At 48.6% G+C, this 288358-nt stretch overlaps 2 protein-coding genes and 1 long non-coding RNA gene across 3 annotated transcripts; all 3 read left to right on the forward strand.

Moving 5' to 3' along the window:
- Window positions 1–11460: 11460 nt before the first annotated feature.
- On the forward strand, window positions 11461–20176 carry LOC140628138 (E3 SUMO-protein ligase ZBED1). Its single transcript, XM_072817146.1, has 2 exons — window positions 11461–11601; window positions 16801–20176. Exon 2 carries the CDS (start codon window positions 16854–16856, stop codon window positions 18945–18947), a length of 2094 nt encoding a protein of 697 aa, XP_072673247.1. The 5' UTR covers window positions 11461–11601; window positions 16801–16853; the 3' UTR covers window positions 18948–20176.
- On the forward strand, window positions 11468–149925 carry LOC140628139 (polyprenol dehydrogenase-like). The gene is made up of 7 exons (XM_072817147.1): window positions 11468–11601; window positions 36008–36115; window positions 42663–42731; window positions 114443–114544; window positions 124522–124729; window positions 131350–131557; window positions 149468–149925. Exons 1-7 carry the CDS (start codon window positions 11493–11495, stop codon window positions 149669–149671), a joined length of 1008 nt encoding a protein of 335 aa, XP_072673248.1. The 5' UTR covers window positions 11468–11492; the 3' UTR covers window positions 149672–149925.
- Window positions 149926–194835: 44910 nt separating this feature from the next.
- LOC140628140 (uncharacterized) lies at window positions 194836–212817 on the forward strand. The gene is made up of 3 exons (XR_012026527.1): window positions 194836–194938; window positions 200780–200896; window positions 212759–212817. It is a non-coding gene; the product is annotated as an uncharacterized lncRNA (long non-coding RNA).
- The last annotated feature ends 75541 nt before the right edge of the window (window positions 212818–288358 follow it).

Raw genomic sequence — 288358 nt, forward strand, 5'->3', positions numbered from 1 at the left:
GTGTTGTGTTGCCCTTTGGGTGCATGGTTAGGAGATATTGAAATGTAATGTGTATTGTTTAAGCATTTTAACTAAGATAATATAAATAAATAGCATACATGTCTATCATACACAAATATAAATCCCATAAAACATGCCATGTGAACCATTTTCCAGGGTACAGATCATTGGCTTCAGGCATTTTACGCCATTGTGCAACCATTACCAGGATCTGTTTCCAGGTATTTTTTTTTTTTTTAATATAGTAATCCAAGAGGAAACGTGCTTGGCTTTCCAAAAAAAAAAAAAAGCATTTGGACAAATGCTTTGAGAACAGATGCCAACTAATCTTTCTAAAAATGATGAAATCATCAGAGTCAAAGCGCAGGGCACTGAGATTCGCATGAGTGCTGCTTTGCTCGCCACCGTCCTGCACTCCAACGCTCCTGGTGGGCCCATCTGGCCCCGAGGCGTCCCCCATGAATGAGCAAACCCATGAATGAAAAGTTTAAACCAGCGATCATCACTCCTGTCATGCATCCCGGGATTTCAAGCATCAGGATCCTCAAAATGCCTTTTATAATCTGGGCAGCGTATTTTATTATTATTTTAAAGAGCTCTCCGTGACCCTGCCTCTGTGTTCCGTGGAGTGCAGGAAAGGGATTAACGGCATTAATCCTTCCCGGTGGCCTCTGATGGCACCCAGGCATGCATCACCCTTCCCCACTCCCGTGGATCTCGCTGTAATCTGGAAAGTGGAAACCCTGTTTCTGCGCACTTTCTGAAGTCTTTCATGGTGGTTCTGTATCTAGGAAAGCACGCGGTTGCAGGTTGTAAGACACACGATGTCCGACCACCAGGAAATAAGGAAATATGGGTTGGTGTTGGTCGGTTTCTGTGACAGGCTGGAGGACTAGGTGGTGTTGCAAGAGCGTGTGGGGGACACGCCATCAGAAACCCCAGTAAGGCGGTGGTGTCCCCAGGAGAGCTCGTGGATGGACGCAGTCTGCACCTTGACTTGGGGGTGCGCCTCTCAGAGCAAGCAGCACACACCCCACAAAGCTCTGAAGCCTCTGAAGCCTGCACGACAAAACCAGGGGTGTCCGCAATCGGCCGTCGGTCTGCTCTTGGTGATAAATGGAGCTTTGCGGTCTCCAGAGTCCTGTTGCGTTTAGTTAGGGGGGGGGGACCCTGCATAGCAGAATCCCTGCATTGTCCACACACGCGTGTCCATCCACGCAGGAACCCGCGGTCCCGTCCTTCCTTCTTCCTCACATACTGATTACAGTTCCTTCCTTCCCATCTCCAACTCTTGGAGTGGCAGAAAGCATGACCAAGCTCTTCTCCCGGTTGCTCGTGCCTTGCTACATTTCCTCAGCGTGCTCAGCCCGCTGTGGAGGGCTGAGCCACGTGGACCTCGTGGATGGGGCTCCCCTGTGCTCTGGCTGCCGTTTGGGGTCCCAGCCATGGGTGAGGGACCCTAGCCCTAACCCTAACCCAACCTTCCCAGGATATTGCTGGAAATAGCAGCCACATTAAAACTCTTCTGGGACACACAGGCCCCTGGTGCCTGCTACCTCCTCCTACACAAACACCCTCCCCTACCTCTTACAACGCCTCCTTACCCCACAGACTCTGGACCCACCTCTGAGCCTCACCAGGAAGCGGAGACCCTACCCCATGCAGAAATCCCCAACCTACAAGCCACTCAGATGCTGCATTGGAGATGCCCCTGAAAATGCTGCATGGACCATGCCTGTATGGGGGGAGCTGCAAGAGCAATTGGACTCATTTGAAGGGGAAGCACTGATCTGCGTCACAATCCACACACACACACATGCAAACAAACAACCCCCGCATTTGCTATTTATTGAGCACTTAGTGCATGCACATGCATTATGCTAACTGTTGCACACACCTTCCAATGCCTCCGTGAGGCACCAGCATGATGTCCAGTTTCGGAAGAAGAAACCAAGGTCCTAAATGGATGGACCGTGGGCATGTCCCACCCCTCCACAGATAACTGAAATGTTGCATTTTTATTATGCTTATTGCTGTATTCATATCTGCACAATGATATTGGAATAAAGGGGCATTTTTAGCACTGGGTGTTCTGTGATAGATCATATAAGGCTGTTTTACAGGAAACCATCTTGTCCATGCAGGGGGCCAGGTTTTAGGCAAAGTAAGTGAATCAGGCACATGGGATGAACAGCCCTTTTAGAGCACTTGGGGGGCTGGCCCCAGCCACGATATTACAAATACAAATCCCCATGAATGGAATCGGCCTACAGATTCCCATGAATGGAATGAGAAGGGCTGAGATGATAGCAGAAGGCATGTGTCGTCTGCAGACCACTCGGCACCACATGGATTGTCATGCTGATTCTTTACCAGACACGCAGCTCCAGTTGTTAGCATGTAGTTAAACTCGGTCAGGTTTTTTTTGTTGTTTTGTTTTTTGGTTTGTTTCAGAATACTTTTGCGCTTGCAGAAAATGGCCATGATAGTACAAGAAGTGCTTGTAATCACCACAAAATCAAAGTGGCAGGTTCCCCTATTGCCAGTATCCTATATTGGTGTGCTACATTTGTTATGATTGATAAAGCAAAATTCAGAACAAATTGTTATATGGTCAATACATGATACAGTCAATGCATCATAGTTAACTAGTTCATAATTACTCAATTATTCCCATTTCCTCCGGTATCCTTTTTAGTATTTCTTAATATCCCACATAATATTGAGGCATCCCGTGTCCTCGAGTCACTCTGGGCCATGACAGTTTCTCAGGCTTGCCTTGCTCCTGGACATTTTTTGGGGTTTTGAGATGTGCCAGTCAGGGATTTCGTAGGATGTGCTTCTCTGGGGATTTACTCATGTGATTTTTTTCTCATGATGAGACTGGGGTTGTGGGTTTGGGGAGCAAGAGCACACAGGTGACATGGCTCTGTGGTCATATCATATCCAGGGCACCTGCTCTCAGCCTGACTCATCCCCATGGACACCAATCTTGACCACCTGGCAGTGGTCTCCACTGTAACCATACTCCTTGACCTTGTCTTCTCCATACCGTTTGGAGGGACATCCCTGTGTGCTGCACACAGTTAATATTTCAGTTTTTAAAAGTAAATATTTCTCTCCGATTCAATCTCCATATATAAGAAGTGAGACAATACGTTCTCTTTGTAATAACAGTGGAGGGAAATATCCACCAATAACCACAAAAAGCCTTCACAATGAACAAACCGCCATATAATCATACCGTAATCATTATAACATTTTCCCAAATCTCCCCGTTTCAAAGGCTTCACCATACGAAGCTGTGCAATACCATCAGATATTTTCAACACAGAAGTGAATGCTAGGCCCCAGTGTGTGAAAGCAGGGTTCTCATCTTACCTCCCTGAGTTCTTAAAGTCGCTTGTAAGGAGTGAATGCCACTTCTTGCAATTGCAGAGTGGCTCCTATTGGGCTGACCATCCCAGATGGAACAAGGATAAAGTCTCAGTGGAATTTAAAAACAAAACAAAACAAAACAAAAAATGAAACTACTTGAAAAGTGTGATGAATGACCTCAAACAGGCAGAAATTGCAGAGGAGGAAGCGCCTTGAAAGAAAGAGGAAGTACACTGTGGGGCCATGCCCAGTCAGCTGACCTGGGTGAAGCTGGAAACTCTGCAGATTTATTTATTTTTATTTTTTTAATATTTTAATTCTTTTGTTTATTCAGAGAGAGAGAGAGAGAGAGAGAGACAGGCAGAGACACAGGCAGAGGGAGAAGCAGGCTCCACGCAGGGATCCCGACGTGGGACTCGATCCTGGGTCTCCAGGATCACACCCCAGGGTGCAGGCGGCGCTAAACCGCTGCGCCACCGGGTCTGCCCACTGCAGATTTATTAGCTTACAAGTGACAGCACAGATCTGACAGGTAGCTGCCCGGGTACTTGGGAAATGAGGAAGGAAATACAAGAGAGACCTGCAGGGTGGTGGTGTCGCATCTGGGCCTGAGCATCGCCCAAACCCCTGGAGGATCTGCACCAGGCAGGTGCAGGCAAGTGCCAAGGAACGGGGGACAATCTTCAACATAGGGCAAAGATTTCAGGGTTGTCCACCGCAGGGAAGGCGGCATTTCCTTTACTTTAGCTGAGTCACCCGTCTGCTGCTCTCTGCAGAGTCTGAAACACGCCATCTGCAGCGTCCATGCCTATGAAAAAAAACAAACAAAAAAACAAAGATAGACAAGAAGAATCAGAAAGATGTCATCTAAAATCATGAAAAAAGCATCATCAGGCAGCCCAGGTGGCTCAGCTGTGTCTCTGCCTCTCTCTGTCTCTGTCTCTCTCTCATGAATAAATTTTAAAAAATCTTTAAAAAAAAAAAGCATCATCAATATCAACCAACCCCAGATAATGACTTAATGGTGGAAAGAGCAGACACTTTTATTTAATTTTACTACTTTACTTAAATTTTAACTTATTTTATTTTTATTTTGTTTATTTAATTTTTATGTCGTTTATCTTATTTTATTTTATTCCATTTAAATTCCAGCGTAGTTAACATACAATACAATATTGGTTTTAGCGGTACAATATAGTGATTCAGTGCTTCCATTTGTCACCTGGTGCTCATCACAGCAGGTGCACACCTTCATCCCCCATCACCTGTATCCCTCATCCACCCACTCACGTCCACTCTGGTGACCATCACTGTGTTCTCTAGAGTCGAGAGTCTGTTCCTTGGCTTGTCTCTCTCTTTTGTGCCTTTGCTCATCTGTTTTGTTTCTTAAATTCCACACAGGAGTGAAATCATATGATAACTGTCTTTCTCTGATTGACTTATTTCACTGAGCATAATGCCCTCCAGTTCCATCCATGTCATGGCAAATGGCAAGATTTCTTTTTTTTTTTTTTTAATGCCTGAGCAATATCCCATTCTCTCTATACACGACCACATCTTCTTTATCCATTCACCTGTCCATGGACATGGATTGCTTCCACCAGACACAAACTGTAAAAATCTTTCTGGATCTAAAGGAAAATACTGACAATGAATGAGCAGATGGGGAATTTCATGAGAAAAGTAAACAAAGAGCCAAGTGGGTATTCCATACCAAAAGAATAATATTGGAAACAGAACATTTACTGAATACACTTTATTGCAGCCTCCAAATGGCAGATCAGTACTTTTTTAAAAAAAATATTTTATTTATTTATTCATGAGAGAGAGAGAGAGAGAGGCAGAGACACAGGCAGAGGGAGAAGCAGGCTCCACACAGAGAGCCCAATGTGGGACTCGATCCCGGGACCCCGGGCAGACGCTCAACTGCTGAGCCACCCAGGCGTCCCTCAGATCAGTACTTATGAATATACAGTAAGAGAAGTAATTTCATCTGATGAATAGGGAGGAAAAATGATGTGAAAAATGATCAGGGGCACAGTGTCTTGTGGGACAGTATTAAATAGTCTAGAATAGTAGTTTGGAGCTTTATGTGTATATGTTATAATATTCATATACTATCTAATAATGCAATAATATGTAATAGAATATTTTATTATCATACAATATATTATATATTATGCATATTATACATATATAATACGTCATAAATATATTACATCATTACATTATACTGATATAATATATATAATTAATATATTAATATATTATGCTAAATATCATATGGTACATAATATAATATATCCTATAATAACACGATATTGCATTATTATAAATTATAAATAAAAATGTATCATATATTATCATAACACACTATTATATATCAATATTGTTATATATTAGGGTATTGTATATAATGCTCCTATATCATGTATTATCACATTATGTGTGTAATATATATGTTATTATATTATACATTATATTGTCCTTTGTTCTATATTAAATTATATAATATTGTATAATATATAAGTATATATTATATGATATATATTACATATTATTTGATCAAATAATATGTCATTTAACATATCATATAATATGTTATTTAATATATCAAATAATATGTAATTATGATATATGTTATATTGCATAATAATATATTTATATGTAATTATATATGAATATATAATATATTTATATATTTACATACGTAATAGGTATATTGTGTATTCCTATTATGTCCCCAAACAGCTAGGAGCCATAACAACCCAAACCCCCCCCCCAAAAGGTGAATGGATAAGCACATTGTGGCACTCCCACTTAGAAATAAAAGGAACCGACCACAGGTACGTGGACCAACGTGGACGCATCTCGTTTTGCGGACAGCAGATTTCAACAAGAGTGCATCCCATGTCATTCCACTTATGCAAAGTCGTAGAACAGATGCAACTAAGTTACCATGCAAAGAAGGTTAAAAAAAAAACCCAAACCCAAAAACCCAGTCCCAAACCACTGGTTTTTGGCAGAGCGCTGCCTGGGGCGGCCCACGGCTCACTGTACAGAGCGATGCCCGTTTGTACATCTTGTTGTCATGGGTGTCGCGCGGCTGGGGGCAGACGCATTGGACAGTGCGCTCAAGACGGCTGCTTTTCCTGAATATACATTGTGCCCCGAAGAAAGGACTCTAATCGATATAACGTGTTTTATCACATATTTACCAACGGCAGGGCAGGGATTTGGGATTTTGATGTCACTGCATTTCTGAATGAAACACCATTTTCTGAACGTCTGGCGCGCATCCTGCATCGTCCCCAACCCCTCACTTTCAATCGAACGCACAGCTCTCCGGAGAAGCGAGGAGTGCGAGCGGGTCGGAACCACCCCAAAGTCCTCCTTTGCCATCCCCAAAGCATCCACCTGGTTACAAAGAGGATGTTGGAAACATTACACGCTGAGTTTAGGGGAAAGTGAGTCACAAAATGTCACGAACCTACTGGAAGGCACCTTTCGTGGTCCTTGACTGTGTAAGCGGCTGCACGCTTGCTGGCGCACCCAGAATAAGGGGTGTATCTGAAGTGGAGGGGGGGCAAGAGCCGGTTGTCTTTGAGGTGGGTTTCCGAATCTCTGGTCCCATTTTATTCTATGCCACCGTGATGAGCGGAAGGGGAACATGGGCAGGTGCATGTGGGGCCGCTCTGGGTGCTGCTGATTCCCCAGCGGGGGCTGTTCCAGGAGCCTCGGGGCGGCCTCGGTGGTCTCCAAACCCCGCGGACTTGTGGGGAAACGTCCCTGTACATCCTCGGGCTGCGTACGACATCTCTGAAGGGTCCCGCCTGGCTTGGAAACACTGGGGTCCCCTGTGTCCCGTGTGGCGCCACCTGCGACCCCAACTCCCCAACCACACAGTGCTGGAAGGGCCCGTATCATAAACATCATAGCTTCCTTGGGGTCTGGAGAAAACCCGCACGTCCCCGAGCGGCCCGAAGTGCTAACTCTCCACCCCACGCCGCCCTCCCTGGTGAGGTCCCCTCAGCGGACGACCCTTCGTATCCTGGGGACCAGGCACAGAGCCTGCTTCCCTCTGAGCAGCAAGCTTGAGGTCCCCAGCGGCTCCAATAAGGTGGTCACATCCTCCCACGGGAACCAAGGTGCCCTCTTGGTCTTGTTCCTAAAACACCTGCCGGCTCCGTGTCCCCCTGTGTCCGTTACCCCGTGGGAACTGACCTCCTTTCTCGCACGCTTGAAGGTCCTGCGTCATTGGGGCCAGCACGTGGTCACCTTTGCCTCGTCCATCCGTCACATCTACGCAATAAACCCCGACACTCCCCGGCTGCACTGCCTGGGTTCCCCACATTCGTCTTGATTGCATTCTCACCCCCCGATTTGGAAAGATGTGACACGGGAAGCACCGTCCCCGGGCGGTTAGGATTTGCATGCACCCCTCGCGGGAGGTGGGGGCCCCTGAGTGGCGTCCGGACCCTGGGACACGCAGAGGGCAGCTCTCGCCATGTAAATGTGGTCCGTCTGCGCCTTAAAATAGGCGGGTAATCCTGAATTAACCTGCTGCCTGCGTTCTAATCCCGTAAGCCCCCCAAATACACCGAAGGAACAGGGGTGCCGGGAAACCTGCGGGGAGCCCGGGCTGGCGCGCTGGGAAACGGCGATGTCCACCCCACGACCGCCAGGACCTAGATTCTGCTCGCGACCGACGTCCTGGTCACCGGCCCTTCCAGGCCATGGCCACAGGGGCCCAGGGGCGGCGGCGGGGGGCAACCCCCAGATTTGAGCCTTTGGCAGAACCAGAGCAGCCAACCCTGGGGACGTCTTGCCTGCAGAACACTGGGCTCCCGCACGATTTGGGGCGATTTAGGACAAGTCTGGTAAAACCCGTCCAGAGGAGCATATGGGGCCGGGGAGCCCCTCAAAAAACCATTGCTGGAAGCACTTAGGGAAGCCCGCAGCTCTCAGCACCCCCTCCCCAGTTCAAGGCTCCAGAAACCTCCTGGGAATATAGGAGAAGGGGGAGCCTTCAGCGTCACCCCCGGGGCATTGACTGGCCTGGCTGCGTGTCCACGGCGAGCTCGCTTTGCTTTTGGGACAAACGCTCCGAAGTCCCTCCCTCCCTGCTTCCTGCGGGAATCGCAGCCTGGGCCCTAGATCACGGACACCCACCCAGGTCCCCCCAGGCGCCCCTGACACCCGGCCCCCCACCCGGGACCCCGCCTGCATCTCCAACCCCCGTCCACAGGCCCCGCCCTGACCCGGGCCAGACCGGGGACCTCCACCCACAGACCCTGCCTGGACCAGGGACACTGGGTCACAGCCGTGCCCACCCCACACACCAGGACTTCACACGCGGGAAACCCTTTGGGGAGTGGGACGGGGTGCCAGGGGCCGTGACTCCCCGGTGCTCTGGGCGGGGCACACCTGGGCCCGCGGGCCACCTGGCAGGGGATCCCCGGAAGGCTCCTTGGCCTCAGTTTATCTGTAGGACCGGGGGTTGCAGAGGCGGAAGGAACCCTCCTAACCCAGGTGGCCTGGCCGCAGATGCAGTCCAGGGGCCGCGAGGGAAGGGGTCGCTGTGCCCACGACCGCGAATCCGAGAAAGCACTGAGCACACAGGGTTCATCAGCAAGAGCGAGCTTGGGCCCCAGTATGCGCGGCCCAGGGGGGCGGGGGCTTGGACCCCGAGGCGGCTCCAGCTGGGATTCTATGGGCTGGTCTGGGGGATTCCAGAAGGGGGGCAGCTTCTTTGTTCCCGTATGGAGGGAAGTGGGGGGAGTTTCTTAAGCTGTTTTCATTCTCCCCGTGCGGGACTTTCTGGCGAGGGGCCTGCGGGTTTCCCGCTGAGTGAAGTAGGGGCCTGGGGGCCTGTACTGTGCCAGCGCCGAGCTTCAGGTGGGGTGCCCTAGATTGTCTCGGCCTCCACAGGGTACAGCCCCCGTGGTAGGGGGTGCCCCTAGGGCTGGGCGAGGGTGCCCCCTGCAGTCGCACCCGGTCGGTCCCCGTCCTAGTCCTCGGGGAGTGAGGAGGGCGAATCCAGGGGGTCCTGGTGCAGGGTTCAGGGTTCTGGAGGCTTCCAGCGTGGGATCCTGTGTCCCAGACTTGGCAGGGGTGGGTGGTCTCTGCTGGTGAGTGTGCAAGGGACGTTAGTGCAGAGGCTCCTTGGTGCTACCATTAGGGGGTGTGAGCGGGGGTCTCGGGCCCTGGCAGGCACTGAGGTCCTTGTGGGGCCAGGTGTGGGGGTCCCTTGGGAGGGTTTTGGGTAGGGGTCTGGGGGATGGGTCTCAGAGAAAGTCCTAGCAGTGGTCTGTGCAGGGTGGATGGGGGGTGGTCTAGGGTCTGGGAAGGGTCCAGGGGAAAGGTCTTGGGTGGGTCCTGAGCCGGGTTGAGGGATCCGGGTGGGGGTTCCCCGTCTAGGGTGCCTGCTGGGTTCCCAGTGCAGACAGGGGTCAGGAGGGGTTGCGGTGAGGTTCCGGATTCGGGGAGTTGAGGAGGGGTCAGTGGGCAGGGGTGCGGGGTCTGGATGGGGTAGGGAGTGGGTCGGGGTCCTAGGACAGGAGTCTGAGGGCGGGTCGTGATCCGAGTGGGGTCTCGGTCGGGGTCCACAAGGGATTCTAGGGTGTAGCAGGGGTCGGAGAGGGGTCCACGGGCAGTATCCGGGGTCTGAGTGAGGTCGGGGATGGGTCCGGGGGCGGAGTCCGGGGTCCAGGCATGGTTGGTGAGGGTCCTAGGTCGGGGGTCCAGGATGGGGGAGGCCGAGGAGAGGTCAGCAGGCAGGGGTCCGGGGGCTCGGCGGGGTGGTAGTGGGGGGTCCGGGGGCAGGAGTTCGGGGTCCGGTTGGCGTCAGAGTGGGGTCCTGGGTCGAAGTCCAAGAGGGGTCTAGGGGTGTGGGTGGGGTCGGGGAGGAGTACCTAGATGGGTCCAGGGGGTTCCGGGCGGGGTCTGGGAAACTTAGAGGGTCTAGGCGGGGTCGGGCAGGGGAGTTCCGGGGTCGGGGCCGGGGTTGGGGAGGGGTCCCTAGGGTGGGTTCCGGAGTCAGGGTGGGGTTGGGTCAGGGTCAGAGAGGGGTCCTGGGCAGGGTTCCGGAGTGTGGGTGCGGTTGGGGAGAGGTCCCTAAGGTGGGTTCCGGGGTCGGGGCGGGGTCCCTAGGGTGGGTTCTGGGGTCGGGGCGGGGTTGCGGGGTCGGGGAGGGGTCCGGGAGGGGTCCTCGGGCGGGTTTCTGGGGGATTAGGGTGGAGTGTGGTCGGAGCAGGGTCTGGGCGGGGTCCCGGGCAGGGTTCCGTTCCCGGGTCGCGGTGGGGGCGGGGTGTGTGGGCAGGGTCCGTGGGGAGGGGGTCGGGGCGGGGCTCCGCGGTCGGGGAGGGGTCCCTGGTGGGGTTCCGGGGTCGGAGCAGGGTCGGGGCGGGGTTCCGCGGTCGGGGAGGGGTCCCGGGTGGGGTTCCGGGGTCGGAGCAGGGTCTGGGCGGGGTCTGGGCGGGGTTCCGAGCGGGGTTCCGTTCCCGGGTCGCGGTGGGGGCGGGGTGTGTGGGCAGGGTCCGTGGGGAGGGGGTCGGGGCGGGGCTCCGCGGTCGGGGAGGGGTTCCGAGCGGGGTTCCGGGGTCGGAGCAGGGTCTGGGCGGGGTCTGGGCGGGGTCGGGGCGGGGTTCCGTTCCCGGGTCGCGGTGGAGGCGGGGTGTGTGGGCAGGGTCCGTGGGGAGGGAGGGGTCGGGGCGGGGCCCCGGGGCCAGGGAGGGGCTCCGGGCGGGGTTCCGGGGTCGGGGAGGGGTCCTCGGGCGGGTTTGTGGGGGATTGGGGCGGAGTGGGGGTCGGGGCGGGGTCCCGGGGCGGGTTCCGGGTATCGGGGCGGCGCCGGGGCGGGGTCCGGGGTGGGTTCCGGGCGCGGGGCGGGGATCGGGGCGGGGATCGGGGCGGGGATCGGGGCGGGGATCGGGGCGGGCCGGGGCGGGGTCCCGGGTGGGTTCCGGGCGCGGGGCGGGCGCGGAGGGCGGGCCGCGCGGGCGCGTTTCCGCCGGCCGGTGTGGCTCCGGGTCCCGGGGGCGGGCGGGCGGGCGGGTGTCGGCGGCGGCGGCGGCGGCGGCGGCGGGCGGCGCGGAGGCGGCGTCCGGGCAGCCATGTCGCCTTTGTCTGCGGCGCGGGCGGCCGTGCGGGTGTACGCGGCGGGCGCGGCGGTGGTGCTGGCGCAGCTGGTGCGGCGCTGCGTCGGGGGCTTCGCGGAGCCAGGTCAGCGGGGCGCGGGCGCGCGGGCGGCGGGTGGTGCTGCTGGCGGGGCCGGCGGGGCGGGGGCGGGGGCGGCGGGGCCGGGGGGGGGGGCGCTCCTAGCTCGTGGGGGCGGGGGCGGGGGCGCTCCCAGCTCGGCGGGCCTGTTGGGGGGCGAGCGCACCCTGGCTGCTCGCCGCGCGCCCCCTCCCGGGCCCCGGCCGGGCCCGCGCGCCCCCCTCCGTCCCCCTCGCGCCGTCCCTCCCCCGACCTGGGGCCCGGGCGCGCGGCCGGGGCGCCCCCGTGTGCCCCGTTCCCCTGCGCCCGCGGGGAGCGGCCTTCCCGGAAGGCCTGGCCGTGGCCCCGGCGCCCTGGTGCTCGCGGGAGCTGCGGCTGCGGGGCCGGCTCGGTGCGCGGCGCGCGGGCGAGCGGGTGCGGAGCGGCCCGAGCCGGGGAGCCCCGGGGAGCCCCCTGCGAGCCCCCTGCGAGCCGGCGGGGACGCGCGCCCTGCGCTCCGCTCGCCCGGGCGCCGCGCTGCACCCCCGAGCCCCGGGGTCGCGGAAGCCGCAGCCTAAATGCCGGGGGATCCTCGGGCGACGCACAAGTATCTTGCAAACAAAGTATCCGCTGCGGCCTGGAGCGGCGCTACATTGTAGCTACGGGCGCTTCGCCCGGGCCTGGGGGCACCCCGAGGGGCGCACCGCGACCCTCCTGGGCCGAGCGCACGCACCCCGCGCCTCGCTGCCAACTACGCTGGGCGCTTCAACAGCGCTGCTCCCAGCGGCCCACGGCGCTCCACGCTCCCTTTTCTTTCTTTTTCCATAAATACTGCAAGATTCTGTAAGTGCCTTTTTTTCTGCCTTACGGTTTTCCACTTTTTAAACATCTTATTTATGCATGAGAGAGACACAGAGAGAGGCAGAGACTCAGGCAGAGGGAGAAGCAGGCTCCCTGCGGGGAGCCCGATGCGGGACTCGATCCCGGGGCTCCTTCCTCGCCCTGCAGACGCTCAACCGCTGAGCCACCCAGGCGTCCCTTCCTAATGACTTCCTTAATCCCGTTCCCTTTCCTCTGGATTTCGTCATGGTAAGGAGTCAGCACCCGATGCTTACAACACCCAAGATTGTGCTCACGCACTGTGCACACGGGGGGTGATCCTCCTGCACAACAGTGGGCTTCTCCTAGCGAAGGTTTGGGGGTCCTCAAAAGTGATAAGCAGATGCTGCAGGGTGTGTGTCTCTGGGAAGTGGGTGCCCCCGGCCCCCGTGTTGTTTGAGCATCGGCTGCACTTGTGAATTCCTTCCTGTCTCTACCCACTGATGTGGGGCAGCGCACGGGGATCCCGGTGGGCCACGCTTTGCAGAACCTCAGCCCTGAGCCGCAGGAAGGTGTTTGTCCGTGAACCCCACCCTCCCAATCCTCCACCCCGGGGGAGAGGAATCTTGGTTTTACAGGACCTACGCTTTTACCTGTCTGATACCCTGCAATTCATTGCGGTTTTTGTTTCTTTTGACGTATTTACCCGCGTTAGAGCGCAACACAGGGCGAGGAAGGAGGCAGCAGGTATCCCGGAGGCCGGGGATCGACAAGGGAACGCGTGCGCCTTTCCAATCCGCTTGTGAACCGGGAGGCACGGGGGAAAGCCACTCCAAACTGTAGAGCGCCGTTCCTTACGTGTACCCGTGCGATTTCCCTTGGACACGGGCTTGTCACCCGCCTAGGAGCCCGTTCGGGGCACGCCGCGAAAGACGGGGCGAATCTGGGAGTGCGATTCAGAGTTGCGGGGTTGTCACTGCACCAGGACACCAAAACGGGCTTGTTTGGCAAACTTCTTTATGGCGTGTCTACGTGGATGGCTTCTTCCTTTGTTCTTTCTAGTTCTTGATTAAAAATAATCGTGAAAACATTAGAATTCTCATGAAATCACGTGGCAGCCAGAGGAATCCTTGTGTGTGTGCCCAAAGACAATCCTTATAGATATAAAGATGAATTTTTCCTTGTTGGTGCTACGCGAGCCTCGGCCTGTCTGTGGGGTTAGAAACGGTTTTAGATTCTGGTAGGAGAGTGTTTCTGTCATGTGTTTCCTGGAGGCCCCGTCGCAGTCGCTGTGCCTTTTAAAGCTTTTGTGATTTGCTCCACACTGGACGGTGGCATTTGAACTTTGCCCCTGGGACCTGGGGCCTCCAGCTAAACAGTCACAAAGACCCAGTTCCCATTTCCGGTTGGAAGTAGCTGGAAGTTTTCTTTTTCTTTACTTCCTCTTTTTTTTTTTTTTTTAATTTTGCGAGCACTGACAGAAAGAGGTCTGTCTTGCACCTTTTCTAAACGGGAATACGCGTGGCACGTGCGATGACTGGTGTCACTTAGATGGTCTGAAGGAAGGGAGAGACGAGAGGTCCGCTGTCCTCGATGTGCACGTTTCCTGATTTCTTACGAGTTACCCCAAACCAGCTCATTACAGACTCAGGATTGATGGTCATGCCTTTGCAGACACGGTCTGATTCCCAGAACCTCTGTGTTCTGGAGACGGTATCCAGGCGGCCCTCGCAGACAGGTGCGTCCACTCACCGTAGCTTAGAATACGTGATTTAATTACCGCATCCGACATCCTGAGGTCGCCCGAAAAACTCAACCCGTGGGTGAGATCCTGCCGCAAGTTGTTGTTCTCTTGGGAGCGATACGTCTCGATGTATCAGAGCGTTTTGAAAAGGAGAGAAAGTCTCTTTGATGGGTTCTCGAGCGCAGTTCCCACATTGTACACATTTTTTATATGTTCCGCTGGAAGTAGGCGGGCATCCGGGTATGGAAAGTATGGTACCCGGGTGTGGTATACCTGCGGAGGCCGCATCCACCCCAAACCGTGTCAACCAGCCCGCGGACCGAGCTGTTTGGGAAGGCCTCCTGGTTTCCAGACGACAGGATTTTAAGACGCCTGTCCAGAGAAAGTGAATTCTTGTTGCTTCTGTGGACACGGTGGCTCCAGGCACATGAAACCCTGGGAGATCCCAGCTTCGTGATTTAGGGTTCCTTTCGCTTCAAAAAACAAAACAAAACAAAAAAAGGAGGATCCCAAACACTGTTAGTTTATGTAACTTTTACCTGCTAGAAATGAAACCAGAAATGTAAGACCTAGTTAAGAATATATTAAGAATCGCAGTGACAAGCCAGCTGCCTGTAAGTAGCAGTGACACGGTGCTTCGGGTGCAGAATAACGACGTCCTCCAAGACGGAGGGCAGGCTAGTGATCGCGGCGTCCCCGCCCCCGTGTTGCCTGTTAGCAGGCGTCTCGAGCTCCGGGATGCGGGGAAGGCGGCGAGTTCTCTGTGCTGTTGCTTGCACCTCCCCTGGGATGCACTGTGTGGGTGGCTGTGTGGGAAGAAATCTGGCTGTTCTTGCTGGAAAAGGCAGGACTGCGCAGGATCCTGGGGGGGGGGGGAGACGGTCCCCCAGGGGTGCCTGGACCGCCTGCCTGCATGAGCTGTGAGAGTCTATCTTGAAGAAGCCTTTGCTGGCGACTGTGACCGAAGCCATGGTGGGCCGAGCGGTACGGATGGTGGCGGAAGGCGCCTTATGCAGCCTTACAGGGGCTCCTCTGCTCATCGCCTCCTTTCCTGGGGGGCCCCGGAGATTGAGACGTAACTGTTTGCACCCGAGGAGAGGAAACCCAATTGGAAGGCCCAGCGGGGGCGCCTCCATGAGAACCCGCTTGGCTGGGGATTCCTTGTGCTTGGTGCGCAGTGCTTAGCTGGGGTTTCGTGACATGGTTTGGTTAAGTTGATGATACTTATCAGAAGCAGGATAATAGGGCCGTAGGAAGACCTGATACGGGTAGATGGTGTCGCCGGAGTAGGATGTACCGGCCCCTACTCCACACCCAGGGCGAGGCGCCGTGGGTTCCTCCCGCGGTTCCTCCCGACTGGGCCGCAGAGCGTGCAGCCTGGGGGTTCTTCTGTCCAGCCCAGGTTCCACAAAGCCCCATTCATCAGACCTGTTGTGACATCTTCCTGGAAGGCCTCAAGCAGGCCGGGGTGGCAGGGTGTGGCTGTCCCCGGGGACGTGGAGGGTGCGGGGGCATTTTGGGCAAGACGTTGATGCTCAGTACCTTTTATGAGTTTTACCCTTGTCCTAGGACTGCCCTGGATCCGCCTTACCCTAAGTCCCAATGGCTTAAAATGGGAGAACTTCATCCTTTCCAGAAAGTCATCTTCTCCCAGTTCTGGAGAGCGGAGTCTGAGACCCACATTGCTGTGTGAGGCTCCAGGGGACGTTCCTTCCCACTTCTTTCAGCTTCTGGGGGCGGGGAGGGGGGGGCGCTCCTGGCTTGTGGCCCGCGTCCGTCCCACGATCTTGTAATTTCTCGTTTAATCACATCTGGGTCCTGTTTTGAATAAGGTTCGGTTCACAGGTTCTGGGAGTACCTGAATTCTGCTGGGTGGGGGGGGGCACCATGCAATCCCCTGGAGACGTCGGCATTTCGCTCTGAACAGATTCCCAACGCTCGGAAAAATGCCTGGTCGGTGCAGGCTGTTCTCTAACCGCCCACCCCCTCCCAGGGTTAAAAAGTTACAGACTTAACAGACACCTTTGAACAGAACCCAGCTGCCGATTTGGGTGTCTCTGCCCTGTCTGGCGGCTCTAAGGGACCCGACATGGGGGCATCAGGGACAACAGGACCCCCCTACCCCGCCGTCCGCCCGGGGGGGCCGGCTCCTTGGTTGTCAGAGCCTCCCTTCCGAGAGCCTGGTGATGCCGGAACCCGTGCACGGCAAATACATATTTGTGCACGCACGTGTGGTTGCCCACGCTGGGCATTTTGAGAAGCTCCGGGGATCAAGATGTCCATTCCTGCCCCGCTAACGTTACCGATGACGGATGTGCCAAAGATAAAAGGAGAACATGCCATGTTCAAAAAGGCGTCGTTTCAAAACATTAAAATTCGGAAAAAAAAAAAAAAAAAACCAAACCCAAAAACGTTGCAGTGCCTCTTAGCCAACCCAAAGACTGCTCTGTCCAAATTAAAATCTTGCTTTTTGCTTCCTGGATACCCCTGCCTGCCGAACCTCGGGCGCTTTGCAAAAGCCACGCGCACCCGGAAAGGCGGCCCCGTCTGTGGCCCGCGGCTTGGAGACAGAGCTGCCTCGGCGTGGCGTGCGCTCGCTCTTCGCAGGGCAGCCCCCGTGCCTGGGTCCCTTCTCACGCTGTGTTTGTCTTGCTGCTTCTCAGCAGGTGCGCAGGAATGAGTGGAGGCCCCGCAGGCGGGCCGCGGCGGAGAAGCCATGGAGGCGAAAGGCCTGGACCCGTCCCAGACAGACCTCAAGTTAGTGGCTCACCCGCGCGCCAAGAGCAAAGTGTGGAAGTACTTTGGCTTCGACACGAACGCGGAGGGATGCATCCTGCAGTGGAAGAAGATCTACTGTCGCATCTGCATGGCCCAGATCGCCTACTCGGGCAACACCTCCAACCTCTCCTACCACCTGGAGAAGAATCACCCCGACGAGTTCTGTGAGTTCGTCAAGAGCAACACGGAGCAGATGCGTGAGGCCTTTGCCACCGCCTTCTCCAAGCTGAAGCCCGAGGCCTCGCAGCTGACCCCGCCGGACTCGCTCGCCACCAAAGCCGGCCACGGCCACGAGAGCAAGCGGCAGCAGGAGCTCACGGCCGCCGTCATCGGGCTCATCTGCGAGGGCCTGTACCCCGCGTCCATCGTGGACGAGCCGACGTTTAAGGTGCTGCTGAAGACCGCCGACCCCAGGTACGAGATGCCCAGCAGGAAGTACCTGTGCAGCAAGGCCATCCCCGAGAAGTACGGCGCCGTCCGCGAGGCCGTCCTCAAGGAGCTCGGCGACGCGTCCTGGTGCGGCATCTCCACCGACATGTGGAGGAGCGACAACCAGAACCGTGCCTATGTCACGCTGGCCGCGCACTTCCTGGGCGGCGGGGCCCCCGGCTGCCTGTCCGTGGGGTCCCGCTGCCTGAAGACGTTCGAGGTCCCGGAGGACAACACCGCGGAGTCCATCACCAGGGTCCTGTACGAGGCCTTCATCGAATGGGGCATCAGCGCCAAGGTGTTCGGGGCCACCACGGACTGCGGCAAGGACATCGTGAAGGCGTGCTCCCTGCTGGACATCTCGGTGCAGATGCCCTGCCTGGGGCACACGTTCAACGCCGGCATCCAGCAGGCCCTGCAGCTGCCCAAGCTGGCCGGGCTGCTCGCCCGCTGCCGCAAGCTGGTGGAGTACTTCCAGCAGTCCACGGTGGCCATGTACATGCTCTACGAGAAGCAGAAGCAGCAGAACATGGCGCACTGCATGCTGGTGAGCAACCGCGTGGCCTGGTGGGGCAGCACGCTGGCCATGCTGCAGCGCCTCAAGGAGCAGCAGTTTGTCATCGCCGGCGTGCTGGTGGAGGACAGCAACAATCACCACCTCATGCTGGAGACCGCCGAGTGGGCCACCATCGAGGGGCTGGTGGACCTGCTGCAGCCGTTCAAGCAGGTGGCGGAGATGCTGTCCGCCTCCAAGTACCCCACCATCAGCATGGTGAAGCCGCTGCTGCACATGCTGCTCAACACCACCCTCAACATCAAGGAGACGGACTGCAAGGAGGTGAGCATGGCCAAGGAGGTGATCGCCAAGGAGCTGTCCAAGACCTACCAGGAGACCCCGGAGATTGACATGTTCCTGAACGTGGCCACCTTCCTGGACCCCCGCTACAAGCGCCTGCCCTTCCTGTCCGCCTTCGAGCGGCAGCAGGTGGAGAACAGGGTGGTGGAGGAGGCCAAGGGCCTGCTGGACAAGGTCAAGGATGGCGGCTACCGGCCGGCGGCCACTGCCGAGGACAAGATGTACGCGCTGCCCGAGGAGCCGCCCGTGAAGAAGCTGGTGCTGGCGTCCACGCCGCCGCCCACCAGCGTCATCAACAGCATGCTGGCCGAGATCTTCTGCCAGACGGGGGGCGTGGAGGACCAGGAGGAGTGGCACGCACAGGTGGTCGAGGAGCTTAGCAACTTCAAGTCCCAGAAGGTGCTGGGTCTCAACGAGGACCCGCTCAAGTGGTGGTCCGACCGCCTGGCGCTCTTCCCCGTGCTGCCCAAGGTCTTACAGAAGTACTGGTGCGTGGCGGCCACCCGCGTCTTCCCCGAGCGGCTCTTCGGCTCCTCCGCCAACGTGGTCAGCGCCAAGAGGAACCGGCTGGCCCCGGCGCACGTGGACGAGCAGATCTTCCTGTACGAGAATGCGCGCACCGGGGCCGAGGCCGAGCCGGAGGACGAGGACGAGGGCGAGTGGGGCCTGGACCATGAGCAGGTGTTCCCCCTTGGGGATGCTGTGCACGCTGGCTTCTTCGGCATCAGGGACAGCGGCTTTGTGTAGCTGCCGGTGGGTGGACAGGTGGTCACCACGGCGCTGGCCGCTCCGCTGTAAATACCAAGCGCGCGGGGGTGGCCGTGCTGGCGGGAAAAACGTGGGCTACGCACCTTTCCTCTGAGAGCCCCCTCACATCCCAGCCAAAGCGTAGGGATGCGCTGGGAAGGTTCCAGAAGCCCCTTTATGCACCTGCTGGCTGCCGGTTGCAGATGATAGCTCCCAGAGCAGTGCAGCCAGGAGGGAGGGACAGTGCAGGGAGGGACGGAGGGAGGGAGGCCCCTTCGCTTCCCAGATAAGGAATTCCACCCCCCAGGACCAGGTCCTGTTCTCCGCGGGAGGGCTAGCTGTAAACCCAGCTGGGAAAATTAAAAAAAAAAAAAAAAAAAACTCCCACGTCCTTCCAGCCCAGAGGCTGTCAGCAGGCCTTTGCACACCTGTCGCACTCGTGCGCTCCCGTTTACTGTCCAGTCCAGGTGGGTGCGGCTGGGGGACACTGTCTGCAGCCCACGTGCCCCGCGAGGAAGACACAGCAGCTTCAGGTTTGGTGCAAAGCGTGAAAAGGGAACACGGGGCGAAGCCGTGCCAAAAACGAGCAGGAGAAAGGCGTGGGGCGCGCCTCGTCTTCCGCCCTGGCCCTCGCTGCCATTCGCTCTGTGCATGTGGTCCCGCGAGCCCGAGGCACCTGGGTCCTGAGCGTGCTCATGTGTCCCCGGAGCTTCGGAGGGTCCTCCCTTTCCCCAGGACGAGAGTGGAGACCCTCCTGCCCGCCCTCGGAAACCCTGGTTTTCAAAATTACCAGGGACCGGAATGTGCCCAGGGTGATTGCACTTCTCCCTTGGGGGGCAGGGTGGGGGGGTCGAGGGACTCTTGCATTGTGTCTTTTTAACTCTGTGCTGCGAGGGCCGCTGATTTATTTTTTTTAAAACATGGACAACGGGACGCTTTTGCCTTGATGACTACATCCAGGAACCTGGAGCCGCTGGGCACGACGCGTGCGGGCAGCACCTGCGGGCATCCCGGACATTGAGGGAGGCGGATGCCGCCGTGTCCTGCGGAGGTGACCCCCCGCGGGGCCCCTACCAGGAACGAGACTTGGGTCCCGACGACACCGACTGGGTAGGAGGTTTCCTCACGGGATGTGCTTTTTTGTTGTTTTTTTGTTTTGTTCTGTTTCCTATTTAACGCTTTCGAATTTGACTCTTGTTCAATAAACCCGAGAAGCCAGCGGGCTCCTACTTATTTGTGTGATGTGTGTTCATTGGGATGGAAGCCCTCCAGGCGCACGGAGGCTGTCGTGGCTTCCCTGAAAGACGTTCTAGGCCGCGAGGAGAGTCCCTGCCCGGGACGAAGGGTACGTATGGCCCCTTCTGGAGACCTGCGCACCCCTAAACGCAGCGGAATAAAGCCGCCCCTTGGTGACGTGCCGGCCGGGAGCAGGCCTCTCGCGGTTTCCTTCACTGGCTGGTCTTCGCAGGCCAGTGGTCTTGGAAGCCAGGGCCTCTCGGAGCGGTGAGCAGACACCTGTGGGGAGGGGAGGACCTGGTGCTGGTGCCACGGGGACGCAGGCGACGCGCGGGGGTTCCCCGGGGAGTGTGTGTACGGCCGTGTCACGGTGACGCAGCTGGTGCGTGGGATTCCCCGGGAACATGTGAGTGCCCGTGCCATGGTGACGCAGCTGATGCGCGGGGTTCCCCGTGGAGCGCGTGTACCCGTGTGTCACAGTGACGCAGCTGGTGTGTGGGGTTCCCCGTGGAGCGCGTGTACTCCCGTGTCACGGTGACGCAGCCCGTGGGCGGGGTTCCCTGGAGAACACGTGAGCACTCGTGCCATGGTGACACGGTGATGCGTGAGGGTCCTCGTGTAGCATGTGTATGCCCATGTGGTGACAAAGCCGGTGCGTGGGGTTCCCCGAGAACACGTGAGCGCCCATGCCATGGTGACGCAGCCCGTGGGCAGGGTTCCCTGGAGAACACGTGAGTGCCTGTGCCATGGTGACGCAGGTGATGCGTGGGGTTCCCCGTGGAGCGCGCATACGCCCGTGTCACATGATGTAGCCAGTGTGTGGGGTTCCCCGAGAACACGTGAGCGCCCATGCCATGGTGACGCAGCCTGTGCGCGGGGTTCCCTGGAGAACACGTGAGCGCTCGTGTCAGGCGGCGCAGCCAGTAGGCAGGGTTCCCCGGGGAACACGTGACCACTCACGTCACGGTGACGCAACACCAGTGCGGGGTTCTCGAGAACACGTATGCGCTGGAGCCACGGTGGCGCAACCAGTGGGCGGGGTTCCCCAGAGAACACGTGAGTATCCACGTCATGGTGACGCAGGTGATGTGCTGGGTTCCCTGGAGCATGTGTGCGCGGGAGCCATGGTGAGGCAGCCGGTGGGCAGGGTTCCCCAGAGAACACGTGAGTATCCACGTCATGGTGACGCAGGTGATGTGCGGGTTCCCTGGAGCACGTGTGCGCTGGAGCCACGGTGACGCAGCCCATGCACGGGGTTCCCCATGGTGGAGCATGTGTGCACCTCTGTCAGGTGACGCAGCCGGTGGGAGGGGTTCCCCGGAGAACACGTAACCGCCTGTGTCACGGTGACGCAGTCCCAGTGCGGGGTTCCCTAGAGAACACGTATGTGCTGGAGCCACGTATGTGATGCAGCCCGAGTGTGGAGGTCCCTGGAGAACCCGTGAGCACAGGGGTCAGGGTGACGCAGCCGATGCGCACGGGCCGACCTGTGGGGTTCCCCGTGGAGCACGTGTGGGCCGTGGCATGGTGATGCAGGTGATGCGTGGCGTTCCCTGTGGAGCGCGTGTGCGCCCATGTCATGGTGACGCAGCCGCTGTGTGGGGTTCCCCAAGAACACGTGAGCGCCTGTGGCATGGTGACAGGTGATGCCTGGGGTCCCCTGTGGAGCGCGTGTGCGCCGGAGCCATGGTAACATAGCTGGTGGGCGGGGTTCCCCGGAGGACACGTGAGCGCCCGCCTCAGGGTGACGCAGGTGATGTGCAGGGTTTCCTGGAGCACGTGTGCGCCGGATCCGTAACGCAGCCCGTGGGCGGGGTTCCCCAGAGAACACGTGAGTCCCCGCGTCAGGGGTCAGGGTGACGCAGCCGATGCGCACGGGGTGACCCGTGGGGTTCCCGTGGAGCACGTGCAGGCCGTGCCACGGTGAGGCGGCTGGTGCGCAGGGTTCCCTGGACAGCACATGTGCGCCCTTGCCTGGTGCACACCTGTGCATGCGCTTCCCTGGGCACACGGACCCCGGCCTGCACGCATCCCCGTGCTCACACTCTGCTTCTACGCACAAGTGTGCGTCTTTGGCTGTTACGCTCACATCTGACTCTAAAGCCCTAAGTCTGAGCTGCGGTTGATTTCATTATATCTATTTTCTGGACAGAAGGGTTATCCAGGGGGTGCTCTCCCGGTCGGTTCTGGGGCGCCATGGATGCGGATCCCGCTCAGTGCGGTTCTATGTGGGAGCCGCTCGCAGGAGCCAGCGCTGTAGCGGGACACGCTGTCCCCGACCAAGGAAGTACCTGTGTCCTCGTGGAGCACGCGGTCCCCGAGGCCATCGTCCCACTGGGCTGTGGCCCTGCACGTGTGACGGACGCAGCGTGGGCGCACAGGACACTTGGAGGCTCCCATCTGCCCTGCGGTCTTGCATGAGCCCTGCGGTCGCCGCTTCAGCCGTGTGCACATGGGGAACCCTTGTAGGGACACCCACAGCATCCTTTAGGCGCGCACGCCCTGGCTGCCTTCCCGACCTTGACGGCGGCTCCTTCCTTGTGCGCTCGTCTGGATCCCGGGGTTTGCCCTGTTTCTTTCCAGCCCGGCCGGGTCATTTGCGGGTTATGCGGTTCTGTATTGCATTTGCCCAGCGAGGCGGGCCGCACCACGTGTCCGTGAGGTCAGGCCGCGGGGTGACCGCCCTGGGAGCGCACGGCCCTACCCGCTCAGGCATGAGAAGGAACAGGGGCATCCCTGGGGTTCTCACGTCACCTCCTGAGTGGCTGCAGGAGCTCAGGCCATCTGCACGCACCCTGGACACCACAGCTGGATTCTTAACTTGGGGCATGCGCATTCCGGGGGGTGGACATGCACTTGCCTGTTTAGCGTGTGCCTGTGCTGTTCTGACACTTTCCATCTTGTGGTGTCAGGGTCTCCAAACTGGCCCCCTTGGCCACATCCTCCTGAGCTTTGCTGGCTTCCTTGGTGGCACTCTGCACGTGCAAGACCTCCCGCCTTTCCTTTGCGTGGCCACCGCAGTTCCGATGAAGCCCACCATCCTCTTCTCAGGGGTCCCGAGGCGTGCACACCAGCCCCATCGTGTTAGCCCCTGACATAATCCTGTGCCCACACCCCACTTTCCCAGGACGTGACTGCATCTGCCGTGCGGTACAAGAGTCCTGCTTGACGGAAATACAGACCCAGTGTCCCTTCTAGGGACCCCTGATTCCGAAGCTGCGTGGTCTCTGGGTTCCCCAGGTGCCCACCAGTACCCTGTAGTCTGCTTTTCCAGGGTTGGGGGGCTTTGTGCGGCCCCTTTGTTGGGGATGTTGGCCTTGGTTATTCTGGAAAGATTCTCCTAATATCCGCCCGGTGTTTTGACCCCGGTCACAGGCAAGCCTTGGTGGCAAGGTGGTCGCAAGTCCCACCTCCTGATTCCAGAGCAGTTTGTCTGGCGTCTCCATTGTCCCAGACATGCTGGATTCTCCCAGTGACATGGGACGAGGCATGCGCATCGCAGCTGGCAGCTGGCACGTGCTGGGGGAGCGCTTGCCTCAGGAGGCCCTTCCTTGGGGCAAAGGGCCAGGGCGTTCTCCGTTGGAGCGATGCAGCCCTGAGGCCTCTGCGCCTGTCTCCAAAGTGAGGCGGCTCCCAAGAGCGCTGATCACGGGGTTCCAGGCACCAGCGCTTCTCGTCTCAGACGGTGGCAGTTCTGGGACATGGTACTTGATGGGTACTGCGTGCCCATCCATCTATCCATGTATCTGTCCATCCATCCATCCATCCATCCATCCATCCACCCATCTTCATGCCCATCTATCTCTCCATCCATGCATCCATCCACCCACCCACCCACGCATCTATATATCTATCCATCCGTTCACCTATCTACATGCCCATCCATCCACCCATGTGTCCATCCATCCATCCATCCATCCATCAATCCATTTATCCATCGATTGATCTATCCATCCATCCATCCATCTACATGCCCATCCATCCATCCTATACTTTTATGGTTAAGCTGAAGGTGCATTGAGTGACTTTTATTCTCCCTTCATGACATTTAACGAGTTGATGACACTTCCTTATAGGACACCCGTCACTGATTGACGCGTCATGGATTTACAGTTTTGCCCACTTTCTAAGTCATACCAGAAGGACCCGTGTGATTCCTATGGTGCAGCCTCCCCAAGTCATGGGGAACCTTGGAGGACTGGACCTTTTGTATTTCTGTCCCAGGGGAGTTGGGTAGAGCATCAGCCTGCACTCGGTGTCCAGTCCCCTGTGTCCTCGGCTGATATGGCTCCCACCCCTTCACACACTTGGCCAGGGAGATAGATAGGACATTTTTCATAGGGTCAGGTCACCAGACTGTGAAGTCAGCTGGCAGCAGGGGACGCTAAGGCAGGGCCCTGTTGGCGACGGGCAGCATGGCTGTAGGCCTGCCTTGGGACCACAAAGCCCCGGCAGGGGTTCTGCAGCGGGACACACATGGGGAGTTCCAGGCAGGGCAAAGACACCCGGGTGCAGGCATCTGAGCCAGCAACAGGCTGCCTGGCGGGTGTCTGGCACGAAGGACGCCCCGTTGGAGGGGCCAGTGCTGGTCTGAGAACCAGGAGCTCCAATGTCCAAGGGCAGGAGATGGTGAACACGTGGGCTCCCACAGCGACGGCGCATTCTCCCCCTTCTTCCATGTTTTTGGGTGCTTTTCAGACCATCAACTGATTCAGCAGGGCCCACCCACACTGCAGGAGCCCCTGGGCTTTACTCAGTGCCCCGAATTGGGTGCTCATCTCTTCCAGGAACACTCTCGCAGACAGACACACCCAGGAGGAAGGTGTAACCAGCCCTCTAGGCTTCCCTCCACCCAGTCGGCTTGACACGGCTGATGATCCCTCACATGAACTGGCGGCTCCCACGAGTGACTGGAGTGAAGACGCTGGGCCAGGTCTTGACTGTCACATCCCCAGGAACCACACTACTTTCCCAGGGTGCTCACAGTTTGTTTTCCAGCCCACAGGAGGGGTGGAGCTCATAACCCCTTGCACAAGGGTGCTCCTCGGAAATCCCAGCAATACGCCTGTAAAGCGCCCTCTGTGTTTTCTACATGGGGTGTTTCTGGGACCGCCGGGGCTCCTCCCCAGACAGCTATGTCCTTGGGTGTTGGCTCTTCCTGAACACCACATCTGGCATCTTCTTTTCTTTACTATTATCATTTAATTTTATTTTTTTATTTTTATTTTTATTTTTTTTTAAATTTATTTATTTATGATACACACAGAGAGAGAGAGAGGCAGAGACACAGGCAGAGGGAGAAGCAGGCTCCATGCACCGGGAGCCCGACGTGGGACTCGATCCCGGGACTCCAGGATCACGCCCTGGGCCAAAGGCAGGCGCCAAACCGCTGCGCCACCCAGGGATCCCTAATTTTATTTTTTAAAGAACAACTTTAGGTGCACCCTATAACAAAAATACCCAGCATGCAAATAAATGTGTCCAGCAGCAACATTGTGGGGAACACACAGAAATTTCCCATGTACCCCTGTGACCACACACATGCACAGCCTCCCCCGTGTTCATCCCAGCCCCACAAATGGTTGATTTTCTATAATTGATGAACCCACACCAACCCCATCATCCTCATACAGATGCATTCTTTATGTTAGCGCTTCTTCTTGGGAGTTGTGCATTCTATGAGTTTGCACGTCGCCAGTGACACATGTGCAGTTATAGTGCCCTGTAGACTATCATCCATTCATCCCTCCATTTATCCATCCATCCATCCATCATCCTTCCATCCCCTCATCCACCCACATGTCCATCTATGCATCCATCTATCCATCTATCCATGCATCCATGCATGCATCCATCCATCCATCCATGCATCCATGCATCCATTCATCCATCCATCCATCCATCCATGCATCCATCATCTATCCATCCATCCATCCATCCATCCATCCATCCATCCCCTCCCTCATCCACCCACATGTTCATCTATGCATCCATCTATCCATCTATCCATCTATCCATGCATCCATCCATCCATCCATCCATGCATCCATCATTCATCCATCCATCCGTCCATCCATCCATCCATCCCCTCATCCACCCACATGTCCATCTATGCATCCATCTATCCATCTATCCATGCATCCATGCATCCATCCATCCATGCATCCATCATCTATCCATGCATCCATCCATCCATCCATGCATCCATCATCCATCCATCCATCCATGCATCCATCATCCATCCATCCATCCATCCCCTCATCCACCCACATGTCCATCTATGCATCCATCTATCCATCTATCCATGCATCCATGCATCCATCCATCCATCCATCCATGCATCCATCATCCATCCATCCATCCATCCATCCCCTCATCCACCCACACGTCCATGTATCCATCCATCTTTCACTTCTCAGTATGTGTTTCGGGTAGCTTCCTGGCTTCTCACAGCTCCATAGCTCGTTTCTATTTAGCACTGAGTAATATTCCCCGGCCCAGATGGACCGCACTTGATGCATCCATCCACCTGCTAAAGGTCACCTTGGTCGCTTTCATAATCTTTTCAAGGAAGGCAGACTGTGCCCTAATCCTTTTGGGGTCGGAACATGGACAAGGCAGTTTTCCGACCATATTGTCTGAGGCCACTTCTGGGGCCTGCTGGGTCTCTGAGATGCGTCCCTGGTCACCTGACCACAGGGAGCCCCCGTTTCAAGCCCGGGGCCCAGAGCAGCTTCCCTGCGTCCAGATGGGCATTTGGAGGAAGCACATAGCTTGTAGGACCGCATGGTGCACATGAGATTCCACCAAGAGCCTGGGAATGGGGAGGGCTGGCCCAGGATGGAAGGAATTCCAGCCGTGCGCCCCGCCCTCCCCATCTCGTCATGTCACCCCATGTCTGTGATGCACAAGGGGTGGTGGGGCGGTGTGGTCCATCCTCGGTTGCTTGGAGCTGCCATCTGCAGGGTGACGTGTGCCGCTCCCGTACGTGTCGGTCTGCCGGCAGTGGTCACGGGTGTTAGTGGCGGCAGCGACTGCGGGATGGCAGGCTCATGACCACACAAGGGGAGCTTGTTGGGGTGAATAGGGCCCGGTGGCCGGCTCCTGTGCGTCCTGCCCTTCTGCCCCTGAAGGCACCGCGGCACCTTCTCCTGGCATCTGTGCCAGCTTACCACATTGTGCAGACACACTGGGCTGAACTGGGCGCCCGGGCCTCCAGTCACAAGGACGAGCCACCGTGTGGACAATGGCACCATGTTGGCGCCTCCTCCATGCTTTTCTTTGGCCCAGCTGGCTGCCCCCTGCCCGGGTCCCTGCCACCTCTGTCGCTGACCTCGGGCCTCACGTCACCTCCACATTCAATGAGGAGGTCCTGCCTTTCCAAGGAACCTGCCATGTGCAGGGCGTTAGGCACCATGGCCCCGTCCGTCTTGCTTCCCTCCAAGCGCGTTTTTGGGGTGGCCGCTCTCTCTGGTCCTCCTGTTGTGCGTGCTTGATGCAGTGGCCTCCCTCAGGAAGGCCCTCGCTCACCGAGCAGACTCCACGCTTCGGGGTGGTTGGTGTCGGCCCCTTCGTTGAGCAGCACAATGTGTATTTTGTGACGGTTAATTTTACGTGTCCCCTACGCTGGGCTGTGCATGCAGACCTGTGGTCCAGCGCTCGTTTAGGTGTCGTAGGGACGTATTTCTACACGAGGCAAACATTACAACCAGTAGCCTTTGAATCAAGCAGGTGACTCTGTGTAGAGTGGGTGGGCCTTGTCCAATCAGTCGACAGCTTCGTGAGAAAACAGACTGCCCTCCCCCTTGCTGGTGGAGGTGATTTTTTTTTCCTTTTTTGATGTTGTTTTGACGCTTTTTATCTCCTCATAACCCGAATTCCTTTCCCACATCATCCTACATCACGTAGTAATTGCTATCTTTTCCCCTTGGATCGTTTCTCTGTGGTTTATTGGAATCCAAGCCTACAGGGGCGGAAAATACTTGGGTTTGTCTGGATGGTTCTTTTCTTGATGGTGACATTATCAACAGCCTGCTTTCCTTCCTTCCTTCCTTCCTTCCTTCCTTCCTTCCTTCCTTCCTTCCTTCCTTCCTTCCTTCCCATTCATTTAGTTAAGGGAGAGGGAGACTGAGGAAGTCTTCAAGCAGACCCTGCTAACTGCAGAGCCTCATGCAATGCTTGATCCCCTGGCCCTGAGATCCCGACCTGAGCTTCCAGTTCATTCCTTTTCTAGCAATGCATATGACCCTATTATGGGATATGCCCCCCCACACCCCGTAGTGTTACTGGGCTTAGTTGGCATGACATCCTGCACGTCAAACGGCAGAGCTGCTTGTGTAGAATTTCAGAAAGGTCACGGGCATGTTTTCAACGTGGTGGTTGCTTTGTTTTCCCTCCACTGAGATTTTCTTAGAAATGGAATCGTGTCCTACGTGGTCTTGGGGACCTTGACTTCTGTCCCTGAGCATCATGTGTTCGTGGTCTGTGCACACGGTAGCAGGTGTCCGAGCTCCGTTCCTTTTCATGGCTGAGTAATAGTCCATCCGTGGATCTGTTGGTCCACTTGGGTTGTTTCCATGGCTACTGTGAATAACGCTGTTCTGAGCCCTGCTGCACACACACGTACATGCTTCCGCCTCTCCTGGGTAGATGGGTACCGGGGAGCGGGACCGCCGGACCGCGTGGTTTCTCCTTCACGTTCCAGGATGCCCGTGGCATTTTAGGTTCCCACCAGCCACGCGCGACAATCCGCATTTCCCTCCATCCTTGGCAACTAGTGGGCGCGAAGCGAGATCCCACTCCCGTTTTGGTTTGCGTGTCCCGAGAGGCGGACGGTGCAGGGCATCCTTTCGGGTGCTTGCGTCACAGAGCGCCATTCTCACGTCCCAGCGGGGAATAGGAACGCATTATTTGATGGCCAAGGACGGAATGCACCGGAGACCGCCTGGCGGCCACATGGAGCAGTGATGTGTGCACAGCCCTCAGCATTTGGGGAAAGGACTGAGACGTGCATTTACCAGCAGCTCCGACGTGAGCCGTAAAACACACTGGCATTTCCAACACAACCGGGCAGAAGCCAAGATGGCAAAGACTTCCCTGTTGTTAAATTTGCCTTTTTTTTTTTCTTTTTTAAAGCGGATTATATGACGTGGCTCGAGATTATTAGACTTCTTATGTCTGTCCTTGCAAATCCCCGTAGTTCACACGCAATTGCAAAGAAGAATATAGAGAAACCTCGCGGACACTTTACCTGCTTCCCCCCTCCCCTTGCCAAACTGTAGTGCGCGACCCCAACGCACGTGTCAGCGGGCGTGCGAGGCATCGCTCTTCTACCCACACCTCGCCGTTTTCTCAGGTACCCACCCGTGCGTTGCCGGGGTTCACGGCCTGGGATCTCCTTGCACGTACAGGGTGGTGCCTCCCTCATCACGGTCAAGATGCAAAGCGTGTTTCCCGCCTCGGGCTTCCCACCTGCATGCATCCCTCACCCCCGGCAAACCGCTCGTCTGTTCTGCGCTTCCACGGCGCCGTCGCTTCAGGACTGCCACAGAAACGGCCTCGCACGCCATGCAACCCTTTTCAAATTGCCTTTTTTTTTTTCTCTCCCCCCCTCGGTCTCCAAACTGGGCATAATTTCCTGGAGGGTCCTTCCCAGACGTCACTAGGACAGTAAGGCTTTCTTTTGGAAGAGCACCTGTAACAACTCTTGCACGCGACGACATTCCCACTGAAGACCTGTGTCTTCTCAGCGAGGCTGGCAGCTCCTGGGCGAAAAAGACACAGCCTTGGTGCACACGTCTCCGTGCAACCCTGCACTTTTTTTTTTTTTTTTTTTTTTGCAGGACCAGGTGTTCCAGGGGAGGAAGAGCCGGCATTTGTCATTGATCGGCACCAATAACTCGCTTCCCTTTGCTCGTGTTTAATTCTAGACGTGAGTTTCTTTTTAATTTATTTTAATTTATTTTTATTTTTTATCATTATTATTTTTTTGAGTTTCAACACTGCTTTAGGCGTGAATGTTTAGCTCAGTATCTGGGACCCCTCGTTCCTTTTCTTTGTCTCTTCTCGGTGGGAAGGAGACGACATGCTCCTGTTGCTTCACGAGGACCCCGTCCGTCATGGACGAACAAAGCATCCTTTATCCTGTACCTGGCAGCCCCTCGTGTGCCTTCTGATATTACCCGACGCACTTTCGATTCTGCAGAATTAAACCTTTTTTTTTTTACATGCTCAGTGTGACCTGACATTTCCCTGCACAAATTCTGTGAGCTCCCTAGAAAAGGCATTGTCGCTGAGCGGTCACCCACTAATAGCCGCCACCGCGTTCCCGTCGGTTTCTATCATCGGGTGTTTAAATATTTCAAAAGTTTAAATATTTGAATCGTTTAAACAATATTTTAAACATTTCAGGTGTCTGAATATTTAAGTAAAATAATATTTTAAACATTTCAAATATTCGAATATTCAAGTTAATATTTTAAACATTTCAAATATCTGAATATTTAACTTAATATTTTAAACACAAGTATCTGAATATGTGAATTATTTAAATAATATTAAAATATTTCGGGTATCTGAATATATGATAATTTAAAGAATATTTTAAACACTTCAAGTATCTGAATATGTGAATTACTTAAAGAATATTTTAAATATTTCAAGTATCTGAATACATTAATTACTCAAACAATATTTTAAACATTTAAGATATCTGAATATTTGTATAAAATAATATCTTAGACATTTCAAGTATTTGAATATTCAAGTTAAATAATATTTTAAACATTTCAAATATTTGAATATTCAAGTTAAACAATATTTTAAACATTTCAAGTATCTGAATATTTAACTTCATATTTTAAACACTTCAAGTATCTGAATATGTAAATTACTTAGAGCATTTTGAATATTTCAAGTATCTGAATAAATTAATTACTGAAACGCTATTTTAAATATTTCGTATATCTGAATATTTACATAAAATAATATCTTAAACATTTCAAATATTTGCATATTTAAGTTAAATAATATTTTAAACATTTCAAATATTTGAATATTCAAATTAAACAATATTTTAAACATTTCAAGTATCTGAATAATTAAATTACTTAAAGAATTTTGAAATATTTCAAGTATCTGGATATGTAAGTTATTTAAACAATATTCAAATATTTCAATCATCTGACTATGTGAATCATTCAAACAATATTTTAAACACTTCAGGTATCTGAATATGCAAATCATTTAAACAATATTTTAAATATTTCAAATATTTGAAAATGTAAATGATTCAAGTAATCATTGAATCTTTCAAATATTTGAATATTTAAATTGTTCAAATATTTGAAAATTTAAATTCCTTAAATAATCATTGAATCTTTCAAATATTTGAATATTTAAATCCCTCAAATGGTTGGATATTTAGATTAAATTTCGAATATTTGAATATATAAAGTATTCAATAATTTGCATACATAAATTATCTAAATACTATTTTTAAACATTTCAAATCTTTAAGTATTTGATCCCTGTCTTACTTCCTGTGCTGTGGTCCGCGAGCTGAGGTTGCCGAGAGCTGTCATTTTATTGCTTCCCTAGATGTTGGCCCTCACGGAGGCATGAGGTCAACCCTGGACATTTCAGTTCTTAAAAAAGCATAATGACCCACGAGGGCTCTAAACATAGTCCGGGCTCTGGACGGGAGCTCTTTCTCAGGACGGCCTGCACACTTCGTGCCTTTGCGAAGCAAATAGGCTTTGGAGGTGCTGGTTGCTTTCCTTGTGCTTTGAGTTGTGCGGTGGCCCCCAGAACAAATCAGGGGTGCGCCGTTGGACGTGAGGCTGCCGAGCGGGGTGGTTTGGGGATGAAAGCAGCACGTTGTCCCCGAGCGGCCTCACGGTGCGTGTGTAGCAGCTGCTGACCTGGTGCTGGCTGGTTGGCAGAGGTCAGGTTACAGCCAGCATGTCCCGAGCGCTCCCTCCTACCCGTCGTTGGTGAGCTGGCCTGTGGGACTTGGTGGCGGAACCAAGATAAAGGAAGGACGCGGGCGTGCAGAACAGAGGGTGGCGTGCAAGGTGATGCACGGTGATCCCCGGTTTGCAGCCGGGTTTGGGAGGCGGGGCGGGTGGGAAGCATAGAAGGCGTCTGGGCTGCAACTGAGCTGCGTCCGGGAGATAAAATGAATGGGGAGAGTGGCCTAGGGAGCCCCTCTAGTCAGGCTGGTGTGCCCTTGCACAGATGTGTGTGTGCATTTGCACCAATTTCTGGGGTTTCAGTTGTGCCTCCCTCCCTCTCAAAAAAGATATGTTGAAGCCTTGGCCCTGGTACTTGTGAAGGGGGTCTTACTGGGAAATAGGTGCTCTGCAGATGGTCGAGATAATGTGAGGTCATGAGGGTGGGCCCTGATCCCATAGGACTGGGGTCCTAATAAGAAGAGGGGCGAGGGCACAAATATGCACGTGGATGACCACGTGAGGACACGGGGAGAACATGGAGTCTGCTCACCAAGGAGAGAGGCCTCACGAGGAACCAGCCTCAGCTTGTCCATCCATCCACCTGTCCACCAACCAGTCATCTATCTCTGCATCCATCGATTCTGTTTATCGAGCTATCCATCTGTCTATCCATCCATCATATCTATATCTACCTATCTCTCTCTCTATTTCTCTACCTAATCTATCTATCCATCCATCATCTCTGTCAATCTATCCATTTTATCCATTCTATCAATCATCTATCAATCAATCATCTGTGTACGTATGTTTGTATGTATCTACCCATCTATCTCCTTGGGTTGTGGCCTCCATGGCTTGCTTGTTCAGTGCACGTGGCAAATTCTGGGATGCGGACACAGCAGGTGCACACCCCAGCTTTGAGGGGGGCGGGACCCCCGGCGGGTCAGCCTCTCTTCCTCCCCTGCGACGGCCTTGCCTGATGCAGCCTGGGGGCCGGCCTCTGTGGGACACACGTCAGGCGTGCATTTCAGCGCACGCGTGTGCAAACTATACTTCAGTATCTGTACATCGAAGCCACTGTGTGCAGGCTGAGCAATCAAGAGCAAAGCCTTTACATCTGCATCCCCGTTATGGGGTGTCCACGGGGCTCTGCAGCGCCGTCTGCTTCTAAAAAATAAATCCTACGTGCGAACCAGTCGGGATTTGGAAGGAATTGAAAGCAGCTCCTGTAGAGCGGGTCCCGGAGGAGGTGGGATGCGCGTTGCAGAACATGAAGTTGACTGCGTTGATCGGGAAAGCATGGCGGGCGCATGGATGGGGGACACATTTGTGTTTGCAGGAGGTGGGCATGTAACAGGTCCGCGGGGATGGGGTCTGCTTTGCACACAGGGTTGAGCCCCGACACCTCGATGGGGAGGGAGCCCCGCAGGCGGTAGCTGTGGCGCTATCTTTCCTGCCCGTCGGGCCACGCGGCCCCCAATCTCGTTTCCAAATGCTTCCTGGGCTTCCGTCTTCTTGCACCTGCTGTGCATCCTCCCTTGCACCTGAAGGATGTTCACACGCCTCGCCCGCTGCACGCCGCTCAGGTCGTCACCTCCTGCCTCCGCTCTGGCTGCTGCAACTTCCCTCCATCGTGCACGCCTGTCCTCGGCCCCCTCCAGAGCAGCAGCTCCTGTGTGCTTCCTCACGAGCCCTCGCAGGCCTGCCCCGGAACCGGCCCGGATGCAACCGCCAATGGCAGTGCGCAGGACCGTGCAGCAGCGCAGCCCCGGATGGCGGGGGCTTGCGTGCGTGCTCACCTGCTCCGCGGACCCGTTGTTGGACAATGTGCATTGCAGGGGTTGCCACGGGGCAATGAGAGACACGGTCACTCTCCTTCCTGGGGCTCGCGCACGCCTCTCCAGCCCCGCAGATGTCCCCCTGGCAGCTTGAAGGCCATGCCATCTGGCTCCCTGACCCCGATGTGTGTGTGAGGTCGGCTTTGTGCGGGAGCCGGGGCCCCGGTTGCACTGCCCCACGCCCCTGCCTGGCGAATGTCCCCCAAAAGCGCATGTCTAGGACCATTGATGCATGAGTGTTGTTTCCAGCTGCGGTTAGGCCAATCAAGGCTGCTGACTGTTCCCTGAGTGACTGTGGACACCAAGGATGGGCTAGGACACCCCACAGCGTGGATGTGTTGTAGGCTGTTCATCCATGGCCCTACATGCAGGGACGTGGCTGTAGTGAGAAACGTGGGCTCCATGATGGCAGCCCACCTTGCATATCCAGGGCACATTCCTGGAAATGGTTTTGTGGCATCAACAGATAAATGTGTTTCAAATTGCACTAGATAGGGACGCCTGCGTGGCTCAGCGGTTGAGCGTCTGCCTTTGGCTCAGGGCATGATCCCGGGTCCGCGGATCAAGTCCCACATGGGGCTCCCTGCATGGAGCTTGCTTCCCCCTCTGCCTGTGTCTCTGCCTCTCTCTCTGTCTCTCATGAATAAATAAATAAAATCTTTAAAAAAAGTTGCACTAGATGTTACCCGAGGACACCCCCCCACACACCCACATGGACTTTTCTTTGCATTCCCACGCACAGTATACATGAGTGTCTGCTTGCCAGCACCGTGTCAGAGAAGTGTAGCATCAAAGTGTTTGCACTTTTGCCAGTCAGATGGCATCTTGGTGAGTTTTCGTGAACATGTCTCTTATGGGGTAAAAACTCACACTTCTTTGTAGGACCATTTTGTATGTTTTCATATACAGAGTTATGTTTGCCCTTTTTCTTTATAGAGTGTTTTTTTTTTCTTGATTTGTAAGAACTCTTTACATATCGGGAAAAAAGCCATTTGCATGTGATAAGAGTTGCGATTTTTAAATGGCTTATCACTTATTTCTAGCTTTGCTTTTGGTGTGCTTTTTTTTTTTCTTTCATTTTCATGGTGAAATTTGTCTGAAATTCTTCTCAACTTTGACCTGTAGTTATGAAGGCGTTTCATATTCTGAGGTTAAAGATAAACGTATTCATGTTTTTCTTCCCCCTGCTACGTTCATTGTGTAACTTCTTCACCTTGGTTAATTTTGATGGGTACTATATGAGGTATGGATCTAATTTTGCCTTTTTTCCCAAATGTCTATTTATGTGTCTCAACACCGTTGATTGAAAAGTCCATCTTTGGGGCACCTGGGTGGCTCAGTTGGTTAACCGTCGTCCGACTCTTGGTTCTGGCTCAGGTTGTGATGTGAAGGTCCTGAGATCGAGCCCACGTTGGTTTCCACCCTCAGCATGGAGTCTGCTTGAGAGTCTGTCTCCCTGTCTGTCTCCCCCCCCCCACCCCGCTTGTGCTCTGTCGCTCGCTCTCTCTCTCAAATAAAGACATAAATCTTAAAAATAAAATTAAGTAAAGATTTTCATCTTTGTCACCTTTATCAAATGCTCAGTCTCCCGGGGCTGGCCAGTTCCTAGAGATACCAAGCGCTTCGCCCGGGAGCACGCCTCTCATATGCCAACCAGCCAGTTCAGAGCCCTCGCCCCACCAGGTCCGGGACCACACACTTGGCCACTGTCCACCCAAATCACTGCAACGCCAGGGACGCACAAGTAGGGACGGGCCCCCGTGACCCAGAATCTACTGAAATTATTCACACCAGCTCATCCTAAACCTGCCGAGCCTGCTTACCTCACCCATTTCTTCCCACGGTAAAGACTCTTGTCCACGTCTGCCTGTCCTCCAGTCCACGAGGACTCGGACCACAGTCCACGAGGACTCGGACCACAGTTACCGACTCTCAACTCCCGTTTTCCGTCGTGTGTTCTCACGTGATGAATTCTTCCAAACGTGTACTCTGCTTTTAAAACTCTGACTTATTTCTTCTTCTTCTTCTATAGTTCTGGCCCCACAACCGGAACGTGTTGCTATAGTGACCGGAGGCACGGATGGAATCGGCTATTCCACTGCGAAGCATCTGGCGAGACTGGGCATGCATGTGATCCTAGGTGATAATCGTATTTTTGGTTAATGGAAGATACCCAGTTATATCCGTGTGCAAACAGCGATTTGCTTAGGAGTAAAACAGATCTGGGAAACACCTAAGGATGTCCTTATAAGGACTCCAGCCCTACTGCGTGACAACCCACCTTAATGACCTCATTTTACCATAATCACCCGTTTAGAGACCCCCTTCCAAATGAGGTCACGTTGTGAGGACCTAGGGATCTGGGCTTCAACATACGAATTTGCAGAAGATGCACCATAGCCCACAGTAGACTCTGAGCACGTGTCAACGTATTGGCTTCCTCGGCAGCTGTATCCTATTGACACTACATGTTCCATTCTTCTGTTTGAAACTCTGTCTGGTCCTTATCCTGGCATCAAACTCTTCTTTGAAAACAAAGGGATTGGGATCCCTGGGTGGCGCAGCGGTTTGGCGCCTGCCTTTGGCCCAGGGCGTGATTCTGGAGACCCAGGATCGAATCCCACATCGGGCTCCCGGTGCATGGGGCCTGCTTCTCCCTCTGCCTGTATCTCTGCCTCTCTCTCTCTCTCTCTCTCTGTGACTATCATAAAAAAAAAGAAAAAAGAAAACAAAGGGATTTTCTTTGCCCGGGGAAAACAGACAGCTCAAATCAACCCATTCTACTTTTGTTAGTTTTCCTGGTGCATTGGGGGTAGAATTTTTAATCAGCTAGCAAAAATGATACGGTGCACATCACCTTTGGGGAAAAAAAAAATACACACACACAAAGCAATTCATGCTAATTATGTCCCCTATTGACATCATTTGCATTCAGTTAATATCTTTCATGGTGTCCGTTTTTACAGAAATCATATTATATGTCTGGTTTTAGGGTGTGACGGATTGCTTTCACTTCAGAGTTTCTAAATAATGTTGTGTGTGGTCCTTATTCATTAATGATTTATTTATTCCTTTCTCTCTTTTTTTCCTTCAACTTTTGCCTGCCATCATTTATTGAAGGATAATTTCAGTTAAGAAGTGATCGTTGGGGCTGGGTATTTAGACATGAATGTGTTCTACTCTTTCCTGTCTCTTGACGAGCGCGGTACACAGCCAGGTTTCCCCTTTCCTGGTGCTTGGGCCCCTTTGGCGTCTACTGATGCCTAAACACACAAACCAAAATCCATAATATTGTAAACCAAATGGGGCAGCCCGGGTGGCTCAGCGGTTTAGCACCACCTTTGGCCCAGGCCGTGATTCCAGGGTCACGGGATCAAGTCCCATGTCGGGCTCCCTTCATGGAGCCTGCTTCTTCCTCTGCCTGTGTCTCTGCCTCTCTCTCTCTCTCTCTGTCTCTCATGAATAAATAAATGAAATCTTTAAAAAACATACTGTAAACCAAATGGTATTGAGATGCAGGTAGAAAAATAGATAAGAACACAAACCTGCCACGAAATCACAGACTTTATATCTTTATACGACAAATAACAGGACCTACTGGTGGGCTCAGTAACTCCTACTGATTGGAAGCTGTGATGATCCTAAACTTTATTTTGAGACGGCTTCAACCCCTGAACTAAGGTCTGCAAACATCTCTGGTTTGTGTCGGTGGCCAAGTCACAGACCCCGCCCATACTTCTGAGTGTTGTCCACAGTCCATTGGGGGTCGGCCACCATGATGGTATTGGTTGTTGGTGTTGAAACTCACAGACCCCCAGAATTCCATGGTGGGAGGCTTTTGGGGGGCTCTTAACCCAGATGGGGAGCCCCCAGGTCTAGCCATTGTGACCTTCTGTTGTCCTCGGAAGGGTATGCTCAGCTGGTCCTTCAGTCTCATAATCAAATGGGCTCATACTTCTAACTTTGAGCTTTTTTTTTTTCACTTTTGCAAAACATGACTCCACAATTTAAAAATTTTGTATCATATGACCCTTGCCCTATGTCATTTTTCTGAAAAAGCACAGTTTCTTACAGTGATTCCTCCCTGATGGACCCATTTAGGCATTTTTCTCTCATAAGCCATGGGGGTCTGCAGAATGATGCACATTCAAGCACATTCAAGCTTTGGGAGGGGTTGATTACTTCCTGGTCGACCTCACTGTTCTTTTTCCTCACCAGTATTTTTTTCTTCAGGAATGTGTCCTAGTTCCATTGTCTGAATCGATGTGGAAATGATAAAATGGTTTTTGACAAGTCCTTGCGAGGACAGTCTTTACCAATGTCCGTATCCACCCCCCTAGATGAACAGGAGTTGTTGGCAGGTGCGGGGGTCCTGCAGGACAGGAGACCCATCTGAGTGTGCTCTTCCAGAGCTCCCCTTCAACTGTAGCATCCCCATGATATGTTTATTTCTCCCTGGGACCTGAGCATGTCATGGAGACAAGGTGTGTGAGTGAAGGGTCTCAGATCTCTGGGAGACAACTGCCATGTCTTGGGTTTCTGCCACCATCTGGGATGACTTGATCAAAGTGATGTCAGAAGGAGCAGTAAGTCCCCTCTGAGGGCCGGCTGGATCAGAGCTAGTGGCAGAAGTAAGCTGGTGGAGCAGGATCCTGTGGTCTGAGAACAGGTGGGGGCTGGCATCCCCCCCTGTAACTTCTCTAGTGCACTTGTCTTCATCTTCTTTATTCTTTGTGAACCCAGGCAATGCTGCAATGCAAAGAAAAAAAATGGTTCCATTTCTGTGCTTTTTGCTTCAGTGTGGTGGTTTAGTCTAGATGGGTTAGGTCATGATGAGGTCTAGTTGAGTGGGTCATGAGGAGGTCTAGTTGGGCTAGGCGATGAGGTCTAGTTGGGTGGGTGATGATGAGGTGTAGTTGGGTTGGTTCATGAGGAGGTTTAGTTGAGTTAGGTGATGATGAGGTCTAGTTGGGTTAAGTCATGAGGAGGTCTAGTGGATTAGGTGATAATGAGGTCTAGTTGAGTGGGTGATGATGAGGTCTAGTTAGGTGGGCGATGATGAGGTCTAGTTGGGTTAGGTCATGAGGAGGTCTAGTGGATTAGGTGATAATGAGATCTAGTTGAGTGGGTGATGATGAGGTCTAGTTAGGTGGGCGATGATGAGGTCTAGTTGGGTTAGGTCATGAGGAGGTCTAGTGGATTAGGTGATAATGAGATCTAGTTGAGTGGGTGATGATGAGATCTAGTGGATTAGGTGATGATGAGGTCTAGTTGGGTGGGTGATGATGAGGTCCAGTGGGTTAGGTGATGATGGGATCTAGTTGAGCAGGTGATGATGGGATCCAGTTGGGTTAGGTGATGATGAGATCTAGTAGGTTAGGTCATGAGGAAGTCAGGTTGGGGTTAGGTCATGCTGAGGTCTAGTTGAGTGAGGAGCGAGCAGGTACTGCAGACACAATGCAGTGAAAGCATGTGAGGAAGCACATAGCACCCATGCATCTGAGGACTGGAGCCCCAGCTCTCTTGTTACCTCCTCATTTAGGAGTTGTTTCCTGAGCACCAGAAACAGTCCTGCGAGCACCAAATTTCTCCTTTTCTTGAGTTAAACAGAGTAAGCACCAGCTGTGCTCCTCACCCTCCTGCATCTTCTTTCCCACCGAGCTTCTGACGTCTGCATGGGTCACAGTTTGACCCCTCTCAGGCAGTCCAATCAAGCATGAATCTTCCTTCCTCCCTGAGTCCTTCAGGGCATAATTGCGTATGCTCTGAGAGGGACAATTTTTCACTTTGTGTGACAGTTTGCTAGAAGGCCACTTAATGAAATATTATCACTGGACACTTCAATATAAATCTCACATTAAATACAAACTAAGAGATGTGTATATTCAGTTTCAAATTTTCCAATCCCAAGTCCATTAATGTTTAAAGAATACTCCATTACTTGCTAGAGAATTGGGAAGGGAACCTGGATCCAACCCAAGCACATTAATAGTGCTATAAATACATTAATTATTAAATTTCTCATCTGCTCACGGTGTCTTCATTCTTATAGTCACAAAATACTGTTTTGGTGGAGGATCTTTCTTTGTAATTCTTCATGAACAGCCATTGAAGGTTGAGACCAGGGGCTAGTAAATTTTTTTTCTGGTGTGGACCAGATAATAACTATTTGCCTAGGTGTGTCTCTCAATGATCAACTCTGCCCTGATAGCGGGAAAGCATCATTGTCAATATTTAAAGCTACAGTCATGGCCATTGTTCAATTTTTTTTTTTTTTTTTTTTTTTTACATCAGGCAGATCCTGAGATTAGGCACTAGCTTCCTAGTTTGCTGGCCCTGGTTTGGGTTCAACAGCTTTATTTTTTTTTATTTTTATTTTTTTATTTTTATTTTTATTTTTTTATTTATGATAGTCACACAGAGAGAGAGGGAGAGGCAGAGACACAGGCAGAGGGAGAAGCAGGCTCCATGCACCGGAAGCCCGACGTGGGATTCGATTCCGGGTCTCCAGGATCGTGCCCTGGGCCAAAGGCAGGCGCTAAACCGCTGTGCCACCCAGGGATCCCTGGGTTCAACATCTTTAAAACTTTGTCCTCCACAGAAAGCATGAGCCGAAGGCAGACCTGCTGTGCTTGTGCCCACCTTCTATCCTGGTCAAGTGCTGTCTCTTACACAATATTTGCTCAGTAAATGTAGGGAAAACTCTAGTGATTGCATAGAGTCAAGGTTCCATATCCAGCTCTGGGGAGCCAGCTGATAAAGATGACCTTTGCCAAAAAAAGTGCCCGTGTCCATACCTCTAATACAATGCCTTAGGGAGAGTATGAGCTGCCCGTTAGGGGGAGCGGCCACCATGACCAGTTTCCTCTGCTGGTTTGATGCCCTCCTGCTTCCTCTGGACATTTATATCTTTTTTGCAAACATGGAGCATCTCTCCCAGTTCGTGCAAGCTTCCACCGGGCCACCCCTGATGCCAGAAAGGTGGCCTGGTAATGGGTGGTTATTGAATATTTTAAAATCGCACGGGATTTCAGAAATAAGCTCATGCATGTACATAGCCCCAACTCAAAGAAAGGTGAATTTTATTTTGTTGTCTTCGATGCCTACAACACTGACAGATGGAATACAATTTTCTGGTTATCCCTGACACGGCATCCTGCCTGTCTGTGCACCCCGCCACGCAGGACGACTCTCGGAGCAAAAAATCTAACAACCGTGTAATAGCGTCTATTCTCGAAGGGGGCCCCAGGTGGGAGGGTCACGCGAGCCAGCCCTTCCCCCTTGTGACCTGGCCCTCCCAGGCTAGGTGTGTCGCCTGGTGTCCTCATGCCACCTGTCAGTTCTCGGGGCTCTGGGGGCTTCACACCCACAAGTGTGTTCCTCAGATGCCAGCTCTAATCCCCTTCTGTGGAAGCACTCCCATGACTCACCCGTGCAGGGAGTCTCACGGTTGGCTCACCCTGCAAAGGATCTGAAAATCTGCCTCAGGTCCAGTTGTTCGTGATGGCATATGGGAAGACGGGATCTCCTGAGCTTCTCCCCCGAACTGCAGCCCCATGTGGCACGCCTTAAAATTAGGACTGTGCGCTCAGGGACACAGTTGGGAAGCAACACGCCTTCCTCCAAACATCAGTGCACATTCATCTAGTCAGACATTAAGAAACCTGTTTCACTACTTCAACCCCCAAATTTCATAGTCTTTTTTTTTTTTTTTTAACAGTGATGTCCCTCACGTATGAAACACTCTTTGCCTTTCTTCTAAACTCAACGACCACCGGCGCCATTTCTCTGCCGGTTTTTACAGAGTCATGGATAAGGAAATGGGAAATCCCAAGTATGGAGTTTTTATGGGATTTTATGGAGTTGTGGATGAGGAAATGAGAAATCCCAAGAATGGAGTTTTTATGGGATTTTATGGAGTTGTGGATGAGGAAATGAGAAATCCCAAGAATGGAGTTTTAATGGGTTTTTATGGAGTCGTGATTGAGGAAATGGGAAATCCCAAGCATGGAGTTTTTATGGGTTTTTATGGAGTCGTGGATGAGGAAATGGGAAATCCCAAGTATGGAGTTTTTATGGTTTTTTATGGAGTCGTGGATGAGGAAATGCGAAATCCCAAGTATGGAGTTTTTATGGGTTTTTATGGAGTCGTGGATGAGGAAATGGGAAATTCCAAGAATGGAGTTTTTATGGGTTTTTATGGAGTCGTGGATGAGGAAATCCCAAGTACATAGTAGGAATGTCCTATGATCATGTTTATAGCTCAGACCACCAGTGAGTGGGAGTTGCTGAGTGTCCGCTAAAAGTTTCTTAGCAAGGTCTATATCTGCTCTGACCTTCCCACCAACATTTTGTTGCTTAGGCTCCTCTTGGCTCCCCTGCCCCGACCCAGCCACCCCCCATGTTCATTGTGCCGCCAGGTGCCTGACGCCCCTGTAATCATCAAAAGGGGAAACTTCATACAAATGCATCCTTCTCGCCGATCCAGGCTAGAGGAGAGGCTTTGTCTGGTGATAGGTGGCGTTGGCCGCAACTGCCCTGACGGCCCCGTTCCACCCCATGGCACGATGGGAAACTGTAAAGAGATCCCTCCGGGGTTATGTTTTGCGTCTCAAGACAGCATTTTGTCATGCTCAATAATGTCTGAACAACATTCCCACCGATCCTATCTTTTCTTTTCCTTGTAGCTGGAAATAATGACAGCAGTGCCCCAGACGTCGTGAGAAAAATACAAGAAGAGACTTTGAACGACAAAGGTACTGCTCGCCAGCCAAGCGGCTGTTTTCCTTGGTCTGAGTGTGTGTTTGTGGCTGAGCCCCGGAACCCGGTGTGGGACCTGGGATCGCCAGCACGGGGTGGGGGGGTGGTGGTGGAGGTGGCACTCGGGGGGCAGGGGATGTCTCTCCCTCTGGTGTGTTTCTTTTGGAGATTTCCGGCCCCCGCTGGCGAGAGACGAATGGCAGTAACCATGTCCCCGGGAGAGCGTTGCTGTGTAGGCGGCTCCTGGGGAACGTGTTGGGAAGCGGTGCTCGTTCTTGTCTCTCGCTCTCACCCCGTGTCCATCTCCAGGGCTGCAGGCCCTCTGCGGCATGTCTTCATGCGGGAACCGTGAGAGGCACCTGCCAGCAGGTGCTTCTACTGGTTGCTGGTTCTTGACTGGAGATCATTCAAACAGGGATGTGTTTGGCTCCACCCTGCTCTGTCGCAAACCCTGTAGCGCTTGCTCTCTCTCCTTGTTCACCCCGAGCCGTGGACACCTGTCTGTAATATCTCTCCTGCTTGCAAGTGCTCTTGAGTGCCTTCTGAGCCCTGCTCGTGGGCCTTATGTGTAAAGAAAGAAGATACAGGGCTCCTGGATGGCTCCGTCGGGGAAGCGTCTGCCTTCAGCTCCGGTCATGATCCCAGGGTCCTGGGGTCAAGCCCTGCATTCGGCTCCCTACTCAGGAGGGAGTCTGCTTCTCTGTCTCCCTCTGCCGCTCCCCCTACTTTTGCGCTCTCTCTCTCAAATAAATAACAGAAAAAGAAAACATGCACGTGACCATCTTGGACTGGCTCCAACCAAGATGGCGCCTTGAGCATGTCCCATGTGCTGGGGCTTCCCCTGTCTGAGCGTATGGTGGATCTTCTTCTTCGTCTTCCTTTTTTTTTTTTTTTTTAAGATTTTATTTGTTTATTTTGAGAGAGAGAGCATAAACAGAGGAGGATGAGAAAGAGAGGGAGAAGCAGATTCTACGCTGAGCATGGAACCCGACATGGGGTGCAATCCCATGACCCGGAGATCATGACCTGAGCCAAAACCAAGCATCAGATGCTTAACTGGCTGAGCCACCCCAGCGTCCCAATGGTGGTTCTTCTTAATAGGCCAGGAGAGAGCAAGCCACGGATGGCAGTCAAGTCCAGTTAGCGTCTGTCCCATGGTGTCCTTATTATCTACCTAGGTCATACAGCGCCACCGTGAAACTTGCCATTTCACCCTGTCCGCATGGCTGGGGGACGTCCTGGGTGCCTCCCACCTTTGTGACATGATCCCTTTGATCCTGGGACACAATAGGCAGCTGTTTCCCCGGAGCCCAGAGCTGGTTCCACTCTTTGTATGACAACAGGTGGCTGTTGCAGACGGGAGCCGATTCCTTCCGCCACCTGCCCTGCACAGAAATGGTCATGATATGCGATCTTTGTCCCCTGTCCCCATTTACCATGGCTTAAGGAGGTGGTGTTCTCCGACACGCTTGTGTTCCCAGCCCCGCAGCATCACGACGAGTATGTTACAAATACAGATGCCCAGCCCTGTGAGGAGTCACACCCTCTAAGGATGGGCCCAGAAATCTGCATTTCTATCTGGTTGACCCCTCACAGTCCCGCTATTTCGAGACTCAAAGAGGAGTCTCATGGGAAACCGCCAAATCATGTGTTCTTTGAGACTTTTGAAGCATTCCGAATATATATTTTAAGAAAGGACAGTTTGCCAAAACTTGCTAAGGCAAGTTAGGTTATAACCTAAGCAAGGAGGGAGTAAGTGTTCATGACGTTTAAGAGCTTCACACCTACTCACAAACCCATAACCAGTAGCCCTGTTTGTCGGAGGAAAGAATGTTCTAGAAGCCCTGTCTGACATTAGAAATGACTAATGCTGGCTCCTGTGTTGTGTGTTGAGATTGAGCTGTGGGCGTGGAAAGGCCATGCATCGAAGGGACGGTTCTGTGTCCGCATGTCCGCGCTGGAGGGGAGGCCACCGAGGGTCTTGGGTCGGCAAGGCAATGACTCATGATCGCAGGATGGCGTGCTCACTTCTGAGAGCGGTCACCCACCTCTCGTCAGCTGATGGCGCCTCCTGCCGTCGGCTCCTGTTTCTTCTTTCCCCTCAAATGCCACAAAGTTGATGCACCGAATTAGTATCTGGGAGATCCAGGCAGTAGGACGGATAACCCTTTGGGTGCACCCCTGCGGGCTCTAGAGTGCCAGCCCATCTCGATGCATGCTGCACCCCCTTCCTGCCTCCCACTCCTGGGCATCTCCGTTTCTGAAAGGGGCAGACCCTGTGTGTGTACAAGAAGCATGGCTCTGTGTCCTTGGTGAGGGCATCTGGCCCTACTTTGCTTTGTCCTTTCTGCTTCTTAGGACAGGACTGACAGATGCCCCGAGGGTGGTCATCAGTCTTGGGCTTAGCCTGGCCTGGGAGTGGATGTGCGGGGTCGGGGAGGTGTCTGGCCCTGGGCTGGGTGAGCCCTGAGGTGTGCAGCATGGGTACTCCAAGTGGAGAACCTGTTCATGGCGGTCGCCTGTGTCCACTGTGACTGAATGGGTCTGTGGAGGGCGGGGGGAGGTCTGAGCCAGACACACACACACATTTTAAGTGAATCTTGGCTGCATTGAATTAAACAAGAAAGTAACACTATTAGTTTTATATTAGAAGTGAGTGAGTGGAGGAGTTGGTCAGTGCAGGGCCCCTTCTGCCCGCTGTGTCAGGTGGACGATGCTGGGGCTTGGCTGGATGGGGGTAGTTGGGTGGTGGTTCTTGAATAGACTTGCACTTTGGCTGAATCTGCATCCAGGCTCGGGAGCCCCCCCAAGGACGCCATCCCGGGAGCCCCAGGGCCGCTCTCTGTGCCGTGGGACAACAGGTATACCAGCAGCTCCTGTGGGCACCTGCTGGGGGAGCTGCGTCTCCCCGTCCCTTGGCCGCCGCCCGTCCGTCAGCAGCCCTCCTTCCTCTCAGCACATCTCCCTGTAATCAAGTCTAGCTCGGGATGCTCTCCAGAGCTGAGCTCAGCTGCAGACGCTTCTCTCCACACCAGCGTGCACCCACCAGAGCCTCTGAAATTCTTGCCCACACACCCCCAGTAATGCAACTTGGCTTGGCGCCTGTGTGAGCCACACTTATTATGGATTATGGCTCTTCTGTGATTTCTGTGTTGGGTAATTGTGTCTCTGCTCTGCAGAGTCCTTGTCTTTTTTTTTTTTTTTTTTTTTTTTGAGCCAGCAAGCACACATCGTAACATTAGATACGTAATACGTAATACGTAGATAACTGTCAGAATGCAATGATTTCTCAATGCCTACCACCTTTCCAGCCTACCTCTACCTCTTCTCTGGACTCAATCTAAGTAAAAAAAAGAAAAAAAAACAAAAACAAAACAAACAACCAAAAAAAACCAGAAAACCCAACTAATGCTTAAATGCCTCATCCTCCTTAGGTTCTGGAGCTTTCTGCCTTTGAGGTCATGGTCGGTTGAGACCCTACTTTGGGCTGGGGTGGGAGGCTGCCCACGTCCCAACCTTCAGGTGATTGAGCTCTTGGAGGGACAAATTTATGAGTGTTTTCAGGGACGGAGGCGATATGGCTCATCTCTCAACTGAGCCGTTTTCCAGGGATAAGTTTCAGTGCCTTGTCATCCTGTATCCATGGTGCCACCAAAATCTTTATTGTTCTTGAGTAATAACTGCTGAAGAAAGCCATCTCTTTTGGAGCACCTACTCCTACTTATCTAGGACCAAAATCAATAAATAAAATGCAAAATAGAAGTACAAAACCCAACACCACCACAAAAACAAGTGACAGACGTAACAGGGTCCCAGTGAGCATGAGCACAAACGGAAAAGAGCTTTGAAATACTCTTAAAAGTACTTAGAGAAGGTATTTCTGTTTTGCACGTTAGCCATAGACTCTCACAAGCTGTGAGAATTCCCTAATCCTAAATCTTCTGTGTGGCGATCCCATTGGAAATACAACATCTGTGATCTTATCAAACAGGCTTTGCTTTGTGCTCTTGAGAAATAGCTTGTTGACCAGTTTCCATCTTCCCTGACATCATTCCGCCAGCAGTAGCTCATCCGTCTTTATCGGGAAGAGGGGCCAGCTGTTTGATTCACGGGCTTTGGCTTAGGTATTAGGTCCAAAAAATCGCTTTTGTTGAAAGAGACCATTTCCTGCACCCGGAAAAGTCAGTTGTGTTGCCCTTGCCGGCCAGACAGTTTCAGCTTAGAAATCCATCTTTGAACTATAATGTTTGGATCATCCAACTGGCTGTAAAATATTTTAATTGGTCATGGAAGCAAAAAAAAAAAAAATGCTATGATGTCAGTTCAATGTGCATTATGGGAATAGGTAACAGCATCCCTGGATCGCCATCTACTAGTGTTCGTCATCCGAGGGAGATTCATATCTCGAATGTAGACCTACCGTGAGATGAGTAGACACCTACCATGTTTCTTCTTCTCGTAGACACTCTGATTCTGCAGAATGGTCCTTCTGGAGCTTGGTCCATTGGGACAACCTTGAATGAGTGTTGATTGCATGGATCTCTTGATTCTGCCCACCGGGTATCCTTTTCCTTTATGGCATAGAGTTCTCAACGCCCCGTTCCTATGGTGGAGCACTGGATGGAAGTTTGTTGGCCAACAGTCAATGATATCCCCAAGAGTAGTCTCAACAATATTCTGCACGTACATTCAGGTCTGGTGTATACTCAAGACGCCTTGTCTTCCTTACTTAACATAAAATAGCCCTTATTGATGTAAATTTTTCAAACTTGAGTCCTATTTTATTTTTTTACCCTTCAGTTTTAATTCAGTGTCCTGGGTTGGGCAATAAGCAGCCACGCTGGCTAGCTAGACGACAGCCAGGCAGACGGACAGACAGCTGGTTTCCTGGGGGTAATTAGAAGGTTTAGAAGGTCACTGTGTCTTTTCTGAAGGCATTGGAGGAGTCGCTCAGCACTTTCTGAAAATTTAATCGGCTATTATAGGTCTCACCTTGTTCCTTACATTAAAGGCTCCTCATCTCTCAGCCTTGCAACGATTAATTTTAACCTTTCGAAACACTAGCAAGGTGAGTTCTATGAGAGAGGGCAATTGTCTGCCTGGTTTCCTTAGCACCTCTATAAATACCTAGAGGATTTAAAAAAAAAATCCCACGAGAAAGAATTTTCATCCTCAGAGCGCCTGCCACGTTCTGCTTCCCCCACCAATAATTTATGGACGATTTTCACGGCCCACAGTGTCATCGGCCGTTTTGTTTCTGCTTTTCCCCTGGACACGTCTCAAGTGGTTCCTTCGAAGACATCTCAAGATGCTCTGTGCATCTAAGCTACGTGATGCGACATCATGCACGTGAAACCGTTTCAAAAAATTATTCTAGAAACGTTCCTTCCGTAGCATTTTTCCCTCCTGGGAAAGTGAAGTGGGGACTTCAGTTGCTGTAAAATAGAAGCATAAGGTAAGAAAGGGTTGGTTTTTTTTTAACAATAAACTGGAGTGTTCTGTAAAGATATTTTACACACATCATTAAGACCCAGGGATAGGGCCGCACGTTCTCAGTGACACATGGTTCTCAGCAGACAGAACCGAGCGTGTTCCCGAGTGAGAAATCCCTTAGGTCCCCCTGCTAGCCGATGCTGTAACCCCTTACGGGCAGGAGAGTCTTTGTGAGGTACTGTAATGCCTTGGACATAAATATTTATAGTTCCTGTATTTGCAGGTTTTATCTTAAAGGCTCTTCTTGTGGAATCACATTGCACTCCCTGCAGAGAGCAGGTGTGAGAGCTGCATGATCCCAAGTATTTATCCGCAGATGAGGTGATCCCTTTGTATCCCCATCTTCCCCTGTGGCCCCCAGCCCCCGCCCCCCCCCCCCGCCCCGGCCCATAGATGCAGGTTTCCATCTGGGGCTGTTTCACTTCTTCCTCATAAAATCCTGCAAGCATTTCTTTAACTGTGAGTCTGCTCATCGCAAGTTTCCACACCTTTCCTTTGTCTGAAAATGTTGTTATTTCGCCTGTGTTTATTGCAAGGTATTTTCCGTGGATACAGAATTCCAGATTGAGGACATTCACTGACCTCCAGGATATTATTATTATTTTTTAAGATTCTATTTATTTGTTCATGAGAGACACAGAGAGAGAGGCAGAGACACAGGCAGAGGGAGAAGCAGGGTCCCTGCAGGGAGCCTGATGGGGGACTAGATCTTGGGACTCAGGGATCACGCCCTGAGCCCTGCCCCTGACCCTAGGGTATCAAAGTTTTTTTGACATGAATCTTTATCATTTAGGATGAGAAGTCAGCTATAATTATTATCAGTACTTCATGAATATAAGTGTCTTTTTCCCATCTCTTCTGTTTTCAGAAGTTTGAGAATATGCATAAGTGTGGTTCCTATTTCTTCCTATGTTTATCCTGCTGGGGTGTAAAAGGCTTTCTATATCTGTGACTAGTTGGGCATGATCAAATTTAGAGAATTTTCAGTCATTTTTTTTATAACAATGTTATCTGCTCTGTTCTTTCCATCTTGTTCTTATGAGTCTGCAATTACACGTACGTTAGATAGCGTGACGCCGTCTGGCATCTCATGGAGCACTGTTCATTTTATCCCAGCTTTTAAAAATTTTACTCTGCGCTTCAGTTTGGATAATTGCTGTTGACCTACCTCAAGTTCACCGAATTGTTTTTTTCAATTGTGTCTATTATACTAAAAATTTTTTTTTTAAATTTGAAACAGAGAGAACACGTGTGGGGGCAGGGGGGCAGCAGAGGGACAGCAACAAGCAGACTCCCTGCTGAGCAGGGAGCCCGATGCCGGACTTGATCCCAGGACCTTGGGATTGTGACCTGAGCCGAAATTAGATGCTTGACTGACTAAGCAACCCAAGTGCCCCTATTATACTTTTAATCCCATCATTGGATATTTAAAAATATATTTTATTTCTCTATTCATGAGAGACACAGGCAGAGGGAGAAGCAAGCTCCCTGCGGGGAGCCCGATGCAGAACTCGATCCTGGGACCCCAGGATCATACCCTGAGCTGAAGGCAGACACTCAACCAGTGAGCTGCCCAGGGACCCCCATGATTGCAGGAAAACAAACTGTTTTTCAGGTTCAGGGTTTCCAATTGGTTATTTTTAGTTTACCTATATTTCCTAACATTTTTCGTGTCCTCATCCTTGATGCCCATCTGTTCCTGTAGGCTCCTTAATAGGTACTAGTTATTTTGAAGTCCTGTCTGTGAATTCTAACATCAGCGTCATCTCTGAGTCTGTTTCTATTGTTTCTTTTCTCTCTTGACAGCAGGTTATGTACATGTTGTTCTTTCTTTGCACGTGAAGTGATTTTTGTTGTGTATTAAACACCGTGACTGATCCATGGTGCAGACTTTGGGTTCCGTTGTCTAACTCTGAAGAGTGTTGAGTTTTGTAGCAAGCAATGATAAGACTTGCTGAATACCTATATCTTATGGAAGCCCAGCTGAAGGTCTGGTTGTCATGAGTCTATTTCATTGTTGCCCTCGGGCCTTGGACGGAGCTCTTAATGTTGAGACACAGCCCTTTCTTCAAAGACATAGACCATCTCAGGTTTCAGGTGAGAGTCCAACATGCTTGCCAAACCCTTCCAACTTGGCAGGACTTAAATGTCATAGTGTCTCCCCAGCACCAGGCAGCGGCTGAAATTTCTCTGCTCACCTTTCAACCTTCCAGCTGTTGTTTGCTTCTGAGCACCTTGGTGTCTCAAGTTGGAGCCTTTGAAATTCAGTCCTCAGCCAAGGGTGCACAGGAGTTTCTACTCATATTTTGGTGCTCTGTTCCCCCACCCCCAGGCCTTTTGGTTTTAGGATTGTACCTGTTGATTCCAGTTGCCCTAACAGCCTCAAACTTTGACCACTGACCTCTTAGCCCATCTATTTATTATGTTCTGCTCAAGCTCTACGCCTGCGCACCTTTCAGTTTTGGCATTGTACGATCAATTCCAGGTGCCCCAATAACCCTAAACTCCGATCTTTGACTCCTTGGCGCCTCTGTTTACTGTTTTCTGCTTGAGCTCTGCATCTGTGCACATTGCAATCTGAGAAGTACCCTGTAAGGGTGGGGAAAGCAATCAAAGAGAACTGTCTTTTGCAAACCAGGATTTGTGGTCATGCTCTAATAAGCTAGTGAGGTTACAGTGAAGAGCCCGAGGAGAAGAAACCACTACACTTCTGTATGTTAGCAATTGCCATAAGCTGGGAAACAGCCAACATTGGGTTGGATACTTGCTATGGACCAGCTACTGTTGTAAAAACCTGTTACATGCGTCAATTCACGGGTCCTGTCCTTTGAGGTAGGTATTATCACTATATGCATTTTCCAAATGGGATTATACAGAGTTTAGGGAAGTTGCTCGGCTTCATGCAGTTTATAATAAGTGGAGACGTTGGAAATTTGAACTCAATCTCCAGGAATGAACTCAGAAATAAGTGAGATCCTTGGGAATGGGGAGGGATGGAGAGCGAGCAGCAGGGAAGTAGAAGGGAAAGATATGGGCAGATAGAAGTTGAGTTGGTTGTCCATCGTCCAGGGTGTTCAGGAACACTGGTTTGTATAGTGTAGTGTGTTCTGTCCCCAGGAAGACCTGTTACACACACACCTGGCTTGTGCGTAGAGGATGTGCTGTGAGTGCACGTGTGTGTGAGGCCAAAGATAGCATCCCATGCTTCCGTCAGTGGGACAAAATGATGGCAAGAAAGTCATGGTGGTGACTTTCATAGGAAAGTCATGGACCACTCTTCATATCAGTAGGAATCAGCAGAGGGAACCACATGCTCCCCAAGGACCCTGGAAATGCCCAAGGGCTGCGGAGTGTTCTAGAGTCTTCACGACCCAAGACAAGGGCGTGAATCCTTCAAATCCAGAGCATCACCTCAGGAGGAAGCACGACACAGCTGCTGCTTGGGTTCTGTGTACATATCTACCAACCAACATGAGATCCTGCTTTCCATTCCGCCTATAACCTCTCACTTTTCCATGTTCTATGTTGTTGGACATATTTCTCTGTTCATAAATAGAAGTCCTTATTTTTATGCCTACCTACTCTTCCGTTGTGGAGATAGACCAAATTATTTAGCTAATTTCCTATCAATGTACCTTATTATTATTATTATCGTATAAGCTTGATGTCCTTGTATTTGTATCCTTGAATGCTTTTTCAAGTTGCCCTTGAGATGTATTCTGAGAACCAGAATGAGGAGTAGAACGGGTGTGGAATGCATGTTGGCAGGTGGCTCTCCAGGACGCTGGCACCAATCATGGCTGTCCCTTCTCCCCCGCCATGTGTTTTCATGCTGAATTGCTCATCTGGGTGATGGTTAGTCCACTTGGTGAAGCTGTGTTGGCCTGAAGAGGGTCGGCAAGGGTGAAATGCACCCAGTTGACATAGGATGTGGATGTCGCAATGCCTTGCTTTGAGAGCTCTAGGTAGAGATGCCTCTCTGCCTGCGTTATCTGGCCACCCGTCTCCACGTGCTCTGAGCTAGCCTTCTGAACCTGGAGCACCCCCACTTGGCAGGCCACACCTTGAGGTTGCTTCAGCCTTTTTCTCCTTCTCTAACGTATATATCATCACTCCAGCGCTGGAACATGCTGATAAGCCTTGGGCTTGGACGGGGAGGGCTTTCTGTGGGGTTTCAGTGCTTGGCGTGCCTGTTCCTCAGTCACTTGTATCATTACCATCCCAGGCATGGGCTTTACCCATCAGTCACCTGCCCTGACTCGTCCTTTGTTTTGAGTACTTAATAGAGGCTGTGTTTTCACCCGTCCAGTGCTGGGGAGGTGATGGAGAGGTTGACGTGATAGCCCAGGACAGCAAGGATTTCCTTAACTTGTCATCTTATAACAGCTTCCTGTCTGTGGTCTTCCCAAGTGCACTTGACTATAAGAATTTCACCTTACAGAATGACCCTTCTTACTCAAGAGAAAATTCTGTATGTCCTCTGCTTGTAAAATTCAAGGTGAGAATGCACTTTCAGAACTTCCTTTTGGGAAATGAGTCACAAGAAGGCTTCCTACCTGTAACACCCATTCTTTCTTTGTACCTGGGGGTGGGGAGAGGACATCACCGTGCATGATTGCATCATTGCTCACCTGGCCACTATGGCGAGACCTGTTGGAATCTCTACTTTTATTACCCCCCCCCCCAAAAAAAGAAATTTGACGTTAATTTTTTTGTGGAATTTTAGGCTTATAGAAATTTGAGCATAGAACAGGAAATACCCAACCGTGTGCCCCCACAGCTTTGCTGATTATTAACATCTTGGCCACAATCAATGAGCCAATATGGAGACGTTATTATTAATTGTTATTGTTATTATTGATAATGAAAGCCCATCGTTTACATTAGGGCCACTCTTGGTGTTGTGCATTCTGTGGGATTTGGACAAATGTACGGTGACATGGATATACCATTATGATGCCAAACAGAATCATCTTACTGCCCTAAAAATCTTCTGTGCTTGACCTGCTCATCCCTCCCCGCTGAACCCCTGGCAACCACTGCTCTTTTTACTCTCTTCATGGTTTTGCCTTTTCCAGAATGTCCTAGAGCTGGAATCATAGCATATGTAGTATTTTTCAGACTGGCTTTTTTCACTTACTCATATGCATTGAGGAATCCGCCCTATCTTTTCATGCCTTTGTCAGGTTTAATCTGATCAGTAGTGAAATGAAATAGAGAGGCCAGGCAAAAGTTGGTCGGGATAGGCTTTTAATGGGGGAGATTCCGCAGGGGAGGGAGAGAGCGGGGAAGTCGGGTGCAGGAGAGTGCAAGAGGGCTTTTTATTTTTTTTTTTAAGAATTTATTTATTTATGAGAGAGAGAGAGAGAGAGGCAGAGACACAGGCAGAGGGAGAAGCAGGCTCCCTGCAGGGAGCCTGACATGGGACTGGATGGATCCTGGGAGCCACCCAGGGATCCCTGCAAGGGGGCTTTTTAAGGGGGGTGGAGTAAGGGGTTGGGTATCTGTACAGGATGATAGGTATTAGGCATATTACTGGTGAAGTCAGCATGGAGCAATAACTGCCCATGCCCTTATATGGGGTCAGAGTAAGGTAAGGTTCAGGTTTTCTGCATAGACTCAGGTTCCCCCAAGGGCGATGACATATCCTCGGTGGTCTGCCGCTGATAGGAAAGTTCAAAGTTGGGGGCCACAGGGTGGGGGATTTGCCGCCATTTTGTTGGTGCCTCCCGATCCCCCTTGATCCCACTGGCCCAACAGTCTTGAGGACTCATTTCTTTTAGCGCTGAATCTATATTTTTATTAAGGACAGACTGCCCTCTATATAGGATTCTGAATGCTCATGAATAAGCATGAATAAGCAAAATGCACAGACATAGCTAGGCAGCAGGGGGTTTACACAAAGGAGGATGAGCAGCCATGCACGGTGTTTGCGCTTTTTGAAAATCCAGCTCCTGTGTTACATCGAAGGATGGTTAGGATCAGGGTCAGAGTGAGGTTCAGGGTCAATATCAGGGTCAGGATTAGGGTCAGGGTCTTGGATTGCCATTAGGGTTGGTAAGGGGTAGGATCTGGGACAGTGTCTAGTGTTAGTGTTAGGGTTAAGGTCAGGGCTAGGGCCACGTTCAGGGTCAAGGTTAATGTGAGTTAAGGATTTAGATATTTGGGGTTGATGTTAGAATTTTGGTTTTTCTTATGGTTTTGGCCAAGATCTATATCAGGACCAGGGTTGAAATGAGGATCAGGTTCAGGGTTGGGGGTATAGTTAGGATGAGGTTAGGGTGGAGGTCACGGTAGGATCCGTTTTTGGTGATTGTAAGGTTGCAGGTTAGGGGTTGCAGGTGCCCCAGTTTGTCAAAGTCTGATCGCATTTTGGGGTGAATCTGCCTGGAGGGCATGCTCTTCCTGACAGCCTATCCTATACGTCCCATAAGATATACGTCTCACATCTGATTACCAAGCACCTGCCACGCACCCCTGTTTTGCAGAAATGCCATCTGCGCTCTGAGTTCATTTCTCTCACGTCTCCAGGTGGGCTGGGCAGAGGGGATCCCCATTCCTCCACAGCCGCAGCCCCCCACCCCCCTGGGAGTTTCTAATCTGGCACCGTGTTCTCTGCAAACGGAACCTGTCGGGATCACGTCGTCTCCGTCTCCGTGTCAGCAGTACTGAGGACAGGGTTGTTTTACAAGTTAATTACCCAGAAGATTAAACGGGTGGTTTTAGCAGGGCCTATTGTATGCACTATTTAACAGATAAGAAGTAATGAGTGTCGTTCAAACAGTCACAAGGTGGCTTTGTCAGCTCAGCCAGAGCGCCTTATCCTGCCTGCCTTCTGGCATGTGGTCTGTGTGACCCAGAACTCGGGTTGCGGGTGGTGGTGTGGTGGTGGGCCATCTGACGGTCACGTGGAGCCCATCCTTGATGGGCCTTCTCCCACCCCAAGAAAGAGATGCCTCACTCTCACAACAAATGCCTCCCACCCCGTACAACGTTTATCAACTGCTTCTTTCCTGCTATATGTCAGCCTCTCAAATCCAGGTCTCTCCAACCTGTCCCTTTATTCCGCAGACACCTCTGTAGTCTGCTTTGGCTTTGAAAACTATTAAGTACCATTAATAAAGCTATGGTTTCTGAAATGGCAGCGAGGTGTCAATTTGGGGCTCATTGCTCTGTTTCTCACACTCTACAGTCCCCGTGTGCCTCCGACGGGGGAATGTGCCCTAGATGGTGCCTGTAAGGGGCTGATGAAAGTTCCCCACTGAGGTTCCCCTTGCTTAAGGCAAGCTGACCTCCCTTGCTCAAAAGAGCAAGGCCTCAGACCATGCGCTGCATCATTTCCCCGCTGCTAGAGATTTCCAGGTATAATTATCATTTTCTTAGGAAGTGATGGTGGCACTGGTGGGGTCTGGGCATGTTTGAGAGCCTCAGTGAGGTTGCAGAGGCATTTGAGAAGGTACTAAGAATGACTTGTAGATGCTCCTCTGGGCTGATTAATGGCCTTCAAGAAGATAACATCAATGGATGGATAGATGGATGGATGGATGGATAAATGGCATATGGTCCATGCATAGAATGGAATATGACTCAGCCTTGAAGAGAAAGGATGTTGTGCACCTGCCAAGATGTGGATGGACCTTGAGGACAGGACACTCAGTGACATAAACCAGACACAGAAGCCCAAGTCCCATGTGATTCCACATATATGGGGTTCATAGAGGAGCCCTATCCATAGAGACAGGGAGTAGGTGGTGGGACTAGGGGCTGGGACGGGGATGCCAAGTTAATGTATCCTGGGGACAGAGCTTCAGTTTGGGAAGATGGAAAGTTCTGGAGATGGATGTGTATTTACCACAGACTTCTTACCATGGGGTCCCTCTGCCCATCCTGGTGGCCCCATTGAATAGGACCAATAATAACCCCATAGAACTCACTCACCTATATTGTCCATAGACTTGTTGCCCCTGCATGGCCAAGGGCTTCCTCAGGAGCGAGCCAGGCACCTGTGCTCTGTCCACCCTGAGCAGGCCATGCGATTCAGGTTCTTGGTGGTGGCGGGAGGGGGTTCCTGGATGTTCTTTCCCGTCCAAGGGAGAATGGGGCTGTAGAATAGGCAGCCATTTTCTCCAGCTGATTCTTTTCTAGAAATTCATGCTCCCCTCCCCTCCCCCGACTGAATATTGGTCCCATTGCACATCTTTGGTCTGGTTGAGGCCTTGGAGTTGGGGGACCCACCTCACCGCCACTTTTCGTCTGTAAGTTCACCTCTCACTTCATATTCCTTTATCTGTAACCTTGGTGTCCCAGCCAACAGTGAGGTGGGAAGAGCCTCCTTTTCATATTTACTTTCAATGATTAAAACATGTGATTTCCACATGCCCAAACATGTTAATTTTTGAAAGTTGCCCTTCTAAAGCATGTAGACAGAAAATTCACACACAGGAAGATAGTATTTTATAAACGATAAAAATGGAATCTGCCGTATTTCTATTCCATGCCGCCATCTAAAGAATATAGCCAAAATATATTGAGAGAATTTATACGGTGCTCAGTTCTTGAATTACTAAGAAATGATGAAAAAAAAAGTTGTGTCTGGGTGCCCTGGGACTGAAGTGAAAATTGGGGATTAGGGAAATGGAAGTATTTGTGCAGAAATAAAACACCAAGTGAGAACAGAGAAGCTACGAACAAAATTAATAATCATTTCCTTTAAAAAAAAAAGAAAGAATAGTAATTCAGCAGACCATTATTCATCCTCTGCCCTGTAAGAAGAGCAAAACAAATTAAATCTGCCTTGGAACAAGAAAGAGGAAATAACATCTAATAAAATGTGATTTAAATTTGGGCGAGGAGCAATTTATTCTTGACTCTGGGCTAGTATCTTTGATTACCAGTTAGAAAAGGATGTCTCATTTCCAGATCGAAATGGAAAATCGGAGACGGATCAGCAATCTGTTGAAATAAGCGAACGTCAGAGCTCCCCACCGAAAAGGCTCTTGCCTGTGATGGAGTTCCTTTATACTTTTCCTAAACCTCCAAGGGTGGTCTAGACCAGGGTCTGCAGACATCCCCCCTGGCCTAGAGCTGGCCCTCTGCTTGTTTTTACAAATAAAGTTTTATCGACACACAGTGGCACCCTTCATTCACTTATGTGTGTGGCTTTTTCTTCTAAGAGTTGAAGAGTTCAGCCCACAAGGCCAAGTGTATTTATTTACCCCCTGGCCTGTTACGACCAAAGTTCGCCAGCCCTTGGTTTATGCCATTCAAAGTGACCAGAGCCCCCCAGCGTCCTCTCTGTGTTAAATAGAATAAACGCCATGTGTTTTCTTCCCAAATGGGCAATTTCCAAGGCAACGTCATAGACCAACCCTGCGGACCGACCTAGAGACGGACTATCTAGCTTAACGTCAGCTACTGAGTAGACTCCCAGGTTGAAAAATGTCCCTTGAGTGATGCAACTACACCTTCATTCGCCTACAGAACTATTCGCCTACAGAACTCCAAGTCCACTAATTCGTAAACCTCTGAAGTAATTAATTTTGTAGGAGCAGCTGGAAGGCGGGCGGTGCTCTGTCTATGCCTGGGGCGTGCATTGAATGCACAGCGAATGGACTGCCTTGCAACCCTGAGGCTGGTGGATTGGTTCTGCCTGCCAGGCGGAGACGAGGTGAGGACGACCCAGAAGCAAGGGCGACTCTAATCGATTAGCGATGTCTGCTGTGGTGACGGGGGCAGGATTTTGGTCGCGCGCCACATTCCTGCCCTTCTGGCCAGTTGTCTCCTAAGCTCCATAAACCGTCCATCCTTTAAAGTAGCAGCAACCACCAGCAACCACCCCAACCTTTGGCCGTGACCTGGAGGCCTTCTCGCGGCGTAGCCCCTGCTGGCGTCTCCTAGGACTCTGCGGGACACTTACTTACATGCCATCAGAGGTGTTTGGTTTCTTGCCCACTGACATTTACATTCTAGCCGCAGAGGCGAAATAATGCAAGGATAGGCTACGTAGCTGAGTGAACAGAATTCCGGTGAGCACTCAGAGCCGTGTCCTCTAGGCCGTCTTAAAAGATTGGGTTGCATGAGCCGCGGTGATGCTGCCGCCTTTGATTTTCCGGCCACCGATTGGTTCACTTCTGTGCAGCCTCTTCTAACTTGACTGTCCCGGTTATGCCTCATCCCTCAGGCTTGAGCCCAGGGTCTCACACCACATGCCTCCCCCTGGGCATTGCTCGCACTGATGTATTTTTCTCCAAGAGTCCTTCCAGCTGGAGCTCTCTGCCCGCTCAGTACATTCAGGGTAGAACTTGACCTCTTCCTCCTCCCTGTTTCATTCATTGTTGGTGCCATCCCCTCCCGGCTGGAGGCTAGACCCTGGGGTTTTCCTCATGGTTTCTTCCACCTTCCCCTTTTTATTTTTTATTTTTTTTAAAGATTTTATTTATTTATTCATGATAGTTACACAGAGAGAGACAGAGAGGCAGATACACAGGCAGAGGGAGAAGCAGGCTCCATGCAGGGAGCCCAACGTGGGATTCAATCCCAGGCCTCCAGGATCGTGCCCCAAGCCAAAGGCAGGCGCCAAACCGCTGCGCCACCCAGGGATCCCCCCTTTTTATTTCTATCTTCCGTCACTAACTCAACACTTTGTGTCTACTCTGTCAATGTCTCTCGAAAATTCCCATTCTGTTTCTCTGTTGCTGCCACGACCACACCCCAGGTCACACCTGTCCTGGTCCATAGCACAGCTTCCTAGCTGGCCTCCCAGCTCCCAGGTTCTCCCCAATCTGGAGCATCCACCCTGTAGTGCAGAGTCATGCTGTGGCCTTACCTGCATAAAGTCACAAGGGCAGAGAACCTTTCATGCCTCCTTTGAGTAGCTGCACACATGCACATGTTGTCTCTGCTTTTTGGCTGTTCTTCCCTTCCTGACCATTGAAATCCTACTCACCCTAGACTTAGCATCTGTAGAAAACCCTAAAGGAGCTGTCCTAAAGTCAGGTGCTTCACTCCTTGCTCCATAACCTCTCCCTTATCACCAACCTCATGATGTGCTGTCCTTTGGGGGATCTCAGTGAATGCTAAGTGCTCTGATGGTCATGGTGGTGATCACGGTGATGGTTGATGGTGATGATGATAATGATGGTGATGATGGTGATGGTTGATGGTGATGATGGTGACAGTTGATGATGATAGTGATGATGGTGATGGTAGATGATGGTGATGGTAGATGGTGATGATGGTGATGGTTGATGATGATGATGGGTGATGGTAGATGGTGATGATGGGTGATGGTGATGATGGTAATGGTTGATGGTGATGATGGTTGATTGTAGATGGTGGTGATGGGTGATGATGGTGATGATGGTGATGGTTGATGGTGATGATGGTGATAATGGTGATGATGGTGATGGTTGATGGTGATGATGGTGATGGTAGATGGTGGTGATGGGTGATGGTGATGATGGTAATGGTTGATGGTGATGATGGTTGATTGTAGATGGTGGTGATGGGTGATGATGGTAATGATGGTGATGGTTGATGGTGATGATGGCGATGGTAGATGGTAGTGATGGTTGATGGTGATGATGGTGATGGTTGATGGTGATGATGGTAATGGTTGATGGTGATGGTTGATTGTAGATAGTGGTGATGGGTGATGATGGTGATGGTTGATGGTGGTGATGGTGATAATGGTGATGATGGTGATGGTTGATGATGATGGTGATGATATTGATCATGGTGATATATTGTTATTGATGGTGGTAGTGGTAGTAATGATGATGAAGGTGGTGATGGTGATGATGTGACATGATGATGTTGGTGGTGGTGCTGATGGTGATGGTGATGATTGTTGTTGCTCTCTTATCCACTACAGCTATTATCACATAAAATCACAGAATTTGCAGAGTGATGCCCAGAGACTCTTCTGGGCTCTCCAGGGATGCCCAGCTAGCTGCTGGCACTGAATTTCATATTCGTGTCTGTCCCCTACCACATTCATTTCCTGCTGTGCTACAGGGGAGACTCATTAATTCTGTGGCTTCACTCCATGCCGTGTGTTGAGATCATATTTAATTCAAGATAATTGTCAGAACGAATATAGGAAGAAACTAATCTGCATTGTCTGTTTGACCTTGGACACTCAATTTCCTTAAATTTTCAGTCTTCTCTCCTGAGCTAAAATTTTGCAACTTTTACTCCAACTGAGAGCAGAGTCTTTTCCCCTGACACTACCAGAAATGAATTAATTCGTGTTCATATTCATTTTCATTGATACCTTTGTCACTTGGAATGGAGGTTTCCGGTAAGAAATCATATTTAATATTGCCTTTGTCACTTTTCAGCCTTGCATTTGCATACAGCATTCACCAGACATGCTCACCGTCACCATGGTAGCTGGATACGCTATGCATTGATTAAAATACAGTCTCTCCAGGCAACATAACATTAAAAACTACTCAATCATTTCCAACTTTCTTATATTAGATCTGCAGTTGAACCCAACTTCTCTGTTCTTCCTGTGGCTGGAATTCGCACCTTATGGAACACTTATTCAGAAAGACCTAACTTGGCAAAGTCAGTTGCACACCGCTTCACTTTTGCTTCTGGTCGCAACAGCACGGAGACAGCACACTTCCAAGGAAACATAAGTCAAGAGAATTGATTTGCTTTCAATTCCGCACAGGGAAGGATCAATCTGAAGGTTGTAAAAGAGATTCAAGGGGAATGATCATTCCCCCGCCCATTTTTCTGGAGTCCTATTTTATTCAAATCTCAAATCTGTGAATTCTAATAAGCACAGACTTCTCATCAGACCTCCCGGTGTCCTACCCATGGGAAATGTTCTTCAGGGAAAGAAACTTCGCTGACATCTGTTAACCACATTTTAAATATCCTAGCTGGGCACCTCCTAGCTGGGATGGGACCGCTATAATGCCATGTAAGGCTCATGATTAACACACTTGCCCAGGTAATTCGTGAGGTCCACTCTTCATTAGAAACATCCTTGCTGTAGGCGACCGTCTTGAGACTATTCTGGGGCCCATCCACCTGAGCCTCTGTCTCTGCCACGTCCTCCTCCTGGGGGCCTAGGGAAGCTGGCCGGGTTGGACGCCCTCCCCATCCGCTTTGTGCAGCTGATACCAGCCTTCATGCCAGCAGACTGACAGGCCATTCTGCTCCCTAGCTCAGCCAAACGAGGATTGTGGTTGAGGGGCATCCAAGATCGCTTCTCCAAGCCCTGGAGATTGTGTTACTAAATATTTTCATTAAGCCAGACGAGTCTAGGAGAGCTCATAGGACCTCCCCAAGCATTGTCCCCTCTGCAGGTGACAGTGATGCCATTGGCAATGCAAGCCATAGGTGATATAGAGACAGTGCTTCCCTGTCGAGCTGACTCTTCCCGAGCTGAACAGCTTGGGAAAAATGCCACACTCCAGCCACCTGCCACCGATCCAATTCTCCACGTCCATAATCAATACCATGCACCTGCCAGGTTGAATTAATTAACTCATGCACCTACCAGGAGACTTGTCCTTTCCAGGAGAATTCTCATCATGCCAGATGTCTTGCTTCCCTTTGGCTGCAGCTCTTTTCTGGGAACCTGAGTTGCTCTGGCCTGTCGTTGGCATAACAAAGATGCTTTGTGTCCCAACTTCTTTAGCACTGACCCTGTCATTGTAGAAATTGGCTAAGGCCAAGTCTGCTTTCTCCTATCCAACCTTTCCAGTTTCTAGAGTTGTCCTTTGCTGCCCATGTGGCTTTCAGATGTTCTGCATTCGGCACCTTCTGATTCTGTGAGTTGGCGTGTACGTCAAGATGTCCTAGAAGTGATGGACGAAACTAGACCAGGCTGCCTTCCTGGGGTCTCTCTGTGTCACTTGGTGGGACTCCCGTGTGGGCGTTTGTATGGTCACATCGTGCATTTTCTTCCTGCTGGCTGGCAACATCCATAGGTACCTGCTTCTCCTCCCTCTGTGGCTCCATCTGGGGTTTTTGTGGGAAGTCAGCAGATATTCTCAGAAACATGGATGAATGCAGAGTGCCATCGCACTTCTTTCTTATGAGATGCATGAGTGTCCTGGGGCTGTTGAAATGAATTTGTACACATTGCGTGTCTTCAACAAATGGAATTCATCCTGTCGTAGTTCTGGGGTCAGAGGTTTGAGATCCAGCCAGGGCAGGGCTGTGCTCCCTCCAGAGGCTCTGGAGAGGGTCCTTCCTGCCTCTTCCCGCATCTCGGGCCCCAGGTGTCCCTGGGCTGGTGGTCGCAGCCCCACCATCTTTGCCTCCATCCTCACGGGGCTCCTCCTCTGTGTCTGTATCTCCTCTTTAATCTCTTATATGCACACCTTATATTGGATTCAGGGTCACCTCCCTCCAGCATGGGCTCACTTCCAGATGTTTCACCTAATTACATCTATAAAGACCTTTTGTCTAAAGAAGGCCATATTCTGAGGCTCTGGGTGAATATATCCTTTGGAGGGCCACCTCTCTAACCAACATGCAAGGGAGGATGGAAAAGGGATCAGATACAGATGTGGTGGGGGGAGGGATTCATGCCCAAATTACATAAACCATTGATTCCTGTTCACCGACTTAGCCTGGATATAAAGTTGAATCAAATACACTCAATACCTCTTAGCAGGCAAATGAGGGAACATTGCTCACTTGGTTCAATCAATGGAGAGAAACCATTCCTTAGGTTATAGATAATTCACCTCTTTGCAGCCGCCTCCTCCACCTCAACCAACAACCTGAGATACTCTGGTGATTTTGATTATTATTTTTTTTTCTCAATGCCAGACTTAATTTTCATTACTTTTGAATTCATTTTGTTTTTAGCTGTTGTCAAGGAGAGCCTTGGAAATTTGCGTTAGCAGAAGTGAGTGTGTCTGTGGAGCACCTGGATGGCTCAGTTGGAGGAGCATGTGACTCTTGATATGGGGGTCGTGAGTTTGAGCCCCATGGTGACCATAGAGCATACTTAGAAAAAACAAAAAGCCAAAAGTGCCTGTGTCTGTATGAGTCTGGATGCATCTGTGTCTATCTATGTTTATATCTATTTATTTATATGTGCCTATTTCTTTAAATATATAAACAGAGATACTTATTAAATATAAATATCTAAAAGTATGTATAATATTCATAAAATGAACACATTTCCGTTTATTTACAGAGAGATGATTACATATACAGAGAGAGAGAGAGATTATTCTTCATGTTTTTTTTTATTGTTAAATGGTATTTTAAGTAATACAGAATAATCAGCTTTGCTAGATTTGTCCAGAGAAGTTTAAGGAAGCAGGTGGTGAGTTTGGTTGGGATTTCTGAGCCAACACGTGATGCTGAGACGAGTCAGGGCACAGGTGGTGTTTATGGAGTATAGGGTGCATTACTGGGCCACTTTATGTTCTCAGTGTCTATATGTCAGGACTTGGGGCGGACATCCTGTGACTGGAAACAACTACTCATTGATAAACTCATTCCAGTCCTTTCTCGGTGTTGGGTGATGTTCACTGTTTCAATAACACGAGCAAGAGCCCGTGCTACCTTAGGAACAGCCCCAGAATGAAGAGCTTGGCTCTGAGTGGACTTTGGTTGGAAATCCAGGTGGACCCCCACCTCCCACTACACCTGTGAACTTTAAACATCATCACCCCCTGTTGTTACTTCATTAAGTGAAGGAACCCCAAATGGAGCAGTCAGTGATGTTCACCATAATTGGCTAATTTACTGCTGCGGCTTCCGGTTAGCTGAGGAACTTCTCAGGGTCAGACCCTGAACTCTTTCCATTTAAATTGGTTTCCTTAAAAATAAATAAATAAATAAATAAATAAATAAATAAATAAATAAATAAATAAATAAATAAATTTATTTCCTATCTTTGGTCGCATGACTTTAATTATTTAAAATATTTGGAAAACACGTACAAGGTGTGTTTCCAGCTACTACCCGGCATCTGATCTTTAAAATAAAAGCCAGGATTCAGCATCAGGAATGAATTGGATTTGTTGCTTAGGTTAGTAGTAGAACCTCTTGTTTATCTGTCAAGTTCTGACAGCGTCTGATGAAACCCTTGAGATTTTAAAACTCTTGACGTTCCAACTTTGGCAGCTGGGGATGAATCACTTTTACCTGTGTTGTGTCTTGGTTCTTCCGTGGAGAATGGGTTTGATGGTCGGGTTTTCATCCATCATTCCCTATGACGCAGACATCTGCTCATGCCCCATCTGCTGCTCTGGACAGCCTCTGTGTGCATTGACGGGTCTCCAAAACACAACAGTCACCCCTGTGCTAGGGCTCCCTGTGTAGAGCCTGCTTCTCCCTCTGCCTGTGTCTCTGCCTCTCTCTCTCTCTCTCTCTGTGTGTCTCATGAATAAATAAATAAAATATTAAAAAAAAAAAAAGAAGAGGACACCAGACCTGTTGGACTGCAGCCTCAGGCACTGTGGAGAAATACCTATCTATTGTTTATAAGCCTCCCAGTCTGTGCTAATTTGTTATCACAACCCACACAGATCAAGACATTTATATCATTCATACAATGTATTGTTTGATTTTAAAAAAAGAAAACAAGCAGGAAGACCTGTAAAGACATTGCCAGGTGATGGAGCAACATGTAAGACCATTATATCTACTAAAGAATTGTTAGTAATCACTAATAACAACTATGTTTGAAATAATCACTGGCTACATTGAGGAGATTTGGCATCTAAAGACATCCCACCATATTTTGTGGATATATGGAAAGTAAAGGTTATTACAAGAAATTCATTGATTAGCTGGATTTTAAAGACACAGTTGACCCTTGAACAATGCAGAGGTTAAGGATACCAACACTGCCTCCTCCCCACACAGCTGAAAATCCATGTGTAACTTTTTTTTAAGAGATTTTATTTATTTATTCATGGGAGACACACACAGAGAGAGAAAGAGAGAGAGAGAGGAAGAGACACAGGCAGAGGGAGAAGCAGGCTCCCCATGGGGAGCCTGATGCAGGACTCAATCCCAGGACCCCAGGATCATACCCTGAGCCAAAGGCAGGTGCTCAACCACTGAGCTACCCAGGTGTTCTAAAATACCCCACACAGGTTTCCTGGATCCTCTGCTTGGGGTCCCAGAAAGCTGAATCGAGGTATGCATGAGGGCAGCATTCTCATCTGAGGTTGAGACCGTGGCTGTTGTGTGATTTCAGCACCTTCCATCTGGAGACTGACATCCCCACTTCCTTTGTCTCAGCTCCTAGAGAAGGTCCTTGGATCTTTGCTGTGTGGCTCTCTCCTGGCCCATTCACACCTGTGCTGTTGCCTTTTTTCCAGCATCGGGACTCCCTGCTGCTATTTCCATCTCTGGGGGCTTACCTGAGCAGGAAAAGACCACCACAGGATAATTCAAAGCCAATTGCTTAGAGACCTTAATTACACCTGCAGAGTCCAAATTATGTTACATTATGATGCAGCCTCCTGTTGAGAGTGACATCTTATCCTATTCACTGCCCCACCGCCCCCACCAGGAGGCATGTGCACCAAGACACAGGTACCTGGGGATGGGTCCTAGAATCCAGTTCCTACACAAGCTAAGTAGGATGTATCAATCTACCAGTGAACATGTGTGAGTTCCAACAGGGAGCCTCTTGCCCCTTGCTAACATGACATTTCAAGTATAGGCATGATTATGCCTCCTTGTGGTCGCACGTGGACTACATAAAGGCTCCGGGAGATGCCCACATCTCAATATACAGGGTGTGTGAATATATTAGGTTGGGTGGCAGATTATAATCACAAGGTCCTTTTAGGAGGAAGGGAGAAGGACCTGTCAGAGACGGAGAGGCAAGGATGGAGGAAGGGTCAGAACCAGACAACATGGCTGGGTTTACAGATGAAGGAAAGGACCATAAAGCAAAGGAGTGTGCTAGAAGCCTCTAGAATCTGGAAGGGCAAGGAAGTGGAGGTCCCATAAGGAGCACAGCTGTGCCCACACCTTGGTCTTAGCTCGGTGAGACTTAGGTCAGACGTCAGACCTCCAGCGCTGTAAGACAATGCACCTGTGTTGTTTTCAGCCACTCAGGTTGGGGATATTGGTCACAGCAGCCGTGGGGAACCCAAGCGTAATAGCTGGGTATCTCATCCACACCGCGGGTTTCACCTGATGTGTGGGCACCACCTTCTGTGTGTCAGTTGAATTCACTTCTGATTCTCTCCAGTCCTATGTCTCCACAAGTCGTTATGATTACTTTTCTCAGAGACCCTCAGTCCCACAATGCCGTCTTTCCAAGGGAAACCACCCTTGATTCCAGAATCAATGGAGAAGACGGACCTTTGGTCTCGGATTCCAGCAAGCCTGCTAGATGGGATGACAGTGTCTCCATCACTTAATGACCCTCATAATTGGTCTAATTGCTTTTGTCCTGCAAATACTCCTCCGGATTCATTAGTGTTGCAATTACGCGTTAGCTCAAGTTGATTTGAGGAAACCACGCTGATGCTGCCAGACATCGTTTTCATTTGGCAGAGGAGGGCCTTCCGTCTCCCTCTTGCCTTGATTTGTTTTGAATTCCTGCTAAGGTACGGGGTGAAATCAGGGGCACGTCTTGATACGGTAACACAGAAGGTCAAAGCAATGTCCTAGAAGGCTTCCAGCGTCAGCCCATGGATCCCTAATGTTAGTCATAGAAATTAGGGATTTCCAACTGCATGAAAATGTTCTGGTACGGTGGTATTTCACAGCGTCGTCCATTGTTCCATTGACCCATTTATGATGATTTCCGAATGGTTTGGTGGTTGTTCGCATATCATGCAGGCAGGCTTAGAGTAATCCGCTCTGTGCTTGGTCACCGCGTACAAGTAGCTAGTTGTCAGCAATCAACAGAGGGTCACGTGGCATCGGCGTGATTAGGACAAGGGCCACCGTGGACTCGTGACATGGGAAGGGAGGGTGAATAGCCTCTGTGATGTGTTTCCTCAGTCCATTGTGAGATACTGTACCTCCTCTTTGGTCTTCACTGGTCCGGCATCCAGTGCAGGACCGGAGCGGATGCTATGCCCACAGTGCTTTTGCTCATGAACACTTAGCACGATGCAAGCCACAGCTGCAGAGCTGACTTACACCAACACGTCCACAGGCAGACAAAGCCACAAAGAGCCACGGGTCCACAGGGTTTGCCCTGCAGTGAGCCAGACCAGGGGTGCTGCCATCATGAGGCACCACAAACTGTGATGCTTTAATGACAGAAACATGTCTTCTCAAGTTCCCGAGACCAGAAGTCTGAAGCCAAGGCGTAGGCAGAGCTGGTTCCTCCTGGAGAACCCGAGGGAGAATCTGTGCCACGTTCTGGAGGCCGCCGGCGATCCTCTGCATCTCCTACCTTGTAGACACCCCGAGAGGCACCCCATCTGCTTCACCTCCCCATGGCCTTCTCCTTGCATCTGTGTATCTGTGCTTCTTCTTGTCTTATCAGGACACCTGTCATGCTAGATTTAGGAGCCACCCTATCCCATAATGACCCCATCTTTGCTAATCCCATCGGCTGTGACCTTAGTTGCGAGTAAGGTTGCATGCTGAGGTCCTGGGAGTTCAGGCTGGAAGATACCATTCCTTGGCACCCGGGAGAGGATGTAGTTGATCCCATCACAGCCCCTTACACTTGGACTTTTGAACACATGTTGTGTTTCATCCACCTTATGCCTGGCCCTCCTCTGTTTATTGCTGTCCTGAATGCAGTGTGTGGCCAAGGGTCACTGCTCCATCACCGTGTGCTAAACCGGCCTGCATCAGGCGATACGCACAGACAGATAGGATGGGATTTTTGCAGCGTGGGAACAACCAGACTCGGTTGTCTCAATTCGAGACTCCTTATTCTGCTCTTCCCAAGGGTCAGTCCGATGCTGGATTCCCCGAAACTGCCTCACAGGCTGGGCAGTGCTTGCATCCTCTGGGCACAGGTTTGGAGGAAGAACAGATAGGCGGAGAGGTTGTCTGGGGCGTCCAGGGGTGGTCCACTTCCAAATAAAAAGCAATGGGCCAAAGCAGGGGAAGACCAGGGAGGGGTGTTTTTGGAGGACTGTATGTACTGCCCCCTCCAACATCAAGAAGAAAAAGGTGGACTTTTCAGGGGCAGGTTCTTTGGTGCAAGATTTTCGATTCCAGAGGTTTCTGGTGGGAAATCTGTACGGAATGTAAGAACTTCAGAGACCCGTGGCGTGAGTGGTCAGCCACAGGATGCTTTCCGTGGGAAGGTATTTAGCTTCAGAGAGAATACAGGCTGCCGCACAAGGATCTGTGAATCCTTCCACCCACCCCCACACTTGAAAGCACAGAATCCTCTGCAAGATGAACTCGCATTTTCTGTACGGTTCTTGCTTGAAAACTTGCAGATGCACATGCAGATGCACACTCCCACATCCGCTCTGGGAAGTAGCCAAGACCAGGGATGCATGCCCCAAAGGTCTCGGGCTTCACTCTCTATCCTGTAAACAAGTCAAAGCTGTTAGCATCATGGAACTAATAAAGATCACGCCAGTTCCTTAGGAGATAAGTTCTAAAGGGTCATCAGCGAGTCAACCAGAAGAAAGTCCATTCTTGGGTGCAGATTTCCAAGCCTTTTGCAACGATGGAGTCTGTGCATCTTGGGTCCACTGTAACCCCAGAGTTCACGCAGAGGGTAGGCAAGTCCGCCCTTCAGATTATGGTACAGTTGAGGGTGGGCGGCCGTACTTTGTGCAGCCAGAATGGGCTCTGGGGCTCAACGCAATGTGATGGGGTGGCATGAGGAATGGAGGTGGACTCAGAGAACCTTGTGTCATCTCGTACAATCTCTCCCAGTAAAAGGGACCCAGAAAAGTCCATCAAATTCTGCTAAAGTTACCACCTTTTCTGAATGTGCCAAAACTCTTAAAGAGACATCCCATTAGCAGAGGTCACTCTTCACTCTTGTCCACTGAGGTCACATGCCCCACTCTCCTAAATTTAGCTTTTCTAGAAAATGTTCCATGACCTGTGGCACATGATGTTCAAGTGACAGGACGCGTGACAGGCTGATGGCCATGAGGTTGTTGGGTTAAACCGCTGGCCGTGCCCTGCAGTGACAGGAAGGCATGGGGTGGGCGAGTGTCTGTCTCTGCGAGCTACAGAATCACTGTATTTAAAGCCAGGCTGATTCCATTTCTCTGAGTGCCTAAAAAAATCGAATGCATAGATGCAGAGAGTGGAGTGCTGGTTGCCCTTGGCTGGGAGAAGGGGACGTGGGGAGATGGTCAACAGAGGACGGAGCTTCAGGGACGCAGGGTGGACACATTCTTGGAGATCTGCTGTACAGAGTGGCACCCCTGGTTACCACTACTGCGTGCTGCGCTTACACATTTATTAAAGGGCCCGATCTTGTATGTTATGTGCTCTTGCCCCCAAAAGACAAGCGGATGTGCAAACAAAAAAGCCAAAGAACACGAGAACATCCTGGGATGTGTTGGCTGTGGCTGTACCCTGGACCGTGGTGATGGTTCCTTGGGTGTGTGCAGACATTCACACTCATCACATGACAAGCATGTGCACGTCTGTGTGTATTGCTGATGCCTTCCTAAAGCTGGTTGGGAAAACAGGGCTGCAAAGGACCCACACACCCCAGTACGATGCTGCTGTCCTTGCTGAGCACCCATGAGATTTTATTTTTAACGTCTTCCTCTGACGTGGTCGTCAGTTGTCCATGAAGAAATGTGGCAAGTGCCTTCCTCTTCACGTGGATCCCGCTGGTCTTTTGCTTCTGCTTCTGCTTCTGCTTCTCCTTGGTGGCACAGAGCCTAGGATGACGGTCATGACCAAGACATCTTCTCTGTCCCCTAAGGTTATGCTCAGTGGGGAGTTCCAGTTTCACGCAGAAAGATGCACTTTCCAGATGCATGTATCCAGATACACTCGGTAGTGTTTCCACTCTCTGTTGTCTTCTGTTCCCGGCCTACGCTGACTGAGCAGTGCCTTGGGAGTCTGCCTCATTTGGACATTCTCTTTAATGGGAGCCTTTGCCACCTGCGTTTCTTCCTATTTTGTAGATGCTGAGTGCTTATGGACAGAGCCTCAGGTCCTGGGATCCCACGTGAGTTCGCTAGACGACTTCCATCCACAGCACCAAAGTCTTGATGCGAAGGTGTAGCCAGGGGTATGGAGTTGTGTGTTCCTCTCTGGGTCTTTCTCCCCGGGTGGGACCACGTAGAAAAGCAGCTACACTGTTCTGAGGTTTTCAGACATTGACAACCACATATGAAAAATGTGCCTTAAAAAAAAAAAAAAAAAAGAAAAAAAAAAAAAGAAAAATGTGCCTTAGACTCATCATCCTCCCGACCATAACAGCATTAAATGACTTCCATGAAACTACCATCAATCCCCGGCCACTCTTTTTTGTCATTCGGTCTATTGGAAGGTACACTCAACTTTTCCATCTTTCCCGTCACTGAGTCTTAGTCTTTCTTAACCATAGCTCTTCAGACAATCATATAGTTTTAAAGTTTAAAGGAACACCAGAGCTAATTTTAGTAGCAAACTGAGATGTCTGTAACCAGGTATATTAATCTTCCTAATGTTGTCAGGAATTTCTGTAAACCGGGTGCGAAGAACAAGAGATTTGTTTTCCCCCAATTCTGGAGACCAGAAGTCTGAGATCGAGACGGGGCAGGACCACTGAGATCCAGAGGCTCCAGGGAGGGTCCCTCCTGCCTCTTCTGGTGTCTGGGGCCCCAGAAGTCCCCAGGCTGGAGGCCGTGTCTCTCCCGTCTCCACCTCCATCCTCACAGGGCTCCTCCTCTGCGTCTGCATCTCTTCTTCTATCTCTTCCAAGGACCCCTGTCGTTGGATGTAGGGCCACCTCATCCAGAATGAGCTCATCTCAGAGCCTTCACTTCATCCCATCTGCGAAAGTCCTATTTCTAAGTAGGGTTCCATTCACAGATTCTGAGTGTTGGCACATGGTCGCATCTTTATAGGGACACTTCAACGATTATTCAGCACTTTGTGGAGTCTGGTCACATGGCAGCTGCTGTTGGCCTTTGATGGAGTGGGTCTGGATACTTAGCTCTCATAATGGATCCTGTGGTCCAGTGGGCAGGGAAATTAGCACCACGGTGCCCCCACGCATGAATCTGCCCATGCAGCTGTGGCCTTGGGACACGCATCCTCTGTCTGATTGAGAACTCAGGGGTCTTACTGAGAACAAAGGCACCTCCTTAGTGATGAATGAGGGAAGCTTTGCTTACCCGACAAATGCACAGCTGGGAAGACCAGTCAATTGGCTCTGCCGCCCGGAGGACACATCCACACTCTGTTCTTGGCCCTGTCTGAAGAAAGGCTCAGCATTTTTACAAGCCGGTCACACATTTCCTGAATACATCGCATAAGAAGTTTGGAAACAGTCCAACAACAACAAAAAATTGTTCCCTAAAGTATCTGGAAAAATTTTATTTCCAAAGTAGAGGTAATGATGTTTAAAAAAAAAAAAAAAGAAGAAGAAGAAAAGAAGAAGAAGGAGAAGGAAGAAAGAAAATCCAGAAATGAGGATTATCCGTGCATTGCGGCCAGATTTCATGTCCTGGAGGACAAAGGTATTTGCCAACAACACGACAAAGTCGTGCTGCCCTTTCTATGAAAGTTAACTTCCTTCTGCTCCCGCGTGTCTATTATATTCCCGCAAGAGCTCATTTCCCCATTTTGAGTTTTTATGCATGCGAGAGAAACGTTTTACGAAGTGCATTAAAAGCACTACAGAAGGGACCCCAAAGCATGCCCTACGTTATGAATAATGAGGCTTGAAAGCATGCCAGGCCTGTCATTTCAACCTCTAGAGCATCTTCCGCGGCCCCAGAACACACTGAATGAGGCATGTTGGCCTGGACGCTGCTCAGTCTGAGAGCTCGTTCTTTCAAGAACAGGTCATTCATTAAGATGGCAGTTGATCCCGTAATTACTCAACTAAACCCCTACCAGGTGACAAGGACTATTGGCGCTTGGAGACTCATTGCTACGTTAAGAACTAAAAGTAATAGGATCTCAGAAAACCAGGCGATTCTGAGGACTAGTTAGGCTGGTCCTCCATCCTATGCTGGAAAGGCTTTCTTATAAGGATGCCCGTCATCGGAGTTAAGGCTCATTCTACTCCACTCTTCAGGGTAAAATCGTGTCTCCCACCCCTTCCAGAAGACACGTTGAAGTCCTAACTTCTGGCATCTGTGAATGTGGCCTCAATTGGGCATAAAAGAGCGCCCATTCTTTCAAATGCATCCCGATCCTTGTTTTCCAGAAGACTCCACCATCTAATAAGTAGCATACTATGCACTAATTATGCATTTGTCCCTTTGATGTGATACCCAGCCACTGTGCCAGGATTTTCAGTTGTCTGAGTCGTGCTTCTGTCCGTGGTTTTATGCTGTGGGATTCCCAGAGGCAGCACTTTATGGACCCATCCATGGGGTTGTTAGGGGATCTGCACATGAAGCATTATGAGAAGGACAGATCTTTCTAGAATGTCAGGCTCCCGATGCCATCACTCACTGCTCAGTGGGTCCTCCTTCATGTCACTAGTGAGGAGGAGTGTGTTGGTTTCCCATGGCTGCTGTAACAAAGTCTACCCAACCAGGAGACTTAAAACAATGCAAACTTATTTTCTCCAAATTCTGGGAACCAGAAGTCTGAAATCAAGATGGTGGCAGGGTTGGTTCCCTCTGAAGGCTCTGGAGGAGGGTCCTTCCTTGCCTCTTCCAGCTTCAGCTGGCTCTCAGCTATGCTTGGTCTTTCTTGTCTTGTAGACACATCACTCCATTCTCTGCTTCTGCCTCCACTTTGCCTTCTCCTGTGTGTCAGTGTCCCTCTTCTTATGAGGACGCCAGTCATTGGATTTAAGACCCCCCTAATTCAAGTAGGGCCTCATCATATCTCAGTTCGTCCTCGAAGACCCCATTTCCCAAATACATTCTCATGCACCAGTCCCGAGCGGACACATCTAAGGGGCCAGGGTTCAACCCGCTGCACTGAGGTCCTGGGCTGGAATCGGAGTGGACGTTAGATCATCAGCCACTTGACCTGCAAATGCACTGTCAGCCTATTGCCAGGACCCGTCACGTTCATAATAAAGCCATCATCCTATTTAGATAATAAATAGCAGCCTTGCGGAGGATGCTGGCTTGCATTGTTCTTCCTTTCTGACAATTCTCTTTTGTACTTTAGTTTATGGCAAGAATAGACACACGCATACACACACACACACACACACACATACAGGCACGCACACCCCTACAATTTACAATGCCTCAGCTACCCCGCTGCATTCAGCCCCCGTGGCCCTATAGAATTAGGGAAGAAAGGAGTCACATGGTCGGCTAATTCCATCTTTCCGCCTGAATCAGAGTCACCTGTGAAGGAGGAGGAGGGAACTCTTTCTTCTGCAGAAAAATAAGACTCCAGGAAAGTCGCCTTTTATTTGTGTTTTGGTGAAAACATTGTGGTGACAATGGTGGCTATGGGCAAGTTAGTAAAAAAAAAAAACAAAACAAAAAAAAAAACAATCACAGAGAGGTAAATTTTACATCCTCAGGGGAAGACTGTGAATTCTTTTAAGACTCACTGATCTATGCCCTTCTTGGAGCTGACCTGGAATAACAAAGAAAAAAGCAAACAAACACACAAACCACAATCGTACAATACGTGAGGATTGTCCCTGCAGGGGTAGAAATGAGGGACACACACAGGGTTTTCCAGCCAACTACAAATAGCTCAAGGAGGGAAGGAGAGTGTTTTGGAATATGCCAGCCTTTTCTACGGTGGAAGTAGGTCATTATTTTGTCAGTGCGGAGCCTCAATACCTGAAGCACAGAAATGCATTTGAGAGCCATAGTGGGTACAGTGGCACTTGGCTATTTGGAGCCTTATTCTTATTCTTTTTTAAAAGATTTTATTTATTTCACAGAGAGAGAGAGAGAGAGAACAGAAGCAGGCAGAGCGACAGGCACAGGCAGACAGAAGCAGCCTCTCTGCTGAGCAGAGCCCCCAACTTGGGGCTCGATCCCAGGACCCAATCATGACCTGAGCCAAAGGCAGATGCTTAACCAACTGAGGTACCCAGGAGCCCCAAGGAAGCTTTTTTTTTTTTTTTGCATTGTGTAAATAACTTCCTGCCACAGATCGGAGTGCTTACCTAGTGCCCGCAGATCCCCACCTGGAGTTCATGCTTTGTGCACCCACAGGATCCCCTTTGACACCTGCTCAACATTTTCCACAAGCATGCGGTCCACTGGCCTCATTGGGGTCGGCGCCTTCTCAGGAAGATGCAGGTGGTGCCCTCTATTTTTGGAATGCTCTGTTTATTTTTAAGTGAAACCAGATGTGGATAGTTTAGAGCCAAGAATGCTCATCACCTGGGGAGATGGTGGGCTGTCACCTTGGTTGGACAGGGGCGTGGGAGGGGCAGGTTTGCAGACACAGGGAGGGTCTTTTTCTTCCCTACTCACTGCCCAGGTCTCTCAGACTTGCTGTGGTCAGAAGGCCAGATGAACACCTCCTTGGGCTGAGGAGCCGTCGATGGTTTCTATCTGTCCTCATCATCCTCCAACACCTTCCAGCTGGTGTGCCCTGCTTTCAACACTTCCTCCTCCTGGACTCCCTTCTCCCCACCTCTACCTGTTAAACGTGCTACGTCTGTTTCCCCACCAGACACCTCATCCATGAAGTCTCCCAGGGATCCTGGGTGGAATCTGGCCCCTGTCTTCCATGTCTGTTTACTTTTCCAAAGCACTTGTGTCATGTGTTGAGCATCCTGCATCCTCCCGTGGGATCTGCAAGGATGCACCCCATCCACACCGCACCAGGCACTTGGGAGCCCCTCAAAGGATCTCATCTCAATGGCCGCCTGGTGGTCGAGCCCTGGAGACCTCACCTTGAGCTTCAGCTTTGTCCCCTTTCTGCCACCCTGATAGTTTATATGTCCACGGAGACTCTGTCCAGCCACGGCCTAATTTGACAGCTCCTCTTTAGAGCTGTCATGTTTCTGATGGGGTGCCAAGGATTTCCTGCTCATAAGGCAAAGCAATAGAGCTTGAAGGACTTTGCAAACCAGTTATTGAAATGAGAGGAGGGGGAGGAGGAGGGGGCTGTGGTAATAAGGAGCGAACCCCGACTGTGAGATATACATGCAACTCAAGGTCAGCAGAGAGGACTTTCCATTTACCTGTGAGCCTAGAAGAACCAGGTGTGCCGCGTGGGATGAGCAGGTGACATGATTGAAATGTCGGAGCTGCAGATCTCTATCTTGGCAGACAGCTGACTTTTGGAGGGGTTGTTCTGCATTTTCCTACCACTCAGGCTCAGGCGAGGGTGACCTGAAGTCCCAGGGATGCAGGGTGGGGAAGGAGACAGCTGAACCAAAGTTGGATTGATTTCATCATTCAAGGGGGCGTCTTGCCCAGATGGCTCAGAGGGTGCACACGGTTCAGCCAGTCATTCGTGAGCCTAGAAGTGGGGTTGGGAGGGAGGTCCGGATCTGGCCTGACCCAGAGGAACAGGTGGGGGGCATGGTGAGTCTTGTGTAAGGGAGATGGCATTGGTGGGTTCCTAGAGGGAAGGTGTTTCCTAGAACACAAAAGGGTAGACAGTTTCTCCCCACTCAGTGTCTTCCAGAAGCACAGGTGCTATGGACTGGATGTGTGTCTCCCCAAAATCCATGTGTGGAAGCCCTGACCTCCGTGGAGGTGGTATCAGCAGGTGGAGCTTTTGGGAGGTGGTTAGGGCGCCATGAAGCCATCAAGGAGGGACCCACACACACAATGGATTAGCGTCCTCATGAGAAGAAGAAGGGATTGGAGCTCTTTCCTCATCACACATAGACCCAGCGAGAAGATGCCCTCCGTGACCCAGGAAGCAGGTCCTCACTAGACAGGACGCCTGCAGATGCCCTGACCTAGGACATCCAGCCTCCAGAACCATGAGAAGTTATCTGTTTTGTTTTTAAGCCACGCTTTTGGGGGTGCCCTGAATATGCAATGTTGTCCCGGTTAGTTTATTAACCGCCAACGCACACGCTAATAAGCGCTCTGGAAAGTCGAGCGTTTCCCCGCGCTCGACGTGGGTGGTGGGCTCGCCTCCGCGGAGGGGAATCAGATGCGACAAAGAGCGGGGAGTTTCACTTTACAGAGAAGGCAACGTCCCTTTGAAAATATTCTTAAAGAGTAGGTACGTGTAAGCATGAGATCAAAACTAATTATCTTCTGCATTTTTGAAGCAGTGATTTGAATTTCAATGTGCCCTTAAATTTTTCTATCATAATTCATGCATATGAAAGACGTAGCAGATAATGGAATGAACGAGTGTGTACCTGCTGTGTGGTTCTACCAAATCTGCCCATTTTGCTGCAGGAGTTTTAGATTGTGTTTGTGTGTGTGAAATAAGATGTTTCAGGTGCCATTTTCGTCCTGTGTATTCCTCCCCAATTATTTAGTTATCCCGCAGAAAAATGACTCCATACCTTAGGTCAATATTGTTCTGCACGGTTTAGCGATGCTTCATCTGTGCGTTGACGGGGTGGAAGGGAAAGATGCATTCCTCCTGTTCTTATTTGGACTTCTCAAATGATGCTTCAATTTAAAACTAATTATCTAAGGAAATAGCATCTCTCTGGCTCTACTGCTGAAAAATGCTCTTCTGGGAAAGCCTGGATTGTGGTGTTAGCAGTTTCTGGTGCGAGCTGTGCCGTTCGCTGATGGGGCGCCTGCACCTGAGGGCTGGGCGGTGTCTGGGTATTTGCAAAGTGGCCATTTTCAGACCAGAAGTGGGTCATGGGCGTCTCCAGCAAACCTTCGAATCAGCTCTCTGGGGAGCAGGTGCGACTGTGCACCCACGTTCGCTTTGCAATGTCAGGCACAGTCGACAGGATATTGCACATAAAATTAATCCAGGATGCGGGCAGAGAGAGCCCCGTGATCTCTTGATGAAATCCTGCACCCTGGTCACATGTTGATACTAACTGTAATCTCCTTACGGGTTAACAGAAATACAGTTGGAGAGAGTTTTCCCACCCGATGTTTGTGGAATGCACAGTGTCTGCTCTGTGGTCCCCTTGCTTTCCACCCAGGCCTGACCACCTGGAATAGTCGGGTCCTCACGATTCCCTGAATGCCCATCGGGTTAAGGGTCGTGCACATGTTGGGATTTCTCCATCTCATCCCAGTTTGGGGGAACTCATGGGTCCATCCATCGTCAGTGCTTGGGGGCCCCCGGGGGGGTCCATCCGTTGTTAGAGCTTGGTGTCCGTGAGGGTTCTCCCGAGGGTAGAAGACAGGAGGTTGCAGATTTTGGATTTGCTTCAGAGACAAGTTTTCAAGCCAAACTCTTTGAGTATATAGGAATGAAGGAAAAATCACGGGAAGGTAGCATTGAAAACAACCCCAAAACTCCCCTTTAATATGGACGTGTGTAGTCTCATGGATGATCTACTGCCTCTTCTCTTTGTCTTTGTGTATGTGGGCCAGCGATCCGTTCCAAATGTGAGATAGACCCACTCGGCTTTAATTCAACACAGTAAGAAGATTGTACTGATGATGATTCCAGATTCCACGTTGCTGCGTGGCCATCCTACAAAAACCACTCGGTGGGTCCAGGGATGGTGTCAACGATGATCTACAAGTCTCTGAAGAAGCTACAGAAACGCTTCTTCCTGTTCCAGCTTGGGATGCGTGTGAGGTTGGATCTCCTTCAACACAAACGACATGTTGCAACACGTGCAACGCAGACGTCGACGGGGAATCCAGCGGTCTTCTCTTAAGCCGCATGTTTGCAAAAGTGTGAGGCGTTCTGAACGTCCCAGTCTACGCCCAGAACACATAGGGCACGTCTCCCGTGTGTCGCCGCCAAGGAGACGTTCGGCTTGTACTATCCACTTCTGCAACCCATCTCTTGCCGCGGGTTCTTCCTGTTGAAACAAGGCCTGGCTCAGTCACATACATGGTTGGAAAGGGAGGAGTATTTTCATAGCTTTTTTTTTTTTTTTTGAAAATTGTGGCGAATCTCTGGTGCTGCTCCAACCCCAACAAGTGGTGGTTTTGTAAAGACGAGTGGCCCGGTGGAATCTGGAGTCTTTAGCAGTGGCGGTGACAGGGATGTGTCTGTGACATGCAGCCAGGGGGACCTGCTGTGGTTTGTGATCACTGGGGTGAGTCACTCCATCTTTAGTTCAGGAACAACTCCCCGTTGTGAAGGAGGAAGTTCTGAGAGCCCCTCAGGTGGCGGTGTTCTCGGGACTCATTCCACAAGTGTCACTGAGCATGCTCTACACATCTCCATTGTGTGCAAGTGAGCGGCCAGCCCCAGACACCCTGCTCTCCTAGAGCTCCTGGCTGACATGATTGACCTGGGGTCCTCTCCCTGTATCCCCTGTGTGGAGGCTGTGCAGGAGGGACGTGTGTCTGCAGGGGACGTGGGCTAAGCACCTCCATCCCAGGCCAACCTGTCCTAGCCTGGACTCTGTATCTCTACCCCGAGTTCCTGTAGGACAGATACACCTGTGTCATGGATGTGGGCTCAGCGCCTCCATCCCAGGCCGACCTGTCCTAGCCTTGACCCTGTATCCCTACCCCGAGCTCCTGTAAGAGGGATGCCCCTGTGCAGTGGACATGGGCTCAATGCTTCCATCCCAGGAGGACCTGTCCTAGCCTGGACCCTGTATCTCTACCCCAAGCTCCTGTAGGAGGGATGCCCCTGTGTAGTGGATGTGGGCTCAGTGCCTCCATCCTAGGAGGACCTGTCATAGCCTGGGCCCTGTATCTCTACCCTGAGCTCCTGTAGGCGGGATGCCCCTATGTCATGGATGTGGGCTGAGCGCCTCCATCCCAGGCCGACCTGTCCTAGCCTGGACCCTGTATCCCTATGCTGAGCCCCCACACCTGCCCAGTAGCCCCCAACCTGCCTTGTGTATGAGGACGTCTCTGTGTTTTGGACGTGGTGCATGCAATGCACCTAGCACATGGTGGCCTGGTGCACCATTGGTGCCCATCAAATGCTCACCAACAGCTTGGCACAACACTGAGGTTGCTTCTTGAGCCGCCATATGCAAACACTTTGAGTTTTCCACGTTGGGCTCTTTCTTTGGGTGTGGCTTTTCCCACAGAAGAGAAGCAGCATTTTTACTTTTTTTTTTTTTTTTTTTTTGCAAATGTCTTATATTTTTCCAAATGTATGGCCTAAGAGAAAACAGCCAGAGTCTCCCATGGATGTCGGTATTCCCCGTGTTGCAGTATGTTTCCGTTGAAGAAGATCCAGCTTCACACATGTAGCTGGAAAACAGAGTGTTTTGCTTCTTCAGGTAATGGTGGGTTATCTTTGACACCATCCTCAGACCCACCAAGTAGTTGTTCTATGATGGCCAAGCTGCAGCATCGAATCCGGAGTCATCATCAATGAGATTTTCTTATTCTGCTCAGTTAAAATCAGTCGGCCTATTTATCATTTGGAATGGATCATTTCTGCATTGGTCCTTTGGAAAATATTGATCTGGTGACTTACCGAGACCCATTTCATTATACAACATCAAGAAAAAAAAATACATGTTCCAGTTCAGCCCCTGGTCTTATCAGAGAAGCCTAGGCCTTGGGAAACTGTCGAGCTTCTGGTGCCCCATACAGAGTTTTCCAGAATTCTGAATTTCTCTTGAAAGCTCGACTGTTGTCACTGGCGGCGGTAAATGCTGTCATTTGTTTTCCTTGAAGTGACAAGCTCACTGTGTTTGTTTTCAAGAAAATGTCTGCCAGATACCCAACTCGCAATAACCATAGTTTGTCTATCAGTTGCTCTTCCAAGCAAAACTGATGTTTCCTGAGGAAAAGCAGCCAGTTTAGCCTCCAACGGAAGCAGCCTGCCAGCCACCAGACGTCAGTGCGCGGTAGATGTGCTTTCTGTATACTTTCCGTTTTGTCCCACAGGACGTATATAGTTGACCCCTGAACGACATGTATACAGCTGACCCTTGAACGACACACGCGGTTCATAGTACTAAGATGATGATGGTCTTCTGACTGCATGGATCTCCCGCCACCTCCTACCCAAGTACCTGTGGCCCCGCTTGGAGAAAATACTGATCTGATGAACACTGAGTTTTGGTTCAACATGACCAGTGCTCATCATGGCAGACATGCATTGGCACCAGCATCCGCTCACGGGTACCAGAAGATACCCTCCTTGGGAGGATGTGACCCTGGAGTCCGACTCTGGCACCTCCTATCACCTTGTCCTTGGGTTCCATGAGCATTGACCTTCCCCTTTAGCTTTAGCTTTCTCGTACTGTAGATAAATACCCAACGTTGGCTTTGGCCATGCAGTGCTTCCTTCTTGAGTCTGATCTTGTCATGGTTTAGTTTCATTTCTTTCCACCACCAGGCACTGGGTGCTTCCAAGAATTACATTTTGTTTTAGGGTCTTTGCTCCAGGGACCTTCACCCGGAGTGCTGATGGGCTTTTATCTTACTTTCCCAAAGTATGTGCTGTGGGTCCCCGTGCTTGCCTGGGAGTTTGGTCTACATCATCCTCATAGGGCTGGGCTTTGGGTCTCGTGGCAGAAAGACCCGAGTGCCTCTTCACCTTCCATGACATCTTGGTCAAAGTCAGCCTGCCCAGTTTGGGGATGTCCTTGCACTGAGAAGCTCCCATGATGTTTCTCGTCTTGCTGGTGTGTGACCACATGTCCATCCCCCCCTGCACCATTGAGAGGTGCCAGATACTGCTTCACAGCCATGTCCAAGGTGAACACATTGCTACTGGGCCATGTACCTGCAGGTCCCACTAGTGTCTATTTTCTTCCAACTGGGAAGCATACCTGCCATTCTTATGTCCCCTCCCACACGCATTTTGTCCCACTCAACCCATTAGATGCACCTATTCTGCAGCTTCTCAAATTTCAGTTGGGTGTCCAATTCTTCACACACACACATAAAAAAACCCAAAACAAAAAAAAAAAACACAAAAATACCATAAATACCACATGATAATTAGGACTGAGTCTCCGAGTAAAAGGGAGTTAACATGCAGATTTAAGGCACCTACCAGAGACCCATCACTTCTTTGAAATAGCCCCGAGCAATTGGAGACTCCAGAGGGACTGTCTGGTTCCCAGCTCCCCAGCCACCCTTCTGTCTATGCTCAGCCACCCGCCCACTGAGTCAGCGTTTGCTGGAGCTTTTGCAGAATCAAAGTCTGCAGTTGCAGAGTAAGGGAAATCATTGACTTGAGTATTTCAGAATTGGGACTGACAGGTGTCACTCAAAACTAATGTCCCCGATGAGGACCCGGATCCAGAACACACATCAAGTGTCAAGCAGTTTCCCAGAAGTTAGGCTGTGCTCTCAGACTCGACACGCGTGCACAGAACCAGTGCAGGATTCTCCACAAACCATACAATGACCCCAAATTCAGAGCCATCCCAGGTTCAGTGGCTGCAGGATGGTGGCGCTTCCCAATGAGAAGAGCTCAGTCCAAGCCAACTGCGGTTTTGTGTTATCATCGTGCGGCGTTCACTGCAGAGCTGCCGGGGCGCCCTGGGCGTATTTTAGGATGCTGACGGTTGCGGAATTTCTAGAATCGGAATTAGTCATGGCGCTCAGTCAACCCTTTCAAGGATGTTGCCTGTGAAAAGGTCACTTAGGTGGCCAACTGATACAGCTTGTCCATCCCCACCAGATGGGAACGAACCAAGAAAGGGAGTGACTCGCAGCTGCCTGCCTCTCAGAAGATTGCTCTTTCTGATTTTTTAAAAGACCCAGGACACAAAATGAAGGATGAGCAGGAGCCTGAGCTATGGGATGATACTCATGAGACTTTGCAGTCTGAGATGCCCCTCAAAGTCCCCTTTATACATAATTATGTGGTTAACATGTGGTTAAATATGAGTGATCATAGGAAAAGCCGTTCCCGTCCTTGACGTCTGCACAGGACAGCTGGCACCAGGTGTGCAAACAAAGACGTGCCCACACGCTTTTGTGGCAGCGTGGTGCACAACAACCAATGCACAGAAGCCCAAATTCCCATCAGCAAAGGAGCAATGGTCAAGCAGAATGTGGTCCATCAACACACGATGCAATTCTACTCAGCCACAAAAAGTGACTGTTTTTCTTTGTCATACAGCTTTATGGATGTATAATCATATGTCCTAAAGTTCAGTTATTTTTAATACACTCACTATCACCACTGTCTAATTGCAGAATGTACCTCTGGCATTCCCCCCAAGAAAGAAACACCATGTCCATTTGCAGTCATGGCCATTAACCCACCCACTCCCCAGTACCTGGCAACCACTTATCTGTGTGTTGCCTTTTATGACTGGCTTTTCTCACTTCAGGTAATGTTCCAGATTCAACCACCTAATAGTGCGTAGTCTGAGCTTCCTTCCTTTTTATGGCTGTATAATGTTCCATCGTATGGGTGGATCACATTTGTTTTTCCGATCATCTGTTGATACACATTTCAGTTCTTTCCACTTTAAAGAATTTACTTAAAAATGGCATGTTCTGTTATGTGCATTTTAGCACAGAGAAACAGGAGGCTAAGTTCTGAGAGCTTGGGACATACCAGTGACTTAACAATGTGTGAAGTTTCACGCCACAGGGATTCATTGAGGTGGACACCTTAATTACCCTTATGTCATGGTTGAGGAATGCAGATATTGATAAGCCAAGTTGCTCACAATGCCCTGAGTGGTGAATGCTGGGCTGGGATTACAACCAGACACCTCAGTCTTCCCAGGAAGACATCCCCACTCCTCTGCAAACAGGAGGCACCATATGTATGAACTCCTCCATGAACACTAATACTACTGTCATCATGACTTCAGGAATGGAGTTTGGTCCTAACTGGCTGCACCGGTGGAACGTTATAAAAGGAGGGACCATGGGTCCTAAGAGGCCAGACCATGAGTAGACAGGCAGCTCAGATGGTGGAGGATCCTAAAAGGGGGGACCATGGGTCCCCACAGGCCAGACCATGAATAGACAGCTCAAATGGTTGAATGTTCCAGAAGGGGAGGGAAACTTGGTCCCAACTGGCCAGACCATAGGTGTCAACAGGCTACATCATGAGTGGATAGGCAGTTCAGATAGTTGAATGTTCCAGAAGGTGGAGGAGGGGGGACTATGGGTCCCAGTAGAGCACACCATGAGTTTCAATAAGCCAGACCATCACTGAACAGGCAGTTCAGGTGGTAGAATGGTCCACAATGAAGGATGAGATAGCACCTTCATGAACGATGAGAGATTAGGGCATGTTAGAGGGATACTGTGAGAAGGACCACAGGCGGGATTGGCGTGCATCATGGTGAGTGTTGGTCTCTCATGATGGAGAAGCTTCCAGAAGGTTGTGAACACCTGTTTTCAGTAGAATGTGTCCAGGGTAAAAACATGTTGGGTGGAGGAGTTTCCTGAAACCTCTCCTGTGACTTCTTTTTCCCTTCCTCCTTCCTCTGTTGTTTTCCAGAAGGGACACATGTTCCAGAATCCTGCACACCTCCACACTTTTAGAATATGTCCTCCTGGCTCCTGACACCCACAGGCTGCTCTGAATTGGGGTGAGGAGAGCACGACCCAAGCCTTGCCTTTCCACTCACTTAGGTTGGAACTGGGGCCAAGTCATGTGCCTTGGCCCACTATGGCTTCCCCATCTGTGAGCCTTGGCTTCCCTATCTGTGAACCCTCATCGTGGGTTTGAGGGTCAGAGGGACCGTTGACCTTAAAAGATTTTGCTGTGTCCAAAGTGCCTCTTACAGAGTAGCTATCCTCATGATCAGAGTGTATTACATGTGTCTACTGACAGAGGAATCTTCTGGATGGTTAGTGCATTTCTGTTGCTGACTGAAAGCTGGATCCAAAGATATGGCAAAACATTGTTCACTTTTTAAAACATTTTCCTGGATTCTGTAATATCCACAGAACATGTTTGGAAAATATGAATATCTTATATATGTTAATATTTGTAAACCAGTGTTTCTCAGCCTCAGCACTGCTGACATCTGGAGCTGGCTGCCTCTCTCATGAGGGGCGTCCTGGGCATTGTAAGGTGTTGAGCAGCATTTCTGGTCTCCATCCAGCACATGCCAGGAGCACTTCCCCCTCTCCCCCCACAAGACATGACAAACCAAAATGTCTCCAGATATTGGCTAATATTCTCAGGAAGGCAAAATTTCTCCCACTTGAGAACCAGTGTGAGGCAGATAAATAGGTGATAGAAGATAGATGATAGATAGATAGATAGATAGATAGATAGATAGATAGATAGATAGAGGTGATAGGTAACATACATACTACATAGATGATAGATGATAATAGGTAGATATAGATGGACTTGTGGATAGATGGATAGATGGATGGAGATGATAAGTATATACATAGATGATAGACGTAGAGATGGATGGATAGATGATAGATAACAGATATAGATGGACTTATGGTAGATGGATGGATGGTTAGAGATGATGGATGGTAGATGGAAAGATACAAACATACATACATAGATAATAAATGGATGGTAGATGATAGGTAGATACATAGATAGATGTAGGAATAGATGGATGGATAGATATGATGGATAAAAGAGAGATAATAGGTAGATCTAGATGGACATATGGGTAGATAAATGCATGGATGGGCAGAGATGATAGATCACAGATAGACACGTACACAGACACGTACACACACACACAAAGATAGACACATACATAAAAACATACTTACATAGATGATAGATACATAGATGGAAAGAAAGAAAAGAGAAAGAGAGGAGAAAGGAAGAAAAAAGAAAAGAAAAGAGAGAAAGAAAGAAAGAAAGAAAGAAAGAAAGAAAGAAAGAAAGAGAAGAAAGAAAGAAAGAAAGAAAGAGAAGAAAGAGAAAGAAAGAAAGAGAGAAAGAAAGAAAGAAAGAAAGAAAGAAAGAAAGAAAGAAAGAAAGAAAGAAAGAAAGAAAGCATCTCTATGCTAAAGCGGAACTTCTCAGTCTTGGCTTTATTGACATGGGGGCTACATAAAGTCTGTGACAGACCCGTCCTGTGCCTTCTAGGATATTGAGCATCAATCTGCCCTCTACACAATGGATGTCACTTAGTGTGCGCTCCCTACCCCGGTTGTGACAACCAAAAATGCCTCCAGACTTGCCAACTGTTTCTTGGGGGAAAGAGGAGAGAGCACAACACACTGTCTTTGAGGACCACTGATAGCGAGTCCAGTTCTTCGGAGCATGGCTGCCTTAGAACTGCAAATGGCCGGGACTCAAGACCTAAATGCACTCTGAGGCTCTGGGAAGGGGGCCCCAGTCCAGTGCCCCGGGGGAGAGTTTACACCTGTAGGTATCACGTATGGCAATTTACATCCAGTTAGAGGTGGGACCTCTCCGTCCCACCAAACACTCACCCTTCACATCAATACCCCCTGTGTCTTGGGGCCTTGGGCCAGTCATGTGGTGAGCACTTTTCCTGCACAACGCCTTCTCCATTGGAAATAACTGCACACCTGGGACTCCAATCGGGTGAGTGAGGACATGGGTGGCCTAGGGCCAGCCCTCCTCCCCTTACATGCAGATTTGTTCTTGGAACGGTGATAAAAATGGCAGCATGATACCAACATACGAGATGAGAGACCCCGAGATTATGCCACCCACAGTTGGATGTATCTGTGTCATTGGTCGTGCCCCCTCCTCCTCCTGTGTGCTGGAGGCAGAGCACAACACCGGTGTCTCTGTTGAATAGGTTCTTCCCTGGGAACCTTCCATGGATGGATTGAGGGACTATCGATAAAACCAAGATGAGCTGTGCCATCTGCGCCCCTCAACCACAGCCTTGAAAGTGAGCGATCCCAAGGAAAGTCAGTTAAACAGTGTAGACCCGCCCGACACTTGCAACACCACCAGCCGGACAGCACCACCACGTCTACAGCGTCTTTGATGTCCTTCCTTCCGCAGATCCTTCTTCCCACCTGCACCACCTTCCCTTCTTCGAACTTGGGGATGGATGGATTTTAAAATTTCTTCTGATGGTATTAAAACATCAGAGTGTTTATTTGAAGCTATTTGCCAGCGATGTCAAGGATATACTTGCAGGGCCCATTGTCGTCAGTCATGTAATCCCATCTTTTTTTGATATGTGGTCCCTGTAAGCATCATTAACTGAAGCACGTATTATGGACCTGGCACTTCTCCTAGGGAAGAAAATTAAGCACTAATTGAAGAAAGAATTAGAAGCTCTGAATTCACAGAAATGCAGCCACCCTCTGTAATTAATTTTTGAAGGAAAGAAAATTAAATGCTTTGCCACTGGGTGAACATCCCCAGCATTTTTATTAGATGTTGCATTTTCTGGCTCTTCAATTGAAAGTGCCTCTCATCAGCCTGTCAATCAAGAGGACTTATCCAGCTCTGCTTTGTCTGCTTGAATCACGAGAGTCAAGATTTTAGTGGGAGGATGGGAAGGAACCAAGGAGACTGGATAGAGCTTGACGTGCGCCCACGAGGGCACCTCATCTGGGGCGCATTGACTCAACCTCGGTTCCCCGTTTGCCCCTCTTGGTAGTTGGGCATTTTTTTCATCCACCTCTAGAAATTCATTCTCCGATTTGATGGAAATTGAAAGTGTTTTCAAGACCTTACTAAACCGCAGATTCATGTTCCTATAAAACCATCATAAGTGGTAGTAGATCCTATGATGCACGGATGGCCTTACCCAATACGGTGATCATCGTTAGGATTAGCAGCAGTCTCTTCAAAAGCACTATTAAAATGTGCATGGGAAGTGTTCCCTTCATCAGTCTTGGGGTTTTCTCTAACTAAAGCCCACGCTACAGCCAGCATGTTGGCAGGATCTACAGGACAGGGTTCGTTGTCGTCCTTGTAACCACTGAATGTGAGGACAACGAGGGACCCATTCCCATTGTCCCTAAATTCCAACCCCATCCTCGTCTTTGTAACCACTGAATGTGAGGACAAGGGAGGACCCATTCCCTTTGTCCTTAAATTCCAACTCCATCCTTCTCCCGATAGGTGCCGCGAGACCCGGTGTTCTGATAGATTCCTATAGATACTCATTTGCCATTTAGTCATTCTTCCATCAGGCATCTACCTTTGGTGCCCTGGCGGCACAATATTAAATTTTCGGCATTCAAAGGGCAGTAAGGATTTGTCCACATTCGTTCGCAGGTTTTAGAACAGTAACCAAGTAGGGCTTTGTGACCTGACTCAGCGAGTCCCGGGCCATCTCAGCTCCCTGGTTTGTAAACTCCTAAGCAACCATTGGGGTGAACCGGGATCATACAGTCATTATAACTTCATGGCAGCATCTGTCCTTTATCACCATTTAAATTTCCAATATTATTCTTTGTTTTGAATTTATTTTTTTCTGAAAATAATATTTGGATCCTAGATTTCTTTTAGTTTATATTCACCTGTAATCCCCTTTTGTATTTGTTCATTTATTAATTTATTTAGTAATCCCTTTTATGTTCAGCACAGATCACTCTTTTATTTTTGGGGTTCTTTTCTTTTCCTCTTTCTTTCTTTTTCTTTCTTTCTTTCTTTCTTTCTTTCTTTCTTTCTTTCTTTCTTTCTTTCTCTTTCTTTCTTTCTTTCTTTCTTTCTTTCTTTCTTTCTTTCTTTCTTTCTTTCTTTCTTGATGGACTGCATATTTGTTGTTTTAAGCCTACGCGATAACGTCAATCTTCCCTTGACTAGCCGTGTTTGTCCCAGTCACTTAAAAAAATATTTGTATTTTGTATATTTTGTTATTTGTGAGTGCTCTGTCCTCCTATTTTATGTTCCCTCTTTTTTGCCTTTTGTCAGTTTTGTAGTGTGCTGTGTGTTTTGTTCCCATGGAGTCTCCATAGGTCATCCCCCAGCTGCCTGGTAATTTTTGTGTTATTTGTTGAAACTGTCATAACTTGAAGTGCTCATTACCTACATTTCTCAATCCGTCATCTTCAGGGCTCAATCAGTCATGACTACGGGCTCTGCCCTTTGAAGACCTAGGAAGTCTCCTACCCACACAATTCCACCAAACTCATTCATGTTTTCAAGAACTTCTCTACGGTTCTAATAGTTTTAACAAATAAACCTGTGTTCTTTTCTCAAGAGGTATTCTGTACCCCCCTGCATTGCTTCCCCCCGGGTAGGTAGATTCAGCCCATGATTATTCAGTAATCTCTTATTTCCATGAATCCCTCATTCGATGCAGACCATCCATCTTTGCCCGAGGGTGCGTTCTTGACTTGAGCAGAATTTAGTGCTCCCGGGAGGAGCATCTGAGAGCATTTCATGGGAAACAAGTGAGGACTGGTTTTCATTTCCCCAATGCCTGGAGTATTTGACAGTATTTCACTTTCCTACCCAAAGGACTTCATCCCTTCGGTCTATAAGGATGTGTTCACACCTTTTGTCATTCAAGACTGGCTGTTTCTCTGCTCTTTAGTGAAATTTAATGTTGGGGAAGAGGGATCACAACCTCCTTTACTGTTGTCTTTGTCTGATATCCTGTATTTTGTGCCCTGGATGACCTTAGGATTGTCCAGCGTTGAAGATCAACCACCTTATAGGATGCGGTCGCTGGCAGTTAGACACGATTTACATAGTTAACACAGCTCACGATCACTCTTCCCCTAGCACATTTGAGTGTTTCTTTGCACACACCTTTGCGCAGACTCTCATGTTTCTTTTTCTCAGTTCCTTTTCTTTCAAGACACCGACTGTCCTTGTGTTGAGTTCCCACTGTCTGCCTTCTCTCTCCATGTCTCCATTTCCCCCCTCCGTTGGTTTATCCCTTCACCTTTCTCTGCTGTGTTCTGTATTAAGCCTTCTCTCCACATCACAGACTCAATTCTCAGCAGTCTTGATGCCGATCCTTCATGCATCTGGTGCTGTCCTGGGTTCTCCAGAACATGGTTCCATAACCTCTCCCGTGAGCACCACCAGGACCCTCGATCTCGTTACCTTACCCCTTCATCTCTTGCTGTCACTGAGATGGTGAAGGAATGATCCTTAAAGCTTGTTCTGTTCTCTCCCACCTTCTGCAAACCTACCCTTGACTGATGCTCCCAATCCGTGTCCAACATAGTGCTAGTATTTTCATGTACCCATTATGACCACGTATGCAGTCTATTTCCTCTTTCGGTGTTTTCCCACTTTTTCTCATGGGTCCCAACATTATTTCCACCCCCTGGATATGAGAAGTTCTTTTAATTAATGCCTTCTCTTTGCCCATAAAGGATGTGGGTTGGTTCGTCCACCTAAAGATGGTGGCAAGTAACAGTACACAGTTGTCTAGTGATGGCACCAGGCTGGAGCACACAGCCATGCGATGATGGTGGGAGACCAGAGTGCACAGTTGTCCAATGATGGCAGAATGCCAGAGTGGACAGCCATGCCATGATGTTGGCTCATTTTCAGCACACAGCATTGCCTTCCAGGACACATTACTCATGTTAACCATCATCCCTGGCTCAGCTACCCTAATATGGCTGCAACCCTGTGTTCCTTCATCCTCCACCAGCACCATCTTGCTGGGGTTGTGCACAGAAGGCAGAACAGGGGCTCTCAAGGGGACCCCTTCCTCTTTCCTATCCTTGCCCTGATCTTTTTCCCACCTGGGTGCATCTTCTTGCCAAACCAAGGAATGCGTGTATATCTGTTTGTGGCGGGAGGTGGGAAAGGGCTCTTTTTTTTTTACCCTAAACAATTGATAAACTAGATGATCAATCTCCCCCTGAAATATTAGTGTATTTATTTTGCAACACATTGAGGCATGACCCAGGAAACGAATGGTTTCTTAGGGGCTTGGTGAATCAGGGGAACTTTGTGTCTCACTAGGTTGATGAGCGTGTCTTCATTCCCCTGAGATTTTCTTTACTGGCCCCACTCTGCTTGGTTGTCAACGAGGCCAACATCTGAGTTTGCTGGCCCCTGTTGATTCCCTGTGGACCCTAGAAACATGCTTGTGGCCTTTTTTGGCACACTTTTGGCTCTGTGACATGGACGATGAACCCTCAACCTTGAGTTTCTCTGAGATTTTGCTGGTTCAAGTCGCTGAATACCCTGTAGGAGGGACTGAGGTGTTAGGGCTTTGTTTGAAGGTCTGTTCTTAATCCCCATGCTGGTCCCGCCTATGCTTGTTTTCATTGCCTTTGTGCCTGCAGTGACCCAAGGGAAATCTGCCAGGCCTCTGCTGGGTCTTGCGGAGATGCAAAATATGAGATTCTTACCCCAGAGAGCTTTCAACGCGATGAGTTCCCACAAGGCAGCCCGGAAACAGCCCTCCAGAGCGGTGTCTGCACACCGTTTCAGGAGGTGATTTATGGCATCCTGGGTGGATTCTGCATATCACAGACAGGGATCTGATGGATCTGCTGAGGAGTGCACTGCAGCTGAGGAAGGGTGAGTCAGCCCTGAGCGTCTGGGGCCACGGCCCCGTGGGTAGGAAGGTGTTGTGACGCTGCAGTCGACGGAGCGTCTCAAGACAGCTCGTGTCTTTGCAGACAGTTTTGTAGGAGTTTTATTTTAAGCATAATCTGCTTCCTTGCCACTGATGTTTCTGTGACTCATTCCCATGATCTCTGTGGAGGAAGCAGATATTACCCGGTTCCTTCTTAATTCAGGGTGCTCACGAAGCCCTGCCTTTCTGTGTTGGAACCTCGTGCCACTGTCTGTTTTCCTTCAGAGTCATAGCCTCATTTTGGGAGAGGCGATCCTCAAAGTTGTAATGGAGGCTTCCCATTCTGCAGGTGACAAATAGCAAAGCACGTCGGATGGAGTCTCTTGATGTTCATTTTCGCTCAGGTTCATGGTCTCCCACTGGGGCTTCTAGGGGACACACATGCGCAGGAATTTGTGTAAGAGCAGCTGTCCCACGTGGCCCGGGAGACAGAGCCGAGGACAAAGCAGGTGTAGAAGAACCAGCTTGGCCATGTTGACTGATTTCGCTAAGCAGCCTTAACACCGGATGATGCTCAAGGCTATTGACTGGAAGCATCTTGGATGGGAAGCTGGGGTACCACTTGCTCCCCTTGCTGACCCTCTGCCCTTTATCCAGAGTAGATGGGCTGTTGGTCTGGTGGCCCCACCCCATGGGCAGTGCGTCCAGCACCAGAGGCCAGGGAGCAATAGCTGCTTCTCCAGGGGGTCAGGGACTCAGGGCTGGTCCCCAAGGTTCATCCAAAGACCAGACATGCACTATATGGCCCTCCTCGTGCCCATGCCCATGACACTAGCCTTCCACTGAACAGTATTACTGTTTCCCTCCGTCACTGAATGTGGTGACCTGCATTGTCCTGTGAATCAGAAGGTCTCTGCGTGAGCTATCAGAGGCTGAGCCACAGCCTCCCTGAGGCTGCTTGGCAAAGGCCACAGACAAAGCTATCAATGCATTTCTTATAAGCAGCAATTTACATTCAAATGCTTAATACTGGAATTACAAGTATTCTTATCTACTCATCAGAGCAGATGTGAAAAGTTAATCAGTCTCATTTTGAATTACGTTCTGTGTTAGGGCATAAAAGCTTCTTCGATTTATTTTTTTAAAAATGGCATTTAATTGTAGTAAGGACAGTTAACATAAGACCTGCCCTCTTAACACATTTTTAATGCACAGTGCTGTATTGTTAGCTACAGACAGGCTGTTGTAGAGCAGTTACAGAGAACATTTTCATCCCGAATGACTGACACTCTGTCCCCGTTGACCGACATCTCCCCACATCCCATTACCCTGCCCCTGGCAACACCATTCTACTTTCTATGGGTTTGACTGTTTTATATAGAACATGTAAGTAGAATCATGCAATTTTTGTCTTTCCATGATCGGCTTGTTTCACTTAGCGTGAGGTCCTCCACCTTCATCCGTGTGGCTGATATAATGCGATTTCCCTCCTTTTGAAGGCTAATATCACACCGTACAAATACACCACCTTTTCTTCCTCCATCCATCCATCAGTGGACATCCAGGTTGTTTCTACCTCTTGGCTGTTGTGCATGATGCTGCAATGGACACGGGGTGGACATCTCTTTGAGATACTGATGTGTATCCTTTGGGTAAATACACAGACGTGGGATTACCAGGTGATATGGCGGTTCCATTTTTAATTTTTTGAGGACCTTTTATACTATTTTCCACATTAATATATTTCTGCAAGTGACAGCTGGCCGAGGGACTCAGCTTTCACATCCGCTTGCCTTTTCATCCTGCTTCTCCTCATGCATTATCTGCATGTACCTCTTTCTTATGTCTGGCAAGTCTTTCCTAGACTTGACACACTTTAGCTGCTTTATTTTTTTTCTTTTTTTAAAATAAAACCTATATACCCAGAGTGAGTATGTGAAGGGCACATGAGTAGTCAAAACTCTGGTTGTAATGGACAGACCTCAGCTAAGCCACAAGACGGGTGCTTTTGCTTCTACATCCATTCTGTACCACGTTTCATGTCCACTTCCCCTTCAGTGACCAGGATGGGGGTCCTGGCAGCTCCCAGATGCCCATTTCTGACCTCCGACATCTACTTTTCCTGTAGTGAGCTTTATTCTCTCAAATGGGTTTCTCTTCTGTTTTCCTTCCCTTTCTCTGCCTCCAATGCTGACAAACTGTCTTTTTCTCATTTACATTCAGGCCATCCCAGGGAAGCATTTGAATTGACCTGGTTTGGGTCCCACACCTGGTCCTGGGTTTGGAGCATGGCGTGTCCTCATCAACAACTTTCCCGGATCCCACAACAGGAGAGGGCGGGTGCAGGGAAGCAGCTGCCAGGGTGAAGCAGGAATGGAGGGGCAATCCTTGGGTGCTCAGAACCATGAGCATCCACCCCATGGTAGAGCTTATGGTTTAGTCGGGGACAGATACCGCTATTTTGTACATTACAACATGGGTGGGCTGCATGGCACTAGAAAGTAGAACTCCATTCAATGCAAGGGGGCTCCTTGAGACATTACATCCCTACCAAAGGGAGTGAACAATGCGGGGTGAGGTGAAGCCAGAGGAGGGTTGCAAAGATGATAGTTGGTGCTTGAGATATGAGGAGATGAGGCTTCACAGCAGCATCAAGACAGCTGGCAGGAGGGGAAGCCAGAGGCGAGAAACCAGATGGGTGCAAGATGGCACTGATTTGCATAGAAAGTTGTGCCAGCCTGGGCTGTGGCTGTAATTTTGAGAGTCATTATGAGCTTATCATAGAGGTCAAGGCAAAAGGTAGGGAGAAGATTTAAGAAGGTCAGTATGAAAGTGGTGACCAACGAGGACCAGGTCTGAGCTGAGGCATTGGTGGCCCACAGAGAGAGGAGGGTGGGTCTCTGTAGCCCTTGCCATGGGATCATGGGGGGGTAGAGCAGATGACACACCCAGGATGAATTCCATGATTCTAGCTCCCAACAGTTTTGATGGTGGGGAATGCTTTTCTCCAGCTCAAAAGGGACACCCACATTCTGAATGGAGCTTTCGGTGTTGGAATACAGTAGGGAAGACCCTAAGAATGGAACCATCTGTCCAGGGAGGGATGAGTAGGGAAGAAAGAAGGGCCGAGGGGACAATCCATGAGGGGCATCAACATATCAGGGCAAGTGGGCCAGTTCCACTTGACCCAGGAACATTGAAAGCGTACAGTCCCAATGGTGGGAGCAGCTGAGCCAGGTGACAGCGCGTTGACGTTCTAGAACAACAATCCTTCAAAGAAGCCAGGAGTCAGTTTAGAAAACGGTTGAACAGAGTGGGTTTCAGGTCTGTCTTTGATTTCCGAGCTGGGGCTTGGGATGCCATTTGGGGTGTTGTCTTGGTCGTGGGCTGGATCATCTTTCCAAACGTAGCTCAAGGCTTCTCCCTTTGTAGAGCGAATGTTTGCGTGTTTTGAAGGTCGCTACTGCTTGGCGTGCTAGGATGCACTTCTTTCAGAGGCTCCTTGTGTTGTTTTTATACCCCCAGTGTGTGCTTAACTAGGAATCACTGAATTTTTTAAATTAGTAGATGGCAGGAGAAGCCAAATATGCCTTCCAAGGGACAAGTGAGAAGAACAGAGCCCTGTGGCTCCATTAGCAAGGTGAGGAGTAGGAGACAGCATGGAGCTGGGCTTGCTTTGATTGTGCCCAGTCTCAGTGCCATGAGCTTGGGAGTTATATAAGCTTCGTAAATGAATAAGAGCCAGTCTCTGCCAGCGGCCAGGAGCTGTGTCTTGGGCCAACCCAGCCGTCTTTGAGTTTCCAGGAGGAACACATGGCTCATGTGCTTGTCACCCGGTGAGTTCATCCGGTGACTATTTTTATGCTCTGGGACTCAGAAGAAGGGCCAAGCTGTGCCCAAAGGCAGATAGGGGCCGGCCAGATGGGCACTGCCAGATGCCCAGTCACCCTCCTGCCCAGGAGCTAGAAATAGAACCGGCCCCGGGACAGCCGGTGAAGCATCAGAGCACATACAGCCTGGTGAAGGTGAATCCGGGATGTCGGGGTAGTTGGCTTATGGCACGATGACAGAAGACACAGATTAGAGTCTCAAACCAATTGCAATAGGATGTTCCTACCGAGTGTTGGAATTCTCTCCTCAGCACTACGTCTGGCCCTGTGTGTCTACGAAGAGTGATCTCTGCTCACACCACCATCAATTTGGCGCATGACGAGAGCTGAAGGGAGCTCTTAGTCGATCTCCATGCCCAGACGTACAAGTTTCCAAACCACACACTTGAGTGTCCATCCATCAATGGATGGGTGGATAAGGAAGATGAGCTACATTTATACAATGGAATACTGTGTGTGTGTGTGTGTGTATGTCCTACATGTTGTTGACTATAACCTGGAGCCTACAAGATGTAGCATCCATGTGACGAACTGCAGGACTGTCCTGCCTCTCATTGTGCAAATTACACAAGCTGTTGTCCACCTGGTGCACCTGCTTCCTGAGGGTTCTGAGCTCCTATAACAGGCAGGGAATAGGAGGTCTCGTGTCTCCTGGGAACGACAGGGCTGAGCACTCACTAATCAGCGGGGCTGGGCTCGCCAAGACAAAACACGCACTATTCAGAGATTGTGTCTGGCTCATCCTGCGACCCACTCAGTGCACTGAGTGGTTCTGACTATGACTTTAGAATGGATGCAGGTTCTTCATGCCATAGCTCAGGTGTGGCATCTCCAAGAGATGACACTAAGACCATGTTTCAATACCCCCCAAACCTTCATTACATACACGTGCATACAAGTAACGCTGTCCAATTCCATGTGACACTTACATTTCTACTTCTGCACAATGTGACGTCAGTATCCCCAATTCAGCACCTACCCGGGAGGCACATCTGTGCCAGGAACCAATGCTCAAGTGTCTCAAGATCAATTTTGAATTTTCTTAAAGCTGGACATCTTCCTTGTCTAGAAATCAATTAATAGCCTTGCAAAGTCAGCTCTGTGCTTTGGTTGTGGCGGGGGGGAAGCATTGTTTTTCTTTTAGTTGAAACTAGATTTTTTTTTTATGACATTCACTTTATTTCATTGCTTGGTTTGCTTCTTATGCACTCACAGAATTGAAGATAATTACATCATGTTACCTCGAAATAAAAACCCAAGTGTCTGAACAATGTTGCTTGTATGTGAGGATGTATATGTGGGGTTGAAGCATGCTGCTACCACTTTGCTTTTGTGGTTTAACATAGAAAAAGCGATAAGGTGATATTGGTTCCAATATTCGTGGCTTAAAATATAACTCTAATGTCTGGACCTTCTGTTAAAATAGTGCAGTAAATACTTAAGTTACCCTGTTAATACGAAATGCAGGAGTGCTCTGAAGTCAGTAGGCACCATGGAAGCACTTTTATTTTTATTGTTTTAAAGATTTTATTTATTTATTCATGAGAGACACAGAGAAAGAGAGAGAGACAGAGACAGAGACACAGGCAGAGGGAGAAGCAGGCTCCATGCAGGGAGCCCGATGCAGGACTCAATCCCGGGTCTCCAGGATCATGCTCTGGGCCGAAGGCGGGCACTAAACCACTGAGCCACCCGGGCTGCCCGCACTTGGATTTTTAAATGACATTTGGCATGCTTCCATGTCATGACAGTCCTCCAACAATTCAGGCGGCTGTTGGAAACCAAAATAAGGCCAAGAAACCACTGAAGAATGGCCTCTGTTTGTTAAGGATGCTGGAGCTCTTCCATCCATTGGCTCCTTTTCTACAAGACGCCATGGCAATCACAGGAAAGATGGTGGCTTGGGGCAAGGTGGTCCTAAGATGCAGGATTCATTATTATTCCATTATGGTGAGGCCAACAGGTCGGGACACAGGTGCCCCTGAAAAGATTGTGGCTCACAGCTCCCGCGAGGAAAGGAGATGCAGTGTCATGAGAACCACATGGGGAACACCAAGGCTGGTCAGGGGCAGATGGAGAGTGGGAATTGTGGACAAGAGCCTTTCTGGTGGTTTCCATGGGAGGGTGAGCAGGCTTAGGATTGGCTGCTGTGAACACTCTCATCAACTCTAGGGCACAGGGGCTTCCTTAGCTGCCTGGCACCTGCCCTGGGGAGCTGAAGGCAGGTGCACCGTGGCTCAGGGAATGGCGGCCCCATAGAGATTGGGGTTGGGGTGTGGACTCTGGATGGCTTTGTATTTAAAATGTGAATCATGTGCTCTCAGAATTGGCTACTCTGTGAGGGACCGTCCATCCCTCCGGGGTCAGCACGACCCTAGCTGTCAAGGTACCAGAACTCAGAAAATCAACGTTGGACAGACGATAGATGTGATGCGAAGCCAATGGATCTGGGATATATTTTGAATTTTCCAGTTGAACCGAGCATGGCGGCAATGGGGGACAGTGAAGGGACACTAAGGGTTTTGCTCCAAGCAGTTAGGAAGATGAAGGTGGCATTTACTGAAATGCAATGGATGGTGGTCTTGATCTATGATGAGCTCATCTCAGATCCTTTACTTAATCTAGTCTGCAAAGACATATTTCCAGATAAGGTCCCCTTCCCAGGTTTGAGAGGTTGGAACATGGACATATCTTTTTGAGGACACAATTCAACCCACTACTGAGATCAAATAGTAAAAAACACGGAGCTGGTGGGGGAGAAGGGGCATTGAGCGATGTAGCAATTAGGAGTCTTTGCAGAGTGAATATTCATCCCGATTTCCATAAATCCTAACCAGTCCCATTTTGCTCCTTTGACCTCTGGCAAAGGTGATGATATTTTCAGTGCTTCTCACATATCAGCATTGACTTCCTGGCACCTTCCAGGGATCGCAGTGTGATCCACCAGGGGTATTAAGTCAGACTAAGTGGATTACAGAACAGCCCTGGGAACATCGAGCTCCTCTGTGTTTTCACGTGTCCTAGTTATTTTCGTAGAGCCGGCTCCCACCTTATTCCAAACTCATGGGGAGCCTCCTCGAGCTGGTGACACCTGTCACATGTCATCTCATCGCTGGAGCAGAAGAATCCACCGCGAATTACAACCACCCACTCTTTGCTGACCGGCCTCCCAGCCAGGGCTGAGTCACCTCGGATCCAGGCGAGAGTCAGAATAGACAAGACTGGCTGCTTGTCAACAAGGATTAGCAGGGAAACACAGACGTGTGTCTTGTCTTTGTCTGTGTCCCGTGTCCATGGTCGGCCATGACAGCTACATGTCTTGGGATGTGGTCTCATCTGGTGGCTCCCACTGCGGGGTTCCTGGACCAGTGGTATCCAACACCCGCTGGGGATGTCTGAGAAATGCCACTTCTTAAACCCCACCCCCAACCTGCGTGATGCATGAAACTCTCGAGATGAACCCCCCTGACCTGCCTTTAGAAAACCACCGGCCTCTGTCTCATGTGTTCCTCTGGCAAGAGCACAGTGTCTACTGACCGTCATCGATATTGGACGCATCCCGAGGCTTTGCATATATGGAACCTTGTAAATGAACCCCCCCAAACCCCAAAAAAGCTAATTTGAACCCTCTAGGCACTCGTGACAAAATGGGTACAAGAGAAAACAACATTCCCTCCTTACTCCTTATTGTGTTTCTCTGGAAACACAACCTGTTTTTGTTTGCTGAAAGGCAATTAACCTTGTTGCCCAATAAATGTTACCGCAGATGTCTGACATAATCAGGATGCATTATCCATAACAAAATGCTCTTTATTGAGAAAATCCACGGGGAATTGCAGAGAAAGGGGCAGAGACTGAGGCTTGGTGCCTCCAGATTAAACTGTCCGACTGAGTGACAAGACAAGCATCTAAAGTAGCTGAGAAGGTTTCACTTAAAAAAAAAAAAAAAAAGGAAAAAAAAGGCAATAAATAAATAAATAAATAAATAAATAAATAAATAAATAAATAAATAAATGGCAGCCCGGTGGCTCAGCAGTTTAGTGCCGCCTTCCGCCCAGGGCATGATCCCAGGATCGAGTCCCACGTCGGGCTCCCTGCATGGAGCCTGCTTCTCCCTCTGCCTGTGTCTCTGCCTCTCTCTCTCTCTCTCTCCTTTCTGTGTATTCTCATGAATAAATAAATAAAATCTTAAAAAAAATAAAATAAAAGCTGAGAACTCTGCACAATATTAAGAGCACTGCATTCTGTGACTCACATTTAGGGAGCTTTGGGTGTAAGTGCAAAGATGATGACAAAGTTAAATACGAGCGGACCGAATTTTCTAAGCAAATTCGGCACCAGAATTTGAAGTGGAAAAATTAAAGTTAAGGAACCAACACCTTAGAAAAAGTACTTAAGGGCAGCCCCGGTGGCGCAGCGGTTTAGTGCTGCCTGCAGCCCGGGGTATGATCCTGGAGACCCGGGATCTTGTCCCACGTTGGGCTCCCTGCGTGGAGCCTGCTTCTCCCTCTGCCTGTGTCTCTGCCTCTCTCTCACTCTCTCTGAATAAATAAATAAATAAATCTTTTTAAAAAAAGTACCTAAACCCAAATTGCGGTGTAGTTTATGATGGTAGCTCCTGGTCCAGTGCAAGACCCTGTGGTTCTCCGGGATGTGATAGGGATGGTGTGCGCTAAAAGATTTGTGCCCAAGACCGGTTGAGCATTCCTGAGAGGTCACCTCTAACCTCTTGGGATGTCCTGCCTCAGTTTACCTGGGGGCCTTGGGACATGCCCCGTAGCTTATGCTAACACTTATGGTGTGGTTCCTGGGCCACGTGCTATCAGCCTGACCCTCCTGGAGGGACTGGAGATGAAGGTCCATCGTGCAGGTGGTCAGCCACACGTACATCGCTGATACCCGCAAAAATCACAACTCAGGTGAGCCTCCCTGCTTGGCAGCATTCCACGTATGTGGTCATACATCGCAGCCTGGAGAATTAGATGCGTCATCAGTGCACAGTGATAACAGGGATACGGGTGTAGGGACGTCTGCGTCATCACCTTTGGCCAAATCGCCTGGAAGTCAAAGCACTTTCTGTGGCTCTACCATGTTGGAGATCTGAAAAAAAGTTTGCTGTTGAATATTTTTGCTGGATTTCAAAGGAGGAAGATCCCAGCACCTTTGCCAATGCATAAAATCGAGACTCCGGCGACTTGGGGCTGCACCGGGTAGGCTGTTACCAAGTGGTGGTCATGCCCCAGAGACAGGCGGCCAGCTGGCAAACACAAATTGCATTTCACATGCACACAGTGGCTGTTGCTTCTTTTGTGCTCGTGTGTGAGGCTCCAAGTGTTTGGCGTCATCTGTTTACCCAAAGTCCTGGCTAACACTGGACGGCTAATCCCCACACGCTGTCACCCAGCCAATGCCTAATTTGGCCAATTAGCAACCTAATTTAAAAAGCGCCGTGAAAACACCACTGCAATGCTATATTGCCTTTGCCCGTCTCCCTCCTTCCTGGTACATTTCTCCAGAGAACTTTGTATTCAGCGCCTTTCCTTTGGCATGAGCAGCGTGCTCCCCGGAGCCTCATTATGGATGCCTTCCATCCATCAGTCTGTTCTTCTCTCTGCCTTTCACGTCTTGCTTGTCACCTCCCCTGACAATCCATCGTCCTCGTAACTAAGAAAAACAGGAATTTCAGGGTGAAGGAAGTAGTTACTGAGCACTTAGTATACGTTGGGTGTCATGCTAAGAATTTTGCACAGCTTGCTCCTAGAACGTCGCAGAGGTGGGTACTATTCTTGGCTCCCTTTTGCACATGAGAAAACCAGGTTAATGGGCCCAGCTTCTAAATGTGGAAGCCTGGACCCCAACTCATGGTTGGACAGCTCCATGAGCGTCTCCTCCCATCTTCTGACCCCTCCATCATCACCTTGGGGACCTTTGGTGGCATTTCTTCTACCTCCTGCATAATCACCAGACATTTTAGAGATGTTTAGAATGCCCCATACTGTGTCCTTCCCTCCTCTCTCTGCTTCATACCAGGGCTTCCCATTTTTCCTCTCTCGTTGACTCCAAGACTACACTTCTGCAATCAAAATGGCGCCCTCTCAGCTCATTATGTGTGAACTGCCTCTTGCCCTTGGGTTTTTGTGCCTTCTGTCTCTGTTGTGGCTGGATGTGTCCCTGGTATGAAGGAGAACTTTTTTCTCTGGGACAACGGGCTCTAAGAGCTGGTCGCTGTGAGTTCCACAGCTTACTGAGGATGTTGTTCATAGAAGATGGACGCGAGGCATTTGCTTGGTAGACCAGAAGAACGGCAGCGCAGGAAAACAAAACGAAACAAAAAAACTGAAGGCAGCTTCCTTCGGGTCTGGAATTTGAAAGTCATTTAATGCCATTAGAAGGGTGAAATGTCAAGAATCAGAGCCAGTGTAATCTGTTTATATAACGAAAGAATTATGGTATCCCCGGATTGTTTGCAGCTTCCTAGGTTTACATTTCAAGTGATCCAGTCAGTAGTCGTGAGCGGCGGTCAAGGCAGGCTGGGCTGATTCCAGCTTTCAGTAGATTCTCCACCCACAATTAATATTCCAAATGCAGGGAGGGTGTCCCTGTATCCACCTGTCCATCCTGGTCATTCTTGGTGAGGTGAGCAAGGCGTCTGCATCCAGATTCCACAACCAGATTCCACAACCTTAAATGAAGCGTGAGCTCACACATTCACCGGGCATAAGCGTGGGGCACCATACATACCTGCAGGTGCTCTGTTGGAAGAACACGGTGCACCCTTAGTTTCTTTCCTTATTAGAGCATGAGGGATGGGAAGGGAGGAATGTGTTGCAATTGGCATCCCTAAGTGGAACTCACCCTCCTTTGTGCAGATCTCCATCTCTCAGATGACTCATGCTCTACAGTCACCACTTTGGAGGTCACGGAAAGAGAATAGACTTCTAGGGACATAGTGGGCATGGGGGTCCCTCATGATACCACCTAAGGATTTTGAGCCTGAAAATCCATTTGTTCTAAAGATTTTATTTATTTATTCATGAGAGACACACAGAGAGAGACAGAGACGCAGGCAGAGGGAGAAGCGGGCTCCCTGTAGGGAACCTGATGCAGAACTCAATCCCAGGACCCCAGGATCACACCCTGAGCCAAAGGCAGATGCTCAACCACCAAGCCACCTGGGCGTCCCTGAAAACCCATCTTGTTATGATTTGTTCACCTGTAAATCAATCCAAGGATGTTTTCACGGAGCCCTGACTGTGGGAGATATGGGGTGATGTGTCTTCCGACTTGTGCTTTTCTCTAGCATACACCTGAGTAGCGTCCCTGTGGCTGGATATGGCAGCGTCTACTTACAGAGTCAGCGTCTGTCACTGTGAGGACCCATCATGGATCATCATTAACTTTAAATTAGAAACAGGTGTACAAGCAGGTTCTAAAGATAAATAGGATGAATGTAGGAAGCAAGCCGCGAGCTGGCGTATGGCCTCCCGGCTGGAGAGATCCATGACCCAGAAAGGCAAGGAGCTGATGGTCAGCACTTTGGAGCGCTTGGCACCCACAGGGTTACTTAGCCCTGAGCCTTGACAAGAAAGAGATTTAAAAACATCCTTGATAGCTTCCACGCCGTGTCAGCTGAACACGCCGGAGCAGACACAAGACCCGACATGCACACCGTCCCGTGCTTGCAGCGTGGCTGGAAACGGGGGAGGCCAAAATATATCCTCGTGTCTCAGTGGTGGAAGCACTTACAACAGTAAGTGTTTGGCATGATTCCAGCGCTCCCGTGCTGGGTTTGCCAAACAGCTCTACGAGTGATGACAATCAGGTTTAGCGTCGAGGCTAATGCTTACAGGCCATTTGCTAGATCGGAGACACTGCACCGTGTCCTTGGTTGGCACACGGTGTCGTTTACAGCTCACGTGAGCCTGCACCCTGACACAAAAGGAAGGTATTATGCTAATCTGCAGATGATTACCTTGCCAGAGAGCAAAGGTTTGTCCCTCCAAAATGCACATGTGGAAACCTAACTGCGAGTATGTTGGCCTTAGGAGATGGGTCTTTGGGAGGTAATTAGCGTTAGGCGAGATCATGAGAGTGGGACCCCCACGATGGGATTGGTGTCCTTGTAAGACGGGACTTCAGAGAACTTATTCTCTCTTTCCCTTTTGCTATGTGAGGACAGAACAAGATGGCGGCTATTGACAAGCCAAGAAGACTGGTCTACCAGGCTCCAGCCACATGGGCAGCCTCATTCCAGACCTCCAGCCTCCAGCCTTCTCATCTTTACGTGGTGTAGTCTGTGATGCTCTGTTATGGCAGCCCAGCAGAGTGATACAACCCCATAGCTCGAAGACATGGAGGGACCTGCCCAAAGTTGCCCAACCAACAAGTGCCTTGGAGGTGGAATAGGACTCAGGTAGTCACGTTCCGAAGCTACTCAGTGATGGGGCTCTTCTCCCTTCCTAGAGATGGACCACATACTTCTAGGAACATGTGCCCGAATATGAATAGGTGCCTTTGAGAACCTCCTGGAGATGCTCTTGAACCAAGTGAGGGTAGAATCTTGCTGGTGGCTTTTGTCTCCCATTAACTTTTATGTCTCTCCAGCTATGGAGAGGAGGAACCTCTTAGGCCAGGAAGAAGCTTTACAAATGAGAGATATGAGCATCTCTCTCCAGGTGAGAGCTGTGAATCTCAGAAATGGGGGGTCTTCCAGTGACTGCTCTGCTATGTAGTTTGGTGGTTGCCTCTCTGTCCTCATAGGAAAAAAGAAAAACAAAAACAAGAGATTAAAAATCTAAAAACCAAATCTTCCTAGGTCCTCCGAGAATGGCAATCACATGACCAACTGCTGTCCTGAAACCTGGAGGGACACGCGCGCGCGTGCACGCGCCCACACACACACACACACACACACACACACAGGTGCATGTTGGTGGATGCCGAGAATCGCAGGTTAACAGGAGCAGAAACTCCCAGGGGGAGGTGGGAACGCTTGCAGGGTGATTGATGAGCTTCTGGAGTCTGAGTCTGGACAAGCCTAAGAATTTGGAACCCCAGGGACCCAGTTTGGTCCAGGTGGCTGGGGCTGCACTTTTCGGGAGCTCCCCCTGCAGGAGCGCCACCTCCTTCTAATGATGACTATTGGAGAAATACTCAATCCTGTAGTGGGAGGGGGATGGTAACCATTTTGGAGAATGTCCAGAGAATTCCTGTCCCCTCCTGTGCTCATGGGAAACTGTTTCGCCAGTGCCTCAGTGGTCTGTGGAGAGTGACATACTCAGTCTGGAATTTCAGAGATACTTTGTGTGGGTGAGTGAAGGTGATAGTGTTTTCTTAGCACCTTCCGTCAAGGTGGCTAGCAAGGCCACACAGGTGGCCTGTGTGGTCCAGGAAGCATCACCTTGTTCTAAGGTGGTGGCTTCCCTGGTCACCATGTCCAGACATCCTCGCGCTGTGGGGCACGGGTGCCAACGAGGACCATGCCAGACCGTCTGGTTGGAGGAGCCCAAGGAGGGGACACGTTCAGGCCCGCTAACCGGGATCTCACCATCCACAGGCGTTCTGGGTTGAATTGTGTCCCCAGAATTCATAAGTAGGAGATGCCAGCTCCCAGGACCTCAGAATAGAACTGTATTTGGGTATAGGGCCTGGAAAGAGGGGATTTTTAAAAATTTTTTTTAAGATTTGATTTATTCATTCATGAGAGACACAGAGAGAGAGAGAGGCAGAGAGAGAAGCAGGCTCCATGCAGGGAATCTGATGTGGGACTCCATCCTGGGTCTCCAAGATCACGCCCTGGGCTGGAGGCAGGCACCAAACCACTGAGCCACCCAGGGGTCCCCTGGAAAGAGGGGATTAAGGCAAAACAAGGTCAATACGGTGGGATCTGATCCCATAGGACTGGGGTCCTTGTAAGAAGAGCTGAGGATACAGACATGCAGGGAGGGATGACCACGTGAGGACATGGGGAGAAGACTGCGTTTACACACCTAGGAGAAAGGCCTCAGGAGGAACCAGTCTTGGCCTCACCTGGATCTCAGACTCCCAGCCTCCAGGACCAGGAGGGAACAAATGTGTGCTGTTTAAGCCTCCCTGTTCACATTGCTATTACTGCGGACCTCATGAACTCATACAACAGGAAATCCAAACATTGTTCTCTGAAGAATATTACTGCTAAAATCATTACCATCTGGGTATCTTTAAATTGGCAAGAAAAAGGCAATTCAGATAGGCTGCAGGCAGAAAGAAAAAAAAATCTTAAAAAAATCCCCAAAAAAACACAACAAACCAAAAGTGATTAGCTGGAATCAAATATTGTGACAAAACGCAAACATTTTAAGTCTGCACCTTAAGAACGTTGGCAGGCCCTTACAAAATAAGGAGAGCCGACATTAATTTGTAAAAAGATAACCGGGACTTTCTTTACTTTTTTTTTTTTTTTCTTAACAGAATATTTTATTAACTGTAGTGCACGTTGACTGTTTGGATCTGACACCGAAGAAAAAGACCATGCGATCCCCCTCGTTTTGTGTGTGTGTGTCCATTGGTCTGCAGACGCCATGTCATCTTTCTAAATTGTTTGCTTTGCAAGTACTTCAAAGATAATCCCAGAGAAAGGACAGTCCGTGCCTCCCAGGAAGGAAATGCAGAAATGGGAGAGACCTGTGGGGAATTTCCACCTCCTGGCACAACAGACGCGCCCATTCACACACTTAACCTCAGTGAGAACACCGTGTCTGTGTTTCGCGATGTTCCTTCCCGGAGCTTGTATGTCGCCCACACGCATCATTCCCCAGCCAGAGATGCCAGTTGACCTCCAGCAAACCCGGTGGCGTGCAGATGCGCTTCTGATTTTATGGAATTTGTAGACAGTGTCATTTCCAGGCTGGTGGCTAGATGTGAAGTCATTTTGCCAGACTTCCGTATTTCCGGCGTCTCAAGCTAAATAAAGGTTTGTTTGAAGCCGATGATGGGGTTACGTTAATGTGCTAATGATTTTTGTTTTGCTACTTGAAAAATTTCTGTGACTACATAAATGATATGCAACTTTATATTATTTACTTTATATATTTGTATTATATATAAATATAATAACATACAACGTAACATAATGTAACAATACGTAGTATATATTACATGGTATGTATATTACATATTACATACTATGTATTTATTATATTCATATACTATTTATTTTGTATCTTTATATTATATATGATATATACCACAATAAATATAATCTACAAATATAAATATAGCATATACAAGGGGCACTTGGGTGGCTCAGTCACTTAAGCGTCTAACTCTTGGTTTCTGCTAAGGTCATGATATCAGGGTCGTGGGATTGAGCCCTGCGTCACGCTCCGCACACAGCACAGAATCTCCTTGTCTGTCTCCCGTCCTTCTGCACCTTTCCCAATCCACATACTATCTCTCAAATAAATAAATGAAATCTAGCAAAAAAGTTCTACATTTAACATATAATAATATAGAGAGCCTTTGGTGTGGCAGGTGTCTGTGGCACTACATTTAAAAACAGTTCAGATCACCCGATATTCCTATTGACATGTGCTCTGACTGGTGCATGAATCTGAGAGCATAATAAAGCAGTACTGAGATTTTTTTCAGGGTGCTTTGAGGATGAGCGTGCACCCCAAAGTGCTGGGCAACAGCACCCAGTTCAGCCTGGGTTTCTTTGCCCTTGCACAATGATGAACACCTTTTGCATTAGCTTGCCGCAAAGCTCACGGCAGTTCCAGCACCCCGGCCAGACTTCGTTGTCATCTGTGAGCATGTCTCAGCCATGCGTTGCAGAGGATAAACCATTTCTGGGGAGAAAAATGAAACAGATAAAAGTCCCCTGCACAAAAGTCGTCCACCATTGGGCAACACTGTGGTCCTTTTGGAGGAAAAAGAAAACTGCGTTCCACGTCCTGATGGCGCGTGTCATTCGGGAAGGTTTGAGAGTGTTGATGAACAGGTCCTGCCAAATCCTAATGTGTGCTTTATGGCCACGGGAGGGAAATGATGCGGAAAATCGATGTGGCACCCCAACAAAATGACAGTCATTACTGTGCAGATGCTGGGACCTCATTCCCAGATCTGATCATCAGGCCCCCGGTTGTGCTGCTGACGGACGCAGGGCAAGGCATTTGGCTCAGGATGAGAAGTGCCGTAATTTCCAAGAGGCACAAATAATACTGCGATGCTTTCATCTTCCCCTTGATGGGATGCGTAACAGCTTCAGGGACAACAATTTGGGAGGCAGTACTCACTCTACGCCACCTCCTTCATGAAATATTCATAAAGTAAACACAGAACACCAGGCACCATCATGTCTTGTTTGTCTGCAAGTCGGTGGGGAGAGAGTGTAGCCGAAAATGAACAACACAACAGAGCAAAATGATTTCCTGTTCTTGGGTAGCAAAAAAACAAACAAACAACGAAGACCTATTATGGGAATGATTCTTTATGTCTGTTTTTATGAACTAAGACTGGGGAATTTTGAAAAATGGAACCATGATAGGCCAGAGGGTATATTTATGGACGTGATAAATTCTGGAGTTCCCCATCACGCCCAAAGAATTTTAAAAATCCTGACATATTTAGAATGTTTCATTGTGTCCCCTGTGTCTGAAAACTTGATTAATGGTGTCATCGACTCATTTAGAGATGTTCAGAATCTGCATGTCTTCAGGGGAGCTGTTTAAGAGAAGGGAGGAAGGGTAGAAAGAGGAAGATAGGGAAGTAGAGAGGGAAGGAAGGTAGGTGGGAAGGAAGGAAGGGAGGGAGAGAGGGAAGGAGAGGAGGGAGGGAGGGAGGGAAGGAAGGAAGGAAGGAAGGAAGGAAGGAAGGAAGGAAGGAAGGAAGGAAGGAAGGAAGGAATTAGGTAGGGAAGGAAGGAAGGTGGAATAGAGGAAAAGAAGGAAGGAAAGGAGGGAGGAAGAGAGGGAAGGAAGGAAAGGGAAGGAAGGTGGGAGGGAGGAAAGGAGGAAGGAAGAAAGGAGAAAAGGAGAGGATGGACAGAAGAAAGGAAGGTGGAGGGAGGAAAAGAGGAAGGAAGGAAGCATAGAGAGAGAAAGGGGAAGGAGAGAAGGAAGGAGGAAAGAAGAGGAAGGGAAGGAAGGAAGGAAGATGGGAGGGAGGAAAGGAGCAAGGAGGGAAGCAAGGAAGGAAAGAAGGAAGGAAGGAGGGCAGGAGGAAGGAAGGAGGACCCCAGTCCTACAAGTACAGGGAGCTGAATTTCACCTACAACCCAAATGAGGCTGGAACAGGATCTTGGTTCCAGCTGAGACCCCAGCCCCATCTGACCACCTCCTGAGACCCTGAGCCGAGGCCCCACACTCCCCTGCCCAGACTTTCCGTTCAAGGAATGGGGACATAATACGTGGGTGTCATTTCAAGCCAGTTCCTGCGGGATGTGTTGTTACGCAGCATAGCTAGCTGCTGCAGCTGGCCCCTCGAGCCCTCTAGTCCCGGCTAGGGGGAGGATGGTCCTGTATGTGTATCTGTATTCCCCGGGTTCCAGCTGTCCATCTGCTGTCTACACCCAAGTATCCACACTCCCTTCTCACCAGCGAGCAAGGACGGGGGAGCCTGAGAGCCACCGAGGAGGTCAGATACTCAGATAGCAATTCCCTGCATGTCCTAAAACCTGCCTCATGTACAAACATCTCGTTGTCCTCCCCTGTGGCTGGTGCTTGTCCTTTTTCTACCTGTTTTGCAAGCACGTCTGGCTGACCCTTAATATCGCCATTTAGCATGCTGGTTACGTAGGCACAGGAGGGTGTTTATTGGGATCCAATTTTTCCCCATTTCTGGCCACCAAGAGATTCCCTTGAAGCATTTGAATTTTTTTTTTTTTTATGACTGGGGTATTTATGGACAGACCTGTGTATTTCAGGTCAGCCAAGGTGATTTCTTTCTAAGTGTACAGCGTGATGGCTTCATATACGTACATTGAGGTGATCACCCTATTTGATTCAGTTGACACATTGATCACGTCACATAGCTCCCACTTGGTGTGTGCAGTGAGCACACTTACGATCTCCACGCAGTAAATTCGAGTATATGATTCAGTCCTGTTAACTATCCTCGCCGTGCTGTACGTTCGATCCTGAGAACTTGGAGCTAAAACATCATGCCCTAGGACCAACATCTCCTCATTCCCCGTCCCTAAAACCCAGGCATCCGCCATTTTGTGTTCCTGTGGGTTTGACTTTTTTTAGATTGCGCACGTTAGTGAGATCATGCAGTCCTTGTGTTTCTCTGCCTGACTTCTCTCACTGGGCATGATGCCCTCGAGGTCCATCCACGTTGTGACAAATGCCTGAATCTTCTGTTTGAAGGCGGAGTCATGTTGTGTTGGGTGGATGGACCATCTGTTCTTCATCCATCCATCCATCCATGGGTGCTTGGGTTCCTTCCACGTCTTGGCCGCCATGAGTAACGCTGCCCTGAGCACATCTCTTAACTCTCCTGCTTTCATTTCCATCAGATGTATACCCAGAAGTGGCATTGCTGGGTTGTATAGCAGTTGCATTTGTCACTTTTTGAGGACCCTCCATACTGTTTTCCAGAGTGGCCGCACCCATTTGCATTCCCACTCACAGGGCACAAGGGCTCCCCTTTATCCACGTGCTGGCCAACACCTGTGACTTCTTGTCTTTTTGATGGTGGGCATACTAACAGGTGCGAGGTCACCTCTCCTTGTGGTTTCCATTTGCGTCTCCTCCATGGTTGGTTACATAGACCCTGGCATGGGATCTAAGCTGGGAAGTCCCCCTTAGGAATTAAGTTTTAAGAGGCATGCCATGCTGAACCACCAGGCGCGGAGCAACACCCACACTGCACCTGCATTGATGAGCAACCCGTGAGCATCAGGGCCGGGCTGAAGTTTGCCTCCTGTGCGGCCCCATTGGTGCATAAAGCAAATTAGATTCACAGGACAACAGTTCCCCTCCTCGGAGAAGGAATTTTTTCCCCCAAGCTTTTAGAAGCCCGTTTCCATGCGACACGCTGAGTGCCTCCTAATCGGCTGGTCTATATGTTGGTTCCAAGCTGCTCTTTTCTCTTTGTGTTGAAAGCACTTTGGGGGCACCTGATGTTTGTCTGGGGGCAGATCAAGGGTGTTCTGACAATTTCCACTTCCCTAATATTCATAGTTTGTGCTTTGAAATTCCACGCATCTCGACATGAGTGCGTGCCGAAGCCATGACTTGGGTTGCTGTGATTGGGTATTTGGGGTGGTGGCTGTTGCTGTTTCAAACTTGAGCTGCTTGGGTTTGAATTTGTAGGGCCTTACAGTGCTGGCTGGGTGGGCCAGGTATCTCTAGAGAGAGAAAACCAGTCAGGGACACCAGGACAAGGGGGTTCCCCTGGGGGTGGCATGGGCACATGTGTGTGCACAAGGACAGTATCGCTCTGTAGGGCAGACTCTCTGAGAAGTTGTTCTTGGTAAGGATGAGCCGACACTTGACCGGGCCCAGAAGGGCGACAGGTTGTCCTTTCAAGCTGCTTCGAAGGCAGCGTTTGGTGTCTGTGACGTCTTTGGTTAAGGAATGGGCGTCTTGCATACAGAAGGCTGGGCAGGTGAGCCAGCAGCATCTCCCTGAGCAGGAAAATGAGGCCGGGCTCCAGCTGCCATGTCCACCGGGCGCAGGGCCCCAGGTCTCGGACGCTGGGTCGTGGTGCTTGAGTCCTTGCAGGAGGCCCAACCAGACAGGACAGTGCACCCTGTGTGTCAGAAACAGGCCGGATGGCGCAGCATGTGGGGCTGCCCGCTGTGCGAGCAGCTGTCTGGGAGAGGCAGTGAGGGACCGAGGGCCTCAGCAGGGCCTGGCCTCTGGGTCGGGCGTCCAGGCAAATGCACCGGCCGCGTTCCAGTGGCTGCCAAGGCCTGGCGCCATTCTCTGGGCGGATGCTGTTGGCGCACCTGCCTCTCCTCCCAGGCCTTCCCTCGCTGCACACTGGGCCCCAGCGTCAGCACTGCTCGCGGGGGCTCGGAGCCCCACAGAGGCACCGACATGCTCCATGCTTCACGCACCGTGCTCCCTCCCCGCGCCCCTGGCCGTCTGCCTTCTGTCTCTCTCTCTGACTACGTCTGTGTCTGTCTCCCTTTATCTCTGTCTATCCCTATCTCTGTGTGTCTCTGTCTCTGTGTCTACCTTTCTATGTCTCTCTGTATCTGTCTCTTTGTATCTCTTTGTCTTTGTGTCTATCTCTACTCTCTCCATGTGTCTGTCTGTCTCTCTCTGACTGTCTCTCTGTGCCATTTCTCTGTCTCTGTTTCTCCCCATCTCTATTTCCATGTGTCTCTGTTCCTGTCTCTCTCTGACTGTGTCTGTGCTTTCTCTGTCTCTGCTTGTGTCTTTTTATCTCTGTGCATTTGTCCATCTCTATGTCTCTGTCTCCCTGTGTCTCTGTGTCTGTCTCTCTGTGCTATCTCTCTGTCTCCCTGAGTCTCTGTGCCTGCGTGTCTGTCTTTCTGTGGTATCTATCTGTCTCTTCCTCTGTGTGTCTCTGGGTCTGTCTCTGAGCATCTCTGCCATTTCTCTGTCTCTCAGTCTCTGTCTCCATGTGTCTCTGCGTCTCTCTCTGACTCTCTGTGTGCCATTTGCCCGACTCTCTGTGTCTCTGTGCTGCTTCTCCCTGTCTCTTCAGCGGTCTACTCTTGCACACACACACACACACACACACACACACCATACCCCCTGCCCCAGGGTATTTAGGGGACGGCCCAAGGGCACTGAACACCTAGAGGGCGGGATTGCCCGCCCCACGGAGGAGCGCAGAGTGCGTGTCAACAGCCAGGTGCCACCGTGCTTCACCTCTGTCCTCCGCAGAGACAGAGGTGCGGGGGGGGGGGGTAGAGGGGGTCAGGGGTGGTGGGGACCTCCCCTCCTTGTGGGCGGACCCCGGCACTTCAGGGGCCCTGTTCCTTACCCCTGGCAGGGAGGGGGACACTGCGTCCCACAGCTGCTCCCCTGCCCCGGGGTGTGCCTGAAGCGGGTGCAGCAGCTCCCGGGGGTCGGTCTGGGGTCCGTGGTCAGCTATGGGTGTCACACCCGCGGGCACAGGTGTACCCCGCCTCCTGTTTGCACTCGGGGAGCAGGACATGGCCTCTTCCTGGGGGGATCCATCATTAAACAGATAACCTCTCTGGGAACGACCTTCTGCTCTTTTCCCTCCTCTTGGACGCACGGGCTTTTCTTTACCCCAAAGGGTTTTTAATTTACGTTTGTGTTCGCGGCATTTTCATCTGTGTGGGTAGATGTTACCAGCGCGTCGGGTGCTCTCCAGTTTCTGTCTCCTTGCCCTCCTGGTGCTACCTCTTTCCAGATTGTTCTATCAGAACCCTGCAAATGTCATCAAATGAATCAACTCAGCATTTTTGGGGGGAAGGGGGCTGTGTGTGGAGTCAGGAGAGGTGGATTGTCTCTTTCAAAGTATAAAACAATTCGCTAAAATACCGTCACCGCCCACCCCCTCCTTTCCGGATGCCATACTTTTGTAATTTTTTATTGCTCTCATATTCGTCAGTCTGATTACTCCTAATTTCCTTGATTAGGCCATAATAATCAGTATTTTCACAGAAAAGCACTCATTTCCCTGAAATGATCATATTTCTGTTACCAATTTCACATACTAATATAGAGAGAAATAGGTGCCCATAATTATAAAATCTTCCTCATTACCAAAAAAAAAAAAAAAAGAAAAAAACAACAAAACCCACCACTCATTCCTATTTGTAAATTCGTTTTACAGTCTTGTCCAGTGTCTTATCCGCAGCCTTCTCTGGATCCTCCTCTCTTCTTGTCTGTCAGTCTGTCAAATGAGCAAAGATGGACCCTCGCGGAGCCTCCCGTAAGGATTGGGATTCTCTCGCCATCTCTCCCTGCGTGTGCAACAGTCGTTGACAAATACAGCTCGATGTTGTGCTACTCGGAACACCGTGTGGCTGGAAGTGACCTAGCACGACCATGGCGCACCATATTGATCGACCGTTGGGTCCACCGCTAATAATCCTCTGTGTCCCATTAACATCACAGTCTTGAGTTAGCCCTTCCCTATAGGAGCAGGGCCAGGCCTGCTTCCCATTGGCTTGTTTGATAACTTTTGGCCTTTTCATTGCTAATCTTTGCTTTTCAAAACTATGACCAACGTATCAAATTCACCTTCCACCCGCCCCAATGGGATGCCGCCATATTGTTTTTGAATCAAGATCAATGGCCCAGGGCTCACACCTCCTTCTAGCATTTTCCTGGGTCTTCCAGTTTGTCCATGTGGACGACTGGTATACCTCATATTTGCCAGTCATATGTTTGACAGATAGGGTACTTCTGGTCCCCGAGGGGTACATTGAAGATTCTCAAAACATTTTATTTTATTTTATTTTTTTAAAGATTTTATTTATTTATTAGATACAGAGAGACAGAGAGAGAGGGAGGGAGAGGCAGAGACACAGGCAGAGGGAGAAGCAGGCTCCACACAGGGAGCCCGATATGGGACTCGATCCTATGACCCCAGGCCTGAGGGTGTGGGTGGGATGCAGATTTTAGGTGGATGTGCCGACTGAACCCGTAGCAAGTGTGACTCCGTGTCTTGTCGGAGCTCAGTCCTGGTGCTTCTACTTGACACGGGTGGGATGCCACGTGCTGCAGCTTGCCTTGTATGTTCCCGTTGTTATGGATGGACCCTGTGACGAGTCCTGGTCTGCAGTGGCTGCCTTTCCCTCCCCAACTGTGGAGCTTGGTTTAGGGGCTCATGTTCCCTAAACAATGCCAGCCCCCTCCAGCATGTGTTCCTGTTCCTGCGGCGCCAAGGGTGGGGGCAGGAGTTCCTGAATCAGCGTAGAAAAGCAGGTGTAGCCAAGCCCTTCAGGTGCCTCAGAAGGCAACGATCCCAAGGTGGAAAGGTGGCTCTCATGTTTCTGGCGAGCTGGGAACCCTTTTCTCCAGGGAGGGAAGAAGTGCCTCCTGACGTGACAGAGATGCACTACCAGTGGTCTGGCTCTGGAAGCTGACTGTGCCTGTCTACCAACCCTGTTACCAGGGGTTCTGGTTAGCAGAAGTAGTGTAGGTTTTCCCTCTTTAAAAAATCAATCAATCAATCAATCAATCAGTCTTCTCCTTGTGAATATACATCAGGGGGAAATTCGAATGGTGCCTCAGGAATGCGTATCCAGATGGCACGGTGTTCTAGACCAGCGCTTCCAAACCATCTGTGGCAAGACTCTCTCTTCCCAAACATGTCACAGACTGATACTGATGTAGACGGGTCAGACACGAATCACTAGAAGATTAAAATTTTAAAATATGCAAAAGTGGGGCCTCCGATTTCACTTTTTAAAAAATCATTGGATTCAGCAAGCATAAAATGACTATTGATTTTTGTTTTTTTTAAATATTCTAACCACTGTCCTCAACGTTGGGCTGTATCTTACAGTAGACTGGTAACAATCCATTTGCAGGGTGGCACCCATCTGTAGATCTCACCCGGAAGGGCTTTGATCCAAAAGCATGTCCACCCCCCATTCCCACTATATTTCTTTACAGAAAATCTTGAAGACGGGTGCTTCCTCACCCTCACTGGCCATGTTACGTGGCACACATAAGCTTCGTACTTCACACTGAGAAGCTGGGGACTGTAGGTTATCTCAAAATGTCCCTTCGAAGTGAAAGCAAGTGTGTATGTTCCAAAAATATGTACCCTCCCGACCTAGTGCTTGTGGCTGACTCTCCTGTGTTGTGAATTTTTTTTTAGATTTACTGTTTTATTTGAGAGAGAGAGTGCAGGGGGAGTGGCAGAGGGAGATGGAGAGAGAGAGAATCTCAATCAGACTCCTTGCTGAGTGTGGAGACCATCACGGGGCTTGAGATCATGATCTGAGCCATAATCACGAGTCGGTGTTTCTGTCCTTTTGCAGTGGAGTTTTTGTATTGCGACCTGGCGTCTCTGAGGTCCATCCGGCAGTTCGTCCAGAAGTTCAAGAAGAAGAAAATCCCTCTCCACGTCCTGGTCAATAATGGTGAGTCCTGGGGAAATCCAGACATTAACTCTGATACACACATGCACGCTGGCTGTCCCGTGAGAGGCGTCCTTGGGGAAAGCAGGATTTCCATGAAAGCTCATGAGAGCATGTGCTGTGGTCCCCACGGCTTTGCTTCATTGATGCATTCGGCTTCTGTCATTGGTATAATCAATTTGAGACGACGGTAAGCCTGATACGCGTTGTGTGGAGTTGATATTTTCACTGGCCCATGTGGGCTAAGGAGGAAGTTGTGTTATGAGTGTGTAAGGGTTGGGCATTTTCACAAATGTGACCTTATTAAATCCTCACCATGTCCCCATGGGCGTCATCAGCAGGCTGCATCCCCCAGTGTCTCTTGACTTCTGCCTTCAATCTGCCCACCTGTCCATCTTTAACACAAACCAGCCTTGACCCTGATCCCATCTTTCAGCCATATCCTGCTCTTTTTTTTTTTAAGATTTTATTTATTTATTCATCAGAGATACAGAGAGAGAGAGAGAAGGAGAGACCCAGGCAGAGGGAGAAGCAGGCTCCATGCAGGGAGCCCAATGTAGGACTCAGTCCCGGGTCTCTAGAATCACGCCCTGGGCCGAAGGTAGGCGCTAAACCACTGAGCCACCCAGGGATTCATTCCCCCCATATCCAGCTCTTAAGAGCAACAGAGACAAGTTTGGTTTTTCACCTTCGTACCCAAGACATTCCTCTCTTCCCCTGCTACACCTGAAAGATGTCATAGAAGTTCACCCAAACCCTCCACAGGGAGGAGACAGCACCATTAACATGTCCAAATGGAATCCACATAGAACACCCAAACTACCGGAAATAAGGCGGAATGTCAGGCATCGCTTTCCATCTCAGAGACCACCTGGTTGTGCGTAGAGGAGATACATGGCATTATTAGTACAGTGAAAGGAATAGCCACAATCGGACACTACAGCTTCTTTCCAAAACACGTAAAACATTTGCTAAATCGTTCATCTGTTGGATGGCAGGGAAAACATTACCATGGGACCCCTGTGATTCCACTGAGCCCACTTGGATGATCCAGGCAAATTTCCCCAACTAAAGAGACTTAGTTGACTCTCTTCTCCAAAGTCCTTTTGCCACGGGAGGAACCGCAGTGAGAAATCACAGGAATAACAATGTGGACATCTTCTGCGGGGAGGAGTGAATCTAAGTCTGTATCCTACGGCTGTTCCGCGTTAGTCCATTAATGGGGTTGGTGGGCAGGAAGTGGGTGCGGATATTCATGCTTCTGCCCAATGCATCTGTTTGATTGGAAATTCTCAGTGAAGGGAAAGACGCAGCGTATACAACCTAGAGGGTCCGACCCCACTGATTTATTTATGTGTGAGGATGTGTGCACATATAGCTGTGATGTGCGAGTGCTGGACAAAGTCGTAACTAACACCACTTCCACTTACTTAGCCTGGGAGCAAACACTGCGTGCATGTTATTAGTACTGGGGCTACTCACTGAAAGGTTCAGAATGATTTTAATTTTACTTTCTTCACAGACCTTTTTAGATATTTTTCAAGGTTTCCCGAAATGAGCGTACCTTAAATTTATTTGCAGAAATCAGTTATTTGGGATTTCTCCATGTTGGCGCCGGTGGGGGCTTCTTTTGTCAGGGCCTTTATCAGTATTATAAATGTTGAGAATTATAATAATATGAATCACCCAGTGTAGACACGAGCTGGCAGGACTGTGGGCATCCAGTCCAAGTATACGTCTTATGTCCTCAGTCTACATAGCACCCTCGGTAATTAGCGACCGGAGCACTTCATTATGGAGAAAGTTGGCAACAGCGGGATGAAAGCTGTGTCTTGCGCTCAACAGGAATTTGAGACTTTACAGACAGATTCACAACAAGACTCTGTTATATCATCGGTAGATGCTCCATAATTCACTCTCTGCCCTTCACTTTCAAGGTGATCCTGGTGGTCCTACCACAGCCCCTTGTTCTTTTCTGCAGATCGTAAACCAAGCACGTCTGGCTTATCTAACATCTCCCGGGACACAGCTGGAATGTGGGTCTGGAGAGGCTGGACCCTCTGCACGCCGTGTCCATTTTTCCTCTTCGGGGAATCCTATCCACATGTTGTTGTCACTTCAGCCCAGACTTTGTCCTACACACACACACACACACACACACACACACACACACACCTTCCTCTGTGCTTGGGACCTGTGTTTGCTGCTCCATGTCACAGACACATGGAGACACAACATGCTCAGGGATTTCACCCTGAGGTGAAAGGTGGCATTGGCCCTAAGACACAATCTCTTGATTTTCCTTGAAATTTCCTTGATTTCTCTTGACTTGCCTTGCCTTTTCCAGCTCCTAAAGGCTGTTGGCATTCCTTGGCTCGTGGCCACTTCCCGATTCCATCTTCGAAGCCGGTGGGGTAGCATCTGCAGTTCCCCCTGTCTCTCTATGATGTTTGCTTCTGTCTGCGCATCACATTCTCTGACTCTGAGCCTCCCGTTTCCCTCTTGTGAGGACACTTGTGGTGACCTTGGACCACTAAGGTAATCCAGGACCATCCCCATCACAGGGGCCCACACCCAATCCCCATCTGCAAAGTCCCTTTATTCATCTAAGGACATACATTCACAGGCTCTAGAGATCAGGATGTGGACATCTTTGGGGATGCTATTTCGTCCACCACACTGGGTTTGGGATGTGGACGTGTTTGGGGGTGCCATCTACCCCGTATTCTTTCTCCCACATGGGGATCAACACATGGACATTAGTGGGGACATTATTCTGTCCACTGTGTGGGAACCGGGATGAGGACAATTGGGGGACATCATTCTATCTCCCACGTGGGTACCAGGATGTGGATGTTTCTGGGGACATTATTCTGTCTCCCATAAGGGGATTCAGGACGTGGATGTCTTTGGCGGGCGGGGTGGGGGGGTCATCATTCAACCCACCACACCCACCTTAGGAGAGCTCGGTATTTCACAGGCAGGAACATTAAGGTGATAAACAAGCACCGTTGACCTCCTGGAAATCATTCTCTAGCAAAGGAGACAGACACTCAACAGGCAATTATTCTGGGACATGGCTTATCCTAGAAGTGCCACCTGCGATATGACAATACGGTCACGTATAAATAATAGAAGAGTCTGCATCCCAAACATGATCTGTCTGGAAAGCCCTGGGCTTCTGAAGTAGGCATCCCATGGAACCCAAGATGGGAGTAGGGCCACAGGGACAAATGGCCCTGGGGCCAGCCAGGATGGTGCCAGTCAATATTGCAATGGATTCATCACCAGTGCAGTGTGCTCAGATTTACCTTGATTTATGGGAAGCAAAAGCATGTCTCCTGTGTCTCTCACCTTGGTTTGTGTGTGAGCATTCATTCTTGCTCTGTGCGTTGGGAATTCTGACTCAATATTCTTTTGGAGATATTTGGGAGGAGTCAACAGATGCAAACAGGTCTTTCAACCACAGGACTTGACAGAGAAGGAAATGGTATGGTCCATGTCCAGGAGGGTCTGCAGAATTTCCCGAAACTATTTGCCCAGGACCCTCCTCTATGATATCATCTTCTCCCGCCAAGGTGACTGGTTGAAAGGATGTGGGTTAATGGGACCCACTTCTGTTTAGCAGCTACATGCGTCCTGTCTCCTGGAAAACGGACCTGACTGTGCTCCACAAAGAGGACTCCCGGGGGCTAAGGGAAGCTAGAATTTGCGCTTTTGTCCTCTCTCTGTCTCTCTGTCTCTCTCTCTCTTTTATTTAATTCCTAAAGATAAGAGCTATCAAGATGTTGCAAATGTTAAGCACTTCAGAGAGGAATAGTGTTTGCATTTGCTAGTGTGATGAAAATAGAACCAGACTGCCTCTTTCTGGAAGCTCAGGATCCAAGCTGAGCATTTATCCAACACACGAAGAATCAATAGTATATCTCCTACAGGGCCGGCTCAGTATTTATAGCATATTCACATAAAAATTATACTTATCCCGTCTCCCATCTCCACACCTGATCAGGTTTGAAATCACTGCACAGAATTGATGTTTTATCCTTGTAGGACTTCTTCCCATACCTCTCATGGATGAATTGCCCGACATCAAGAATTCCTAAAAATAAATATGGCAGTGGTAACCCTTGAGAAATAGAATAACCGTGAGAAGTAAATGATTCTCACCTGGCCAGGTACATCCTGATGGAGTTTGCATCCACAGAAGACTACAGTTGAGTGAGGAGTAATGGTACCTGCTTCTTGGCAGACAGATGCCTGAGCCGTTTTCCTATTTATGCACTTGGTGTTTCCTCTACAAAACAGGCTCTGCCATCATCTGGTCTCCCTTCCAGGAACACGGAAGGTGGTGAATCAGCACTGCGTGTGTGTGCGTCAATGGATTATTGGATCTGAATGTGTGTAGACCACTTCTCATCGATGCCTTCTGTTTGTTTTCCAATGTGTCTCTCCCTGTTTTCTGCCGTGTGATGGGTTTCCCTAGAACAGAAGGCACTTGGATGTTCCTCTGGTGGTGGGTGTTTGCAGGGCTGTTTGACATGATTTATTATATCCCAGAACTGCCAGAAGAGTAGGCTGGAGGCTGTGAATGTGCATTGCATCTCCTGCATTGAACACCTTTGTTTTTTCCACATGCCCTTTGTGAGCTTCCAGGAAGTACGCTGAGTAAACATTGGTTTTCCAATTATCCAGATGCCCCGGAAGCATGTTCCCCAGAAGCTCTTCTGAAAACCACCTGGCCTCAGGTGTCCTCGATGGTGCAGATGGCGGATCCAAGTGGATGGTACTTTCCATCGAGATCCGTTGATCATTATGGAAACATCTCAGGAAATGATTGGATCCTTGCCATCGTCACGGCGTATGGGGTGGGTGATGCGTTTGCCTTTTATGGTAACGGGGAGAGTTATTCCACAATGGAAATGGGAATACGGAGCCTGGGCAAGCCATGGGGATCCATCCACATGATGTGTTCCCCGTTGTGTTCACATTGAAGAATTACTTTGGATACGCTTATTTGTGCCATCGATTTCGACATTTTCACTGGCTTACATGTGACTGTGCGTTCACTACCCCCGTGTCCCAGTCCCCATGCACCTGTGGGTTCATTGCCACCCATGTTGCCTGGAACGACAGATGTTCATCAACCTATAGATAGATCTTTCCCAGTGTCCTTTTGCAAGGCACATGCACAACTCCTTCCCTGTTCATGTTTTATGGGCAGAATCAGGACGCTTATTGCTCCCTTCCAGAATGTTCTACCCCGCCATCCCCCACATTTGCGTATCCCTCTCCTGACTACCACGGTTGCCGGCTTCCAGGCATCTTTGGTTTTGCTTTCTGTGATGCCACTAATGCGTATGTCCACGGAATCCAAAGCTTGGACAGGGACAGTAGCTCTGAAGGTAGGGGTAGCAGTCATTCCCCCAGAGTGGTGGTGGCATTTCTGAAATGTTCCTCGCATTCTGGAGTGAGGAAGCCTTCATCTGGCCCATGTGCCACCAGACAGAAAGTGCTTTCTTCCTTCTCTTCTTTCTGCCTTTCTTGTTTTCTGCAAGGCACACGACACTCTCTCCTCTGCCACAGCACATGGTTCTGCATGCAGGTCCACTCACCAATCAAATGCATGGCTCAAAGAGCAGATTATTTTTTTTTGAGCATATTATTTTTATTGCTCCTTTTCCCGCTTTCCAGTTGGCAAAGGGAGATACCAAGGTCTCAGCAATGCTCAGTCTCAAGGGACAGCCCTCCGAAGCGCTCATGTGACAGCAATATCTCAAAAACACAAATGCACCTCCCTGGATGCACAGTTAAAATTCCTCCCTCAGCACGGAAGAGACGTTCCATAAATATTATCGTCTGAGATCAATGATGTTCTGCACAGGCAGGTGTCCGGGACATTTTGCCTTAGAATTAGAGATGAACATGGAGTGTCTCAGTATGCGACATAATCGTGGATTATGAGTGTGCAGGGGATCCCAGACGGTTTTGGCTACAGCCTCCATGGTGCCGAGAAACCCCACCTCGCTTCCACGAGCCCGGGAATGGATTGGACACTCCAGGAGGTGACCAACTGTAGGCATGACAGTGATGTTCTCGCCACTCTTTAAAAGCACCCTTTTCCCCGATGACGCTGCTAAAACGCCAAAAATTTGCTCCAAAACCAGTTTATGATTTCTGGAGTAACCTTGAACTCGTTCTTTGCCCAGAGCATCATTATTGTCAAATTCTTAAGAGTGTGGATCAGTGAGTTTGGGCTATGATCTGTCACCAGAAACTTGTGTCAGACGAGGATTCATGCTGGCATTTCCCCTCGGGCTCGACAGTTACCCCACGCTTACTTGTCGGGGACATTATCATAGATAATCCATGATAGAAACAGAATGAGTCGGATATGGTAAGCCTTCGGGCGATTAGGCTCCGGTTGTCCTTCAGCTCCTGTGTGCGCTCACTGGACCGCTGACGTCCCCGAAACAAGTAGCACTAATGAATCCAGCGGTTCAGCGCAGGGGAGTGAAACCCAAGGTCCATGCAGCTGCCCCAAGGGTCAGCAGAGTCCCCTAGCTATTTTCTCTGCTACCATCTTGCAGGCACTCGAAGGCCATCACGAGGAAGAGAATAACCCACAATAGTTATTTATTTTATGACAGATTGTCTTTAACTAACCAGATGGAAGCCCTGGGACCTCACTGCAGGTTAGCACCCCAAAATTCAGAATAATCCTTAGTGAGCCCCATACCCCCCACAGATGCCCCTATTCCATTATGTGGGGTTTTCCAATGAATTTGGATACTTGGAAGGCTGAGTTTGGTGACAAACCTTTGTCCCACGAGATGGGGCTCTCCAATGTGGAATTGGTAATGCATGCATGCAGACATATTGCAGGAATCAATAATAGGCATGCAGACATATTGCAGGAATCAATAATGGGCACGCACTGATATTCCAGGAATTAATAACTTATACATGCAGGGATATTCCATGAATTGATAATTTAGTCATGCACTGATATTCCAGGAACTGATCATTTATGCATGCAGTGATATGCCAGCAATTGATAATTTAGGTGTGCAGTAATACTGCAGAAAGTCCTAATTTAGGCATGCACGGGTATACCGGCAATCGATAATGGGCATACCCTGGTCTTCCAGGAATTGATCATGTAGTCACTCCGTGATATTCCAGGAACTGGTCATTTATGCATGCACTGATATTCCTCAAATTGGTAATTTACTCATGAAGCAATGTTCTAGGAATTGATAATTTCTTCATGCACGAATGTGCAGGAATTAATAACAGGCATGCGCCGGTATCGCAGCAGTTGGTAATTTAGGCATGCACTGATATTCTAGTAGCGACCGCTGTGTTATTAATCACCCCCAATCCGAATGACTCAAAAATGAACATTTCTATTGCTTGCAATTTGGGGTGGGGGCAGAGGAATCTGGGCGGCTCTAGCTCTGGGTGTCCCTCGAGCTTCGATTTACATGACGGTTCACCCGGGGCTGGGTGTCCAGATGGCTTGCTTCAGTGCTGGGAGGTTGGTGCTGCCCAGCGCTCGGGCTCAGCGAGGACGGTTGACCAGATGACTGCCGTGAGTTCTCTCCAATGTGGCAGCCTCGGGGGCACCAGCCAGTCTTCTTCAGTGAAGCTGGTTCTCCCCAGAAGCAGCGTTCACAGGCAGGTAGGGCCTGCAGGGTCTTTCCTGACCAAGCCTTGGAAATGGTCCGGAATTGCCATCACTGCTGCCTTGTACTCAGCACAGAAAGCTGCACGAGGCGGCCAAGATCTGAGGGATGATGGGACACAGACTCTGTCTCCCGACCAAGCAGGAGTCAGAAACGTATGCAGGCTCATTTCCAGCTGCCTAGAGCTCGGGTCCTGTCCCAACCAGCCTCGCAGAAGCCGGGAGTTCGAGGTGAGCCAGGCTCCCCCGGCGAGGCATCTGCAGTCCCCTAGGCATGGACACAGCTCCCCTTATCTGGCATCATCACGAACAATATGATAACCAAGGAAATGACATCAGCAGGGAGGCGCTTACGTGTTCTCAAAATGCCAGACTTCACACCCGCTTGAAGGCTCGGGTGCCAGGTGCCCTTCGGGAATGCGTTCTTAGCTGACTTGAGGACCTGTGTATTTATTCTTAAATACACCTTTCACTGAATGTATTCTAAGACCCCATGGGGCTTCGTTTGCGCGTGTATGTAGATCTCATCCCTGCGGGTCTGTGAGAGCTAAGCTCAGGGGATCCATTTTCAATCCACTGGATGGGTTTTCAGACGGCTGGGCCTTCCGGGAGGTGGCGGAAAGCACTTAGCATCGCAGAAGGTGTGTGTGTGGGATGCAGGCCACGGGCTCTCATTTCCACCTCTTTAAAGTGACTTACCTACCTTGCTGCACCCCAGACTCCATACTCCTGCCGTGATCCCCACAGCCCGGATCAGACATTTCCTTTGCCCTGAGCACCTCACAAGTGACAAGCCTGCATGAGGGCTGGACGTGTAGGGGCGTGAATGCACAGAGTGCGTCCTGCATGGCCGCTGGTGTGCGGCGGCGTGCCGTGTGGCCTGTGTGTGCAGGGAGGGGCCTCGCAATCCAGCAGAAAACTCTACACGTATGCAGAAGCACTGACGATTACATGTGGATATGCATCTGCACACACACCTAACACACGTGTACATATGCAAATACATCTATGTGTCCACATGAAAGACGCATGAACACAAACACGTCCACGGGTGCAAACACACCTACCTAGAGAAGCACGTAGACTTAGAAGCACGTAAATAAATATGAAATACAAGCACATGCAAATGTGCACACAAATAGATATGCCCGTGTGCGTGCAAAGCAGGCACGTATATGGGCTCGTTTGGAAATTCCAAACATGCGCAAGTAAACGTGGGAATGCATGCATTATCCACAAATATGTTTGCAAAAACAAGAAATGCAAACGCAGAAGGATATTCAAACACCTTTGCCGACACAGTAACAAGCACATTCACATGTGTAAACACACACATAAAGAGACACATAAATACATAACTAGGCATATGCAGCTGTGCCTGGAAACATCTACGTGTATATGTTTACACGTTTGTGTGCAGCTGCATGTGCACATGGATGCAAGTGCCTGTAAGCACATATGCACGTGTACATATGCAAACAAACCTGCAATATATGCCCAAGCACACGCAGGATTGCACCATGTGAGATACACATACAGGTACATACGTGCCGTCCGACAGATGGACGCTGAAGCAAGGTGGGCTGCTCCAGGACACGGACTCGTACGGACCAGGCGTGTTTGCTGCGCGTCCGGGAGGCGGCGTCCACGGAAAGGATGTAAGGACGGGAGGTGGGTGGGGGGCGATGAGGTGACTGGGTGACGGGCGCTGAGGAGGGCACTTGAGGGGATGCGCACTGGGTGTTAGACTGTATGTTGGCAAATGGAATTTCTTAAAAAAAAAAAGTAAAATAAAATCTAAAAGTAAATAAATAAATAAATAAATAAATAAATAAATAAATAAATGGACGTAGTGACGGGCAGTCAGCTGGGCTTTGCCCTGATGGGCGTGGGGAGGTAGTGAGCTTGGGGGAGGATGCATACGGCGGGCACAGGCAACATGCTTTAATGAATATGTTGGTGAGGTACCAGCCAATAGGGCTGGCCTGGGGTCTGGGGCGGGGGCGGCCGTGTGAATAGTTGGGTCAGTACTTTGCAGGGGGCAGCCTGGGGGTCGAGCGTGAGCGCCCATACGTGTGCGGGGAGCTCCTCCAACAAGCGACCGTTTGTGCGGACGACTGTTGTGTCGGGAAGAATCAACGTCCCAGGGCTGGCGCGGGGTGCGGGCGGGCAGCCTTTGTGGATTTAGGACCAGGAACCCTGGGCTGCCCGTGAGGACCACGTGTCCCCCCCGCCCCCGCACCGAGCCCGTGTGCGGAGCGGCTCCCCCATGTCCCTGCAATCCCCTTCCTTGCAGCCGGGGTGATGATGGTCCCTGAGAGGACAACCGAGGACGGCTTCGAGGAGCACTTCGGGCTGAACTACCTGGGCCACTTCCTGCTCACCAACCTCCTGCTGGACACGCTGAAGGAGTCGGGAGCTCCCGGCCGCTGCGCCAGGGTGGTCACCGTGTCGTCGGCCACGCATTACATCGGCGAGCTGGACATGGATGACCTCCAGGGCAGGTGCGTGCTCGCGGGAGGCCGCGCGGGGCTCGGGCTTGCGGTGGGCCTCACCCGGGGGGCGCGGGGGGGCGCGGGGCATGGTGTGCAGCGTCACGGGAACCGGTGCTCCCCTCCGACCAGGTTGGTCAGACACCTCTCTTACCATCAGCATGACCACTAGCTGCGAATTATCCACCGTTTTGCTCTGAAGCGCCTCATGGGGACCAGCCCATGAGTACGGCACGCAAATGCCCTCACCTAAACACTCCCGTCTTCATTTTATGCCTGATGAAACCAAAGCGTATTAAAATAAGAAGATCTTCCTGGGGCACCTGGGTGGCTCAGCAGTTCAGCATCTGCCTTCAGCTCAGGTCGTGACCCTGGGGTCCTGGGATCGAGTCCCACGTCGGGCTCCCCGCAGAGAGCCTGGTTCTCCCTCTGCCTATGTCTCTGCCTCTCTTTCTAGGTCTCTCGTGAGTAAATAAATAAAATCTTAAAAAAAAAATCCTCCTAATGTTACTAGACAATCACGCATAGAGTCTATATTCCATCCCAGGAAATAAGTACGCACAACAGAACAAAACCACCAATTTGGACTCTGCTCCATTGTCAGAATCACTAAAAACCTCCCTGCGAACATTCTGTGGTGTTCTCTTACTGCACCCCACAATGCATGTCTTGTTTTCTGTGTTTTTTAATTTTTTATTTATTTTTTTAAGATTTATTTATTTATTCATGAGAGACACAGAGAGAGAGAAAGAGAGAGAGAGAGAGACGCAGAGACCCAGGCAGAGAGAGAAGCAGCCTCCATGCAGGGAGCCCGATGTGGGACTCGATCCCGGGACTCCAGGACCATGCCCTGGGCCAAAGGCAGGTGCCAAGCCACCGAGCCACCAAGGGATCCCCCTCAGCGTTTTTTTAAATTCTAATTTTTTTTATCGAGGTACAATTGCTATATACTCAAAAATTACATTTGTACCTCAATATTATAATCCTAAATATGACATCATAATTATAACATACATTGTAACATTATAATGTGATTATAATTGTGATATATGTCACAAATAATTTAAGTATAATTGTTATATACCATATGTATGGCATTACAGTGTCACAAATATGATTGTTATGTATCATTATATGTTATAATGTAATTATAAGTGTTATATACTATCACACATGTTTTAAAGGGTATGATTGTTATATAATATATATGACATTATACTGTTGTCATTGTAACTTACACATTAAAAAGTCATAATGTAATTGAAATTATATGATATCTATCATGTCATGTCATAATTGCTATTATACATGTTATATTGTTTCATCGTCACAATTGTTATAACGTGTCACGACGTTATCCTGTTACAATAATCATACAATGTGACTAATGTGTCACAACATTGTAGTGTTATAATTATACAATGTGACATTATATGTGTCACGACGTTACACTGTTACAGTTATACAATGTGATGTTATATGTGTCACAACACTATCCTGCTACAATTATACAATGTGACGTTATATGTGTCACGTTATCCTGTTAACGATTATCATACAATGTGACATTATGTGGCTCACGATGTTATCATGTTATAATTCTTATATAATCGACCTTACATATGTTGTCACATTACAATGTGATAATTACAATCGCCACCTCATGTGACATTCCGTTAGTGTTGGGGGGACAAGGAAACGATTCGCCACTGGCACGAATGCCAAAATCGTCATCATACTAATTGCTAATTGCATTTAACATGCATCATCGTCAGACCACATGCATCTTATGCTCCTGCTGCTTAGCTGTGCGGTGTTATCATTTTTATTTTTATTTTTGGTAGAAAGACACAAGTTGGGCGTGGACCTGGGAGTCTGAAGCAATGACATCTTCTCTTTTGCAACTGCCGGGGGCCAACCCCCTAACTCGGTGTGCCGCGCCCGGGTGACTCCTGGTGGCCCAGGAGGCGCCGCGTTCCTGTCTGTGTTTCGCGCTCTCTGCTCCTTAAGGAGAAAAGAGTCCCCGAGTGTGATTGGGGTGCAAGCTTACGTTTGTGTGGGCAGCTGTAACTGTGTGTGGAGGAAATGCCCTGCCTGCGAGGCCCCTGACCCCTGGTCTGGGATGTGTGCGGGCTGGATGCTCTCGGCGCCCCAAGGGATAGGGTGGCCCAGCCGTGCGGCCCCGGGGGGAGCTTTCCAGCACGTGTTTATGCATGGCAATGCCCCATCCGGTCTTCCAGGGAGTTCTCAGCCAACCGTTAGCCAGCCAGGCTCCTGGGTGGGTGGGTGAGTGGGCTCTCTGCTTGTGCCCTGGGGGCAGGGACCACCCTCCCTGGGATTTCCCCTGGGGGCAGGAGGGAGAAAGTGGATCCGAGGTTCTGTGGGGGAACAGGTGGTCTCTGAGGACGGGCATGGGGACAGGGCTGCCCAGGTGCTGCAGGATGAGCCTGTGCAGAGAGGAAGCAGGGGGAGCCAACGCGCGGGAGTTGGCGGGCATGGACAGCCGTGCTGGAGAGGTGGCCGCATGTTAAAATTCGACAACCCCTTGGGCTTCAAACCCTCTGCTTTCCCACGTGAAGAAACTCGATCCTCGCTTTCCCCCTGGTGTAGACACAAGCTGGCCAGTTATCGTTGCCAACACTGCAATGATGTTTGCTGGAAACTCACAGAGAAGAGGGGCGGACTCTTGAAAATTGTAAATCAGTGGCAACGGACTCGTGAAGAAGTGGATAGCTTTCTTAAAAAAAATGAGTTTCACTTTGGGGGAAAGGGGTGAAAGTGTCATTATTTAAGTTAAAAACATCTCGATAAATATTTATAGATGGTTTACATGTACGACTGAGAGAGACAGAGACGTAGATTCATTTAAGGAATTGGCTCAAAGATCAGCGCGGCGGCCAAGGCCAAGATCTGCAGGGTCGACCAGCAGGCTCAAGATGCAAGGAAGAGTCAGTGTTGCCATCTTGACCCTACACACGGATAATTTAGGCAGGATTTCCACACTATAGTGATGAGGCCACATTCTTTCTTCTTTGGAGGAGACCTCCATGTTTCCTCTTAAAGCCTTCAACTGATTAGACAAGGCCCACCTGCATGATGGAATGGGAGCTGCTTTACCCCGAATCTCCTGATGTCAGCATTAATCCCATCTAAGAAAATACCTTCGCAGCGACGATTAGACTGGTGTCTGAGCAAGCCACTGGGCAGCATATGCAGGAGGCTCTTCCGCCTACACTACGGCTTGTCTGAGTGTCTGGCCTCCCTCGGCCACAGGCTCCTCTGTGTAAACCTGAAGAGTGAGTGTCCGTGCATTGTGTGGCCATTTGTACGGACGTTTTCACAGCCCGTGATGTCACTCATTGGAAACCCAGGGCTCTCAATAAATTCCCCAAAGTGTTCACGCGTTTCTGCACTGCCCTGGGATTGCATTACACGCCGCAGACGTGCCCGCCGTGTTAAATCAGCGACCACATCGCACGTTTGCACAAGGCTGCAAATTGGCACGTGGGCGCCAACGTCCCCAGGGCTGTTTCTGGGGCGTCCCTTTGTGTATACGCAGAGGCCCTTCCTTGCTCACGGGATTTCCTGAGCCCCTGCTGCGCGGTCCGTATTCCCACAGTCCTCGGGAATATGAAAGGTGGAAGGCCAGGGATGGGCGCCACATGACATGTGTCCGTCCCGCTAATGGAAAACGTGGTCTGGAGGTGACAGGTGACTAGACTTGCCTCAGAACAGGTGCCGTTCATCCTTGGTCCCGAAGAGACTGATCAGGGTCGGACCCGGGGAGCGTCTGGGCTCACGGTCGCAGGTGGACTTTCCATCATCGTGTTGCTTGTGCCATGTATGCGTTAATGTCCCACAAGGGAGATCTCACACCTTACTCACATGATGTGAGTGTGACACCCTCGGTTGTGTTGCCTTCTGCACGCCTCTTTATCGAGCTGAAAATGTGCGTTTCAAACACCGTGAGCGACATGCAAATTCAGAGACACCTGAATTTTTTTTTTACTTCAGTAAGAAAACTCAATAAATTGCGTTTTTCAGCAGCTCGAGATACTCTCTCAGAAATCCCATGGTCCTGGGCACAACTTCTAGTTTGGGAAACCCACTCCTCGTGAAACAATGAAAAATAACAGAAAAGGTCCGCGGGTTTCTAGGACGGGAGGGTGTTGATTGTCCTACAAGAGATTGACGGGCAGTATAGGGCAGCTTGGTGGAGAAGGAGCCCTGTGTGCCGGCGTGGGAGTCGTTAAATAACCCGTGAAACCACATAGAAACTATATCGACGGACATGGTGTAGACAGGAGTATGCTCCGATCTGACTTAGAGCAGAACTTCAGAGAAATTCACGAATCCTACCAAAGTAACCCTTTAACTGCTGTTAGTATATATATTTATTAACCTTTTCAGAACTTACCATGTCCGGAAGCCCAGACGCCCTTTCGTTGGTCTCCTCACACCTCCACCATTTACCAAGTGTTCGTAAATTGTAAATAAACCCAAGTCTAATGCTGTTTTTGCACTTTTTTAAAGCTATTTTCTATGAAAACCCACATACGTGTATTTAAAATTGGCATGACTTCCCCCTGTAAAGCGGGCTGTCGTATTTAATTTGCATCCCTCCGTTGCAGAGCACAAAAGTACACCAGAAAAGTGTTTCTGCTTTGACAGGAGGCGAGACTATGACCGTCGATGACTTTGGTTTCAAGTTGACCTCCTGCTTATGCGTGGAGCGGCGACACCGATAACGTTCTTTATTTACTGAAAATAGGGATCTGTGTTTACGGGTCTCGATTCTGCTCTGTGACAACGCTTATTACAAAAGCGAGTCACTAAAGCCTAGCCTTGAGATCGGAGCCACGCGGCCGCGTCCTGAATGAGTCCGCTCATCGCAGGCGGCGAGGGGCGCCGTGTGGTTCTGGTTGCGCCCGCGTGTTACCCGTGAACGTTCAATACCTTCGCTGTCTATGGTGCCCAGTGCCTTTCTGGGCTATGGGGTTTCATTGAGGACCAGCGTCAGCGGGGGCATCGCGTCCTCCTGTTAATTGGACCTGAGGTGGGAGTGTCATTTCCCCATAAACCTGTGGGGACGGGGTGGAGGTGGAGGATGGGGGTGGGAACCTCCCGGAAACAGCTGGTCGTTACCTACTTTCTTCCTGCCTCGTGTAGAGAAACACAGACGCACGTACTGACGACCCCCTACCCCGTCCCCGCTGTGTGTTCCTAACGTTCTGGGTGCTCCCCTCTCCCTGCTACCCTGTAACACCATCATCACACAACACCTCCGTTTGCCCCCGACAAACATGCGTATTGATGTTCCCCACCGTTTATAAGGGCCGCGTCCCAAACAACAGGACAGGTGGAGACCCCGACGCTCGCGTGCACATGGCACGCAGGTGGCTGGAAGCCAAGACGAAAGTCGGCATCGATTTCCTTGCACTTCATCACCCCCTGCTTCCTGGACCTGCATCTTCTCCCCTATGGGAAGCACATAGGACACATTTCAAAAAAAAAAAAAAAAAAACAAGTCCGTTGACCATAATTGAGGGGTTGCAGCTCGTCTTGTGTCGGGGATGGAATTTGCACGGTCTCCACCAGCCTGTATTGTTCTCGTAATCCGTCCCTACAAAAAAAGGGCATGTTTGGGATCATTTTGGCAATCGCTCATTGGCACGTTGGCCCGGTTGGCACCCTTTGCTGACCTGCCGTCCTTGCACCGGTCGCTGAATTTGCCCGAACCCATAGGAGGTGCGCCCGCGAGGATGAGCTCTAACGTACGGTGCGCTATGCACCTGGGTGGTGATGACGTGCGGATGCAGCAGGTGTGCCTAGCACAGCCTCTGCTGGGGATGCTGATAACGGGCGTGGGCTGGGGGCGTGCATGTCCATCTGCGGACACGGAGGGGCCACGGGAAATCTGCACCTGCCTCTGAGTGTCGCGTCAACCGAAAACTGCTCCAAAAATATATATTCTGGTAAAAAATATGAGGATCGTGTGCCTTGCACGTCATGAGGCCACAAGGATGGTAACGTTGACCTCACTCCAATTCCCACTTCTGTATATTTACTGTGAAACTTTACTGAGCGTGTCGGTTTTCGAAAAAATGAACGTAGAAACAAATGTCACATGTGGACAGGTCGGATTTATGCCAAGCTTTTGGAGCTGGGCTCTCAGCTGTTTTTGCCTTCACATTAAAGGCGGGTGGGGGGGGGATCGCCCCATCCTTACGATCACTGGGATGCTGGACTTTCTGTTCTGTTCTGGGGCATCAGGTCAGCGGCCTGGGTGACATCCCGGGTGATGGAGCCTCAAGGTTGTTGTACAAACTGGAAGAACCGTCATGAGCAGAGGGAGTGGAAACCAAACATCAGAATAGCCTAGGGGAAGACAGCAGGTGGGAGACTGTGTCCCCAGACAGGTGAGGGACCCGGGCAGGTGAGGGACCCAGTCAGGTGTGGGCCTGGCAGGTGAGTGACACAGGCAGGTTAGGGACCCGGGCAGGTGAAGAACCTGGACAGGTAGGGACCCGGGCAGGTGAAGGACCTGGTCAGGTAGGGATCCGGGCAGGTGAGGGAGCCTGCAGGTGAGAAATGCATCAACCTCTTACCCATGTCCTGCTTTCCTTCCCCAGCCGCTGCTACTCCCCACACGCCGCCTACGCCCAGAGCAAGCTGGCCCTGGTCCTGTTCACCTACCACCTGCAGAGGCTGCTGGCCGCCCAGGGGAGCCCCGTGACGGCCAACGTGGTCGACCCCGGGGTGGTCAACACGAACCTCTACAGACACGTCTTCTGGGGCACGCGTCTCATCAAGAAGCTCTTCGGATGGTGGTTTTTCAAGGTAGGCCTCCTGCGCTTACTTGGCTGTGCCCGCCTCAGGTCCACGGCCCCACAGGTGGCCACCCCCAGGCCACGTACCAGCCGTGGTTGGGTGCACACTCAGAAATGTGAGCATCCCCGTGTCCCAGGTCGCCAACACCGAAGCCTCGCGCTACAGCCTCCCCGTGTGTGTGTGGGGGGGGAGGGGGTGTGGATTCAAGCACGTATTAGTATTTTCTGAAATCACATGCGATTTTGGCTCTGCTTTCCCCCTGGCGGAGGCATCTGGGCATGCTTTGCACACCTGCGTGTGTCTCTAAGGAGCCTCGCCTGCGTGCATCCCTGAGCATCCCTCCCGGGAGGATGCAGGCTGCCTCCGTTGTACAAACACAAAGTCGCACAGAAGGCCCCTTGCAGGACTCACATGGTCCTCCCCGATGTGCCCCAGGTCCCATGAGGTTGATGGGAGACCTTTGCCCAAAGATGGGACAGTCCCCGTGTGGGGGAAGCGCGTGAGCTTCTGACACGTGGGGCTGAAGCCAGCAAGTCTCATCCTGCAGAGACCCAGATGGTGCATGAGATGCACCTGCCGCCACGCACACAGCTTGAATTCTGCGCGGCGTGGAATTGTGCACAGCATTTCAAGCCACCCCAAATCCCACCTGTAGGAGCTCCCTGGTGCTGCTTCTCTGTCAACGGGGCCATCATCCTTCCCAATCCGTGTCCCCGCTCTCCCATCAAGCAATGGAGGGTCTGTGGTTATTGGCAGGCACGTCCGCGTCGGTCTGCAGCTTCCTTCATTGCTCCAGTTTAGATTCTTGCTCCTTTTTCCCCCATGGGGCATCTCGTGTGACAATGACAATGAAAGGAAGCACGCAGCCGTGGGATCCGGGCACCGCTTCCAGCTCCCAGGGTCCTGGAGAGCGCATGGTATTAATTTCTTCCGCGGTTGAGAAAGGAGAAAGGACGAGGTCCAGGGCCATGGAGGGCAGGATGCGAGGCTTTGGGGACAGTGACCGCGGTGAATTCACCACCTTGGGGCTCTTCGTGCACCCCCGTGTTGGGGCCACATGGGAACCCAGATCCTAGTCTATGGAAGTCATCCTGTGACTTCCGGCAGGGGGTGTTGGGGGGGAACGCTGGCATCTGGCCTCAGCTGTCAATCACCCAGCTCCCCTCTGCAGTTCCACTTAAAATCCAAATCCCCTTTTATGGACATGACTTTCTTGAGTGAATTCTTTGAGCAGTTCCACTTAAAATCCAAATCCCCTTTTATGGACATGACTTTCTTGAGTGAATTCTTTGAACAGGTCCTTAGCCATTTTGTTTTCCCCACGGCGGGGGGGGGGGGGGCTGCGGGCTCAGAAAAAAAAAAAAAGAAAAAAGAAAGAAAGAAACAAAAACCCTTTCTATTTAATGAGGGATATTTAATCATGCGTCTCCTGTGGCACATCTCCCCGCCCCCCAATTTCTCGTCATTTATGGTCTTCGACGGGGTAATTTAAGCCAAAATCGAGTCAAAGGCGTTAAAATTGGTTGTCTGTTCTCTCAAGAGGTCGAGTTTCGCTTTGTGGCGTTGTGAAGACTTCCTACTTTGAGGGCTATTGTCATGTTTGGAAAATCCCCCTGCAGCAGGTGTGCATCACTCCTTTAGTATTTTCTGAAAGCACATGCGATTTTGGCTCTGCTTTCCCCCTGGCGGAGGCATCTGGGCGTGCTTTGCACACCTGCGTGTGTCTCTAAGGAGCCTCGCCTGCGTGCATCCCTGAGCATCCCTCCTGGGAGGATGCAGCAGGGAGTGATGCTGGTCCCTGTGTGTGCAGAAGCCCGTACTTCCTGCTCTGCTGATCCCACTGATCCCAGAGGGGAAGGACTCTCCTTTTCTAAATACCTGGATGCTCCTGTCTGTTCTGAATTCACCTGTCTGCTCTGGCCATGCCCTCCCCCATGGCTCTGTGTTCTGAGCTTCCTTCTCTCTTTGGCCTAATGATCTTTCTTTCTTTCTTTCTTTCTTTCTTTCTTTCTTTCTTTCTTTCTTTTCTTTTCTTTTCTTTCTTCTTTCTTTCTTTTCTTTCTTCTTCCTTTTAAGATTTTATTTATTTAATCATGAGAGACACAGAGAGAGAGAGGCAGAGGCACAGGCAGAGGGAGAAGCAGGCCCCATGCAGGGAGCCCGATGCGGGACTTGATCCTAGGTCCCCAGAATTACACCCTGGGCTGAAGGAGGCGCTAAACCGCTGAGCCACACGGGCTGCCCCTAATGATTTTTTCAAGATCAACTTTTAGATGATTTGCAGTTTGAAGAAAACAGAATTGATGATGAGGATGTATCTGCGTATTCACCCAATGTCTCTACATCTGTACATTTAGGCTGTTGCCAGCTTTTTATGATAGAAGAGAACAGAGAGAAATGGGATGGGATAGAAGATAGAATGAAAATGGAAAGAGTAGAATAGGATAGAGTAAGGCTGAATAAAGTAGAGTAGGATAGGATAGGATAGAATAAAATAGGATAGGATAGGATAGAATAGGATAGGATAAAATAGGATAGGATAGGATAGAATAAGAAAGAATAAGATAGGATAGAACAGAACAGGATAGGATCAAATAGGATAGAATAAAAAAAGAATACTTAGAATAGAGTAGAATAAACCAGAATAGGATAGAATAACAAACAATAAGATAGGGTAGGATAGAACAGAGTAGGATGGGATAGAATGAGAAAGAATAGAATAGGGTACAGTAGGATAGAATAGAATAAAACAGGATAGAATAAGAAACAAAAACAGAATAGAATGCAATAGAATAGGATAGAATAAGAAAGACTAGAATAGAATAAAATGGGATAGGATAGGATAGGATAGGATAGGATAGGATAGGATAGGATAGGATAGGATGAAATAAAATAAGGTAGGGTAGATTAAGAAAGAGTAACCGAATAGCGTGCCGTAGAATAGGTTAGAATAATATAGGATAGGATAGAATAAGAAAGAGTAGAATAAGGCAGGATAGGATAGAATAAAGGAAGATAGGATCAAACAGGATAGAATAAGACAGGGTAAGAGACTAGAATTGAGTCGAATAGAGTAGGATAGGAGAGAAAAGGAGAGAGGAAACCAAGAGCAGCAGAATAGGATAGAACAAGACAATTGAATAGGATAGGAGAAGAAGGAGTAGATAGGATAGAACAGAATAGGATAGAATAAGATAGAATAGAATAATATAGGATAGGACAGGATAAGAAAAGAGTAGAATAAGGCAGGATAGGATAGAAGACAAGAGAAGAGGAATAGGATAGAATAAAACAGGATAAGGTAGGATAGGAGAGAGAAGAGAAGAGGAATAGGATACAAAAAAACAGGATAGGATAGGAAAGAAAAGAGAAAACAGAAGGGAAGAGAAGAGAAGACAAGGGGAATAGGATAGAATAAAACAGGATAGGATAGGATAGGATAGGATAGGATAGGATAGGATAGGAAAGGAAAGAAGAGAAGAGAAGAGGAATAAGATACAATAAAACAGGATAGGATAGGAAAGAAGAGAGGAAACAAAGAGCAGCAGAATAGGATAGAACAAGACAGAATAGAATAGGATAGGACAAGAAGGAGTAAGATAGGATAGAACAGAACAGAATAGAATAAGATAGAATAGAATAATATAGGATAGGATAAGAAAAGAGTAGAATAAGGCAGGATAGGATAGAAGAGAAGAGGAATAGGATAGAATAAAACAGGATAGTATAGGATACAATAGAAGAGAGAGAAGAGAAGAGGAATAAAATAGAATAAAACAAGATAGGATAGGACAGAGAAGAGAAGAGGAATAGGATAGAATAAAATAGGGTAGGATAGGATAGGCTAGGATAGGAAAGGAGAAGAGAAGAAAAGAGGAGAGGAATAAGATACAATAAAACAGGATAGGATGGATAGGATAGGATAGGATAGAAGAGAGGAAACAAAGAGCAGCAGAATAGGATAGAACAAGACAGAATAGGATAGGAGAAGAAGGAGTAAGATGGGATAGAACAGAATAGGATAGAATAAGATAGAATAAAATAACAGGATAGGATAGGAAAAAAGAGAATAGGATAGGATAGAAGAGAAGAGGAATAGGATAGAATAAAACAGGAGAGGAGAGGAGAGGAGAGGAGAGGAGAAGAGAAGAGAAGAGAAGAGAAGAGAAGAGAAGAGAAGAGAAGAGAAGAGGAATAGGAATAGCATAGAATAAAACGGCTGGACAGGATAGGAGAGAAAAGAGAAGGGAAGAGGAATAGGACACAAAAAAACAGGATAGGATAGGATAAAGTAAGAAAGAATAAAATAGGATAGAAGAGAATAAGAAATAATCAGGTAGGATAGACTAGAGTAGAGAGGAAGAGGACAAAATAAGAGGGAACAAAGTAGAGTAGGCCGGGCTGGGCCGGGCAGGGCCGGGCTGGGCCGGGCTAGAGTTACGGACAGAGGAGAGGAGAACCAGAACGGAAGTTAATTGGCAGGCATTTCTAACTAATCTGGGGTGGGGTGGGCGTTGAGACCTCACACGGTGATCATCTTTGTCAGAGAATAAGTCGTCTTTCCGCTCAGTTGTGTCTTTCTCCAAGCTTGCGACTTTGTGATTTATAATGAAAACACATGTTTGCTCTTTGCCCTGTTTCTGGCCCAGAGCTCCCGAAACCCTTGGAATTTCCGGTGGGTGCGGAGAGCCCGGAGGTCTCTTTTGTCATGTGAATAGGCTGACTTTCGGAAATCCCCTAAGGAGGGGGCCGGTTGCCAGGGGAACCAGCCACGTGATTAGAAGCCTCTGGGCACTTTGTGCCTCACCCCTGACCTCCCGGGAGAGGAGGCGGGGACTGCAGGTTGAATCAGTCCCGGCGACCAATGATTTATTCCTGCGATAAAGCCTCCCTTTGTAGAAAATGAAAGGTCGGGGTTCAGAGAGCTTCCGGGTTGGTGGGCAGTGCAGGTTTGGGCCGACAGGTGCACCTGGGGAAGCCATGGAAGCAGCTCCACGCCCGTCTCCACACCTGGCCCCAGGCATCCCTTTACCTTGGCTGTTCCTGAGTTAGAGCCTGTGATAAAAAACCCGTGATCTAGCCAGTGACCTGTTTCCTGGGCCCTGTGAGTCACCCTAGGAGATCAGTGAGACCCCAGGAGGATGTCCTGGGAACCTCCACTCTGTACCTGGGTGGGTCAGAAGCACAGGTGACAACCTGGATTGGTGATGACGTAGGGGGTGCCGGGCAGGCTTGTAGGGCTGAGCCCCCTACCCTGTGGGATCTGACGCCACGGCCAGGTAGATAGGTCAGAACTGGGTTGACGTGGGGGGCAGCCCCGCATCTTGGAATTGTGACCAGAACCCTAATGCTTCTCAAGAGGTGTTTCATTAATTCTCCGTAAATGCCTGTACCTTTCCTGTTGGCATTTGTTGCTAATTGTTTTATGAAGCTGCGATGTTTGATTCTGCTGTGAATAGGTTTTATTCAAAACACTGCCAACCGTGAATACAACAAAATACATTCGATGGTCAGAAGTCACATTGTCACACCACCTGAGGTGCCCAAGCTTTCCCCCCAAATGCACTTGCAGGAACTAACCCACACGTCCGTAGCATCCACTGTTTTCTTGTTTCTCTTCATGAGTGTCTCACACATGTGTGTCTCTGAAATTTGACTTTGCGTTCTTTGACCCCAAGGTAAGTAGAATGATATCTGTGATTTGCTTTCTTTGCTCAGTAGATTAGTTTCCTGGGGGGCACATGTAAGCTAAAAGGGGCTAAAACCACAGACATTCATCTTCTCCCAGCCCTGGAGACCAGATGTCTGAGTCCAGGTGGGGCAGGACCAGTGAGGTCCAGAGGCTCCGGGGAGGGTCCCTCCTGCCTCTTCCAGCGTCTGAGGCCCCAGGTGTCCCCAGGCTGGTGTCCTCATCCCTTCCATCTCCATCTCCATCCTCACGTGGCTCCTCCTCTGTGTCTGTGTCTCCTCTTCTGTCTCTTACAAGGACCCCTGTCATTGCATGTAGGGCTCATCCTCATCCAGGACGAGCTCATATACCTGCAAAGACCCTATTTCCAAATCAGTGTCGATTCACAGATGCCCGGATTTGGATGCAGGCCTATCCTCTGGAGCCCAACCAGGGCAGTGGGAGCTTTATCAGAAAGCCCCTAGAGCCAGCTCTCTCCCATCAGCTGGTGGAAAAACCAGAAACTGGTGGCCAACATCTTCTGTGTCCTATTGATTCAGAAATGTCAAAACTTATGACCATTTTCAGATTAAACAGCAGCAGAAGAGAGAAAAGACATTAGAATAATTTCTCATAAAACAATAAAACATTGTGGGCAGAGGAGAAAAGACCTATCTATCTCTCCGTCGTATCTATCTACCATCTATCGTCTGTCTATGTGTCTATCCATGTATCCATCAATCCATGTGTCTATCATATTTATCTATCCATCCAATCACTTAACCATCCATCTACCTACACCTCTTATCTATTCATCCATCCATCCATCCATCCATCCATCCATCCAACCATTCATCCATCTGTCTATATCTCTTATCTATCTATCTATTATCTCAGATCCTTCACTTCATCACATCTGCAAAGACCCTATTTCCAAATAAGGTCCCATTCCCATGTACTAGGGGCTAGGACTTCAACTTGTGTGGGGTTTTTTGCGGGTAGGGGGGACCAATTTAACTCATAGTTCTCCATACTCAGTGTTTAAAATCAATCCCTATGGACGCCTGGAGAAGTAGATTATTCGATCCTGCCCCGGTGGCACCCATCCACATGTATGTACAACACGGTTTCGACCTGTCCTCCAGATCAGAGACATTTGGGGTGTTTCTAGTTCTTTGGGGTTTCCAGAAATGTTGCCTTGAGGGATCAATCATACACCTCCACATCTGCTTCTATCCCCATTGCTCTAGGGAACATGGCGGGCTCTAGAATGAGAAGGTTGTAGAAGGTTCTCTCGTCCACGTTTTCCAGAGCATGCCATTGGGCTCTCAAGGGCAGTTTTACCAACACATGATGCAAGTACTGAGAATGCCTCTGGCCTTACGTCTTTATGGATTCTAACTCTGACGTCCTCTTTTTCATACACTTCTGGTCTATTTAATTAAATTAGCTGGATTTCGATTTAATTTTCAAGCCGTATTGAATTTTTAATGTGCAAATATCATAACCCTCTTCTTCTTTCTATGTGTGCTTCTCTTGAAGATGTTCTTACCTACTCGATAGGCAACTAAATAGTAGGTGGTGTAGGCAACTCATATCTTATTTGCCATTTTGATGGTGAATCATGTAATGATTTTCTTATAGATATATATTGTCAATTGCATATTGTACTTTTTTTTTTTTAATTTATTCATGAGAGATACAGAGAGAGAGAGAGAGGCAGAGACACAGGCAGAGGGAGAAGCAGGCTCCATGCAGGGAGCCCGACGTGGGACTCGATCCCGGAACCAGGATCACACCCTGGCTGAAGGCAGGCGCTAAACCGCTGAGCCACCCAGGGGTCCCACGCACTGTACTTTCTTATGTACTATGCTGTATATCATTCCCATTTTACATTTCCTTTGAATGAAATATGAATGTTGAATTTTACCCAAAACAAAATAGTTCGCTACATACCAAATTATGGTATTTGTGGTGCACGGGCTGGCCACATGGTTTGTCGATAAAGATTTATTGGCACACATGCTTATTCATTCACACGTTGTCCGTGTTATAAAGGCCTTGAGATCAGATGGCCCACAAAGCCAGAAATATTTACTGTTCAGCCATTTATAGAAAACATCTGCCGAGTCGGATCTACAGAGATGACTACGTTTTTGTTTGCTTTAACTCCCTTATCTGGATAATGTGGATCCATATCTTACTCTAGAATGGATGGTCCTCAATTTCTAGAATGATTCTTGCTGTAATGCAGCAGTGTTGTCCAGTACACGAGAGGATCCCATTCCCCAGCCACTTCTTTGAGGACTTCTGGATTAATGTTTACCCCAACGCTGTAGATCCCATTCTGTGCTATCTTTATCAAGCTGAGATACTAAAGTCTTGATGATTTGTTTAAGAAAAAAAAAAAAAAAAAGCCATAGGGGCATCTGGGTGGCTCAGTGGTTGAGCATCTGCCTTTGGCTCAGGTCGTGACGCTGGAGTCCGGAATCAAGTCCCGCATCAGGCTCCTCGCAGGGAGCCTGCTTTTCCTTCTGCCTGTGTCTCTCATGAATAAATAAATAAAATCTTAAAAAAAAAATTTAAATAAATAAAAATCATAGAAAGCAAAAGAACGAGAGAATCGAGAAGCCCACTTCTCCCCCCGTATTTTTCTCTCTTATAGTTCAGCCCTAATGTAATTATCGTGAGAACTCTGTACCTTGGAAAAGTGGAAATATTAGCCTTTGCAAACTCTCTGGGTTTGGGAATTTTCAGAAAGATAATTCCAGCTCGGTTTTCAAATTTTTCTCTAATACATACTGCTTTCTTGGGGACTCCTCCCTCTTTCCACGTCAGTGTTGACAGCTTCATCTCTTAGATAATTGTCTGTTTCTTCAAGTTTGGGAACTAATGAGGATGGTTCCCAAGCCTTTTTGCGGGGTCCGCCTCCCACACCCGCTCTGGATTCCCTCCGAGCACTGCTCATGAGGTCAGCCGAGACCTGGAGCTCCCTTTAGGGCTTCATCACCTCCCTTCCTTTCCAATTTGCCTTCCTACCAACTCATCGTTTGGTGTCTACTTCCTCAAGCAAAGAGATTTCAAAAGAGTTTCTTTGGCCAGGGAAGCGTCCACACCCACCTCGTTCTGGCCCCAGCCCAGAGCGCCTGGGCCTGCGTCCTGCAGCACCTGCCCGCTTGGATTAAAAATGACCTCAGGCCGGCCGTTGTGTGCGTGGTGCCGCCGCTGTACAGAAGAGAAAAGAATATGGAAGCTGTAGACCTAAGTCGTAGGAAGAATATTCATTATGATGGAAATGAAGTAAAAATAGGATCAGGAAACAGCACAGAGTCTGTAGCTCAGCACAGGGTTGGGGCCCATGCATTGGGGCATCATCCCTATCTGCTTGCCTTCCGGCCTCGGGTTCAGTGGGTGCCACATAAAAGCGTGATTCTCAGTGCCGTGGGCGTCGGGACCCCTGTACGGGGCTCACGTCAAACAATAGCAGGCCTCCTTGGAATACTTTATACACGGGTCTCCAATTAAAAAGGATCAAATGGACAGTGTAGCATGTGCTCGCTCACCTCACAACATATGTGACCAGTGCTGGTTGGTTCTCTTTAATATACATTTGAATCAACCCACTCGTGGGGTCATTTGATTGCTTTTTGATGGATGTGTCAGGAGGATGGCGCGTTTAATTAATCAAGTCAAGGACACACGTCTGGCCATCCTTCTTCCCACCTCTGCATCATCAGCTCCTCCCCATCGTTCATCAGCATTCAAGCGCACGCTGAATTGACAACCTTCAGTTGACCTTCTCTCGTGCCATAGGCACCTACCACTATTACTCTTCCATCCTGGGGTGTAGGAGATGCCAGATGACCCAGGGGAGCCCAGTGTCATCACACGGGTCCTCATAAGACAGAGGAGGGAGAGTCAGTCGGACAATGACAGGGGACAAGGAGACAGACCCTCACCTGGAGCGTCCAGGGGGAACACAGCCCCTGCCAACCCCCAGGTTTTACCCATTGACCTTCACTGTAGACTTCTGACTTTGTGGAATTTTAATGTGCTAATTCTGTGTTGTATGAAGCCACGAAGCTTATGATAATTCACTAAGAGTAGCCAACGGACGGGATCCCTGGATGTCTCAGCGGTTTAACGCCTGTCTTCGGCCCAGGGTGTGGTCCTGGGGTCCCGGGATCGATTCCCACATCGGGCTCCCTGCATGGAGCCTGCTTCTACCTCTGCCTGTGTCTCTGCCTCTCTCTCTCTCTTTCTCTCTGTGTCTCTCATGAATAAATAAATAAAATCTTAAAAAAAAAAAAAGAGTAGCCAAGGGAAACTCATACTCGCTGTCCTTGGATCCCAGCTATCAAGACTATTCTCTTATGTCTTTGCCCAATGTGTTGGCTTCAGCATCTTTGTCTGTAAAGCAGGTGGAAAAAGAGCTACCCCACAGGGGTATCATGAAGATGACATCAAATCAGGATGCGTGGAGCGGGGAGTCAGTGCATGATGTTCATTTGGACAGATGACCTCTCATGCATCCCTCCAGGTGCAGAGTGATCAAGAATGGTCACTGGAGAGTCAGGTGGGCATTTCCCATCATTGCTCCCAGGGCTATGGCGACTCCACTAGCTATCACTTGCTTTGACTTTGAGCATTTTCATGATTGATGAAAGGACGAATATGGTGGCAGTGGTCTGTCCTAGCGTCGGGTGCAGGAGGAGAAGGCTTCCTGGGGATGGAGCCTTTGAAGGTGGATTGAAGGTTAAGCAAGGGTCCATGAGCAATGCTGCAACCATATGTCAGAGAGAAAGTAGTTCAAGATGGCGGGTGGTCAAACTGACACCACGTCAACTGTGTCCCCCATCAAGACTTAGAAAGGATCTGAGCTACCCATGTCTCAGTTCTCCGAAGAGCCACATCTCAGGTGTACCAAGAGACAAGTCTATCATCTGTTACAAGCAGTGGCCACCTTAGGATTTCAGGGCAGGCGCCAGTTGAGAAATGTCAGTGACGAGGTAATAGGGTCAGAGCCTACAGAGCCATCCAGCCTACAGAGCATCTGATGGACTGCAGGACATGGGGCTTCTGAGGGCTCTGCTTATAGACCATTGCAGGGGTGCAGGTGGTCCTGGCTGCGGTGGAGAGGGAGAGAAATCATTTTGAACACTAGTTCCAGAGATAAAATCAAGACATCTTGGCTGGTTGATTCTGAGATGTGAATCAGGATAATATGGGGTTTCCGACTCAGGAAAGTGAGGGTAATGGTGGTGCCTGTCAAGATGACGGGGTGATTGGAAACGTCCAAGGAGGGATTTAGGGATGCTCGACCTTGAGTCTCTACTTCCAGGTACCAGCAGGGCTGCCGTGAATGTCTGTGGCTCAGAAGACAGCAGAATTGGGTTTTCATTTCAAACATGAAGACACGGAAGGAGAAGAAAAAGGAATCCATAGGCATGGGGGATGGGCCCAGAGGGAGGCCGATTGAGGACCGAGATGCAGAGGGTTGGGGTCTCCGGAAGAACCGAGATCTGGCCACCCCTTCCCTCTCCTTCTCATCCTCCGCGATGCCCCTCGCTTTGGTAATTTGTTAATTCCGGATAATAATATCTCATAAGACTGTTGTGAAAATTGCTAACATAATATATGTGAAAGCATTTCCAAAACTGTAAAGCGCTATGTAATTATGTAATTATAAGGCATTCATGTTTCCCTCCAACCGTACATTGCTTGCAGCTCTATTTAGCACGCCTTAAATTCCATCCTGTATTTATTCTACTTACTGGGCTTCTTTTTTTTATTTTTTTTTTTTTTCACGCGCTTGTGCCCAACCATCGACCCATAGCCCCTGCCTGTTGTCAACTCCAGGGTTGTCGGGGTTGTTTTCAAAATTGCCTTTCTTTGCCCCGAGAGCCAACAAAACACTGGTGAGCATTTAATAAGCATTTGTTGTGCTGAATCCAATTGAAACGGGGTGCATAGCTTCCAGCTCCAGCCGCGGCTTCGTGCAGAGAAAACCTTTAACTATAAATACGCGGAGCCCTCTTCCCTGGTCTCCCCGCGGGCATCTGGTTCCTTAGTGATCCCCCCGCCTCTGATAAGAGTAACACGTTCCCCTCTTGGGTTTGGTTTTACATTTTAGACATCTTACAAGTCTTTAAGGATGATATATATGTTTTTTGTTTTTTTTTTTTTTACAAGCTGTAGATAAGATGGGATATGTTATTTGTGCCTGAGGAAGCATTGTTTAGAGGACCTTCTTATCTATTCAGACACCGGCTGATTTTTTCCCTACCCAGCGCCCGGGAAACATACTTCGTCATCCCGGGAATGAGCTGGAAGACAGCTCACCTCAACTACAACTGCACACGGGCAGATAATCAAATTTTGCCGGGGGGCTCCGATAGATCTGCAGGTGCACCGTTGGATGCTGGTCATCCGTCCTTGGTGTTCCTTGAGGCCAGAGAGAGAGAGAGCACAGAGTTGATTGGGTCATTCTGCATGTCTCTCTTAATTAGGTACTTTGTAATTTGCCTCCGTCATGCTCGTCATCATGGACCTGAATGCCCAGACATTTTGAACACAGCCGACTACCGGATCCCAGGTACTTTCCTAGAGGAGACAATCCTTACAGGTGAATTAAACAAAACAAGACAAAACCAAACGATTCCATGCTCAGCTTAGAAAACTCTAGAAGGGGAGTGTGGTTATAGATACAGGCACAGAACGTCCATTTTCGTGTTGGAGGAGAGCAGCTTTGAATGCCGTCAGCTGTGTTCCTGTAGATACTCCGGGACAGACTAAGCTAGAGATTCTCCTTCGTTGACCCGCTCTGGTTGGCAATCGTTAGCCTGTTGCGGTTTCGTGACCCCAGAGCTCTCAGCAGATCATGGGCTCCGCTGAGCTTCTCTAGGACATGAGGTTCCATCACCGAATGACCCAAGCAGTGATCCCAGAGAGGAAGAACGGATGAATAACTCTCTTTGCTGGAGACGAGCATCTCCAAGCTTGAGCTTATTAGTCATGAAATATCGTCTACGTGTTCACCGTGCAGGGACGGATTGTAGGGGTCACAGGAGAGGAAGCCTTTTGATCTTGCCTTTTTGCCAACGTGAAGCGTTGAGTTAGCAACAGTGAATCACCGTGCCCAAGATCTTCAAGAGCGGCAGGGCTGGACCTGTTAGCAGTCAACCCAGCTAGTTTTCCTTGTCAGTGTGTGTGTGTGTGTGTGTGTGTGTGTGTGTGTTGGGGGCGGGGGTGGCTCCCTGGGACATCCAGCCCGTGACCTGGTGCCCAGCCAATGGTGGATCATGGTGCCATGAGCCACAGGTACCACAGGTGCAAGATGTCAGGTAGTAACACAAAACAGAGACAAGAGGAAAAGTGAGGGAAGAGAGGAAGCACAGGAAAAGCGAGAATGCAGCTCAGGTGTCTCTCACGCTCCCACTGAAGCTGGTCTCACCCTCCACTACTACTGTGGCGTGCAGGGTTCTAGCTCAAAGAGATTCAGGGAAAAACGGGTGGTTGTTTCCTCCTTGTGTTTTTTTTCATAACCTGGAATGTGGCCTCATTCAAAAATAGAGCTTGGTGTCGGCTCATGGACTCATCAGCTTGGGCAGCTTGAACAGAATCCCACAGACGGGGGAGGTTTGAACAACAGGTACTTGTTCCTCATAGTCTGGAGGCTGGAAATCTGAGATGCAGGCGTGGCCAACGTTGGTTTCTCCTGCGACGTCTCTGCTGGACGTGCATGGCCATGTCCCTGTGTCCTCACGTGATGGACAGACGGAGAGCTCTGGGGTGTCCTCTCCTTATTAGGGCACCAATCCCATCATGAGGACAGGCGCTGCTGCTGACATGACCTCATGCAACCCTAATTATGGCCCAGAGGCTCCACCTGGTAATACCATCCGTTCAGGGTTAGGGCTTCCACATATGAACTGAGGGGTGGCGGGGGGGGGGGGGGGAGATGCACACTCGGTGAGAACAGGATGCATGCATTCACTGGAGATGTATGTTAGAAGTATCTCCTGCTGAATCAGAGCATGTCCGTGCCATGACTCAATGCGGCCCATGAGTAGAGGCATAAGCACCTGTTTCCTGGAAAAGCCATGTGCACACAGCTCCTTCCTGGGACGGGCACAGAGCCACCGCGGCCAGCTGTCACTGTAGCCCCCAGTTGGGGAGGAGAAACCACACGGACGTCGTATGAGTCTGCCTGGGGCTGCCGAGGCAGACGAGGTGGCTTCAACATTAGACATTCATCGTCTCTCCGTCTTGGGAGCTGGGAGTGTGAGATCCAGACCGGGCTGAGGCCTCCTGACGTGGAGACCCTGTGTTCTCCCCGTGTCGTCATGTGGTCGTCCCTCTGGGTGTGTCCGTGTTCTCCTCTCTTCTTATAGGAACACAAGCCCTATGGGATCAGGATGCACACTAACAACCTCATGGTACCTTAATGCCTTCTTTAAAGACCCGACCTCCAAATACAGCCCCATCTGAGGTCCTGGGGGTGAGGGCTTCAACATATGTATTTGGGGTCGGGAGGGAACACAGTCCAGGTCATTTCAGGCTTTCTGGTGGATGTTCAGCCTTCCTGCTTCGCCGAGACAGAAGCAGGAGCTGTGCCCCGTGGACACTCTCCCTTTGGTTAAGCAGGTGTGGTGGCTCTCTCTCTCTGCACGAGATGTTTCCTGCTGTAAGAGCTCATTTGGGCTCACAAGTCTTCCCAAACCCACTGTCCCATCTGCATTTCCCAGCCCCTTTCTGAGTGTTTTCTAGGAGAAACCAGCACACGCTATGGGCAACCACGTTGGCTAGGGAGGTGGCGGCCCTGGGTACGAATCCCGGCGTCTCCACCCACCAGCTCTGTGCTGTGGAGAAGGCACTAGTCTTCTCTGGGCTCTGGGTCCTCACCTGTGAAATGGGTGTTAGTCCTTGGCACAATGCCCAGCACACAGTATGGCCACCCCTGTCGTGTTTACTGTTTACCATTCGCAGTTGGGTTTATATGGGTCACTTATGAGGTGCCATTTGTTTCCCCTGATACTCGTTTGGAAAAGTATTGCTACAATATCCATTTTCCGGGAGAGGATACAGGCTTAAGAGGGATGGTGGTTCGGTGAAGGTCTTGCAGTTAACAGGTGGAGGCAGAATTTGAACCCAGGTCCTAAGATTCTTGGGTGTTTCCTCCTCCTCCAGATGATGCAGATGCAGATCAGTTCCCAAAGGTTAAAGTCCTGTGTGTGAGAGCTTGTGGGTGAGCACATGTGTGTGCATGTGGGCTACTGTCCATGCATGTGGGTGAATATGCATGTGGGTGCATGTGAGCATGTATGTGTGCATGTGGGTGAACAGTGTGCGTGTGTGTGGGTGAACATGTATGTGTGCATGTGTGGGGTATGTAAGCATGTATGGGTGTATATGGGTGAGTGTGTGGGTGCATGTGAGCATTGCATGTACAAATGTGTGTGACTGTGAGCGCTTGTGGGTGAGCACGTGTGTGCATGTGGGCTATGTGTATGCATATGGATAATATGTGTGTGCATGTGAGCATGTGACTGTGCATGTGGGTGCATATATGTGTGGGTGAGTACACGTGTGCATCTTGGTGAGCATGCATGTGTGCACGGGAGCATGTGAGTGTGCATGAGCACATATGGGTGTCTATGGGTGAGTGTGTGGGTGCATGTGAGCATGTGTGTGCACATGTCTCTACACACATATGTACATCTCAACATCATGACACCCTCCCTTTTACACGGGCTCGTCCTATAATGGCTCTGATGGGTGATGATTAGCATGTGATATGAGATGTAATGAGAAATAAATGAATAAAACCATCTATTTCATGAGCTGTCAAAACATTTAGGAATTAAAGAATACAAATGAAATCTCATTTCCGTCTTCATTATAAGCCCAAGGCTTTGAAATGTTCTACAAACGATCAGCGGTTGCTTTTTTAAACCTCACATCTATCATGTACTTAAGCACATGATAGTTGTTGGTAAGTGGATGTGATTAATTCTCCGCAAGATGCCTTGTAGCCAAAAAACAACTCTTTTTTTCTGCCCCTTTGTATGTTAGCAGAGCTGGCTGCCCAGGGCCAGCTACGGTGATTGTGTGTATGTGTGCAGGTGAGTGTGTGTGTAAATGTATGTGTGGCTGTGTGAATGTATGTGTATATGCATGAGTGCATGTGCGTGTGCATAAGCATGTGTGTGTCTACGTAAGCATATGCATGCACATGAGTGTGTGCATGTGAATATGTGTGTGCATGAGTATGTATGTGTATATGTGAATGTATGTGTGTAGACATGGGTATATGTGTGTGCATGTGAGTACCTGTGTCCACATGAGCATATGTGCACACATGAGTATGTGTGCATGTGAATATGTATGTGCATGAGTATGTGTGTATGTGAATGTATGTATGTAGACATGGGTATATGTGTGTGCATATGAGTACATGTGTGTCCACGTGAGCATATGCATGCACATGAATGTGTGCATGTGAATATCTGTGCATGAGTCTGTATGTGTATATGAATATATGTGTGTAGACATGAGTATATATGTGTGCATGTGAGTATGTGTGTGTCCACATGAGCATATGCATGCACATAAGTATGCATGTGAATATGTGTGTGCATGAGTATGTATGTGTGTATGTGAATGTATGTATGTAGACGTGGGTATATGTGTGTGCGTGTGAGTGTGTGTCCATGTGAGCATATGCATGCACATGAGTATGTGTGCATGTGAATATCTGTGTGCATGAGTATGTGTGTATATGTGAATGTATGTGTGTAGACATGGGTATATGTGTGTGCATGTGAGTACATGTGTGTCCACATGAACATATGTGCACATGAGTATGTGTGTGCATGTGAATATCTGTGTGCATGAGTATGTATGTGTATATGTGTGTGAATGTATGAATGCACATATGGATACATGTGTGTGCATGTGAGTGAGTCTCAAGGGAGCACATTTACATGTGACTACGTGTGTGCATGTGAGTTTACGTGTATGCACGTGAATGTGTGTGCATGTGTGGATGTGTTTGTGTGCATATGAGTATGTGTGCATGGGAAGGTACATGTGAGTTTATGTGTCTGCAAGGGAGTATATGTGTGTGCATGTGAGCACAGATACATGTGAATATATGTGTGCATGTGAGTGTGTGTGTGCATGGGAATGCCAACCCCCCATGCAGTTGAAAATCCCAGTATCCCCTCTGACTCCCCGAAGCTGAACTACTGAAGCCCTCGCTTGCCTGGAAGCCTTACCGATGCCACACGCAGTAGGGGAACCCATATTTGTCCGTTGTGTGTACTATATGCTGTATTCTCACAATAGAGAAAGAAAACGCAGCTAAGAAAATCCTGAGGAAGAGAAAACACATGTATGAAACTGTGTTACATTTATTGAAAAAATCCGCATCTGAGTGCACCCGCGCAGTTCAAACCTGTGTTGTTTGGGGGTCAGCTGTTTAGACTTACAGAGGCACATGGGAAGCTCCAGAGTGGAGGGCGGGTTGAGCTTATTAAACAAAATAAGCTCCTGAAAACGTCTTTATCCTGACAATAAGAAGCGAGGGGGACACCGTCGGTTCTGGATCTGGAACCACAGCGCTGCACGGAGGCGCCTTGGTTCCCACCACTCGCAGTCTCTTGAGCTCCTCCTGGCTCGCCGACACCCCCTGACCACGCCAACACCCACTGACCACGCCGACTCCCACCCCTCACATGTGTCGTCCACGTTTCCAGCTTCTGCTTGAACTTTGCTTTGCCCCTAAGCAGTGACCGTAGCCCGCGAACGCGTCCGTCCCCGTGGGAAGCTCACCGTGCTGCACGGACACCGAGAGCCTTTCTGCATGGTGGCCATGAGCCACCCAGTTGCTAACTAGTGTTGCTAAAACACAGAGGCTCCGCATTCATCCGCTTTGAGCCAATAAGATGCATTTGGGGTTCATCAGGAGCTGGAGAACTTGACGACGCACGTCTGGGATTTTAATATGCATCTGCCTGTGGAAATGGACCAACCCATCTCGGAAGTGCAACCTGGCATGTGTCGAACCCGAAGCCAGGAGCTGCAGGGCTCTGACCCCGCTAGGTTGCGCTCGTGGCTTTCTGCTTGAGCTTCCCGACCCAGGTGATGAGCATGCTGTCTCACCCAACGGCACCTGTGGGGGTCCTGAGAATCCCATGCGCTCTGCTCTAAAAGCTGACATGGCCTGGCCTTCTTCCTTCTCCCCACAGACCCCAGATGAGGGAGCCTGGACGTCGGTCTATGCAGCGGTCACCCCGGACCTGGAGGGACTTGGCGGCCGCTACCTGTACAACGAGAAAGAGACCAAGTCTCTCGCAGTCACGTATGACCTAGATCTTCAAACAGAGCTGTGGGCCAGAAGTTGCCAGATGACCGGCATCACCGACGTGTCCCAGGACACCTTCTCGGGGTAGCTGCTGCATTGGGGAAGACCTTGCCTTCTGTCTACCAAGCACAGGTCTGTGACAGATCCCCATGTCTGCATTGTTCATAGCCGTCCGCCTTCACGGCTGTGTCCCCAGAGGTCTCCTGTCTGCCGTCCTACCTTTGCAGGAAATCAAGGGCCAAAAGAAACATTGAATGTAATCCCCAAGTAGGTGATTCTGAGCCATAATCATGTGCCAATTTGCTACAAGTGCCATGAACAATTAAATGCTGCCTAACCCAACTGTGCGGTCTTCCTTGTGTAGCATAAGGCAGGGAGGAGATCTGGGGAGGCGCGTTCCAGGTGAGATAGGCATTTTAGGGGAGCACGATCGTTGGGGCTGTAGGGGGTCCCCTGCGTCCTTGTTCTTCCATTCACACAGAACTGGACACCCACTCTGACTCATGGGCCCCCGAAACTCTACAACCTGAGACTGACCTGGTCCCCGGTGCTTCCTGTAGCCCTCAGAGCTGCTGTCATGAGCTCAAGCCCATGAGTCATGTGCATATAACCAGACGTGTCAAGGATTCTGTACATCAGGTGGGAGGACAAGGTCCAGGACAATATTCCCTGTATGGTTCCCTAGGACAGGAGGAGAGGGGTCTGAGTGGCACTCCCCATGAGGTTCTGTAGGAGAGGAGGGAGAGGAGGGGTCTACACAGCACTCCCCATGGGGTTCTGTAGGACAAGGAGGAGGAGAGGGGTCTACATAGCACTCCCCATGGGGTTCTGTAGGACAGAGAGGAGGAGAGGGGTCTAGACTGCACTCCCCATGGGGTTCTGTAGGACAGAGAGGAGGAGAGGGGACTGCACAGCACTCCCCATGGGTTCTATAGGACAGGGAGGAGGAGGGAGGTCTACATACCACTCCCCATGGGGTTCTGTAGGACAGGGAGGAGGAGAAGGGTCTAGACTGCACTCCCCATGGGGTTCTGTAGGACAGGGAGGAGGAGAGGGGACTGCACAGCACTCCCCATGGGGTTCTATAGGACAGGGAGGAGGAGGGAGGTCTACATACCACTCCTCATGGGGTTCTGTAGGACAGGGAGGAGGAGAGTGGTCTACACAGCACTCTATGGGGTTCTGTAGGAGAGGGGGGAGGAGAGGGGACTACACAGCACTCCCCATGGGGTTCTGTGGGAGAGGGAGGGGGAAAAGGATCTGTAATCACTCAGCACAATGTCTTGTGGGACGAGGCACAGCACTCTTTGCCGTGGAATCAAGATCTTAGGATGAGGAGGGCATCCTGGCTCATCAGGGGACGCTCAGCGCACTCACCACGTTCCCATATGAAAAATGCACAGATGGAGATTTGATTACAAAATAAGAAGAGGTCATATGACCATCGAGGAGACAAGGATGGGAGGGTCGTGGCCACCAGCCCAGGGACACCCAGGAGGCAGGAAGGACCCTCCCCTGAGCCTCTGGAGGGAGCACGGCCCTGCCCCCTCCTTGATGTCAGACTTCCAGCCTCCAGAGCTGCGGGAGGACGAATGAATGCCTGTGGTTTTTGAGCCTCCAGCAAATTGACAGGAATTTGTTTCAGGAAATTCACAGTTCCCGTGGTTCCAAAGATCTCCTGCAGTTTACTGGACACCATCCTGGACCTCAGGGCTCTCACCCTTATTCACCCACCAGTCAGGCAAGGAAGCCTCAGTCCTCCCTCTGGGGGAGGATGTTCCCAAATGCCAACACGGACACGCGGGCTGATTTCAGACGCAATGGACAGGACGGTGTGGGTCTGCTGCTTAAGTACCTTCTGAATTCACCTCTGGAAATTCACCGCTGGTCAGCTGACCATCCATTCCCTCAACCAACAGAGTCTCACTGAAGTCCCAAAGCCGATGTCGACCCCGGGCACACGCGTGCTTTGGAATCACTGCCGGGATAGTGCTTCCAGTGTGGGGTTCACCCTGGACGCGGGGACAGGTGCGTCATACGTTAACGTTTGGTTGCTCCAGGACACATGGGGTGGCACCGTGAAGCGATTTAAGCATCAAGTTCTCCTCCTGGAATGGAGCATTACCTAACGGGAACTCAATAAAATGCCAAGGAGTGTCGTCGCTCTGCTTTGGGATTCTTGAGAGTGCCCCCGGTGGATTCTTTTTCAGTGACAGAGTTCTCCGTCTTTTCTTGGCCAAGGTGGTCAACCCTAAACAAAGCTTCTTCTCAGCGAACATGCGGAAGGCCTTCTTGAAGGTCCAGTTAGGCTGGTGGGTTTTGGTTGCCCACTGGGGAAGGATCTGAAAATGAGCATTGCTCATCCCCACCCTCAAAAGAATTCCAGACTTAATTCATCTGGGCGTGAGCATATTTCTGTAGAGCTTCTCAAACCATCCTCTTGTTCAAGCCAGTTCAAGACCCAACCTGAACCAGACGTATTCAGATCGCAGCTTCCCGCCCTGAGTGCTGGCACCTCCTCAAGCTGCCCAGATGTCCTGCTAAAGCCTTAGACCCCAGACTAATGTCTCTTAGAGCTAAACTCACGATCAAGATGTGCCTCATCTTTAGCCCTTTGCACTAAAAAGCAGAGTCTTGCGTTCTGGAAGATGCCAACCTTGGAGCACGTGTATGTTGTCCAAGAGCCTATTACAGCCTGAGGCCATCGTACACAAGAGCCAGCAACCGTTGTCGTTATCACCAAGGTGCTTTCCAAGGAGAGGCTCAGGATGGCTCCCGGCCAAGCTGACAAACTCCATCACTGAGAAAACAAGCATGCCACGGCTTGGCAGATGCTGCAATCCCCAAGCTGAGGAGATGCACTCCAAGAGCAATCTGAACCTTGTAGGACCCTGGCCTCAGATTGCTCCTCCTTGTCGCATGACAGCCCTTGTGTTGCTGTTCCTCCCTGCGGGAGAGAGGGGGAAAAAAAATCACAGTTCTGGAGAACTTAGTATGTGCCCTCCACACGTAATCGTAAAATTCCTCGGTGCTCAGAGACCCTTCCCAGCAGCTGGAGAAATTGTGTGGCTCTCTGGGTGAGTAGAGCTGAATCCATGGCTTCACAGGCATGGGGGGAATCATGGGGTTGAGCCTGTCACTCATGCTATGGGAGTCACGAGGGTCTCTGTGCGCACGCCAGGGTGATGACTTTCCATCCATGAACTAAGACTTGATTCAGTAGTTGGACTCATGAACGTGAGTGTTTCTCTCCTCAGTAAAGCTGTTGTTTTGTTCCCTCGGTGTAGCAACAGGGAGTTTTGTTTGGGTTCAGCAATGGGAGGGACCACTTTGTTCATTCATCTATTCATTCATTCATTCATTCATTCCATCTGCCAAGCCAAGGTCTGAGGACAGACAAGCTCACTCAACTTGAGTGGGACCTAGCTCTTGTCCCAAAAGAGCTTGAGGTCTGTGGTGGGTAGATAATGGCCTCCGTGGATATTAGGTCCTAACACCTGGAATCTGGGGATGTCACTGTAGGGGACAGCAGGGACGTCTAACAAAGAATAGTGAGCTCGGCAAAGGCCAGTCCATGTAGAACACAAGCTCCCTCTGGATGCCAACTGGATGTTGAAGGGTTTCTGTGTCTTGAACAGGTGGGCATGGGCATCCCTCATCTTGCCTATTTGGAAGTACGGCCATACAAGGTGCACCAGGCTCCTTCTAAGGCGGGACAGGTTGGGAGGCGGGATTGGGGAACTTCTTAGATTGGTCTACGGGTCAGGGAGGGCATGCCACGCCCATTTCCCATTGGATGTGAGCTTTGGGAAGGCGCCATCATTAAGCCTTTGGGTCTCTTTTTCTGATGCCTCATCTACTGAATGATGACACACCTTGCCTGAGCCCAGGTTTTCTGAGACAACAAGATCTCTGTAGATGCTCTGCTTCAGCAGTGTTCAGGAATATGACGCCTGTGGTTTTGGGTGCAAGCCCTGGGATTTAATTTGTCACAGTTGAGCCTTGAACAGCACAAAGCTAGGGGTGCCCAGCCTCTACGCACTCAAAAATCCACATACAGCTTTTGGCTCCCCCAAAACGTAACGAGTAGGAGCCCACTGTGGACTGGAAGCCTGACCAATGACATAGTTAATATTTGATGCAGTCTATGTATTGCATGCTGTGTCCTTACAATAAAATAAGCTACAGACAATAAAGTATGATTAAGAAAATCATAGGAAGAGAAAACACATTTACAGGACTGTGCTATATGTATTAAAAAAAAAAAATCTGCATCTCAGTGGACCCAGGCAGTTCACACCGTGTTGTTCAAAGGTCAGCTGTAGTTGGGATTGTATTTTCTGTCATCTGGTACCAGTATCCTAGTCATGGGGCCTAGATTCGTAACTTGTTTACCAAACACCACAAAAGCACAAAGGTAAACCCAGACTTAAGTCCCTCCTGGTTTCCAGCGTGTGCCCTGTAGGGTCAGCGTGTGAACGTCTATGCCTAGTAACAAGCTTGGGAGTTCTCCAGCTCTAGGATTCTAGAAAGTCGAGGAAGGACATTCTCTGGTTCAGGAATAGAGCTTTACCAGTATGTGCACTTATTGAGCATTTATCAATTTTGGTTATGTCCATTGCTAAATTTCTTCCCTACATTCTGGGATATATGGTCCGACTTCCTGACTTGATGAATGCCATTTATTATTTTTTTATTTCCATATATCTAGCTGCAGCAATGCATTAAAAATCTTGCTTGCTCTATTTCATCTAAGATCTACTTATATTGTTCTTCAAAGGACCTGCGGTACGGCTGGTCTACCATGGTGCCAGGTGTGGTGCAGTGAGTTTTCATTCAAAATATCTTTTTCTTTTTTAAGATTTTACTTATTTATTTGACAGAGAGCATGTGCAAGCATGAGCAGGGGGAGAGGCAAAGGGAGAGGGAGAAGCAGATTCCTTGCTAAGCAGGGAGCCCAGTGCGGGGCTCGATCCCAGAACCCTGGCATCATGACCTGAGCTGAAGGCAGATTCTTAGCCAACTCAGCCACCCAGGCACCCTTCATTCAAAATAGCTTAGAGAAAATCATAGCATGTTAAGTAAAAGGACCATTCTTTTGGAGAGGGAGGGATATTCATTTTATCTTTCTGACTTTATTGAAGTATAACTTACCAAAAATGTATATATTTAAGGGGTAGGGCACGATGTTTTGATTTACATTTACACTGTGAGATGTCTGTTGGCCATGACTTGGGCAAAGTGTGTCCTATTATGTTTAATGGGTCTTTTTTTTTTTAAGATTTTATTTATTTATTTATTTATTTATTTATTTATTTATTTATTTATTTGAGAAAGAGCAGGGGATGCCTGGGTGGCTCAGAGATTGAGCATCTGCCTTCTATCATGCCATGATCCTAGGATCTGAGATTGAGTCTTAACACCAGGCTCCTTCCAGGGAGCCTGCTTCTCCCTCTGCCTGTGTCTCTGCCTCTCTCTCTCATGAATAAATAAATAAAATCTTTGAAAAAGAGAGAGAGAGAGAGCAGAAGGGGTAAGAGGAGGAAGAGCAGAGAGAGAGAAAGAAGCAGACTGTGCTGAGCATGGAGTCTGACTCAGGCCTCGATCTCACGGCCCTGAGATCATGACCAGAGCCAAAATCAAGAGTCAGTCACTCAACTGACCAAGCCACCCGGGCACCTCTCAATGGGTCTTTGGTCCTCACATGCATGAGAGGTTGGCTACAGAAGGGAGTTAAGGCTGTGGAAGATCTTGCCTATGTGAGTAACGCCACCATTGTGAGTTGTGTCCACGTCGCATGCACCACCTGATGAGTTGGCTTTCCTTCCCAGTGGCCCAGTGGTTATCAATGCTGGTTGTTCTCCACATGGTTCATGGAAAGGTAGAGAAGAGCACACTGAAAAAAAGTTAAACCAAAACAAAACCTCCTGTTCATGTTTAGCGGGGTGGAGGCCAGCATGGTAGATGTGTTGCAGGGCACAGGACAGGACTACCCAGTGTACAGTGTCCCCAAACGCCCACATGACTTCTCAACATCTGCCCAGATGTCCGTGCAGGTGAACATCCTGTGTGTCATGAAATCGAGCCTAGAACTTAACTATGTTGACACATAAATACAATCATTGAATTTTCCAGGCAAGCAAACACTGCATTAATTCAAGATTGTCCTTGGTTGGATTTTTCACCATTTGCAGAAATGCAGATTGAAGCTCATGGCACTTGAGTCACTAATGCAGCATGCCTGGGGCTGCCTCCGTCTGCACCCTCTTGGGGATCCAACATGCAGAGGCTAGCATCTTACTGCTTCATCATCTCTGAGCATTGACATGTTCAAATGCTTATCACTTCATTATAAATTGCATTATATGGACATGAAATGGCTACTATTAAGTCTCCTTGTAAGTATCTGTGATTTCACTTGAAGATAGTGGGAACACATTAAAAAAGTATTAGCAGGGTGCTTAGCTGGCTCCATCGGTAGACCATGCGACTTTTGACTCAAGGTTGTGAGTTCGAGCCTGAGGTTGGGTGTGAAGCCTACTTAAAAAAAAAAAAAATTAGTATACATCCCTACAGTGCAACATGATTTCACCCTGAAAAGGGAAAGGAGTACCCGTATATACACACACCAGGGGCCAGCCTCAAAAACATCGTGACAAAAGAAGCCAGACACAAAAGACCACATGGTGTATGATGCCATTTCTATGAAATATCCACAACAGTTAAATCCAGAGACACAAAAAGATTTGTGGTTCCCATGGGCTCAGGAGAGATATGGAGCATGACTGCTAATGGGGACAGGATCTCCTTTTGTGGGGATGAGAATGTTCCGGAACCAGGCAGAGGTAGTTGCACAACACAGTGAAGGTGCTAGATGCATCTGAATGTGCACTTTAAATGGCTAATTGAATCCCACGTCAATAAAACATTTGCTGTGAAGAGCATGCAAAGCACCTCAAAGCAAGATGATGCTTTTCTTTTTGGGGCACACACACTGGGTGCCCACATGCATATGGGGTATTAGTTTCCTTTTCAAACCAGGGTGGGTCATGAGAGGGGAGGCGTCACATCCAGCTGGGAAGCTAAGACGTCAAGGCGGGAGATTCCCGGTATCACCTCACTTACCCTATGTGCCACCTGCAAACAAGGTGTTCCCATCCTCATAGTAATGTAGGAAAAAAACAGAAGGAAAGGGGGTTCTGCAGCCCCCCTTGGGCTCGGTCCACCAGACCATTATAGGTGCTCTTCCCACGCCTGATGTTGGGACACCGAGTACTTTGAACAAGGCTCTCGAGACACCCTCGTGGGCGGCACGTCATGCTTTCCAAAACACAAAAGCCTGCAAAATGTCAAGTCATTCATTTGCATGTAGATTCGAGGTCCCAGGGAGAAAAGCACACCTCCCCTCTTCAAAGACGTCTCTGCCTTCTACTGGTGGTGTTTTCCATCCCTGCATACTTAAAAAGTGTAATATCTGGACAGTCTAGTCTCACACCCACCCTCTTCATCCGCTGAGTTGGCCTCTGCTGCCTGGTCTGAATATAAATGGCTGCAGGCAGCTTTGCTTTTTTCTCTTTGGCCTTCACTCGAACATCATTGGCAAAGGCGAGCCGTTCTAATGCTGCCTCCTAGCCAAACCCCTGCTTCACTGGAAGACGTGGGCTACGCGTCTCTGGAGGCGAAGGAGAGCGCATATGAGCCATGAGTTCCAGCGGCCTTCAAAATGGGAACGAATGGATCCAATTTGGTTTCATCATTTTCTGCACGTCTTTGGAAATTCTTTCCATGGCAGGTTTGGTGAGCAGCACCGCGGAGTGAAATATGATGGTCAATTCCGGGAACCCAGGAAGCCGAGAGGTGCCACACAGATGCAGCCCTTACAGTCCCAGATGATGACAGCCACTCCAAGAAGCTGTCGGAAAGCACAGGATTGGTTTTCGGGATGTGCCTTGGGTATTAGGAGAAAATGACTCGTGGTGAAGTCATATACACAAAATAACTCCGCGACGAAAACAAACGAAGCCATCGCCAGCCAGTACAAATGGCTGCTGGAACGTGGATGTGCCCAAGCGGAGACTGGGTGGGATTGGCAGTTTATAAATCACCAGCCTGAGGTCCCGACAGAGCCAGGAAACACAAGCACGTGGGCAGATCTTGGGTTTTTCACAAATTTATTTTGTAGATAGACACAGAACACATTCATATATTCATATGCAAATGCATATGTATTTATGGATATATAGCCATTATGTATCATGAAGCAAATTTGTGAATTACACACAGACATATTCATATATTCATATGCAAATGCATATATATATATGTGTGGCTATTCTGTATCCATGAGACAAATCTGTGAAATTTGTGAATTATACACAGACATTCATATATTCATATGCAAACGCATATATATGTGTAGCTATTCTGTATCCATGAGACAAATTTGCAAAATCTGAATTATACAGAGAGACATATATATGCATGATTTGTATGGGAGGATATTGTTGGGTACCCTCAGGTAGTCCACGTATTCTCCACCTGGACAAAATTAGTATTTTGGGTTGGTTTATTCTCTGGGGCAGGGCATTCTGGGCACTGTACACTGTTGGTCTCCACTCACCAGATGCCAGTAGTAACTCCTCAATCTTAACGATCAAAAATGTGCCCAAGTGTCCCCTGGGGAGTAAAAGCTGGTCTCTGGTTGCAAACCACTGCCATGCCTGCTGGATGGATGGATAGATAGATAGATAATATGATGGATGGATAGAGAAGATATGATGGATGGATGGATGGATGGATGGATGGATGGATGGATGATACATAGATATGATAAATGGATAGACAGATGATGGGTGGATAGATAGATAGATAGATAGATAGATAGATAGATATAGGAATGGATGGGTGGATGTGTACCTGGATGGATAGATGATGGGTGGATAGATGGTTAGATGTGATGGATAGAGAAGATATGGATGGATGGATGATAGATGGATAGATAGAAGGCTGGATGGCTAGATACATAGGATGGGTGGATGAATGGATGGATGGATGGATGGATGGATGGATGGATGGATGGATATGTAGATGATACATAGATATGATAAATGGATAGATGATGGGTCAATAGACAGCAAGATAGATGATAGATAGATAGATAGATAGATAGATAGATAGATAGATAGATAGACAGAATCTGTTATGCTGAGCCAGGTGTCTCCACCTTAGGACTATTAACATCTGGGGCTGAATGACCACTGGAGTGGGGTGTCCTGGGCATTGCAGGGTGTGGAGCAGTATCCCTTGTCTCCACCCACCACATGCCAGTGGCAGCCCCCTCATTGTGACCCCCCAGGGGTCCCCTGAGGGTCAAATTGCTCCCATTGGGGAGCCAAGAGCCCACCCCAAATACCACACAGTCCCAAACATTTCAAGCTGTGTGCATTAGATTTTACAATTGCAGAGCTGAAGTCCCCATTAACATTCCAAGTGAGTTATGACTTCATTCCAGACCAAAAATGAAGAAATAAATTTTTAAAACAGTTCCTGATATCCGCAGAAGCCCGTGAGCACTGCTGCTTACTTTCCAGAGGAGAGGTGTCCCGGGGTGATACTCTCAGAGCTCTGAGGGTCTGGGATGCTGGGGAGAGGCTGGTGGGCAGGCATCCCAGCCTCACCTGAGAGCACGCAGGTTCCGACCAGGTGCCCTGCTCTACGGCAGCTTCCACATCTCTACAGAGCTGATATCCACCCAAGGATCATGACTGGTCCATGATCGAGACGAAGAGTCTGTAGCACCAACTGGCAACTTCATACTTGGCCACCTCCCTTCTCAATTTCCTGGGACTACGTTCAGCTCAGTTCAGAGCTCTGGGCCTGACTTGGGGAGGGACGCTGGATGTTTGTCCCTCCTGCAGACTCACAGGGCTGGTGCCACGCCCGGCAGGCAGAGCGTTTCATCCATGCCCCGGTGCACGTCTGTAGACAAATACTTCATACAGGTATGATGTTCTGTATTCCACTGCAAATAAACAATTTAAAGGGGTGGCATAAAAATAAATGCAAATAGCACTCACAGTCCTACCTTTCTGAGTCCTTCTGCATGTTCTCTCTAGAGCAAGACTTTTTTTCACCTAGAGGTTCACAAACAAAAAAATAATTTTTTTAGATTATAAATTGTGGCAAAATACACACAGCATACAATTTGCCATCTTAACCATTTCTAAGTGCAGAGCTCAGTGGCATCGAGTGCATTCATACTTTTGTGTGACCACCCCCACCATCCATCTCTGGAACTTTCCATCTTCCCAACTGAAGCTCCCGTGAACCACTAATTCCCCACCCCAGGCCCTAGCTCCATCATCTATTCTCTATCTCAATGGATGGGACTCCCCTCAGGACTTCATGTACGTGGAATCACACAAGATTTGTCCTTTTGCATCTGGATTATGTCACTGAGTGCCATGTCTTCGAGGTCCATCCACATCATAGAAGGTGTCAGAATGACCTTCCTTCTCAAGGCTGTGTCATATTCCACTGTATGGATCCCATGCTGTTTATCCATCCATCCATCCATCCATCCCTCCATCCATTTCTCCATCTATCATCTATGTATCCATCCATCCACCCATCCACCCACCCATCCATCCACCCACCCACCCATCCATCCACCCATCCATCCACCCATCCATCCATCCACCCACCCATCCATCCACCCATCCTTCCATCCATCAATCCATCCATCCATCCACCCATCCGTGGATGCTTGGATTGCTTCCACTCCTTGGCCATTGTGAATCATGCTGCTGTGAACACAAGTGTGCAAATATCTATAAGTCCATGCTTTCACTTCTTTTGGGTAAATACCCAGTCATGGAATTGCTGGATCATATGGTCATTCTATTTTCAATTTCTTTGAACAAGTGGAGGTCTTCTCAACATCTTACAAAGAGTAGAACATTCACCGTATCTTGGAGTAGAGTCCTGTGAGCTTTAACACATGTAGAGATGCATGTAACCAGCACCCCCCCCCCCCAGTGGGATTCAGAACCTTTATACCATCCCGGCCAATTCCCTCTTCCTGCTGCCTGTGAATTCACAGTCCAGCGTTTTGTCTAGCAATGACTGAGGACAACCACCACTCTGCTCTCTCTCCTTCTATTTGTCTTTTCCACAAAGTGGTATAAGTGACGCCATCCAGTAGTTAGCCCTTCACAATTGTCTTCCTTCACTCAACACTGAGCGTCTGACACTCGTCAGGGTTGTGCATGCAATCGTGGTCCTTCCTCTTTTGTGGCCAAGTGGTGTCCCAGGGCATGCATGCACCACTGTGCTACAGCCGTTCCCCACTCCAGGCTGTTTCTGGGGCAGGTTAGGCAGAATGCTGCTCTCAATAGTCACACCGGGCTTTGTGTGTGTGTGTGTGTGTGTGTGTGTGTGTGTGTGTGTGTGTGTGTGTGTGAATGTACACTGTTACCGCTCTTGCATAAATACCGAGCAATGGGACTGCTGGATCCTATAGGAAATGTGCACTTAGCTCCGTAAGAAGCTACCAAACCATTTTCTAGAGATGTGCTCCAGTTTGCATCCCCGGCCAGCAGCCCTGATGTGAGTGTTTCAGCCGCTGCACATCCTCACTGGCACTGGGTGTTGTGACTACTCTCAGTTTAGTTGTTCTGTTACCTAGGTCGTGCTCACTCATGTGCATCTTTTCATGGAACCTAGAGGCTTATCGTGAATATTTTCCAGTGATTTCTTAGTATAGATTCTAAACCAACGTTGTGGTAAGTGACAGAAGCCACACACAGCATAGCACATAGTGTATGATTCCATGGATATAAGAAACATCCCGCGTAGGCGAATCCATAGAAACAAAGTGGATTCGTGGTTGTCAGGGGGATGGGGTATGACTGCTCATGAGGATGGGGTCACCTTTTGAGGGAGTAAGAATGTTCTGGAACCAGACAGGTGTACTGGTTGCACAACATGATAAATGTACTTAAATACAACTAAATCGTTCACTTTAAAATGGCTACTTTTATGGGACGTGAATTTCAAGATATATGACTGGAAGTAACTATTTTTCTGACTCTAACATAATACAAAGAAAAGAATGAAGTCCGTTGTTAATAAAACATTAATCTGGACACCATAACCAGATTTTTTTCCCTACCTGGGAATAAAATCACATGTTCATGGTGAAATCCTGCACAGGTGTACCTGGTGCCGTCTGGATGAGCACATGTGTGCAGTCAGGTCAGCCAGCATCTGGACACCTCATGTTTGGGGAACCTTTCCCATCTCATGGCAAGCTACCACGTCCAACCCTACCCGGGATGTGGCAAAGTCAAGGTCCTCTCTTCTTTACAGTTCTCCATCAAGGAGACACCTGCTTGGCAGGGAAGACACATGCAAAACTAGTGACGCACAGGTGAGGGCCCATGGTCCTCTGGAGCTAACAGAGGCATGGTCTTTCCAGGCAGTGGGAGGATGGGGTCTAGAAGCATCCCCAGCACCTGGGGCCTGGCCTCTGTTGGACTTTCCTCTCTCTCTTTCCCCCTTCGGACTGGACATCCTTCAAGCCACATGTTACATTCCCTTCAAAGACTCTTGACTTGTGTTTGTGTGCACCTGATTCTAAAGGCTGAACACAAGATACCTCGTAGCCTGTATCCAAAGACCCAGCGTCTACAAGAGAAGGGCTTCATCCACTGCGTCCAACACCCAGAAAGGTCGTTTGCACCATTTTGATGCAGAAACCATATGGACCTACTTGTAGCATCTGTTACTTCCTTTCTGCAGCCAGCTGGTACATGGGGTGCTCAGAGACAATAGGAATCATGCAGCCTGTGGAAATGGGGCGAGAGAAAAAACACTCGTGCTCCTGTTCCATGTCCTGCATGAACATTTGTTGAACCAAACCACCTGGGGGCACCTGACCCTCAGCAATTGTAACCTTGTATGAATTACTATTGGTTATGGATTAGGGCTCAACTCTTATCAGCTGATGTGGGAACTTGCAGATAATGGGGAGTTTATCAGTTAATGCCTGCTGGAGAGAGGAGAGGACTCTAAGTTATGGGGTTTGTCCTGTAGGACATTTGCCTCCTTTGTACCTGCCTTTTGCATCTCATGCCAATGCCTTGGCCATGTATCTGCCAACCCCTCCAGCCTGCATAGAACCTCCATCGACATCTTAATGCTTATGAACCTCCCTTACTTAAAAAGAAAGAAAGAAATCCTTGATGTAGGCTCACGATATGTTTTCAGGAAAATGGTGCCTTCAAATTGCTTAAAATCACACATTAATAACATAAACCATACAAGGACTGCATGTGCTAGTGGATGTGCCCTTGGGGGGGGCTTCCTAACTGAGCATCCCATTTTATTCCAGAATTCACCAAACACCACTTGCTCTGCAAAATATTTTTTTTTTCCTGCCTATGTTTGGCTGAATGATGGTCCTCCATAAGAGGGAGGTGGGAAGGTCAGATACAGAGAAGGCAACATGGTGTCGAAAGCAGGGGTTTGATGACGCTAGCCTGCTGGGTTTGTATGAAGGAACCAGAAACCTGGGGAAATGAAGAACGTGGCTCTAGAGACTACATGAAAGCTGGGAAATGGATTGTCCCCTGGAGCTGCCAGGAGGACCCAGCCAGCCTAAAGCCTTGATTTCATTCCCCTGAGAGCTGTTTTTCTGACTTCTGGCCTCCAGAGTGGCAGGCCCGCACCTCTGTGTTGTTTTGAGCCTCTGAATTTGGGGTCATTAATGACAGGAGATTGATCCATCTTCCAGGGACTGGTGCATGCTCATCAGTCACGTGCACAGAGAGAAGGCAAAGCTTTCCTGACTCTGGGCATTCCTTGCAGTCTTGTGAGGTTTTGTTATTCTTTCACGTGACGGGAGTTGAAAACAATCCCAACAGAGACACCTACGAGCATCTTTTGTGGCTTGGAAAGCGGGATGGTGCCAAGAATGGGTCTCTGTACCCACCCTTCTTCTCCGTTTTATCTCCCTTGCTGTAGGCTCCTCTCTTCTCTACACAGTATGTGCTTCATCCTCTTGGGTCTCTCCAGGTCACACTCCAAGCCGTGTGATACCCACCACACTGTGACTGCTGCCAGTCCCTTGGGCGTTAATTTAGCTGTTTTCACAGAGAGACACCATTTCTGACATCCAAGTGCCCAACTCCACTGGGGCTTAGTCCCGGCCAAGGGCACAGATGCCAAGCACGCAGTCAGCGCTGGGGCCCCGCGGCTGTGCTGCAGACCACATTAGTAATTGATGCTCTGTGCCGCCGTCTTCCCAAGCAGAGACTCAGGCTCTGTCCCTTGGAAATTCTGCAAGTCACTCTGGGTCCGTGCATTGGTCAAAAGGGACAATGAGCTGGCAGGGACAGAAAAATAAATAACAAAGAAATGCCTTTCCTTAAAGATGAAATAGAATGGTACAAGGCAGGTGCAGCAGCTGTCTGTAAAGGTGTGCACCTGTGGATCGATAGATCTGTCCACCGCCCCCTGTGCATCTGCATAGAGGCTGACATTTCTGCATAAAGACTGTCGTATGAGCACCACCTGGGTGGGATCAGGGAGCCTCAAATCATCTGTCTGACCCTCCTCTCTCAAAGCCAAGGAGCAGAGATGTCTTACATTCTGAAGCGATCTGCAACATGAATTTTTAAATACTGGATTTTGTAAAAGGTTGGTGTCCTGCAAGAAGCATCACTGGATAAGATGCTGCAATAGGGCCCTGCTTTCTGGGAAACGACACCTTCCCTGAAGCCCAAATGACTGCAAGGTCGTGGTGATTCTAACTGCAGCTTTCAGACACACAAGCTGATTCAGAGGCTACTCTGTGGCAGAGTGCATGCTTTTCAGGGGATGTTCCCAGACTGCTGCTTTTGCAGCATTCAGTCTCTTAAGATGCCTTCATCTGCTGGACCAGGGCTTCTTTGCCTGGGGATTACCGACCTCTGGGGCTGGATGACTCTCTGATGTGGGGCATCCTGGGCTCTGTAGGCTGTTGAACAGCATCTCTGGTCTCTAACCAACAAATGCCAGAACCAGTCCCCTGTCCCTATTTGACAACCAAAGTGTCTCCAGGCATTACCTAGTGTCCTTTAGGGGCATAGACTTCCCCAGTTTTTAACCACTATCATAGATGATAGATAGATAGATAGATAGATAGATAGATAGATAGATAGATAAATGGATGAATGGGTGGGTGGATGGATAGATGGATGAATGGATGGATGGATGAATGGATGGACAAATGGAAGGATAGATAGATGGTAAATAGATTGGATGCATGGATGGATGGCAGATAGATAAGATGGATGGATGGTTGCTTGGATGGATGGAAGGAAGGATAAGTGCATAGATACGTAGATATAAATGCATACAGATATGGATCTGAATGTGGATATATAAATGAACACAGAGAATGATGAGCACCAAGAAGAAATATAAAGTCAGATAAGGCATAGAAGCAGGTGGAGAGAGTTGAGAGAGGATCAGAGAAGGGGCGATGTTTAAGCAAAGACCACCTCGATGGAGGGCATGAGACATACGTATATCTAGGATGGCAGAGTGCTCCATGAAGATGCACAAAGGCTCTGAGGCAGGGATCGGTTTGGTGATTCCAGAAGCAAAGGAGACTCATGTCATGGGAGTGTCGTGAGACCAAGTCCAGGAGAATGATGTGACTCGGGTTGGAAAGATTTCTCTCTGCAGTGGCCCCAGCATCTGGGAATTGAGAGCGACAGGGGGAATTTGCAATGCAAGGAAAGAAAGATGGGACAGTGGGTGGACTGGGCTAAGGAGAGCGGGGAAGTTGGGAGGCAGGTTCCGAATGGAGGCATGGCCATTGGTGACCAAGCAGGACACACCTTCAGACCTCCCCTGGCTCCTTGCCTGGAGCCTCTGGACACTAGATGATGACAGGGTCACCCAGGATCATGTGTGGGCACTTCCTCAACTCCTTCTAGCTCTTGAGTGTGCCTTGCACATGGAGGTGCTTGTTGCAAGCTGGTGGAGAATGGCTGGTGAGGATCTGGATTCTGGGGATGGACGGTGACATGACAAGGCACATTTGGGGCTCCGTAGGGTTCCCATTATGGCATCCTCCTGAAAGATGGCTTCCCAGCAAGGACATCCCATCATCACTGAGCACCCCGGAAAGACCAGCACAGGTGGAAAGCTGAGGAGGGCTGCACAAAGGAACCCAAGCAGGCGGCCAAAGAGTTCTGGGCAGATGCAAATAATGGCTTGAATGTGAACTCTGACTCCAAAGAGTGAGTGTCTGATGGTGACAAGTGGGAAGCCAGAGACAGGGATCGGTCCAGAGACTTGGATTTCTGGGCTGGAAGGAGGCCCAGGAGCCATGAAGGTGGAGAGACGGTTGACAGCATGTGGTATAAATGACAGGACTCATCTTGGCACCGCCACTGCCCTCCTGTGTGCCCACAACCCCAGGAGAGATGTGTAACCACGCTGTGCTGTAGTGTCTCGTTCTGTAAAGCAGGAACTATAAAAGCCCCAGAGTAATGAGAAATGATGGGAGCAGGTGCTTAATACGGTGGCTGCCATCGTCACATTGTGCTTGAGCCTTTTCTCCTTAGTTCTGTAGGACAGGGAAGTGAGACAGCAGAGTTATAAAACCAGAGAGCAAGTCATAGGTCACTGCCTCCTGCAAAGCATGTCATGGGTCAGTACATCCCAAGGCTGGTTGGGGCTTGAAAGAAGGTTCCTTGTCTCAAATAGCTCCCTAAGAAAACACCAGAAGTTGGAAGGGAGGGACCAGTTTGGGAAAAGAAGATGGATTTTGTCGTGGATTCACTGCTTTTGAAGGGGACATCCAAACATAAACACTTGGACTTTGTTTTATATTGTAAATGTCACAAGGAGTTTCATATGTGTGCACATGGGTGTACGTGTGTAAGAGTGTGCATGGCTGTGTGGATGCCTCGTGCATGTGTGCAGTGGTTTGTGCATTTATATTCACATGGGTGCATGCATGCATGAATAAATGTGCACAAGTGTATATGTGCATATGCGTGTATGAGTGTGTGCACAGGTGTGTGAATTGGTGTGCATAAACGTGGCATGCACAATACACTCACGCATTTGTATGCACCTATTTTCAAGCATGCATGAATATGTGTGATGAGTAAATGTATCTGTAGGTAGTGCTGCATGTAGGCACTTATATGCATGTATGTGCATGCATGTGTGTGTAGGAATGAGTGTGCACAAGTGTGTGGATGTGTGTGCATGGTTAAATGTATGTGTGAGAGAAACACATCCATGCATTTCTAAGCACATGTGTACATGCATGTATGTCTGCATAAGCAAACGCGTGTGTGCACGTCTGTGCTCTTACATGATTGTGAATGTGTGTGCATGAGTGTGTGACTATGTGTATGTAAACGTGTGTGTGCAGGAAACACAGGCATGCATTTCTATGCACCTGTGTGCATGCATGAACGACTACAGGAGTAAATGTACGTGTGCAGGTGTGCGCTGCATGTGTGCATTTATATGCATATATGTGCGCGTGTGTATGAATGTATGAGTGTGGGAGTGCCTGCGTCCACTGCATGTGTGCAGTTTTGTTCACGTGCGTGTGAGTGCATATGAATAGATACGGAGAAAACAGAGCTTCCGGAAGGAGGGCCCTGGAAGCCACTGTGAAGGCACGTTTGCAGAGAACACAGGAACCGCCAGTGAAGCCTCTTTCCAGCTCCCTAAAACACAGCCTGTCGTCAGCCTGGGGATGGAAAGGCCATAGGTTCATTCCGGGGGTGCTGATGAATCAAGCCTGCTAGCGGGGAGTGTCTCGCTTGCCATTTCTCTACTTGGCCCTTACATCCATCCCCTGCGTTGGCTCCCGCCCTGCTCTGGTATCAGCAGCTGCAACGTGTCAGATAAAACACACAGGCCCGCGCCCCGCAGGCAGGCTTGCAACAGGTCCCGAACCCCAGCGTCGTTGCTTTGTCATCACTCGATGACATCCGTGATAAGTCAGGGCTGAGCGTATTGTGAAGTTGAGGGTTTCAGCAGGCTTTTCCCAAAACAATCACAAAAAAAAAAAAAAAATGAGTTTTGGGGATGCAGTGGTTTCACATTTTAAATGTTTCTTTATTTTCCTTATTAATCTTTAAAAACCCCGCAGAGCCTGGACGAGATATTATGAACCTAAGGGTTTTTGTGTTTATCTTAAAAGGAAACTTTGGAAGGGTTTTAGATACCAAAAGTCAGAAGTTAGCAACCTGTTTGTGTAGAGGACCAGACAGTGGATATTTTGGGTTTTCCAGGCCAGAAAGTCTTCGTTGCAACTCACCCGTGCTACTGTTTCCGGGAAGTATCCATGGACAATGTATGAATGGAGGCACCTGACCACGTGCCAATAAAACTTTAGTGACAAAAGCCCAGACACCGTAGTTTGCAGACGCCCACTTTGGTGGCTGTGGCACGACATTGCACAAACTTCCATCCCCTTCCTGAAGGGTAGAAATGCTTGCTCTCCAACCCGCTGGGAGCAGTGACCACTACAGACTCCCATACTGAGTGTCCCCAAACCAGGAGCTTCCCAGGCGTAGAGGACCTGCCTCGAGGAAGGTCTCACTCATCCCTGCGGAGTGGGAGCAGCCTGCTTCCCCTCCCTGGCACCATGCCTGGGCTCACTGCTCCCAGCCCAGCAGCCCTACTAGTGTAGCCCCATCCTGCCAGGATTCCCAGAGCTTCCAGTCCCTATTCAGAGGGAAGTCCTATCTCGGAGAAAAATGCATTTGCCTTTGGGTTTTACCGGCTTTTTTTTTTTTCTTTATTTCAAGACCACAAAATGAGGACTTTGTAATTTGTATTTTCCCTTTTATTAGTGAGGTTAAAGTTTTAAAGTGATGATGCATTTTCCCTGGAAGCTTGGAGGCCCATGAGACACAGGGAGTGAGTGAAGTCAGGGCAATGCGCCAGGCCAATGTTGCTCCCCAGGGCCTCAGCCCATTTGAGGTCAATGAAGATGGATTTTGCTCCATTGATCTTCTTACAAGGAGGTCTGGCCCCAGGGTATACAGCAGTTTGTGACATCCTTATTCTAATCTGTTAGCTGAGTCCCTGCTTTCAGTTCTGCTTCCCTATAAAGCTCATCCGCTTGCTGCCCTTTACCCAGTCTGTCCACCAAGCAGAGGAGGGAAGGCAGGCAGGAAAGGCCTTCTCTTAGGTAAGAGTGACGGGCGGAACAAGAGAAGCAGAACCTCACTTACTAATGCAGGCACCATCTCCTGTCGTCATTTTTTTTTGTTGTTTTTTTGTCTCCTGTCGTTCTTCCTGAGCCATAGAGACTGCAGCCTATACGCTCAATGGATAGATATAATAATAGAAAGATAAATGATAGATATGATAATCGATAGATGGTGGATGGTTAGATACTAGATATGATGATGATGATGATGATGAGAGGAAGATATGATAGTAGATAAAGTAGATGATGGATGGATGAATGGAGATATGGACAGAGACAGATTGATGGATGGATATATATATATATAATAGTAGGTGGATAGAGAGATAGATAAATAATGGATGGATAGACGGATGGATGGATGGATGGGTAGAATGGATGGATGGATGGATAGATAGATAGATAGATAGATAGATAGATAGATAGATAATAAATGGATAGATATAATAGTTGATAGATGATATGATAATTGATAGATTATAGATGCATAGATAGATAATAGGTAGATAGATATGATAGTAGATAGATAAGATAGATGATGAATGGATGGATGGGTGGAGTAGATAGAAAGATTGGTGGATGGATAGATGGATGGATGGATAAATATACATGATAGTAGATGGATGGATAGATGGATGGGTGGATGGATGGATAGAGAGATGATAGATATGATAATAGATAAGATAGATGCATGGATAGATGGAGATATAGATAGATTGACGAATGGATAGATGGATGGGTAAATACATATGATGGTAGGTGGATGGATAGATAGATAAATAATGGATGGATGGATAGATAGGCAGATAGATACCAAGAGACAGATTTATTTTAAAGAATTGGCTCATGATTGTGAAAATTGGCAAGTCCAAGATCTGCAAGGTTGACCAGCAGGCTGGGGACCCAGGGAAGCACTGATATTATAGTTTGACTGGTGAGTCACGTGCTTGCATAACTCCTTCTTTCCTGGAGGCCTTAGTCCTTTTCTATCAAGGCCGCCAGCCGAAGGCCCACCTACATTATGGAAGATCATCTGCTTCACTGCAAGTCTACTGATTTAAAAGTTAATCTCACGTAGAAAATAGTGTTACAACCACATCTACACTAGGGTTCGATAAAAAAATAAAAATTAAAAAATCTCGGTGGCACAACCTACCGAGTTTGACACATAAAACTCACCATCACACTTTCTACATGTGCCCTGGAGTAAAAAAAAAATACATATATATAATATATATATTTCTTTATAATATTAAATAATATTATAATTATAATGATATATAAATATATATAATTATATATATTTATAAATTATATTTAAATATAATAAAAATATATTTTTATATATTATTTTATATAATAAAAATATATTATATATAATTTATATATAACATATAATATATAATATAAAAATTTATATATAATTATATATATTCATATAATTATAATTATATAATATACATGAACATATATAAATATATATAATTATATAATATATAATTACATATAATATTATTTAATGATATTTTAATAATAATTAATATATTGATATATTGATTTAATACATTAAATACTTATTTATAATTATAAATTATAATCATTATAAATAAATAATATAAATAATATATTTATAATATATTATATACACATAGTACTGCATTGCAGAGTGTTTGGGACTTCAGGCCTGAAAACGTCTTATTTCCTCTGAAATGTGAACATGAAATTGCAAAACTCAAGATCAGCGATCTTTTACTTAAATTTCTATCAAATGTTGAAGTGCGTTCACTGCGACGAGTCTATTATTCTACTTACAACAGTCGCACACATCCACGCATGCATAATTCGCATGTAAAGATCGAGATACCCAGTTAATTATCATATTGGATAAGGCAGCATTTTTATCTATTTTAAGTAATTCGTGGTGGAGCATTTCCAGGAGAAGACGGGCTTCTGGAGTGGACAGCCTCATACTGGAATAAGCCCAGGTCAGGAGCCTAGAGACCCAGAGTTGAATCCCCAGCTCTGCCATTGACCTGCGAAGCGGACGTGAGGAATCTTCTCCTCGGGAAAGTGGGAAATACGTGCGTCTTGGGTCCTGACAGGGCTGATTGAAGAAATGATTTATTTGGTGGACCACACTGAGTTCACCTGGAAGAGGTAGAAGGGGTGTCCGATTGGATACTGGACCAAGACGTTGACATCATCCTGCAGATAACGTAGAGGAACCAACGCACTTTTTTTCCTATTTTATGATTTTTACCTAACTTTTTTTCTTCCTGACGTGTACATCACCAACATGTTTTCGAATAAGGGACTGACGGAGTCAAATCCGTGTTTCAGAAAACACATCTTGCTTTTTCCTCCTTGGGCCTTATCTCACTGTGTCAGACAGGGGAGGAAAGGTGGTCGATGCCCACAGGCGATGGTCCACCGTTTTCTAAAATGGCACGTTCGCCTTGGCGTAGACTCCTCGATTCCGACATTTTCAGGTGTGGACACTCAAGCATGTGGCGTCGACAGCGCTGCTTGTGGGTGGCCGAAGCCGCTCTGCCCAGCCGTGATCTCTCTGCTCATTTCAACAGAATTCCCACACGCTCGAGGGACGGTGCGTGTATTCATGATCTTGCGACCTTCGGATGAGAGCTCTGTGCCCCCAGCCTTGACCCCACTTCGCGGGTCTCTGCTCCTCCCTCTACCTTTGCTTTCCTTCTGCTTCATATCCACCCTTTTCTTAAATCGCCACTCACCCCAGCACAGAGCGAGGCCCTGGTAAGCTTCTCTGCTTTCCACTCCCGGGACTGAAGAATGTTCTCCAACCAGACACCAGACATACCTAATATCCCCAGGAGCTTGGGTTTTGCGTGACTGGGAATTTTGTTTGCTTCTTAAACACTCTCTCTCTCTCTCTCTGCTCACTGTTGTGATTACAAGGATAATTTGTGAAGCAATCCCCGTCTCCGAATAAACGCTTGCTCATTGCTTGTGTTTAAGCTTTCGTCGTTACCCAATATCCCGTTTTCAAGAAAATCGTGGGCCATTCTCTCTAAAGACAGCTAGCATCTAATTTTGCCAGCAGACTTTTAGAAACTTTTGAAAACGCATCGACCAAAACCGCTTCCGGGGAGAACAGTAGAGACGCTTTATATATGCTGACAGCTCCGGGCTCCTCTGAGGGAGGACTTCTCTGCCCGCCTGACTGTTTCCAAGGAGAGGGTTTCATTTCCGTGATGAAACGAAATGACTGGATGTCTCCCAACAGGGATGCAGTCTGCTTCTGGCTCTTCACAGGGCCCCAAAATTTACTGAAATTGTTTATCTGCACTCTTGGTTTCCTCAGATAAATAAATTTCATGTTCTTTGGGGGGAAATTGTCATTTTATCTGCAGCATGACACAAAGCGTGGCTCCTCGGTTTACATTTCAAAAATGAAATCGACAGCCTTATACCCATGTAAGAGGTTCCCCCGTTTACTTAGTTCAGTGTCCTTTAAATGGGGGCGTAAGAGGGCAAATTTGTTCATAGGGCCGGAGACTTCTTGAGGACACCGTTTTGTTCAAATCCTGAGCGTTCGTGGCTGCACATCACAGAGAAATGAAAACGTGGACAGGCCAGCACTCGGTTAGCACCGAGTCCACCCGAGCTAGAGTAAGGTGGAAGAGATTTACTACGGGATATACGTTTTTATCGTGATTCGCCATGAACGTGAATTACCATAACATTTTCCATTCGCGTCATGTCCGATGAGCATACTGGTTTCCAATCAGTGTAATCTCCAACGACGTAATGTTTTCTTAAGATTTTATTTTTAAGTAATCTCTACAGCCAACTCGAAGCTGAAACTCGCAACCTCAAGATCAGGTGTCGCATGGTCCACCAACTGAGCCAGCCAGGCACCCCCCCCCCAATTAGCATCATATTTTTAAGATTCATCCACATTCAACACGGATCTGTACTTTGCTCCCTTTTTCATGGCTGAATAATATTCCCTGGTGTGACTATCGCATGTTTGTTCATCTGTTCATCCGTTGATGGACAATTAGGGGCCCTTTCTACCTTTTGGTTATTGTGAGTAATCCTGCCGTAAACATCTCTGCACAGGTTCTTATTGAATTTCTTTTTATTTCCTGCACAGGTTCTTATTGAAACCTATCACTTTTCGATTCTTCAGGAAATATACTCTTAACGTAGAATTGCTGAGTCATAGGGTAATTCTGAGTTTAACTTTTTGAGAAACTCCCACACTCTTCTCCCCCAGTGTGGCTGTATCGTTTTACCTTTGTACCAGCAACATAGGAAGCTTCTCATTTCTGTGTTCTCACCAACACCTCGCCTCATTTTTTTTTTTTTAATCAAACAGATGCTTACTGGTGATTTTTTTTTTTTTTAAATGAAACAGATGCTTACTGGTGGTTTTTTTTTTTTTTTCTTTTTTTTTTGGCCCGGAAATGAAACACTTCCATGATTGCAGTGGAGACATGTGGGAGTTTCTCAAAAAGTTAAACTCAGAATTACCATCCATTGATGGACAATTAGGGGCCCTTTCTACCTTTTGGGCATTGTGAGTAATCCTGACATGGTCTCCATTGTGTCCGAATCCCATGAGATCACATCTGATTAGCTGCCCTGCGTCATGACTGGTACTCATTCTTGTTTTAAGAGTCTAGAGAATGCTGCGTAGTGTTGGGGCCTCTGGCATGTAGGTAACCTTGAAGTGTGAGTGGAAAGTGCATTCATCCTCAAATAATCATACCCACTGATGCGTACTCATCAAGCTTCAGAGAACAATACTGTCAAGAGGACATGGATCATGGGAGGCTTGGGTTCCAGTTCTTATGTTACCTTTCACTATGGCCACTTATTTATTTTTTATTTCCTTATCTGGCAAATGGCAGCTATCATTTTACCACCTCATGAGAGTTTCTTGAAGATTCAAGTCATGAAGGATTTGTTGAGCTGCTTGGGAGCAAAACAACCAAAGATCCTCGCCCTCATTTTGCTTATGACTAGCAGGGGATATAGTGACCAGTAGGCATCATAATTACATATTATGGTGTAATACAGGGGATATAGTGACCAGTAGGCATCATAATTACATATTCTGGTGTAATAATGATAAAGAGAAAGTGATCAGACTCTAGGGGGAATAAAAGAAGCAAATGAGAGTTGAAGGATCGTGCATGCTACGGTAGGGTACCATTTGCAGAATTGAATAGACGGCCAAGCTCAGTCTTTTTGAAAAGATCAAATTATGTGAAACAAAGGATGCAGAGGTCTGGTCTGTGAGAATCAAACAGGTAGTAAGGGATCAAAATCTGTTGGTAGCCATCATCATTATCCCCATCATCGCCATCGTCAACAGCATCATCACCACCACACCACCGCCGCCATTGTCTACACCATCACAATCACCACCATGTGAGCCAGCAGATGGAGACTCTTTAGCCACCCATGACCAGCTCAGATCTTTTATCATGATGGAAGACAAACCCAGGGGAAAAAGAAAAAAAATCCCAGTAGAAACAGCTACAGTACTAAATGAGCTAGAAAGCTTCGGGTTAGACTATTTCATCCTGTTCTATATTCAAAAATCATGTATCTGGCAGTGCGGTCTTTAATCTGAGGCGGCAGCTGAAAACACAGAAAGTGTCCAGAAATTCTGTGCACACAGCAGCACACTAGGCGTGTGGCCGCTTGATCCGCTGCCTGGGGCTTGTGCTGTCTGAGCTCTAACACTCGTATTCATTAGGAAGGGACCCGGACAGCAGGGCAGACTCTGCCCAACATTACCCTGCCCTCCCGCAGCTTCCTCTGTCCTTAACAGGTGCATCAAAAGCTCATTTCCTGAGGCCACCAAGCAGCCCTCAGGTGATAGACACTTTGAGGAAAGCAGCAGACGACATGTACCCTTCATTCATTGTTTAGACTTGAAGTCCAATTTAATCCTCCCTGCCGCCCAGCCACAGTGCTCTGCTGAGCACTTGAACAACATTCCTGAGTTTGAATAGGAGTTCAGCCGCACATAAAATGGAGATGACCACACGGACCTCATCGTGCCTCCATGAAGGTCAAGGAGAAAAAGGCACCCGCCGCGCACAGCGCAACCCTGACGTGCAGGGATTCTTTGCAAAAAGGCCATTTATTTATGTAAAATGAAGGCAGCCTTCGAGACACTCCATATGCATGAGCTCTGTCTGTCCTTCCACCTGGAAAACACAAGGCAGACATTGCTATTTTCTCAGTCTTCTAGTGTCTTCATCATCAACTGGGTGTAACCCATCCCTGGAAGGTCACATTGCAACATGGCGCCCATTGGAAACCAGTACTGCAAATTTGCATAATTTTACTTTTGGTCTACAAGGTGTCCTCTGCGTCTCATTGGTTTGTCTTGGCTTTGTGACATCTGGACACGTACTCAGCAGATTCGAGAGACAATACCAGCTCTAGGGTGAAAGCATGTATTTCTCTAGATAGCCCCGCAGACACCTTCAATGCCTTTCTCTGGCCATTCTGATTTGGAATCTTTTGATGACTTTTTTTCAAATTGTTCTTTTTATTATTATTATTATTATTTTAAATTGTGGTAAAATAGCACAACGCGAACCATTTTTAAGTGTACAGTTCTGCGGTATTAAGTACATTCACGTGGTAGTGAAGCCGCCCCTACCATCTGTCCCCAAAATTATTCTCATCTTGCAAGACTGAAACTCAGGACCCATTAAACAACCACTCCCCATTCCCCCTCATCCCCAACCTGCCAGTGGCATCGTTTTTTTAATGTCTGAGTGATGTATGGAGGGCTACAGTGATGATCTACATTGGAGCCTGGCCTGAATGGGGTCTGGAGTCAAAGGCAGACCCCCTTCTGATGCCAGTTGTCTCTGAGCTGAAGACCCACCAGGGCCCATCTTCCTCCCTGACTCAGGCTGGAGCCCAGGGGTCCCTCCCAGAGTGCTGGCCACCCTGGACACCAAACAATGACAAGAGACCCTGGCCCAACTACAAAACATACAGTCAATGAATGTAGAGTTCTTAATCCTGGCCATCACAATCAACTGTGGAATCCCTCTCGGGAGGGGTCTACGGAAATGCAAAGAAGCAACAGACCTGCTCTGGGGCTCCTCGATTTTTGCGATTTTTGCAAATACAGAAGAGAAGCTTAAGGCTTCCACAGTATGGAAGGGTCTAATCCTGGTGCAAATGACAATTCTTCGACCTGGACGTGCATCTGCCACCTCCTCCCACCTCCACTTGGCCATGGTTCATGGTGCTTCTTGTTTTGTAGTCCTCGACTTCTGTGTGAGTCTGCTTGAGCTGCCACAAGAAATCACCATAGATGGGGCAACTTCAACAGAGGACGTTTATTCCTCCCCGTCCTGGAGGCTGGGAGTCGGAGATCCAGGTGCGGCCAAGGGTGGTTTCTCGTGAGATCTCTCTCCTTGGCATGTAGACACTGTCTCGTCTCTGTGTCTTCACGTGGCCGTCCCTCTGTGTGTGTCTGTGTCCTCATCTACTCCTCTTATAAGAACACCAGTCCTATTGGATCAGGACCCACCCTAGTGACCTCATTTTACCTTAATCCCTCTTTAAAGACCCCAATCTCCAAATATAGTCCCATTCTGAGCTCCTGGGGAGTAGGGCTTCAACATAGACATTGTAGGGGATATAATTCAGCCCATAATACTTGGTGACTCTGTCCTGGGAGATCAGGCTCTTCAAGGCACATATTATTTCTTTCACTTGCCTCTCGGCGTGCTGCATTTAACTGGCATCTCATAAACATGTGTTGTTGCTCAATGAATGTACTCAGTGAGGCATTTCAACACTCGACTGAGAATTGTAGCTGGTGAGGCATTTCAACACCCACCTCAGTATGAGGCCCCAGGGTGGGACCACAGCCCCAGACGAACCCTGGGAGGGGAGCTGCTGGGCCGCAGGTGGACCCAGTGGGGGAGCTCTGGGGGTGCAGATGGACCCTGGGAGGTGGTAGTTAGTAAACACAGGAAGGTGCTCATGAGCACTTTGCGTGGATGGCACCCTTCAATAATCTCCAGAAGAGCCGTCTATGGAAGCACTTCCTGCATATTCCAGTTCCAACCTTCAGGGTTAAGGCTATCTGATTTTAAAACCTGTACCTGGTATAGCAAATAGAATTCCTAGTATAGTCGCTGGAGGTGGTAGGAGGGGAACAACATGCAGAGGAACGGCCCTCAGTGGGCGGATTGTAGGTCTATAGTGGGGGCAAGTGAAGAGGGCAGAGGGTAATGAATCACTGCATGGGGCCGCAGATCCATATCCACCCCAAGAGCTGCCCCAAAACAGAAAATATTCATCAATAATATGTGCCAACTATGAACGCATGGTTAATTTTTTTTTTCAGATAAAATACAAATACATAATAAGTTACAACAAAATGAGTAGTAGCTGTTTTGGGGACATTGTATGTCCTCATTTTAAGAACGCTGTGCTGTACTGCGATCACGTGGGGAAATACGGACTCTTTGATATCCAAAAGGGAGTTCTTTTGCTCCATATGGTTGACGATGACTGATGCCTGCCGCTGCTTGGGGCAGATGGCTCCCAAGATGACCTGATGGCAAATGACAGGAGCCGGGTTAAGCAGCATCACGTCTGCTTCAGACACAATTTCGCAACACTCTGACCGGGAAATTTCAGGGCAGGGAGCTTTATTATCACTCAGGTATAGGATGGCCAGCAGGTCCGAAGGTGGTTTGTACGTGAGATTTATAGCAACGTGTGACTATTCTTAATAAGACTATCGTGTAGTTGAAATGTGCTGTGAGGGTGCATCTCCCCAAACAAAGAAATTGTAATTGTTTGGGATGATAGATATGTGTTCGTCTGGCTTGTGGTGATGTCACAACATCTCTGTATACAAAAACATCAATTGTACACTTTAAATATATACAATTTTTATATGTCCATTTTATGTCCATAAAGATGGGGGAGAAGAGATAGTTGACAGTCCCCAAAGGGAGGGGACACACCATGCTTGCATGGCCAAGTGGGGAAGCTTCAGCCCCGTTGGTCAGGAGGCAGAAGGAGAGGGTGAAACGTGGACAAGAGTCTTTATCGTGGTTTCCGTGGGAAGGAACGGGACAGGCAGGGTGAGTAGGCTTAGCATCGGCCACTGTGAATAGTTTCAGCAGGTTGCCGGGCATGGGGGCTGTCTCAGTTGTGTGGCACCTGGTCCTGGGGAGATTTGGGCAGCTGTCCCGGAATATGAGAACCCCATAAAGGAGGCAGTGGGCAGCGTGGGCCCTGGAGTGATTCGTTTGCATTCAAAAGGCATGTCTCCCCGGGTGGTGTTTGGTGTCTCTCTGAACTAGCTAACCCTGGGAGGGGCCGTCCTTCGAGGGTCAGCAAGACGCCACCATGTCAGAGCATCATAAATACAGAAACCAGGAACTTGGTTATTATGGGAACCTTCCCATGTTACAGGGCGCCTACACGACCCCTACTTTTGTTCAAGGAGATGCCCGCGGCTACGGGAAGGGGATCTAGAGATACCACGGTGTGGAAACTTGCTGTCTCCCAGAAACACGTGGATGTGTGCTTTGCTTTGAAAGAGACGCTCCTTTGCCTCACCCGTCCTTTTTGGAAACAGCCCACCGTACACATATGGCTTTCCTCGTGCAATAGAAGCACCTGTTTTTAATTACTGGAAAGCATAAAAATGGCATATCTTGACAGTTGGCGCCATCGTTTCCCTGATTACGACCAGATACGTTTCAATCCTTCTCGTTCCTTTTTTTGCAGTGCTTTCAAAATCTCAAGTTACATTGGAAGGTTCCTTACCAAGGCCTTGCCGCTCTCTTGGGGGATGGGTGGGGAGACATCTTTCCTAATTTGGCTCTCACCTTTTGGAAACCTTTTCCTTCTGTAAATCTTGGCATCAAGTGCAACCCTCGTGTGCCTTGCTTTCTGGCTATCTGGGAAGATGACTACACCCACAAAATGCACAGAGCAATGGAAGTTCCCCTTCTGCTGTGTTTGTTCCCACAAATGCCTCCTTTCCTCTCAGAACTCTCAAGGAAATAGAGTGCCAGTGAAGCTTTCTGGTTGTTAAGGATGAGGTCCTTTATCCAGCATGAGACTGTGCAACAAAGGAAACAGGGCTCAGATTCTGCAGCCTGACTGGTCTTGTATGGCGGGAAGGAGTGGCCTAGCCCCAAGGAGATCTTCTCTGCCAGGTGTGGTGGGCTGAATAATGCCCCTCCAAGTATCAGGTCACAATCCTTAGAACGTGTGAATGTGACCCTAAATGGGAATAAGGACTTTCCAGATATACTTAAGTGAAAGATCTGAGATGAGCTCCTCCTGGATCAGGGTGGCCCTAAACCCAACGATGAGCGCTTAGTTAGAAGAGACAGAAGAAGAGACACGGACACAGAGGAGAAGCCACATGAGGATGGAAGCAGAGATGGGAGGGACGCAGCCACCAGCCTGGAGCCCCAGATGCTGGAAGAGGCAGGAAGGACTGTCCGCCTTGAGTCTCAGGAGGAAGTATGGCCCTAGTGTGTAGAAATCACCTCCAAACTATAATTAAGCAAATCAATGTGTTTTTTTAAGATTTTATTTATTTATTCATGAGAGACACAGAGAGAGAGAGGCAGAGACACAGGCAGAGAGAGAAGCAGGCTCCATGCAGGGAACCCAACGTGGGACTCCATCCCGGGTCTCCAGGATCATGCCCTGGACTGAAGGCAGTGCTAAACCGCTGAGCCACCCGGGCTGCCCCATCAATGTTTTTCTCCATATCTACCCAACTAGCAGGTGAGATGTAAACTCTTTGCGTCAACAGCATGGTTTGGGCACTTTTCTGCTCCCAGGTGATGTCTCAAAAAGGCCCTCACGCTACTCATGAGGGATCTTGCATAAAGATGCATCAGCCACCTCAGGGGGGAGAAGTTTCAGGTTTCGTGGGGATGTCCCACCCACAACTCACCTACCCCATGGCTTCATGGCCATGACCATTGTCGACTTGTTCCAGGACATAAAGTTAAGAGCCGGTCTAAGAACTAAGGGGAAGGGATGGCCTTCATGCTCCAGGTGTTGGTTGAACACAAAGAATCTGATTTTATCAAGCTTCAATCATCAGGACACACCATCAAGATGTGTCTGGCGTCTTCTCCCAAAGCACCACCCTGTGGAGGCACCGGGAGAAGGGAGTGAAGCCAGCGGGCAAGCTGGAACAGAGAAATACCCAAAACTCACAGAGAAAAAGGGTAAGAACGAGAACATCCTGCATTGCTATGTGCTTCCCCACCCAGCACAGTTCATTCTTGGGGACAAAGCCAACAGAGAGAGTGAGATTGCCCAATGTTGGGTAATTGGATTTGGGAAGGCAGAAATTCCACAGGGTGATGGAAGCAATTCATCATCTCTGAGGTTGACGTCTCTGAGCTCCCACTTGTCCGCACCCCGGGTAGCTGCCAAGTCCTGCTCATTCGCACCTCCATCATCTTCCCCCGCCTGAAACTCTTCAGCAGAACTTTCCTTTTCAACATCAACGTCATGGCCTCCAAGAGGAGCTCGTCTCATGACAGGCATTTCTGCACGTGTGCCGTGAATGGGGGTCCACTCGATCACGGTTAGATTCCTGTCCACGTGAGGGGACCTTTACCTATTGAGGGCTGAGAAGCAAAAATAATAATAATAATAATAATCAGTATTGGGCTACTTTGTGACACACCCAAGGAGCTCTGAACCGGGGGGGAAGGTGGATTGAAGATCCTTAAGCGCTTAGTTAGGCAGTTGTTACGACTGATGTACACAGAAATGAGAAGAAAGAACTAGAAGAACAGGACGGGGGAAGGCCCATAGGATGAGTTGAGGAGAGAGAAGTAAATCAGCAGATAAAAACCCAAAAGTCCGAAAGCATGCCAACTCTTTGCTGGACCTCTCAGTTGTGCCTCGTGGTGATTTTTCCGAAGCAGTCCCTAGGCAACCTTTTCTCCCATAGCCCCTAAAAGACTCACGTTCTTGGTCTTTCTAATAAATCGTTCCACACGGGGGTATTGTCAACACAAATTGGTCCAGGTTTTAAGACTTTGGTTCTACTCCAATCATGAACATGCTCAAAAGTCTAGGACATACTTCCCGTCATGAGAATCTGCGAACTTGTTGACAAACCGACCTTCTGTGTAGCTTACGGATGCCCGAGATGTCTTGGGGGCTAATCCTTCACGGGAAAAGAAAAGGGTTCATGATTTTATGGACCTCCCTGGTGTGTTTTTTTTTTTTCTTTCTCCTACATGACTACACTGTTCAAGGTCAACAATGGGTTGGATTTTCATTCCCCTAAAAAGATACGTCCTACATCCCAACCGCTGGTACCTGGGGATTGTGACCTTGATTCAGAAAAGGATCTTTGCAGATGCTATTCGTGTAAGAATCCCAAGATGTGGGGTAGACTCAAATCCAATGACTCATGTCCTTGTAGCAGACGGAAGAGAAGAGAAACGTAGAGAACAAGACCATCTGAAGACAGAGGCGGGAGTTGGAATGATGTATCTACAAGCCCAGAAATGCCAAGGATGGCCAGCAGCCACTGAAGCTGGGAGAGAGAAACATGGGACACATTCCCCTTCACAACCCTCGGAAGGAACCAGTGCTGTCAACACCTTGATTTTGGACTTCTGTCCTCCGCACCGAGAGAGAATACATTTCTGTTGCTGGGAGGCACCCAGCGTGTAGACATTTGTCATAGCAGCGTCAGAAAACTGAGACAAACTTCACAGCACAATTCTTTTCCCCCGTGCAAGGACTCTGCTGAGACCCCACGAGTCACTCCACCACTTGAAATGCCTTGCTTTGAACGTCCGTTGTGGACTTCACACACCTGTTTCCGTAGAGACTTTATTATTCATGTACACGTGTCCACCCCTGGAGAAGGAGGAGGAGGTCCTAGCACCTCTCGCATAACCTTCTCCACGTGCTCAATAAACACAGGGTCCCCGGAGGGAATGAGTCTGCAGATGCTCCGAGCAGGATGAGTCCTGCCCTAGTAAAGATCCTCCGCTACTGACGGCAAATCTAGCGGTCGCCAGCTGTTAATTCTTTCTGTGCATGGTCCAGGGTTAATTTGGAGCCTCCTCAATGGTCTCCTGCCGGATTGGGTTACGTTTCTCTCCTTTGCACCCCACCCGGGGTCCTGATAGCACTTGGCTATGTGGGAGGCTGGCATCTTTGATCCCTTAACCATTCCCCGCAGCTGAACTCTGTAGCTGCATATTGATCACCTTCTCATAGGGCTATTGGATGACGGTGAGTGAGTCTGATATTTCCTGGTTGCCATGGGAAGCCTTCATGTCATCCAGCTAGGAAGGCTTTGCTCTGCCACCCAGTGATGGGGGACAGAACAGACACCTAAACACACAAATAAAGCGGAATTTGAGAGATGAATCACCAAACCTCCCTATTTATATTTAGATAGAAAGCTTATAGGACTGTCTCAGATGGCTCAGGTTGCGGTGTCCATTTAGAACGCTATAGAACATTCTAAATTCTCTGTTTCTTGAGAAATACCTTGGGTGTTGGAGAAGAGGAGGCAACCATATGTCCACAGAAATGTTCTGTAGTTTTCCTGTTGTCAGGATGCTGGAAAATAGAATATGAAACGTCCTCACCCATACGTACTTGCTTTGCCGGACTCATCAAAATTCATCTACCGTAATCAATGGAGAGATGGGCCAGGCTGGATTTTGGACATTATCGGCTTACACCGTGGGGTTACTCTGTCCCCAAGCGACTAGTGACCCCCAATAGATATATTAGCATCTTTTTTCTGACATGATGACAAAAATTGGTCAAGAGGGAGTGATATGCACCTTTTTGGAATGTGTCCACAAGATTCAGAGTTCCTAGTTGGAAAGGAGAAGGATACACATTTTCATGGCGCGGGGGAGGGAGGGGGAGCTCGGGACTTGGAGAAAAACAGTTATAATGCTCGGGAAAATAAAATAAATGTTTATATAGCAGAGCTCCCCAAAACGGTCAGCTATCTGATACGGGATGAGGAAGAAAAATCCGTCATATCATTGGCTGTCTCTGCTCGTCTCCTGGGTCATGTACCAGTTTGGGAATCAGACAGTAGAGTTTGAGATGTTTTTTTCAAAATGACTTAAAATAGTATCACTAGAGGCATGGCTGGCATAAAATGTGCTCTTCTCGCTGGGACATGATGTCATGAAATGTCTACATCCAAGGGTGTCGTTTGGGTGTTTGCATCCAGGATCTGAAAACTCTCAAACCCGGACCAAAACCGGGAAGGTTCTGGGGTTGTAAACTTTCCCCTCCCTGGTTCCGTTTTCTGCTGGATGGCATCTTCCATTCTAAGAAATAAAGTAAAAGATAAATAAGAACAGATGTCTCGTATAGACTTGCACGCGACTCTGTTGCCGGAATTAGATCGATGGGTATATGGTGTCAGGTCAGCACAGTTCCTAAGACTCGAGGAGGACCCTCCAATTCTAGCTGTGCGTGATGCAGTTTATGAACCTAATTCCTTTTGCAGTTTCTAAGAGCGAGTGTGCTGCATGCTCTTTATTGTGAAGGGTCACGGTAGCTTAGCTCCTTTGGTATTTTCTAAGGTAATTTAGGAGGTGTGCTTCTACCAGCATCATTTCCCTGCACAGTCTTCCAGTGAACGATGCGGCTCTATTTCTCCTACAGCAACCCACTGCAGGCATTTATTTTGGGATAAGTAGATTTTTCCCAAAAGCTAAAATAAGCCTTTGCAAAGCACCGAGAAGCCCATGACAAGTAATTGACAGCGGGCTGTTTGTTAGATTTTTTGGCAGCTCAAAGCAATTTCACCTGCCACTCATTTTTATTTTTTTATTTTTTTTATTTTTTGCAAAAATTCTCCTGTGCGTGGGCCCTCCTGGTAAAGTCTGCGGCTCCATCATAGGATTGAACTCAAGGCACAGCTGGAAGAAAATTTTTTCACTTTTTTCAAAACAGCACAACACTCAGAAAATGAAACTTAAGACTTCCCTTGAAAGTCCATGCCATGACCTCACAATTCTTTTCTTTTTTTTTTATGACCTCACAATTCTAACGAGACGGAATTTCTTCTTAATCTCTAAACCAAAACCACAGGTGTAGTTGAGGGTCGCTGTCTAGTGAAGACAGGGCCCTTTTCTTTGCCAGCCTCATAGCTGCCACCAACCTCAACTCGGTTTCTTGCAACTTGCCCTGCGTGGTTTCTCCTCGCAAGCTTGAAAATCCAAACACTTATCGGATGTGTTTCCTGCTGGTATCTGCTCCATCTCCCTTGGGCGTTCTATCCACGGGCTTCCGCATCCTCTGTCAGGTCCCAGTCTGGGCTGCCGTGATTCTCCTCAATGTTGAGACCATCTTCTTCTCTGTGTCATATTCTTTTGATCTCCCCCTCCCTTTTCTTTCCCCAGATGCCAGGATTCCTTCCACACTTGGGTTCTTCTCCCTCTTCTTGGCCACCCAAATAGCGTGTCTGACCCAAAACTCCCATTACAGTGAAGGGAGGGGTGAGGGGACTTAGGTGGGCATCAGGACAGGCTCTGCCACAAGGTTAGGCATCACTGGGCCCACATGTGCACCCCACAGTCAGGGACAGATAAGTGATGACCCCACTGCCAAGGGTCAGTCCTTCGGTGTCATCTTTTTTAAGTTCTTTGCCAGATTGTCCCAAAATGCATTCCACAGAATACAAAAGCAGAAAGATGGTCAGCAGATATCACAAGACTCCACCTATAAATGTTGAAGAGACACTTCTTGTTGGACTTCCTGTCCTTAGGAGCTCATAGTGGACATTTACCGTGTTAGACCTGTGACGTGCCCCGCAGTATAGATGCCTCTTGACTATTAGACCCCATGTATTAATATGCTCAGCCTACGCAGCCATAGAAAGATATCCTACATGCAGATGCAAATAGATGACATATATGATTCATAACTGGTGTATTTTTCTATTATAATACATTTTACATTATATATGTACTAACTTGACACTCTGAGGATATTGAGTTATATATACAACTTATTAACATCCATCATGATGCAGAAGGTTTCCTTGTTCCCCTGAACGTTGTGGGCAACCGTGATTGAAGCTGATTGTGTCTGTTCTAATTAACACAGCCTTTCTGTACACCCAGAATAACATGATTAACTGGATTCCCACATCTTAAATCCCAGTCACGTTTCTGCCTGCCTCCAGGAGATCAGAGCCAGGTCATCTTAATTGGAATGTTGGGTGTTCCCCAACTCTTCAATTAAACAGTTATAGACAGGCTCTTCTTGGTTTGCGTTCAACAGATGGCTGGTCGCGTCCATTTGGTGAGATGTGAGTGTGGGTTTCTCGGTTTTAAATCTTGGGCAGACTGATTTCTTGTACTATCAAGTTCGCAGCGGGAGGATGCCACTTGGATGCCCCCATCTGAAACTCCATCCTGAACAGACTGTAGGAGCTATTTCTCTGGGTTTTTTGCAGCCTATCCAGACTATCACCAGTCTGTAGGAACCTACTCACCTTCCTCATTCCCTTCCATGTAACCATTTATGGGCCAAAAAAGCTGGGCACCTTGTCCCCAGCATTCTGACGCTAATGGTTCTCAAGGATGGCGGTGGTCGTTGGTTCCTCTGTTGACTCAGACAGGGCGCTCCATCATGGGGATTGCATCCTAACAGGGGAAATCCCTGTGTAAGTTGTCTTTTCCTCCAGTAGAAGTCAGGATGCATGTTTGTGCTGAAGTCCCTAAATGTAAACTCCATAAATCCTCTGTACACCTTGCTTCTCTTGCTGGTTGAGTTGGCCTCATGCTTTTGGACATTATATTAGAGAGATTTTTAATTTTTTTTTTAATTTTTTTATTTATTTATGATAGTTACAGAGAGAGAGAGAGAGGCAGAGACACAGGCAGAGGGAGAAGCAGGCTCCATGCACCGGGAGCCCGACGTGGGACTCGATCCCGGGTCTCCAGGATCGCGCCCTGGGCCAAAGGCAGGCGCCAAACCGCTGCGCCACCCAGGGATCCCTATATTAGAGAGATTTTTAAAAAAGATTTATTTATTTATTCATGATAGACATAGAGAGAGAGAGAGAAAGGCAGAGGCAGAGGGAGAAGCAGGCTCCATGCTGGAAGCCCGATGTGGGATTTGATCACAGGACTCCAGGATCGCGCCCTGGGCCAAAGGCAGGCACCAAACCGCTGAGCCACCCAGGGACCCCCGAGAGAGATATATTTAAAAAAAATTTTTTTTGTGGGTCACCTGGGTGGTGAAGTCAGTTGAGCATCAGACTCTTCATTTTGGCTCAAGTCATGATCTCAGGGTCCTGGGATCGGGCCTCTTGGTCAGTCTCCGTGCTCAGTGCAGGGTCCAGTTGAGATCCTCTCCTTCTCCCTTTTCCCCTCCCCCCCTCTAATAAATGAATAAATCTTTAAAAAATTATATTTGCTCCTTAAATAAATTAAAACTAAGCTACTCAAAAATAGTTTATTGCTTCCTGTAGCCGAACCCCAGCGTTTTATTACAGTCTGTAAAGTTGAATTGTGAGGGGGTCACTCTCCCTTAAAAGTCTGAATTTCCTGCAAGCACATCTTTACAGGTGCCTCACATTCTCTGGGCAGGTAGTTGGGTAGGTGGATGGTTAGATAGATGGATGGTTAGGTAGGTAGATGGATGGGTAGATGGATGGAGACATGAGTGGATGGGTGGGTGGATGGAATGAGAGCTTCCTTCTCATTCACACAACACTTCTAATAGTACCATTAATACGTCCCCCCGTTGCCCACATCTTCTACGAGAACATAAACATCTTCATAATAAGCATCTTCCATTTATTCTATTTTAAAAACACAGCGATTTATTCCAAGGATGCAAATAAGCACCCACCACTGACCCTTTAGAGGGAGTGATTTTGAAACTTTAGTGCACTCCACATTCCCGTACCTCACTCCCTTGTCAAAATCTCTCTCGAGCCTTTGTTTGTCTGTTGTCACCTCCTGCTGTGAGTTGTTCTTTCCAACTACAATGGTCTCATGACTGGTTTCCCTGCTTATACTCTTTCCTGATGGAATCCAGGTGATGCAGAAGAGTGACCTTCTACTTCCCACACCTACACCATTCTCTCATTGCCTACAATCCAAAGTCCATGGCCACCTGTCCACCTCCTCCTATCTTCAAGTCTCCCCAAACATCCGTCTTCCATGACCCACCATGTGTCCTACAGCTGCCCTGGATTCCATGCTGTTCCACTAATAAGACCCTCATGAATAACTCTTGCCCTGCACTTCTAGAATTCCCTCTGCCTTGGATATTTTTTTGAAGATTTAGTTATTTAATTGAGACAGAGAGAGAGAGCACTAGTGAGTGAGAGGAGGAAGGGGTAAAGGGAGAGGGAGAGAATTCTCAAACATCCTGCCCCTGAACACAGAGCCCCAGCCTGGAGCATGATCCCAGGACCCTGAGATCATGACCTGAGCTGAAATCAAGAGTTGGATGCCTAACTGACTAACCCTCCCAAGTACTCCTGCCTTGAATATTCTTTTATGCCCTTCACCGGTGAAAATGCAATCTCTGTTCCAACCTCTGCTCCAGATTCTTTTCACCTCTGCACCTTCTCTTTAACTTTTGCTCCTGGGTTTCGTTTTCCTCATTCCAGCCTCTGACTTCATCCAAAGAGTCCTTCACTGCCCCTTCCCAACAACTCAACTAAGAGGCTCATTTTCTTTTTTCTTTTTTTTTTTAAAGGCTCATTTTCATGTCCCTTCCTAGATCAATCTGGACCTGAGCAAGGGGGCTTTAAAGCAGGCCACAGAAAAAGCTCTTCTTGTAGTAGCACCTTCATGGAGAGATAGAATTACATTCCTCTCACTGGGCTACCTGATTAGGGAACACCCTGGTGCTGATCTCAAGATGCTGACTTGGGCCCTACATCATAGTCCACCATGCCCTTTGTGGTCAGTCTTCTAGAGTAAGAGATTGCTGCATCTGAATTATGGAGCCCAGGCTTTTCTCCCTCCCCCCTGTGTCCATGTTCTTCCTTCCTGGAGCTTCAAGCCTGACTGGTATCCTGGAGTTCTATTAACTATTCCATAGCTTTTATGCCTTGTGCCCACAAGGCTAGAGAAGTTCTTCACATATCATGCGTGCATGAGAGCATGAGGCAATAGATGATATAGATGATAGATTGATGGATGAATGGATGGTTGGATGCTGGGTGGCTAGATGAATACATCGATGTGTAAATGGGTGGGTAATTGGGTAGGTGGCTGGTTGGATAGACAGATGGATGGTTAGGTAGGTAGATGGATGGGTAGATGGGTGGAGAGATGGTTGGAGAGATGAGTGGATGGATGGATGGATGGATGGATGGATGGATGGATGCTTAGGTAGGTAGATGGATGGGGGATGGATGGAGAGATGAGTAGATGGGTGGATAGATGCACAGATGGGTGGCTCATCCAATGAGAGAAGTATCCCTACCTCTATTTCCAAACTTTTCCTGCATGGCTTTCCCTGACTGCCAAAAAGTGTCCTCATCATCACCATCACCACCTGCACACTTTGCCACTACACCTTGGCAGCCTGATACCATTCATCTACTTGAACAATCATTTCAACCTGTGAGATTGCAGGCAGGCCTGGTTGATTCATAGCAGTCAGGTAGGTTGTCCTCACAGATTCACTAATATTTGGACCCCAAGCCCTAACTTTGCTAAGAAGACACTACCAGGTCTCACTAAATGGGGCCAAAATGCAATTGTCAGTCACAAAAGGTCAAAACTAAATGGTTTATTTGGCGCCCTTAATTTTCTGTGGCTCTTCCATGGCACTCAGGTGTAGCATGAGCTGTGGCCATAAGAAGATTGTGCTTTTGGTCCAGTCAGATACAACCACGTCTGATCTAAATAAATACCGTTGTTTTTAATTTTCTCCTCCAGTTCTTTTCTAGTGTATTTTCCAAGCATAGGTTTTTTTGGCTCCCTTCTCTGACTTATATCTAAGTTCACTTTCGCAGATGCACACCATGTATCTAAAGCCACTGTTCAAAATTAGTTGATGGAGTATTTTAGTGAGTATTTTAGTATCCAGATGGCCATAACCAGAGATGGCTCATCCTTAACTCCTGCTATTTTTCCCAGAAGGGCGAAGTAGCAAAATGAAGATTTCTGTGCCTACACTTGTTCAGGACAGTGAGTTCTCACAGATAAAAACCAATACTTGTTGAAGGGAAGTTAAAAGAGAGAAAAAGACAACATTCAGTTCAGTTTTCATTAATTTATTCCCAAGGAGCTGTAGAGTGACAGCACAACAAATGAGCGTACAAGAACAGAAATGGCACTGAAAATCATTTAGGATGCTCAGACCAGACCAATTTGTCAACAGGCCACTTAGACGGTGTCTCCCAAGGAGGTTCGATCATCATTTTTAGTTGTTTCTAGGTCGCCGAGAATGCTCCACAGCTCAGAGGAAGAAATCAGTCAGACCATTGTCTTCCTGGGATAAAGTAGAGAGAAGGTCCTATGAGGTCAGATTGTTCTTCTAGAAGCCCAAATGGCAGCTGGTGATGGTGGTGATGACGGTGATGATGATGATGATGATGATGATGATGATGGGGGTAATGATGGTGGTGATAGTACGATGATGATATTGGTGATGTTGGTGATGATGGTGGTGCTGGTGGTGGTGATGGCAGTAATGATGGTGGTGATAGTATGATGATGATGGTGGTGATGATGGTGATGATGATGGTGCTGGTGGTGGTGATGGTGATGATGATGATGGTGGTAATGGTGGCGATAGTACAATGATGATCTTGGTGATGGTGGTGGTGGTGGTAGTGGTGGTGATGATGGTGGTGGTGATGGTGGTGGTGGTGGTGGTGGTGGTGGTGGTGATGGTGGTGGTGATGGTGATGATGGCGGTAATGATGGTGGTGATAGTATGATGATGATGTTGGTGATGATGGTGGTGGTGATGGTGATGATGATGGTGCTGATGGTGGTGATGATGGTGGTGGTGATGATGGTGGTGATGATGATGATGGTGGTGGTAATGACGATGAAGAGGATACTTTTTGCCAAGTTATGAAGCACATATCAAAAAATAAGATCATGCACACTTCAGTTTTGAGTTGTCATGTAAGATCTTTTTTGGTCTAAATAAATACAATTTAAGACAAGTATCAAAATGTTTCTTACAGGGCTTCTGCTCTGGATTTTATAAGGAATAAGTTGTCTTTCAAATGCTAACATTTTTTTGAGTGCCACTGGGCATCCACTGATGACCACAGACCAATAACGAGCAATGTTATTGACTGTGTGTGTGGCAAGGCATGAGAGGGAGAGAGGTATTACTTGTCTCTGTTCTTCTTGGCTGACATGGCATCAGTATCCAGAAAATGTTGTTTGAAACCATCAAGTGGTGATGACTTAACTATGATTGTCCAAAGAAGTGAAAGCAAGTAAGATTCAGGAGTTATCCAGTTTTATGTATTACTTCACTGGTTCATTTTTTAGTATTTTATATATTTATTCATGAGAAACACACAGAGAGAGGCAGAGACACAGCAGAGGGAGAAGCAGGCTCCATGTGGGGAGCCCGATGTGGGACCTGAGCCACCCAGGAGTCCCTGGTTCATATTTTTCCCCAAATATTTAACCAGGAAGATATTAGTCTATATGAAATGAGACTATATACATTGATGTGAACATCGCCATGGAAAGATACTTCTGCTGAGAAATGCTCTGTTCAACAGCAGTTGTCAAATGTCCTTTAAAATTTAGTTTCCAAAGAAGGAAGTTGAACATGTTGCATCTTTTCAGATACAATTACCCTGGGCGATCAAAGGCGATTCAAGGAATGTACAAAATTACTCCCATAAATTGAACCTTGTAAGTGTTGAGACTCTGGGCTGGGTTCCATGTGTGTGAACACTTGCTGTTGTGACGTGGGGGTTCTTGTGATTCTTGTACAGATGGCAACATGAGTTGTGTAAAGCTGACGTGGTGAAGTGAGGTTAGACAGACCATCAGACCGTATCCCCCAAGTTAAAAAGAAAAACATTGTAGATTTTTTTAAAAAGTAATTGAGCTATAAGCACGTCATATATAAGAGCAGATCAATGATATTGGTCTCCCATTACTATTAATTCTTTTAATAAACTAACCAGTGAGCGAGTCAGCAGAGGGAGGACTCAGAGTAGAATATTTCACCCCACGAAGAAAGACTCATGGAAAGGAGCTATCACGTAGAATTGTCTGATGTGACACGTGGAATCCCATCACTCACTTCCAGAGTCTCATTCTTTGCCACCAAAATTTCCCCTTTAGCATATACAGCGATGTGTCCCCCTCCCTCTGTCACCTTCCCACCAGGTAGCTCTCGGCATTGATTGGCAGCCTGCTGCTGATCTGAAAGGAAATGAAATATGCCTGGCTTAACAAGTCAATCGCTAGGTCAACAGTGAGACTTCCGCCTGCAGTCGTGTGTGTGTGTGTGTGCATGTGTGCGCATGCGTGCCAGGTACAGCAGAATGGCTGCTGAGCAGGGTTCTGAGGGATGCCACCTCCTGCAAGATTCCTGCTGGCATCTATTTCAGTGTAGACGCTATCCATTAAGACATCCCCCCGTTTCCATTCCCAAGCATTCGAGTAGAGCCTGCAGCAAGATGGAGCTCTGGGGCCCTACACGGTCACCATGTATATGACCCCTGCGGTGGGATATACCGATTTCACCAACCCTTACCACATGGGTAACATCAGGCATGACGTCACTTGTCTAAAGTTTGCCCGCTCTAAAAATTACTTTTAATCTTTTTCCGTGGAAAGTTTTCTTTGGTAAGCACTAATTTCAGATGCGGCTCCTCGTTTTATCACCAGATGTTCCACCTCCACAGGACATGAGTAATACTGTGTTACGCATTCGGTGTTTGTGTAGATCTGCCTGTGTGTTTGCCACTTTCTGATTTCTTCACCTCTTGTCTTCTCCCAGCGTCCAACTTGGGTTCGTTTCAGTTTCCTTCATACATAGTCTTTACATTTTCCTTCTGGGATGGTCTACTCGTGAAATTTGTTCTCAGAGTGTCGTGGTTTTGCAACCGTATTGATTTCGGCCCCTGTTTTTGGAAGGTATTTTCTCGGGGGCTGATTTCCTTTCAATCCTTAAATTACTTTTTTTTCCGATTTCCTTTCAATCCTTAAATTATTTTATTTTTCTCTCTTCTCGAATTTCTGGCTTCCACCGCTTGATAGACGACAATTGTGAAGCTTACTCTCAAGCCTTTGAAAAATATACATACATATTTTATAAAATAAATATAAAATATTTCATCTTAATATATATAATTCATATATACGTTATATACAAAATAAAATTTAAAATGTATGTAAATATATATATAATTTGTTCTCTGCCTGCTTTTAAGATAGATTATTTTATGTCCTTGATGTTCTGAAATTTCGTATGATGGGTACATGTGCGTATTTTACGTGTGCGTAATTTTAGTCTTCTTGAGACTGACGTTATTCCCTGTACATGTAGGTATCTGCCTTTTCGATTCTGGTTGGTTCTCAGCCATCATCTCTGCAAATATTCCTGTTGGCTTACTCTCTCTCCCCCATCTTTCTAACGTTTGTTAGCTCTTCTTCTTCTTGTACCTTTGGCGCTTCATCACATCTCTTTCATGTGTTTGATTTCTAGGTCCCTCTGTGCTGGCTTCCGGACCACCGAATCGTCCAATTCACTAATTCTCTCTTCAGTTGTGTCTCATCCCCTTTTTAAACCCCATCCACTGAGTTTCAAACATCACTGTGTGTATTTTTCATTTCTTGGAGCTCGATTTGGTCTTTTTAAAATCTTCGGGGTTGGTCACACGATCATCTGCAGCTGACAATTCAGACCTGTGAAATCCTCATTGCTCTGTTTGTTCCATGTCTCACGCACATTGGAATTGGCTCACACTGACTTAAGTCCTTATGAGTTTAGTAATTTCTACACTTGCACTGCTCATTTTCCTTGTGCCAAGAAGAAAGGGACGTTCCTCCAGAGAAGATATGTGTTTGGTCCTTCTGAGTGTCTCTTTGGGGTTGAAACTCAGCCTGAATGTATAATACCATGATATTATTCATTCTGAATGGTTAGGTACCTTTGCTCTAGAAGTTGTTATATATTTGATTTTCAAATTTTCAAATTTCATCACTGTGCCTGAGGACACGATCAATTCAGGAATATTTTAAACTAAATTCAGAGTTTGGGATTTGGGAGGAGGAGTACCGCTACGTGGTGTGAATTTCTCCTTCTACTCTGCAAGAGGTTACACAGGTGTTTAGATATTGCAAGAACTTCCCTTTGCCTTATTAGCTTTGTGCCAGTGCATCTCTTCTGTAGATTCTTAGAATGGAACCCAGATGTGCATCTTGTCCACTCTTATATTGACAGTGTAGTCAGTGTCTCTCCAACCTCTTGGTGTTAGGAACTCTTTGCACTCTCAATAACGATGAAGCACCCCAACTCTTGTCTGTGTGATTTATATCAATAACTATTTACTGCATCAGCAGTTCAAACTGAGAAGATTTGGAGGGTTGCCTGGCTGGCTCAGTTGGTGGAACATGCAACTCTTGATCTCAGGGTTTTGAGTTCAAACCCTGCATTGGGTGTACAGATTACTTAGAAATAAAATCTTATAGGCACCTGGGTGACTCAGTCAGTTAAGCATCTGCCTTCGGCTCAGGGCATGACCCCAGGGTCCTGGGATTGAGTCCCACATTGGGCTCCCTGCAGGGAGCCTGCTTCTCCCTCTGCCTGTGTCTCTCATGAATAAATAAATAAAATCCTAAAAAAAAAAAAAAGAAAAGAAAAGAAAAGAAAGAAAAGAAAATAGTTTTGACTCAAGGAACCACCCCTCGAGGTTCTCTGTACCAGACTTTGAGAACTGCTGTTAGAACACTTCAGAATTGTAGCTCGGGGCAGGAAAACCCCTCCATTAGACTCTCTACCTTGACCAGGACATAAAGCCTTTGTCTTCTCTTTCTGGAAACATGAGGGAGATGTTAAAAATGAGGTTTAATTTTGATCAGTTCACCAGCTGCCCTCTGGGGAAAAGGTGGCTCCAGGGATCCCGTTACTTCTCTGCATTGCTGCCTCCCTGGAGACCATAGTCAGATGATATCCTGCCGTCCCATCAGTGCTGTGATGCTTTTAATAAGATGCTTTACAGATCGGCTTCTCCAGCACATTCAATTTGTTTCAGCAGGACTAGTGGGTCAAATAACCTCATCTTCCCTGTGACCAAAAATAAAACTCCTATTAAGACATTTGTGCATGACAGATTGAAGAAGACAAAGGAGGGAATAGGGATATTAAGGATTCAAATTATATAGCAGAAGTGAAATGTAATGGCTGTATAATCAAATCCATATCCATAAAATACATATTATGTTTTTTTCAGACCATATATTAGCTCAAAAGCAAAACATCATTAATCCAAACAGTGTAAATATGATTAACCATATTTTGGGCCATAATGTCATGAAGTTAGAGTTTAATCACAAGGTATTAACAAACAAAACTACTACAGGACTGGAATTTTTTAAAGTCTCTTTTAAAGGCCTTTGGGCCAGGGGAAGGAAATGGAAATAAATACCATTTCATAAATTTGGGGATGGGGCAAAAGTTACTCCCATTGGAGCCTGAAGGGGATTGACTGTTTTGGCATGATTTTAGTTTTTATGTAATGAATGAAGCACCAGACTGAGGAATTTTTAAAGCAGAACAAATCTCAGGAAAGGAAGAAAATGAGTTTTTTTCATGATTAAAAGAGGAGTTTAGTACATGAGTATGTAGACGAAGAGCAGAAATGATAAATCGTTTGTTGGGAATATAAAATCCTACCTTGGTGTCAAAGCCGACAGGGGCCTGACATGGATGCAAGCTACTTGTCTGACCTCCAACTCCACCAGCATTTGGTTTTGTCTCTTTATTTCAGACACTTGGATCTCCTTTCTCTGCAGGAATCACAATCCACCTCAGGACCTTTGCGCTGGCTGTTCCCCCCTGCTAGGACTTACAACGCCCAGAGATGAGCATCACTGGCTGCTTCCACCCTCTCTGGTCTGTGTTCAAATGTTACCTTGTCATAGACGCTTTATCACTTTTAAGTCTTCATCCTGTTTATCAGGATTCATAGCACCTATCGCGACATAATATACATTTCCTACAGTCGTACAGACACGCATGTATTTTCCATGCTTGCCCCCCGAGACACTCCCGCAGGTGCATTGCTGTCAGTATGCACTCGGTGGACGCTATTGCAGCCATTGCTTTATGTCCACCTTCTAGAACACTGCATGGTCCAAAAGAGATGCCCAGTAAATATTTTTAAGAAGTGTGTGCGATAGAGCAGACACTTAGTTTTCTGAAAACAAACAAAAAAATGTCGCATAAACCACTGGAAAGCAACTTGAAAAGAAAGGCAGGGTGCACGTGCCCCAAACGGACTTGGAAATGGTGCGTTAATCGTGAAAATCAATGCGATTGGCAGCGGTCTATGCAAATGCCCCTGGAAAGCAGAATTAAACGGACCATTGCAGGAAGAGCATGCGCTGCCAAAATTTAGTAAAACAAAGCAAAGGTCAATAAACCCGTCTCAGTGATTAAATAAATTTGGAAAGATTTACCTCTGCATAAAAACGCTCCAGCTCATAGAGTTCCTAACTCAGTTCTCTGAAACCTCCAAGGATCCCTCAAGGTATGGATATTATTCAGAGCTTGGGGCGAGGAGAAGTGCTTGCAAATGATTTGCGAGAGTTTCCAAAGAATGATTTAAAATTCTATTTAAAACGCACAGGGAAAGAGTTCTTGAAACTTATAGGAATATCACTGCCAAGAATATGAACATGGAGGGGCTTCCACGTGGTTCAATTAAGCATCTGAGTCTTGACCTCAGCTCAGGTCTTGGTGTCAGGGTTGTGAGTTCAAGCCCCCATGTGGAGCTGACTTAAAAAAATATTTTTTTTCTAAAAAAAAAAAACAGAATATGAACATTGATTAAGCAAATAGCATTAGTCAATACATCACAAGAATGGTGCATGTGAGAAAGTGAGGTGGATTTTAGGAATTTCAAATGCACGGCTGGTCAGTTATATGAACAGAGAGACAGGAAGTGAAAAGGATCTGCGTTCCCATAGCCAGTGACCCCAAGACCCCAAAGACAGGTGTCCCCGAAGATGCACATGAATCTGGACTTCTAATCAATATGCAGGGCCTGTTGTTTGGGTTCTGGGCTTTTGGGGGTTTTGTTATCAAAAAAATTTGGGGGTGGAGGTAGAGTTAGTTTCGCTATGATTGACACAAGAGCCATCTGAATGCGATGTATTTTCTGCGCCAGATCAGGAGAAAATTGTATATTCTGTGACTCACGCTACCAACCCCATACTTTGCACTGCAAGCGTGGCTAATTATTGGCTGCAGTATCTCTTCGGGTTAATTTATGCACGCCTATTTCTTGTTTCCGAGAAGCAAAAATAAGGCACAACACCGGGGCTGTGAAAACCTGTAATTTGAGCTGTCAGCATCGCCTCCCCATGGTTAGAAAGCTTGCAAGTTTAATCTCATCGTTCACGCAAATTTAGAGACTTAAGAGAAGGTATTTGGGTCTGAGCGCTCTCGGTGACAGACGTGTGAGGAGTGGCCGAGAACAGACTCCCCGCGGGGATCTGCGGGTTTTCCCAAGTTGCTATGAAAGTCTCACCTCCCAGAAACCGTAATCGTCTCCCTGTGCCTGCATCGACCCCATAAAACGTGGTTAACCGGGTTCCTCTTGGAGATAATCCCCTTTGCTTTATTTTAGGGGGAGTTGTCCGCATCGTGGCTTTCCGGCAAAGATGGGATTTGCTCAGATGGGATTTTGCCGGTTTTGCCCAAACTCCCATTTGCTTTGTCTCCAAGGGTCAGATCCCACGTTGAGAGCTCCGCTCGCTCTCCTCGGAAGTAGTGATTCATCCGTTCCTTTATTCCTTGCAACCTTGAGTAGAGCTGGAAATGTCAGTGGCAGGTCTTGACTCGTCTCCGGTGAACTGAACAGAAGGGAACGCGTTTTCCACTCGGCTTGTTTTTGATGGAAATGAGCAGAGCATGACCGCAGGAGGTGGGAAGGGGGCAGGTACAGCTTCTCAAGAGGGACAAGTCCTCAGGCGATGCCCGCATCAACCCCTCACTTTTCAGTTCCCCTCGGAGAAGAAAAGACGCACGGGTGTTTTCTGGACAGGAACGCGTCGCTATGGTAGCAGGGACGGCCAGGCGGTGGCTGACCTGACCGTCCTCCTGCGGGGCACGGTCCAGTGGGAGCCTCCCAATGAGGAATGAAATAATAGGAACGGGCACAAGAAGTGGAAGGGCAGCTCACCCCTGTCTCCCCAGAGCAAGGTCCCTCTGGAAAGTGAGCATCTTTGCTAATGTGTCTTGACGTGGGTCCCGCGCTAAATCCCGCCGCACCCGGAAATGCTGCAAAGAGAAACATCCAACTGTGACAATTCAAGAGTGCGGTGGATCGGGGAGATATACAAGAAAAGAACACAGAACGGCGGTTTTGAGCTTGCGCTGTCACCGGTTAACGATTAGGATATTCCCAGTCTTGAGTCTTCCCATCATATACAAGGAAGTGCTACGTGATTCGCCTTCATGTAGGATTTTTCTCGTTCTACTACATGGTGCCTTTCAAATGTCCCAAGTCATCGTATGTGCCGTTGGCAGGAAGACGCCACCGGCGTTTCTCGACATGTGTCATCACGATTGCGTTCCTGTGTCACAAACTCAAATCGTGTAAGGATATTTATTTCATCTTCAGGTCGCGTTGGGGAAATCAGACTGTCGTGAATTCACAGGTTGACAAGATCGTTGGGATGCGAGCACCTGTACCAACCCAAGGTCAGAAATTACTCCCATCACATTGATCTAAAATGGAGGAATGCCTTGCGTGATCCTGTCGGGGCTGTGAACTCCGTTAACAGGGATAGAACTTATGTCTTTCTCCGTCTGTCATAATATGTGTCCAGTGCCACAGGATCGATACGTATCTGTTGAACAATTGATCAATTGATGAATGACTGTGACATTCATGAACAGACCGTGGTGTTCTCTTCTCAGTTTTATGAATCAATGAGGGATTGTTTCAAGTCTCAGTTTTTTGGGGCACCTGGGTGGCTCAGTGGTTGACCATCTGCCTTTGTCTCAGGGCGTGACCCCAGGGTCCTGGGATCGAGTCCCACCTCGGGCTCCCCGCAGGGAGCCTGCTTCTCTCTCTGCCTGTGTCTCTGCCTCTCTCTGGGTCTCTCATGAGTAAATAAAATCTTTTTAAAAAATAATGTTTTTTATATAGTTTTCTGATTTGGCCCCTAATAAAATTTGAGACTTAGACCTGATAGGAAGCGAGGTATCTGAATATACAGAATAGCAGGTGGGTCTTTGTTTCTTTTTTTGCTCTTTTGTTTCATTCTCAATGACCTGATAGGAACCTGGTGTATGTGAATATAAAGAATAGCAGGTGGTGGTTTGTTTGTTTTTTGCTCTTTTGTTTTGTTCTCAGTGACCTCCGAGGCTGAGGCTGAGCACATCTTTGTCTGGGGTGAGTGACCTTTATCTATTCAAACAATGCTTCCGTCTAGACTGGCTCCCACAGCGGCAGTGGGTTGACCTGTCCGTGCCTCCGCTGACCCGCATTTTCCCCACTGCTGAATATCAATGTCCCTGCAGGCTTCCAAGACCCTGAACTGAAACACTCCTTTTATCCCTCTATTTTGAACACATTGCTGTGTATTGACCAGGATTCAGAATTTTGCAGAAAGCAGGAGGTGGTGGTGGTATTGCACAATTTATCAAGGCACATGTAGATATTTTTAAAAAATCCACTTAGTTCACAAAAATGGAAGTGTTAGAAAGCAGTGGGAAATCCAGTTGCTCAGCTAGGAAAAGGGCCTCAGAGCGGAGGGTCTTAGGAATCCCACAGAGCAGGTAAGAAACTGAGGCAGGGCTCGGTCCTCAAGCAACGGGGACCAGCCCAGGTGAGCAGGTGGAAAAGGTGATGACAGGACACAGGAGATGGAGGGAAAGATGGACCCGGGAAAATCAGAAGACGACTTCTGAAGTTTCTTGCCTGGTGCACTGGGAAAAATAATGGCGTTGTTAACAGGGAGCCGGGATGCAGGTGTGATAGGGATGAAAGAGGGAGTTTTGGCAGTGCTCATGTTTGCTTTTTTTGTGAAAATATGCAACACGTCCTGTATCGGGTGGGAGACAGTCACTTGGCCAAGCCCACTCCCCCACTGTGTGTGTCACCACTATGCAGTGGACCCTTGCATGATCCAGGGGAGACCCTAGCAGCATAAAGGGTCTCCAGGAGGGCTCTGGCCATATGGCCGGACCCCATTCTGAGTGCCCCATGCCCATGTCAAAGGAGGGGAAACAGATGTTTAATGTTTGCAGCAGAGGGAACGATGGCCTCCCAACACACAGATGCATATCCGGACCTTCAGGAACCAGGGAATGGGGTCTTCTCTGGGAATATGGTCTTTGCAGATGGGATGAAGTGAAAGATCTTGAGATGAGCTCATCCTGGATGAGGTGGCCCTACGTCCAACGACAGGGGTCCTCGTGAGAGACAGAAGAGGACATGCAGATGCAGAGGAGGAGCCCTGTGAGGATGGAGGTGGAGATGGGATCGATGCGGCCACCAGACTGGGAACATCTGGGGCCCCGGACACTGGAAGAGGCAGGAAGGACCCTCCTTGGAGCCTCTGGACCTCAGTGGTCCTCCCAACTTGGAGCTCAGACTTCTGGTCTCCAGAGCTGGGGGAGGGGATGCACTTCTGTATTTTAAACACCAAGCTTGAGGTACTTGGTTGAAGCCGCCCCAGGACATGCCTACAGATATCACCGCTGGTTTGGAGAATGATGAAATTTTGAGAAAGTCAAGACGCCTAAGAGAAACATCCTAGGACAGTTAGAGAAAGCAAAGAAGTCCGTGCAGGAAATGTAGTTTTGGAGCACCCATTAGGCCCTATGAAAGGTGGTATTTTGAGGAGTGGAGGGACTTTTTGGAGGCGGGAAGAGAAGAAATGAAGACAAATGAAACCCCCCGCAGCGCACCCCCTTGAAGGAGCAGCAGAACCAGTCCTTCAAAACTGAAAGACAAAGATCAGTTGGAGATACTAGGACAAGCTTTACGAATCACACGGGTAATAAGCCCAAATTTTCCTGAGAGGGAGGAAATCCTGTCTGCAGAGCCCCCTCTGGTGGCCGGGAGGACTCACTTATGGTCTTTGTGCAGTGACACCAACTCAAAAAACGTGGAAAATTCGTGAAAACCTGAAACGTGGGCAGCCCTGGTGGCTCAGCAGTTTAGCACCGCCTTCAGCCCAGGTCATGATCCTGGAGACCGGGGATCCAGTCCCATGTCGGGCTCCCTGCGTGGGGCCTGCTTCTCCCTCTGCCTGTGTCTCTGCCTCTTTCTCTCTCTCTCTCTGTGTCTGTCATGAATAAATAAACAAAATCTTAAAAAAGAAAAGAACACCTGAAATGTAAGAATGGGGGAGGCTTTGGAGAGCATTTGCAGGGCCCTCTGACTTCCAGATGAGGAATGGGAAGCCCCTTGGTTACTGTGCTGACCCCCGGGGGGCCATGTCCCTGCTAGGCCACCCCTTTCCACCTCCCATCCCCACACCAACCTGCAACGTTTGCATCCCTCTGCTCTGACGGGCCCAACACACCCCGACTGAGGGTGGACACCTGTGAAGTGCATCATCGATCCCAGAAAAAGAGCCTTTTCTGTCCTTTAGAGCAGAGTTCTACTCGGCATGAAACGTATAAAATTCCCATTTGCATACACAATAAACCCCAATATTAAAGGGATGGGTTCTGGCTTCCAGGAAGACCACTTACAACCTGACTCTCTCCTAGGTCAATGAGCCGGGACAGACAGTCTCCCAAGGACACGGTTTCCTTGCAGAATAATGGAAATTTAGGCACCAGACAGAAAGTCAAGACGGAGACTTCTGGTCTACCCGGGAGACTAAGGTAACGTTTTATATTCTTTTTTTTTTTTTTTTTAGTTTTTATTTATATTCCAGATAGTTAACATACACTGAAATATTATCTTCAGATGTTCCATATAGTGGTTCCACAATTCTGTATATTACTTGGTGCTCATCACGACATCACCTGTTTCCCCCATCCCCCCATCCACCTCCCCTCCCCACCAGCGTGTTCCCCAGAGTCAAGAGTCCATTTCTTGGTTTGCCTCTTTTTCTTCTTCGTTCGTCTGTTTTGTTTCTTAAATTCCACATATGCGTGAAATCACATTGTCTTTCTCTTATTTCACCCAGCGTCATACCCTCTAGTTCCATCCGCGTCATTGCAAATGGGAAGATTTCATCCTTTCCGATGACTGAGTAATTTTTCGTTGTCTGTATCTCCCACATCTTCTTTATCCATTCATCTCTTGATGGACATCTGGGCTCTTCCCATAGTTTGGCTACTGTGGACATGGCTGCTGTGAACGCTGGGGTGCAGGTGCCCCTTCAGATCACTGTGTTTATATCTTTGGGGTAAATACCCAGTAATGCAATTTCTGGGTTGTAGGGTAGCTCTATTTTTAAGTTTTTTTTTTTAGGAATCTCCACACCGTTCTCCAGAGGGGCTCCACCAGTGCGCATTCCCACCAACAGTGCAAGACGGTCCCCCTCTCTCCGCATCCTCGCCAACACCTGTTGTGTCATGAGTTGTTGATTTTAGCCATTCTGACAAACAGCAGGGAGGCGGGATCTCACTGTGGTCTTGATTTGTATTTCCCCGATGATCCGTATTTAGTTTTTCCTTATAATCAGCCGATATGTCAATACATATCATGAACGGTCCTGGAGATGTATTTATTAGTGTTTTATCACCAGCATTGTTGGAACCTGATCTTAACCTTCACTGTTGGAAACTTCCATCCTTCCATTCATCTCGTGTGTCCCTGGTGGCCGAGGACCCGGCAGGCTAGGGACCAGGAAGGGACCAGAGTGAAAAGATGCACATTGTCATCTGGAAGGTCTGGAGACCCAGGGGTGAGCCCTGCCTCCCCCCGTGCACTGCCCGGGGCTGGCTCTGCCTCCATTACTTTGTTTGCTTCACGCCTCCTCAGCCTCTCATGACTCACTTAGCTATTCCCCAGATTTTCTTTTCTGGACAGCAGGGGTCGGACATCTATGGGCCCCATCCCTATAAACAATGTGGAGCTCAAAAGACAACGCCGCACTTAATAGTCCTGCTGGTTTTAATAATGACTCCATCCTTGCGTTTTGATTACCACCAGATGGTCACAGGCCGTGAGGCAAGGCCGGCTGAAAACCACAATAAATCCATGTGAGCAATGGGGTAGAGAGACACCGGGCTGTTACACCAGGGAAAACAAGAGGCCAGCCTGGGGTCTGCATCTCATGGGCCCTACGTTGTTTGTCTGGCACTCGTGTCCTCGTGTCCAGCTGCCTCAACCATCCAGTGCTGCTCTGCCTCTCGTCCCGCAGCACGACGCGCTGACTTTGTTCATCCTACTCCTTGGTGGAGAAGTGCCTTTCATCTGCTCGTCAACTACCCTGGTTCTTCATACACCTCCCACCCTGCCGCGGGTTGAGCCGTGTCCCTCTGTCTTGCGAAAGTAATGCTGAAGTCCTAGCCCCCAGGATCTGTGAATGTGACCCTATTTAGAAATAGGGTCTTTGCACGGGATCGCGTGGAGGTGAGACCACGAGGGTGGGCTCAAGTCCAGTATGGCAGGTGTCCCCATAAGAGAAGAGACAGAGGTAGAGATAGACGCCCACGGAGGAGACATCCCAGTGAATGCACAGATGCGCAGGCAACGTGAGGCAGACCTGGGGGCGCAGATGCGGTGTTGCATCCCCCCCCCCAAGCTGAGGGCCGCCAGCAATGACTGGCAAACACTACAAGCTGCGGAGATGCATGGAACACGCCCCCTGAGCCTCCAGGAGGAATCACCCCTGCCCACACCTGGCCTGCAGATCTCCAGCTTCCAGAACAGGGACAGGACATGTCCGTTGTCCTGTGCCCTCTGCTCTGTGGCACCTGGTACGGCAGGCAGCCATGGGGAGGTCACTCAACACCCTGACATGGATGCCACCGCTCCGTGAAGCCTTCTCCGACATGGCTGGTGGAGTTGGCTATGTCTCCATGGGTCTTCCCACATTGTTCAGACCGTATTTCCCTGGAGCCAAACCACTTGTACGAGCAAGGCAGCCAAAACTAGCGAGCTCCATGGGGGTCCATCATGGCGGTGGTGCTTACTCATCCGTCTTCCCAGAGGGGCCGAGCTGTCCATCACTGCGGCCGATGGCTGCAGAGTCGCATGGTGTGTCACTCTAACGGACTCTTTTTAACTACACACGTGGTCTAGTTCCATCTTTTCCTGAAACGAGCACCTCACCTTGTGGCCCATCCCTTGCACACGTGCCTCTTACACTGGCTCCTGCTTCCACGGGACGTGGCATGCATCCAGATAAACCATGTCGCCATCACTAAAGAGAGCACCGGCCCGTCTCCTTCACTCCCTGTGGCATTGGTGACACTCCAAGGGGACTCCATGCTAAGCAAAGAGCCCGACACAGGGCTCGATGTCACGACCCTGAGAGCGTGACCTGAGCTGAAATAAACCACGAGTCGGGCGCTTAACCGACTGAGCCCCCCCAGACGCCCTGTGTTGGTGATTCTTACTTTAACATTCAGTCTTTCACATCCTCGGTTGCCGATGCTCATCCACCCACGCTGGCCATGCTGTTTTTTCTTCTCTTTTTTCTATCTTGGTGTGAAATTTGCATTAACATGAACAAACTCAAAGTGTGCGGTTCAGTGGCGTTGAGCACGTGCGCCGTGTTGTGCAAGCACCACCTGTTGTGCCAGAGCATCGCCCCAGATGGAAAAACCCTGCAGCCGCATCAAGCAGCCCTCCCCAACCGACTTCCTCCCACCCCTGCGTGCCAGTACTCCCTTTTTCTCTCTGTGGATTTCCTTATCCTAAGCACTGTGTGTGAGTGGAACCATACGATGTGCGGTCTTCTGTGTCTGGCTGCTTTTATTTCACGCTTTCAAGGTGCATCCACATTGTAGCATGTGCCAAGGTGCCATTCCCTCTTCACGCCTGAGTAATAGTCCACTGTGCGGATGGACCCCGTTCTGTTCATGTCTTCGTCCATCCGTGGACAGTTGGGTTGTCTCCACCTTTTGGCTGTCGTGAATAATCCTGCTATGAACATGGATGTGCTAGCTTAGATTCAACATCTGTTCCCAATTGCGGGGCTATGTATTTAGAAGTGGGGATAGCTGGGTCATAGGGTAACTCTACGTTTTAACAGTTTTGGTGCTGGCAAGTAGTTTTGATCACTTTTCCACTCCTGACACTCTGGTCCCAGGCTGCGGTCTGGTCCTATTGCCTTATCATTGGCCACATGCTCATATTCACAGTTGCCATTACCTCCCAAACCCCGTGTGTCTGTGCGATCCCAGGAACCCCTTGCACGCAAAGCCAACTGACCCTTTTGGGTCTTCTCCTGGCCCTGGAAGAGACATCGTACACACTCAGTTCCATAGTCTGCCTTGAGATGGTCATCTGCCTCACCTTCCAAATGTACTTCCTGCCTTGTGTTCCCAATCTTGGCTGATGGAATGCCTCACCCCCCGCCAAGTGCCTCATGGAGGGACTTGGAGGCCCCCCTTATGTGCATCACTAATTTCTTCTCACAAATTACAGCTTCTGCATCCCAAATGCATCTCAAGTCAACACATGTCTTCTAGCACGTCATCATGGTGCTGCTGTCTCAGTGACTACCTTTTCCATCTGTACCACCAACACCTTGGACCATTCAGTACCTTCCGAGGTGCTTCCCTGGTCCTGTGTCCTCCAAGCTTCCAGTTAAGGAGCCGTTCAGGGGCATCGTTCCAAAACCACATTCAAAACCCAGGTCTCCATGTTGGCCTCCCCAACGAGGCAGCTGATATGGCCGTCGTTATTCACGCGCCTGCCTCTAGACCCTAGAACACAGTGTCGTGTAGGATGGGTGTTCCAACACATGTATGAGCACATGCACACTATTTATATGGCTCAAAAGGACGTCCGGCATCAAAGCAGCACTCACACCGCAGGGAGATGCATTCATCCTTCTTCAGAGAAGTTCAAACACCAACACACAATTCCAATTTATCTTCAACAAGCGCCCCGACCCACTTAGCTCCCGTTTTACTCTCGGCTTCGGCGTGAACAAAGTACGATCTACACATCCTCTCTTCTGTACAGTCAAGATGCGAATTTCTGATCTTCATTTCCTTTCTGACTTCTTTTTTCCCACATGTGGAATGTGTCTTTTAAATTAAGGTTTTTTTTTATTTTAATTCCACCGTGGTTAGCATCCAGTGGGATATTAGTTTCGGGGGTACAGTCTCGTGACGGAACACTCTCATCCATCACCTGGTGCTCCTCACGATAAGCGTGTTCTCCATTCTGACTTTTTACACACATAGTGGCGCCATGTTATTCTGCTTTGGTGATGGCAAGTTTCGTGTATCATTTTCTTCACAAATCTTGGCAAACCCCTTTTTTAAATTTTTATTTATTTATTTGAGAGAGAGCGCACACAAGAGAGAGCACAAGCAGGGGGAGCGACAGGGGCAGAGGGAGATGCGGGCTCTCTGCTGAGCGGGGAGCCCAACTCAGGGCTCGATCCCAGGACACTGAGATCATGACCTGAGACGAAGGCAGACGTTTAACTGAGCCACCCAGGTGCCCCCAGCAAACCACTTTTATTTAAAATCTTGCTCCATCTGTCTGGACTCTTCATTCATTCATTCATTCATTCATTCAGCAAAGTCAACTTTTACAAAGTGACCTTGGATAAGAATCGAAGTGCTTTCTTTGTGAAATGCTTTTGCTTGTTTTGCTTTTTTGGGTCGGAAATCTCACTTTGTCTCATTCGTAGGAAGATTTACATATTCTTGGTCTTCTTGTCCTTTGCTATCTCCCAAAGCCTTCAGTTCTTTGAGGGCAGAGACCGTGGATTGTTTGCTTCAAACACCCACACGGTGCTCGGAACCTAATGGTGATAATTGATATCAGAAAACATGGCAGCCAAACGCAGGAAGAGGGCGGGGCTGGCATGGCAAGGCTGTAATCATAACGCCGCGGGCTTTAGTCATGATCCATGATGTCCTGGCTGTGCCCCTGATTCTCCCCATTCTCCCAGGGGTCCTCATCTCCTCCCCGCCATAATGACCAAGCTATTTCCTGTTTGCATTTGCTGTTCAACGGGAGGACCATTCCATCATCATCATCATCATCATCATCATCATCATCATCGCTGGCACTACACACCCTTATCTGAAACACCCAGGAGCTACCCCTCCCATCTCAGCAAGATGTTATTTGTCACTTGCCAGTGGACAAAACGTGGCACCATGTCAGATTCCGGATCTAAGTCACTGCGGGTCCTTAGATTCTTGCTGAGGCCAATGGTTGGGGGCGGAGGAGACGCAGCCACATGGGTTTGTGTGCGGTTTGTGTCAGCCACACTTTGCAGACTGCGGTGTTCTCTCCACCAGGAGGCCGGCAAGTATGGCAGCTCTGTCCACACTTTCTACCTGTTTCTCCAGAAATTTGTGTCCTGACAATACAGCTGTGCGTTTCACTTTTTTTTATTAAATATTTTGTTTATTTATTCATGAGAGACACACAGCGAGAGGCAGAGCCACAGGCAGAGGGAGAAGCAGGCTCCATGCAGGGAGCCCGACACGGGACTCGATCCCAAGACCCCGGGATCATGACCTGAGTTGAAGGTAGATGCTCAACCCCTGAGCCACCCAGGTGTCCTGCAGTTCACATTTTTTTAAGTGTATAATTTGAATTTTCGAAGGGGAAGCAAGAGGCAATGGGGATGGGCAGGACAGGAAGAACAGGATGAGATCGGATTCGTCAAAGAATTTGTTGGAGAGTGGGACCTGATGCTCATTTGTATATAAATATTGCATATTTGTATATAAATAGTATATATTTGATTATAGCTCAGACCTCAGTCGAGTGGGATCTTCTAAGCTCTGGGTTGTCCATCAAGACTCCCAATGTGTACGTATATGGCATATTATTGAGTCTTGAAAGAGAAGGAAGTCCCGCCATTTGCAACAACATGCATGGACCTGGAAGGCGTTATGCGAAGTGACATGAGTAATGCACAGTATCACTTGCACTCGGAATTTAAAATAACCAGACTCAGGGGACCAGAGGCTAGGATGGTTATCACCAGGAGCTGGGGAAGCAGGATGGAATGGGAATATGTTAGTCAAAAGGCGCAAACGTGGGCAGCCTGAGTGGCTCAGTGGTTTAGCACCACCTTCAGCCCAGGGAGTGATCCTGGAGACCTGGGATCGAGTCCCACATCGGGCTCCCTGCATGGAGCCTGCTTCTCCCTCTGCCTGTGTCTGTGTCTCTCTGTCTCTCTCTCTGTATCTCATGAATAAATAAATCAAATCTTTAAAAAAAGGTGCAAACGTTCAATGATAAGATGAGTAAGTTCCAAAGATCTAGCGTCCAACATGGCGAGTCAAGGTGACCATGGGTAGGTTGGTGCATGTGCCCCGTGTTGGACCCAAGGAAGCTACTATACACACCAGGGTGCAGGTTCAGGTGTGGACGGGTGTTTGTAGCTCGTTTGGGTGAATACCAAGGACCAGATGCATCTGCCTTGTTGCAATCACATGAGCCTTCGTGGACGAACTCCAGGGTCTCGCGTGGTTGTGGGATCCTTGACACGATCACAGCCAGCAGGTGGCGTTCCTCAGTAATGGCGGTCATGGGTCATCAGTTGGGTCTTCATAGGTAAAGACGTCGCCTCTCAAGCACTGAGCTGGCTGGAAACCACGGAAGAGTCTAAAGACGAAACCCACAAGGGTTATAAGCGCGCGATCCCTGGATGTTGCCCTGAAGGGGTTGGAGAACCAGTGGCAGGTGCGAGTCAGTTTTCCCTAATCTCTGCAGGAGTGCGGGGCGCCCACAGGGAGATCCTCCCCAAAGCACAACTGGGGCCCCCACCAAGAAACACCACTTGTGTCTGCTCCATGCCTGCCACCCCATGAAACCACGCTCAAGACCACTGGGCAGTCTGAAAACATCCAAGCCCCCGTTAACGGGCCCCCCGCCCCGGCGTTCCTGAGAAATCTGGCTTCGTGTCAGCCTCAGGAATGGCCACCGCCAAACCCAGAGAGACGTGCGGCAGCTCGTCGGAAAGACAAGCCAGCGCACCGAAGACACACCCACCGCAAAGGAGGAGACGCCGCAAACACATGGACACAATCGGCAGGCGGGCTGCGGCGAGGGCCCGGCGGTGAAGGCCAAGATCGGCCAGAGGAACGGGATATTTGCACAGCTTCGGAAAACCTCCCTTAAATCTTTGTATAAAGCGGTATTTAGCAAAAAGCGAGGCTTCGGGGACAGTGACCGCGGTGACCTCAGCACCTCGGGGCTTTCCGCGCACCCGCGTCTTGGGGCGGCAGCGAAACGCAGATTGTCGCCATCGGAAGTCATCCTGTGACATCCAGGGCGGGGTGGGGGTGTGTGCTGGCATCTGGCCGCAGCGGGCTGTCAATCACCCAGCCCCCCTCTGCGGCTCCCCTTACGACCCAAGTCCCCTTGGACCTTATGCACGTTTTGCACTGAGAGCAAGGCGCTGCTCCCTGTGCTCCGCCCGCGAGCCTCCCGACGTCTCTGTGGCACCCACCGTCGCACACGCGTGTCACATCCTGTCTGTGGAACTCCCAGGGCGGCCTGGGTGGGTGAGCCACGCTCTTTATTCTGGATTTATTACATTGTGCAGGTGCCAGCACGTGCTGGGGACTTGATCCGTGACCTCCAGCTTCTGGACGTTAACACCTGCCGCTTTTAATTTATTTTTTAAGATGTTTATTTATTCTTGAGAGACACAGAGAGAGACAGAGGGAGCAGCAGGCTTCGCACACGGAGCTGGATGCTGGACTCGATTCTGGACCCCGGGGTCATGCCCTGAGGAGCAAGTGATGGGTGACCTGGGGATGAGCAGGTGATGGGTGACCTGGGGAAGCACAGATGGTGGGTAACGTGGGGATGAGCAGGTGCACTGGGTGACACAGGGACCAGCAGGTGCACTGGGTGACCCGGGGAGGAGCAGCTGTGTTGGGTGACCTGGGTGCCTCTGGATGCTGTCCAGCCCACAGGTGTCGATGCACACATAACGATAGCTGCCCCCCATAGGATCACACGGTGTTTTCCCTGCCCCACGACCCCGTTCGGCCCCGTAGTCCTGAGTACACGTCCTTAGACGTCTGTGTGAGCCCACAGGAGGCACAAGGGCACCTAATGTCACCTCGCCAGTCTGGGATGACGTGTCCACGTGTCCATCGATGGGAGCAAGCGCCCCGTCCGGTGGGGACGTTGATGGCGGCGCAGACTGGGCGTTCGCAGGGCCGCGAGGACGAGGGCTTCTCTCCGCACCTGCTTCTCCATCGCTGCACATCTGGAAAGGCTCTGAAAAAATTAAGTCTTTTTCTTAAAAGTCCCGTGCGCTCATCCGCCTGTCCCTGGCCGGCTGCCCTCAGGCGCCCGCCCGCCTCTGCTCCTGTCCCTCCACGTCGGAAACGACGTCAGGCAAACGGCGGCACTTGTCACGTTTCTGCGTCTCGCCGCCAAGACGATTTTCCAACCTCGTTGCTCGGACTCCGCAGCTCCTGCCCTGGTAACGAGATGGGCCAGCGGCCGCGTGTTTTCAAGGGGCGGGCTCTGTTCTCATCCGTCCGTCCGTCCATCCGTCCTCCGCAACCGTCCCGCGGGGTCACGAGGTCACCATCTGGCAGGTGGGCCGACACACACCCAGGATGTCCTAGTGCTTGTCCCAAGGTCACGAGCACAGAGGGTGGTGGAGAAAGAACTGGAATCCAAGTGCAGGATTTCAAAGGCGGGCACCTCGACGACTCATGCATGCACGGATTCTTGCGTGCAGGGAGCATTTATGCAGCACCTACTGTATACAGCAGGCTCCAGGAACTAGGGATGCAAGGCTGAAAAAATCCCCAAGCAACAGGAATCAGTAAAATATCATCTGTGTGCATCAGTGTCTGTGTGTGTACGAGAAAGAAGACAGAGACCCGGGGGCCGCACACGTGGGTGTAAATTAGGAGGCAGGTGAGAGAGTAAAAGCCCCAAGAAAAAGCAGGTGATTGAGACCTGGTCCCTTGCCTGGAGGTCAGTAATGGTGTCACCAAATATTTAAGTCCTGCCTGTGCCCTCAACAATCTGCTGTTCTTGGGGAAACAGAGAAGCCTGGGGTGGGGGCCCTGGCGGATTCCTGATGTCACCCAGCACACCCGGTCACCTGGCAGACCCGCTTTTCCTGGGGTTACCTAGCAGACCTGCTCATCCCCGGGTCACCCAGCGCCTGCGCATCCCCGGGTCACCCGGTGCACCTGCTGGTCACTGGGTCACTCAGCACCTGCTTCTCCCCAGATCACCCAGCGCACCTGCTCATCCCCAGGTCACCCAGTGCCTGCTCATCTCGTCCCTGGGTCACCTGGTGCACCTGCTGGTTCCTGTGTCACCCAGTACACTTGTTCATTCCTGGGTCACCCAGCACCTGCTCTTCCCCAGGTCACCCAGTGCACCTGCTGGTCCCTGTGTCACCCAGCACACCTGCTCATCCCCGTGTTACCCATCACCTGCTCATCCCCAGGTCACCCAGTATCTGCTCATCTTGTCCCTGAGTCACCTGGTACACCTGGTCATTCCTGGATCACCCAGCACCTGCTCCTCCCCAGGTCACCCAGCACACCCAGTCATTCCCAGGTCATCCCGCATACCTGCTCGTCCCTGTGTCACGCATGGCACCTGCTCATCCCCGGGTCACCCATGACCTGCTCCTCCCCAGGTCACCCAGTGCACCTGCTGGTCCCTGTGTCACCCAGCACAGCTACTCATCCCCAGGTCACCCATCACTTGCTCATCCCCAGGTCACCCAGGGGACTTGCTGGTTCCTGTGTCACCCAGGGCACCTATTCATCCCCAGGTCACCCAATGCACCTGCTGGTCCCTGTGTCACCCAGCGCACCTACTCATCCCCAGGTCACCCAGTGGACTTGCTGGTCCCTGTATCACTCAGGGCACCTGCTCATCCCCAGGTCACCCATCACTTCCTCCTCCCCAGGTCACCCAGTGCACCTGCTGGTCCCTGTGTCACCCAGCACACCTGCTCATCCGGTGCTACTCCTCCTCCCCAGGTCCCCCGGAGCACCTTGTCATTCCCAAATCCCCTGTGAGCTTCAACCCCTACTAAGCTCTCGAAGCCTTTTCTTTGTCGTAACTACCCGCCCCGAGGCCCACACCGTCAATGGGATCATCGTCCCCTGGTGCACAGATCCGTGCCTGGTTTGCGGAGAGCAGGAGCCCTGACAGGCCGGGGCGTATTTCAGGCAACACAAAAGGAAGCTGTGGATTCTGGGGGGATGATGGAGAATTACTCCCTCGGTTCTGGGTGTTTGGGAGAAGTGAACCCCGTTGGGCTACACCCGCGCTGAGCTCGGGCACCTCTGCCATTCGCGACTCCGCTCACCGGTTCTCCAGTGTTGGCAGCTCCGCCCGCTTGAGTCCTTTGTCTAATTAGCAGCGACGCGCAGGCGCTCAGAGCTTGGACATCTGGCTCCGACCTCCCGATGTGGGGACTCAGTCCCTCCCGCCTCTATTTGTAGCGACGTCCATCGCATGTCACGGACTCTAAGCAAAACCATCCCTCTTGATGCACAGTTTAAAAGCTGATTCTTTACCTTCCTTTGTTATGGAACAAAGGAAATGGTGCAATTTTAGAAGCTGAACTAACTAGAAAAGTTTTCTTTTTTGGGGGGGGGAGGCTTTTTAAAAAAAAAAAGTTTTATTTTTCAGTTCTCTGTATACAACATGGGACTCGAACTCAACACCCTGAGATCGAGAGTCTCATGCTCTGCAGACTCAGGCAGCCTGGTGCTCCTCACTGGGGAGATTTGAAGCATTTTGTTTATTTTGCTTTATTGCCTTAAAGAATAGTGTTTTGTTTCATTGCTTTAAAAAAATTTTATTGCTCAAAAAATGTTTTTGTGTGTGTGTGTGTGTGTGTGTGTGTTGTGTTTTTTTGTTTTTTGTTTTTTGTTTTGTTTTTTTTGTTTTTGTTTTTGTTTTTTTGAGGAGATGAGCTCTCTTGGATTGGGGTGCTGTATATTCTGGGCAGACCCCTCTGGGTGGTCCCTTCCACATGCACCATTGGGAAAACTTCATAGTCACGTGCAAAATAATGAAATTGGACCCTTGTTCTCACCCCGTCCACACACACACAGGCGCGAATTAACTCAAAATGCATTAAAGACTCAAACCTGAGATCCGCAACCTTTAACTCGCAGAGGAATGGCTTTTTAAAATTTACTTATTTTATTGATTGATTGATTGATTGATTTTTTGGTTGCCTCAAATAAAAACGTTGCACAGCCACGGGAGTGATCACCAGGGGGAAGACACAGTCTGCAGAACAGGAGGAAATATTCAGGAACCACATATCTGGTCCTTCAGAGCTTGTATTTGGGACATGGAAGGACCACTTTGCAAAATAAATAAATAAATAAATAAATAAATAAATAAATAAATAAATAAATTTAAGAAAAAAGCCAGCCACTACCCAAAATAGATGACAAGTGTTTGCTTCTTGGTAAGAGTTCTTAATTCTGGTTTATCTGTAAAAATCAACCAATTGGTCCTAACCATGCAAACACAGTCACTCGGCGTTACAGTTATTGTATTATTATGTGGTTTCTAGTCTCCTTGGGAAATAAAAAAGACTCTCTGATTGCTTGATTTTTCAGGTGGCCGACGGCGTTTCGTTGATTCCCTGGAGGACCCTTCACATGTGTGCTCCCGATGGGTAAGTCCAGCCGTTCTTTGTCGGCTGCATAGGGCTCCGCGCTCTTGAGGCAAACCTAGCTGCTCCAGGTGGCTCCCCGAGCCCTCGGAAATCAGATTCTGTGTTTCCAAGCCCGCCGTCTGTGGGGTCTCCGTGGTTCTTTGGCTTTTCATTGAATATCCTTGAAAACTCTCCAAATGCGTATATCTCCCTGCACCAAATTCACACTCAGAGACCTTCCAGGGGGCGATCTTATGCATCGTGTTGGTTGTAAATGAGGTTGGCAGACTCGAAGTTCACTTTTCTGGACTGATGCACCAAACAGCCCTGGCTTTGCACATGCCTCGAACTAAACTGGAGAGCCGTCAACACAGACCTCCATTCCCGCTGGTTCCACGGGAGGATGGAGGCTCCCACTTCTTCTGACGTTCCCGTCCGGGCACCACAGAGAGAGATGACGGGGACCGAACACATGTCCAGGTGATTAAATGCTTGCCCCAAACTCCCGTACATAACGGAGGCTCCATTTCGGTGGCTGCCATTAATCAAGCCAGCCTGGTGTTTCCTGACAACTTTGTGAATGTGCAATTGGTAGTATATTGTTTGAGAAAGAGAAGGCCACTCTTCCAAAAAAAAAAAAAAATGGAGCTTATAGATCTGAAACCGGAAATGGAACTCACAAAGGCATGCTCGGAATTATGAATCTGAATTCAAGCTTTAATGAGTCCTTTGGCTTTTTATGGTCTTGAGCTCTGGAGCCAAGCTCATCTCTTCCACTCTGCTTAGAAATAAGACAATTTCTGACTTTCAAATGGAAAATCAGGCTAGCTGCACTTCCTCCTTTTGATGAGAGACACGGATGTCAGGTCAGGCATTTTCCTGCAGTCATCCCCTTCTGAAACCAATTATTTTTGGCCTCCTTTTGGACCTCAAAATAGGACCAATGATAAGTAGGAAGATATATATAAAAATAAGTCAATTTACACATTTTTAAGCTACAAGCAAAGGCAGATGAAAGGATCAGTTCCCACCATGAAAAGCAGGCATATTTTATGAAAGATTTGATTTTGACGTAGCTAGAATTTATTCTGTGAGATCATTCTTACTTCCCCAGCATATTCTGTGACTCGGTATAGAAACTTGAAACACCCCATGAACTGTGTATTTCTGTGAGAATCCTGAATGTGACCCCCTTCAGATCATCTTAGTAGTTCAGATTTATTATCCTGCCCTGCATAGTGGAAGGACCCAATGCAACAAGTGGGTGGATGTCCTTATTTCTTGTGATCACATCTTGGGCCTATAACTGTTCTCCAGTGAACCTACTTCAACCTGATTTCAATGTCAATCGTATACTCGCCACTACATAGAATTAGAAAAAAAAAAAAAGAGCACAGTAGGGGGCAAGCATTAAGTGGCACGTGCCACACAAATGGACGATTCCAAGGACCACCTACCCAACTGATTCTCAAATTCACTAATTTATCCTGCTTTCTAAAGACCCTGAACATAATTACTCTTCTCTGAAAAATCAAGCAGCAGGTCTTTCGACTCTTGTTTGGCACCCAGAGAGGAGCACATTGGCTGTGTTTAATTTGGGAGGATTTCATTTGTTCTCCCATCAGTAGGTTGCATTAGGCTAACACACCATTTGTTAGTCCTCGGGGGGTCAAAACGTAATACAAATCAAGTGGGGCTCAGTGTTCTTCCTCTAAACCAGTCAGGGGAGTCCCGGTTATATTGCAACCCCAGGATCTTAGCCCAACAAGGTGTGTGTGTCCGCAGGACCTACACGTTTTCCGTGCTAACGTGGAGATCCAAGCTGACATGGCGACCTCACTACCTGAAATGCTGCCATCTTTAGTTAATGTGGAAGAAGAAAGACATGTTCACACACACAACATTGCACCAGGCAGGACTGCCCACATTGATGTTTCTGTGCAAGCTATGCTGGGAAAATGTGGGGAGCAGATGAAGCCATCAGTGGGCACAGTCTCTGGCCAAAACCCCAGAACTCATATCCCCTGACTGCAGCCAAACACCAAAACGATGCTCGTAAGTGTTCATTCTGTCCTCATCCTGGGAGACATCCAGATGTTCTATGGGAATTTCAGACCAATGGTTGTACAGGTTGCGACAGTAGATGTCAAGTTGATGTGAAGACACCAGGGGAGGTATCCGTGTAGGTTGTTGGTCAGTGCAGATTCCAGGCAGTATGGACGATGCTGGAATTAGGCATCTTGATGAGCTTGGCTGCTCTCACAACAAACGAAGAAGAACGGGAAATAACAAGTATTTCCAGGGATATAGAGAGATTGGAACCCTTGTGCATGTTGGTGGGAATGTAAAATGGCTCAGCTGCTGTGGAAAACCGTATGGCGGTGCCTCAAAGAATTAAAAATAGAACTACCCCGTGATGTAGGAATTCCACTTCTGGGTATAGACCCAAAGGAACTGAAAGCGGGGTCTCGGAGAGACATTTGCACACCCACGGTCAGAGCAGCATGATTCACGATAGCGGAAATGTGGAAGCAACCCAATGACCATCAACAGATGAGTGGATGAGCACACAATGGAATATGACATTCTGGGCATGATGGTGGGAATGATCACACAACGGTGTGAATATGCTCCATGCCGCTGACAGTACATCTCCACATGATTAAAATGGCTGATTTAATATTATCAGTGTCTTAATTTGGTTACAAGGAATCAGGGAGACCCAATACAAGTGCACAAGGCTATTTTTATTCTACTACTCAGTGCCTAGAAGATAGAAGCCCAGTCCCTCCATAGACAGGCAGCCCTGAGTCGACCCCAGCTTATGTCTGAGGCCCTGTGAGGCTGGCCAAGGGGCTGGAGACAAGGTGGCAGGACCACCTGACGCTAAGCCACACTCAGTGTGCAAAGCTTTGGTGGCTAAATTGAGGCTTGAAATGTGTCCATCACACAAGTGAGTTGATTATCCCTCTTTTATCTTTGGAGGATTGAGGATAAGTGGCATCATTTGGAAGAGAATGTTCTGGACAAAGGGTCCAGATGGGGCAGATGGTCATGAAGAGTGAGTACAAGAAATGCCTGAGACGGCCCAGACAAGGGCAGAGGGAGAAATGTGCATTCTTAAGCCTCACACGTATTTGTGGGGTGTTTTGAGGGATATTTTGAGAACGCTTCCTCTTGCAAGCAATGCTTGTGGGTGACTTTTAAAAAGTAGAGAGATCCAATTTCATGAAAATGCAATTGATGTTTGCAGCCTTACTTAAGCCTCAGGTCCATCAAACCCTTTCCCAGACCAAGAAGGGCACCCTGTTAGTGGGTCCGAACATCCCAGAAATTTGGCAGAGCACCCGCCAGATACATCAGTGAGCTCTTTGGGAGGCACACTGGGACCTCAGAGGCACAGCCTGGGTGGGAAGGAGCTATGGTAAGCAGGTGGTGTCAAGGTTTCTGTGTGGACATGACTGGTTAGGATGAGATTGTGGGGCTGGATCCACTGTAACTAGTGTCCTTATAAAAAAGGCAAAGACAACTAAGCAGGTTGGGGAGATGCATCCACAAGCTGAGATGCAAAAAAACCCTGGAAAACCACTGAGTCCTGCAACAGAGTCTCTGTCAGAGAATCCACATGGAAACCACCCTACTGGCACCTTAACTTTGGGTGTCCAGGCATCAGAACTGAGAATACATTTCTATTGTTTTTCAGAGGCACCCACTTTGGCATTTTGTCACGGCGGCCCTGGGAAATGCACGTCTGAACAAAGGATTTGGGTATGAGGCATGATCTCTGGGGAATTCTGGCCAAACAGCCAGTAGGGGCAACATCCGACACTGTGGTAGGGAAATCAGTCCAAATCATGCAGCACATACTAATCTATCTGCTTGATGTGACAAGAGGACAAGTTAGTGTCTACAGATAATTATTTCAACCACCCCTTACAGAGTGTAAATCTCACGGGGCTGAAGAAAATGATTCTGGGTCCAGCCCCACTGAGATTCTCTGTCTCTGTCTGGGGGCAAGGATATTTAGCAGTAGAGAAAGATTGGGAAATTCCCCCAACACCTCCGGTCCACAAAGCAGGTGCAGCTTTTTGAGGGGCTCATGGATGATGAGCAGCTAAGTGGATCCTGGCGGCCGACTCTTCAACATTCAAATATGACAACTTGTCGTATGCAGGTGATTTATAAGAGGAATCCTGACGGCAATCAGGCATCTTCAACAAATCTCCCACGTCCCCCTCCAGTTGGGGTCCTCTAGTGACAAATCATCCTCCTGTTGGTTCACGACTCCATCCTATCCCTTGTCCTCCCCTGTGTCTTGTTATTAATATGAGAAGCACCAGGCTCCTAGTCCCTTCCAGTTGGCAGCACCCCACTGCAATTATTTTAATAGATTTAGACAGACTTAATTGGGACAAAAGATGGTCAGAATGCTTGAGTAACTCCTCCATGACCAACACCGTTAAGGACGCAGGGAGCATCTCAGAGACAAAGAGGATCTCCTTGAAAGAAAGCCGAGGACATCCAAAGTCCACCACCCTTGGTGTCTTAACTCGGGCTGCCGTGACAACATACCACAGACCAGGGGGCCGAGCAGCACAAATATATTTCTGTGCAGTTCTTGAGGCTGGAGGTGTGAGATCCAGGGGCCAGCAGGGTTGGATTCTAGGGAGGACGCTCTTGCTGGCTTGTCCATGGCCGCCATCTTGTATGTCTTCACATGACGCAGAGATTGAGTTCTTCTCTTCTTATAAGGAGAGTAAGCAGCCACCAGCCCCCCATCAGACCCTAATGACTTGCCCAAGGCCCCATCTCCTAAAACCATCCCACTGGCGGAGTAGGGCTTGCACATGTGAGCTTTGGTGGAGGGACATGATTCTTTCCATGCACCCAGCCTTCCCTATTGTGATAAACAGCATCACCCAGATGCACAAAGCAGAATTGCAGGGCACGTGCCTGACTCTTCTTTCTCATCCTCCCCCATATTCAATATGTTTTCAGGCTTTGTCGATTCTCTCCAAGGCATATACTTCCATGTCTGCCCCCTATTCTCCATCATGGTGGCCACCAGCCCCGAGGCAGCCACCACCACCCAGCTGGACCATGATCACAGTCTACTAGATGAGCTCACTCGCCGTTTCTGATCATTCTCCAAGCACTGACGTGGAGCCGCCATGACTCCATGCTCAGGGACTCGCTTGCATGCTGTGGGCTCTAAACAACTGCGTGTACCCCACCGTACCTTCTAAGACCTGATGATCTCGTGCCTCGGCCTCTCTGTGTCTCCCTACCCTGTCCCCTGCCCTCCTGCATCAGGCCCACCACACTTCCCTCGGGTCTTCGGACCCACTGAGTCCTTCCAGCCCTCCAGAAGATGGATCAGAAGCGGTAATTATAGAAATGACAGAAGACGGATGTAGTCTGCCAAAGACATTGTCAGAAGAAAATGTGACATCGGAGGCCTCGCTGAAAACAAAAACACGGAACCAATCCTAGACATACTCTGACGGAGCTGTCAAACCAGATAAAATAAAGAAAACTCTCCAAAAGCCTAGTGGGGAATAAAAATAAAACAACAGAAGAATCCAACTCGCCTGGCTTCATTTCATCTCAGACATAAGAAATGACCAAATGGTATTGAATTGCCTGGCATTGATAGGGGGCAAAAAAATAAAATAAAATAAAAAAATATAAAATAAAATAAAATAAAATAAAATAAAATAAAATAAAATAAAATAAAATAAAATAATAAAATAAAATAAAATAAAATAAAAAATATAGTAAAATAAAATAAATAAAATAAAATAAAATAAATAAAATAAAAAATAAAAAATCATTAATAAGAATGACATAGGGAGACCTTTAGGAAATGAGCTCTGTCTCCCCCAAATACCATTATAATAATTTCTAATACCCTTTATGCAATCCACGGCGTTTGACTTGGTAATTATGCAGTGCTCCAAAGCCATGCTGCATACAGGGATCCACATTAAGGGATCCACGGTAAAATCTTCATCCTCTAAAAGAAATGGTTTTTGTTATGGTTGATTATTACATTCAGAGCATTTAGAACTTGGAGAGAGGGTTTCATTCTTAATCCACCTTTGAAAAAAAAGGAGTAAAAATCTGAAGGCAAACCAGATGATGATTTGCAAATGTCTTGCTCAAATGGGGCTGCAGAGGATGTGTCTGTGCCCTCACGTCTGTGAAGCTGCGGAACATGAACAAAATACCCTTAATAGGATTTCCTGACTATGACTGAATGTATTTACATTTTCCTCTCCAAGGGAACAAAACCAGGATGGGCCTATTTTAATTGGTTCAATGCTTCCCTCTGTAGCTTAGTGCCCCTTATAGATGGAAGAAGGTCTTCCCATATGAAAATCTTAAAATTGAGACCCTTTATAAGAATTTATGTGTTTTCTGAAATCCCATTAAAGGTCATGTGGTACCAAAAAAACAGGAATAAAAAAACCCAAATATTTGTTTGGGAAAGACAACAACATGGTATTTTAAGAATCGTGCATCCATGACTGTGCTGATATGATAATCCTTTATAATTTCAGAAAAATCAGAACGCTCCTTTTGCTTTACGGAGAATCCCATCTAACACACAGGACATGGGGTTGGTGTGAACCCAAGGCGCAGAGGCCAACACCTGTGCCATCTGTGCTCATGGAGAGCTGGAGAATCCGGTGAGTGTGCATGCTTCCTTGTGAGTGAGTGCCATGGGCATACGTATGAGCTACTCTGTGCAAAACCAGGTCCCGCACGTTGACCTTGCCCAACAGGTTTTTGTGGGGGGCTTGAGAGAGGTATCTCCACCATGCTAGTCATGGGCATCATTGTCTGTGGTGGAGCCTCCAAGATGGAGGTTGAAATGAGCAGTTAGGGATCCCTGGGTGGCGCAGCGGTTTGGCGCCTGCCTTTGGCCCAGGGCGCGATCCTGGAGACCCGGGATCGAATCCCACGTCGGGCTCCCAGTGCATGGAGCCTGCTTCTCCCTCTGCCTGTGTCTCTGCCTCTCTCTCTCTCTCTCTCTCTCTCTCTCTGTGTGTGTGTGACTATCATAAATAAATAAAAAATAAAAAAAAAATAAAATCTTTGAAATGAGCAGTTAGAGCGTGTCCCTGGGTGCACGTAGCACTCGGGCCCTGGAGAGTGTACCATGCACCCAGGCCACCCGGAGCCCAATGGGTTCTGAGCCATAGCTGGGCTGAGAACACCTCAGTCACCCTCCAGTGGCTCCGGTGGACGTGCACCATCGATGAGCTGTAGATAAGATGCATACAGAGAAAGTTGCTTGTTCTCCACTAGAGCCTTGAGAGGAAAATACTCTTCTGGCTACTTTCTTAAAAAATAAGAACATGGAGATGCGGAAGAGCGCGGATACGCATTCACATAGCACCAGGGGCAGGATGAAGAAACGACTGGTGTGCCGGGGCTAAGAGTCCATTGAGAAACATGCTCGCCGTCTGTTAGAAAACCCGTAGGGCTCGTAAGTTTAGCAGCAAAAGGACCTTCCTTCTGGGATGGAAATGGCCTTGCCTATAAGTGCTCGGGAGCACCCAGGGATGAGCTCATGGGAGTCAATGCAGCAGCCACAGCCGTCCCATCACTGGATTGTGACTTCCTTCTGAGAAGTCAGACTCCCGGTGTTGGTAGTCCCAGCTGTGGTAGCACACGCACGTGATTACATGTGGTCTCCCCAACCAGACCCTGCAAAACCCCAGAGATCTCCAGAGCCCAAGGTGACACGGCGAGCGGGGAGGCGGCCGGCTTACACTGGAGTCTCCAGATCTTCTGTGCATTTCCAGGCATAGCAGCTCTAAGGAATAAAAAGGCCGTTTCCAAAAAATCATTTTATGAAGGGAGGCATTCTCCTTGTCCACGAAGGGTTCTCCAACCTTGACATTTGAATGAGGTCCATGCATGTCTACGTAGAAGTGGTGCCAGAAAGAGCCTCAAGGAATAAGTGCAGCTACCCAGTGATGGGTAACGTGTGTGTCTACGTGTGCACCTGCTCCAGGAGGAGCGTGCAGAGTTCCAGTTCGAAAGAGATCTTTGAATCCAGAGGTGTAAATACTGGGGGAGAAAATGGGTAAAAGGACGGGATGCTGCTGCCCCACGCCGTGCCTCTGCCTCTCTCGAGAGGACACTCGTTTGGAGCGCACTCTGGTCCAGACGGGATCTCCGTGCAGCTCTGAATGTCTTTTCCTCAAAGCAGGACGGTCTGGTGAACACGGTCTAGTGCACACACCCGCAGCAGCCGCGCTCAGGGAGCCGGGGAGAGGTTAGCAAGTGTGATGAGCGGCGGCGGCAGCGGCGGCAGGACCGGGGCTGTTCCTCACCTCTGAGCTCCTCTGTGGAGCTGATTAGGGGCCACCGTGCCTCGTGAACACGACTGATGCATGCAGGCAGCCCAGTCTATTACCCTCCGGTCGCCGCATCCCGTGTCGGGCGTTGGCGGTAACTGTGCCTGGCGTGCCCTGTCGCCTCTCGTCAGGCTTGCTACGCCTCGCTCAGTGTTTTCCAGGAGGCTGGCTCCCTCAGGGACATTGCTCCTTCCCGTGGCAGATGGCTCGTGACTTAAATCCCATCTGTGGTTTCCCACCAGGATGACAGGCGGTCTGACCTGGAAGGGACTCTGGGGACCTGCGTGTTCAGACTGTGAAAACCAAGTCTCGGTGGCCCCGTGGTGTATTTGGTGACGGGCACACATCTGAGCACGTGCTCCTCCAATTATGTCTCAATTAGTTGGGGTTGCCTTGATGCACCTGCCTGATGCCTGGCATCCTCAGCTGACATGTGTGCTTACGTGGGTATAAGACACACGTCCGTACATACGTGCATTGATGTCCTCGGCCTCACATGCACGTACCACACCACATGCATACACGCACACATGTACCAACACATGGCACATACTGCTCCCTATACACAATTCGCCACCACGGAATTCGCAATATCAATGATACAAAACTATCCCCCTGACAGCTGCCATCCGATAGTTTGTTCTCCTTTGTTTAGACATAGTAGCAATGAGGACTTCTTTATTATTATTGTTATTAATTGTTATTGTTATTGCAAGTGATTTGTTATTTATTATTGATATAACCATTTATGTTTGCAAGTCCCCTCAAACTCCTAGATTCACATCTTCCGAAGCATTCTGAAGGTATCCCTACCCTGAAGACCTGCCCACAGCCTTCTGGGATGGGAGAAACATGCTTTTTTATGTTTCCATGTCGTTTTGTTTTTTCTTTTTCCTATCCCGCAAGGGCTCGTGAATCGTGGGTGGGTGGATTTGGTGCTTGTGTATGAGCTGCAATATGTGATCACGCTCTTAGCTGTACTACGGTGAGCCCCAAGGAGGCTCAGATCGTGCATCTGTCAGGGTTGTCCAGAGAAACGGAACCGAAAGGTTGCATATTCATATAAAGACAGAGATGTTTTTTCTTTTTCTTTTTTTTTTTTTTTTAAGAACTGGGTCATGCCATAGTGGGAGCTGAGAAGTCCAAAACCTTCAGGGTAGACCAGCACACTAGACATGCGGGAAACAGCTGAGGTGTGCAGACCATGTGCCGACAGGATTCCCTTTCGCTCAGGGGAGGTCACTGCTCATTCTCTTAAAGCCCTCAACTGGTTAGATGAGGCCCACCCATCTCATGGGTGGATGGTAATCCACTTCGTGGATGGCAATCTGCTTCACTCAGTGTCCACTGCATTCAATGCCAACCGCGTGCCGAAAATAACATAAAACACTTACAAAGAACCCTCCGGAATGATATTTGATCACATCTCTGTAGCCCTGTGGCTTGGACACGTTGACACATAAAAACGACCATCACAGATCTGCTCGCTGTTGAGGAAGACAAAACGACCGGAGACCTGGAGCCAGTGACAGGCTCCACAGGGTCTCCAAGAGAAACTTTGGTGCTTTTCTTCCACACCAGCAGGATTAACCGAATATTCACTTGCCACGGACAATACGTGCGTTAGTAAAATTCCCACATTCCCCTGCCTTGTGGGCCTGGCGTATTAGAGCAGCTCAAAAGTGCAAACATCGGCGTCTATCCTTCGTCCCCATGTGTGCATCCACAGTCTTGCATGGGGAGTCTGAAAACTACAGTGGAGCCTGGTGCGTGTTTTGGCAGCTTTCTATTTCCCCCCATCTGTGGGTCGCTTTTTGCAGAAACCGCGCCAGACCTCAGAGTACACGTCCCGGCTTCTCAGGCTGGCGAGGCAGTTTCCGGGAGTCTTGCGGAAGGGCAGATTGCGATGTAGCAGAGCCGAGACTTCTGCCCCCAGGTGAGGTCGGTGCCGCAGGTGCACGGGACACACTCTGGGCACCCGTGGACGCCTAGCTCAGCAGTCACAGCGGAGCACACGATGGCCGGCATGGACGAATTCCCAAGGCTTCAACCCAAATCTCCTCCCGTGTTAAAACGCTCTCACATTGCAGTAAGAAGAGGGAACCCGCAAGCCAGCCCGGGCTGCAGACAGACAACTGGAGTTAGTACACTCCCACCTGCTTCTAAAGCCCGGGTACGCAAGTCTTCACGACGCCCAGAGCCCCCCTCACCTGTGCTCACCTGTGCGCTTGCCTGGAGCCAGCCGCAGGGCCCATGGGGTGGGCACCTGCGTCCATGCCTGCCCGCGCAGAAATGCTCCAGTGCATTCGTCTTCAAGAGGGTGTGTGGAACAGAGAAAACAGACGCTTGGCTGATCGCACTGGCTGTGCTCACACGTAGAGAAGGACAAGTAACAAAATCAGAATGTGCCGTGAGGTGCGGAAACATACCTCTGTCGTATGGACCCAGCCCCGAGCCCGCACACCCGGCACCGATCACCTCAAGGCCCCCGAGCTCTATCCCAGGTTCCATTTCTTACATTGCAAAACAGTGCACATGATGAGGACATTAGCTATCATTTTACATGTATACTCTATATGTATATATACATTCAATATATGATACATAGGATATACATATTATATAGAGTATAGGATATAAATCTTATATTTTTATGTATATTATGTATGCATTACATATTATTCAGTATATGTGCTGCATAGAGTACTTGGTATGATGGGTAATATATTTTCATATAATTATGTGTATATAATTGTATATGACGTTCGTATGTAATCACATAACATAATATATATAATTTTTACAAATATGTACCTCTATGTGTATACAATATATACACACATATAAAAATAAAAATATATACACATATCTATATATACACACATACCTATATGTATATACACCTATATATACATATAAATATGTAATTGTACAATTATATATATTGCATAATATATACACATGTATTCACATATATACGTACAAATATATATAAAAATTATATAATTTTGTTATATAACCTATATACATGTATGCAAATACATGATTATATATACATTACATAATATCCATTTATGTGATTGTATAATTATATATTGCATAATATATATACATGTATTCACATATATACATACAAATATATATAAAAATTATATACTTTTGTTACATAACACATACACATATTTGCAAATAATGATTATATATACATTATATAATATCCATATATGCAATGTGTATGCAAATATACAGAATATAGAAACATAATTATATGACATTATATATGCACTATGTACATTATATAATATATATACAAATTACATAATTATACGTGTTATATGGTATATACACACATATGTGCAAATATATAATTGTATAACATGTGTACATGGTATCATATATACACATATGTGCATACAAATAGGTATGATTGTGTATTTTATATGCACCCAGCCATGCACATGTATCTTAAATGTCTTAGAAGACAGAAATATCAAGTAAATACTGGTGTAGCTGCATGCTGGCATAGAACCTGGTGATTAGGGACGCCTTTGTGGCTCAGCGGTTGAGCGTTTGCCTTCAGCTCAGGGTGTGATCCCGGGGTCCTGGGATTGAGTCCAACATCGGGCTCCCCGCGGGGAGCCTGCTTCTCTCTCTGCTTATGTCTCTGCCTCTCCCTGTGTCTCTTATGAATAAATAAATAAATTTTTAAAAAAGAACCTGGTGATTAAGTGCCTGTGACAAAGGTCTGGGATGCAGATTAGTGATGAGTGTGACCACACACCCACACACTCACATGCAAGCATATCAATGTTCCCCAGGAGCTGAGTTCATGGGATGCATGACAGGACAGGCATGTTAGGGCAAGTGTGTTTTCGAAGAGTTGCTGGTTGATCTGCAAGCAGCTGATGAAAACCACCCCAGGACCTCACCACGGCTGGTGTGATTCACATCAAGGCTTTTGTGGAGCATGTTGGAGATGTTGGACACAGAGCCAGGTGCCGGGGAGACAGCAGTTAGTGCTTCTCATACAAGCTGTGATACGCAGAGGGACATATAACCAGGATACAGCATGGCGTCGCACCAGGTCTGTCTAATGCGAGGATCAGTTAGGAAAGTGCATCTTGTTTGTGTTTCCTGAGAGGTATTTATAAATCCATCTTTCTTGGAAAATTCATTCACTGCATATTCATTTATTTCTCTTCTAATGCAGAAATACATAAACAAACACAAATGTAATAAATAATTGTGTTTTAATTAATTGGAGCTGCTTGTTTTTCAATGTGAGCCTTCAAGAGAAGAACGGTTTTCATCAGAAGTGGGTCCTGAATAAAACAAGTGGGATTTGTATGACACATTCTAAGGTTCGAGGGATTGTACACTTTAGTTCATTTGTCTCTTACGACAGTTCTGGGAGGCAGGCCACAGCACCGTCACCATCATATCCACACCACCATCACCATCATCACCATCATCCCTACCATCACCATCATTACCGCCATCCCCACCATCATCACCATCACCATCATCACTGTCATCCCTACCACCATCACCATCACCATCATCACCATCGTCATCATTATCCCCACCATGATCACCATCATCCCCACCACCATCATCATTAATATCATCACCATCATGATCACCATCATTACCATCATCACCATCATCCCCATCACCATCATCCCCATCATCCCCATCACCATCATCCCCACCATCATCGTCATCCCCACCATCATCACTAATATCATCACCATCATGATCACTATCATCATCATCACCATCACTCTTACCACCACCAACATATCATCATTACCATCATTATCACTGTTACCACCATCACCATAATCCCCCCCACCATTGCCATCATGATCATCATCATCACTATTACTTCCACCACTAATGTATCATCACCATCATCCCCACCGTTATCACCATCATCATCACCACCATCACTGTTACCACTATCACTAATATCACCATCACCATTACCACCATCACCATCATCCCCACCATTATCACCATCATGATTATCACCATCACAGTTAGCACCACCATTATATCGGCATCACCATCATTGTCACCATTGCCATCCCCATCCCCATCATCACTATCCTTATCCATATCCTCCTCCTCATCATCCACATCCTCATCATCATCATCATCCTTGTCATCACCATCACCATCATCTCCATCCTCATCCACATCCTCATCACCATCATCATCCTTGTCATCACCATCACCATCATCACCATCCTCATCCACATCCTCCTCCTCCTCATCATCATCCTTGTCATCACCATCACCATCATCTCCATCCTCATCCACATCCTCATCACCATCATCATCCTTGTCATCACCATCACCATCATCATTGCCATGTTACAAGAGAGGAAACTAAACCTCACAGTAGTCCAACCTCCCCCAGCATCACAGAACTAATCATCAATGGCCGCATCATTCATGCCCAGTATCTCCCAGTACAAAGCTTTTCCCTCTCTGCCTACTGGTGCTACAGCATGGCGGAAACCTTCCTTCAAAGACATACACAGCTGGCCCTTTCTTCCCTTCCCTGCTTCCCTTCCTCCAATTTGCTTCCTGGAATGCGGGGACCACCATCCCAGACCATGAGGACAGGAGTCATAACTAGAGCTGGCGAATTGGGGAGGTGCAAGAAGCCTAGTTTCTGAGGAGTCTGACACGGAGCCAGCACACCAGCCCTGGACCATGTACTGCAGGGTCACCTTTACTTGGGAGAGAATCAAACGTAAGTCATTTCAAAGCACTATTGTTTTAGGGTTTCTGTGCCTGCCGAACCTAATCCCAGTGTAGCATTCAAGCTCCACGTACCCTGCAAACCACCTCCCTCATCCCCCAACCCTGTACACAGGTTAAACCCTCCATCTGAACTACTCCAAAGGCAGCTCAGCCATTTCCATAATCTGATTTGCTTTTAATCCACGTTGGAGAGGATAAAATCAGTGACCTTCAAGGACAGCCCTGAATGAAAACTGTCCTTTTGCACCAGCTGAAAATACTGGGGATAGGCATTAGTTTGGAAAGAGCTGGCGCATCATGAGGGATGTCTGAGAAAGCTATTAAAATGCATTTAGAAACCCAGTGTTGCTCTGAAATGCACATTTTCCATCTCTGGTCTGGGTCAGGCCAGCAAAGGATAGAGATGTTTGGCTTGTCGTATCCTTTACCCCACATGCCGTGCCATCCCGTGATCGTCGCTGCTAAATGACTTATCAAGGCTTTCAGACCATCGTCCTGTAAAGCTTCCTAGGAAACGGAATGTCAACCCATCATCAGAGCCCATCTGGCGATGGAGCACGCAGCTCAGAGCCCAACTGGGCATTACAGCATCTCACTCATGCCCTTCTGCCCCTGCATGGTCCTTGCAGGTGGCACAGCCAGTCCTTGGAAGGAGTTCAACATCTCAGGGTGTGTTCCTGACACAATGAAACCCCAGTGGTTACAGGCAGTGGGATGTGGGGCTTGTGTCTGAGGGATGGGGTTCTCGATCACCTGTAGGGTGTTCAACAAGGGGCTCAGAATAAGTCCCACGAGCTCTGAGAAAAGCGCCATGCTGATCCTGGATACATGAGACCCCTCCACAGTATGGTGTTTCCACACGAGATACCTGGGAAATCTGTGGGGTGAGCTCTGTCGTGGACATGCCAAAGGACCAGGATGTGCATCTTTGAAAAGCATAAAGGGCCAGCCGTGGGCTGGTTTCCAACAATGCTGTCAGTAACATGGGCTCAGCATTGACCAGAAAGAGATGCCTGGTTTTTTCACACCCAACATTTAAATGAGTCTTGCAAAGAGCAAGGGTTGAATCCAGTTCAAAGAAGATGGGACTGGAGGGGAAGGATTTCAGAAGAGGCTACAGAAAATTCTAGAGGGCGTAGTGCAACTGTTTGTACAGATAGGCTCATGAGAGTGTAACAGACGATGTCTGTGTGTGTGTGTGCCTGTGTATAAGCATATTGTGTGTCTGTGTGTGTGAACATGCATGTATGTCTGGGTACACATGTGTACATTTGTGTGTGAGTTGGTGTACATGTGTATGTGGTGTCTGCATGTGTGTATGTGTGTGCATGTGTATATTTGTGTGTGTGCATGTCTGTATTGTTGCATATGTATGTAGATTTCTGTGTGTACATATGCATGTGGTGTCTGCACATGTATGATGCATGTGTGTGCATATATGTGCATGTGTGTTTGTGCATGCGTATCTGTATATGTGTGCATATATGTGTGTTTGTGCTTGTATGTGTATAGTTGTGTGCATGTGTATATGTATATGTGTGTCAATGCACTGTGTATGCATGTATGTGTGTTAGTTCATGTATGTGAATGCACTGCGTGTGTATGCATGTGCATGTTCATATGTGCACATGCATGTCATATGTGCATGTCTGTATGCATTGTGTGTGCATATGCATATTTGTATATTGTGTGTATGTGTGCATGTGTGTATGTGTGTTTGTGCATGCATGTATTTGTGTGTGTGCATGGGTATGTGTGCACATGCATGTGTGTGTTTTTCATACGTGTGCATGTGTGTGTGTGTGTGAAGGCAGAGCAGCAGAGTAGTCACGGCGCTTGCTGGCGAGCACTCCAGGGAGCCTAATACACACTCCACTTGTTAGAAAATGTACACGACTCATGAAACAGCATTTTCAGGATAACCTGTCGTATCCTTTACCCCACATGCTGTGCCGTGGGGTAAAGGATATGCTATGAAATTAATAGCGCCCACCACTCCGTCCTCGGCCTGCGCGAGTACTGTCCCTCGCTGAGGCCCCTGTGTTTGCAGCAGTGCAGGGAACATAAAGATGTGCATGGGGGCGCCGGGGTGCCGTGCAAGACCCCGCAGGCCGGGAGCTAGACACTGGGGGCCCAGCTCTCGCTGTCCCAGAGGCTGGAAGTGCTCCATCACGCGGTCGGCGGCGGTGCCTTGGCCCCGGGCTTGCGGACGGCCACTGCCTCGCTGCCTGGTAAATCCGTGTCATTTGCAGCCAGTAGGTTTGTGGTGCTTTGTGAGGACGGCCACTGGAAACTCATGGAGAGCCTGGGGTGGGGGGGGGGCTGAGGACGGGCGAGGGCGGGGGCAGGGTGGCTGGCTCTGTAATGGAAATGAGCACTCGGAAGCTTCCATGAACCTGAACCGACAGACAAAAGCAAATGCAGTGGGGGGGGGGGGGGGGCGGGGGGAGACGTCTATTTGTTAATGTTTTCATTAGCTTGACTCTTCGATGTGGATTTGCCTAGAAGACTCTGTTCCATGAGGGCAGGACTGGTGTGTCCCCACTCGCCCTGGTATGTGCACCCCCGCCTCGCCCGGCACGAGCAGAGGCCCCACGCTGACACGTGGGGCACACGGAAACCCATGCCGGTCCCGTGTGCTCGTCCCATCGCCGCTAGCACAGTGCAACACAGAGCACGGACCGCGCTGCTTTGTGGCCGTATTTCCCGGGACGTCATAAGCTGCCTCCTCGGGAATTATGGTCTCATTTGGACGCGTGTCGAATCCCTTGATTCCCATAAAGCTGATGTTTCGGCCACGCTGATGAGCTTGCACGGAGCAGGTGGTTTAATTCCGCCTCCGCGGATGACACACTTAGGTGGAGGACTTCCCTCCTCTCATCCCGAGTGCAGGCTTCCCCTAACTGTCTCCTCTGGTCACCTTTGGCTCTCCTTCATCTACCCAGGCGGCCACTCGATAAATAATTACTGAATAGAGAGTGAACACGTGCCAGAGCTGTGCCGCGTGGATTTCAAGGCGGCCAACAATGAACGCACGATGAGCCCATGCACTTTGGTTTTGGTGGTTGTTCTTTTTTTGTTGTTGTTTTTTCCTTTTATTCCGGTTCCACGTCTCGATCCTTGTGGGTTTCTGTGACATGAATGCAATTTCCACATCCGGCATTCAAATCTCTGCGGTCATGGAAGAGGCAGCTCAGCCAGGAGCCTTTCCAGCGCAAGAGCAAAACCACTGACCTTGGAGCTGGCCAGCCGTGCTTCTGAGCGCAAGGGCCGTCTGCCACCGTGTGCCCTTGTGCAACTCATGCGTCTCCTAGGAAACCTTGACGTGACTTTTTCTCTTGAAGATGTGAGCGCCATGAGCTGAACTATGTCCTCCCTAAATTCATGTGTTGAAGCCTCATCCCCCAGGACCGCAGAATGGAGCTGTGTTTGGAGGTGGGGTCTTTAAAGACGACTGATGTAAAACGAGGTCAGGAGGGTGGGCCCTGATCCCATAGGAGTGAGGCCCTGATAAGAAGATGGGATGATGTGCACAGAGGGACAACCACATGAGGACGCGAGGAGAACACAGCATCTACACGCCCAGGAGAGAGCCTCATCAACAAAAGCACATCACGGATGGAAATATAACTGCACCCTGGCACTCGTTATGCATCTGTCCACATCTGTCAAAATCCACCCACCTGTGCCCCAAAAAGGGTAGCTTTTCTTGAGCGTAAATGACACCTCAATAACCGTGGATCAGAAAAGAAGGAGCCTGATGGTCTTTATTCCTTCTATCCATTTGCACAACGACGTCAAGTGAGAACCACTAAAGATATGCCTAAGGAGTTCTTTTTTAAAAAATATTTATTTATTCATGAGAGACACAGAGAGAGACAGAGACATAGGCAGAGGGAGAAGCAGGCTCCCTGTGGGGAGCCCAATGGCAGACTTGATCCTGGGTCTCCGGGGTCACGCCCTGAGCCCAAGGCAGATGGTTGACCACTGAGCCACCCAGGGATCCTAGTTCTTTCATCTTTATACAGAAATGTTATGCTTGTAAGACAGTGTTGAAATTATTCTTGTTGTGGATTTTAGCCAAATGAGTATGCTCTTTGGAGATAGTGTGTGGGGTGTGGCGTCCCACATGATCCTACCGACTGCCGTCCTCGTGACAGTTACAGAGCACATGAAAGATGGGCATGAAGGCACCACTTTGTCTTCCTTCATTTGTTCCCCCCCCCCTTGCATATTAAACAAACTATCCTTAGATGACAACGCCAGAGAGCTGGCGGTCCCTAGGGACAATTAAAACCACGTTCCTCTCGTCTGGCATCACGTGTGGGTGAATGTTGTCCCAAAGTGCTGTGAAACACACATGGGATGGCGTTCAACACACCTGCTCCTCTGCAGAAGGCTGGGACTACCTGGCTCTCCCTGGCGCCATGAGAAACGCCCATGCGGTTGATGAGGTCTTCCACGGGGACACAGAGCTGTCCCCGTGGGAGTGATGACTTTATCCATCCCCGGGAACAGATGGGACACGCAGCGTGCCAAGATGCCGGGATCATGCAACACTGCGCTCAGACACCAGCTCGTCTCCCTCAAGCCTGAGGATGGTGCATCCACTTCTATCTTTGGAAATTCTTGATGTTGGGCACAAAATAAATGGCACAGTGGTGGATTATAACCCAAAGCGTAGAATGAGTAACCACGCGTCCGTAGTGATGTAGGTTATTGGTTGAATGAATAAACACATAGCGGAGAAGAGGCATATCTCCCATGGAAATAGATTCCAAATAATTTACCTAAAGAGCCAGTCCTCAGGGAGCCCACACAGGCTGGGCAAGGTGACTTCCTTCCAGAAAATAACCTGGTTCACCAAGGATTTGCTGGGCAGCTCCCACAGCGCAGGCGTTAACTTTCATGCCCGCGATGCAACCACGAGCGCAAACATCCATCTCACCGTCAGGAAGTTACGGGAAGCAACCAGTCCGCGCAGACTCTAAAATCAAATTGGCCAGTGGGTGAAATGGAGGAGAAGGGGTCAGACATGTAAACATGGTGGAGGGGACATCTTCCAGGCTCAAGAGACCAAAATGCTTTGCATTTTGGCAATTAGAACTGGACTCTTTTGATGCTTCTGCACACACGCCTGGGCTGGATTTAAGGCATTCTGGAAGCTCTGATTTTAAGGGACATCTAAGTGTTGCTGCTGTAATTTGATCCCACTTTTCAAAGCGTATGGTGGCCGCTGGGTGTCCTCCCGATGAGCCACATGCAGAGGAAGCCCCACCACTGTGTTGTGAGGGTCACATGCCGATGCCAGGCTGAGCACACACTGCAAGTGCTGGACATCGCAGGCGGGCTTGAATCACGTCTACACAGCGTGCCTCTGCGATCGCACCTTCCCGGATCTGCATGGAAACCGAGGCCCCTGCAAATCCAAGCCTGGATCCTCGCCGTGTCCCTGACTTTCATATCCCTCCCTCTGTTTGTAAGGTCACAATGCAGCTGAGCTAACTTGCACCTAGTTATCTAGAACTGTGCTGAACAGCCTTCCCGGGATGCATCTGTTCCTTGGAAATGCTGGAATCCAGAGCATCGCTGCTCTGACAGCGCACATGGCCTCCGCTGCACTGCCAGCACTTCCTGCAGACTCATTTCTCGGGCTCCGTCTCTAGTTTGTGTCTCTTCCTGCAAATCTGAACAACTCCCACTGCCCTAGAAAGAGCAGGCCATGCACGGTAGGTTGCCTATTGCAATAACCATGATCAGAAACACCATGCTGGTAACGTTTGTGCAACGCGTCATATCTCGAAGGCTTGCAAATACCCTCTCAGCGATTTGCACAGAGGAAAACAGCCCCACTGGAAATCTGCTTGCAAGTATTTCTCCATTTCCCATGGACCTCAGAGCACAAGTGGCAGGGAGGCTGTGGAGAAATGACAAACCTGTGCACAGTTGTTGGGAGTATAAATCAGTACAGCTGCTGCATATGACGGTGTAAGGGTTCATGCGAAAATTACAGAGCTACCACTCAATCCAGCAATTCTACATCTAAATCTTTACCCAAAGGGATGGAAGGCAGGATCTTGAAGCGACAGTTGCACAGCCATGTTTATAGAGCATTAGCAACATTATCCATAGTAGCCAAGTGATGGAAGCAAGACAGGTATCCATGGATGGATAGATGGGTGAATGGATGGATGGATGCATGGCTGCGTGGATGGGTGTATGGATGGATCAATAGGTGGATGGTTGAATGGGTGGTTGGATGAGTAGATGGATGGATGGATGGATGCATGGATGGATGGATGGATGGATGAATGGATGGATGGATGGACAAGCTGATGGATGGACAGATACCTAAATATGTAGATGCATAGACAGATGACTGATACATAAATGATACATGAATACATAGATACATAGATGATGGTTGGATGGGTTGATGGATGGATAGATGGATGGGTGATTGGATGAGTAGATGGGTGGATGGATGGGCAGATAGATAGATATGATGGATGGATGGATGGACGGTTGGATGGATGGATGGATGGACAGATGGATAGGCACACAGAATGTGAGATTTTGATACAACGGAACATTATTCAACCATAAAACCAGGAGGGAATTCTGACACCTGCTACAGCGTGGATCAGCCTTGAGGACATGATGCTTAGTCAAAGAAGCCAGACACAAAGGGCCATATATTGTATCACCCCATTTATATGGAATATCCAGGTTGGGAAAATGCGTAGGGTCGGAAAGAACCATGGTGGGCACTAGGGGCTGGTGAAGGGGGGATGGGGACTTAGTGTTTCATGGAGGGAGAGGGACCAGCAGATTCCCCACTGAGCAGGGAGCCTGATGCAGGACTTGATCCCAGGACCCAGGGATCATGACCTGAGTTGAAGGCAGACGTTTAACCTACTGAATCACCTGGGTACCACAATAATTTTTTTTAAATTTCAAGCCTGCATCCTAGACATTCCTCATTGCTCCACTACAACCAGGAAGCTGGCATGATTGCTTCCACGTCAATCAGTAACAGAAGGGACACAGACGTGAAGGAGGGATGCAAACGCCCAGTAACTAAAACTAAAAGGAAGACAGAGGCACCCACATCCGTGCTCGCCAGCAGTTTGCGGACCTTGGCTTTGCTTCCCGTTGTGAGCACCTATTGGCTCCAGTGTCCTCCATGTGCTAACAATCCATGATGACTGTCACCAGTCATCAAGATCTTTAGAAAAGAACATGCACGTGTGCATTCCTCCTCTGGCTTTCCCTCCCCAGGGTCAGGGGTTGCTGAAAGCACCATGTGCCTTGTATCAGGCTCTTTCCCCACACGGGGTGGCTTCCCCTGGGGCGGGGGGTGAGAACAGGAGGGCACGTCTAAGATTTAAGGAGCCCATTATAAGTAATGTTTGCTGCTGTAAATTAGCATAAACATAATGCATCCAGCGTGTGTATTTAGTATCCTCCACTCTTTGGGGATGGGACTGTCCCAGGACTAAGGTCCAGGTTCCTTCTGGGGCTCCAGGGGACAATCCATTCCTTGCCTTTTTTAGCCTCGAGAGACCACCCACCATCCTTGGCTGGGGGACTCTTCTTCTGCCTGCAAGGCTAGCAGTGGGTGTTTCAGTTCATCACACATGACATCACCCTGACCTTCTTCCTGCCTCCCTCATCTGCTTAGAAGGACCCGTGGGATCCCATTGAGTCCATCTGGATCATTCAGGACCATCTCCATCTCAACTCAGTGGGCACCAGGGTGGCTCAGTGGTTGAGCACCCACCTTTGGCTCAGGGCATGATCCCAGGGTGCTGGGATGGAGTCCTGCATCGAGCTCCCTGCATGGAGCCTGCTTCTCCTTGTTCCTGTGTCTCTGCCTCTCTTTCTATGTCTCTCATGAATAAATAAATAAATTTTAAAAAAAAAGTCAAGTCAGTATCAAGTCTCATTCCCTCGCAAACGTAATTCCCTTTGGACCTGTAAGATAACACACTCACAGGTCCTGGGATTAGGGATGAGGACACAGGCACCTTTGAGGATCCTGATTCTGCCCACTAAGGGATAGAGATGGGACCTAGACCCAAGGCTCTTGATGTCATTCATTTCCTAACTCATTAATTTCCCACCGAAACTTTCCCATAAACTCTCACGATTCCCACCAGGCTCTTCAAACAATGGAACAAGGCTTTCACAGAAAGCTGATTTTTCTTAAGAAAACCCAGAGCCATGACCACCGCACGAAAGATGTGAAAACACTTGTCCCCTGAAACGCTCATTCAGACAGAAAGCCGCTCCACTGAAGATAAATCATGTGCACGGAGGAAATAAAACCCAGATGACTGCTTTCCTCCGGCATGTTTGCTCACGCCATGGCAGGCCCAGATGCATCCCTCGGGCTGCGATCGTCAGGCTGCAGAGCCCCGTGACTCAGTTTTTCTAAAGAGCCAGGATGGCTTGGAGTGTCCTGACACACGAGAGAGTAAATGTTCCCGGGAAAATGAGATCACCTCTCCTGCTCCCTAACAGAGCTTCATGGCAGACACATTCTCTCATTTCATTTTGCGTGTGTTTGTTGGAAATATAAACATTTAATTTTTTCCTGGTTTACTGACATAAAATTGGCATACAACATTGGGTGAGCTTAAGGACTTACACAATACTGATGTCAGTTACGTGAAGACACGTGTCTTGTTGCACGTCGTGTGTGTCAGATTATAATGACAATGATGCGTTGACATATAACATGGTTCTGACACCTCACATTTTCTTATATATCCTGTTGGGTGTAGATTATGGAAATCACATGTTGTGACATATAACATAGGTTGTTATATACCAGTTACGAGGTCACGTTATATGTGAATCATCATGACAGTGATGTCATGACCCACAATGTTGTACGCCATGTTCCATGTCAATTATACGCATGTCACGTCACAGCAAGATGACTTGATACCCACACACGCTGTGAAATGACCTAGCATGATGGGATGGGTTATTAACACCTCCATCCCTCACCTAATCACCATTTCTGTTTTGTGATGGGGACATCTAAGGTCTGCTCTCTTCGCAAGTCTGAAGCCTACAACGTAGTCTGATTCAAGATGGCACACAGCACACAACAGAGTGGGAGTCTCGCCGTTGCCTCTTCACCTGTAGGTAGGTACTCATGCACTTTGGCACATTCTGGGCTCATCAACCAAGGCCCTGAGAGTTTTTAATCCAAACACATTACATCAGGAAGGGCTACGGAGGCTCTGCCCGGGGACAGGCTGACAGGTGTCTCTGGGAAAGTAACTGACCCCATGAATGTTCTTGGATGACGTCCATGTTGGGAAGTAAGGTGTTTGTGTCAAGCAATTATTTTAATTGTTTGCTATAATTCAATGCCATTTCGTTGGTGTGGATGGTTGCCCATATCTGAACACAGTGAGACATAGCAAAGCTCTTTATCTGGAAAGAAAGAAAGGGACGGAGAGAACGAAGGAAGGACACCATTCTGTCCTAAATCACAGATACTTTCTGCACCAGCTGTGGAAGTTCTTGTGCCACAAATAGAGGAAAATGAACCAGAATAAAGGACAGGACCCACAAAGCCACACAGAGCTTAAGGAGGAAGCAACACCTACGTGCAAATTTCAATGAGAGTATTATATGTTGGCTACTTGGATTAACACAAAAAATAAAGAAATAAATGACAGTCAATTCCTACAAAGTAGTGCATCAACAGTAAACCCTAGAGAGTAGAAGGATGATGTACAGATTTCAAGCCAGAGTGGGAGAAAACCAGAACAAAGTCCTCAAATAGTATAACAGAATTAAAAGAAAGATTAAAATAAATAGAAATAATACAAGAAACGGAAAAAAATACCACTGTCAGTATATCAGACCTACTAGAAATTCATCTTAATCAGTTAATTAAAGAAAAAAGGTCAAATTAAATGTGACTCTGACTCTGTAGGTGTATTTTTAATCTGACTAAATTCTGTTTATGTAATAAACCAAATTACACAAAATGGTTAAAAACGAAAGGCTAAATAAATAGAAATATCAAGCAAGGGCAGATCCCAATCCTGCTGGCAAAGCACCATTAATTCACAACACAGTCAAGACAGAGAAGAATTCTACCTTGAAGAAAATAAAACTTCACAGAAGTGATGTAACACATTCACACTTGGGTGCATGCAGATCCGTGAAACGGAAACGTGTAAAACATGACAGGATAGCAAAAAGCAACATGGCGACATTTATCAACATGTTTAGAGGACAAATAATTTATTTTTTAAAGATTTTATTAATTCATGAGAGACACAGAGAGAGAGAGGCAGAAACACAGGCAGAGGGAGAAGCAGGCTCCATGCAGGGAGCCCGATGCAGGACTTGAACCCAGGACCCGGGGTCACGCCCTGAGCTAAAGACAGATGCTCAACCTCTGAGCCATCCAGGGGCCCCAAGGACAAGTATTTTATAGGATAAAAAATTCCGATTGCAGACAGTCATTTTGTACAACAATTGATGTGCAAGCACACATTATCATCACAAGTATCTATAAATGATTTTCTAAGCAAATATATAATTGCAAATATATTTATTTTTGTGTGCATGTGATATATATGCATACATCACACATACACAAATATTTTTAAAATAATATTGTTTGGTTATATATATAAAGTTATTTCTATATATGTGCACAGGATCTATCTATATCACATGTACACAAATTATAAAATGTGTATATATATATGGTTTGGATACGTATTTAAAATATATATTTAAAATTGAATGTGTATTTAAAATTAAAACATGTTACCTATTTATAGTACATGTACACAAATATATATAAAATGTGTGTATATATAGAGGGTTTCAATATGTATCTCCAATATTACTTAGACATACACACAGTATCTTTATCACATGTACATAAATATACATGAAACATATATATAGTTTGTATATATATGTTGAAAATTATATATATACACATTATCTATTTATGGAACCTGTACACAAATATATATAAAATATATATATTTATATGGTTTGGATATATATATAATTAAATATACATTCTAGCCATATCACATGTACACAAATGTACATATAATGTATATATGGTTTAGATATATATTTAAAATAATATATATACATGTTATCTATTTATAGAACTTGTACACAAGGATATATAAAATGTATATATATATATAGGGTTGGGATACATATATATCTAAAATTATCCATATACAAAAAAATAAAATAAATTTATTTATATATACACATAATATATCACATGTGCAATAATATATATAAAATGTATATATATGATTTGGATATGTATATCTAAAATTAAATATATATACATTCTCTATTTATTATACATTTACATAAATATATAAAAAATGTACATATATTGGGTGCCTGGCTGGCTCAGTTGGTGGAATATGTGATTCTTGATCTCAGGGTCATGAGTTTGAGCCCCACACTGAGTGTAGAGATTACTTAAAACTAAATTCTACTCCTGAAACCAATATTATGCTATGTTATCTAACTGAATTCAAATAAAAAATGTTTAAATGATCAGTAACTGTGTACTATAAAAGAAAAAAACTTTAAAAAATAAAACTAAAGGGGATCCCTGGGTGGCGCAGCGGTTTAGTCTGCCTTTGGCCCAGGGCGTGATCCTGGAGACCTGGGATCGAATCCCATGTCGGGCTCCCGGTGCATGGAGCCTGCTTCTCCCTCTGCCTATGTCTCTGTGTCTCTCTCTCTCTCTCTGTGTGACTATCATAAATAAATGAAAATTAAAAAAAAATAAAAATAAAAATAAAGGGGCACCTGGGTGGCTCAGTGGTGGAGCATCTGCCTTCAGCTCAGGGTGTGACCCCAGGGTCCTGGGATCAAGTCCTGCATCGGGCTCCCTTCTCTGTGGGGATCCTGCTTCTCCCTCTGCCTGTGTCTCTGTCTCTCTCTGTGTGTCTCTCATGAATAAATAAATAAAATCTTTAATAAATAAATAAACCTAAAAATAAAATTCTTGGGGTACGTGGCTGGCTCATTCGGTGGAATATATGACTCTTAATCTCAAGGTTGTGAATTCAAGTCCTGTGTTAGGTGTAGAGGTTACCTAAAAATAAAATCTTTCAAAATAAATAAAGGAATAAATAAAAATGAAATAAAATGTGTATATAGTTTTGACATTCTTTCTATATCCACTATTACCTATCTATTGCACATGTATATAAATATTTTAAAAGTATGTGTTTATATATATAAATAGTATGTATATATTAACATGTATATATAATATACATATATATGTGTGTGTGTATATATATGCATATACATACTTTAGATATGTATATACACCAGATAGTATATATATGCATCTCACATGTACACAAATATATGTAAAAGTATATACAGTTTGGATAAATATTTAAAATTATGTTTCTGCAGATACACAGAGTATATGTCCATATATACACATATACACACACATCTGGTTTGTACTCACACACAACATTCCTAGCAGATCGTGAAGCCCGGGGGACAAAGAGAACAAAGGCTTTATGTCGCACACTATTACCTTTTTGAAGAGTGAATAGGTTCAGAAATGACTTGCATAAGTAGAAGAGTAAAAAGAAAGAACAGAGTAAAAGTCAGGAGAATCCTTGTAATAATAACTATGAAGAACCCGCCAACAACCCAATCATGGAAAGACACAAGTGCAGAGTAATGAGAAATAAACCAGGTCATGGAATGGAATGGCTTTTCTAAGAGAAATACCGGACTAAGTCTAGCAAAAAAAAAGGAATGTTTTAGGCATCACTTTGTTGGGATTTCGGTAATGGCTTTGACACAGGTTATAAAATACAGATGCAGGGCGCCTGGGTGACTCTGTCGGGGAAGCGTCTGGCTTCGGCTTGGGTCGTGATCTCAGGATCCTGGGCATGATGTCCAGCTCCCTGTTCAGCAGAGAGTCTGCGTCTCCCTCTCCCTCTCCTCTCACCTCTGGACGTGTACTCTCTCTTTGTAATAAAATCTTTAAAAAATAATTAATTTAATTAAAAAAATAAAATAATATAGATGGAAAATAAGTTCAGGTTCACTGCTGAATGCATAGAAGGGCAATTGTACCCCTAACCGAAAAGCAGGCAGCATAATAACAGTAAGAGACGGGGTCTGGAGACACGCAGGTGTACGTGGTCATGTTATATTGTTAATTCACATGCTATGGGCAAAAATGTGATGCTCCAAAATTCCTATGTTGGGGCCCTAATCCCCAGGACCTCAGAATGTCCTTGTATTTGGACATAGGGTCTTTAAAGGGGTAATTAAAAGCCACAAGGGGGGCCTGTGATCCCATAGGCCAGGCATCCTAGAAGAAGAGATGAGGACACAGACATGCCCAGAAGGACAAGCACGTGAGGACGTGGAGAGAACACCACATCTACACCTGCCCAGGTGAGAGGTGGTGGGAGGAACCAGCTTCAACTCCTCCTGGATCTCAGACTCCCCGTCTCCAAGACCACAAAATGGTGGTGCTTTATTACATCAGCCCGAGTCAACTGGTACGTCATGGTTTTACAAGGAAACGGTTTCATAGATTACAGCAATCCATTTGCCAGCCGGTCCCATTTAGCAATTTGTGGGATATACCAGTAAATTCCAGTGTATGGCCAGTCAATATCGGAACGACATTGAAGATTGAAAAAACTGAATTCTGAAAAAAAAAAAAGAAAGAAAAATTGAATTCTGTGACAAAGAAGTTGAATGCATCCTCAGGCACACTATATTTGCACAAGTATCCACACACACACACACCCGGCCCCGCAAGCAATTCTAAGGGAAGGTCACATTTTTGTGAGATGTATTTGAGTTGAAATGCGTTTATATCCGTTGGCCCCAAAATGTCAATGCAAATATTCACGGCTTTCAGTATTGCTAACCAAACACCACACAGCAAACCAAGTGGGTAATGGTGAAGCAGCCAGCCGCGATCCATAACCAGAAGGTGAGAGGAACCGCAATGGCCCTCGGAACCGACTGCATACAATACCCATGATGCCCTGGTAACAAAGCCACCGTCCCAAAATCGTGGAGATTGCATTGACCTGCTGCTCAAGCGCATCGCCCGCTCCTCTTTGCCACCCTACTGGCAAGGAAAGGGATGAATCAGAATCTTTAGTCAGACTCTAGGAATATGCTCATTTAGGTTTTGTGTATTTTCCATACAGATTCAAGGCAAACAGCCTTTGTTCCTGTTAAAACCCAGAGCCAAAAAAAACAAAAAACAAAAAACAAACAAAAAAAAACAACCCAGAGCCTGAGGGGCCACCATTATTTTCCTGTATGAATCGGAGGTGGGGCTACATTCTCACATGATCCCAGGATTCAAGGATCGGCCTCCCTCCCAAACCGCTGACTGTTTTACAAAGTATCAAAAATACCTCCGCACCACCCATCCCCCACTGCCCTTCTAAAAACTCAAAACGATGCATACACGCCCACAGGGGCAGAGTTTGCACCCAATTTTTGAGTTTTTTGAGATCTTCTGAGATTTTTTTCAGTCCTTTTCATGGGCTCAATATTGCAGAATGAAATCGTGTATTATTATTTTTTTTTATGTCTGTCTTTCTGGAACTGGGAGCTCTCCCAGTGCACAGCTGAGATCCAACATTGTGGCAAGACAAGCAGGCATCATCCACAGATACTTTGTAACCTGGAAGGACCAAAAAGCAACTTGATCCCTGGAGGTGAAAAGCCCGGAGTAATACTTCCAAGCAGATCTCTGTCAGTATCTTTTATTCCTCATATGAGTGAAACCATATGAATGGTTTTCCAACGGGGAAGCCAATGGGGCAGATGGGACCCATCAGCTGGGAAATGTGTCACATGCACAGAATATTAATCCAAGCTACTCCATCAGAAACGGACATTTCTTTTTCAAGTTTTTATTTAAATTCTAGTGAGTTAACATATATGGTAAAATTGGTTTCAGGTGTAGAACCCAGCAAGGCATCATTTTCATACAACACACAGTGCTCATCACAACAAGCACCATCCTCAACACCCGCCACCCACCCAGCCCATCCCCTGTGCATTTTCTTTAATTAATTTATTTCCAAAACAGCAGAAGTGGCCAACCGACTAAGCTAAAAAGTCATGGACTCCCCTCGAATCGAGATGTCGGAGCACATGTGATTCTAGTGATGAGACAGTGTATGTTAATATCCAGATGGTCCCTCGCATGAATTCCCCACATCGCTTGGCCAATTGTCCAATCACTTAGGAATCCGTCCCCATTTATTCCACAGCTTTGTAACCAAGTCCGTGCGGGACAGCAGCCTGGACGTGCATGAAAGGACGGGGCAGCTGGGCCCACATTATTTACAGTTTAGTCAAGAATTGGGGTGTGGCTGTCATGGGGTCTTCAGGCTCTTTCTTATTCCCCAGGCGACCGTATTTGAACCACGGAGGGTGAATGCCTCTGTTTCCCCCAACAGGCTGAGCGGGATGCAGGGTGGCCGTGCAGGAACGTGCGTGGAAATCCCAGCTCTGCATAGGAACCTTGACACATTCTTGGCCTCACATCCCACTGATGACCATGGAGCTTGTGCAACCACGTGGTGCAAAGTCGTGCCGCTGTCTTGTCATCTTCTGATCTCTCTCTGTCCGGCCATATGGGCAGGCTCAGGGTGTGCATACTGGTGGCCATGCATCATTCTCGGGCGACTCGGCAACCACAAGGTCAAGTCCTGTCATCACAGCTGATGCACCACATGATGCACACATGAGCTGTGAGCTCTACTCATTGCAAGGTTGGGCCTGTATCTTGGGCGCTGTGCACATGCAGGGACAGTGGGCCCTTAAAATCTTTCTGGCATGAATGGGACCATGGCCGGGAGACTCTCATCAACCCAGACAGGTGATGGCAAAATGACAAACACTCCCTGTGAAGAATCGGAGCAGTGTTGTCCCTGCGTGGCTCAGTGGGGCCACCATGAGACCTGGTCACAAGCCCTACGTGCCCGACATCTATGTGGATCCCACTCTTTGAGGAATTCACACCTGTTTGCAGTGGAGGTGGCACAAAAGCAGGTGCAGGAAACACATGTTGGTGAAAGAGAGCTGAGAATCTGGGCATAAACCATCCCAGATTCCATTCCATAAGGCTCCAGCGAGGAGCTGGACGAAGCAATGAAGGGGCGATTGCATGGCATTCCTCCATGGAAATGGGGCCGCTGTGGCCAGGCTGCCCTGTAGCCAGCAGCACCTGAGCTCATGGCACCTGCTGCCTCGGTGCCCTGGGGCGGCCAGCACGGATGACCCTGAGCCGCTCGGGTGGCTTAGAACGATGTAAGTGTGCTCTCTATCAGCTTTGGAGCCTGGAATCCCAAACGTGAGGAGTGGCCAGGGCTGGCTCCTCCTGCAGGCCCCAAGGGCAAATCTCTGCCAGGCTTGTGTCCCAGCCTCCGGGGGGCTGCTGGTGCTCCTCTGCGTCCCCTGGCCTGTGCACACCGCACTTCCACCTCTGCCTCTACCTCCCCCGACCTTCCCCCATTCATTACACTTGGAGCCCAGAGACTTCACAATCAGATCCCGCTTTCCTGCAATACCCCGGGGCTCTGATTTCTCGTTTTTTTCAAGGCTCCAACATTGTGCAGAAAAGCTCATGGTGAGCACACAAGTCGGTGACCTTCCTGCGGTTCAGAATTCAGGTTGGGAGCCACCACATACACCTGGATCTCTCCCCTTGCCCGGTTGCAACAGCAGAGAGCCTCCTTTTTGGTGCTATCTCGTTTTGAAGGGTAAGTGCTCCATGTTACGGGAACGACCCGCCGGCTGGCCAGTCAGTGCTCACACTGCAGAGAAGACAGAGCAATGCTGGACAACATCAATCCCAGCAGGGACCGCATCTTGAGTGTGCTGCTGCTCCCGCTGACACCCAGAGCACACACCTGCATGTGGAAGTCTGTGCATCAGGTGAAGAAATACGCCCACACGGCATGGATCTATGCATTCTTTTTATTGATATTTTTTCCCATTTACATTCAACGAATCGACATCTGTGTACGGCATGAATTTTAAAGAGGAGAATGGGAACACTGGTACCTTGCTGGTAACATCCGTGCTTCAGAAGATACAACGTACAAGCCAGCTCTGAGATAGTCTAATTGGTTCGGGGGCCATTTGCCAACCAATGGTGGGTGGTTCCGATTTCCCCTAAAGCAGTCTCCGGCTTGTCGGGACTTCCAAGGGCGGAAGGAGGGCTTGTGGGGATTTCTAATGAGGCAAAAGCCCTTCTATTTTGGATGCACAACAGATGCCCAAGTCCATCAGCCCTAGGGGGGAGTGGAGGGCAAAGGGTTCTAAGCTGCTTTTTGGTTTTTGTTTGAGTTTGTGTTTGTTTTTGTTTTTGTTTTGTTTTATTTAAATTCAATTTCCCCACATATAGTAAAGGGTTTTAAAAGCCCTTGCTGAAGGGGCTCCCAGGTGGCTCAGTTGTTGAGTGTATGCCTTTGGCTCAGGGAGTGACCCCGGGGTCCAGGGATCTAGTCCCACATCGGGATCCCTGTAGGGAGCCTGCTACTCCCTCTGCCTGTGTCTCTGCCTGTCTCTGTGTCTCTCAGGAATAAATAAAAATAAAATGTTTTAAAAATAAAAAAGTCCATGCCCAAATAAGCATTTCTCTGGTGGCAGATGCTGTGGAGCATCTTCTGTGCTTGTTTGCTGCTTAGAGATCTACTTTGGGGCAATGTCTCCTCATATCTTCTACCCATCTTTTTAAAAAACTGGGATTATTTATTGCTTTCTTATGGACTCACAAGAGCTCTTTATATGTTCTAGATGCATGTCCTGGGTCACATACATTCTTCCAAGAAAAAAAAAATGCTTTATTTAAAAAAAAAAATCTTGACCATGTTGCCTGGGGAAATTTTTTTAAAATTTGTTTTGTTTTGTTTTTAACCTTCTGGGAATGTTAACATGAGAAAACAGGAAGGAGAATTTACTACTTTGAAGGGAAAGTGAAAAATCCCTTGGTGCGAGGGGCAAAGCGGTACGAGATAAAGATAATTTATCCTCAGATCCTGAATCTCCTTTGGCTATTCCTGCCATTCACAAATTTCCACAGGTTTGTATTTTTGAGTGCATGCTCCACATAACCTGATTTTTTATTGCTGTAAACAGAAATCGATGCTGACTGTCTCAGTAAAATATTTTGGATATGGAAATTTAAAAAATCATTGTTTCTTTTTTATTGCTTCTTGAGGCATTCAATCTGCATTTCCAAGCCTTTTGAAAGTCCTCTTGAATCTGCCAAAAGCATGTTAGGTCCATAAAATCTATTAATTGCATCCCTAGGCTCATCATCAAAGAGAAAGCTCCTGTCCCTGATCAATATTTTTCTATTACGATAGATATTCAAGCATCAGATATGTCATTTTCAAAACGTTTGCTCGGGGCAGGGACTATGCCCGATGAGCTCGTTGACCCCCTTATAGGGCCGCCCGTGTTCCTGGTGCATGTATGGGTTCAGAGCACAATGGGTTTCCAGGGACTCTTGGATAATCATGGAAGTTTCCGGCGCATCTGCCCTGGAAGACGTGTCTGAGGAGCCGCCCTGGGGCATTACCCATGGGGAAACCCGCCAGGCAGACCGCATTTTGTCTTGACCGGGTTGTGCGCAGTCGACCGGTGAATTGGCCAACCTGGTATCCAACTGGAACCAATCATGATAACCAGGGACTGGATGGCGGGTTCAGGTGGCTGATACCCTGGCGGGAGCTGCTACAAGCAAATCATATGGGAGAATTTTTAAATACCTGCTACCATGTGTGTAGATATTTCTCCCATGGTGCTTGGCAGCGCCAGGATCTACGCACGGCAATGCCTTTGGGATGATCTGCTTGTCTTTGGGCAGAAAAGCCACACCGGTGTGGGCACTTTGCCACTCATCTCTTCCCTCCCATGAGGAAGTCCGCTTTCTGGCACCGAGAATGTGATGGATCCTTTGGACTTTGGCTCTTCCAAAATTTGCCCCCTCCCTCCCTTGCAAAGGATTCCCACCAGCACCTGAAAAACCACCACCCTCTCCAAAGGCAGAAAGTCAACTTCCAATCCTAAAAGAGCTCGCTCTTTCTTTCTTTCTTTCTTTCTTTTTTCTTCCTTTCTTTCTTTCTTTCTTTTTCTTTCTTTCTTTTTTTCTTTCTTTTTTTCTTTCTTCTTTCTTTCTTTCTTTCTTTCTTTCTTTCTTTCTTTCTTTCCTTTCCTTTCCTTAAGATGAGCACTATTGAATTGGGAACGTGTCATGTTGCTGTAGATTTCCAAGACACTGTATTCTTCCTAAATATTCCACTTATAGCTGCTCCTTGCCGGGGGTAGTAGGATGTCAAACGGAAAATTCTAGTATCTGAGAACTAATATCTGAAGTTTTCCTACTTTTTCTGTTTGTTTTTTAGATGACCGGCATTTAAGACCACGTATAGAAAACCAGTTCCTCACCATCGGGATTCAGTTTATGTTTAGAAACACTCTTAATTGTTTTTGTGTGGAAAACCTTAACAGAGCAGTTAGGTCCCCAGAAGGTTCCAATTTAGGGGAAAAATAAAGGAATTCAGTCCAGGAAAAGAGCTCGGCATCGATGTGTCATTGCCGCCAGTTGTCAACCTGATTTTAAAGCCGGATGCCTTCTCCTGCGTAGCTACTGCTCTTTGATTCAAAGATCTATTACTTCAAGTCATACCATCGCAGGAGGGACAAGTCCCCGCAGGTCTTTTAATGAGAGGCTTCCTTGCAGGTGCTGAGAGCTTGAAGCTCAGTGGAAGGCAGTGACCTCGTCCAGGTGAGGGATGAGCAGGTACCTGACCCCTGCCCCCAACACACACACACACACACACACACACACACACACACACGTTTATTTAATAAATGTAGGACAATTTCAAATTATCTATTTCCTCTTGCATGGGTTTTGCTAGTATGTGAGGAATTGCTCTATTTCATGTAAACTGTTTGACAGATAGACATGGATTTTTTGTTACTATTTTCTTACTATCCTATTAATTTCTGCAAGCTCTGTGATGATGTCCCTTCTTTCATTACTGATATTTCTATTTTTAATCTATCATCTCTCTATCTCTCCATCGATCCATCCATCCATCATCCATCATACACATCCATCCACCCATCATATCCATCTATCCATCCACCCACCCATCTACCCATCCATCATCCATCATCAGTCCATCCATCCACCCCTCCATCCACCATCCATCCATTCATCCCCCCTCCCTCCATCCATCTTCTATCCATCCAGCTTTCTTTCCAGCCATCTCTGTCTGCCTCTCTGTCTTGTTTTTCTTGGTAAACCTTGCCCAGAAGTCCATCAATTTTATTGATGCTTTCAAAGAACTAGTTTTGGGGTCACCTGGGTGGCTCAGTGTTTGCACATCTGCCTTCAGCTCAGGTTGTGATCCCAGGGTCCTGGGATCAAGTCCCATGTAGGGCTCCCCATGAGGAGCCTGCTTCTCCCCTGCCTGTGTCTCTGCCTCTCTCTGTGTCTATCATGAATCAATCAATAAATAATCTTAAGAAAAAACTCTCAAAGAACTAGTTTTGGACTTTATTCATTTTCATGATTGTTTTTCTCTTTTGATTTCCATGATTTCTCTTGTTTTCATTATTTCCTTTTTCCCAATTCTTTGAGTCTCATTAGCTGTCCTTTTTCTAATTTCTTAAGGAAGGGAGAATCTTGAGACCTCTGGTTTTCTTCAAATAGACGCATTTAGTGCTGCAAATTTCTCTCAAGTACTCCCCCCTCCCAAAAATGTTTATTTTTTTTTCCAGTGAGTTCAAAAATATTTTCTAATTTCCCTTGAGAATATATGGACCCATAGTTATTTAGGAGTGTCATATTGTATCTCCAAATATCTAGTCATTTTCTAGGTACCTTTCAGTTAACCAATTGCAAAGTCAACCCTGTTTGGGCCAGAGAATGTGTTTTGTGAGATCTGAATTCTCTAACACCTTATGACTTTCTTGGCAACTGATGTATTCCACGCTGTGTCATTTCTTCTCTATCCTGGGTACTTCCCTTCTGCTAAGATAGCACCTGGGTCTTGGTTTTTATCCAGGTGACAAACTGTATCCTTTAATTGGCATGTGTACACTGTTGGCATGAAATGTTGGGATGAAGTGGCTAAAGAAAACAGAAAGATATACAGTGGCGCCTCCCATACTCTTCACACCATGAGAGGCCCCCCTCTATCCTGGCTTTTTTTAATCCAGAACTGGGATCCACTGGGGATTTTGGGTGCCCACAATACCACCATCTTCACCTTGTGATGCCCCAGCTGGCACTGGCCTTGGGACTGAGCCAGAGCAGGCCAAAGTGATGAAAACACGAGAATCTGCCCATGGTACTGTTACTGTTGGTTCATGGGATTCCCTCTGTCAGTCGTCAGTTCAGATGGGTAGGTTTCCCTTGGAGCTTCTGCTGCCCATGCCTTCTGCCCAATTCCTGAGTTCCACCTGTTTGGGTGGATGCGAGGAGAGAACAGAGAAAAGAAATGTAAGAAATCCACTTCCACCATACCAGCCATTGTGTTAGGTCGCGAGGGCTGCCATGACAACGCACCTCGCACTGTGAGGCTTCAACAGTGAAAGCGTGTCCTCTCTCAGCTCTGCAGGACGCAAGTCAGAAAATGAAGGTGTCGGCAGGTAGAGCATACAGGGCAGTTTGGATGAGACTTAACTCACCCTCGGACCACAGCCTGGGCGTCCTGGTGCTGGGTGATGCGCAGGGAACATGCATGCAGTCCCGGTGCTGGGTGATTTCTCAGGCGGCATCCATGCAGTCACCAGCAGGGCCAACAGTAAACAGAGAGTGTCACTGAACCAGGTGATGGGCCCTCCAGTGTAGACCAGCATGGCCAAGCTCCCTCAGCTTGCAATAAGCTCCCTGGTTCTGGAAAGTGCCAGACATTCACAGCTAGCTCACCACACCTCTGTCCACTACTCCTCCATATTCAGGCCCCATGTCCAATGTCCTGCTGTAGGGATCACATCCCAGTCTCCTCTGGGTCTTAACTGGGTCTTGACTCACCTGAGACATGTGGTAATGCCAGGTGTTGGCAGCAGCAGCTGGCCGGCCAGCACGAACTGGCTCGCCCTTCCTGAGCTCGGAAAGGATGAGAGGGAGCAATTGGTGCTACGGAGAAAACACTTGGAACCTGCCCAGATCACGCCTCCATGTAGCACAGCGGTGAGGACGTCACATCACCCTCATGTGTGAGCCCTCAAGACTTCAGCTGAGGGATCACTCCTCCTCATGACGGGCAGGCATGGCGGACGTGGTGAATGCACTGGTAGGGGACCCGGGTCCCCAGGTCTACTTCATCCCTCACCCCAATCCTGCACACACGTTACACATGTTCACACACTATACATACCTCCCACATGGATGTGTGCATCCACACCCTCTCTCACATTACGCACACGTACACGTGCTCACACACGCCGCCCACCCCCTAACCTTATAACTACCAGGTTCCCTTGTAGCCACCACCATCTCTGAAGGGCTCCATTTTCTGCTTTGACTACATGCCTTGTTGGTAACGTGATGTAATTATTAATTAGATTCACGCACGCTATTAATGAAATTGTGTTTATTTTACTTGCTAGAAACAAATCACACTTATTTGACATAAACTATATTCATCATTACATAATAACATGTGACATATAATAATATGAAATTAAATAATAAATAAAATTACCTCATAGTCAATTATATAATTAAAATTAAATACTACATATTATCCTTGTGGTACCAGTATATTATTATTTTCAATAATATATTATTATTTTCGTGGCAGCAATGCTGTTATTATGATTGTTACTACTATTACTATGGTAGCAATATCATCATCATCATGGAGGTGGTATGATCACTATTACTCTCATGGTAGCAGTATTATTTGTTATTATCATGGTGGCAGTACCGTTATCATCATGGAGCTAGTATTTCTACTACCATGGTAGGGGCATGGCTTTACTCACATGGTACAGCATCATTATTATTACTCCTACTCCTCTCACGATAGCAGTATTATTATGACTACCATGGTAGCAGAAGCATCAGATCACACATCATGATCATGGAGGCAGTACTACTACTATCATGGTAGTGGTATGACTCTACTCATATGGTAGCAGCACTATTATTACTACTACTCTCTCTATAGCTGTATTATTATCAGGGTCATGGCAGCAGGATTACTGTACTCACACTGTAGCAATATTATCACTCCTCCTCTCATGGCAGCAGTATCATTATTCTTACTAGCACAGTAGAAGTATTATTGTACCGCCATCATCGCCATGGAGGCAGCATTAGTACTATCACGGTAGCAGTATTACTTTACTCACATGGGAACAGTATTGCTATTATTATTATTCATCTTCCTCTCATGGTAGCAATGTCATTATTATTACTACAATGGCAGCAGAACCATCACATCACCATCATCGTCATAGAGGCAGCAGCTTTACTATCATGTTAGCAGTATTACTCATGTGGTAGCAGTATTAGTCTCATCCCGCTCCCCCTCCTGAGACAGGAGCACTATTATTACAATATCATGGTAGCAGTGCTATGTTACTGTCATGGCAACAGCGGCTGACACTGCCTGGACACTTGCATACACTGCACCAGATGCCCCGGTAGGTGTAGATGTTTTATGAGTAATAACTCACTTCAGGCCCTCAGAGCCCAGAAAGGCATACCCTACCTTCATGCTCATTTGCACTAAGACACTGGGGCACAGAGAGGTCCATACCTCTCCCCAGGCCCCCCAGCTGGGAGGTGGTGGAGCCTGGCTACACCCCAGGCAGGTTCTGCCCACAGTGGTTCTACTACCCGTCACCCCGTGCTTCCTCTCTCAAGAGGACGTACTCATCAGCTGCTATACTTTGTTGGCCGCCATCAGCTTGGATCGGGATGTGCATTCGTCTTGGTTTGAGCCAGAAGGAAGACCGACACCAACACCAACACAAAACCTACCCATCCACCCATCTACCCACCCATCTACCCATCCACCCACTCATCCACTCACCCATCCACCCACCCTCCCATCCACCTACATATCCCCCAACCCATCCAGCCAGCCAGCTAGCCATCTACCCACCCATCCACTCACCCATCCATCCGCCCACCCACCCATCCACCCACCCACACATCCATCTGTCCATCTCTCCATCCACCCACCCACCCACACGTCCACCTGTCACCTGTCCATTCATCCATCCACCCACTCATCCATACATCCATTTGTCCATCCATCCATCCACCCATCCACCGACCCATCCATCCATCCATCCATCCATCCATCCATCCATCCACCCATCCATCCAGGCAGCCATCTATCCACCCATTCATCCATCTCCACGTCTTTCCTTCTCAACTATCTCCATGGCCCTGCTACCCACTTATTCCTTCATGCATCCATTTCCTTACATGATCTGCAGCACGTGGGCCCTCCCCAACCTCCCTTTCCCCCTGGACTCCTACCTACAAACACATCATGTGATATGGCACAGGCTACTCTGCAGATGTAATTAAAGTTCCTGCTTGCTCACCTCCACGAGGGAGATGACCCCTGGATTATCCAGGCTGAGCCCATGCAAACACCCAAGCTCTGAAAACCAGAGCTTTCTGCTTACCGACGTTGCAAGAGGAAGTCAAAGATTGAAAGCATGAGGCGTTCTGGGGGTGGGTCTGTTAAGAGCAGGGTAGATTCCAAAGACAACCAGCCATGGCCCCTCGACAGACACAGACAGCTTCATCATACTTCTTCACGCATAAAACAAACGGCGATACCATAATAACGCCCCGTGGGGAAGCCTCTTTCCCCTTCCCGAGAGAGCCGACGTGAAATAGGGACGTCGCTATTCACTAAACTGTTTCCAAATGCCCATCTAATTGGATTCTTTCAACGCATTTAGGTATCAATCTGATTTACAAAAGCATTTCTTCAGAGCTTAATTACAAGTGTACGCAACAGGATTTACACTTGAAGCTCCTCATTTCATCCCCCATCCAGATATCCAGCCAGTCGAAAATAAACAAACAGAGCTGTAAGCGCGGTTTTGACTGTGTCAACACAGCGTCTAAATCAAGCCGCTTGTTTGGTTTTAATTAGTGGAAGTTTGGCTTTAGTAGGAAAAACATCATTTTGGGAAAGAACTTAGTTCTGGGGTTGGAAAATTGTCATCAGTTGAGGAGAAATAAAAGCCTCAAATGTGCCACATGAAAATGGATGTTCTGGTAAATTTAGCCTACTTTTTTCCCCCCAGCAGATAAAAATGTAATTTATCAAGTAGGCATTTAGAAAGCGTGGGAATCGTAGCAACAGTTTCAGGGAAGACAAGAAGATTTTGAGTTATTATTTGTGACATCAAGTCAATAGATACAAGAATGGATTGCCATATTGGTTGGATTCTCTGTGAAATATATTTTAGATTATATTTTTTTATCAGTATGTACCTTTATTTAAAAAAAAAAAAAAAAGAGCCAGGGGCACTTGATTGGCTCAGTGGTTGAGCATCTTCCTTTGGCTCAGGGCATGAACCCGGGGTCCTGGGATAGGGTCCTACATCGGGCTCCCTGCATGGAGCCTGCTTCTCCCTCTGCCTGTGTCTCTGCCTCTTTCTGTGTGTCTCTCATGAATAAATTAATAAAATCTTAAAAAAAAGAAAAGAAAAAAAGAGCAATATGTGAATATGAAGGGTACCCCCCAACTTCACAATCGTAATGATGTGTGGTGACAAGAGGGCTCAAGGGTAATTTGGAGCTCTAAATACACACACCCCCATTCCCGTCCCATCCCTCAAAATATCTTTCGACACAGAAATAAAATTCAATTGTTTGGTGGGCACCACGATACAGCAGATTTGAAACTCCAAGGTGAAGTAACACAGCATCATTTGCAAACACACAAAGAAAATTAAAAGATAGGACCAGTCCGGCGATTTTTCACATATTCACACACCCTCCTTCCAACATATGAAAGAACCGACACAGAGTTTTGGAAATCGTCTTATTGTGCCAGGAACCGTCCCGCCCACTAGGACATGTTTGTTTTCTGCAACCATCAGCTCTACGTTGAATTCTGCTGCACGACGAACAACCCTCAACCTCAATTCCCTGCAATCAGTTATTTTTCACACCTGCAGGCCTGTGGGTGTTTGGGGCTGATCTAGGCTGAGCTGAACCCGATGCTCCCGCTTAGATTCATGTCTGCTCCCCTTCATCTCATTATTTTGGAACCCAGGGGTACCCCTGCCATGTTGGAGAGGAGACGTGCGGAGGGCAAACCAAACCAGACGAGCACACCTCCGCTTGGAGCACCGCTTCCGGCATTTGACACGCGTGAAGGATCCGCATGCAAAGTCCAAAGTCAATGGAATTGGGAGGCGGGGTCCTTGCAGGAAGGACTAGCCAGCGCGAAGTCACGCAAAGAGGGAAAATATCGTGAGCAGCTAATGCAGCCCAGGACACCTGGTAACCGAAGCCTGGTGGGAGTGGACTTGTAGGAGTCCCTCTTCATGTGCAAAGCCCATCATTTCCTTCCCTACCCTGTGCCACCAAGGGCCATTGGTGTGGTCTGCATCATGCACCTTTTCCCTCTTGGGGTTCCAGGTGACGTCCAATGACGGAAGAACCTGCCAGGAGGTGGGAGGCTGGGGGAGAGCAACTGTAGGATATTTCTTCCTTGGAACAACCGTCTCCGTTTGGTTGGTGCTGGTTTCAGGGAGGGAGGGAGGAGGAGGCAGAACAGGATGCTCATCGCCTCCATGGTCTTGCCTTTGCTAGCGCCTACGTGGTCAACCGCCTCACTTTCGCGTGGAGGAATCAGATACGGGTTAAGTTACCATTTTCGCATTTTCCCTCCCCTCGTGTGCCTTTTTTTTTTTTTTAAGATTTTACTTATTTATTCATTCATGATAGACATAGAGAGGCAGAGACACAGGCAGAGGGAGAAGCAGGCTCCATGCAGGGAGCCCGACGTGGGACTCGATCCCTTGTCTCCAGGGTCACGTCCTGGGCCACAGGCAGGCGCTGAACCGCTGAGCCGCCCAGGGATCCCCCCCCCCCCCCCCGTGTGCCTTTTAATCACGTCCTATATCCCGGTGCCTGTAATCCATATCCACGCCGACACGCTTTTACGCTGACCGGTATCATCTTTGTCAATGGAGCGCGGCGGAATTAAAACTGCTCTTCTGTCCCGTGGCCTTATCGTCAAGTGGACAAGATAAACCCTGTCCTGCGTAGGCGGAACATGTGTAGACGCCTTCCATTATGATCTCCATACGCTCAGTTTTATTTTCAGGAGTGCCCTGCTGAGCTCTTATCTGTCTCGTGCAGCCTCTCCCAGGAATGGTTGTAATTGAAAAAAAAAAAAAAAGATCCGTATATGAAGATAGTTCATAGCCGAGTTTGAAACGATACCAAAAATGCTTTAAAAATCCATCTTTTGGTGAATTTCTTTGTCCTTACCCTCCGTTCGGACCGCAAGAGAAAACCCACGTGTTCCCACCTGGTTTGCAAAGCAGAAGATGGATTGCATTGTCTTTTTTTTTTTTTTTTGGATTGCATTGTCTTATTAGCACCTACGTGATGCACTCGGATGGCTTCTCTCCCATTTTCTTGAAGCCTTTGCGAGGGGGAAGAGATTCTGAGAACAGCCTCCACACACACCCAGCGACCTTGAAATTAAACTGGGAGACACAGGCATCAACACGTCCAGGATCTGTTGCCTCAGGACGACAACGACATGCATAACCATTTAAGATTTATTGTCTCCAGTTGGCACGGTTCAATGCGATCCTCGAATGCCGCCTCCCCAACTCCCCTCCAAGCCGTGACAGCCCAGGGCGTGCCGCATGATAACGTGGCCCGTGATAATGTGTTTCATAAAGTGTGCAGAGCTTCAATTCCTTCCCTGGCCCCGGGGAGTGCGTTGGATGCTCACGGATGGTCCATTTGGAGACGGGCTTTGTGACCAGGACAGGGGACGAGTCTGAGAAGAACATCTTAGAAAGGAGGACAGTTGCCACACATCCTTCCCTTGTGATGTCTGCAGACGTCAGCCATGCAATTCCTTCTCCACGTCTGCACCCCCAAAGTCCTGTGTGCTTCCTCGAAGCCTGGGTGCAAACACCTGAGGTCCCTGAGAGGCTCTCCTGCCCATGGGAACCACAAGGGGACCACAAGGGGCCTGAGCTCCATGGTCCAGCACAGGCTTCCTCGCTCCATCTGCATCTGGACGCCATGCATCGCCCTCACTGGTCCTTTGTGCATTTCTGCCACGTTGACTTTGAACGTGGATCCCGTCCCATCCCAGTTGTTTTCACCTTCCTTAGGACCCTGATGGTGGCCAAGTAGTTCATCACCAGCTGGGGGCTGCGAGTGGACCTACCACGGGTTCTATCCCTCGAGGGCTCAGCAAGCCATCCCGTGCCATCCTGCCCTCTCCACGACCCAGCTGGGAGAAGCCATGTGGGAGGGGGCCTGGTTAATTCAGTGAGTCTTTATTCCTCCCTAAGTCACAGCAGCTACATCTGCAAATAATAATAATAATGTCCTTTGGAAATAAGGTCCAAGTATTTCCAAATGCGGTCTACACGTGCATTTGCACGAGAAATAAGACCCTGATCCTGACGCAGTTGCACAAGAAGAAAGACACAGAGGCATGTAGGATGACCAAGCCTTATCGTAGGGCATAGGGTGCGTGAGAAAACAGGTCTCGTCTTCAGTTCGCGTGCTCTTCGTTTCTTTTCTGGGCCTTTGTGTTTATTTTTTTTTTATGTTTTTTAAAAAGATTTTGCTTCTTTATTCATGAAACACACACACACAGAGGGAGGCAGAGACACAGGCAGAGGGAGAAGCAGGGTCCCTGTGGGGAGCCCAATGTGGGACTGGATTCCTGGACCCTGGGGTCACAACCCAACATGAAGGCACACACTTCACTGACTGGGCCCCTCCCCAGATGCCCCCACTTCTTTCTTTTTCTTGAGGATCCTGTTCTAATTCCGTTCTGCGGAGCACAGCTGTAAAATCGTGAGAAGCTTCCAGAGAGGCACCGGCGTGGCCGACAGATACAGGACCCCGACGGGGCAGGGAGGACAACCGAGGCACAGGTGCGCGTCCCCCGGGCCCCCGTCGTGGACATACACCCCGCCAAGCCGTTTGAATCGTGTGCATTAAGTTCCTGGGGTGGATAAGAACTTCCCAGAGACCTGGGGGTGGAGGCCTCACCCCTCCCCGGACTCCGGGCGGGAGAGCGCAGTCCTCAGGGGCGCATGCGTGCGCGCACCCGGGGGGTGGGTGTGGGGGGCTCAGAACCCACTGGTCTGCGGTGAACTGACCCCCTGGGAGGGGCTGGGGGGCTCCTTAGGGCGTGTCTCTATCTTCACAGACGTCATTAAAACGGAGGGCACCCCCCGTCCACAGGGCCGTTTCCATTTACAGCTCCCGGAGCGGCTACTCCAGGCCTGTTTGGGCGGCACGCGCTACCAACGCGTCTCTGCCTGCCTGCAACGTACCACCTGCCAGGTACTAGCCTGCTTAAATGCCCCACAATTTGCAAAAAACTGAAAAAAAAAAAAAAGAAAAAAGAAACGTGTTTTGTTTTGTTTTTACACGGTGCAGATACTGACGAATGAAGGATGTGTGTCCCACCCCCGCGCAGAATCCGTATCCCTGCGAACGCGCTCCGGGTGAGGACCTGATTTGCATCACGGGGGGCGGGGGTTGTAACAGGTGATTCATGAGCACCAGGTCCTATCGGGTCACGGTGGGCACCACATCACATACACGACAGGTGTCCTTTCGAGAAGGGGGAGACGCCCCGGCGGACGCGGGATGCACACCCCACAACGCAAAAGGCGTCCACAAGCCGGGGCTCACCCGGGATGGCTGGCTGCCCCCGGTCGCCCCACGGACCCTGCGGGAGGGACCAGCGCTGCTCACACCTTGCATTGGCCGCCGAGCCTCCAGCACGCGGAAAGAAAAATTCGCGCTTTCCAGCCCTCGTGTTGCTGGCGTTTGCGCACAACAGCCCCAGGAGATAAATATTCCTGGGGTGGAAGCCGCTCTGATGCTCCCCTGAGCCCTGATCCCGGACCTCACACCTGCTGGCCAGTGTCGTGCGATAGTAAAAGCCGTGGGTCTGCAAGGCGGCATGTTCCTGCACCACCAAAAATCTGTGCATCGCGGATCGTGTGGATCTGTTTGCAGAGCGCACAGAGAAGGGCCCTCCCTGGGGCCTCAGCACCGAGGCCGGGCATCAATGCCTGGTATTCCGGGGGGGGGGGGGTAGCACCCCAGCTCCTGGGGAGCACGCGTAAGGCAAGCAATGCCCACCAGTGTCCTTCACCATCGTCCACGGGGAAAATTTACGATGCCTTTGGCCAGCCCCCACCTCAAAGCAAATAAATACGAAGTTTTCGAAGGTGGGCTCCGGCATCAGCACTTTTTTTTTTTTAATCTTTCCTTTTTTATTTGAATTCAATTTGCCAACATGCAGTATATATAACACTTGGTGTGCATGCCAGGGGCATCAGCATTGTTTCCAAGCCCCACGTCGGGCTCCCTGCTCAGCAAGGGCTCTGCTTCTCCCTCCGCCTCTGCGGCTTGCCCTGCTCATGCTCTCACTCTCAAAATAATTATTTTTTTAAATGTTAAAAAAAGGGGGGGTGCAGCCAGGTAGCTCAGCGGTTGAGCATCAGCCTTCGGCCCAGAGCATGATTCTGGAGACCCGGAATCGAGTCCCACGTCGGGCTCCCTGCGTGGAGCCTGCTTCTCCCTCTGCCTGTGTCTCTGCCTCTCTCTCGCTGGGTCTCTCATGAATAAATAAATAAATAAAATCTTTTTAAAAATTGTAAAAAAAAAAAGAAGGGAGGATGGAAATTTCTGCAAAGGACCCAGATGTGCTTTAGAAGGAACTTCTTGCGTCTGGTGTATAAAACCACCTGATTAATTCAACACGTGAATTAAATTAAAACGTGTAGACCCATCTGCGAGGCTGCACGAAATGACTCCACATAGCAGGGATGCGAAGTGGCCACCCGCTGGGAGGAGGCGCTTTTAAAAGGTGGGTTTTTTTGTTTTGTTTTTTCCCCAACCGGTCCATTTAATAACCACATATTATTGCACCAACCCGACAAGGCGCCGACGCCAGGCGTGCGGATTTTATTGCATTTGTGGTGAAGAAGGGTTGACAGCTATTTTAAGGGCTCTCTGCATAAAACTATAAGCAACTCCGTATGCAAAGTTATTTTAAGTGGCTCAGTTAAATCATGAAAAGAGCATCACTAACGCATCCATGAAGGAATTAGACGAGCAGATGCCGACGAGAGAAAGCCCGTGTGTGTGTGTGTGTGTGTGTGTGTGTGCGCAAGAATGAGAGAGATAAAAAAGTGCATGGCTGTGCATGTGTTTCTCTAAGTTACAACATAGGACGACGATACATGGGACAAAACGCGAGAATTTTATAAATATTTCACTGTAGCAAATCCCCTGAATGACACGCATCCAGAAACTAATGAGAAAAATACTGTTTACATTATATTGGGTGACACTTGGGGTATTACATGGTCGTGTACCTGCCGCCACCCAGAACTTGAGGGGCTGTGGGGAGTCCACACTGAGCCCCTTCCCCTCAAGAGGGATGATGTCGGACACACACAGCAAACTCCAGATCCCACGGTGGCTTCTGAAGATTGGCCAAGTGGCGTCGGTCTTGAGGCTGCATCCTTATGCCTGCGTCTGGTCCCCACTGCAGTGGGCATTGAGCTTCTCTCTGCCCGGAGCAGTGAGTGATGGACCCCGCATCACTCATACAGTTTCTACTTCCTGCAGCACCCGTAGCTCACCAAATCGCATATGTCTGCTGTTGGAGCAGTCTCCTACAAGGACCCCCTCCTGCAGCCCACACAGCCTGCCACTTCCCTGAATCACATCCCCCCCCATCTGCGATTGGAGCTGCTGGGGTGCTCATGCAGCAGACACAAAATTAAGACCCAATATCACATACTTCCTGACACCTGGTAAGATCAGGAGGTCTCTGTTGCCTCAAACCTCAAGTTGCCCCTACTCTGTTCCTGTGGATAAGGTCCCATCGCCGAGTAACCTCATTATCATGGGGCCTGGGCAGACTGTCTGCTTATTCCTGCCAGCCCATGGAGGATTTATTCAAATGGCCAGTCACATCCTTCCACGGGAACATTCACATTACTTTGCAGGTATCCTCACCATCATCTCCAGAACTTTCCATCTTCCCAAACTGAAGCTCTGTGCCCATCCCTGACCCAAAGTGCCTGGCACCACCATGTACCCTCTGTCTCTAAGGATGGCACCCCTCTAGGGACCTCATATATGTGGAATCACACAGGATTTGCCTTGTGGCTGGTTTATATCATGAAGTGCCATGTCCTTAAGGTCCATCCACATCAAAGTAGGTGTCAGAACATCCTTCCTCTTCAAGGTTGAGTCATATTCCACTGTGTGCATGGACCACATGCTGTTTATCCATCCACCCATCCAACCACCCACTCATCTACCCATCCATCCACCCAACCATCCATCTATCTGTCTGTCTGTTCATCCATCCATCTATCCATCTAGTCAGCCACCCAACCATCCCCCATCGACCCATCCATCCATCCATCCACCCACTCATACACTTATCAATCTATCCATCCATGCATCCATCCATCTATCCATCCTCCAACTACCCATCCACCCATCCATCCATCCGTCCGTTCGCCCACCTGCCCATCCATCCATCCATGGACACTTGGTTGCTTCCACCACTTGGCTGCTGTGAGCGCAAGTGTGCAATTATCTGTTCAACTCCTTGTTTTCAATTATTTCTATCTTACTTTTTTTAACCTGTTTTTATCAATGTAGGGCCATCCACAAGTGCTGTTTAATAATCCAAAGTCAGGGTGAACTTCCCTAAATTCAATTTTCCTGCAATACCGTCTGATATGCAAATAACTCATTTCAGCCAAGCCCGTGACAGACAACTGACATTGTGCTTCCCTGGCACACCACAGCCTGATGAGAAATGTATTAATTGCATGGTTCATCCAAGCATTATGATTCCTGCCAGGCCTGGCTCTGACTGTGTCTCGGTTTGTTAATTATTTAAATCCCTTTGGGTTTCCGTGATGGGTTTCCCCATAATTGAAAAAATGCAGATGAGCCTGACCACAAATACCACGCTCAGGAAATCACCCGTGTTGCTCAGAAAGAGGGCTGTCTCTCATCTCTGCAGCTCCAAGCTGCACAAGTACAGCCCTGTGCTGACAGCAGCCTCCACTCCCCATGCCACCCACCCCACCAATTCTTGTAAATGGGGAGCCATCAGGTGGTAGTGGTGGCAAGGGCTTTCACATGAAATGATCAGTCTCCGAACCCAGGAGGAAGGGGAGGTCCCAGGGCTGTCCCATTGCTGCTGGTGAGGCTATGCCATCTGTGAAGATTTCCCCACCGATCTGGAGGTCCTGAGTATGCATCCTTATGGCCTGACGTATCAGGCTCTGCAGGGAAGGGGTGGGCAGCCCCAGCGCGTCCTGGGTCCCCATGGGCATGCCCGCCCTCCTGCTCAGGATGAATTCCAGCAGCATCAGCAAGTGAAGAAGAGGCAGGAGGGGCCTCTGGGCTCCACAGGAAGGTGGCTCTGTAATTGATTAGTAATGTCTGGACTGGGTGCAGAAAGGGGGTAGGCAGACTGAATGCTGAATGCTGCCCTGCTGGGACCCGGGAATCCTTCAGCATTTTCATGGCGCTGTTGTATTTCCCTAAAGGCAAACATTGAACATCAGTGTCCAACGTAGCTTGCACCATCTTAAACTGGGTTTCCAGGTGAACCCATAGCGACACCATGGTTGTACATTTTCAAGAGAAACACACCAAACCCTGTCAAGCTCTCTGATGCCATCTGGGGCCTATGAAACCCATGGATGGAAATGTGGGGTGTTTCCAACCGTGAAAATATAACCAACACAGAAAGACTACATGACTCAAGGACTTTGGGGACCTCTGTCTTAATCTGCACATAAGACGCTCCCAGTGAAGTCCTGACAAAGCATCTTTGGACACTTGATGGCTTTTACAACAGCCTCCTCCGTAGCAGGTGTTGGAAGTGGGTTCTGAGAGGCACTGGAGCCCCCCAGAAGCTCCATTGGGCATGATGGAAGCCGCCATGCTGTTCCCCATTCCGAGCAGATCCAGGCCCACCAGAGAGTCTACATGTGTAAGCGTTCACTTGGTGGCTTGTTCAACGTCCAATGATGATGAAGTGCTCATGATGGACTCCTGTCCTTACAGATGGGAACGCACAGGCAAGATGTCCCAGAACAAGACACGTATGGATTCAGTAATCAGAGTAGAAACCAGACACCAAGATGTGGCCACAGGTGCCAGAAGCCCCATCGTAACCCAGGGAGCAAGTTCTGCAAACGGATGAGGATGCACTTAAGCTGCTAGGCCATGGGTTGATCACTAATTCTGGCCCCAACCCTCCAGGTGGCTCCAGGGAGTGTGTCTTTAACGCAAATAACATCTCTACATTTAAGTATATTAAGTGTAAAATAATTAGTGAAGTTACTGGTTGCAACAAAACAATGTTACCTTATCGGGGAATTTTCTAAGGCCCTGGCTCATGCCCTGGAAGTTTGCCTAATTTCCAGGTGATTCAGAATATCTGGTGTAAGTGCTGTACCATGCAGCTGGTTGCAGCAACATGGCTTTAATCCCCAATGGACATTTGGCAACGCTCTCAGACATTTATGACCACGTGGAGTTGAGAGAGACAGGCTCCAGGCCTCTGGGAGGTGGAGACCAGAGATTCTGCTCAGAGTCCTACAATGCACAGGACGCCCCACACCAGAGATGCATCCAGCCCAGGATGCCCACAGTGCCCGAGGCTGAGACACCCTGAAACCTAGAACATTTCCCTTTATTTATTTTTTTTAATTTTTAAGATTTTATTTATTTACTCACGAGAGACACACAGAGAGAGGCAGAGACACAGGTAGAGGGAGAAGAAGATCCCCCACAGGAGCCCGATGTGGTAGTCGATCCCAGGTCTCCAGGACCACGCCCTGGGCCAAAGGCAGACGCCCAACCACTGAGCCACCCAGGCGTCCCTGAACGTCTCCCTTTAAAACAGAACAGCACGCTATGCATGAGAGGGCCCACAGCCTCATCCATCGCTGAGCTCCTAGAACCCAAAATTAGCTCCGAGATTCTCACCCTCAGGCTCCGGGAGGACTATGGAAACGTAGGGCCCAGAACTGTAGTCTTCAGGTCAGTAAGAAGTCATCTGCCACGGTCACCGTAGGGAGCGTCACCCTGAAAACTCAAACTTAAATTGTGGCCACTGGAAGTATAAGTGGATAATTGCAAATTACAGAACAATTCACCCGCTGAAGCACCGGCATCCAGGGTGGCCTGAGGGATAAGAGCTCTTCCTCAACGCAGGAAATGGCAAGTACAGCAGAAGTACTTTATTCTCGCCTGTGGCAATTAGGACATGGAGGATGGCTGGTGACCTCGGAAGATGGTGCCCGGGACTGGTTCCCACCTGCTCCAGCAGGGGCCCGACCCTGGGATTCCTTTCTCACTGCTGATTCCACTCAGGGGAGGCTTGGAGCTTGTATCAGTTTCCTAGAGCTGCTGTAGCAACAACCCCAACTCCATGGTTTATGCAACAGATATTGTTCTCCACCAGCTCTGGACACAGTCTGAGCTCCGGGGCGGGGCGGGGGGGGGGGCAGGACCACTGAGATCCAGAGGCTCCAGGGATGCTCCTTCTTGCCTCTTCCAGCGTCTGGGGCCTCAGGCATCCCTACCGTCCCCACCTCCATCCTCACGGGGCTCCTCCTCTGTGTCTGCGTCTCCTCTTCCGTGTCTTACAAGGACCCCAGTCATTGGATGTAGAGCCACCTCGTCCAGGACTAGCTCAGCTCAGACCCTTCACGTCATCACATCTGCAAAGACCCTATTTCCAAAAAAGACCCCATCTGAGGTTCTGGGTGAGCATGACTTCTGCTCCAAGAAAGCCGTGTGTTGCCTTCTGCGGCCAAGTGTCGGCAGGGCAGAGGATGGAGTGTTCCTAGGGTGGCTGAAGGCCAAGATCTCTCCTCCTTCAACCTTGCTGACTCCTTGAAATAAATATCTTCGCTCATCTCGTACTGCAACTAGTACACAAAATTCTGGAGGCCGAATGCACTGTAGAGTGAATATAGACAGCAATATTGTATTATAATCCTCAGACTTCCTAAGAGACCAGATCTTATTTATCCCCGTCATAAAAAAGCAAGGACAATTATGTGATGAGGCACTGGTGCTATTGCTACAATGGCCATCATATCACAATATATCAATGCATCGCATCAACTTGTCGGATATCTTAAATGCACAGAATACATTTAAGGTACACAATTACATTTACGTTATTTGTTACATGTATTTTGAGTAAAAATAAATAAATCACTTTATATATAGTCACATATAACATATATATTAATACATTCTGTATTATATAATAAAAGCGTTATCTATAGCTGTATTACGTAGCTATCTATGTAGCTATACATGTAACTATATAACTATGTCTATAACTGCATATGTAACAGACATATAACTATGTATATAACCATGAATATAACATATATGTAGCTGTATGTATAACTACATAACAATATATGACTATATAGCTATAACTAACTATATAACCATATATAAATGTATTTATATAATGATATAAACTATATATAACCATGTATATAAGTAATTATGTAACCATATATATATGACTGCATAACTATAAATATAACCATATATACATATGCATCCATTCTGTTTGTCTGATAGCATCCAGACTGATCCAAATTCTTTTTTTTTTTTTAGATTTTATTTATTTATTCATGAAAGAGAGAGAGAGAGAGAGGCAGACACAGGCAGAGGGAGAAGCAGGATCCATGCAGGGAGCCTGACGTGGGACTCGATCCTGGGTCTCTAGGATCATGCCCTGGGCTGAAGGTGGTGCTAAACCACTGAGCCACCCAGGCTGCCTGTGATACAAATTCAAAAAGGAAAAACTCTCAGAAAGTCACCCAACCAGCCTGAGTCATCTGTCCATAGCTTCACCCAGTTTCTCATCCTCCGCACAACCGACATTTGAGACCCGCTCATTCTATGCCCTGCGGGGCCATCCTGAGCACTCTAGGGCATTGGCCAGCTCTCCTGGTGTCCACCCACCCAATGCCAGTACCACTTTCCACCCTGACAACGAAGGACGTCCCTACACGTGGCCAGGTGGCCCCTAGGGTGCACAGCTGCTCCAGATTAAGAACTGCTGCCTCAGACTCATCTGTTTTTTTTTTTTTTTTCAAGGATTTCATTGGCCTCACTGGGGGAATCCCTACCTCTTTGGTAGGGATGAGCCAGGGTGGGAAGATGTAGGAGGCGGACATGCACTCTCTGGAGGACAAAATGAAAGACTTGTACCTGATGTATTGGAAGGTCCCCAGGCTCTGAAATGATTGCATCCTAGGAACATGGTGCAAGAAGCTGTGGGCAACCCTATAGCTACAACCCAACAGTCCAACCCAACCCTTGAACTTAGCTCCGGGCATCAGATTTGCCCCCATTCGGTTCATATACTCCTAACCTGTTCAAGAAGGTGAGTCTAGAGGAGCAAGACTCTGAGGCCCAACATACACATCACATTGTCCTCAGATATCCAGATTCATGGGTCATCCTGCAGGGAATCAAGAATCTCAGGGAGACACGATGTAGTACCAGCCCCCGAAAACTGCTCCTTTCTCTGGGAGACTCGCCAAGAAAAGCGTCCTGATGCCATGTCTTGCAAAAGGACAAACTATGTGCAGCAGAAATGAATTTATTCACCCAGGGAAGCAACACGTTTCATGCTTTGGATCAGAAATGAGAAGCAGCTGGGTCTCTAAACCCTGGGAACATGTTTCAGGAGCATCAAGAAGTCCCCACATGAGCGCAGTGTGTATTTCACGTGGCCCTGGACCCTTGCACACAGGGCTCTGCTGTGTGGCCAGCCCACAACTCACGAGGCACTCAGAGAATATTTTTTTAAGATTTTATTTATTTATTCATGAGAGATGCAGAGAGAGAGAGAGAGGCAGAGACACAGGCAGAGGGAGAAGCAGGCTCCGTGCAGGGAGCCTGATGTGGGACTCGATCCCGAGGCTCCAGGATCACACCCCAGGCTGAAGGCGGCACTAAACCGCTGAGCCACCCGGGCTGCCCACACTCAGAGAATATTAATTGGGTTTTAGGCACTTGGTCAAAGGACCTGAGTCATAAGCACAAGCCCCAGAAAACCCTTTGTAGCAATTTTGTTTCAGGGAAGACACGTTTGAGGTAGAGACCATGGAAAATGCCTTTGTCTTCCAAGATGAAGAGAGAAATGAAAGCTTCCCTCTCTTGCTCTAAACCTCTAGGTTTTATGATTTCCCTGGAATTTGAAGGCATCCTTCCCGCTCATTGTTATAAACACACGGAAGGGTGAAACAAAAACTGCCTTCCGGGCTCGCATTCCTTACGTGGCTTTCCTGGGTGTGTGCAGACAGAGATGGAAGCTCTTCAAATTCTTCTTATCAGGACACCCGTTCTAGGGGATTAGGGGCTCAGGCTTACAACCTCATGGGAACTTCATTATGTCCTAAAAGCCCGGTGTCTACACACGGTCACACAAAGGATTAAAATGATGGATTTGGAGATGGGGAGGGCCTCGTTTCACAGCACACACCATATGCTCTCAGGATGAAAAACTGTGGACATGTCGTTTTCATGAGATGGGAAATAGTGATCTACTGAAATGAATAGTTTAGCAAAAACTATTTTTTTGCATCACCCAGTCTTGAAATGATGATGATGGTCCACCATCTTACTTTATGAGCGCGAGAGCTAAACAGTCAACGGGAACACAGACGGCCACACGACACATCCTCATGTTTACCTCCTAGATGCAACCAACACGGACACACCAGGGCCACGTGTCATTCACTTATATGTATTTCCAAGCAGATGTGACAGGTGCACGTCAGTATCCCTTTGACCAGAATGACTTTTCATGCCCATTTCGGGAGAGCATTCCCATCGGCGCTTAGTGAACTAGCCCCGCCTCATATGACGGAAGGGGAAGAGGAGTTTCCAATGACAAAAAAGGTCTGGGGAGACCCGTGTTCTGTATGCCCCCTTCCCAAGGCTCATGCCACGAATTCCATATCTGGGGAACCTCATCACACGCGTGTGGGAATCTGTTAGATCAAGCTGAGCATGTACTTCAGCGGAACATGTTGGCATCCCTGATTTGCAGAAGGCCATCTTCTCGCTCCATTCTCTCACACTAAGCTCCCCATCCAAACCCGTTCTCCACCCTCCCCTAATGGGTGGCCATTCCAATGGCTCCACTGTGTATTTTTTCTTTGCATCCTTTGAAATTGAGCTGTGTTCATTCACACATGTGTGTGCTTTAGGGTCCAGGGATGGGTTTTAGGGTCCAGGAACAGGATCACGTCCTTCATCTCCATCTGTTACTCTTTCCTTCCTCATTCATGAAGCACCACGTTCTGTAGAGCTGCCATATTGCTACGGGCACAACTACTCTGTGAGATCCCTAGCAGCCCATGTGACCCAATGAATATATACAAACCACGGCACCCAACAAGAGCAGAATAACATCCTTTTCAAGCACCCATGAACCATTCACCAACATCAACCCAATTCTGAGCTATGAAGCAAAATCCAACAAATTTCAAAGAATAGCAATTTCTCAATGTGGGTTCTTGGACCAGCATGGGAGTAAAGTGGAAATCAGACATCAAAAGTTATCTGTATAAAAAAAAAATTTTTTAAGCCCAATATTGGTCAATTAAACATCATGCTTCAAAATGACCCATGGACCAAGAGGAATGACCAAGCAAATTAGGAAATATTACAAACTGGATGAATATGGGAATACAACACAACAGAATTTGTGGATGGATGCACCGTAGGCAGTGTTTAAAGGACTTCCATGCAGCCTCCGACCCTTACAAGGCAAGAAGATGGGTTTTGAGTCAATATTTTCTGCTCTCATCTTAAGAAAGTAGATGAAGAAAAGCATAGTCAACAGAAAACACACAGAAGGAAGGAAATAGTAAAGCCATAAATCAGCATAATTGAAGATGCACCATCCTGACTTGGAGCCAATCCTTTGGTTTCCAGATTTCCAAACGATGACACAGGTGGGTTCCCTCACCTCCTTCCTCCTCAGAGACCCTCACTTCTGAATTCCTGCCCTAGACAGACTGACCCAAGGGTGGTGGTGAGCAGGTCCATGCAGGCGAGTTCTCCAGGTTCTCAGCAGGAGGGACTCTAAGGCCAGACCTACAAGTTAGGAACTCTCAACAAAACAGGTAGGTGGTGATCTCCAGAAGTGCATGGTCCCCTTCTGCATGCTGTCCTCCTCCCACCAAGATCTGGGGTGCAGACAAGGGGGTCCAAGCCATGGAGTCACCCAGGCACGTGTTTTAGGGAAGGACCACCTCTGTCACATTTCCTCATGTGGCCATGACATCTCGGGGTTCCCGCTAAGGGAATAGGTGAATCAGAAAAAGGATGTTTCGTCACACCTTGGAATGACATTTGGGAGCACCTTGATAAAACCAGTGAGCAATCACATGTCATGTGAGCATCGGGGATGGCCCGTCTCTCAAGAACCTGAGATTTGGGCGCCTGGGGGGCTCAGTGGTTAAGCGTCTGCCTTTGGCTCAGGTCATGATCCCGGGGTCCTGGGATCGAGTCCTGCATCGGGGTCCCCACAGGGAGCCTGTTTCTCCCTCTACCTGTATCTCTGACTCTCTGTGTGTCTCATGAATAAATAAATAAAACCTTAAAAAAAAAAGGAACCTGAGCTCTATTTATCAAGGGATCAAGAGTATATCAGTTCATTAAAAAAAAAAAAAAAAAGGGAAATACAAATAAAGATAAAGCCATAAAGATGAGCCAGGAAATCTGGAGAAATTGCTCTCACGTCAGTTAGAAACATGTAGCTGGGATTGCTACGCTCATCCTAGAAGGAGTGATTCCCTTGCAGGAGGGATCGGGTCACAAGCAGGTCAGTCGGGTTGCTTGGGAATCTGGTAAATGGAAAATGAGTCGTAGAGTCCCAGGATTGCACCCGGTAATGGCTGCCACCTCCCGCCGTCATGACACAAAGAACCGCCGTGGGTGCCGATGACATGAGGTGTATGAATTAGTGTCACACGGAGCATTTCTCAGACCGGTTAATGGGGGCTGTCAGTTCAAAGCGGATTGACGTAAGTAATTGTGTGAGGGGGAAAAAAAACCCGCAATATTCTGAAATGTTATGGTTCTTACATGAGAGAAGGAGGATGGGGATTTTCCCGACAGTGAAGGCAACCTTGAGACAGGTGTGTGACGTGACCAAGAAGACGCGATGACACCCGAGGAAACCTCAGCCATAAAGCAGTCACCCTGTGGGGCAGAGGACAGATTATCCTCCTGGCACCTGTGTAGACAAAACATCTGTGTACATCACACACCTGCATAGATCAGATCCATTCTCACATGAAGACAAGATGAAAGAGTATCGACCAGACAGCTATATAGGTGACATACCTGTATAGACGAGACACCTGTATAAATAAGACACCAGTGTAGATGACACACCTGTATAGATGGGACACCTGTGTAGACCAAATTAATTTTCACATGAAAACAAGATGAAAGATTATAGATTAGACACCTGTATAATGACACACCTGTTTAGATCAGACACATGCTTAGATCAGACACCTGTGTACATCAAATTCATTTCCACATAAAGACAAGATGAAAGAATACAGATCAGACACCCGTGTAGATGACACACCTGTATACATGGGACACCTGTGTAGACCTCATTCATTTTCACAAGAATACAAAATGAAAGAATATAGACTAGACACCTACATAGATGATACACCTGTATTGACGAGACATCTGTGTAGATCACACACCTGTATAGATCGAATCCATTGTCACATGAAGATGAGATGAAAGAATATAGACCAGACATCTGTGTAGAGGATACACCTGTATAGACAAGACACGTGTATAAATCAGACACCTGCATAGATGACACACTTACATAGATTAGACACCTGTATGCATCAGACACCTGTATAGAGGAGACACCTGCAGATATCAGAAACGTTTATAGATCAGACACCTGTGTATGTCAGACACCTGTATACATCAGACACCTGTATAGATGAGACACTTGTGTAGACCAAATTCATTTTCACATGAACATGAAAGAATGTAGATCGGACACCTGTATAGATGACACACCTGTATAGATGAGACAGCTGTGTAGATGACACACCTGTATACATCAGAAACCTGTGTAGACCAAACACCTCTATAGATCAGACAAATTTGTTGTCACATCAAGACCAGATGAAGGAGTGTGGCTCCAGAAACTGCAGGGAAAGTAACAATAGTGTCAAGCAGTTCATGGGTAAGAGCGGTACCCTTCTGGATTCTGTGATGTTTGGAATATTTGTCAGCGTTTCGGATGTCAAATTCATCGTGAATGACAGTAGCACCTCGCCCCTAACGTGGTTGAACTTGTCCTGAGCCCCTCGCTCCTGCAAACGGTGAGGGGTGGGACGTTGATTTTTCAACCTTTTCCGGTTCCAGGAAATGACTTCCTGCAAAAAATCTTTTCCCGTGTGACTCACATAAGATTCAGGGATGCTCCCCCACTGTGTAGGACAAGGTGGGCCCCCCACGGCCTCCCACATTCCCATATTTTGGCCTCATAATTGGTGCTTACTAGCTCGATTCTATTTCTGTTGCTTACAACCAAGAACCAGATCATTAATCACCACTTTGTAGATGGGATTTTGACATGTTTCCAATGATTTGCAAATTAGTAGTTCGTGCAGTGAATTCCCCTGATGTCTCTTGTGTGTGTGAGAAAGAGAGAGAGGAAGAGAGAGAGAGAGAGAATGAGCTATAGGCCAAACTCCTAGAAATTGAATTGCTGGTTTAATGAATTTGTGCATTTTTAATTTCACCAAAAAAGTGTGGAATGGGTTTCAGCACCTTACGGCCCCAATAGAGAACTGTTCTTTCCCGATTCTCTTGAACCTGGCACCACTGTCCATCTTTTTTTTTTTTTTGCACCCCAAGCCCGCGGGGTGGGGGGAGGGTCACGAGTGCACGAGGACCCCCTCCCTGTCCATCTTCTTTGTATGTTTTCAAAACCTTATGGGTAAAAGCAAAATCTTCTGAAATCTTGTGTTTCTCTGACTGTGGGGCACGTTGACCACTCAGGGTGACCATTTCCAGTCCTGGCCCTGCTGAGCGCGGGTTGCAAAGTCACGCGGAGACGGAAAACATTCTTTTTATTAGCAAAAGACGAAAAGAGGCTACTTCCTAAAGAAAAAGATGTCGCAGTGTGGTGGCCCTAGAAGGTCACCTGTGACGCAGTTCGTCCCCGGTCAACGCGTGCTTTCAGGGGCGCACAGATGAACACCCCAGTTTCTGAAAAGGCCATGGTGCCCTTTGTCGTGGGGCATATGAGATGGTGCTAAGCGAACATGGCCCCAAACCGTCACCGTCCGTCCTTGTGCAGGACGCGCCTGCTCCACTGAGACCCGGTGCTCCTCCGAGCATCAAGGTTTGCAGAGCGTTGCAGATGTGAACCAAGCCTGCAGCGTACACTTGACCGCCTGCTGCAAGTCCACACCACCGGCGGCCCTCCGCTGCCCCGCGTGCTGATACCCCGCAGTGAACACCCCTCACACGCTCTGGCGCCATCGCCTCCTCCTCAGACAGCCACCGGCTCTCTCAAGACGGCCCTGATAGACTTGTAGGGCAACACATGACCGCAGGAAGTCTTCACGGCTCAGCAGTCATGTCACCAAGCATTCCCATCAAATCCCCAATCCGTGAATTCACCTGAGCTGGCATGGGGAGAGCGGAGGGGTCTCAGGTTCCCGTGTGCGTGACCCTGGGCAAGAGGACTCGTCCCCACGTTGCTCGGAAATTTAGTGGGGCTGGAGTGGGGGCGGGCGCTTCTCAGAAGGGGTCGCCCACCGCTAAACTAAACGCGAGGCGAGTGTACTTGATTAACCATGTGCTGAGCTCCACGGGATCACAATACCTTCTCATAGTAGTCCTACAGGGACCCACGAGGACACACACACCCCACAACCACTGGAAGGACACCCACACACACAGAAACGTCTACAAAAGCACGACAAAGGGCATGAGCTACAATGTGCTCACGGCTGCTTGTCCCCACTTGTCCACCATATTCCCAACTGGGAAGCTTCCCAAAGGCCCATCAACAGTAGAGCGGATAAACCCTAGAGGGGGTGCGAATCACTCGCGTGGATGAGTGACCCACGATGACCCACTGTGATATGCAAGAATCACAAGAACACAACGTTGCTCAGAAGAAGCCAGCGTCCCACCTCCACGTCCTAAAAAAACACGTCTTCTGTGATTCGTGCATATAAAGCATGAAAATGGGCAAAACCATCAGCGATGCTACAGGTCACAGTGGTGGTGGGTGGGGTGGGGGCAGTGACCGTCCCCGGGGGTGATTGAAACCACAGCGGGGAACCAAGTGGTCTTCCTGTCGATCCGGGAGGTGGTCAGTTTGTGCGTAGCTTCTCCGCATGTAGAAAGAATCTAGGAAATACCATCCTATCTTGGCGCATCCGACGGCATTTCAAACCAGCACTATTTTATATTAATTAGAACAAGTTACATGATAGAACTTAGAAAAAAATGGGTGTCTTAGTGGAAGCCCTCTAAAATGCAGACGGCGGGACGGGATAACATGTCTCCCTTGTTCAAGGTGACTCCCATACAAATAATCTTACGTGCTCTTGGGACCGAAGAACTTTTCCTGCATGTGCGGCGCGCTGGTGATACCATGGAAGAGCTCTCCGTGCACCGCTGCCAATGGCCTACCGTGGATTTGCACAAAATAAAGGACAGCTCCCACAGCCAGGATACGACGCGACTCTACTGTGCCATTGAATAAACCAAACTGGGTCCTGTGTGATCTTCCAAACAAGGGGGCTTGCCTCCCTGGCCCTCCGCCCTGCCTTCTAAATCCTTCTACATCCGCACACCCAGTGAGAGCCCATGAGGTATCCACGTGAGCCCGACAAGAAAGCCCACCCACGCCGCTGGGGTGGACTTTGCATTTGAGCTGGATCCGTGTGGGGAATACAGCATGAGCTGGCCTTGCAGGCAGTGAAGACAGGAAGGGATGGAGGTTCATTCTCTGCCCCCCACACCCACCGCACTGAATGCCAATCCTGGTCTGCGCACCCTGACCTGGTCTTCTCTCCCAGAAGGCCAACAGTAGCGCTGCTCGCCAAGGCATGCGCCCGAGCACGCACACACCTGGTGCAGGTTTACAGCTTGCCCCTCCGGTATAGACGTTCCCACCTGTCACCCGTCAATGCGCGGCTGTTGCCTTGACGTCCTAAATTAACACACGGTTTAGAATGAAACCGGAGGTTTCCATCTGCCGGGACCTTAAAATGTGGCAAAGCCCAAATACTTTGTGGGCAGCGCAGAGTTCACACATGGTGCTTCCCTAAGACGGGGAGGCCACCTGTGCTGAAACAAACGGGTGGCACTTGCACCAGGGCCGGGCCCTCCAAGACCTTCGAGAATGGAGAAGACAAGCACAGCGCTGGGCCGATGCGAGACACTAGAACAGCCGCGTGGCTGCCCCCGACCAAGGAGCTGAACCCCCAGATCTGACATTTCCAAGTCCGCCGTGCCGTCTGCACCCCCAGGACAGCTCTGGAGGTCTTTGCTGACGGCCTCGGACGGAGGCGGTGACTCGGTGCTTTGCACAACACAACTAACCACGCCAAGGGCGGCAAAGACACGGCCGTAAAGCTGACCCTACGAAGGGTTCTAACTCAACGGCTTGCCCGGGGTGTGTGTAGCAGCCCCTGAAGATGCGGAATCGAGATGATCACGAAGGCAGGCTTATTCTGGAAAGCTCCGTGCGTCCTCTGCATGGGCAGAGCCCCAGGTGGTTACAAGCTCCCAGCCAAGTGGACCGAAGCTCAATTCGAGCCGCGCTGTTGACTTTTCCAGGGCCGCGCAGTTTCCCGATGAAGCTCTCCGGGCCCGTGTGCATGCTTGTGTCGCCATTGCCGGGTGGTTGTAACATTAAACCGGGCACTGCACTGAAATTAAACTGTTGAATGGCCCCGCAGGCACAGCCAGAGCTCGGTAAAGGGCAGCCGCCGGCCTTTTATTCTCCTAGCTATTAATGAGAACGGGCTCTGTCGCCAGCTCCCCGAGCCACTGTGACCTGCAAAATCCGGGGGCCTCCGCCCTCTGCAGCGGGTCTCACCACAAAGGTCACCGGCTCCTCAGGCTGATCATTGAGCACACCGTGGGGCAGACAGCAATTGGGACTGCCCTGGCCTCACCCCACTCTGTATTCCACGGGGTCTCTTGTCTCTGGTTCTAGAAACGTCGGGGTCCCGGCCACCAGGTCTGTTGCCATGGCGCCCACCGAGGCTTGCCCCCTGGTGACCAACCCTGGGAACTTCTTCCCTTTTGCCACCAGGGGCACTCAACCTTCCATCTGCACATCTTCCATACAAACAGCTCCCCGACAAGGAAGCATCTTAGAGTGAGCTGCTTCATCCAGCGCCCTTCAGAGAAGATCCGTTTTAGGTCGCCTGGTAGGACCCTGGGTCCCTTAGTGGGATGTTTTCAAGCTGGAATCCTTCGGGGGACCCTCAGGTCCTGGTGGTTTTCAGCTCTGGCCCCTCTGTGTCTCCTTGCTAGACTTGAATGTGCTCAGCTCCTCGCAGCACGCGCAGGAAACACGTCTTTGAGAAGGGCCTCAGTGGGGCGTACGGCCTTCTGGACGCCCTGTGCAGAGTGTTCAGGAAGCTCCTGCTTCCTTATACAAATATCCTTGCTGCAAGCAGCGGATGATTCAGGAAATCAATGCATCAAAGAGTGCACAGTCCAAAGAACACTGAGACCTCAGGGTTTCCGTCCACTTGGCTGGCATTTCTGCACAAAGGGGGCACTTCCGTCCCGTGAATGCACAGCTGAGCAAAGCAGCCCCGTGGGAAGTGAGCCATCCATGAGTGTATCAGTCAGCATAGACCAGGCGCTGCTGCTGTAACAAGAAGCTCTCAAATCCCAGTGGCCCACCTATGACCAAAATCTGTTTCTGATGCATGCACCTGCCCATCACCAATGGGCGCTCCACTCTGCTGCATCTTAGGACCAGGCCCCAAGGGATGGGGGGACGCTGTGAGTCTCCAAGGAGAGGGAACAAGACATGGAGGGAATCGGATGCCGGCTATCAGGCAGGAAGTAACACACCATTCTTCAAAAGGGTGAGGTCAGGGCACTGGGAAGGTGAGATCTTCCTCGGCCAGGGCAGCTATTTTTCTACGTGATTAAGAAAAAAGCCTAAAACATGAGGAAGAGTCCACTACTCCTTGAATCCTACTAGCAGAAAGAAAAGACGGGACCTCTTGGGAGGAAGGCACAAACACAGGAAGAATGCCATGTGAAAGTAATGGGCTCTTGACCCAGAATTTTCATGGGCAACTTTGTGCCAGGAGAGGACTGTAAACATTCAATCTCTGGCTTTTATGGGGCTTGGGGGAATAAAAACATTCCAGTCTGCACATGACATAAAATCCAAGGTAATAAATGTATTCCCAACGAATTCCCCATCACATTTCTGCAATAAAATAAACCCACCATAGCTGAACCGAACAGATGTCAATAGTACAACGGAACACTCTTCCTCAAAATGCCAAGCCGTTAAAAACTGTAATGCCCCATATTTTAATTCGTATCCTAAAAATGTCAAGGGGATGTGAATGTTTAATTAAACCAGCCTCATAAAAATGCCTAGCACATCGTACATCCACGGTCGCGAAATGGATCCCAGCGCAGACACACGCTGGAGAATGATAGCATTCATTTAAGAGAAGGTAGGTTCCCTGCAAACTAGTGCAGTCCCCGTCGTCCTTTAAGTGGAAATAAAAAGGAATTGGGGTCCTGATGTGTGAGTGCACCCTGAGACTCTCCAGCTGAGCAAAGGCACAGGGCTGTAAAGGACAGTATTACTTTCGCATGGCGGTCATGACACGGCACCACAGATGGCCCTGGCTTCAGTAGACACACCATCTCTCCCAGCCCTGGAGGCTGGGAGTCTGCGATCCAAGTGGGGTTGAGGCTGGTTCCTCCACAGGCCTTTCTCCTTGCAGTGTAGACGCCGCGTTTGCCCCACGTCTTCATGTGGTCATCCCTCCGTGCTTGTCTGTGCTTGTCCTTCTTCTTCTAAGGACCCCAGTCCTATGGCATCATGGCCCACCCTACTGACCTCATTTTACCTGAATCAATTTAAATTTAAAAAAGAAAGAAGGGGGCACCTGGGCGGCTCAGAGGTTGAGGGTCTACCTTTGGCTCAGGGAGTGATCCCAGGGTCCTGGGATCGAGTCCCTCATTGGGCTCCCCACACGGAGCCTGCTTCTCCCACTGCCTGTGTCTCTGCCTCTGTGTGTGTGTGTGTCTCTCATGAATAAATAAATAAAATCTAAAAAAAATAAATAAAAACAAATTTTAAAATTTTTTAAAGATGAAGAGCAAAAAAAAAAAGAAAAGAAAGGAAAGAAATAAGTCACAAGTATGCAAAAGTATAGCCTAGGAAATACAACCAATAATATTCGAATAACTTTATATGGTGACAAATGATGACAGATGGTCACTGCACTTATCACGGTAGGCATTTCATGGCGTATATAAATGTCTAATCATTATGGTGTACGCATGAAACTAATATTGTATGTCAACTATAAGCAAACAAGCAAATAAATAATAAATCAATTAAATTATTTTTAAAAATCTAAAAAAAAAAAAAAAGACCAACCAAAAGACAAAAAAACCAAAGGGCAGCCCTGGAGGTGTGGGGGAAGGAAAGATCAATTCCTTGCCTCTTCCAGCGTAGAGGTCATCTGGAGTTCCTTGACTTGGGGACACATGAGTCTGGTCTCAGCTTCCGACCTCACCTCTGCTTCTCCAACACTGACTCCCCCAGCCTCCCTCTTATAAGGACCCTTGTGATGACATTGGGCCACCGGGGTCCTGCAAGATCATCTCTCCATCTCCAGACCCTTAACTTGATCGCACCTGCGACATTTCCTTTTTCCTTAGAAGGTAACATATTTGTGTGTTTCACACATTGGGATGTCCATGCATCATTTTCTCTAAAATAACATCTTTAAATAATTTCCTGCAACCAACTAATCCCTGGTCATCATTATAACAATATCGAGCTACAGGATCGCTTAACTAGATAGAGCATGTTTCCTTTTTTTTATGTTTTTAAAGATTTTATTTATTTATTCATGAGAGACACAGAGAGAGAGGCAGGGACACGGGCAGAGGGAGAAGCAGGCTTCCTCCGGGGAGCCCGATGCGGGACTCGATTGCAGGACCCTGGGATCACACCCTGGGCCGAAGGCAGATGCTCAACCACTGAGGCAGCCAAGCATTTCATAGTACGTTCCTTAAAACATCACCCTTTCTACAATATGATGGGTACAGTACATTTAGCAGTGAGAAGAGGGAAGGCATTCAAAATCGTTTCCCTGTTTTACTGCATTTGCATTTAACCTGGTTATATGTTATACGCCCGATTCCTCCACTATTAGAGCTTTGCATTTGTCTTTGTATGAAAAACACCATGAAATTTGTAAAAAAAAATTAAAAAATAAAAAAATCTATATAATAATTGCAAATAATTCAAAAACAATATATGCCTCTTTTTTTGTAATTCTTAAAGATATTGGGTATTTTTTGCCTTTTTGAGATTTCTGGAGCTGTTTTGAACAAGCGTCCCCAAAGACTATTTACACTGCTTCTTCGAAATAAGCATATTCACGGAGGTATCTGGAAAGGAGGAGAAAGAGCACCCGGTCCGAGAAGAATTTCCATGTGAAAGAGAACGGAGCTGCTAGTACAGCTTCCTGTCTGTCTTCCTGTCCGAGACGAAGATGACGCGCTGGTTGTTCGGTGGGTTTGCACGCAGGCGTCCCCTGTGTCCAGGATGAAGGAGGTGCTGCCCTGCCCAGGTGTTTCCCCATAAACAATCCCTCCAACGAGCTCCAGAAGCATGTCTAGGAAGGTGCGAGGTCCTCCGCTTGTGCAGCCACGACTGGAGGCTGAGCTGGACAAGGATTTGCTGATGCGTTGGAACAACGCGTTGGCTCCGGGCCGGCGATGGGTCAGCTTCCCTGCATGCATGCAAGCTCCGTGACCTTGACTTAACCTTGAGGAAGGGCATTCCCTCCCACTCCTTGTGCCTCCATTGATCCCAGGCGGGAGCCCCGTCCAAGAACGTCAAGGCTGGAACTGGGAACCGTGGAGCAGGTGCCTTCGGTGGGTCCACACTTCAACAGCCCAAGCCAAGGCTGACCCGAGAACTTAGCAGAAAGCAGGTCTTCCGTAACAAGGGCTGCTTTGGGTTGACTTTTTCGTTTGTTTCTAAAACCCAGATATTTGGGGACGCCTGAGTGGCTCAGTGGTTGAACATCTGCCTTTGGCTCAGGGCGTGATCCCAGGGTCCCCGGATCGAGTCCCATGTCGGGCTTCCTGCATGGAGCCTGCTTCTCCCTCTGCCTGTGTGTCTGCATCTCTCATGAATAAATAGATAAAATCTTTTAAAAATTAAAAAATTAAAAAAAAATAAAACCCAGATATTTGATTTCTATTTCTCAGCCTTTCAGCCCAGCGCATGATCCTGTGGTCCCAGGATCGAGGCCCCTCTCAGGCTCCCTGCCTGGAGCCTGCTTCTCCCTCTGCCTGTGTCTCTGCCTCTCTTTTTCTCTCTTTGTCTCTCATGAATAAATAAATAAAATCTTAAAAAAAAGACATAATAATATATATTGTATATATACTATATATGACAATATATATTCTCTATATAATAACACATAGTGCTATATGTATATATTAAGTATATATTCCATATATACTACATGTGACATAATAATATATATTGTACATATACTATATATAAGACATAATAATATATATTTGATATATAGTATTTATAAGACATAATAATATACATTGTATATATATAATATACAATTATATATAGTATATTATATATAATATAATATTTAATATTAATATAATTAATATAATAATATATATTAATATAATATATTAATATACATTGTATATATAATATACGATTATATATTGTATATATTATATAATATACAATTATTTATTGTACATATAACAATATAATATAACATTATATTAATATATTAATATTGTATATTAATATTTATATATTAATATATTATAATATAATATATATAAGACATAATCCCATAGGTGCATATATGTAATATATTGTCCCTATGCTCTATTAATAACACATAGTACCATAGACGTGTGCATGTAATATCTACATTGTATGTACTAAATGTAATAATGAAGAATGTGTGCTGTATACACATAATCTATATTGTGTACCTCCCACGTATAATACATAATGATATATACCGTATATGTATTATTTATACACAACTACATGTTCATCGAGTTCGCGGAGCGAAGCCGTGTTAACGCTGACATGAGGAGCCTCCGGGACTGAGCTGCGGGCTGACCGCAATAGTCGCTGATTAACGGTGCCCGTCAGCGACCCGCAGCATGCGACACCCGGACACGCAAGTCCTCAGCCATGAGCTGTCATCCGTAACCACAGCAGGTCGCCGAGGGAGCCACGGACTCCGCCCTGGGATGGACGCCCGGAACCCTCCACTGCGTCTTACAGGCACCTGTCGGCAGCTGTTCTTTCCATCCCTGCAAAAGCATCCAATTCAGCGAGTGACATTTCCCCCGAAAACCCCTGAACTCAAAAAAAAAAAAAAAAAAAAAAAAACCCTGAACTCAGGTTTTGCGTGGGGTGAGTCCCATCACGTCGGAACTCGGGATCGCAACACGCCCGTTCTGGGGTCTGTGAGCTCAGGGAAGAAAGCTTCTGTGATGTGGCTGCGTCTTTGGTGGACGGCACTTGGCGGTGGCGTGGCCGCTCCGCATGTGAATCCTTCGGGCACCCGGGAATGGCTGCAGTGCCGTAAAGGGGATGTGGTGTCGGGCCGTGGGCCACATCGAGGCCAGGGGTGCTGTGTGACCTCCTGCCGCCGACGGCTGTTGCTCAGGCTTCCCCGCTGTCGGTTCAGCTGCGCATCGACTGTTTTTGCTCTCGGAAGGTGAGACCATCTTGCAAACACAGTGGTAAGCAATGTCCACCACCTCTGCGCCCCCTTAGGGACGTGCGTGCTCATGCTGTTGCATCTGTGCACACGCACACACTGGCACATATAAATACACACACACAGACACAAGGATGTGCCCTTTCAATGAAAAATACATGGCCTGGAAAGCACTTTATTAAAAGACGTTGAGCTAACAGATGCCTCACTCACAGGCCCTACGAAGTAAAGGCCGGGGAACAACAACAGAAAAAAAAAAAAAAAAAAAACAGCTTTCATCTACCCTGTTAGGTTCTGTCACTGTGGTCTGTCAATTAAACTGAGAAAAGACAGATTTACCGGAGAAAAACCCTTATTTCAGATGCACATGGGACCAACCACCAGGAAAAGAGGTAAAAGCCTCAGAGGAGTGATTAGGCCCAGGGGCTAGTGTGCGCCTTAGTCAAGTGGCCATAAAGTGGTGCAGGAGCCAGGACAGCAAGGAAACGGGCTTTACGGGCTTCCAGTTGTGGAGAGACAGGTATTCGGGAGAAAAAGCAATGGCAGATAAGGGTTACTCAGCAGCCCACGGCGACCTCTGCGTACACAGAGCCAATCTCACGGCCCCAAACATCGCAACTAGTGAACACAGCATTCTCCGAGTCAAATGATAAGAATTTATTTTAAAAATAAGCCAACAGACGGGTTCTGACTGGAGATGGCCGCAGCCCCAGGCAGGAAGTCACCGCAGCGTTGCGAGGGGCTTGCTTGCTGTTGCAGCCGCCCGGTGGGTCCGCTGTTGGAGCTGCGGCGCCATCAGCCCTCAGCGGTCCCCGTGGGCCCCCCCAGCTGGTGAGGACAGACCCGCAACTCGTTGTTCCCCTCGCTCAGCATTCTGCAGAGACGCCCGCCGCCCCGCGTGTCCGTGGAGCCGCGGCCGCCCCCTGTGAGGCCAGCCCACCCCAGGGCACCCGGCCTATCTGCAGGCACAGCTCAGCAGGCCCGGTCACTAAACACCACACAGGGAGCCACGGCGACCACCCGCTCTAGTCGTCAGACAGCAGCTGGGGGTTCAGGGTGACTGTGTGCTGACTTGGGGGTGTCACGTTGGTCCCTGTGAGGTGTGGCGAGGACACGGATATGTAGAAATGAAGACGCGCCTTCTCCCTGTTGGCATAGGGTCCCAGACAAAGAACTAGCACAGAACCGGCTGGGCTCCTGCACGGGGGGGGGGGGGGGGGGGGGGCGGCATCCGGGGCCATCCTTGTGCTCCAAGGGGGGACGGGGGGTGAACCTCCCAGCCCCGAGCACTCAAGGCGCTGGCTGGAAGCAGGCTGGGGAACCCCGCACCCTATGTGATACATATTGTATCTGAAAATGTGACACAAAATATATACGTTGTTGATATTTTAGGATTAAACTTACGATGACATACGGACATGTAATCATCACTAATTAGGATTCTATGGTGATGACCATAAGCATGATGATGTGATATAATGGTCTGCTTATATACCATCATTACGTATTTTATATACTATCATAGAAATATGCATCATTATGTATTTCATATATTATCATATAAATATATAATACACATTTTGCGATGTGTTTATAATAGATATAGAATATGATCCGTTGTATGACCATAGAATCATAGAAAATTGTGATCTATAACATATATTTTAATTGATAGTAGTCAATATTATAGGGCTATATAATCACATACGATGTTATATATGATTATAGATATTACATCATGTTCCACATAGTATATGTCATACAATTGTTTACAATTGTCTTATATCATAATATATAATAAATAAACCAGGTCCTGTTTGTAGGTTCTGTAGGTTTCAATGTGAACACACCTATTTCGGGGGGATACAGAGCATCATTTAACCAGGTACACGTGCGTTGGCCGTATTTCCCCTAAAGAAGCAGCAACCCCGAGGGTCGGCGCACAAGCCGGGATCGTGTCCCCCAGTGGCTCAGGGCACGAATGGATCTGACCGTCGCGCCTGCATGTGAATTTGAATATTCCTGGAATCCTGAGCTCCGTTTTGGTCAAGCAAAGCTCTTCATTTCTTGCTTATTTTTATACACTCCTCACGCCGTGTCTGCAGGGTGTTGAAATGCACACGGCAAATAGGAAGGAGGCAGGTGCAGCGAGAGGCTTCTATAACGCAGGGAAGGTAGAAGCAGGGTCCCCGGACACCCCGACCGCCTCCGTGACCCGACCTGGGGCAGGTCATCTGTGTGATCTGCGGTCCCCTCCCAGCTGCTGCGTAAACTGGGAAGTGGACGTGGGTTCGGATCCTGCAAGCAGAGTCCCTGAATCCAAGTTTCCAGATGCCAGCCATCGGCCGGCCTGTGTGAGCAGCTGTTTCACTTTTCCTTAAAAAAACAAAAAACAAAGAAACAAACAAACAAACAAACAAAAAAAAACAGCGCGATTAAGATACAGTTCACAAGCCATCTGACTCCATCCAATTTAATTTGTCCAAATTGGCAGGTTTTGACGCTACCGTGAGAATTTTGGGACATTTTTGTGGCCTGATAAAGAAGCCCTCACGCTCCACAAAGACCCGTTATCGTCCTTCCACCTCCCACCCTATAGAAGCCCGCGTGCACATTGTTTCTGGAGATGTGCCTGCCTCTCACGTTTCATAGCACGGGGGTGACACGTGGTGACCCTCGTGGGGCTGCGTCTCTCATGAGCATCATGTCCTCCTGGTGTCAGAGCCCTGCTCCTGTTCACAGCCGAGTCCTATTCCATCCCTGGAAGGTCCCCCATTGCAAAGTGCTTGCACAGCACCGGCCACACCGGCTGTGCCCACGGAGAAGCTAGTGGCCGCATCCAGGAAGATATTAATATGCTGCGGCCGCCGTCACACAATCCCATAGACAGGGTGCCCTAGACAACATGCATGGATGGGTTCCTCCTAGTCCTGGAGATCCAGGGGGGGCTGAGGCTGGTTCCCCCTGAGGCCTGTCTCCTGGGGTGTAGACGTTGTGTTCTCCCCATATCGGCAGGTGGTTGTCCCTCTGTGGGTGTCTATGACTTTATCTCCTCTTCCCATAGCGCGCGTCTATGACTTCATCTCCTCTTCCCATAGCGCGCGTCTATGACTTCATCTCCTCTTCCCATAGCGCGCGTCTATGACTTCATCTCCTCTTCCCATAGCATGCGTCTATGACTTCATCTCCTCTTCCCATAGCGCGCATCTGTGACTTCATCTCCTCTTCCCATAGCGCACATCTGTGACTTCATCTCTTCTTCCTATAGGGCCCCCAGTCCTATGAGGTCAGTGCCCACCCTGCCATCCTCATTCTAGCTCAATCCCATATTCAAAGACTGCATCTCCCACTACACCCCCATTCTGACATCCTGCGGAATTGCACCTATGAACGTCGAGGGCACAGAGAACATGATTCAGCCCACGACCTACCTACATCGAAGGTCAACAGCTACACAGGCTCCAAAGGGATCCCACCACCACGAGTTTGCAAAAACTATTGTGTCTGAATCATTTGCAGAGTGAGGTCTTTGAGGGCCCAGCAGACCCACAGTGAACGCGGGTTGGACGCAGGTGTGGACGTGTCAGCGGAAGTTGGTGCAGACCTCATGGTGGAGGCCTGCCCACCACGCTGAGGCACGCTGAGGCCCGGGAATAATAGGAAGGGATACAAAGGCAATGGCGAGGAGGTGGCCCAGGTCGAGGAAACAGGTGGTGGTGGACCCGATGGGCAGGGAAGCATCTGCTGCAGCCTCGCAGGCTCTCAAAGCCTCATTAACTTTGCCAGAAACCATCATGGGGAGTTGCACCCTCGTGAAAGGGAAGCACCGTGCAAGGAGGAGCCGCCCACACTGTGGTGGAGGCAACGTGGGGACCTCTCGTGCAAACCACCTCCCCAAGGGGTCCGAGCAGCCTCCGCAGCCCACCCGCTCACAGATGCTCCATTACACACCAGGACCTCCTGCGGCTCCTTCATCTTGCTCTTTCACGGTCGCCGAGGGTCACGACCTCGGCTTTCCAAAGCGCAGGACATGGTGCGGACACCTTCTTGCATGATCCTGAATCTGCATGCTTGTAGGGGGTCTTCTCGAGCGGGGTTGGAACCGCGTCGCCTGCAAATTCGCATCCACCCAGAACCTTGCAATAGGACCCTACTAGGAAATAGGGTCTCTGCAAATGTAATTAGGGGAAGTGTCTGGAGATGACTTCATCTTGGATAAGGGAGGCCCTATATCCAATGACAGAGACAGAAGAGGAGACGCAGACATGGAGGAGGAGCCACGTGAGGATGGAGACGCAGATAGGAGGGATGCGGGGAAATATATTGGAGAAATATATTAAATATTATATAATTATTATATGTATATAATACACATTATAAATATGAGGCTACGTATATGTATATATAAAAAGGATATTTTTGTATACGAGAAAATGCATTTTGAAAAATTTTGAATATTGCATTTTATACCCAAAGCCCGCAAGGCAATTTCCTTTAAATAAATGGGACCTATGTTCCAGGGTTTTATGGGAATCGAGTGCTGTATAGACGCCGCTGAATGAGCACAGTTAGGCTCCTGGGTAGCAGAGGCAGCAGACACGGGTCGTGCAGCACAGTGTCTACACCCAGTGCATTGCTCAATTCATGACAGTTGACGCACAGCATGCAGGTGGGTGTTTGTGGCGCTAAGGAGAACAGATATTGGGTGTTCGCAGATGGCTAAGACCCTTGGTGGCTGAAGCCTAGGGGAGAACATGCACTGGGACCTGACAAACAAACAGGCTCCAGTTGTGCAGGGTGCTTGTGCCCGCCCTGGGTCGTGACCCGGGGGCCTCCGTGTCCAAGCTCGGGAGCAGGTGGCAGAGGCATCCCACAGCTGGGTCTCTGTTTTTGCAAACCCGACGCGTGGCCATGCCCCTTCATGTTTGCTTTTCTGTCTTCAACATTTGGTTTGAGGCACAGTAGATGCACAAAGCCCCCAGTGATTCGGTTTTGTGGCACCAAACACACGTCCACACGCGGGGGGCTCCCTGCCACCGTGTCTACGTATAATGTCCACAAGGACAAGGGGCTAGCGACACATGCATCCCTCCCAGTCAGGCTGGGTAGTGCAGGAATGGGAGCCACCAAAAGAGGACGAGACATGTACACCCGTGGACGTAAGGAAGGCGTCTTCCACCACTTGGACGCCAGCGGCAGGTTGAAAACCGTGCTTCGGGAGCAATGGGACAGCGCACGACACAGGTGATTCCACCATCTGCTTGGCATTAGCGTCTCCCCGGGTGTCCACAACAAAAGCCAAGGGCGTGAGCATCCCTTCGGAAGAATGGCAAAGACATGTCACAAATGGGGACGTGGAGAGGATAGCACCACCCTCCCAAAGACCTGGAACGGACAGACCCCGCCCCCATTGCTCCCGAGTGGGAGGCCTGCAGAGGCTGCCCTTGGTTCCCACAAAAACCCGCTCATCTCTCCTCTGATCACTGCAACACCTGGAACCAGGCTTCGGGACACAAGAGCAAGGCCGCCCACGCTCCCCAAACACCAGGACCTTCCACCCGCGGCCGCCACATGCTCAGAATACACGCTGAAGTCCAGGGACGCCCTTGAGAACAGCCGCTAGAAATGCAACCTCGCCCAGAGACGGCCTCAGGACACACAGGCAGTCTGCCCCAAGGAAACCAAACACCTTCCCTACCAGGTCGTCCACATGTGTGTCACAGAGCAAAGCGGCGCCAGCCCTGCACGGAGGAGCCCGCATCTCCCCCCAGGAGCACTGTTTGCTTCTGGTTTGCGGAGACCTGTGTTTTCTCTTGGTGCAATCTGCTTCGAGGTATAGGACATGGGAAAGCCCAAAATAAAAAAAAATAAAAAAATAAAAAAAAAGGACATGGGAAAGCCCACTGAGGCAGCCTCCAGGCCAGCTAACAAATGATGGACATGAATGGGGGATGCAGGTGGCCTGAGGGCCAGGGCAGGCGCATAGACGGAAGGCAGAGGGGCTCAGGGTGGGTCGCCCCCCGAATATCCGTAATGGCATATCAATTATGTTCAGTGGAAGTTGCCTAATACACAACCCATGCAAGAAGGACACTCGGACCCTCCTCTGTCCCCGTGAAGGCAGGAAACAGATCTGCCATCTGAAGCGCGCCCTCCCCGTGCTCAGAACCAAAAAGGCACCGTTATCACCAGACGTGAGGGCGTAAACGTCGACAAAGCAAAAGAAACAAACCTTCATTTTTTTCCCAAATACCTGTGCCCCAGTTCTGCTCAGAATTCCTTACTCATTTCAGCTCCCAAACACCTGTTTCCCTGATCCCATCTGTTCCCCAGAAATATGCTGCATCTTCATTCAAAATCTATAAAAACTACCCATCTCGGTCATTTCTCTCAGTCTCCATTTCATTCTTGGGCTTCTGTACAGGTATTAAAATTTTCTCTTTTTCTGTCATGTTAGACTGTCTCGTACTCATTTAATTCCTAAATCAGGGATGCCTGAGTGGCTCACCAGTTTGGTGCCTGCCTTCAGCCCAGGGCATGATCCTAGTGTCCCGGGATCAAGTCCCACGTCAGGCTCTCTGCATGGAGCCTGCTTTTCCCTCTGCCTGTGTCTCTGCCTCTCTCTGTCTCTCATGAATAAATAAATAAAATATTTTTAAAAAATTCCTAAATCAGCCCAGATATCCCTGAGGGGACGTGGTGAGAAAAATCCTTCTGTCCTCAACACAGGCCACAGTGGGAGGCAACACTGAAACTCAAACCCAAAGGTCAGCATGAGCAGAGCCACTCACGGGTCATAATAGAATCCCAGGAAACAGGCACCACTAAAGTCCTGGGGTGGGGGTGGCGGGGGGAACATGCAAATGCTATTATTTCCAAGAATACTTCCCAGTGTCCCCAAATATCATAGAATGAGGACTACCCTCCTTTGTAAACAGGAAAATAATATCAACTTGTATTTCTAAAGCATAAGCCATTGTAAACCAGCAAAAGCCAGAAAGCATTGAAAGCGGAGGGCGGCGTCAGTTACTTTAATGATACAAATTAACCGGCACTGGGCAGAGCAAAGGCTGTGACCTGGATATTCATCCAAGGAAATAAAGCAATAAAACACGCACTTCACTAATCATGGAGAAATACAAAACAACACACGGGTGCGTGAGGACGTCGGTGGGTCGTTTATATTAGCAAACCAGGAGAAATCACCTGAACGTCCTACAAAAGGAGAAACGCCCGCATATCTTGACGCAGACGTGAAAAATCACACGCGCGATGCAATGTGAATACGCGGGTCCTGTCTCCGCGGGAAACCGCACGCGAAGGATTAGAATTCATCAGTCAAGCATGGGTGGACAGAGAGCCCGTGTCTGCCCGGAATCCCTGGACCAGCGTGTGTCCCCCCCACGTGCTTCTGTCATCATCTCTGTCACGTGACCGTGTCAGGGTGACATTAAATTGCACCTGCGTGAAGGTGCCGGGAATGCCCGAGGACGTGAGACCTGTAACGAATGCTCCTCCGCATGGCTGACGTGCTGGATCTGCGTTCTCTCCCGAGTAGGGAATGGCGGTCCCTATGGTCCAAATGGCACCTTCCATAGGCCAGCTCTGTCACCAGAGTCCTCAGTTTAGTGAGCCCTGGCTGCAGAGCCACCACCTGGTGCCTCCTACCCCGCACGCTGTGTCTCACACATCAAGATGCTTTGAGGTGCCCCATCCTCATCCTTGGAGAGACGCTTGGGTATCCCCCAAGCAATGCCCCACAGGGCCACCTCCTCCCGTGTACAACGATGACACATCCGCCGTCCAGCCCTCGCCATCCATGTTATGAACCCACTCTGTGTTTCAGAGTGATCAACACGTCACTCCCAATGGCCCTCACGTCACCCATTGCGATGGGCAGTCTCAGCTTCGCAACACCAATGGCCAGTAGGGCCAAGACGGGGACGACAGATTTCCAACAAACTCCCGGAAGTGAACCAAGGTACCACACGAGCCCCTTTCCCAACCGCTACTGGACCTCCCGTGTCGTGGCTCGGTAGGCAGAGTCCCCACTCTGCCTAACAGATTCTCTGGAAATCGCCATTCACGAAAATCCAAGACAAACAGGAAGCTGTGGGATAAGAAGACGAAGGGCGGGGGGGGGGGGAAACACCAGTGTCATCTTGGCTAATGTGGGTTGTAAATTCCTAGCATAGACGTCTTCCAGGAGGAGGGAGGCCGCCATGGAGGCTGGTCTCATTAAGGCAACATCTGTTTACAAACAGATAATCTAGTGTTCTCTTCCCAGGATGAATTTTATGAAGAGACGTCTGGTTGACCAGCCGGTTGAAAAGCTGACGAGTCATGGGTGCCCCCTGCTGTGCATTGTGACAACTGCTCGTTCACACCTGGTCCCCCATCCTTCCAGCGGGGAGGCGGCTTCCTGGAAACGTCCCACAGCCTCGTCATCCCACCTGCTCAGGTCAGAGTCCAGCTGGGGGCTGGGGGGGGCGGGGGTGGGTGGGTCAGGTATCGGGGGAACAATTCGACAATGGATGATGCATTTTTAAAAACCAATTTGAGTTTCTACTTCTCCAAACCTGGCTATTTTTGTGGGCATTTGTTTTTTTTTTTTTTTTAAACATTTTTTTTCTTTTTAAATTTATTTATTCATGATAGTCACACGGAGAGAGAGAGAGAGGCAGAGACACAGGCAGAGGGAGAAGCAGGCTCCAAGCACCGGGAGCCCGATGTGGGATTCGATCCCGGGTCTCCAGGATCGCGCCCTGGGCCAAAGGCAGGCGCCAAACCGCTGCGCCACCCAGGGATCCCTTTGTGGGCATTTGAATCTCCAAACGTCTTATTATTAAAACAACAGGGATCCCTGGGTGGCGCAGCGGTTTAGCGCCTGCCTTTGGCCCAGGGCGCGATCCTGGAGACCCGGGATTGAATCCCACGTCGGGCTCCCTGCATGGAGCCTGCTTCTCCCTCTGCCTGTGTCT

This window comes from Canis lupus, chromosome X (assembly GCF_048164855.1).
Source record: "Canis lupus baileyi chromosome X, mCanLup2.hap1, whole genome shotgun sequence".
In the NCBI taxonomy this organism is placed as follows: Eukaryota; Metazoa; Chordata; class Mammalia; order Carnivora; family Canidae; genus Canis; species Canis lupus.

Coding starts and splice junctions, on each gene's coding strand:
- LOC140628139 (XM_072817147.1), top strand. CDS start 11,493: ATGTCGCCTTTGTCTGCGGCGCGGGCGGCCGTGCGGGTGTACGCGGCG. Junction 42,732..114,442: donor AGAGACTTTGAACGACAAAG/GTACTGCTCGCC, acceptor GTCCTTTTGCAG/TGGAGTTTTTGTATTGCGAC. Junction 131,558..149,467: donor TCGGATGGTGGTTTTTCAAG/GTAGGCCTCCTG, acceptor TTCTCCCCACAG/ACCCCAGATGAGGGAGCCTG.
- LOC140628138 (XM_072817146.1), top strand. CDS start 16,854: ATGGAGGCGAAAGGCCTGGACCCGTCCCAGACAGACCTCAAGTTAGTG.